General features: G+C 39.8%; 1 protein-coding gene across 6 annotated transcripts; it reads right to left on the bottom strand.

The window, feature by feature from the left end:
* Window positions 1-7,557: 7,557 nt before the first annotated feature.
* On the bottom strand, window positions 7,558-216,694 carry NCOA1 (nuclear receptor coactivator 1). Of its 6 annotated transcripts, none has more exons than XM_028514418.2 (23): window positions 215,818-215,951; window positions 166,849-166,982; window positions 103,521-103,675; window positions 92,997-93,102; window positions 84,359-84,525; window positions 81,973-82,070; window positions 70,442-70,619; window positions 68,346-68,525; window positions 66,934-67,029; window positions 65,190-65,330; window positions 57,653-57,800; window positions 55,031-56,351; window positions 52,125-52,305; window positions 42,815-42,932; window positions 41,188-41,356; window positions 39,831-40,145; window positions 31,491-31,592; window positions 29,141-29,543; window positions 23,495-23,666; window positions 18,622-18,805; window positions 14,300-14,389; window positions 10,034-10,090; window positions 8,277-9,948 (listed from the first exon to the last, which is right to left on the bottom strand). In XM_028514418.2, the coding sequence occupies exons 4-22, from the start codon at window positions 93,083-93,085 to the stop codon at window positions 10,046-10,048; spliced, it is 4,197 nt and encodes a 1,398-aa protein (XP_028370219.1). In that variant the 5' UTR covers window positions 93,086-93,102; window positions 103,521-103,675; window positions 166,849-166,982; window positions 215,818-215,951; the 3' UTR covers window positions 8,277-9,948; window positions 10,034-10,045. The 6 variants fall into 6 exon arrangements, with proteins under 6 accessions (XP_028370217.1, XP_028370219.1, XP_035883617.1 ...); XM_036027726.1 differs by lacking the exon at window positions 215,818-215,951 and adding an exon at window positions 216,339-216,694 and having other exon boundaries at window positions 9,861-9,945; XM_028514416.2 differs by lacking the exon at window positions 10,034-10,090 and having other exon boundaries at window positions 7,558-9,948; window positions 215,818-215,915.
* Window positions 216,695-248,575: the final 31,881 nt, after the last annotated feature.

Here is a 248,575-nt window from a genome sequence, read left to right as displayed (position 1 = left end):
CGCCCCGTGTTAGGCTCTCTCGTTGCTCATCTGAGTGCCCCCCTGGTCCGCTCACCTCCAACGTGTCCTGGGTGCAGCCCCACAGACGTTCTGCTGTGGGTTCACGCAGGGGCACTGAGCACCTCGTTCGGTACAGGCTCCAGCTTGCCCGTGGACTGAAATCAGAGCTCCTCAGCTTAACCTTCAGGCCCTCCCCATTTATTTTCCTGCCTGCATTTTCAGACAAATACTCTGTTCCCGTCTCCAAACTTGTGTTTCAACAAAGACCCCGGTTGCAGCCCTCTAGTCTCGGGTCTGGGAGCTGAATGTCCGTACCCTTCCCCCGCCCCCCACCCCGCCTCTGGACTGTACTTAAACTATTTCTGGCTGGAGCGCTATACCTTCACAAGTCTTACCAGCCAACATGATCATTACCTTCTCTGAACATCTGTAACACTGGAACATTTAAAATGTTTCTGTAAACATTTAGAGACAGCGACTGAAATCACCTGGATATCTGTGAAGCAAAGTTTGTCGAGGGCAATTTGTTCAACAGATATGTTGCATGTCTACTGTGGCAGGCTATTCCAGGGGCTGAGGATATAAAGATGAAAGTTTTTACTCTCAGGAAGCTACGAATCTTGTGAGAAGACAAAAATAACAGAATGTACGTGGGAATAATGAGTTTACCTTCCTCCCCACGTCCCCTAGCTACCCAGACTACTGCCATACTACATACGGCGATTTTCCTTTATAAGGGAGGGTCACGTGAAATTAGGAGAGTGGATAGGGAGAATTAACAGTGCTGAGGGCAGAACCAGCCCCACCCCTGCCCCCCGCAGGAAGACAAGTGAACAGTTTCAAGGAGGGGAGAGCGATCACGTGCAGCATAGAATTTCAGTAAGAAAGAACTGAAAACGTTCAGCAATTGGAACGCATTGGTTAACTTGGTGCAAGCAGCTTAAACAGCACGTGAGGGTGGGCATGAGGTTGGAGGCTATTGAGACAGTACCGGGAAGAGAGGTACGAGGTGGGGACTCTTCTTTCAAGCTTGAGTGGGAGGAGCAGATAAGGATTGAGTGGGGGCTGGAAAGGTGGATGCTGAGTCCCACAGAGGGAAGCTTCTTAGATATTTGAGCAGGTTGATGGGTGAGAAGAAGGGTAAGAAGAGATTGAAGGTAGTAAATAGAATAACTGATGAAAGAAGTCTGGAAAAATGTGGGAAGAGGTGGGATTGTGGGCATAGGGAAGGACTGGTCTTGAATAGAGAAAAAGAGAGAAACCTTCCTTTTGGAGACTGGAGGAAAGGAAGCAGAGGAAGGTATGGGTATCTCTAAGTGTATGAATTCAAGGAGGAAGAAAGTGGAAGTTGATACATCTGTTGACCTAATTCTCTTCTATGCGGTAGGAAGCATATAGCCTTCTGTAACACTGAACAAACATTGCTCACTGTATTACATAGTCCAGCAGTTAAGGGTTCAGACTAGTTGGTGTCAAATGGCCCGAGTCCAAATACTGGCTCTCATACATTCAAGCTGCGTGGACTTGGCGGGGCACCCAGCTTCCCTGAGCTGCAGAACCTTCATCTGTGAAACAGGGACTTACAGGGGCGCTAGGTGGGCCGAATGTGTTATTGGTACAAGTCCCTTAGGACAGTGCCTGGGCAGCTGGTGCTAGAACCTCAGCATAAAAATATATTTTAAGATACAGCCCTCAAAGAGCTGCCTTCAAAGAGCTTTTGGCCAAGTTAGCCAGTCACCTGATTCATCTTCTGCTAACGAGTGATACCACCCAAGAATCCGCAAGCACTCCTGCTATTCCCATTCGAGACAATTAGGAATGTGTTTCTAAATGACGCTGCATCTTAAAATAATTTTTTTTAAAAATTCTGAATTCTGCAGTGAGACATAATGATAACACGAGAGAGAGAGGGAGAAAGAGAGGGAGATGTAAGTCTACACAACTGGGAGTGAACTGCTCAGGCAAATCCCTGAGGTGGAGATCTGAGCACACAACCTAAAATGGGGAAAGGAGAGGCCCTCATCCTGACCCAGTGTGAGAGCAGGACAGTAGCTCTGAAGTTGCAGATTTTCCTGTTAGTGTCAGCTAAGACCATTATCATTTGAAGTGTACCAGTGGTTGTCAAAGTGTGGTCCCTCTCAAACAGCGTCACTTGGGCACTTGTTAGAAATACAGTCCACATTCTCCACTGAATCGAGTACTGGTACTGTCTAGAAGCAGCCTGGGCCCGGGAGGCAGCCAACCTAAAAGGTGAACAATGAGTGTGTGTGATTTAGAGTCAACACATTCTAATAGTGTATAATGTGCTTACAGAAGGGAGTCAGGATGGAGAGCAAGAATCTGGCACCAACTACACACACTACCTCTGGCGTTGCACACCAAGTTAACAACAACAAAAAGATGTATTCTTCAACAGAGCAAAAACTGTGCTGCAAGCCCCAGAAGAGATGATAAATCCTTCACAAGGATCTACTATGCTTTATAAGTTTGTTATATGTACAAATGTTTATAAATAACAAAGTGTGTTCAGACGTGTGGGTCAAGCCTGACAATTTTATGTTGCAGGCAGTCACGTCTCAAGTTTAAATTCAGAAAGCCTCTGACTTGCCCAAGATCAAAGGCAGTGGCAGGACCAGGATTGAAAACCAAGTTTTCTTGTCCATCCAGTTTCCTCTTAACCTCTCACAGGGGGTCACCTACTTGCTTCCAGGTATCTCAATACTAGAGGGCTGTTGTCAAAGCACTGGGAAGCTGTCTTGCATTTTATATTCGTTAATTGACATTCTGGATTATAAATCATCCTCCTGTGACTGTGAGTTGTATGACTCAATACCCTAGGGCCCAATTATCACTGGATGAGCTGACAAAATTGAGTTTCTGAACTTGCAAAGCTGAGAACCAGTGTCAAGGTCATTGTTTCTCATGGGGCTGACAGAATGCAGAGGGCTCCCCTCGAGGTGCTTGTTAAGAGCACGTTCAACATACATCTTCCCCACAGGTTCTGAGATGCCATCCTTGGGGTATGTTCTGCGCTTCCTGGTTGAGGATCCTGGCAACAGCGAACCACTGTTAGTGATGGGAAGGTGTTAGTGTGGAAAAGTGGCCGAGAGCCACTGCCCTTGGCTACCATTACCTCAAAGTTTTAGCTGTCCTCCAAGGTCAAGTTTGGCACAGAGGAGGGAACTAATCTAAGTACGGGGACAAGTAAAGACTTCTTTGAAAGGGCATCTACATGAAGTCTGAAAGGCGAGCCAGAAGACACAAGGAGCATTCCAGGCTAAGGAATGAAAATGAATATGGATGTGGAAGTGAGAACATAAATAATAAGTTGAAAAATTAAGACCATTTGTTTAGAGAGTATGGAAGGTTATGGTACTTAAAAGGTAGAGTGATTTCAGATCAACTATAGGCAAGAAGCAGTCACTAATAGATTCTGGAGGCTGTGTTTAGAAAGATTTCTTTGATGACTGTGAAAGTTTGAATGTAAGAGGCATGAAGGTGGCTATTGAATCATCCAAAAAGATAATTAAGTCCTGAATTTGGTCTGTGACTAATAGGGTTAGAAAGGAAAAGGTAGCTATGAGATGCTACAAAGGATAACTCTTTGCAGTTTGGTGAGATGAGTGGGAGGGGGCTGTTGAAAATGACCTTGAACAGAATGATGATGTAATTCATTCAGATAAAGGACACAGGAACTCATTTGTGGGGAAGTTAGTTATTTGCTTCAGGACTTAAATTTGAGGTGCTGGGGAGTGGGGACCCATCTATGTGGTGATTTTCACATTTGAAATTCAAGACCGGATTTTAAGAGAGATCTTGGCTACCAGAGTGGACTGAAGATGCACATAAATGTAAGTGGTACTGAGTTCAAGGGAAAAGAAGAAAGAAAGAGTATAGGGATTCTTTTCAGAATCATGACCCTCACATAAATTTAAAACGGGGAAAAAATCAGTACTTCAACAAATCCAAAGTTAGTGTCCAGTTTACTTTCCAAATGGAAACCCTGCCAAACTTCTAAGGAAGTTTGAGTTCTAGAGAACAATTTTTAACTCATCAATTTTCAACTGAGTTAAAAAGGGGCCCTGGCTGGTGTAGCTCAGAGGATTGAATATGGGCCTGCAAACCAAAGGGTCATGGGTTTGATTCCCAGTCAGGGCACAGGCTTGGGTTGCAGCCCAGGTCCCCAGTTGGAGCACAAGACGCAACCACACATGGATGTTTCTCTCTCTCTTTCTCCTTCTCTTCCCCTCTCTCTAAAAATAAATAAAATCTTTCCTTTAAAAAATGGTCTCCTGGTGCTTTTATCTGTAGCAGTTGCATTGTGCAGGGGAAACAACGGCAGGTTTCATCCCAAGGCCCAAGGACTGACTCTGCGCTGCAGCACTGCCCGGCCACCTGGCCCAAAATCTGAGCTTCAGCTTCACCATCTGTAAAACAAGGCTGTGACCTACTCTAATTGCTTCACAGGATTTTGAAGATCAAATGACATATTGCATGTGAAAGTGCTGTACAAACTAAGAGGTTATTAGCACAAGAATATTAGCCTAGCATATTGCCTGGCAGCGTAGAAAGAAAAGTATCCTTAACTGATGGAGAGGCTCCACTAATTAGAAAGGAGGCAGCTTCAGCCAAGCATCTGTACTTCCCACGCTGCCCGTCACAGTGTGCACACCGCAGCCGCTCATCAAAAAGATGGAATAAACACCAAAACCTTGGCCCAAGCTTTTGTATTATTCTGTACCTTAGGGCCTCTGGGCATCAGAGTGGGAGGAACACCTAATGGAATATTCCTTTTTAGCATTTTTTTCCCAAGCCCGTGTCTCAGGTTTGCTACAGATACCTGTGGGCGTTGCATGGTTCTGTTCATTGCACAAACTACCAAAGTTCTGAGAGAAGCACAAGTGATTAGACCAGAGCCCAAATCCAGGGAGAAAAATTCTGTCTGGAATCAAGAGCCAGAGAAAAGTGAATGCTTTTATAATCTCATCCAAGAAACCAAATTTCCTGCCTTACAAAAAGGATCCCGTGGGTCATTTTACACCTGCCCAAGGAACCCGCATTTCCCAACGTTCTTTTAAGCCAAGGGATGACGGTGCAGCTTCATGGTCTCCCCTTTTAGTTTCCTGTTTAGATAGGAAGGGGCAGAACGCCTCTCCCAAAATCATAGCGGGACACCTTGCCGACTTTATGCCTAAACTCACCTCCGTTCAGGCCTCCAATGCGCAGGCTCTGCCTGCCTGCAGAGAAGGGGCCAGGTCCTCTCTTCCTCCGTCCTCGAATTCTCGTTCCTCTTTGCAGAGCCCGTTTTTAAAGTTATTTCATATGAGAAAATTGCCTAGGGTCACACAGTGAGATTAACGTCTGCAGACTCCAAATTAGTCCTACATCATCATAGTCCAGGATAATGAATTCGGAACTGGGAATTAGGAGGCTCGGTTTCAAGTCCCAATCCACTGATTGAAAGTGTTTGTGTCATAAGCTTTTAATTTTTCTTTTTACAAGAACTTGCTCCAAGGACTGCAGGGGATTACATGAGATAATGTACCTGAAAGCACCTTACAAATTGTTACAGTACTAATTGACTTCTTCTGACCATTTTTAATATTGTCATCAACAACAATAGCCTGTGTAAAATATGTACAGGGCTGCACTTCTGGCTGGGTGGAGCTCGTCACGGAAGAGACCTCAGCTAGTGGCTGGCGCCACTCCCAAGTGAGGATCCCAAAGCCTAGTTCATGTTCCTGCTGGGGCCCAAGGCTGATGTGAATTACTTTCCAGTCTACCAGCTAATATAATTCTGATAAAATGTTTACAAGAACCTAAGAACATTGCTTAACAATGTAAAAAACCAGCTCTCTGGGGCTCCTTCCTGTCTCCTGGCCTTTGCACGTGCTGTTCCTCTGACTGCTCTTCACTGGCTACTCCCTCATCACCCTGCAAACCTCATTTCAAGTGCCATTTCGTCCTCTAGGAAACCCTCCTTGATGCCGTAGACATGGTCTCACGAAGCAACTTCTAACTCCCCTTTATACCACTAAACCCAATTCTGATTGTAACTATGTAAGTCCCTCCATGTGAGTATCAGCTCTGGGAGGGAGGGGTCCCTGTCTGTCCGGATCCTTCCATATCCCTCCTACCTTGGATAAAAACAATTAAATGTATTAAATGAGTGAATGAGGCCAGAGTTTTGCATTTCTTTAATCTTGTTAAGAGCTCTTGTGCAATAAAAATAAAGAGTATAAAGAACACTATCCCTGACCAGTGTGGCTCAGTTGGTTGGGCATCGTCCTGCAAAGTAAAAGGTCACCACTGGTTCAATTCCCAGTGAGGGAACTTGCCTGGGTTGTGGGTTTGGTCTCTGGTTGGAGCACATATGAGAGGCAACCAATTGATATATCTCTTTTGCACTGATATTTCTCTCCCTCTCTTTTGCACCCCCTTCCCCTCTCTCTAAAAAATAAATGAATAAAAAAAAAAAACTAAGTTAGCACTGGCAGACAAGGTTCTTGATGAAGGAATGCTGCCTTTGGCAGTTTTCTCCAGTCGAAAGAATTACTGCACTTAATTCACCCATCAAGATCCTTTCCAGAGATGCAGGAGTGGTCAAGGCCCGAGCTTGCTCTGGATTACTCCCTCTGTTCCAGTGGAGCTGCTCTTCTGGGGAGGTCAGTTCACCGGCAAGGAAATCTGCACAACCTCCTGTGCAAGCAGACAGCCGTCCTTTTTTTTCTTTGTCAGGACCCAGAAGGTGGTTTCTAAGTGCGAAACCTATCTTAAACAAGACCATAAAGAAGATGAAATTTCCCTATATCAGCCTCACTTTTCCTCAATTGTTTCTATTTGTTTTTCTAATGGCCTTCCCACAACTACTTGGGGACAAATTTAAATCAATGGTTAGGTTCATCTAGGAGAAGTATCGTTTTTACCTTATCCCAACTTTGGGAGAAAAAGGTTTTGCTGCCCATAAACACGACTTGTCAACAGCTATCAAATCTGTGTGTATGTGTGTGTAGGAATGTATGTGGGATATACACCCTTCCCTGTCTTCTACTAAGTATCATACTTACCCTCGCCTTACCCAGGCCCTGCTCAGCCAAGCATTAGTGGATGTAAACTACCTTAAAAACACACAAATAAGAAACAGGGCCCAATGTGAAATGCATGGTCAGACTGAAGGAGCCTCCTCAAGTCAGACTCAACATCTGCATAATAATAAACATTAGTATATAAAAGCCAATCACTGTGAGAGACAGGGCATCTCGTGACCCTGAGGTGCTGCCTGGCTCGGATCTCCCGGGCAACCAACAGCCAGATCAGGCTGTGTAATCTTCAGACAAATGGTCCAGGTCAGGGTTTCCTCGAGGCCCACTAGCACGACCTCACTTCCACCCTCTCGAATTTCACTGGGCTGGTTCACGTTAGGGTGACTTGGAGGGTCTTTAGCCTCAGAGAGCATTTCTTTTATTACCCTTTAATTACCTGTTAGTCATTGTGGGCTTTGGCAATTTCTGCAGGATGTAGGTTTCATTTCTTCCCTGTAAATGAAAAGGCAACCCATGAGGTTGTTAAACAAATTCTATTCAGTAGCTGGAAAAGTGCGTTTCCTGTGGAATGACAGGAATTACATAGAAGCAAGCAATTTTATTTTCCTCAAATGTAGCAATAATTTTAATCTGTACATACATAAAACAAACAGTGCAATTATAAAACCTTGAAGGTGACATGCATACTTTAAGGTGCAGTTGGGATGGGGGAGGATGTTAGCATCTCCAATTCTCCTTACCACTTTTTTTTCTAGGTCCTTACGCAAAAGCACTGAGTCAGGAAACTTCATCTGGAATGCTGAAGTTAAAGGTGAACTTCCTGAAGTCTGCACGTCTAACTGTCACAAACAGAACAGGAATGACATCCTAGAGCAGTTTGGTAGGGATTAGAGTAATATGGCTGGGCTTTCAAGCTGGGAATGAATGAAATCAGGGATGCATTTTCTGAAAAACTAAAAGAGTTAATGTTTGTAACTGAGTGTCCTATTTCTCTTTCATAGTTGCTACCCATGTGAGCCCTTCCACCAATCTCTGATTCGGTATGCTTTCTGAATAGATGCGGTTCGGTGGAGTTGTCTGGAACTAGGGGTGGTGAGATGCAGAAAGGAGGACCTGGGAAAATGGCTTCTTCCTTGATGTCTGAGTCCAAGCTCCTCTCCCACCGGTAGTTCTTATGGCCTTTTCTCTGCCAGGGAAGCAGAGGTAGCTGGTGCGCAACGTCAGGTGTCGGCGTCGTTCACAGGCCCAGGAGTGCAGGCAGAGGCGGGCGGCGGGGTCTGCCTTTGCTTCTTCCACACTCCCTTTCTCGAGCTTTCCTGGCCTTGCAGCAGAACTTCCAGAACTAGAAAGTCAGTTCACTGGGTCCTTGACTCGGGCCAGGAGGAGACAAGACGTGGCAGAGTGACAAGACACAAAGGGAAAATATGGTACCAATTAGCCTCACAGCAGGATAAATTTATACTTGCACTGATGAAAATTCGAATTCCCCAAGTCAATCTAGAAAAAAGTAAGAAGGTTTTCTTTGAGCACTGGTATTTCTCTGTAGAAGTAGCCTGTGTACGTCTGGGGAGAGCGGCTCGCACCGCTCTCAAATGAGATGGCCCCGGGGACGCCCCGGGGCAGGGCGCTCTGGCCCATCTGGACAGCTCTTTCTGGCCGCTGGCATGTCCGTGTGAACCCAAAGGAAATCCGTACATGGTGTCACAGTTATTAAAATAACGCAATGTTACTAGCCGAATGTAACTGCAATTCAATCAATGTTATATTTCACACACAAGTATAGAAAAATCAAGAGTATAATAATAAAGCCATAAAATTAAACAGACGGAAATAAATTTCTACAAGAAATCAAATATATTTACAATGAGATTTAAAGGGAAAAATAAGCTACTTGGATCATAAATTTAATTTTATTTTAAATAACTTTAGCTACCTCAGCTGTTAATACAATAAAAGCAGAAAGAACAGGCTGCTTTTTGTTTTCCAGATTTAATCAGAAAATTGTATCTACAACAATTGACAGAACTCGCTTCTTGTCCTTCACCCATCTCATCAAAAATTATTGCATTTTCCCCAAACCGTATTTTTTGGATTCCTCTGTGAATGCACTCATTTCATTCTCATTCCTGGAGGCATCTTGGTTTAAATCCATCTTTTAAAAAAGGAGAAGGGGTAGATATGTGGAGGCAAAATATTCTCTTGAAGCCAACAGAGACAGAGTTGCTAGGAGAAGCTGATTGTACGCAGGAGCTGCCCGGGTCAGGAAGGGCTGTGGATTCGGAGACACGTGGCGGCCCTCGGTGGCCTGGCGCCGGCACAGTGCCTGGGCCTCCTTCCTAGGCAGGGGCAGGGGCAGGGTCGGAATGGAGCCAGCGGAGGCGGGACTTTGCCTTCCCCTTGGAGCTTGTCGTTTTGGTTCTCCTCCGAAGGCCTTCATCCAGATAAGAAGCCAATGACTGATTACAAAAATAAGAATAATTAAATTTGGCTCAAGAAATAGATTGTCCAACTGTTCTGCCTTGTTATTTTTCAATAGCCAAGGCCTCACAAAGAAACAAAACATCTCTCAATCCCAACAAAAGTGAACTCCTCTTTTTTTTTTTTTTTTTGCTCCAAATGCTACGACCTGAAGAATGGCTGCAGATTGAGATATCAAAAATCTCAGAAAAATATATAATATATTTGTATATCTCTGCATGTCTATTATTTAAATTTCACATTCCGTTAAAAGTGGTTATTCAGTCAGTAGCTGCTGAAGGAGGCTCTTCTGCTGGGCCTGGGGGGTCTGTGGTCCTGCTGTGGGCTTTTGAGTTCCCAGTGGACCAGGCTGGTTCAGGTAAGGGTCCCCGCCTACCAGATTCACTGTACACTGGACGTCAGCAAACACCTGAACCTGTTGCACCTGCTGGAACACAAACGAAAGATGTGTTTAGACGGCAGGATCTGCCCCCCCGGCTTATGAGTGGGTACTACTTGAAGTGGAAACTCACTAGAGCATTCCTCTAGTCTGTAGTCACCACAGAGAAGAACTCTTCTGTCTTCTTGTCCTACAAAAAGAAAATTGCTGCACTCATTTTGCTCAGGGTTCTGGAAAGTTCACACTTTAAAAATAAAATAAAAATCGGACTGGTCAAGCCTCCTACGGGGTTGCCATCAATACTGAAAGTGAGCATTGTCGCTAATATTGCCAAGATTGGGAAAAGCCCAGTTTAGGAGTCTGGGTATCCAGTGGTGGGTTTAAAAAAAAAACAAAGCACACATGTTATTTGGAAAACTGGCTTCAAAGCATTCTATAGATGACTTTAATAGGATAGAAAATACGACGTTAGAACATTAAGGGCTTTAACCAAGCATTAGCAAAATAAAACCACCACAACTCAGTAACAGGACATCAGCATTACTAAAGTTAATGTCCAGAAGGTTTAAGTAGTATCTAAGTGTACTATTGCATAGCTTCTTTATATATCACCTTTAGGATCACAGCAAACCATTAGCAGAACAATTTTATATTTAACTTTTTTTTTCCTGATAGACAATCCATTTCAACACCGGAGCTCAAAAGAACAGCAAACTACTAGCTGTGAACAGTGTGAATTTTCCCTTTAACTAATTTCAGTAATAATACCATTCCTTTAAAAAGGTCTACAGTTGCGTAGTTCTAGCATTTTCTACTGGGAAAACACAACCAGAAGTTAGTCTTTACCAATGGGTCTTATTAAAAAGCTATCTGTGGAACTGATGCAGGCCACTGCCACACTTGTGAGTGTTCCAGGCCAAGGATGGAGGCGCCTCCTCAGTCACCTAGGTACATCTACCTAAGGGTCTCAAGTTTGGGGCGCACTGAGCCTGTGTTCAATAGGTTGCTGGGGGATTTCAGATCAGTGATGCAGCTTTTGGCCATTCTTCACTAATTCTCTCCAACTACACTCAGCTTTTCTGAAAACAATTCTTTTATCCTAATTGAATAAAAGTTGTTCTCCATCAACCTTCACTGGTCAAATGTCAAATGTCCTGATGACCCAACTGCATGCCTAGCCCCTGGTCCTCTCGATCCAGCGACACCTCCAGCCCACTCCCTCTCAGCTAGAGCAGACAGCCCTGAGCTTGTTCACTGCCTGATGAATCAAATCTCTACTCAGATTAGCGTCGTGTCCCTCCTCAGCCTCCCTCTCTTCACCCTCCTCTTTCCCCAGTTTCCAATTTTCCTTCTTGCCTCCATATGCTCCCACTTGTCGTTTTCTTTGGGGCTCTTCCTTGTGCACCTAATACATACCAGCTCAGTGTCTTCCTCGACCTTCATTCTCTGAGCTCCTCGCTCCTACTTTCCCTTCGAGAGCTCCCGCTGGCCCTCCTCTCTCCGAGCCCCGCACAACCTCTCCGGGCCTCCTCTTCTCTAGTCTGTGTTTCGTTCCCAGTTCCCGTTCGTTCCTTTGTCTCACTGCCGCCTCCTCGTCCCAGCGCTCCAAACACAGCCCCCCCCCCCCCCAGAACTCCTCTCCTTGTTCTTCTCCTGACCAGTACGTCTGTCTCTACTCCTCTCTGTAACTCGGTCCCCAACGTCCGTTTGACAGAAACGCCCACGCTGAGGCGGAGAGAGATGTCATGATGGGTTACAACAGAAGGAAGATTCTGCCACTGAAATGTACAATAACCACAAACTACAGCTCTTCTAGGCACTGGTTTTTAAAAACAATTAACATAAAACTTCATGTTTATCTATTTCAACATATGACATACTGGGGCAGAGCAAAAGATTCTTCTGTCCCCAAACACTTAAAAATGCTCTAGATAAAGGCATGAAAAAACAAACTACAGAGAAAAGTCTGCTTCTGTAAAAAATAACACTTTATTGAAAAATAGTCTGTATTGAAATTTTAAAAAATGTAAAAGATTAAACCCAGCTTTAAACAGTACACATTTCAGCCACTTTGAACTTCAAAAACTAGGCCCCTAAAAACCAGGCCCCTCAGACCAGGCCTCAGAGGGCTTCTAGGACAGCCGCACACTCACAGGCGGGCCGAGCAAGGTGCAAAAGCACCTTCCGGTCTGCCAGGTGAGAAGGGTGGTGTGAGAGCCGAGTCCCAGCCTCTTAAGATTTTCCAGCATGGTTTTTACTTCCAGTCAAATACTGCCTCAGGCTCAGGAAATTCATTGGTTGTTTTGTTTTCGCTAACTTGTTGAGTTGCCCAGTATATCTATCTGTAGGTGTGAGACTTTAAAAAAAACTTCTAGTGCCCTGGCTGGTGTGGCTCAGTGGGCTGAGCGCTGGCCTGCGAACCAGAATGTTGCCGGTCTGAGTCCCGGTCAGAGTACATGCCGGGGTTGCGGGTCGGGTCTCTGGTTGGGGGGCGTGCGGGAGGCAGCTGATCCATGGATTGATGCATCTCTCCCATATCAATGTTTCTCTCCCTGTCTTTCTCCCTCCCCTGCTCTCTAAAAAATAAATTTTATTTATTTTTTTAAAGACTTTATTTATTTATTTTTTTTTAGAGAGGGAGGGGAAGGGAAAGAGAAAGAGAGGGAGAGGGAGAGAAACATCAGTGTGTGGTTGCCTCTCACATGCCCCCTACTGGGGATCTGACCTGCAATCCAGGCATGTGCCCTAGACTGGGAATTGAACCGGTGACTCTTTGGTTCACAGGCCTGTGCTTAACACACAGAGTTAAGCCAGCCAGGGCTAAATAAAAATCTTTAAAAAACAAAAAACCTTCTAGTGAATGGAGACTTCCTCTTCCCCATCACAAAATCCCCCCTCTTCAGCCCTGCAGGCCTCAGGTCCTGTCCCTTCCTGCACACACTAGGGACACAGCCCCCTGACCCACCTCCCTCCCCCAGAGCTGGCTGCCCAGTGCTCCTCCTTTCCCCTCCTCCCGCTCAAGACCCAATCTGGCGCTCTGATCGTTGTTCGCTTTCAGGGGTGCAGCTTCATCTGAGGGACTGCATCTGAATCCCTACATATAGCATTCAAGCCCCCTGGAAGTTTATCCCAATCCACTTTATCAATTTTAATTCCTATGAATTCTTATCACAAACCCTTTCTTTACTTTTCTTCGGTGAACCTGGTTTCCCAGGACTATGCTAAGCAATTACTGTTTCCCTTTCTCTGTGCCCTCTACTTCCAATCCTTAGACTTTCGAGTTCACCCCCACCCCAGCCTCTGACAACCAACCAGAATACCTTTCTCCCTCACTTGGCCTTGCTCACTACCCCACAAGACCCAGATCAGTCCCATCTCCTGTGTAAATGCTCTTCTAACCATCTCAGTGATGTCTTCTTCTTAACACATATGGCTCCTTTCACTTGTAACAGAAACTTGAGTTTGCCTGTTTGATTAAGTGACAATTTATGCGCATAAGTCTGTGTGTTCCATCCCTCACAGGCCCTGAGTGGGACAGCAGACGGAGCAGGGACTCCGGCGTTAGAAAGACCTGGGTTTGGACCTCAGCTCTGCCGCTCACTCGCTCTGTGCATTGTGCATGTAGTTAACCGCCCCCCGCCGCCCCCCGCCCTGTTCTGTTTCTTTCGTCTGTGAAGGAAAGGGATCCTGCCTCCTGCACAGAGTCATCGCAAGGCTTGCATGAGATAAAGCGCAGTCCCTAGCACAGTGCCTGGCAAGTCTTACATGCATTTCGCACCCTAACTCCTTTTCCTCACTTCTTCACACAGTTCACCTAAAGGGCAAACATGTATCCTGTTCCTCTGTATCACCACCTTAGCATAATGCTGGTATTTAAAAATTTTTTTAAAGTATTTATTAAGAGACTAAAGAATACACCAAAGTTACTGAAGTGAATTAAAACCTCCGACATTTCTAAATTTAGGTTAATATAAGGAAGTAGCCACCCGTGCTTCTGATACTATTTTAACACAAACTTCTAAAAGGAGGCAGAGTACATAGCAGACATTTATTTGAATTTACCAAGATCTTCCAAGTGTTGTGGTTACACATGAATTTGAGCACTATGTTTATTTACGAAATAATTAGTGGCCACATTAAATGAAACCTTCTGAAACCTTATCTCATTTAACCCTCTCAACAATCCTATAAGCAGGCATTTCGTTAGTTCTGGCGGTTACCACACGGCAGCCCAGCAAAGCGCCCTGACACGCCGAGACGACACAGCCACGGAGGGGAGGGCCAGGACTCACACCCGGTCTGACGCGCAAGGCCAGGCTCTTAGCCACGAGGCTGCACAAAGCATCCTGCGTCTCCAGAGTGCACCTGACAGCTCTGGGCTTAGAACCTTCTTACTGACCTGGGTTCCATCTGCTTCTGTTTTGAGAAGGTCAGTAGATGAAAGCTGGTTGCAGTAGAGGCCTGTGTGTCTCAGTGCTGAATCGTTTATCTATTAAAGATAAGCACAAGACCAAATTACAAGCTAGTTGTTTGACTTTAAGAGCTAATTCTTCCATGAAAAACGACCTCACTGACAGAAAAGTAACAGAAGGACAACAGAAATAAAAGGTTAACAACTGACTACGTTGTTACACGTCAGGACAGCGGTTCCCTTTGTAGGAGTCTGAGAACTTCTGGGCGCTGGTGATGCCGATGTGGCGGGTGGCAACAAAGGTGTGTTCGGCTTGTAACAATGTATCTGGTAGCATACTTCTGTATATTCTTATATATGATACTCCAGTAACAAGTTAGTTCACACACACAAAAGTTAATTAACAAAAGGCTTGCACTTCCAGTCAAGATTCAGTAACAGGGATCCGATTTATCCTCTGCTTGAATCAACTAAAAATTGGACAAAACATATGAAATGAAGGCACTCAAGACACCGGACAAAGGCAATAAATGAAAGTTATCTTTAGGCGTTGGGAAAGAATTGAGGCGAGTGCTGTGACCACACCAGCCTGCTGCCTGGAGGGAACCTCCAGGTTGTAGCGTGGGGACCGGGAACCCAGGCGGAGCCTGGCAGGCGTCCTCGGCTGAGAAGATGCAGCTGGAAGCCTGAGATGGCCAAGGCGGCTGGAATTCCCAGGGCGGGGAAGAGCCCTACACAGACGGGAAGTGCCAAAGATCTGCAGATCCTCGTGAGTCCACAGCTTGGTGCGGATCAGATAAGGGATGTCGGGAGCTACCCAAAGCAGAGAAGAAGTTCACTTGAAAAGACTGACATGCAATAATTCTCAAAGATCACACAAAGCTGGGAATAGGTCTTGATCCCACCAGCCAGAGTGGAAAAAAGCATCATAATCCATGCAGTATGAAGTAGCACACCAGAAAGGTTCTGCCTGTGTAGTAGGGTGCACTTGGCCCTATAATACATGCTGCTCTGTTCCCGCTGAAGAAAAAAGCAAGACCTGAAAGGACTGAATTATTTTCAAATCACTTAACCACTCCCCCAAACAAAGCTCAAGAATATTTATAGGAATATCAACAAGGTGAAACTCATATGTCTAGCATCCAATAAAACATATGAGGCATGCAAAGTAGCAGAAAAATACGGCGCATAATGAAAAGTCAACCAATTGAAACCAATCCCAAAAAGACGCAGATGAGGGAACTGACAGGTAAGGATATTAAGGCAGTTGTTATAACAACCACATTCCACATGCTCGAGAAGAGAGAGGAAAGACTGAACGTGTTAAGAGATATGGGAGACATAAGAAAGGTCCAAACTGAGCTTCTAGAGGTGAAAATAGCAACATCTGAGATGAAAAATACACTGGGTAAAATGAAAAAATCAGACATTGCAAAAGAAAAGGTCAATGTGCCTGACTATCCGAAATGAGACACAGTGGGGGAAAAGGCGGACCTCACACCATCCCCACCCCCAGGCCCAGGCGACTGGTGAGCTGTGGGACCACCGCAGGGGGCCCATGACACCTGCAGCTGGAGTCTCCGAAGGAGGGGCGGGGGTGGCGACAAGACAAATATTTGAAGAAATACTGACTGACGTCTTTCCGAATTTGATGAAAATTACACATCCATAAATCAAGAAGCTCACTGAAGTCCAACCAAGCACAAAAACCATGAATAAAATCACATTAAAGCATATCATAATCAAATTGCTTAAAACCAGTGGTAAAGTCAATAACCTTAAAAGCAGCCAGGGAGGGGAAAAAATCCATCACGTACAGAGGGACAAAGACTAAACGACAGCAGATGTCACGTCGTAGATGCTGTAGTATTTAAAGTACGTTACAGTACTAAGAGCTAAAACTGCCAACCTGGAATTCAGAGAGGACTTTCAAAGATGGAGGTGAAACAAAAAACTTTTCCATACATACAGGAGCCGAGAGAATCCGTCGCCTGCGGGCCTAAACCGTAAGAACTGCCAGAGAACGGCTCAGGCATATGGAAGACGACACCAGAGGGAAATGTGGATCCACACAAAGGAATAAGGACACTGGAACTGACTACATGGTAAAAACAAAAGCCTTCTTATTAAATTTCTAGAAAATATAATTGACTGTTTAAAGTAAAAAGCAGTAACAATTATTTTGTCGGATATGTAGACATACTACTGTATTTTGCCATGTGTAATGCACCCATGTATAATGTGCACCCACGGTTTTTGTGCTCATCATACATGAAATTATACCCATGGCATGCAATTATCACACCCGTGTATAACACACGTCCTTTTTTTCCCCTAAAAAATCTGAGCAAAAAAGTGCACGTTATACATGGCAAAACGCGGTATGTACAGTGACAACAGACAGGAGGGAGGTGAACTGTGGTGAAATTTTTATATTACACATGAGGTGATACAGTATCACTTGAAAGCAGATGATGATAAGGTAAAGATGTACACTATAAACTCTAAAGCAACAATAAAATTAAAAGACATTTATATATGTTTTAAACACATATATGTTTATAATTATAACTATAAACTATTTCTTGTTATAACTATAAACATATATGTGTGTATATATACACATATATGTATGTATATATATAGCCAACAAAGGAGATAAAATGAATTTAAATATTCAGTTAAACAAAAAAAGGCAAGAAATGAGACAAAAAGAAAAAAAGACATTCATGTCCAACCACATCAATAATCACATTAAATGTAAATGGGCTAACCACTTGACTGAAAAGGCAGAGAATATCAAATTGAATAAAAAAGCAAGACCCACTATATAAGAAATACAGTTTAAATGTAATATTCTTTAACCTCATTACATTTTTATTACTTTGTTTTAATCTACTGTTTATGTACTATAGAGAGTACATAATTTAATCTACTGTTTATGTACTGTAGAGAGTACATAATTCTAATAACTGAATAAGATCGCCCTTGCTGGTGTGGCTCAGTGGATTTAGTTCGCTGGCCTGCGAACTAAAGGGTCACAGGCTCAATACCCAGTCAGGGCACATTCTGGGTTTCAGGCCAGGTCCCGGGTAGGGGTGTGCGAGAGGTAACCACACGTTGATGTTTGTCTCCCTTTCTTTCTTCCTCCCTTCCCCTCTCTCTAAAAATAAATAAATAAAATCTCTTAAAATAGTAATAATTGAATAAGCTCAAGACAATAAGGACAAGAAACAATCCAATCTGCTTCTTTCATTTTGCTGTAAGATGTGGATCGCTAAGTTGTTGGTTTTTTCCCTGCTAACCTCCTTAGGCTTACTATATGATACCTGGGGAGTAGGGATTTAAAAAAACAGTAGTATCAGAGAGAACTTCTATGGAAAAGGTAACCATATTCACATGTTTTCAGACTTGTAAATTAGGGCTTCGTGGCCAGAGCCTAGTCACCACAGTCTACTGTGTGGTTGCTGATAGTGATAATGAACTACAAGGAATTACCCCAATGATCTTCTTAAATACCACTTTGAATTTAGTTGTTCTCTCTTTAAAAATCTTCAGGAAGCTCCAGGATAAACTCTAAACATTTAGATGGGCTTTAGCACCCCTAAAAAGCTTACCACATCAATTCTGCTCTAAATATAGAATAAATATCCCTTTACCATTCACTAGGCTTTTCAACTTCTATCCCTGCCTGGATCACGCTGTGATGACTAGCCTTAAATACTCCTTCCATTCTATTTCCTTAGGCACATTTTCCCTGAAGCCTTTCCTAACTGGGATGTTTCCTTCCCACCCTCAGTAGTTAAGAGTATGTACCCCTTACCTGGCATAATCTGCGTGGTCCATGGGGGTCCGTCTCTTACACAGCTATTCTGTCCTGTTAGCCACAGATTCTCTGTTTACACTGTGTGTCCCTAGCTTGTCAACATTATCTCCTATGGAGCTATCTTCATACTAGCAAGTACTAAATAAATGTCAATTGAAAGGGAGAAATGAAAAAAATGTGTTCAGAATATAAAGGAGTAAGTTCCAAGCCCATGTGGTATATGTATCATTTTATAATAAATCTAAAACACTAACATTTCACGAGACTAAAATCTTATATGGTCTGTCAAAATTTCCACCTTATATCTTACAGGATAGTAGTTATCAAAAGATAGTGGGAAAGAATAGAGTAGTGTGGCTATTTGTGATGAGTAACTGTGAACATGCCTGGCTTTCCTTAGAAGAAGAACTCACGGTGTGGTATGGTGGGGTGTGTGTGTGTGTGCGTGTGCATGTGTAGCGAGTGTGTCAGCTGTGCCACTTACCTGCTCAGGGCACACAGTGTTCATTCCCGGCATCTGCAAAGAGCTCATCTGCATCTGGCCCATCATCGGGTTCATGTTCTGAACGCCGGTGTTCCCGCCGGCCATGGACACGGTGATGCTCATGTTGTTGTAGACTCCCGGCTGTGCGGGCGCGGGCTGGCTCTGGACCGCTTGGCCGAACACACTGTTAACTCAAAAACAGTCCCGATTACATCCACCCATCATGAGCGTGGGGATAATGTGACTGGACTCCGTTTCTTAATTACTAGACAGAATTCCAAAGACAGCCTTTCACATCCTTAAGTTACACATAGGCTTTATCATATTACAATATATAAGGATTAAGTATAATTCAGATGCATTTTGAACTCTGCCCCAGGGATTTAATAAAAAAAATAGCTCATTTTAAGTTACAATTATCTGGCCTAGTATCAGAGTTGATAACCTCCAATTATCGAAATAATTAAGAAAGGAAATTTTCCATATAAGTAAATCTTCTAGATAACTGAAATTTACCCATTTAACCATCAAAATGGTTTTAGGATTTCAAATGTTAAATCAGTTTCTATTAGTACGTAGAAGAGTATGGGACAAACTCCAAGTAACTACAACTTGCAACTTCTCATATGATGACAAAATTCTACATGATGCAAATATACACATCTGAAGGAGAATGTATGAATTGTGTCTTTTGTAAGTTGTATAAAACCACCAAATGTTTTATGATTATCTACCAGTTGTTAAACAATAAGCTGCTGGGAAAATGCTACCTGTTTTAATGTTAACTTTGGAGAATTAAAAAAATTATTTACTCTGTCAATGACTTATCTATTCCTTGCTAGCTCTTGGGAAGTAAACAGGATGTACTGACATTTACAACTTCCGGCAGATGAAGGTAATCATACTGACACCAACAGGCTGAGAAACAGCCCCTTCACCATGTCTGAAGGCAAGTAGCAAATTTCCCCCCAAGTAATTATAAAACACAAATGCTCCCAAGAAAATGATATGCCCAGGAAATAAATGGTCAATAATGCATCTGTGAACCACTAATATCTGCACAGCGTGTACGTTTGAGAGGCAGTGTCCCCACAACTAAAGGAGAGAGAGAAACCTATTAGTCTAACTGCCCACTGTCTAATGAGAACATTTCTGCTGTAGACAATGCTCATTTGTCAATGGATACACAAATCACCGCTGTGGAGCCTCAGGGCTTATGTAAGTTAATGCATGCAGAAGCTTCAAGGACTGCAATGACGTCATACTGAGGGGGAAAAGCTCGGGATTTAATTTCTTGTCAAATTTACATTTGGGACTATATATTAAGTTCTTTCAAACTGCTCTCGCCAATAGCTCCATTTTAGCTTCTTCCCTCACGGGGGGAAGACCAACCCCTTCTGGGGCCTCAGTTCCAGGTCCTGGGTGGACTGTGGGGCTCGCTGGCAACTCAGGCCCAGTGCGGGAAAGACCCTGCCCTCTGCTTTTCTGGTCGACCTCCTGGCAGTTACCACAGTATTCGGCAGCCCCTAAATCCTGGGGGGAAGAGGGAAAAATTAAGACTTTGGCCCAAAGTGGGTTCCACAAATAACACAGGCACTGACAAGCAGGGAGGAGAGTTCCTGGTCAAGTAAGTCTGAGAAGCAAAGGGTTAAACCACCGGCCTTCTTAGCCTTTCAAATGCTAATGAGCACGAGGGCTCTCCCTCCCGACTAGGGTTACACAGAAACACTGCGCAGTTCCGGGACATTCAGATTTGGTTTAACCCTTTATTTCTCTAGTCACCGGAGAGACAACGAAAAAGAATCGTATTATACTATCTCGGAACACCTCGTCCTACTTGGAGGTCCTCTGTCCTTTACTCCTCTTCCCTCTACTCATGTCCCCAGCCAGGCTCTGGGTAACCTGACAGCAGGGGCTGTTTCTCCCTGTTCCTGCGGACACCTGGCCCTGCGCCACAGGGACGGTGCGTGGTCACAAAATATGTGCCGCCTGCGCTGAGCAGTAAGCTTCTACACATGAACCACATAGGCGAGTGTGAAAGTTTGGAAAGTTGGTGACAATTATTTTCTATCTCAAATGACTTGAGAAAGTCAAAGTCCACAGAAACTGCTAAAGTACAACAAGTGAAGTCCACATTGAATCTGAATCCAAGAAGTGACTTAGGTAGGAACAGGAAATCTCTGCTCTCATCTGTCCAAGAGACGCGTGTTAAGCGCTTACCTTTTCTAAAGGACGGACACACGGAAGTAAACAAAAACAAAGTCCTTGCTCTTACGAAGCCTGTATTTTAGTCGGAGGGACGGGCCATAAATAAACAGACTAACACACAATCTGTCATGTGTTGAGCGCTGGAGAAGAGAAGGAAGGAGCCCGGGGTAGGAAGTGGTGGTGTTTTAGCAATGATGGTCAGGGAAGTTTACTATGGTGACATTCAATATCTGTGTTTAACAAGGTGACATTTAAGCAGAGACTTGAAGTGTGAGAGAGCAAACCATGTGGCTACTGACAGAAGAACGTTCCAGCAGAGGGATTTAAAAATGCAAAGGTCCTGAGTTTGCAATGTACTTGGCACGCCTGAGGAACAGAAGAATAAACAGAAGCCAGGGTGGCAGGCTGAGTGATGAGAATAGCAGATGAGGTCAGAGAAGTGTCCAGGAGCAAGATTAAGTGGGGCTTTATGGGCCCCATGGTGTAGGCTGGGCAAGCAGGAGGGCGCTGAGGAAAGGCTGGCGTGCTGTCTGTGGCTGCAGCAACGGTGGCTGCAGGGAGACCGAAGGCTACTGCCGTGGTCGGGGAAACAGACGAGGGTGAAGTGCACCTAAGTGTGCCTGTGGGACAGGTGACGGGTGAGAGCTGCTGAGAAGCTGACACGATTGGCTGATGGGATATGCTTGAAGCAGGAATGTAAGAAAAGGTGGAAAGGTGCTCTTCTGAATACCTGGAAAAACAGTCACTCACTAAAATGGGGAAAAGTAGAAGAGGAGCTGGCTTGAGGGAGAAAGTCACCTCAGTTTTCATCATGTTGTTTGAGATGCCCACGAGGCTTCTACGCGGAGACGCTGACTGCGCAGGCAGCTGTAGTGCAGCATGGCGTCCGGGGGGGAGTCCGCGCTGGAGACCTGTGTCTGGGAGTCACGGCACCGAGACGGCATGTGTGGCCGTCAGACTGGACGGGGTAATGAAGCAGGTAGACAGGGGAAGAGCACCCAGTAGGAGCTCTGAGGCCCTCAAAAGGAGGTCAGGGAGAGGAGGAGACTGAAAGAAGAGGGGAGTCACCTTTCTCAAGAGAGAAAGTTACTCCAGAAACCAAACGAAGAGTGTCAAGAAAGCATAAATGCTCAAATATGTCAAGTGCTACCGATGATCATTGCACTTGGCATTGTAGAAGATTGATGACCTTGACAAGAATACTTCTGGTGGAGTGGTAGGAATGAAAAGTCGGATGGGTTCAACAAGGAATGGGAGGAAATGAAGTAACAGAGCATATAGCCTTTTAACAAATTTGACTGTCAAGGAGAACACACTTGTCAGCATGATGATTATTATTTTTTTTAATCCTTGCTCGAGGATATGTTTACTGATTTGAGAGAGAGGGGGTTGGATGGCGGGGGAAGGGGGGAGGGGGAGAGAGAGTGCGCACGCGGAAGCACACATGAGCGTCCCAACTGAGGACTGAACCCGCAACCCAGGTATATGCCTTGACCGGGAACTGAACCCATGACATTTTGGTGTACAGGAACGCTCCAACCCACTGAGCCACCCAGACAGGGCATGCCTATGTTTTCTTTCAAGCCACACTTACAGCCTCAGTGTAGACATGGGGCAAGAGTTGAGTTGGGTCTCACTGGGAGCACTCTGCTGGGCACCAGTGCGGAAGAGGGAGAGCTGAGCAGGGAGCAGGAGTGCCTGTGAGGGGCTAACTGCGAGGACCGACCGCCTAGTCCAAAGCGGTGTTAGGAAGCTGGAGTCAGAACACATTAGGAGGCTGACATTCTTCTTGCGGGTTGTACAGACAGCTCCACTTCCACCTCATTTACACAGTCCCCATGGAGAGTTACACAGTTTTTTTACACACAGTCCTCACTGAGAGCTACAGAGTTCCCCAGCAAGATTTCCTCCCTCACCTTTCAGTGAACTTTAAGAGAATATGGTCTTGAGTTTTCAACTTTAACTGCCTTACTTATTATGTTGTCAGCTCAAATGGCTTCCCTGTCATTAGAACCAAGATGCAACCAAATTAAAACCCTTAAAAAACCCAAATGATGTGTGAAAAGTTCAGGAGCCAGGATTTGGGAGGGAAGTGACTTTAGTGAGATAATTCTGAGCAAAGTGGGCAAGATGAGGCCACTGCAAATCTAGATTCAAAACGCTGGGTGAGGCAGAAGGACCCAAGAAGCCTCGAAACCTTTGTTGTTACCACGGAATCTTCAAACAATACTGAGAAGAGTAAAGCCTGCCTGAATTCAGCCCTATTAAATTCTAACATATTGCCATTCTTGCTTTAGATTTTTGAGATATTTATGTGTTTCAATAAAAAACTTTTTTAAGTACCCGTGTTTACACCTGCCCCGGGCATTCTGTTCCTCATGGGCACTGACCGTATTCCTTAGGTGCGCTGGGGATGATGGTATGAAAAGGTCAGGGGCCACTAGACCACTTTTCTCTACTGTAAACATGCAAATTTGCCTTAAAAACCATTTAAAGGACTTAAAAAGCATTATCTTTCTTTGTTGATAATTTAATAATATAAAATTCAGTTTCTTGAATTGGCAAATCGCAGCAGCCAATAATCTCCTATTTAGATTGTGAAGAAATGGTTGTTCTTATGTGCTGCAGTGCATCGGGGATGCTTGGACATAAAAACGCCCCTTACTTGTTTCCCATTGCTCCTTGCTGCCAGGCCTTCATGTCTGGTGACTGGTACCCAGAAGCAGGCGGAGTTTGCTGGAGCAGAGAGCTCTGAGGAGGCGGGATCGGCATCGGCACCATGGAGCTCCCAGGGCTCAGAGATGGAGCAAAGCTGGCCTCACCTTGGGGAACCATTCCTGTAAATTAACACAATTTACGTGAATATGCTATAAATTTATTTAGCCACAAGGATCTTTAGAAATGTTCCTAATCAACGGGGTAGAGAAAACATTTCTGTCCCTTAAAAATAAGGCAGGAAATTTCAGTATAAACAGACAGATAAACATATAAAATAAATTTGGAAGAATGTTTTCTATTCTAAAGATACTGATTTGCACACCAGGATTACATATGAACTTTTTCTGTTCTATTTTGGCTTGCATGAATTTTTAAGTGTAAAAAATATATAACTTGTATAATAGATAACTTGTATAATAAAGGTAAGTTGAAAAAGGAGAGATAAGAACAACCCGCGTGTGAAATGAAAAATGAGAGTGTTGCTCGCCACTCCTCATCACTCGTCTTTGTGGGTTCTTCTTCCTCCCTCACTTGTTTTCTTCATTGAGATATAATCTACACAGCATGAAACCCACCCACTGAACTGCACAATTGAACGTTTTCGAACAAATTTATTGAGTTGTGCACCCATCACCGTCATCCAGTTCATACATTTTCATCATGCCCCCGTTTGCGGTGCCTGTTGGTAGCCAGCCCCACTTCCACCTCTAGCCCATGGCAGCCACTGCTCTGCTTTCCATCTCTACAATTCCGCCCTTTTTTGGAAACGTAATACATGTAATCGTATGAGGTGTTTTGTGTCTGGCTTCTTTAACTTAGCTTACTATTTATTTTAGGTTCCACCATTCTGTAGCAGTTCTCAGTTTATTCCTTTTTACTCAGGACAGGTACTGATTAAACTACTGAAAACCAATTGATCAGTCCTGGCCGGGTAGCTCAGTTGGTTAGAGTGTCATCCCGATACGCCAAGGTTGTGGGCTCCATCTCTGGTCAGGGCACACACGAGAAGCAAGCAATGAATGCATAAATCAGCAGAACAACAAATCGATGCTTCTCTCCGTCTGTCTCTCTTCCTTCTCTTCTCTTTCAAATCAATAAATAAATATAAGAAAATCGGTTGACCATGAAAGCCAATCACTCTGTCGCAGGGATCTGCATGTCTGTACCTGTCCCAGCGCCACATTGTCTCGATTGCTACGACTTTATGGAGATTTCTGAAACTGGTAGTCATCCAACAACATACTTTGTTCTTCCTTCTCAAAACTGTCCTGGATTTCCATGTAAATATTAGGAGAAGCTTGTCAATTTCTCCAAAAAACGTGTTTTTTTAATAGGGGCTGCATTGAATTATAAGATCAATTTGAAGTGAATTACCATCTTTTCAATCTTGTTTTTCTAATTTTTGGTGCTGTTACTTTAAGTTCACTAATTTTTCTTTTCTAATGTCTAATCTGCTTCTTATCCCCTCCAGGATATATTTCATTGTTGTATTCATCTGAGAGGGTGATTTTTGGATTTTTAAAATACCTTTCATACCTTTACTTAACACATTCAAGCTGTCCTGTAACTTCCTGAACATAAAGAATAAATGTAAAATGTATAACTGTCTTGACATCCCTGTTACTAATTCTATCATCACCTGTGTAATTTCTGGGTTGGTTTGATGGATTGATTTTTCTTCACATTATTGGTTGTATCTTCCTGCTTCTTTGCTAGCCTGGTAATTTCAAAAATGACTCCAAACATCGTGAATTTTACCTTGTTAGGTACTCAATTTAAAAAATCCTTTAAGATATTTTTGACATTTGTCGGGGTCATGGTTAGGTTACATGAAAAGGGTTTAATTCTTTTGGATGTTTCTCCTAAAGAGACAAGAGCAGACAGAGTTCAGTCCTGTTTATTAATGAGGCAAAACCCTTCTGAGTCTTCTGCTTGACACCCCGTGAATTACGAGTTTTCTATTCTGGTTGGCGGGAAGAGGAGTTGGCTCTGTGTGAACTTTAAAAACTGTTGCCTCTAATCTTTTCAGACGGTTTTTTCCTCAGCCTTGGCTTGCATGTCTACACACACACACACACACACACACACACACCAACACTCAGCTGAAGCCCTAAGTGGGGTCCTCTGCAGATCCCCGCAGTTCCCTCTCTGCGGGGTTCTCTCCTCCCTGGTACTGTGCCCAGATCCACTGCTCAACGCAGGGAAACTGCTTCTTCCCCTCCCTGCGCAGTCTGGACAGTTTCGAGGACTGTACTTGGGTTAGCGTAGTACTTTGATAATCTGTTTGCTTCAGATAGAATAAATCTGGTCCCTGTTACTCCATCTTCGCCAAAAGTCCAAGTCTATAACAATTTTAAAACGTAAAAATGGATTTCTTTTTATGTTTTCTGTTATGTTAGCACTTTGTATTCTTTTTCTCCTGACAAATACACTTCAGAGTTAAACACTTTGAGGTAGAGAAAGTTGCACAGGGGCAGAAAAAAAAGAGTATCATAATTCAATTACCTGTAATTTAGTATGATTCCTTCAAACCTTCCTCTATAAAGTCTTCGATAATCGTGTTGCTTCTTTCCCTTATTATTACATCATGCATATTTCTATGTCCTTAATATCTGTTTATAAATGTAATTGACTATACCCATATAATATTCCATATTCTGTCATTGTTAATACAGTGACGTTTCTCTTTTTTTGTTTGGTTAATCTGGTCAGAGATATAGCTAATTTATTCACTTGTTTTTTTATAGGCTATAATTTTAAATTTTCTGTGAAAGTTGAGAGAGCCATAGACTTTATAAAGCTTTTTATCTTTTACTCAATGTTTAACTACCTTTTTGCATAAAGATTATATAAACAAAGCTATGTATTTTTTTTCTTGCTGCCTCCTCCATATGTAGTTTAATGTCTGGCAAATAATTTTAACTTAGAATAGAGAAAAAAGTTTTCTATTTATGACTCTAAAGGGTGGATTTTTCTCCATCATGTTAACCATCTTGATATACACTGATTGTTTTTGCATTAATTCTAATTTTAAATTTCAACTATTTTGGCTGTGATCCTTAAAAAACACTTGTGTCTTCCTCACACTGGCAACATCAAATGATTGCCTCTCACACGCCCCTACTGGGTACCTGGTCTGCAACCCAGGCAGGTGCCCCAACCAGGAATGGAGCCGGTGACCCTTCCGTTCATAGGCTGACACTCTATCCACCAAGCCACACCAGTCAAGGCCCCTTATTTTTTTAAAGCAGTTTATAGAGGAACTTAAAGTTCTGCCATTTCATTTCAGTCTGCAACTGGAGGGAACTACTACTGTCTCCCCTGTACCCAGCTTCTGGGTTTTGTTTGGAGTGTGACTGCTGGATTTTTAAAAAGATTTTATTTATTTATTTTCAGAGAGAGCAGGAGGGAGGGAGAAAGAGAGGGAGAGGAACATCAATGTGTGGTTGCCTCTTGCATGTCCCTCACCAGGGACCTGGACCTCAACCCTGGCATGTGCCCTGACTGGGAATCGAACAAGCGTGACCCTTTGGTTCACAGGCTGGCACTCAATCCACTGAGCCACACCAGCCAGGGCTGACTGCTGGCTTTATCAAAGAAAAATTCTTATTTTGTGAAAAGTATTTTTTGTCAATCAAAGGCTGGGCTGGAAGAAAAGTCTGGGTACCAGATCAAGCATCTGTGGTGGATGGCCACACATCCGGTTCCACTGCCTGGTGAGGGTGGAAGGCCCACCCACTCACTGCTTCAATTACTGTGTTCTGTATATTGACCTGTGAGGGGCCAAGGGCTAGACCCACAACCCTGGGAGACATCTTGTCACCTTCCTCAGAACTGGGACTTTGAAGCTCTGCCTTTCCACCAGGTGGCTTTGTCAAGGAACCGAAGCTCGATAGAAAGTTTTTCTTTCTTAAGTTTCCAGAGAAGAGGTGTCAAAGAGCATGACTGAAAATTGACAGAAGCACTATTTTTATAAGAGAAAAAAATCCTCGGGGAATTCATTAATGTTTGGCTTACTTATAGTTAGTCCCCCCACCCACCCGTGAATGAGATCAATCTTTTGATTTAAAGCTCTGCAATCAATATCATGAAAGCTGAGGCTCTATTTGCTGTTTTGGCTAGGTTGCGGTTTTAGAACAGGAATGGGTAAATAAATAATTACAGAAGACTCTAATGTTGGAGGAAGTACTCCTGCAAGCTAGAATAAAGTGAAAAAGCTGCGTCAAATTCTTTGCATATAGAAATCATAAGAAATAAAACTTTTGACGGCCACTCCTGTTCAATCTTCTAATGAAAATATGGATTTATAATCCTTTTGTTGCCCACACGGATAGTGTCAGAGATAAAAACCAGCCAAGGATGACTTCATTGCCTTGAGGACAGAGGAACTGAAGTGGCATAGTTTTGATTAAAACGTCTTACAGAATTCTGCTGCTCTTTGATACTAGACACTTAATTGAACAGTCAAAGGATTTTAGCACTTGTTGCGATAAGAATGAAAAGTCTAAATTAATTGGGCTGTCAAAGTTGATAAGCATATTGCCATGTCAAACATCTCTGTATAACTGCACCATTTTATTCAAGTCAAACAGCAGCCTTCTCGTTGACATTCGTATTTAAAGCAGCCTTCAAATTTACTTTTTAATTCACTTATAAAATCAAGGAATTTATTTCAGTTTTTTTTTTTAGGAATTTGCCATTAATTTTGCATCAAAATTTGATTAAACGTGGTGGATTAATTAAATGTGCTTTATTGCCCCTACCAGAATCTCAAAAGTGAAAGAAGTCAAAAAGGTATCACCTAGGACAAAGAGAATGGAGGAGAGACAGTGTACATGAGAGATTAAAAAGAAAAAACCTTTCGGAAGCCAGAGAGTTGCCTAATATTGCAGGAATAGCTTACAACCTAAGCAGCTAAGAGTGGTGACACTAATGAGAAGTTTGAGATATTTTGTGATGGTTGATTATCCTTATATAAACTATCAGAATTTCCAAAATAATAAAAAACTGTATTCAAATTTTGAGTTAATGCACTCAAGCCCACTGTCTGGAGTAATCTTTCATTAGATTCTCATAGGGATCCACGAGAGAAAAAAAAATAAGAGAATATGCTTTGCAGATGGGTCCATATAGATCCTCTAATCTAGTGCCCTGGCCGGGTAGCTTGGCTGGTTGGAACATTGTTTTGAATACCAAAAGGCTGTAGGTTCAATTCCCAGTCAGGGCACATACCTACATGGCAGGTGTGATCCCCGGTCAGGGTGTGTACAGGGGGACAACCAGTCAATGTTTCTCTCTTACATTGATGTTTCTCTCTCTCTCCACCTGCCTCTCTTCGTAAGAATCATTAAACATAGCCTTGGGTGAGAACTAAAACAACAATAATCTTAGCTATCAAAGAGGGATAGAAGCCTCAGACCATTCTGGCATTTAGTGGTGAGAGGTGAGTCTGGAGGCTGGTCCTCCTGACTCCCTCGTGAGCGCCCTTCTTCCTTAGCACCCGCTTTACCGGCACCGAACTGAAATGCATGTGAAGAGAGCGAGCGAGCTGCGTGCAGTACTTATAAAAGCCACAGTGCTGTCGCCCTCGTACCTGATCCTGGATACTGGAAGACATTCTGCTGCATCTGAGGACTGATTCCAGTGCCAAACTGTCCTCCCAGGTTCCCTGCCATGCCTCTGTTCACCATGTTGTTACGGTTGGCCAAGGTCGCCTCGGGGTTTGCTGCCAGCTGGGAAAACGGGCTAGTAGAAGCGGGCGGGGTTCCTGGATTTGTACCATAGTTTGGTGGGTAGGGGAACTGCTGCGGAGCACCCTGAGGAAGACGGGGGTTCCCCATTTGAACTGGCAGTCCAGACGAGGGAGGGAGGTTGTTCCCGAAGCTTTGCTGCCTCATGAGCATGGCTCTTTGCTGCTGTATGAGCTGCCTCTGTCGGTGCTGTTGGCTGTACAACTCCCGCTGGCGCTGTGCCAACATTTGGGCATTCAGGGGTGGCTGTGAAGGAGGAAAAAATCCCTCAGTTATTGATATTATTATGTTCTCTACCTGTCTTGGAAAGCTTACAGAATAAGGTCTACTAGCTTGGGGCAACAAAATACGTAGCAATTATCAGTGTACAAAGGAAAATAAAACTGAAAAGGAACAAAACCTCTTAAGTAATAATTGCAGGAGAGAAAATGAATTAAGTACATTTTATAGATTAAAGGTAGTTAAGAATGGTAAAACAATATTTATGGCCATTGAAGTGGGTTAAAGGCAAATTCTCAAAAAGTCACACAGAACCTGAGAAACGTCAAAGAAACTATACATGATTAGTAGTATTATAACACAGGTCATAAAAATCTATTAAAAGAAACATGAAAACCATAAAGAAGAGGAAGAAAATGTGCTTGACGATGTCTATCTCATCTGATGTTAGGTTGTTAGGAGGCTTTTTTCTTTTCCATGTCCAAAAAACTTATCGTTTCCCCCTTTTCCCACTGAAATCATTTATTCCACTTTATTTAAATGAACAAAATGTGATTATAGGTGATTTTAATGTTCTTCCTATATATTTTTCAGTATTTTCCAAATTATCTATAATGAACATGTATTATCTTTATATTAGAAAAACCTACAAATACCATTAAAAAGGGAAAATCAGAAATTCAAGATCCAATGACAAATAAATTATCACTTAAAAAGAAAATGATTAATTAGAAATAAAATAACAAACAAAAGTAAATGGAACCGGCTATTTTATATCATTGTTGCAGTCCAAGACTACTCTAGACATTAAGAGTTTTAATAGCTATAATACTACGAATAAAGAAAGAGTTTTAATAGCTATAATACTATGAATAAAGAAAGAGTTTTAATAGCTATGATACTATGAATAAAGAAAGAAGTGGCCGAGTTAGGGTGAAATCACTTTTTGGTTCACTTTGGAAAGCAGTCTGGCATGTCAATGAAGACGTCCTCAGAAAAACATCAATTCACACTGAGGACCTCATTAAAGCATATGGCTCCATTAAAATTAAACTTGCCAATTAGATATTGTCCAATCTAGAAGAAACTGTGACATATGCCTTTCTGATAGAAATCATCTTTATCTGAATTCCAAAGTAGGGTCTTTGGTTCCCTGTAATCTCATTACCCTTGCGCGAGCTAACCGCTGAGATCTGTAAGACACGGAAACCCAAATCTGGAGCCATGAAGACACCAGCATCTGCTGTCCACCAGCCATTTCTGTCAATATTTATCCTTCTGGTTTAGTGTTGGCTTTCTGTATCTACCCCAAATCCATTTAGGCCCATTTCATGGAGAAAAGAAGACTTTTGTTTGAATACTGTTTAAAACCCTTCACCTACCACCATAAGAAAGTGGTTGAACGAAAAATACTAAACTATGTGGAAGTTGGCAGTTAGGTGGGGAGTGATGACTAGGTAACACTTAGCAGGCTACCAGTTCTGTTTATCTTTAAAGTTCCAGTGGCTCTAGGTCCATGTACAGGATTGTTCAAATACATAAAAAATAGAAAATGCTGATGCTCAGACTGGGCTGAGAACACGAGATAGTTAAGATAACTCAGCAATGTGACAGGGTTTGGATCAGGTTTCGGTCAAGTTTCAGGTACCTTTCACACAGCCTCATATCTTAGGATTCTCATTACCGGCACTATTTAGCACAGCAGTAAGAGCTTTCTACTTAGTCAGCGGGTATCTAATAGCAGTGACAACAATGACAATAAAACAAAACAAAACAGAGAACCCTCGGCTTTTGAGCAAGCACCAGTAAGGGATAGCACAAGTTCATTATAAATTCATTCTGGGAGAGAGCTACACTTACAAACATCATTACAATATCAGCTCACCGACCATTTCAAAGATGCTCAAGCCAACGCTTTAGGAAACATGGTGTGGGTGGGCAAAGTATTCACAATGTCTGGTTTTCTCACATTACCTGAGGTGTCATTTGCTGCTGCATGCCTGACCTCATATTGATGCCCACAGGCGCATTTGCTGCAAACTGGTTCAAGATAGCTTGTCGATTTTGGTGTATCAACTAGAGAACAGTGGAAAAAATGAGATCATATTTCTATATAAAAACAGCACAACGCTTAAAATTAAGACAAATATTTTATTGACTAACCAGTTTTAGTATTGCGCATTTAGTAAGATTATTCCCCATGACTATTTGCCACAAGACTGGTAGATCCTCACATTTATCAAATATTTCCTGCCTACACCCAATATGGCAGAGCATTTAAAAGTATAGTACACACACACACACATACAAACATGTGTATATTGTACTTTTAAATGTTCTGCCACTAAAACAGTCACACACACATATAAATGTATCATACTTTGAAAACATATGTTAACACCTAGTTATTTCAGATAGAGGCAATAATGGAGAGAAAAGAAACAGTTCTAGGTCATAAAGCTATGGTTAGTAAAAAAGTACGTATACAATTGCGTGCATTCTACAAAGGTCTGGAAGATAAATGGAAAAGCTGAGTTACTTCTCCCTTGGAGGGTGCCTGTCTAATGGGTATAGATTTGGGGAAAATCCAACATGATTTCATTAGCTGGAGAAAATTATGTAAGAAACAAATGGTCTGAGAAAATGGACTATTTATTTAACTGGAAGAAGTAATTACTTTAGACTAGCAGTTCCCCAATTGGTATTCTAAAAGAACATTGTTCTGCAGGATATTAATAGATGTGCCGGGAAAACAGCATGCTGTGCTGTGTTGAGTACTGGAAATGATGGGTTACACAAGGTGAAACAGATTTCTTTGCTGCAGTAATTCCATGAGCCTTTAATTGGCCAAGGCACATTGTGGATCTCCAAGAAGGGGACCTACTATGCAACCTATTTATCACAAACCTTTCTCTTCCTGATATACAGCCACTGACAATGTCCCCTACTTTGGAAGATGCTGTCTATATCGGGCGTAGGGTCCAGGTCACAGACATAACTTATTAGGTAACAAGACAAGCATCCTTGGAGTTACATCTTACCACAAACTTATCTATAGCTTAAAGCATTTCTTGCTCAATAATTTGATATGAACAAACTCTCTAGAGAGATGTTGCAATAGCAATACTATTTTGTGTTTATATGGTACTTCATAACTTATACAATATATTGACATAAAATATTAATATCAGTGTTTTTAACATACCTTACATTTTAATAACTTTTATACATTTTAATATACTATATGCAAACTAGAAAGCTCATGAAAGTTTTACAAGGTAGTCAAAGAGCTATGAACAGTGATTAAATCTCTCATTTCTACATAGCTCAATTCCTTTTAAAAATTTTATTTATTTAATCTTAGAGAGAGGGGAAGAGAGGGAGAAAGACAGGCTGAGAAACATCGATGTGAGGGGGAAACACCGGTTAGCTGCCTGTCCTATGCACAGGACCGGACCGAACCTGCCACCCAGGTGTGCGCCCTGAGTGGGAACTGGGCTGGAGGAATGCCGCCCAGCCAGCTGAACCACACTGGTCAGGGCAGATAGCTCAGTTCTTAATTCTGGTTTCGTCCATTTTCTGACTCCCCAAAAACAAACTGATGGGCGGGTTCTCAACAAAATTTAAATGTTAAAATTACAACCGTCAAGCATTGTGGAATAGGATAAAACATTTGGAACCACTTCAAAAATAAAGATAACAAGATCATGGTTTTAAAAGTCAAAGAAAGGGTCTCTTAAATATCAAAATCTATATACTTTTTAAGCTCAACAGATTACGAGTATAAATTTAAATAAACCATTAATCTTACAAAGATTTATCCAAGAACTCAGTGTGTGTAAGATAGTATGTAAAGTCTGAAGGTGGCAAGGGTGAGCAATCTCCATCCTCTGGGAACTCGCTGCTGAGCGGCGGGGCTCAGACGTCCCTGTCCCTGTCCCTGTGCGTGGACCGGACCGGTGACTAGCCTAGGGCACAAAGGCGGGACCAAGAGTGTGAGTGAGCGCAACGGGACCTTGAAATGTTAGCTTCGGGCAGAAACAACAGCAGGTGTATGTAGGGAAGAAGATAAGGCAATGCGGACGGGTGAAAACACTAGAACGCTCCACGATGCAAAGAAGTGAAGCTGTCGGGGTAGTGGGAGCCGGGCTTCCAGACTTCCTGCTTCATGTACCCTCTCAGTGGCGAGACGGGGTGAGAATGGAATGGGTGGGGACGGAGGAAAGATTCTTGAGAAGTAGTAAAAAAATTTTTTTAATTACAAAATAGGCTGTTTTTAGAAGTAGAAGGAATTATTATAAATAGCAATGTACAAACACTTTCTGTTAGAGAAAAATCGGTTTCCTTCTGCCCACAAAGGAACACTCTTGTCCACGCTCCCTCCCCTTTACCACCTGTGTGTGCGACTGTCTCACTGGGACCGGCTGCCTCTCCCTGGTCACTACACTGCTACCCATTTTCACAAGCAGGTCAAGGTCTACTTCTTCCAAGGGAGTTTCCCCCAAAGGACCATCATATCCTTTATCTCTCTGGAAAGTTTAACTTTTGGGGCTTGGGGTGTGGAGGAAGCTGGTGGTCCTTAGAGCTGGGGACACACATTCAAGGGCTGCAAAGAGCAGGTGGAAGGCTTGCTGTATCGCAAAAGGGAATGCGGGGGCCCTGGCCAGCGCGGCTCAACTGGCTGGAGTGCTGTCTGAACACTGAAAGGTGGCAGGTTCAATTCCTGGTCAGGGTACGTGCCTAGGTTGTGGGTTCGGACCCTGGCTGGGGCGCATGCAAGAGGCAACTGATTGATGTTTCTTCCCCCCTCTCCCTTCCCCTCTATCTTCTCTGGTGAGGATTTAAAAAAAAGAAAAAGGAAACACGGGGCTCTGTCCAGTGAAAACACACAAACCGGCCTGTGCACATAGGCACACACGGACCTTCACCTGTGCGCACACACACACAGCTCAGGCAAGCTGTCGTTTTGTCTGTCTGGACAGATCTTTTCAATGCCATAGCAGCACATCTTTCTACAACAAACCTAAACCATGACTATCTGGCCTGGTTCTCAACCAGGGCGAGTCTGCCCCACAAGGGACATCCAGCAGTACCTAAAGGCATTTCTGGTTGCCACCACCTGGGGAGGGGTGCCCACCAGCATCCGGTGGGTAGAGGCCAGGGCTGCTGCTGAACACCCTTCACTGTGTGAGAGGACCCTCCCCCTGCCACTAAGGAGAATCGCCCGGCCCCAAAATATCAATACTGCGGAGGGTGAGAACCCTGATCCAGCCACTGCGTAAATTCTTGGAAGTCAGAGCCCCCTTTTTTTTTTTTTAAATAAGTTTTATTTGAGCCAGACTGATGAGGTATGCTCGGGAGCAATATCTCAAATGCTCCCCAAAGAGCTGCTTCTTGCTTACTCTCTTATCAGGTGGTTTTTATTGCCAGAAACCCAGCGTTAACTCTGCTTCTCTGCAGTGTCTGCTCTGCGACCTCACTGCTGTCTTCTGGGCCTTCTACTCTCTGTAACATAGAAAAGTCTATCGACAGCGGTCCTTACCCCGGACCCATACCTCTCTCGGGCACCCTAACAAACGACACGTCTGGACTTGTCTAAGTGTGCCGTATTTTTTATCTGTCTAGACTGTCACTCCCTCCTCACATTATTCTTTTCTTGATAGTATGCCGACCATGTCCCTTGCCGGAGAAGAAGAAAATAAAACTGGAATAGAATAACTGCATCTTCTGTCAGCCAGCGTTACCTATTTTCTATGAGCAGCAGACCTCCCCATTTTTGCTGTTGCCCTTTTTCAAAATAGAAGTTTACAAGTTCTTCTAGGTATTACAGATATACTTCTTGAATCTTTGCTTATTTGGGATGTAGGCACACACTACCCCTATAGGCTTTAACCTTGTTTTTGTTCTTAATCACCAGCTCCTTTTGTTTTTGCTGTCAAGCCTCAGCCAATGCATCTATGCTATTTTTCTATGGTGCTCTTCCTCCTCCTGTTCACCAGCTGGAAATTATTCATGACTGTATATTCAAATTTAAAATATTAGAATCTTTTTACTCCTTGTATACTATACTCCAGTAAATGAGATATACTTGAGGTCAAGAAATCACGTGTTTTTAAACTGATCTTGAGATCCACTAAAGAGAAACCAGTTATGATGTAAACCTGAGTGTGTCCCTTTCTTTCTCATCTCAGATCAGCGGGTACTGTGCTCGCTTCCTGACCACTGGAAGCTTACATCGCTGGTGGGTGGCAAGAGGGAAGAAGAAGAGAAGGATATGACCGACAAGTAAACATGACACCAATCAAGTGAGGTAAGTGTATTAAAAACACCATGTTATAAATCTGATACATTCGAGATGCTGATCTTTTGTCTCTTACATGGGGTTGCAAATATCTTCCCTGAATAACTTCCCTGAGTCTGTAACCTGTCCTTTAACCTTGTTTATGGTGTCTGTTTATTCACAACTTCCAAATTTTAATGCAAACATCAACCTTTTCCTTTATGTCCTTTTTATAATGGGCCATGGAGATTGTCTCATATCCCCACATCTATACTTTATTTTTGTCTATGGCATGAGATAAAGATCTAATTTAATTTTCCCTCTGGGACAGCCAAATGTGCCAGCACGGATTTCACAGGCCACCCCTTCCCCACGGATTGCCACCTGTCCCTTGTGAAGTGTCTGTATGCGTCTGGGTGTGCCTCCGGGCTCCCCACCGTATTCCAGTTGGCAGAACTGCTCATCCCTATGCCGGTCCCACACTGTTTTAACTTCTTAATGCGTGGTTTTAAATCTCGGTATCTGATAGGGAAAGTTCCTCCTCATTCTCCTTTAAGGTTGTCTTCATGCTTCTAGAAGAAGTTTAGCATCTATTTGCCAAATTCCATGTTGAGATTTTGATTGGGATTCCACTGAATTTATAGATTAACTTCAGAATGACTGCTCTCCTTACAATAGCCTTTTAGTTAACAGATATCTTTAACTTGGATCTTCTTTTTTGACTTTTTATTTTGATTCACTTTGTATTTTGTGATATATTTTGAAATTACATTATTTTTCTAATTGGTTGTTGCTATCAAAAAGGATTGTCATTAATTTTTATTTGTTGTTCTTTTACCTAGAAACCTTGTTGAACTACTCCATTCGTTCTAAGTTCCCTCCAGATTCTCTTGGATTTTCTTGGATGCAAGCAGTTATATTATTTGTTTCTGATCATTTTGTTTCTTATGTTTGCTTTCCACATTTCAGAGAGCTTAGTACCACGATGGTATTCTCTTTCTTTTGTGCACGGACATGAACTTGTCATTTAGTGAGACTTAAGGCAGAACAAAGGGCGGGTGTTCCACTTCACCAGTTCGATCTCAGCTGTGAATTTACCTGTATAACTTCACGTAATTTCTTTAAACTTTAATTTCTTGATTTAATCAGGTATTATTGCCAGCACACAGCCATTTACTCTCCTCTTCTTCCTTGACATCAGAATGGGATTTTATTCAGCTAATTGTCCCAAATCACATGTCTCAAGGGTTCTCTATGAGTGCTCTTCGTCAATCCTTGTCAGCAGCTGGCTAAGGGTGTACCTGGGACTCAATTCTGGCTAGCCAGACATGCAAAGTGCTTTTTTGTTTTTATCTTTTTTTGGCGGGGGGGGGATGGCGTGGTAGGGGAGAGGAAAAGGAGGGACAAGAGCCTTCTGAAAAAGTTTCATTTTAACAGGAGATGCAGCCCTGGCTGGTGTGGCTCAGTGGATTGAGCACCAGCCTGCGAACCAAAGGGTCACGGGTTAGATTCCCAGTCAGGGCACGTGCCTGGGTTGCGGCCAGACCCCAGTGCGGGGTGCACGAGAGGGAACCACACACTGATGTTTCTCTTCCCCTCTTTCTCCCTTCCTTCCCCTTTCTCTAAAATAAATACATAAATAAAATCTTTAAAAAGAAAAGAATTTGTAAAACGAGATGCATGGGAAAGAGTCTTGCTCTTCCCTGACAGATGGTTTTGTTTGCGTGTGACGTTTGTAGCCACGGCTGCCATTTTCCCAGTTGCCAAGGATGACAGGATAAGAAGACAGAACGAATCTGGGTCCTCGATAACATCCTTGGGTCTCTGAAGTAACCATACCTGTACCTGTCTCTATTTTGCATCACCTCAATTTTTGAGTCAGAATATTTTTGGGGTGTTACTACTTTGAGCCGATCTTCCTTCCTTTTTCCCTACTGCTGAAAGCATCTTAACTGAGACAGGGAGATAAGCCTTGGCCGGACCTCCCCGGCACTCGGTAGACTCTGCAGCGCCAGGGCCACTGTGGACTGAATGCCCCACTGCCGAACAGAAGGGCCTGTGGTCCTGAACCCACGGAACAGGTCTGAGTAATGCGGCTTGTTGGGCAGCGGAGTCACGGTCTCACCGGGCAGTGTAAGTTGGTTTTGTGTGCCGACCTATCTGGGGGCTAAAATGCAGTGTGCCCCAAGCCTGGGATTTCTCCAGCTTCATGGATATTTCCCTCTGGTGGGCTCCCAGGACCTCCAAACTTTGGACATGCTTCCAAAACATTTAAAGGAAGCAATGCGAAGTCACGTTCGCCTACTTGCGTCCTTATTTCATGCACATTCTTTGCAAGGCTGCTCTGCTTATCAGCTGCTTTAGGAGCAAATCAAAGTAAAAGCAATTTTTTTTTTCTGAACTAAGTATGAATTATCGTTTCATCTATTCACAAACCTGACCTAGATTACTGAGCTGGCCTTGCTCACCAAGCCTTTAATTTTAGACAGTATTTACTGAACTCCACCTTGTAAATGGGGGGAATCAGCATACCTACACTTCCCTCTCCTTTTCCGGTTTAGCACTTAATCACTCACTGCTGGCACTGTTACTAACTTCTCAGGTATTTATGTCTTAAATACCCCAAGTTGACTGTAAGTTCTGAAAGCTGCCTGTATCTTCTTTTCTTTGTCTTCCTCACCATACTTAACATAGACCCTTTAAATATGTTTTATGAAAAATTAGAGGGGAACTATTAAGCATTTCCTATTCTTACGTTCTCTATCTTATGACGAATGACAAGTATAACAAGAAGTAGTTTATCTTTAACTTCTCAGAACACACTACTGTTCCCTCTCCTTGTTTCTCTTTTCTTCCTTCGCTTCCCTGAACTCCTCTCTGAGTCCTTTACGTCACCTTCAGCACTAAAAAAGTTCTTTCTTTGTTATTCCACCACTAAAACTTTTTTCCTACCTCATCTCTCCCTTTTTTTTCTCCTTTTTATCACCTTTTTAAGTCAAATGGAAGTATATTACATTTAATTATATTTATTGAATATGATCTTATAGTAATAGCTAGTATTTATGAAGTATTACTACATGTCAGGTACTGTGTGAGAGCTTTACATGCATTATCTCACTTAATCCACACGACCACCTAGAGGTAAAGAAATTAATTATTAGACTCTTTATAAATGAGAAACTGGAAGCTTTAAAGGGTAAACAATTTGATTGTCAAGCCACTTAAGGTTAACACTATGATTTGAAACTACAGCTTACTCCTACCACCATTATATCACACAGCCTTTCTAATTTATCTCCTTTTCCTTCCTTCCTGAATTAGTAAGCCTCCAGGAAATTTCTTTACTTAAAAAAAACCCCTGAAGCAATATATACATGTGATTTTAAAAAATACAGAAAGATTAACAAGAAACAAAAGTCCACAGCCCTGGCCCCACTTCTCAGAGGCGATACTTGAACCATTTCCTTTCTTTGGCTCCTGATAATTATCTCTGTATTTGCTGCTTGCACAGCCTTCAATGTTTACACCACTATAGCTACTCATTACCTGTCACGAGAGAGACTTAACTCACACATAGCACCCAACACCCCCACGCTATCCTGGTCTCCACTCTCCTAATATAAAGACATCACGGGGCTTCAGTCGCTCCAACTTCAAATAACATCGATAAACTTCACTTTCTGTTTCAGCAATCACGAACAGGATCTTTTTGACACTCTGTAAATTAAACTATGTTTCCCTTTACTGATTTAATAATTGTACAATGCTAACACTAGATTTTTTTAATCTCAAAAACAAGACTAAATTGCTTTTGAATGTAGGTTTTGAGTCCTTTGTTACCAGCCAGCAGTCTAACTGAATGAGTTTGTCCCCTTCTCTTATCCTAGCAGACTAGTCTGTTTAGTCAGTGTTTTGAGGCTTTCATAAAGGTCCTGGGAGTAGACTTGATGTCCTTATTGTAGCAATTGGGCTGTCTCATTACAAAGGCAGGACACACCTTCACAATGTATCACCTGCTAAACAGGAGTGCTCACCTGCTGTTGCCCCTGTAATCGTTGTTGAAGTTGCAGTCGAAGTTGGTTGGGTGCAGCTGGAGGTCTGTTTAGCGTCTGCCTGGGCTGCATGCCCATACCCGGTGAGAAAGCACCTCGGGGAGGCGTTACTTGAACAGGCATAGTCCCCAGTGAAGGTTTTTGCCTGACCATGCCCTGGAAAGGGCTGGTGAGACTGGCAGTGGGCGAAGGAGAAGAGTAAGGCTGGGGGTAAAGGTTGGGCCTTTCCTCCATCATCAAAGGTGGTGTTGCTTGTGGCGGTGGGAATCGCTCTGACAATACGTCCAGTCCGCCTCCCTGTGGGAGAAGAAGCCAGAGCATTTTACAAATACATTTCTGCCAGTAAATGACACGCCCTCTATGGAACTGTGCATTTGAGAGCATCTCCAGAAAGGTTCATCATAATATATTCATGAATTCATGAAGCACTCCAGATGTTTACTACTTAAAGCAATCACCTCTGAAAGTGACTTCTGAAGTGGAGTAATAGATTAACTGAGGTATTTAAAAATCTCAGTAATGAAAACACAGTTAAAATAAAGGCCTTAAATCAATGAAATGAAGCAAAAAGGTTTAAAAAGAACCTCATTACAAAGCCTAAGAATCAACAAACTTTATATTTACTAGGTTGCCACAGAAGCAGACTACTAAAGGACGGATCAGTCAGGAATTTTTCTATTTCAAATACAGAATTCATGTTTTCATCTTACTAGAAAAAAATTCATTGGTCACCTAACAGAACGCTATAGCGTTACAGCTTTCACACTCTTTCACGATTACTCATTGTAAGAAATGTAGCTTACATGGTGACCTATCGTGTGCAGGGGTGTGTGTGTGTGAGTACGCAAAAGGAGAGTTTCATGAAACATAACTCCCCCATTTCATGGGCTATGCATTCTGATAGTTTGTAGTTTACACTATTCAACTCCATTAAAAAATGCTGGTCCTGATGTACTAAATTGATTTATAACCCCACAGTCTGAAAAATACTAGCTTGAAAGTTTAAATATGGTTAATATAGGTTGAACATTATCATGAATAAAGGATATATTAAATACTAAAATCAGAAGTGATGACATAAATCTGGATTCTATTCTAAGGGGGCCTTCTAAGATTCTATTCCAGAGCGAAAGGCTAAGGCTTTCTAAGACTCTCTAATGACAACTATTTTTGGTTAAAAATCCCATTATTAACTCTTATATATTTTGTTAACTTCCACAAGGGTAAATTATACAACAACTAAAACACAATGAGAGCAATATTGGAAAATATTGCTTAAAAATCACTTTATAGCTTCCCAGGGGTGAATCACTTAAACAAGGCCAACTTTAAGAAATACCTGAACAAGTTTGTCAATTCCCAGGGCTCTGTCTAACTCAGCCAACTCGGTTTCATCTTTGCCACTGAGGAAGGATACCAGCTGTTCAAGAAGAGCTTTTTCATCGTTTCTTCCTTCCACTGTGGTTGGTGGGCAGAGCAGTTCATCTAACTGTGAGCTAATACACTGGCTGCAGAGGTAAAAGATAAAGTTTAAATAAAGCTGCAGAGCAAGTAACTATTCAATTTTATGAGACTGACACGCTAGCTACTGAGCTACAAGGCACCTAATTATTCAATTCTAAAGAATGCAAATAGATACATTATACAGATAAGTGCAAATCTAGTTTTAGAAAATTTTCTGATACATTTAATGTGCAGAAATTTATGAACATATTTTCCATTATTTTGTCAATCACTGAACTTTGCCTCCATAGTCTTCATGTTAGCTTACAGAAATAGCCTAAAAATTAGCTAAACATGTGTAGTTAAGAAAGGGAAAAGAATTTTTAACAAAAGTAGAAAATAAAAATCAATCAAAACCTCAGAAAAAAATCATTTGGCTTGTATTAAAATTTATTCTACTTATTCTATGGATGATACTAATTACTGATAACTGAACTACAGTGAAAATAGTATACATTAAATTACCTAACTTTTGAAAATAAAACCATATTAATAACATGACATGATTACCATTTACAAAAAAACTCAGACTAGAAAAATGAAACATGCTTAGTGTTAAGGAATAAAACAAGTTGTTGATTCCACATAGGAAATATGTGATCTCATCCAAACCAATCTCAAATGATGCATAAAACTTAGAAATGCATAGAAAATAATAGTGATATCATACAAGTATAAGTATTCTTTGGGGAAGGTAAATGGGAACACACTTCATGTATTCACAGGTAATGCTTTAAACCATACTCAATACTATCTAACAACCTTTGGGTTGCTATGTATGACATGTACTCTATGTTTTAGAAATTAGGTTCTAATCAAGATGGGACACTCAGTAGATAAAGTACCTTCCTTCCTTATACCCTCTTGCTCCAAACAAAGAGAAAAGTTGGATAAAATGATTACCTAACTAAGAGCTCAAGAGCAACATAGTTGTACCAAGGCCAGTTCATTCACAGGTCCCAGAAACTTTATGATAATCAACAAGGTAAAGTAAGAGATGAAAAATAAACTAACAGTGGCATACTGCATCAATATCTGGGTAATTACAAATGCACACTAGTCTTACAGTCATGCAGTAAGTAATTCTAACTGCATCCTTCCCCATCCCTTTTTTTCATTATCATTCACCTCTTTTTTTTTTAAGATTTATTTATTTTTTTTTTAGAGAGAGCAAGGGAGAGAGAAAGAGGGAGAGAAACATCAATGTGTGGTTACCTCTCACACGCCCCACAGTGGGGACCTGGGCCACAACCCAGGTGTGTGCCCTGACTGGGAATCGAACCTGCGCCCCTTGGCTTTGCAGGCCAGCACTCAACCACTGTGGCACACCAGCCAGGACTCATTCACTTCTGTTAACATCTTACAAAATACCAATGTAGACTGGAATACAGTTTGGGAAAAACAGTTCTTTGTTGTAGAGTGTGGTATCCGATACTTTGTAAAATACAAAACGTATTACTCACTCTTCGGGTTTATTCTGATTCACAGCTGTCACTGTGTTATTCACCCATGGAATCGGATCGCCTGTTCCTGGTTGTCCAAACTGGTTATCGATTGCTTCCAATTCCAGCTCAGGTAATCCTGATTAGAGAAGCAAAGGTGAGAAGTCAGTGTCACAAAGGAAGATAAAATGGCAGTATATAGTAGAGTGAGATTTCAATTATAAAATATTAACTTAATGATACAAAGGTCATTTATTCAGGAACTTAAACTACCTAGAATGTGGCCACATAGTAACAGATAAATGACAAAGTGAGAAAAGGTCTGTGAATCAAAGAAAATCTAATGTTAAAAATTTGCACATATTTGAAAATATTTGCACATATCTGTGCACATATTTGCACATAAGTTGAAGTTACCATCGAAGAATCACTCTGGACTTTGTCTGAAAATTTTTAAAGATAATTATAACAATTTTGGGTAACCGATTTTTCAGTCTACAGCACATTAGAATATGCTATAAGTAGGGGCAGTATTACCATCATGGTATGAGAGCTGTAAGCAAAAGACAAAATATAATGTATAAAAGGCAGGAACAGACACTAAAGGGCAAAACAGTCTAGGGCCATTTAGTACATGGACAAAACTCTATGGTTGTCAATCTGAAAATATAACAGAATTGTAACAGTATAATACTTGATGCTTATAATGACAAGTAAAAAAAGTTGAATTATGTTTTGTAATGGAAGAAAACAGCATATGCATTTTAGAAAGATTTGTGTGGGAATTTTTTTTAAAGCTTTGATTATTTCTGTACCACTTATACTAGAAAAAAACTGTAAATAACTCAAATTCTAGAAATTTAGGGACTGATAATAAATTATGGTATATATATTTACAATGTGCTGTTAAATGAAAAGAAAAAAGCATAATCCAAGACATTATGTTCAGAATAAATCTATTTTTATTAATGATGTTATATATTAACAGACAAAAATTCTGGTAGATTATATATCCTTGGTAGATTTTTTAAAAAAATCAATTAAGGCATGCTTGACATTTTTGTCAAAAGATTTTATTTAGCCCTGGCTGGTGTGGCTCAGCAGATTGAGTGCCGGCCTGCGAACCAAAGGGTTGCCGGTTCGATTCCCAGTTGGGGCACATGCCTGGGTCCCTGGCGGGTGCGGCGCACAACAGCCAACCCTCTCTTCCCCACTCTCTGAAAATAAATAAATAAGGGAAGGAGGGAGAAAGTGAGGGAGAGAAACCTCGATGGGTTGCTTCTCATACCCGCAACCCAGGCACAAGCCCTGACCAGGAATTGAACCCATGACCTTTCAGTTTGCATGTCAGTGCTCAATCCACTGAGCCACTCTGGCCAGAGGTCTGTCCTTGGTAGGTTTTAGGTAGCGAGATTAAAGATTACTTTTATTTTCTTAAGGTTTCTAATGATTGCTTATAATTTCTAAAATGAACATATTAATTAGTCGTTGTTATGGGCCGAACTGTATTCCCCCCCAATTTGGATGCTGAAATCCTCACCCCAGTACCGGAAAGTAAGACTGTATTTAGAGATGATGAAGGTAAAGCAGGGTCATTAGGGTGGGCTCCATGACTGGTGTTCTTACAAGAGGAGGAGGTTAGGGCACAGACAACACAGACTGAGGGATGGCCATGAGGGACCAGCAAAAAGGCAACCACCTGCAGGCCAGTGAGAGAGTCCTCAGAGAAAACCAAACCTGCCAACACCCTGACTTTGGACTTCTAGCCTCCTGTAATGTGGGGAAGTGAATTTCTGTTGTTTATGTTACCCGGTCTGCGGTGTTTTGTTATGGCATCCTGAGAAGACTAACACAATTTTTTAAATCAAAGTATAGTTGGCACACAATGTTATATTAGTGTCAAGTGTACAACATTAGTGATTTGACATTTGTATACCTTTCAATGTATTCACCATGATAAGTCTAGTAACCATCTATCACTATACAAAGTTGTTACAATTAAAAAAAAAAACAACTGAAAATGGAGCCCTGGCTGGTGTGGCTCAGTGGACTGAACACTGGTCTATGAACCAAAGGGTCAGTGGTTCGATTCCCAGTCGGAGCACGTGCCTGGGTTGTGGGCCAGGCCTTCAGTGGGGGGCATGCAGGTGGCAGCCACACATTGATGTTTCCCTCCCTCTCTTTCTCCTTCCCTTCCCCTCTCTCTAAAAATGGATAAATCTTTAAAAAAATAAATAAAAATAAAAATAAAAAACTGAAAATGGAATCTTAAGAGGTAACATAATAGGAAGAATTCCTCATTCTAATGAATGGAGGATAAGTAGATATTAGGATGCCTGAAAAAATGTACTTAATGCTGGATATTGATAATTTATAATTACACAAAACATATTAGATTCACTTTTATGTAAAACATACTTGATATTTAGTATGAATGAAATGTAGGAGTTCACATAAGCACATGCGCTTTTTTGTTTTAACTGTTGTTCAGGTACAGTTTTCTGTCTTTTACTCCCATGCCTGCCCACCCCCCTACACATGCACTTCTAAGTGCAAATAATTATAGTGTTCAATTAAACCTGTTTTCTCTATCATAATGAATGAGAGAGAACTTGATTTCTGTAGGATTCTGAAAAATGAAGCAGACAAAAACAAAGAATAATAAATGGTGATGAGAAAGTAATCACTTGACTTCTGTCATTATTTAAGTCAGGAAGTTGGCCAGGATTAACCAAGGCCGTCCCTACTGCCGTGCTCTGCACACTAATTCCTCATTCCTAGGTTCCCTTTAGGAAATCTAATCCAGACAAAAATTAATAATATTTAAGAGTCAAAGAGAATTTACATGGCTGTCTACCATCAATGCTGAGTATTACGAGATAATTTACTTGGCTCAATAAGAGTACAAAATATCTCATTTTACCAGTCTTGATGGGGAAAATGTTAAAACTATAAGTTGGGTTAAAAATTTTCACAAGAAAGTAAGATTCATGTGCTAAGTTTGGTGAGTGTGGGGGGGGGGATCCAAACAAATTAAACTTTGATTCAATTAAAAGTTTTATTTGCACAGGCTGTATGCTAAAAAGAAGTTGGCTTTTATTCTAAAAGTCACTTCAGCCTCTTAGGACTTCCTTTAGAGATGGACTTCAATAAAAAATTCGAGGATTTGCTGGAATGTTTTAAGAAATAATGCAAGCTATTTCCCTTTGCCCAGGGAATAAACCTACTATTTTTGGTCATGTTTGTGTTCCCATCGCAAACATGAGTAAGTATGTATCCATGCAACACAAAGCAGGCATGGTAATTAATTTTTTTATGACCCAGGATGAACATTCGTAGAGAGGAGAGTCGAGAGCGGAGGGTGGGCTTCTCGGCTGCTGAGGGTTGGGAAGAGGGCTGAGGTTCTCTTCAAACTTCCAACTCTTCCCTCAGAAAATACAGCTGCCTTAAGCAGAGATGGAATGAGGCCTTTCGACTTTTTGAATTTAAGAATATTCATCTTAAGCCAAGATAAGGTTATTCAGGTGAAAACTAGAGCTGAAGCAGGAAAGGATTTTCCAACACACTGCTTACTCCTTTCCTTCCCTTCTCTTTCTCCACTAAACTACTTCCTTGAGCTCACTCTTCTTTCATTTATATTGTATTCTTTCCATTACCATTTATCCCCCTTACACCTTCTTCCACCTGCCCACACCCCCCTCACCGGGCAATAATCACCCTTCTTTTTTAAAAGCAGCACTTGAAATCCGTGCATGCACTAGTCCTTTTCTCGGAGGGAGGCGGCTGAAGTGGGGGTAGAAAACAAACCCTTAGGTTGTCCTGATAAAGCTATGAATGTGTTATTATCATCTTTGTAAAAGGATCAGCATATTTTCTCCACTTAGAATCTGATGAAAAGGAAACCTTTGTGTCTCCATTAGCTACACTAAACCCAGCAAAAAAGAAACAACTTATATTATTAAACAAATTTCTTCATACAAAGAAAGTATAGGCTAACCATGGGAGTGGCTTATGCACAGTTTACCCCTCCAACAGTTAACTCAGTATCTAGTGATTCTGATGTTCAGTTACTTTTCTTCAGCTGTTGGTAAGGAGGTTAATGGTTCAGTTCTGTTACATTTGGCAGGAACTATGCACAGCAGTTGGGTGTTTTATTTTTTTTAAATACAAAGGACTAATTGCATTATGGTATAAAAAAACTCCTATAAATCAATGAGATAAAAACCAAATAACCCAATAGATAAATCATCAAAGAATATGAACAGACTGCATAAAATCATTGACAAGTGATAAACTTAATTCACAAGAAAAATGGATTAAAACTCATTGAAATATTAAAAAAAATAAAACCATCAGATTGGCAAAGATGAGAAAGTGCATAATTCAACATATTGGCAAAGACTTATGGAAAGAGGAACATTATCAGTTAGAGGGCAAGCTGGTTCAATATCTAGGAAGGGCCATTTGGCAAAATCTGTCCACCCTTTAACCCAGCAATTCTATTCAGAACTTATATTTCAGGTATGTGTGGTAAATTATCTCTACATAAGATTATTCATTACAGCTTTGTAATAGCAAAAGATGCCAATAGGCACAACATACTAAATACAACCTCAAAAGCAGGGACATTAAAATGGATTTCTTAATTACTGAAAACATTTTATGTAAAACATTATTTTTGGAGTTATGAATATGTTTAACGTATGTATTACAAATTAACAATATTTTTAAAATAACCACTTGAGAATGTGTATGTTCATAGAACATAAAAACAACCACTTCAGGGAGTCATTCACTTACTCCAGTTACCTTGTCAATGTTCGAATGTTTTTGGAATCCTTCCAGAACTGTCTTAAACAGATTATGAGTTCTTCAAAAAATACACCTCCTTGTAGTTACATCTAATCTTGTATTTGATTTTTTTTTAAGTATTACTCTTTTTGGATGAACAAATTTGGCTGCAAATAACTTCAGACAGTACCAAGTCAACTCCACCCTTGAAGGACAGGGGTTTAAAGAGAGTCAAATGGACATAAGCAGAGACTTTGACCAAAAAGGCACGTTGTGCATATTTTGATCAACAATACCTTCCTAAGTGGCCTACACTGAAAAAGCAATAGGCATCTGGAGGTACTCTTGCAGTAAATTTCTAACAAGTATGTTAAACCACTTGGTCTCTCTGCATCAGCGTGTGTGTGTGCATATAAACAGCGAGTTTGAAAACCAGGCAGATTAAGATTTAAATCCTGAATCTGCATACAGTAAATGGGTAACTTGGGGCATATTTTTGTCTCGTGTGTGTGTGTACATGTGCATGTTTCCTTTTCATTCTGTGGACCTTAGTTTTCTCATATGTAAATGGACCTAGGAAAATTTTATGGTTCGATTTGGCAGATTTATCACCTATATTTTATTCTCCCTCCAGAAATATCACTGAAATAACAAAAGAAGCAAAACTGGAGAAATAAGTCTACAGCTGAAAAGAAAGGCAAAAGGAGTACCATGGCAGCCAGCTAGAGCCAGGAAGAACTGCTAAAGGATAAAACAGATGGAAACAAACTGATGGTGAAACTTCAACTAACCGAGTAAACGTGCAACAGGACGAAAAGATTTTCCAAACAGGCGAGCTTCCCAGAAGAACACCAGCACAACTGCAAGCTCAGTGGTCATTGGAGGGGGTCAAGGACCAGGCCGCAGGCGATTGCTGGCAGAATTAAAGGATGACCGAGCAGCTGCCACCAGGGCCCTGCTCTGAGTGCAGCTGACGCTGGCATCCGCCCACAGGATTAAAGCAGTGAGGACAGGACTCAGAGGAATCTCCCAAAGTGGGTGCCCGGGCTACCACGGGGGATTTCCCCGTCACCAACTCCCACTCCCTCACAACGTTTTTGAAGCACGGCTCCTCCAGATAAAATCAGGACCTACATTCACCACCAGGGCAAAAGGGCTTCCCACTTCAGCTACAGAAACACTTAATCACCTATGTTTTCCATTCTGGGGCTTCTTCAGCATACAGCTGACTCTTGAATGATACAAGGATTAGGGCACCAGTCCTCCCCTCTGCATCTCTCATCCTCTCCCGCAGACACCTCAGTGTCTTCCCCTCCAGGCTCCTGGCCTTCAAGGGAAGGGCCCTTGGTTTAACACTTCAGCCCAAGGTTGAGCAGATTCTGGCCTAGTTACAGACTTCATACGTGGAGCTGTATTTAGGGTCGGAAATCTCAAGAAAGAAAGAAGAGCTATCTGCCTCAAGACAGACCATGAAGGAAAAACATTCCACTTTCACACACTCCTGTAGAGCTAGAAGATGCTTTCTATTTTAATTTAATTTGTATTAAATTAACACAAATGTAATTTTAAAAGTCAAAACCAAAAGGTTCACTATGAATAAGAGCAGTTTCCTCTCTCACCCCTTCTGATCCTTAGCTTACTTTCAACAGAGGCAATCATTCCCAATTTGTACAGCTTTTTTTTCTTTTTGGCATTTGCCTATTTACTTCTAAATATGCATATGCTACTTCTTCCTATCCTGATTTTAGATTACTGACTTCCCATCATGATAGATGAAGTTTTAGATCTCCCACACCTACCTCTCACTACCTCCTGTGTCCCCAATTCCCTAACAGAGATCACAGCATTTTATAAAATTAAAAGTTAATATTTAGATTCTTATGACTATGCAAATATTACTGCTAAGTCACATGTGCACTACACCCAGACGAGATCGGGCGCTTTCAGGGTGGTATGGCCGTGGACAGATGTGCACTATATTCAAAACTCCTTATTTTTACTGTGCTTTCTTTTTTCTGCAGTTAGCAATTGTCTTATTTTTTTTCACTTGGTGCTTTTCTAGAGGAATTTTTCAGATGCTTCAGCGTTTTTGACATAAACCTATCAATCAGTAATATTTTCTATAAACTCAAAGAGAGCAATTCCATTTCTTCCCTGGAGGCCTCCTTTCCAAAGGATGCAGGTGCCGGTTCCCGTTTGCACTGGTTGCTCCCCAGTCCTGCTGATCAGCTCCCCGTTCCTGGACTTCCTTGCAGGCTCTGTTACCCCTGGACCTTGTACCTTTCTGTTTCTCGTTTTTTTTTTCCTGTTTGCTGAGGTACATCCTCTAGGACCTTCACCAGAAAAGGTGAATATACTGTGCCAATATTTGAGCTCTTTTATATTTGAAAATGTCTTTATTTTACCTTTATAACTGGAAATTTGAATGCCTAGTTATAGGTTAGAAATCATTCTAATATCAGATTTATATCTAAAGTAAGTTTCATTCATGTATAATTTACATACAGTAATATACACCCATGTAAATTGTACAGTTCAGTAAATTCTGACAAAGGTTTAAACCCATAACTTTCTACCTCAATCAAGAAAAGAGTATTTCTTCCCTGGCAGGTGTGATCACTTGGTTGGAGCATTGCTCTGCACACCAAAAGGTTACAGGTTTGATTCCTGGTCAGGGCATGTCTAGGTTTCAGGTTCAATCCCTGATCAGGGGATTGGCAACTGGTTGATGTCTCTCTCTCTCTCTCTCTCCCTCCCCCCCCCCCACACCCTTCCTCTCTTTTTAAAATCAAACATATCGTTGGGTGAAAATTTTTTAAAAATCAATAATAATAATAATAATAATAATAAAAGAAAAAAACACAATATTTCTATCACCTCTAAAGGTTCCCTCAAGCTCCTTGGTTGTTAGTCTTCCCTGCCTTGCCTTACCACTGGCAAACAATGATCTTGTTCAGGTACTTTTTTTCCACTCAGCGTGTTTTTAAGAATTCAAGCCACGTATCTATAGTTCCTTTCTTTTCATTGCTGAGCAGTATTTCCTTTCATGAATACACCACTCCCTTGTTGATGGACATTTAGATTGTTTCCAGTTCAGGGCTATCATGGACGAAGCTGTTATAAACATCTGTGGTCAAGTCTTTTGACAGGCAGAGGCTCTCAAGTATATGGTGACAGAAGACATGACTTCGGGTGCTGAGCGCACAATGCAGTCTACAGATGATGCATCACACAATTACACACTTGGGACATATAATCTTATTAACCACTGTCACCCCAATACATTTAATTAAAAAAGAAAATAAATGAAAAAAAAAGTTGGATTGTTAGATCACACAGTCAAGTATGTTCAACTTCACAAGAGAACCTGGAGACTCAGTTTCAACTAGAAGTTGCTTTCAGAGTCATCTCATCTAATACCATGTTGCGGATGAAGAGAAGAAAACTTCACCTGCTAACAGAGAGATGACCAGGGACCGCACTGTTAACAAAGTGGAGAATGTGAGACTCGAGCCTCAGCTCCTGCTCTCACCCACTGTTCTGGTCAGTTAAAAACTGCTTCCAGAAATGTCAGAGGCCACTCAAGATTCAGCTTTCCAGCTGCCTGGAAACCTTGGTAAACTCTCAGGCATTGTGTCATGACAGCTAAGAGCTGCAGTAAGACAGAAATAAACGAGTCCCACATCTGAGCCCATGAGAAGAGGGACAACACTTAGGTAGGAACCCTGACAAATCTTAAAAATGAGCTGGTTAGTTTCTATTAGTTTCAAGGTTACAGAATGGAATTATCACCACTGTTTTTTTTTTAAACTTCAAAGTGATAGGTGAAAAAAATATGACAGTCCTATATAAGCTTCATGAATGTTAAGTATTATACCATCCAAGTGTCAGGAGAACTCGCATGGCCAGAGCAGGGGCAAAGGGCTTCAACATGGCTGTCTCCTAAATGGTGCTCCATGGAAAACTCATTCTGTGGGGTACCATGTATTACGTGGAAAACGGAATTCCGTAATCAAGAAAGTTTGGTAGATGCTAAGTGAAAGAAATTAAACTGGTTTCTTTAACACAGTACTTCTTAAAACCTTTAACGTGCATGGTGGAACTGCACTGTGGAACTTTAAAGAATACTGTCTGAGCCATGCAGCATTCGCCCAGTGTATTTTAGCACAAACCCCTTTTTTGTGCAACTCTTAGGACTAATGTTCAAGACACTTTGGGGAACACAATCTGACTGAATTATTGCAATTCTGAAAGTCATGCTATGGAACGTCTTGGTTAAGAACATAAAGGTGCTCTCCTGAACATCAACTGCTCACTGTAACATGAATCACAAAAAGGCAGAGGTTGTAGTATAACTTAAAATACACAAGTTGAGTGAAGTTCCTACGTCTAAATGTAACTGTACGTTACTTACAGTGGCATTAACGAACAGATATTTCACTCTCAACAAACACAGGTCTGCGCAATAATGGTGAGAGACAGAGCACTAATCATCGTTATCATCAAACACTGCAAACGAGATTCTGTCCCCGACACGTACTGTTCAGCCTGGAGGTGGGTCTGGCAGTGGCGGGCTGCAGTGAAGCTGGCAGGACCTCTGATTTGATGGCCGCGCTGGCGACCGCGCCGTCCATCCTCTCTGTCTCACATAAGCCCGGCAGCTGGGCTGCCTTCTCCAGCGTGGGCAGTAACTGATCAAACTGGTCAAGGTCAGCTGTAAACTAAGAGTGGAAACCAAAGTTAGAGGATGCGTACTCTACACTCACCAGAAACAATGTAGAAAATAGCTGCTCCTTTAAACTCTATGAATTAAACGTGACTATGAAAGAATGAAGAAAAATTAATTAGGAAGATTAAGGCCTCATTGAAATTACATGACCTAACTATTCCACTGGGAAAAATTTGGATGCTTGGGATATTAACGTACTGCAGGGTAGGAGACAATGTGCACATAGCTTTGACTTGGTTTGTCTCAGTACAGAACCAGGCCCCGGACAGGCCTGGACCGGAGGGCAGTGTCACGGGTACTGTGTTACCACGACAGTATCAAAGGCCACTTTTCTCCGTTACGTTTTTTCACAATTTTGTGAAATGACTTACTTTATGATGGAATAAAAAATAAATTTACATTAATATAACTTCTTTATCATGTAAAAGTTTGGGAAATGACAGATAGGGGTCCCTACATCTCTCCGGGGTTATGAATAGAAGAAAACTGGCCTTTATTTCACTGTATTATTCTCCTGTGATTATTTTGAGATAATTCATCAACATAAAATGACTACCTGTTTGTATTTTGTTATTTAAACTAAAATTTATAGTTATATATTGTATAAATAGGGCTCTATGTGTGTGTTTTTGAAATGTCTGGCTTCTTTGACTTAAAACTACATTTCTGACATCTTGTCGCGTGTGGCAGCAGCTCACTTGTTGTCATTCTGAATCGAATCCCCCATACGAACACGTCACAGCACATTTATCCACCTGTGGTGATGGATCTGGGGGTGTTTCCGGTTTGGAGCTAAGACAAATAAAGCTACTGTGAACATTTTCGAACGTGTCTTTTGTTACACATGTACAAAAGTACTAACCATAGAGTAAAAAAATGACAGATGGGACTACGTTAAAATGAAGCACTTCACTTCATCAGGAAGCACCGATAAGGGGAAGAAAAAGCATGCCATGGCGCAGAGATCACGTCTGAAAACATAAAGCCAATAAAGTACTCATCTGTAGTACACAGAGAACTCTTAAAAGTCACGTATTGGGAAAATGAGCAAGACATCTGAATAGGCAATTCACACACACAAAAAAAGAAAAAGAAATCCAAATGACTTATAAACATTTATGAGGGAAATGCAAATTAAAACGATGAGATACCACTACACAGACCCAGAATGGCTCAAATTTAAAAGACTGACAAGACCAAATATTAGTAAGAACGTGGGCCAACTACAGGGAATTCTCACGCACTAGGAAAACTGGCATTGTCTACTAATGAGGAACATACATATATCTGAAGATCCCGCAAGTCTGCTCCCAGGTGTGAACTCCGCAAAAATGCATGAACATGTACACCAAAACAGATGTACCAGGACTGTACACAATGGCATTACTGCACAAAGCTGTCAACTCTTCAGGTTAATTTTATAGAGTGAGAGTTTTAATACAGTCATTATCAAAAGCTGTTTTTTCAGCTTAAAACATGATATTAGCTTAGCTGTACTAAGAAAAATGAGAGACAGCTTTATCCTCAAAGAGCACACGATACACAACCAAAATAGTGTTATTCCAAGTAGTACAAAGACAATCCCGAGCACTCGGCAGCGTGGAGGAAGGAACCATCTAACTAGGCTACTGGGGAAGGTTTTACACAGGTGATGCCTGGGATTGGCTGTGAAGATGAATTCAGCAGACATAGAAAGGAGAGCAAGGCAGAAGATGCTTAGAAGAGACATGGCTTATCCCAGGAATGGCAGGGACCTCCATGGGCCTAGAGTACAGTACGCCTGAGGGAAGAGAGAGATTCTTGTAAGATGAGGGCAGAAAATAAAGCTGGTTCAAGAAAAGGACCTATGCATACTAATTTTGCATTGGGTTTCACAATGGAGAGTCCTATTGATAAACTGCTTTGTCAACATATTTTTAGCTATTTTATGGATGTCTATATTCTGTCTAAATAATCTGTAAGCTCCTAAAGAAAAGAGACTGTATTTTCTGTTTTTCTTAAATTCCTTCAGAGTCCACAGCAACTGTTCAATAGACAAAGCTGCCTGTTAATTTTTATACCAGCCTATGCATAGAGGTTGTTAATCCATAACAATTTATGCAAAGATTTACTTACATTTACTTCTGTGTCAGGGCATGTTACATGCCCTACTACCCAGAATTCTCAAGTATTATTCTGACGGGGGTTGAGTATGATTAGAATCAATGAAAAGAAAACCAGCCTTAGAAAATGTTTCAAAAGAAATGAAATAGCAAAGCAAGACAGTCTAGGCAGCCTCGTCCACCTTCTCACTCTTCTCTCCCAAGTCATTTACATCGCAGACTCTCAGACTTAGCCACACACCACAGTTCTCTGGGGAACTCCTCTAAAATATAGATTTCTGGGTTCTATTCTCAGACAATTGGATTCAATAGATAGGACTGGGAGGAGGGAGCAGGAAAGGTATTTTTTAAAGTCTCCAAAGATGTGAACTCTGATTTTAGAGAAAGAAATATCTATTTTCTTAGAAAGATGTATTAATATTGTGGTCCTCCAAAGTTCCAAAGAGAATAGGGTGTCTGAGGGCACCCTATGACTTTTCAATAATCGATAGTAACTGTTTAACATATACCCAATGGGTAGGGCAAAATACATCCAAACCTGGTCTACAGTTGGAGTGAAATAAATGAAAGCCAGAAATAACCAGCAGTGCTACCCCATGACGTGAGGCCGCTCACCTGGTTCTGGGACTCCAGTTTGATTTCCTCAGGGGCAGGTTTGGTCATCGGGGTCGGGTTTGTGTTACAAGGCTCCATCTGCTCTTTCTTTTCCACTTTGACCTTTACGTCATCCAGGCTCAGGTTTGGAGTTGATCTTAAATCTTTCTCATCTTTATCTAAAAGGTAGCGTAGGAGCTGATGGTCTTTTGATTCTTTTTTCTTCGAAGCCTCCATTTCTAGTTTTATGCTGGAGTTCCCTTGCACCTGTCCAGTCACTGACACAGGAGCAGACGTACTGTCCTTTTTATCGGGCTCCACAGACAAGGTGGTGAGATCCGAGGGGCTGCCCTCCTGCAGGAGCCGGTGCAGAATTTTGTGCCGTTCTGTCAGGGAGCTATGGGAGGAAGGGCAGGAGCCGCCCGAAGAGTTCGCAGAGGCAGAGCTGGAAGTGCCACTGCAAGACAGTACCTCTTTGCAGCTTGTGTCTATGTCAGCATGCCGCAACTGCTGCTCCGCCGTTGTCGTCAAAAGCTGCACTAGTTTGTGACTCGTTTGAGAGTATTTGTTTTCTCCGTCCGACAGTCTGTCATTGCTGTGCAGAAGCCCAGAATCCAGAGGTTTGCCATCATTAGAGCTGTTGTCGGGCTGGATCATTTCATTCAAAATGGATGCAATCTCTTTGTTATCTTTGGACTCGGCTTTTGCTGGCTGTATATTTAATCTGCTAGGTGAATTCTGTGAGCTTATCTGTCTGAGGACTGGAGAATTGGCAGAGAAGCCAACGGAGTTAGTGGGTCCTTCATTCATACTCGGTAAGGGTGTTACTGGGATATTTGAGTAAGATCGGTTACTATTATTACAGGCGGTACTTGTCATGCCGACAGGGGAACTTAATGTTGGAATATTAGGAGGAAATGAATTGCTTGGCATCCTGGGCCTTGTTGCCAATCCAGAACTGACTTGTCTCCTTGGAGACATGAACTGCGCCAGGGACACCCCTGTACCTTCCATAGGAGAATTATTGAGGTTTAAAGAGGGATTAGTGCTCTGGGAACTGGCCTGTCCCTGGTTTAAGGCAACACTGGCTACAATCTGATTTCCAGGGGAGCACCCAAAACTCCCCTGGCTGTTGCTAGAATTACTATGACTGCTGCCATGAAGGTCTGAGCTCTGCTGGCGGTTTACTCTGGTGGGTACCATGTTGCTATTGGACGGCGGCAACGTGGATGAACGGGCCACGCCATGAGCTGGAGAGATACTAGGATTGACGGAGGGGTTTACTCGGGGAATTGACATTCCAGAATTAGTGTCATCTTGAGGAGAAAGACCACTGTGTTCCCTAGGGGAGAAAAGACATTATTATTCAAATATCTTCAGTGGTTTCCATTACAATATTTTTATGATGCATATTATAAAACAAGCCCATTCCCTTCATTAGTATTTCAAGCTATCAAGGGCTTCTGTATCACTTTAAGAAAAAACAGTGCGCTGTTGCTATTACTGTGAAATATCAGCACCACTTAATAGGAAGCAGTGCCCTGGTCCTGTAAATTTGATGATGGTTTCTGTTATAGGGGAAAGAAATCTTTCTTGGCCTTAGAAAAAAATCTAACACATGTACTTTTAAACTTTCCAAAATTTAATACAGATAATTCACATTACGATAGTACTTTTGATTTGAAAGAGAAACTTCCCACATCTCTGTTTACAAAGCATTTATTCAAGACTCCCTTATTACTGCTTTTAAGCACTTCAACTCGAGAGGAAGACCGGGTAAGAAAAACCCCGTGTCACTGACGGGGAAATTAAAAAGGGTGGCACGCAGACACAGCAGATGTTTTGAAAGAGAAATCACAATGTGAAAAAAAGAACTGTGCTAATTCCATTCACAAGCATAAATTAAACTAAAATTAGAAAAAAGCAGAATGCTGAATTCAGATTTTCATCAAGTTCTTTACTCGAATCTGTAATTATGACAGCAGATCTGTGACTGGTGTTACCATGTCCCAATAAGCAAATGTATCAGGTGAGGAAAAGATGAAGTGAGGGGAAATGCCTTTGTTTTTGTTTAGTGCTAAATTTTAAAGAGTTGTAAATGTAGGGCTTTGAATAATTCATAGGATAAAAGAATGGTTCCGTGAATTTACCATATATGCCAGTGTAAAACATATTTAGAGAGAAGAACAAATTAGGGGCAATGACATTCAAAAATCTCAAGTTGACAGTTTAATGACTTGTAGTTTGAGAGAATGTCAACCTGCACTCAGGAGCCACAGAAGCTTGCCCTAATGAAAAGAAAACATTTAAAAATAACGACATTAACAAACTCTCAAATCTTACATAAGGCCATAGGTTCACACATGGAAAGCTGGAAGTTTTTACCCACTTTTTTGATTTCACCCCTAAAACACACATCTTTAGCCATGCCTTCCCTGTCTCCCTTTTTGAACATCAAAGCTTTTGTTCGGCTACAAAACTACAAAACCCAACATGGATATATGGAGTATATATACTCATTACACTAGCTTCATGTCTAATTTAGATTTTCTGTTTTCTAGCGGTCAAGAATATAAAAATGTTCTCTAAGAAGAGATATGTAAGCTGACTTATTGCATAGGAAGCTCTCCAAGTAAGTAGTACCTGTCGATGATATGAATTCCCATGATGAAAGGCTGCATGTCTGGACTCTGAGGGTAGCAAAGTTTACACTTGGTGTGGGCGCTAAGCATTGTCCCATCATTCAATATGAATCTATAGGATGGGCTGGAGGCAGTGCCACGAGTCATCACTGTTTCAAACAAAAGAGAAACCTAGTTACAATTCTGACACTTGTACTTTGGGCAAAGGAGAGTTACCAGCCTCACTTCTACCTAGAACCTCATTTTAAATGTGCCCTTCCAACAGCTGCCTGCTCAAACTCAGCGAATGGTTCAGACAAAGCAGGTATCTCAGGGAAAAATGGTTCTGGTTGAAATATACCACCTGATGCCAACTTTTAATTCACTCCTACTTGAATGGGTACCTCCTCACATAAGTTATGATTATGAAGAAACCCCAAACCAGAAAATAATCAATCTTAATCTTCCCCTACAATGGGACAGCTCTTCAAATTTATTTCGTCCAATAAAAATACGAGGAAATAACCTTCTCCCCTCACATTTTCAGTATTATGTCCAACAAGGTTTTTTTCCCTTTTGCTGGCTGAATTTGAAATAACTGCTTTACTGAGATATAATTCATATACCATCAAATTCACTAAGATTTGATTCATTTACAGAATACCTTAATTAAAAGTCAAATTTAATTTTTCACTCAGGAGTGTGAATCACTAGGTCCTGTCTGACCAATTATTATACTCATATATGTATTATTTTTAATGTTTGGCTTTAGTTTAGTAATACGCAAATTGAGATAAAGCCAGTGATTACTAATATGAGGAACAAAAACTGGGTTACAGCAGTCGACTGACAATCGAAACAGCACATTTCACTTCTGCCCGAAAGCTTTATCGACAGCAGACGAAATTCTAACCATACTGGTACGTGTTTACTAAATATTTAAAGACTATAGCAAACTACTAAGTAAGAAAATATTAATATTTTAGTAATATAATAGAACTCTATTTTAAGAAAGATAACAGGTAGATTCAGCTATAGCAAACCAAGCTTAAAAATCATATCCACTGAAATACAAGCACTACTACCCAAATGAATATTATAATTTAGCCTGATAAATGTTACTCCTATTTTTCAAAGATACTTCAGAAAGGGCATCAATTACATTTCAATGACACGTGAGAAAGACTTAAAATGACCAACTACTAAATAACTTTTGAAGCTACATATCACTTTAAGTAAACAGAAGACATGCTCTATTTCACCGTCTTGGGTATACCACACATGTAAACTGAAGAGGGTGTAACCTGTTATAAATCTGTACCACACATAAATCTGCCTAAATACTAAAACCAGGGTATAAATTTAATAAAAATGGTTATGATTTATGTCAACCAACTGAATTCCTTACCCATCTTACAATTTCAGCCAAATCACTGGCACATTTACCAAATGTAACAAAGAAATTTAGTTTCTAATGAAATAATAGATGATGAAAAAGAGTCTTTAATGGAAACTAATAATTTTTGTGTAAGGGCGTAAGTAAACGTTTACAATATCAAAACCCTAAGAAAAAAATCAACAATTCCTGATTAGTATCTTTTTAGAAAATATAATTCTAATAAAAAATGGCACTTTAAGATAAATTATTAACTTGGAATAAGATAAAGCTACAGATATATAAAGGGTCGGATGAGACACAATACATTTCACGTGACAGTGTTTTGCTTATGATGCTGTTTTGCCTGTCTCCTCATCATTGCTCACTGCTCTTTAGGGTCTGCTCGTTTTGCTGGAAAACCCTCCACTGGCTCCTCACCACTGCCCAACATGGTGGCCATCAGTCACAGGTGGCTATTTAAATTTAAGATTAAATAAAATTTAAAATGTAGTTCTTCCACAGTTACACTAGTCACATTTTAAGCACTTCCGTGTCTAGTGGCCACCACATTGAAGAGCACAGCTCTGTACCATCTGACTTTGGCTTGCATTTCCAATCTTATTTCTCACTGTTTTCTAAACATGTCTTCTATAGCTCTTTCTAGGAGGTGGGTAACTTTTTACACACTTATTTTTCTTTTTCATCTAGAATAAACACAAGGACAAGTACCGTGCCGCATTCCTGTTTTCCACCCTCCACTGACTCTTAAATAATGAAGCTTTGCATACAAAATCATACAGTAAGTACTTGTGATTGATCCCCAACTTAAATCTCCTCTACATAGATTAATGTTGACTTTCGATCAACTTCCATTAACTTTTCCCTAAAGGGCAGATTTTAACTCTTAGCTGTGTCATTAAATGCTTATATCTCAATTTACATGTTTGCTATTGCAGGAATCTAGACTTACTTTTGTAATAGACACTAATGGAGACAAATTTCCTAATTTATTGATAAGCCCTATAAATTGAGGAAGAACTAGAAACCCAAGCTAACATGGGAACATTAAGATACTTAATGGATTACAGGAACATCAATAATCCTTTGGCAATTATGCTGCCTTAACTTGTAGGACCATATCTAAGCTAGTTCTCCAAAATTGGAGAACCCGTATTAATACAAGGAAATGATTACATTTTAAGGTTTGAAGTTAGATTATTATTTTGGATGATAATGTGTGGAAAAAGACTTAGCAAATCATAATTCACACAGCCACACTTTGAAATAAAAAATGCCAATATTAAATGCATTAAAACTTTCATTAGAACCTGATTAACACGATCCAGTTAACTAAAAATTCTTCCAGGACCCGATCGTCCCCAACGGAGAGGTCAGCAGAGAGGCGGTGTGGGCCCACGGAAAGCGTCAGGGCCTGAGAATCAGATTTGGAGCTAGACTTTGTCCTTTTCAAGTTTAGGGCTTAATAATGCACATTAACCTTTGCCCATCATCACTAAAATGAAGCAAATAGTGCTGTGAGATAATATCTAGCACGGAGCCTAGAATAGAACATAACAGACACCGAGGGAGTGCTTCCTGCGTAAACGCCGAAGAAAACACACGACGAAGAGGCAGGCTCCACAGCACATGTGTGCTGAGCCACACGCACTTTCAGCTGGCCCCCAGAAACCACGTACACTGAGAGCTCCAACCTGATAAAACAATCGCTAAGGTTTTGAATTAAGCTATGAGGAAGGAAGCCACAATTCTTTACAGAGCTGGTTGGATAAACATTTGCTCTGCAAACCAAATTTTCCCACAAGTGGGTTTCGAGGTTTAGGCCTGGACAAAACTACATGGAACCCCATTTTGATCACAGGTCCTGCCCTTGTTTTCTGATCTAGTTTTGGCAGGCAAATAGCTAGGATTTTGATCCCTGACTCCTGTGTCCATTTCTAAAAATCTTAGAACACTTAATGGGGAGGGATGTTATTAATGTGGTATTACTGACAGCCTGGAAACTCTTCAAAGAACCTTTAAAATGGCAACTGTTTTTGTTGCGTCTCCTGCCGCACCTCCCCCCACCAACCCCCCCCAGATAGGCCTCAACAGAGTTACGAAGCAAAGGGAACGGTTTTCTCCGGTCATAGCAGCTGGAGAACTAGAGCTACTTGGGGTTTCGACTCCACCCAATCTGGGGCTGAGTTAACCTCAACAACCGTGCCAACTAAGTGAGCAGGTTAAAACTGTGTGGCAGGGTACTGCAGGTCAGTGCTGGGAGCCATCACTTTTTCTTTTTGGTATTTTCCTAGATATATGCAGAAAGAGTGCCATTTAAAAACCTGTTATTAAAATAAAGGAAAAGAATTACTCCTGGATGGTGTAAGATTTTTAATCATCACTGAGTATACTGTATTCCGTATATCATAATTTCTAAAAAAGAGAAATAAACTTATGTTTTAAAGTATTTTAAACAAAGTTTGACATAAAAAAGATTTTAAGTTAAGACAGTTTTTTGGACCATGGTATTAACCACATTACACAAGTCTCAAAGAACATTCTGGTTAATCATTTATATGGCCATTTATGTTTTATAGCAATGCTTCTGAACTTCTTGATACTATAAACTGCTTCCAATTGTCCTGTGATATTTTTAGTGAAACTAATTTTATTTTGTTCTTATAATGTTAATGGAGAAATAAACAAGAATAAAGTCCTTTGTAATCCCATCACTCAGAGATAAGCACTGTTAACATTTTGTGAACCTTCTAGAGTAGGATAAATAGATAAACAAGAGTGAACTCGTACTATATGGATACACTGTGCTCTCTTATCCTATTTTTCAATGTAACAATGGATCACAGACTCATTCAAAGACAAATGATCCATCACATCATTGATAACAGGTACACAGAACTTCCGTGCAACTTCTCCAGGCCATCTAGCCCAGCATTTTCCGTGACTGCTACTCTCCGTAAGTGCTGACAGATGTGCTACAGAAAGAAGTATTCTGCGGAAATGTAAGTCTGGGTAACAAACTCAACAAGTCCCTTTTATTGTATAAGTTCCCAGAAATTTAAATGCCTTAAGTACGTCTTACAGATCCTCAAAAGTGGGAGAATAAAACATTTCCCAAACTTGATTCAGCAGGAAATATCACTTCTAGTTTTAGCCATTAATATCTTAGGGGCCCTGGTTTATATTTTCCAAACTTCCCTGCATGAAAACATCTTAGACTATAGACTCTGATTCAGCAGTGTGGGTGGAGCCCAGAAATCCAGTTTAACAACTACCCCAGATGAACTTTGCGACCCATTTAACCTAGACCTTTCTTTAAAGGGATGGTGCTGAACCGACCAGAACCCTGGAACCTTTCCAAATTGTATACGCTTCCTGAAACTTTTCCTAGTTTAAAAGGTTCCTTAAGTGCTCCGGTTACTCATCTCCCCCCAGTCTCGGTGGAGAACCGTTGCTATAATACAGCTCAAGCTGAATGCTCCCTCATATGCTTTGGCTGAAATGCATTTTCAAATTTGTTTCTGGAAAATAAAATGTAAAAAGCAGTCCATGAGTTCTTCTGTCAAAAGCAGCTGAAAAACTAAGTAAAACCCAACTTAAATTTTTAATGCACATTAGGATTTTATACCAGCCACTGCCTTCCAAGAGTAAATTATTGGGCAGGAAAAAAGAAGACAGATGGAGATACAAATTTCTCCTGCCTAAATATTAATCACTGTAGAGTTTTGCAAACTTTTAAGCTTTTAAAAAGTCTGATATAAAATCAAGGATACAGTGACATAGTTTCACTCTTTTCACACTGTGCCTAAGTGAAGAGGCGGCAAAGAAGCTGCAAATGCCAATTTACACCTCTCTCTGTTCTTGACAGTACCAGGGTTCTCAAACCTGAGGGATAGGCACATCTCATTTATTGGGCTTCACTTTACAGCGCTTCCCAGGAGCTGTGTTGTTTACAAACTGAAGGCAGGACCCTCCATCAACAAAAGGATTATGACTTGTTTTATTCTGATACCCTCTTGATAATGTGGTGGTCTGGATCGAACCTGTAGCATACCCGAGCTGTGCCTGTACTTAACCATCACCTTTGGAGCTCGTTAAGATATCTGGTCCCTCACCTGAGATTTTAATTCACCAAGTCATTCCCATGTAAGGATGATTCCCATGTAAGTGTTTTGTGGACCACATTTTTCTTACCAGACTGGATACTGCTAAATATAAAATGTCAGAAAAAGATGTGTTTAAGCCATGTTTGGTTAAGTTGTCCAGAATCTCCAAAACACTAGAATCGGAATCGTGTGAGCTCCGGACAACTTAATTCTGAGAAAAATACAAATTATTTCTACTGAGGAATTTTTTTTTTCTAAAAAAGAAGGTGGGGGGAATAAAGGACATTAAGAAATGACTGATGGGGAAGAGATGTTGAATTATACTTACATTTCTTTACATTTTACTCTAAATTATTTCACTTCATATGTTAATGATAGATTAGTTACTTCTTACACTTTAATCAATTTATTTTATAGAGAACTCTAATAGTTTAGAAACACATACTTTAAACTGTGGTTCTCTCACAGCTCTGGGGAGCCTAATCATTTGGACAATGAGACGGTACTCTAGACCTGCTTTGCCTTGGTGGAGATGTATATAAATTAGGAGCAAATAAAATTAAAAGTCTTTTAAGTGAAGTCTTAGAAGGCCCAACTTACAAAGTTACGGCAACGATCAGAGAGCATCATATACTTCAGCACTTTAGATAGTGAGTGGAGACAGTGCCTGGAATCTCAGATCTGTGCAGAAGTCAAGTGCCACTCTTGGTAGAGGGAGTCACAAAGTTTGCAACCAGGGGATGGCATTAGTTGCTTATTGTAATGGTTTCCATGTCTGACAGCACTTTAGTATTCCCTGGGAAATTTTTTAAGATACAGATTCTTGGTCCTATTCATTTCAATATTATCTTTGGGGGTACTATCCGTAGTAGGCCCAGTGGAGGACCGTTGGTCTGTAGGAAGTGTCTCAGCAGTGACCAGACTAGAGAGAGGCATATAGATGGCTTCCAGGTGGGGGTGGGGTAGGGGGCACAAGCTGTTTCCTCCCTATCATTAGGAAGCAGCTGCCCCAAAATGTAACGAATGGAAAATCATCTGTAAACTTAGGAAACCTAATATTATGGGAAAATGTTAAAATTAAAAAGGCTGATGGAATAATGACAATTATCTTAAAATTGTTTTTTAGGAATAGCTATGCAAAGAGTCTCTTTCCAAAGAAACTATGTACTTAGAGATTAGAAAATAAATCACATTGCAAAAGGACTATTAGACTATCATAACTACATGGCAATATTTAAAAAGTGCATTAAAGTCCCTTATCTCTGAATCTCTATGAACTTCCTGGACTTAATTCTAAGGTAGTTTTCCCTGTCTTCCTTATAACACTGTTGTGTTGATAAAGGGCAGGGAATATATTTGTTTTATACTCCAACAGACTTACTACGATGTAGCACCTATTCAATTATTAATTGTTATTTCACATGACATACTTTTAATTTGAAACTTCACCCTGAGTCAGGGGATGCAAGTACAACAAGAGTCATGAAGTAAACATTCATAATATAGATCTACGGATTATCTAAAAGTCCTCTGACATGCCTGGTCTATTGGGAATGATCTTCCAAAGCCAGCCAAAAATATCATTTCCTCTCTGAAACCATCCCTGATTCTTCAAGTCAGAATTAACTTTTTCCTTCTTTTGCCCACACCTCTACTATACCCCATGTCACACAGATCTTTAAAACTGCCATATAATCTCCTAATATAGTTTGAGCTCCTTGAGGCCAAAAGCCTGCTTTTTGGTCACGGAGGTGTCCCTGGCACCTTACACAGAGTTCTCTGCAGGTGAGGAAGTGGATACATGTCTGCTGAATGAATGAGTACATGAATGAATGAGCGACCACCACGTGACACCCTGTTCTTTACAATGTGCATCCCAAAACTCAGGATCCACTCATGAATTACTTTGCTTACCCATTTCTTCCTTTCCTAAAACTGATTATTATTGAAAAACTATAATTTGGAGAAAATGCTTATCAAGCCACAAGTTCCATATAAATTATTCAATATTAATAAAGAACAAAATTAATGAAAGTAATTGAGAGAGAAAACTGTACCTTCTTGAAATAGTTGTCTGGCATAAGATGGCTCTCTGCCCTGAGGTTGGAAAAAAGCATAAATGCATTTTCTCACTAAATCTTCCCAGCCAGTTCTGCCAGCAGCTCTCAGGGAACTCGTATCAATAGAGATGATTTTACCTATACAAAAAATGAAATTTTACATTTTGATATAAATCTTTTGATATAAATCATCCATATTTCAAAACTAACAAATGCATCTCAGATATATTCCGCCTCCAAATGCAGAATGGAAAAAAGCATTAGAAAGCGCTATTCATTTTTTGTTGCCGGTGGTAACAAAGTGTGTCCACGGCACGATAATAAGAAGTTGTTTGGACGTGGAGTGTGTATGCACCAGTATGTCACACCCTAAAATCCCGTTCCTCTCCAGTGCTAGAGTCCCACCATGGAGACCTGAAAATGCTGAACTGTCGCTGGTCAAACTCCCGGGACTCGCTCTCTGTGCCCTCCTCTCTGTGTATGTACGAGAGAGTGAGTCACTCTTCGGGGAAGGAGAGACAAAGATGAATACATCATTTTGGTAATTTATCCCCTCCTACTCTTTAGTAGGAGCAGCTGGGAGCTTACCTTTAAAAACATAATAATAAAGCATACAACACAGCAATATTAGATTTCTGGGACTAAAAAATTAGTAAATATTGTAACAGGATCTAATAAACAATGGTAGAGATGAAAAAGTACATTAAAACTAAACATTCACCAAGAACAAAATTCAGTAGAAATTATGTCTCTACATTCAAATTAGAGGGGTGAGTGATACATACATAACCCTGATGTAAAAAGTATAAAAACCTGATGTGTTAGAGTGAAGATTAAATACTATATGAAAACATTTTACAAATTATAAAGAACAATAAAAATTTGTTTTTGCAGAAAATGAGATGCGAAGCAGGCCTGCAAAAGGAAGCCTGACCTGCAGGCACTCGCACCTCTGCCCACTCTGTGGCTCTAGCGCCTCTCTCTCAGTGCCCCTGCCCCACCCCCCTCGCTGTCTCCCCAGGGCTTCTGCGGCCCTGACTCCTCAATCAGCAGCACGCACTCCGCTGCGGCCCCTCCTCAGTGCCCCCTCCCAACGGTCATAATGGGCACCACCTCATCCTTCAGAAAGGCTTGGGGTTCAATATCAGCTCCTAAGACGGGTCTTCATTAACCAGCTAATTTAAAACTAAGTCTTCCCTATTAGTTTACCTTACTATTTCACACTTTTTCCATCATAAAGCATACCATGATTTGTAATTACCTCATTGCGTTTTGCTCAATCATGTACACCCTGAGCAATCACACACAATGACAAGGATTTCTAGGCATTCAAAAGCTATGTGCTGAATAAATTTAAAGAATAAGAAAAAAAATAGCCAGATACATTTAAGCATAATATTAAAACTACCATAATTGTATCCATTTATTAATATATTTAAAGCTACATTGCCAAATTTCTTTAAAAACTGTATTCCAATATTATGAAAAATAATTTATAATCGAAACAAATATAGGTATGTGGATAGCTATAAAATAATGTTCTCTCCAGCCCTGCTCATGAAAATGATATCTAAAATGCACAATATCAAAACCACCATTTAAAAGGTTTTCTGTATAAGACTAGTGAACAGAAGCCGAAGAGCTGAGGACAGAAGGACAAAAAACTGTGGATGTAATGAGTTTTAAAAGCATAGCCACATCATCAATACTGATGGAACATTCTGAGCTTTGCAGTTGGTACCTGTAGTATCTTGCTTGGTCATAAAGGATTCTACACCCGTAATAGCTGGAGGCCGAGGTAACCGCCGTGCAATACAAATCAGACAGGACTGGAAGTCTGCCCAACACAAGAAAGGGAGATTGAAGGAAAGCAGGCAGAAAATGGTTCACATCTATTGCTTGACATTATTGGTTTTTACAGAAATAATACATGTTACAGGAGCTTACACGATGTTGGAGTCACTCCGATCTAACAGTACAATGCTAGAAATAAAACTGCTGGCAACCAGAAACAGGTAGCTCTAGGAAGAGATCTGGTTAGCATAAATTTCCCTTCCCGTTGCATGTTCTTACATAAACTGGAGGAGACTGCATCTCATGTGCTTGGATGATAACAACTTGAAGAAGTAGTTTTGGCTAGATTTAAGCAACACAGTGAATTTTTAAATGCAGTTTTATAATCAATTCCCTATACTCAACCATACTTAATGACTACAAAGATTATTCTTATACCCACTGGGCAGGTAATAACTATCATATGAGAAAAAACAACATTTAACTCCCTCTGAAGAAGCATAATTTGCCCTTGACAGAGGATTTTATGTTGTATTCAACAGCATCTATAATCTTTACAAAGTTCCAGTTCCAAATGTTTTTGAATGTGCTACACACAATATCCCACAGCTAGGTAAGAACTTTGAGAGCAGAAAGCCCTGCATGTGCATTTTGTGAAAAGGCCACAGTAGGTCGCGGCACTCATTCCCTGGTGAGACCAGCCACATACATGGTCTCTCTCTCTCTCTCTCGTTTTTCTTTTTTTTTTTTTTTTTTGCATCTGACTGACTCCTCGTCTCCCACCTTCCCTGGCCCTTACTCCAGTTTCCAGTTTCCAATCTGTGATGTTAACTTAGCTCAGTGTAAGTTCACATGGAAACCTCATCCACAGTCACATATTTAACTAATGCCATGTTGATACCATGTTCATATTAGAGCTTCAGCTGTGTTTTCATCTGCTCTTAAGTTTCCTCCTTATAAATTAGCCTCAAAAAATGCTAACTCTATTCTCCAATGTTCCCTACACTCTAAACTTGAAACTTTAAAAAAACCCAGAGCTGTTCAACAGCCTGCTGTACCTGGTACATGTCCAACTGGCAGCGGCTAGTGACACCTCTTATTTCTAGGCAGCAAGTTGGTTTGAATTTGACATTTTAGTGCGAATGCCAGCTTAAAATTGAGAATTTGGGTGCATTTTAAAGGGGTGACTCTAGATGTTAGCAATTTTTTCTTAAGCATCAAGAAATACATAAGTCATTATAATCCATACAGTAACCAAAAATGCTATCTGAAGAAGCAGTTTTTATAATCAATTACCTCCCTATTCCTGAAAGCCATGGAAAAAGCAATCAAAAACCTTAAGATCACCCTTTATTTTACCTTCTCCATCCTCTTGAATTGATTTTGGCTGTGACACAGTGAAACACTGCATTACTTCATACCGCTGGCAAGCTTCTTGGTTCTCGGAGCCTGGCTCGTCTGGAGGGTGAATTAGCATCCTGCAGTTGAAGGTATGGCTATTTCGTCGTGTTGCCTCTTGAGGCCAAGGAACTCCATTCACTGTGGGAGAAAAATTGGTTATGTGACTGTGAATAAAGTGGAAAACACACACTCTGAAGATATAAGACACGCCTTTGGCCATATGCTTAGATATTCGGATCAAAAGACACACAGAACTCTTCAGGTCTAACACTATCATCCTGAGGCAACAGTGCACTTACCTTCCTTAGCAAATGTAAATGTCTCCCAACTTGTAAATTATAAAGTGTCTAACAGACTGAGTAGGATTTCCCCCTCAAAGATAAGGCCTTACAAGTACTTTAATTAGTTAACAGTCTTTATAAAACAGTTAAAGACAAAAATTAAAAATTAATAGCTTACTAGCTCTTTTACTCAGAATTTTATAGCAGTTAATTAATAAGCTTTTCCGTTTATTTCCAGTTATGCTCTGGTAATAAAAAATGGTTGAAAACCGCAGGTCCATTGTGAGGCAGGAGCTTTAATGTGGCAGGCATGGCCGACAAAGGACGGGCTTGTGTGCACGTGCACCTTTTTGGGGAGAGGATTCACAGTTCCCCAAAAGAGTCTGGGATTCCAAACATACTCAGGGCTGACAGAGACCGGTCTTAGTTCCCTACAGCCATTTCCCGCCCGTCGTTTGCACACTGGAGCACGGTGTGTCATCAGTAAGTCATCACGTGAAAACGACCACTGAAACAGAAGTGTCACCTGATTCGGCACAAAACTGAGTTTTAGAATTACAGAAGAGATGTCTGTGCGTTTCAGAAAAGAATCTCTGCTTGGCAGGTCACCATTTCCCAGTTCCAGGGAATGCTGTACTCAAATCGTGGCGGCAGTCAAAGGGTTTTTAAGGCTGTTCTCTTGCCATCCCAACAGTTTCTCACCTGACAGTCTCCACTGACTTTCCTTCCCTTTCATGGTCTTCTCACTCTAACTGTCAGGGGAAGTCATGCAAGTAACCCTACTCTGGAGTAAGGGGTCTCTGGTCTGCTATAAGCTAGTTGTGAGGTTTGGGTTAATTACTTAATCTTTGCCTCATCTTTAAAATAAAGAAATCCACTATATTATTTCTAAATTCATTTACACTCTAAAATTCTATAACAAGACACGTAAGACCCCTTGATGGTTCAAATGTCAACTAAGTGATTTTAACAGAAACCATTATTTCATGCCCCTAGTTACTATAAACACATACTGCTCATTTCAAAGAAGAAATAAGGCTCCTACTTCATTAAATAAATAATGTAGAAAATAAGGAGCTATGGCTAACATTTTATTTGCAGGTGTGGGTTCGTCATATAAAGTTTCTAGCCAAGGTCCTTCTCCCGCTGGTGGAGCACGCATTGGCTACAAAGTAGGCGCATGGCCTAGTGAGCGGAGCGGAGAGGCTGGAAACCCGCCCCCGCCCACCCTCTAAGGCCGGCTCCTCTGTCAGTAAACCGCCTGTGCGGCCACGCCTGGAACTCCTGGGAGAAGCCACTTACACCCAAAAACGTTAACTTCAGTGAGTACATGACACGACAGTGTATCTCTCTCTGCCTCCCTCCCTGCCCTACTTTCTTTTCTTCTTCCCTTTCACCTCCCTTCTCTCTCTTTGAGAAGGGTGGCTGAAAGGATATGCATTCCTCTCTCTCGTGGACATAATAAAATATGGAAAACAAAGGAAATTTCACGCAGAAGCGTCTTATGGCAAGACAACTAACTGCTCTGCCGCCCGCTGTCACTTGACTGTGGCGTTGTCTCGGGGCAGAGGACAAAGGGAATGCTCTCTATCGGCTATTTGATGACATTCCCTCCTTGTACTCCATCTCAGGCTAAAACTACATTTTAGAATATTTCAATATATTATAATGTACATCAGAACAATACAATGTATTATAAATGTAATAATAAAAATTATGTAAGCAGAAGCTACAGAAAGTTCATATTCTTTTAAAAACCACATTTCTTTGTACCTAGTGATTTGGGTAGCAGATTCTTCACAAACTCCGCATGGTCCCCCACATGCAGTATGCTGTAGACACTGGTGTTCATTAATTCCTCTTGATTGTAGCCCAGGTAGCTGGTCACGTTCTCAGACACAAATACAATTCTCCCTTCGCAGTTCACAACAAAGAAAAATCCATCCAAAGCCTGCAACACCAAAGTAAATAAATAAATAAACATGTACATTTCTGTACTGAAAAAGAGATCAGAAATATATGTGAAGTTAGAAAAAGGGAGGGGGGCTGAAGAGAAGATTTTATATTGTATGCTCTCTTTCAACCGGACGAGATTTTTAAACAGACTGTACACTAGTGCTCCAAGTAGGCATGATGACTATGTCAACCTTCTGCTCTGGAGAGAAATCTTATGGTACCAGATATAAAGTGACTGGCCCATGCATTCAGTCACAAACATCTCTAAACTGTAGGTTAAGACCTGCTTTCTGCCCTCAAGGAACTTGTGGTAGAGTGGGAGAGAGACATAAACGTAACAAAATACCTGTGGCAAATGCAGCATCGGAGACATACGGACTATTCTATGAGCACAAAGAAGGATACCTAATTTGGGGTGAGGGGGCAAAGAAAGGCTCCTTACAGACCCCTACCTTAGGTATAAAAAGGAACAGTCGAGGAGGGGAAGAGGAAGACAAAAGAACATTCTAGGCAGAGGAGAGAGCGTGGCAGTGGTTGGGCCTCCTGTGCAGAGACAGAGCCCGGGGTCTCCAAAAGGAGATGTGTGTGCCCCGAGGGGAGCAGAAAGTCCGTGGGGCGCTGGGAAAAGAACCTTCGTTTATATTGCAATCCAAAATATAAGGAATAAATGAAGCTCAATAAACATAACGACACCCTGGTACACCATTCGGTCCTGACAGTCACATACCACATACCACGGAATCTCAAAAGAAGATGCAGAATACAGAGGTGGACGGAGGCACCTTACTTATTTACAATCTGTCCATTCACTGCACTATACTGTGCCTTGCTTACTATAGAACGTGTATGAGCAATAAAAACGACACCTTTAAAAAGCAGAATATTTATGGATCTTTATAATAAGAGAAAAACTCTTTGTATCATATAGGGGGTTTGTTGTTATCTGTGGCAAAATACTTAAAGGAGCAGTCTAACAATGTCAGTGGGCTACTCATTTTTCTTTTTAAAAGAGGCAAGTGTCCCAATCTGCCGACCTTTCCTATGACGACAAGTGGTGATGATAATATGCTACCTAACAGATATTTTCCAAATGATAACACACTTACTTTTGTCCCTTCAGGGTAAAGATGAAAATTTAACAATGTACAAGAAGTAAACTGCCTTTTAAAAAGACATTTACGCTTATAGAGACAGCATGTAAAAATAGATGTTTTGAAATACTACCATAGTTATGATTTTGTTGCTGGAAATGATGCAAATCACTTGTAAAAATTATCTTCCCCGTTTAAAACAACATTTAGAAACAGAACTTTTTATCTGCTTAAAAATCTTCTAATCAGAGTTTGAGTGGGCTTTAAACCCATTTTTTAATGTGAAAATTCAACATCTTTTGATTAGTTTGAGATCAAGGGAGATGAAATTTCAATAAAAACCTCTGCATAATCGGGGGACAGGATTTTTAAATGAGTAATGTGACTTAGTAAGGTCATCCAATGACATATTTTTTTCATTTCCAACTATCTCATTTTTGTTAGGTGTCCTTTTTAACTAAGATGATTATTTAAACAAAATATTAAAATAAACTAAACTTAGAACTACATCTTCAAACTAATACATTCACAAATATTCAACCACGATTTTAAAAAATAACAAGGTATAACCAACCACACTGCTCTTATTAAAGTATTGCTAATATTGTCTTTAATAAGAACAAAAAATAAATAAAACTATTTTTATTCTACCTGACTATTGTGGCTATGTCTTACTTAGTTCATAAAAGGAAAGAGGGATTCCCACAACCTCAACACTAGATAAATCCTTTGTTAAACTATTTTTAAAGCACATTCGCTATAAATTTCAAAGCAGGTGATACATACATTTATTTGCCTTGCAGTTTATGTGAAAATAGGGATAACTGACATACAACTGTATCAATGAAAAAAATAGATCTAAAAGTGCTTTAAGATGTTCTTAGCTATTAATTGAATCAGTGTAAATACAACTCAATTTTTATTTTTAGTCTCTCAAAAGAGTTTAATGAAGAACAGCTCGAGTGTAACAAAGTCTCATATACTTCAGAGCAAGGAACAGGATTGACACCGGAAGAGAGGCAAGTAAAACTGGGCTGTTTCACTGTGAACCACTTCCAAGCACTGCACCACTACCTGCTTCTCCAGCATCACCTTCTCCTCTTTTTAAACCTAGTTTTCAGGGCGTCCTTCTTGCTCCTCACTCTCTGCTCCCTGGAGACCCTCTGTACCCTCAAACCCACACAGCCAGTCTCTCCCTTGTTTCCTTCACTTCCCACGTGTGTCTCCGGAGGTCTCTGGAAGTGACCCATTGCCTGCAGAGGGGTGAGGAGAGGCTCAGACCCACTCCTGGAATCAACTCTCCCCAGTTCGAAGACTGCCTGTAGTGGGCTTAGGGCTGGTGTGAGGAACCCCAGCACCAACAAGGCCCAGGGATTCGCCTGGCCTACCCGGTGCAGTTATTTTTCAGACATTTATGAAATACAAAGAACTTTACATTCCTCCTTCATCGCAGGCCTGGAGTCCCGGCAGCTTCCTGTTCCCAAAGACTTACTGGGGCACCTCCAAGGTCTGCTCCCATTGACTGCAACCCACCTCGCTGCCAGGCTAGGAAGTTATTCTAGTAACTGGCCTCTGGAATGTGCAGCTGGTCAGCCTTACGGGGAGCACAGAACTTTCCCCAGGTCTCTGCTTGGCCTCGCTTCCATGAACTTGTCATTTCCTCCGTGAGGTATGGGGCATCGTATTTCTTTTGAGCTTCCCCAGAAAAGGCTGGCTTGGAAACAGGCCGACACAGGTTCCTCCATGGTCAAAGAATTGTCCTGACCCTATTCTGAGATGCAGACAGGCTGTCTTTTGCTGAAAATGCCCACTTTGTTTTAATTATAAATAAAATACATACTTGTAAACAATTTTTAAATATGTAAATGAAGTAGATAGTAGAAGACCTGCCAAAATCCCACCCCCAAGAGATTGGTAGCATTTCAGGGAATATTCTTTGAAAGTACTTCTATGAATATACAAACCTCCAGCTGCTAAAATTATGACTGATTAATATAACCTGCTAATGCCTGTTCTTATTCTACGAGTTTCCCTCATACGTTGTACCTGCACCAACTTGCAAGCATCTCCCAGGAAGCAACCCTCCCGAGTCTCTAAGTCCTGACAGCTGGCCTGACACGCAGCTGCACAATGGGGAGGACGGCACGCGCCTGCCCGTCAGTACCACAGAATGGCCCCAGAGGCTCTGCTCCCCAGCCAGAACTCTGCCCTTCGAGGGGGACTGCTTTGGGCCTCGGAGCAGGGTTCCCATGGGCCAACACTTCCCAAAGGGCCCTGGCTTTCCATGCCTATAGAAGCTTCTCTGACCATCACCTCGGTGTCAGTTACTAGACAGAGTTCTGAGAATAAAACATGTCATTCTCAATAATTTTTTTAGTCTCTGAAAGGGAGAAGACGAGTACACATAGTTATAATACAGTGCAATAGAGAAATTCATCAAGGTTGAACACTGGAGTGGGGGTCCCAAACCGCCCCATCCCCCCACCCCCGCCCTGGGCAGACTGGCACTGGTTGTGGCCTGTTAGGACTGCTAGGAGCTGGGCCGCACAGCAGGAGGTGAGCAGAGCTCCCCCACCTCGTCCCCTCCGCTACGTCCATAATTGTCTTGGGCAAAACCAGTCCCTGGTGACAAAGAGGTTGGGGACCACTGCACTAGAGCCAAGTATCCAGAATGGGTGAAGGGAAGCTCTCATTGGTGGTATTTCCTGGGAGGGGCCACACCAAACCTGAGCCAAAGCTTGGAGGACACAGAGCAGCAACTCAGGCGAATGACAGGTGAAAGGACGTTCAAAACAGAGGAAACAGTTCGGAGGTTAAAAGAAAGAAAGCAGTTTGTACATACTTGTAATATTTCTGTTACATTTAACAGTTAGACTTTTTTTTTTTCCAAAAAAGCTTTAAGGAAAAGCAAAAGAAAAAATATGGAATTTATCCTAAAGGCAATGGGAATTACCTTGAAGGCACTGTTTTTTGTTTTTAAAGATTTTATTTATTTTATTTTTAGAGAGGGAAGGGGGGGAGAGAGAGAGAGAGAGAGAGAAACATCAATGTGTGGTTGCTGGGGGTTATGGCCTGCAACCCAGGAATGTACCCCGGCTGGGAATCGAACCTGGGACACTTTGGTTCCCAGCCCACGCCCAATCCACTGAGCTATGCCAGCCAGGGCTTGTTTTTTGTTTTTTTAAGATTTTATTTATTTATTTTTAGAGGGAAAATGAGGGAGAAAAATATCAATGTGTCATTGCCTCTCATGCACCCCCTTCTGGGGACCTGGCCCGCAACCCAGGCACGCGCCGACTGGGAATCGAACCAGTGACCCTTTGGTTTGCAGGCTGGCACTTAGTCCACTAAGCCACACTAGTCAGGGCTTAAAGGCACTGTTTTTAAGCAGGAGAGTAACACATCTACTTTTACAAAGATCTTTCTGGCAGTGGGTATGGTGTGGAGACTGGAAGTAAGGAAACTTGTGATGCTATTGTGATCCCCCAGTTCCGATGAAAGCCTGAATTAAGGCAATGGTGGTGGAAGCGATAGACAAGAATTTGACAGACGTAGAACAAAGAGCACTTGGTCACTTACAGCACCTGTGGGAACAAGCATTTGGGGTAATTCTTCATTAATGACTTTAGGGTTGTGGTAGATAAGTGCCTTTCCTGAGGAAGGAAATTTGGGGTGGGGGAGGGAGGACTAGTCTTTTAATTTTTGACTTTTTTTTTAAACAGAAGGTAATGGGGAGGATTATATTAGAAATGTTGTATTTGGGAGACTTTTGGCCAAAATGGAGGTGTAGGTAGATAACACATTGCCCCTTTCATAACCAAAGAAGGACAACAACAAATTTAAAAGCAAAAACCAACCAGAAGTGCCAGAAAATCAAACTGTATGGAGTCTGACAACCAAGAAGTTAAAGAAGAAACATTCATTCAGACCAGAGGGGCGGAGATGGGCAGCGGACTGGAGTGGACATGCAGCAAGGTGGGGGCTGGAGGACCTGGGGGGTGAGGCAGTGGCTGGCTAAGCAGGTGGTCCCACATCTGCATGTGGATAAACCGGGAAGAACAAATGGGGAATGAGATGGACCATAAAACTCAGGGTTCCAGTGTGAGAAAATAAAGCTCCAAAACCTCTGGCTGTAAAAATCTGTGGGGGTTGCTGTGGTAGGAGAAACTCCCAGCCGCACAGGAGATTCCATTGGAGAGACCCACAGGGTCCTAGAATGTACACAAACCCACCCACCATGGAATCAGCACCAGGGAATCATGGCCCAATTTGCTTGTGGCCAGCAGAGGAAGTGACTGAAAGCGAGCCAAGAGCCAAGCAAGCATCATTGTTCCCTCTTGGACTCCTCCCCCACATACAGTGTCACAACACAGCCACATGGGTTGCCTCATCCTGGAGACAAGGGGCTCCACCCCTTACATTGAAATAGGCCTACTGAGACAAAGAAATAGGGCCCAAATGAAAGAAAAGATCAAAGCTCAAGAAGAAAATACAACTAAGTGATGAAGAGATAACCAACCTATCAGATGCATAGTTCAAAACACGAGTAATCAGGATGTTCCCAGAATTGGTTGAATATGGTCACAAATTAGATGAAAAAAATGAAGGCTATGCTAAATGAAATAAGGAAAATGTACAGGGAATTAACAGTGACAGGAAGGAAATCGGGACTCAAGTCAATGATTTGGAGCAGAAGGAAGAAATAAACATTCAACCAGAACAGAATGAAGAAAGAAGAATTCAAAAAAAAAGGGGAGAGGCTTAGGACCCTCCAGTATAACTTTAAACATTCCAATATCCAAATCATAGGGGTGCCAGAAGGAGAAGAGGAAGAGCAAGAAAGAGAAAACTTATTTGAAAACATAATGAAGGAGAAATTCCCCAGTCTGGAAAAGTAGACTTCCAGGAAGTCCAGGAAGCTCAGAGAGTCCCAAAGAAGTTGGACCAAGGAAGCATACACCAAAGTACATCATAATTACATTACCCAAGATTAAAAAATAAGGAGAGAATCTTAAAAGCAGCAAGAAAAAAAGAGAGAGTTATCTACAAAGGAGTTCCCATAAGACTGTCAGCTGATTTCTCAAAAGAAACCTTGCAAGCAAGAAAGGGCTGGAAATAAGGATTCCAAGTCATGAAAGGCAAGGACTTACATCCAAGATGACTCTATCCAGCAAAGTTATCATTTAGAATCTGAGGGCAGATAAAGTGCTTCCCAGGTAAGGTCAAGTTAAAGGAGTTCAACATCACCAAGCCCTTATTATATGAAATGTTAAAGGGGCTTATCTAAGAAAAAGAAGATCAAAAATATGAACAACAAAATGAAAACAAACTCACAACTATCAACAACCAAACCTAAAAAAACAAAACAAACTAAGCAAACAACTAGAACAGGAACAGGATCACAGAAATGGAGATCACACGGAGGGTTATCAATGGGGAGGGGGAGGAGAGAGGAATAGAGGGGAAAAGGTACAGAGACTAATAAGCATGAATGATAGGTACAAAATAGACATGAGGAGGTTAAGAACAGTACGGGAAATGGAGAAGCCAAAGAACTTATATGTATAACCCACGGACATGAACTAAGGTAGAGGAATGCTGGTGGGAGGTGGGGTGCAGGGAGGAGGGGAATAAAGGGGGAAAATGGGACAAGTGTAATAGCATAATGAATAAAATATACTTAAAAGAAATGTATTTGAAATGACTGAGGACATTCAGATGAAGATGTTCGAAGGCAGCAGGATATAAAGAGAAGGAAGCTCTGAAGAGAGATCGCTGCGATTTAAAGGTACATGCAGTAAGTACCATGTGGTGTTTTGTTTGTTTGTTTTTAACTACCACCATCCTCTCCCCTTCCACAGAATATCCGATTTCCTTTTGGGAGTTACTCCTTCCCTATTAAATACAATCTCATGGGGTTATTAATTAGGCCATTGGGAGACTTTCTCCTTAACTGTGAACCTTGAAGTGAATTACAGAAAGACTGCATGGCCGGTCAATTCATCCTGGCAGAAGAGTACTGCCCAAATGGGTGCTTCTAAGAGACCAATAGCATAGTTTCTGCTTTCTAACCTCCTTGAGACACTTTGTTTTCATCCCATTTCCACGTATGGTTCTGTGATATCCAAATGGCATCCCAATAGATTCAAAATTATTTACTTTAATCAGAATTGGTGTCTGTTGCTTGAAATCCAGAGAATCCTAATTAATACTTTATACACACACATACCTATGCATACATGATATGGTCATAGGCAGATGTGTAGATAAAACTGCTCAGGCAATGTGCACAGATTTAAAACATAAAAAACCCCAAAAAGAACAGTCAAGGCCAGAACCCTGGAGGATGCCGACGTGAGGGGAAGGTAAAGACAGACATGTGAGAAAGAGAAGAGAGGTGACAGTTCTATCAAAGACGCCATGGGAAGAGTTTAAGGAATCGGGAGCGGGGGTCAGCAGTGTCAGAGCTACACAGCCAGGCAGGGAACAGTACAAAGTGAGGGAAGGAGGCTGGATACACATGACAAAAATGGACTTTTTCTCGGGGAGCAGTGGAAATAAGCACTACAGCCAGATAATGCAGAGCTCCCTCTGACGAGGAGGAAACAAGATTTAGAAGCAAAGACCAGTGGAAAATGAAAAGCTTAAAAAAATGCCTGTACTGGTGAGTCCTTACCATGGACCAAGTAACAAATATTTGTTGAATAATAAATTCTAATATCACTGTTTCTTTAAATGTGGGGAAATTACCTCCAATGCCTCCACTCTTAACTCATGCTACCTCTATTTCATGTCTTAAAAAGATGGGAGAAGACAAGGTGGTGAGGATCTCTCACACTGTGGGGGACATTTGGTCATGTTTTAGACGTGCAGAGCTCCTTTCCGAGCAAGCCCCTCTAGATCAATACTGTAAAACGGAACTTTCTGCAGCGCTGGAAATGCTCTGTATCTGCATTGTCCAACACAGTTGCCACTCGCCACATGTAGATACTGAACACTTAATGTGGCTGGTGAGAGTGAAGCATTGAATTTTTCATGTTATTTAACCTGAATAGCCACATGCGGCTAATGCCTATCTCACCGAACAGTGCAGCACCGGCCTGCAGCCTGGATGATCCAGGGGACAATCTCATGGCAGCTTCTCTCCCACCTCTTCTCAGCTGCCCTAGATTAGACTCTATAAAGTATAAGGCAAGATGGGGTTGTAGGATACAGAAGAGGGATACAAAAGGCTGCCTATGAAGGCAACCTTTTTAAAAAGTTGAATTTATTGGGGTGACACTGGTTCGCAAAACCATAAAGGACTCAAGTGTACAACTCAATGAAACAGTCGATTTGTACACTGCATCGCGTGCTCACTGCCCAACAAAGTCTCCTTCCGTCCCCACTCCCCCCGCTCCTTTGCCCACCTCCCCCTAGTCTCACCCCCTTTCCCTCTGGCTGCCACCACACTGTTGTCTGTGTCTACGGCTTACGCACATGTTTTCTGGCTAACCCAGTCACCTTACTTCACCCAGCTCTGCCCCTCTGACAGCTGTCAGTCTATTCCACGTGTCCAAGCCTCTGTTTCTACTTGGTTAGTTAGTTATTTTAACTTTGAAGTCAGTAAAAGTTACTAATTCTAAAGTCTCTGTTTCATGTATCTATAGCTCATAAATAAAAAATGTTATTTGCTCCTTGGATTCAGGAATCTACATTTCGCCCTGGCTGGTGTGGCTCAGTGGATTGAGTGTGGGCTGGGAACCAAAGCATTGCAGGTTCAATTCCCAGTTGGGGCACATGCCTGGGTTGCAGGCCACGGCCCCCAGCAACCACATATTTGTGTTTCTCTCTCTCCTTCTCCCTCCCTTCCCTCTCTAAAAATGAATAAATAAAAATCTTTTTTTAAAAAAAGAACCTACATTTCTATTCTGAGTCTTTGAAGTTTCTAATTTGATGTATTTTTCCACATGTGAAAATCCTTGCCCAGTGACGTTTCATCCACGCATGATGTTGTGTTCTAGTTTTCCTTTGATTCATAGTGGTTTTCAGGGTAATAGTTTCATCAACTAAAAGGAATAATTCTAACTTTGTTTTCTTATAGTTTTGAGTGGATGTTTTGCTGTCATTTCTGTTCATTTTAAAGTGTTAATGGACTTTTCTCATGCAGCAATAACAAACATTTACATAAATTAAAGCAGCAGGTACCAGTATGCTCTGTCTTTGCTTGTGCTATGTGCAGTTTGTGGACAATCTATTTGCTCTCCTTGTTGATTTCTGTGGTTTCTGAAAAACGTGTAGAACTAGAATTGAAATGATTACCATTTTCCTACAGGAACTCCAGAAACCTCTAGGCCCTCTACACCTTATATTTATTCATGATCTCAAATAACATTTTATGCAGAAAATAAATTTAATAAATATTTAATGAATTGAAAGGAGATAAAATGTTCTGAGGCCAGTTTTAAACTCAGCACACTAAGAAGGCAAGCAGAACTCCCGCGGAAACACAGGAGGGTATGAAAGACTAGTGTACTAACGCCCTTCAGAGCAACAGAGACGAGCAGTTACCACTAGCACAGATCGGGTCTCCAGGAAAGTCTCACGTGCAACCAAACGGTGGGATGGTGACAGGGGACAAGCAGGGGGAAAGGAGGGGGTTAGAAGTGGGAAATGAGCCAAAAGCACTTTTCTTAACTTATTTTCCTCTAACAGCTTATATGAAAATTTTTCAAAATACAGCAAAATTGAAAGAATTTTGTAGTGAACATCTATCTATCCACTACTCTGACTGTACCATTAACATTTTGACTACACTCGTCACAACTCTGTTTCCAAATGCAGCCATATGCATGCAATCACTTTAATGGCTCGAGAAAAGAACATAGTAAGAAATCACAGTCCCTCACATGTAGCAGCTTCCCCCTCTCCCAGTTATTTGTGTACTCACACACTGGCTCAGAGAGAAGTTCTGATCCAGTTTCAACAGCCGCTGTCTTTTATGTGTTACAATTCTAAAAAATATACGCCTAATAAAAATCGTTAAAACCAATAGTCTAAAGTAACAAAGCACTTGTATAATGTCGGGGGGGGGCGCATAAAGAATCAGATTTTGAGGGAGAAGGTGCTCACAGGAGGCCACATGCACATTGAGCAGCCTGTTAAGGGGACAGAAACGGAGCACGGGCAGAGGGCAGAGCAAGAACTGCACATCCGACTGTCATCTCTGCAGAGGTGACAGGTGAAGCAAGGACACTACACGGGGTTTCTGGGACCAGAAAAGCAAGAACTGAATTTTGAGAATGTTCTCATATCAGCAGTGTTGGCAGGAGGAATTAAGGTTAAAACAAAGACACAGAAATAGTTAGGGTAATAGGAAATAGTATATAAAGAAGTTAGGAAATGAAGAAACCTATACAAGTTTGTTAGAAAGACTTCACCAGAAAGAAAGGCCTTGAGGTAGGAAAGAAAAATCTATTTTATATCTGTAGCTTATCTATACATCTACTTTATATATAAAATAGAAATACATGTATATGAACACATATATGTATATAGTGAGCATATATAATAAAATCAGGCCTAGAGAAAGAAGAGCATATACTGTGGGGAATGCGTGTGTACACACACACACGTTTTTAAACATTCATGTATGAGACCAGACATTTCAGGAGATCGTCCTGCTTGGAAACAAATCATCTGTGTGGCGAACAGAGGGAGTGAAACTTGAATAGAAAAGGCAGGGTGAAAATCACATAGCAATTAAAGTAATTCCCATTTAAAAGTTCTCTAAAAAGTTTGATAGCAGGTTGGCAAAATAGTACATTCTCTCACGTTTCCATAAAAAATCAAGAAATTTTTAGTCAGAAAGCTTCTCCAGAAACACCTCCTGTCGTAAGTGAGGCATCCCTTATTCGAAGAGGAAGCTCTACAGTGACACGCAGACCGCACCAGGCAGCTAAACAACGGTTTGCGTTTCCCTGGTCCCGACCACCGCAAAGACACACGGCCAAGCCGTACAGCAGGCTTCAGCTCTCCCTCGGACTATGTAGAAATGCCCTCATGAAAGTCTCTCATGATCATCACTCACATTGAATCCTGAAATAGTAACAACTGTCCACATAGTTTCCAGAATAAAAAGTGTTAAAGTTCTTTAAAACTTTACTTTGTTTTATAACTTACTAGCTGGATATAAGACACAAAAGAAAAAAAAAAAAACCCAAGTGGCCGGAACGAAGACTCCGGTGCCTCTCTGTGCGCGCCAACGGGGACAGTTACCTCCAGAAGCAGCGGCCCCAGGGACTCCTTCTCTATCACACCTTGACTGCTCGACGAGATGTCTGACTTCTGCACTTCGTCGTCGGTCGCCGGTTTCTCTGTAACCAAGAACCAAAGGTCACATCTCCAGCAGGGGCTCGTTCCCATAAAGGCAAGTTTGAGAAGAAGTAAACTCACCTAATTTCAGATTCAAGCAACATGTATTTATTGTCAAGGGAATTTTACATTTAGCTTTAATTATACTTATTGCACAGAAGATAAAATTGAGGGTCACGAACGTTAAGCAATGTGCCCCATATGTAATGTAAATAAGCAATGGCAGTAGGAGGGTTTGAATTCTGGCCTCCCAAGTCCCGTGTTCCAATAGTGAGAAAAATGATACAACTATGTAGCCTTTTTAAAGTCTACAACAAAAATTTATAAGAAATGGATACATTGTAGAAGAATAGTTATTTGTCGTTTTTCTTTTTTTCTTTTATGATTCAATCAGTTGCTGCTAAAGAGAAAGTGAAGACAGGATTTTTCATTCTGTGAGCCTTCGTGAACAGCTAACCTTTCACATTCCTGTCATGAGGATTGGGTTGGTAAAACTGTAACCATTAAAGTGATTTGAAATTCTTTTGTGTGATGATGTTGAAACATCCATCCATCATCTTCAGGCAGCATCATTCTTCAATAAAAGTTTCTAATCTGTCAGATGAGTTAGTTCATCGAAAACCAAATACGGTATTTTAAGTATAGAGATTCATTTTTTTTACTTTTAAAAAATGAAATATTTTAAATATTCCAAAAATTCAGAAAATGACATGGAACCACCATCCAGTTTTCACAGACATCACTGTTCTTTGCTTCAGGTCTTTGCTCTTTAAATGAACACGATGCTGCAGAAAGAGTGAAAGCCCCGCCGCCCCCCTCCTCTGTGCTCTGTCAGAAGTAGCCAGTAGTCTGAGATCATGACCATCTCTGAGCATGTTTTTATACTTAAACTACATAGATACGATTGTCTTGTGGGTGTAAAGTAGTCTCTTGTTGCGGTTTTGATTTGCTTTTCTCCGATGGCCAGTGATGTTGAGCCTGCTTTTCATGTTATTATTGGTCGTCTGTATGTCTTTTTGGAACGATGTATTTGTCCACTTTTAATTGGGTTATTTATATGTTGTTTTCAATGTTTCATTTTACAGCATCTTGTTCTGGTTTCATGGATGAAATATCTCCCTTTTGTCTCAAAGGGGCTGTTTAGCTGCTTTTCGTTTTCTTCTGCTCCCTGTGTCATCTCTGCTTCCTCAGAGTCACCTTTTTTTTTCTGTCTGCTTGCTTTAATTTGTTCCCTTTTATATTCCCGGCATTCCTCAAATACTTGGACTTTTATGCACATTAAAGAGTGGGGAGCTAAAGTGCTAACCAGCAGCCGTGTGAAGAGCGGGGGCAAGGTGAGGAGCTGATTTTTCATGGGGGGTAGACCCCAACCGTCAGAGTTCATGTGTCTGTCCCTCTGGAGCGCTCCGTTTCCCCAAACACACCCTCCCGCCTTGGACTGAGGGACAACGGCCGGGCTGTCAGGGTTTGGAGAGTGACCAGGCAGGGAAGGGGCTGCACGCCTCTCTCTGGCTCTCCCTGCCGCCGGCTCACACCAGCAGTTTCTCCCATCTGTTAAATGGACTGGCGCTAACTAGTCATTTTCCAGCTTCTAAAATCTGAAAATTATATCACTTTAATCATTTTATGCATTTGTTTATATTCTTTTCACACTGCTTCTATTAATCTGAAGTTCTTTCGGGTCTAGTCCTTCTGTTTGTTATTCGCACTCTCACCAGGTATCATTTCCTCAAACGTTGCATAAATTTTTAGCACGTGATCACCCTCAGAGGCACTTTCCTTGGGGAATCCCGTGGGGCCAGGTGCGGGAGCGCTTCTCCGAAGTGCTTTGCTTCTGCTCTGGTGGGCAGCCCAGAGGTTGTGTGGTGTGGGGGTCCCCAGTATGTGGATATGGATGGTATAAGTACAGATCATAAAAACACATCAGCGTTTTCCCAGAGGCCAGAGACAAGCTTACTATTCAGACCAAAGGACTTTCCAACCATGAAACTGCTCTTTCAACATCACGGCAGCGCCGCAGGCCTGACCCCACAGCCTGTGCTTCCTGGCGCTGCGCCCTAGGACCCTGGGTCCCAAGCCTCCCAAGGCAACCAGTTTTCCAGGTACCTTAGTAAGCTGCTTTCTTATAACAAGAAAGCTCTCAGATTTACTTTCTAAAATACAGAGCATCTAAACAAAAACGTTTATTTAATAACATTATGATGTTCAATGTAATTTCTTAATAAAAAAATAAAATCACCCACTGTCAGTGTCTTTAATGACAGAGCACTGAGCCACGGCTTCCCCTTACCTTGTTCCATTCTCTTCATTAGCTGTATCTGATCCACCGTCTTCTTCAAAATCTTGCATTTGTCTGGTTTTACGCTCAGGCTGTCAATGTCACTGATGTTTGCAGACAACAACTCAGCCAGCTCTTCCAAGTACTTGTTTTCTTGTTCCCTGCGCCTCTTTTCAGTGCTGTTTCACAAAGAAAATGCAAGTCAGTGTACACTTCCACCACTACTTTCCTTCTCCGACCACGTGTTTCATGTTTACACGTTTAGAGAGATCCCTGTTTTTATCCAAGATATAGAGCCCGACTTAGAACATTTAAATTCGCATGTGAAACACGGAAACGACAACACACCGAGGCGCAGAAAACGGCTGCGGCTGAAACACACGAGACGATGACTGCCTCATGGACGTGTCTCCTCGGGGGTGAACGTACGCCGGCTACTGTAACCACCAATGGGTACGGATATCAAAAGAAAGCCAACGGTACGCATGCGATGTGCATTTGGAATTATTTTACCTTCTACATAAGAACTCCCTGAAATAGGAAATCTGAATTTTCAAATAGCTTTGTTATAAGTTAAGCGGGGTAGACTATACTACAGTTCAAATAAGTTATAATTAGAAATCTGATAAACTCTTGAGTCTTATAATGAACAGACTACAGTTGGTCTTCACCAAAAAGAAAAAAGGACCCATCCAAAAAGTAAAATAAAAAGAGTAATAAATCAATAATTAGAAACCAAAGTATAGAGAACAATGTCATTAGCATACAACTTTGTTTGAAAAAATACAAAATATCATCTATTTATAAGTTCTCATAAATATAATAAAATCAAATTCTACTTTAAAACAAAATAATGAGAACAAAGGATAACAGTGTAAATAGCCAGCACTTTACGCTCTCTCTAATGTATTGAATGAATACTGTTTCATTTTTGTTTTCCTAGTCTTTGCCCCTGGCTTACTTAGCCAAGTCATCAGGCAACTTACTTTATGTAAGACATACAAAGACAGTGAAGTATTACTTTGAAATGAAATTTTCTATGATCAAATTAACATAATAAGAAAGACTGGTTGGCTACAAGGAACTATTTTTAAGCATCAGTCAAAATCATTTGTCTGCATTTAAAAATGGTAGAAAAAAGAGGTAAAAAGAGGGAAAATCAGTTGCTAAGAAGCTCATAACTGGCAATAATTAAAACACCATTTACTTTTCTTAATTAAAAAAAGACTACAAAAGTTGACAGCATTTACATAACGACAGTAAGCTGAAAAGAACCAAGTCAAATAATCAAACGTATTTACCTACATGAAACAAAATACTACTAAATGGTACATATCTCAAAACAAAACCAAATTTTAAAACTGTAACAATAACACATTGTCTTTATCTTTTTTATCTTACATTATTAAGGAATTAGTCCCATTTAACTTAGTAAAACTCTTACAACTTTCACAGCTAATACATGTAGCAAGATTTGACAAATTTGACACCAAGGCACTGAAAATTAGGCATGAAGAAAACGAGTAACATATATTTTGATATGCACAGGCTTTAGAGAACTCCAGCTGTGCGACCTGATAATGTTTTGGAGAACATTTGCTTTTTATGGTAGAGAAACTAATTGATACTAGACTTATTTAGTATATTCAGCCTATTCTCCGATGTGTTTAAATCTATGCGCCTAAACTTCAACATAAGTAAATTGGATTCTCTTGGGGGGGCCCCAGTCTGTTTTTGACTTTAACTCTCGTGTAAAGCTGAAGTGCTCAACACCACCGTAGAGTGAAAGAAAAAGAAAATTGACAGAATGGGCAGAATAGGCAGACAGAGAGGAGACAGAGGAAGCAAGAGGCTAAAAGTAATGAAATGGTGAAGTATCTACAAAATGACTTAAAAATGAGACTAGGAAAATCACCATGAAATGAAGTAACAAATAAGCAAGGACAGAAAATGAGAATAGATATATTGAAATAAAGTCGGAACTGAAGAAAGGGTGGAGATGACAAAACAATTCCACCCTAGTGGAAAAGAAGGCCCTCGTGAGTCCTCGGGCCCACCCACGCCTCTCCTCTCACTAACCCACTGTGTTTCCACTGGTGCCGCGCACATGCTAGTGAGTGCTGCTAAGAGTTAACGTCTCGTGTGTGTTTTTCTTCATCCACCAGTTTTTTCAACAAAGGCTCCCATGCTTACTATGTGCCAGATAACTACGTACTATAACATGCCCTGGGGATCCAGGAGTAAGGTAGACCTAGCCTCCTATTAGTTGGAAAACAGAAAAGGAAATGGGCCATTGTCACACTATGGTGACAAGATAGTAACAGCAGAGAAAGGCACCGAGATGGCTTCTAGACCTAGAAATGAGATGTCTAAACCTAGGGGTAGGGAGAGGTTGGTCTCCTGAAAGAAAAAAAACCCAGCTCTTTCAAAGGTATAAAGTGAGAGTGAAAATACCAAGTTAAAGAACCTACAAGTAGTTTAATATGGCTGAACTCCAAATACAAGAAACAAGAAGGGCAAGAGGTCCTGGCCAGCTCAGGACGGCTCTTTTATACCATGATAAAGAGCCAGATATAGGACTTAAAGGTCCAAGTTCAAACTTTCTCTGTCATTTACTAGCTATATAACCCTGGACAAGACACTTAACAACTTCTCTAAATTTCAGTTTCCTTATTTGTAAAACAGGGATAATGACATGAATTACCTCCTAGGGTTTTGTGAGGATTAAGAAGATTATACATATAAATGAAGTGTGTGTGTGTGTGTGTGTATAAATAAAATGCTTGGTAGAGTTCCTGGCATACACTATAGCTCAGTCAATATTATCTATTAGCATCACTTTATGATTATTTATTTATTTTCAGGGCAAGGGGGAGCCCAGAAGAGTTTAAGAATGAGTGGCATGGCCAGATTGGTAAACTTCTTGAAGACAGAAAACATGTCTCACACTTCACTTACATCCGTATAATACCGAGCACATGGTGCTGGATGAAAAGTAGGCATTTTTAATAAGCACTGTTGAGTTGAATTGGAAATGTTAAACAAGCATAAGGCACAGCTACACACCATTTTAGGATTAGCATTTTAATTCTCATTCTCCGGGAACAGTTCAGGAATGGAGAAGACAGCAAACAATTACTGAGAAACCCTCCTGTCCAGGGCTACTGTACACAGGCCTGACAATGCCCTGAGGTTTACCATATGCTCTTTATGAGTAATGAGCTCACAGTCTGTTTAGGGAGAGAGAATAAAAAAACCCCCACAAACCACCGCTTCAAGGTGTTTCAGGCACAAACTTACCCAATTTCAAAATCTCAAATTTTTAGTTGACCATATCAAAAATATCACTTTTTAAAAACTGAAGCACATACTTATAAACCTGAAAAAAGCTAGTGTTTTCAAATATTTTGAAAGCAGACATGCAATGATATCTGTAGACATTTAAGAAGAGAAAAAGTATATAAAATTTGATATCCGTGATGCAATTATAAACACAAAAATCAAAGAGGATCTACTCTTTCTTATTAAAACCAATAAGAAAGTTTAAAACAACAGCTGGATGGGAGAGCAATGCTCCCAAATCATTAGCGCTCCTATACATCAGTAACTGCCACTTGGAAAATGCAATAGACTAAATCCCTAAAAGCAGTAAAAGCTCTGTGGTACCCTGGACTACAGCTAACTAAAGATGGGCTAGACATTCATGGGGAAAATTATACACCATTACTGAAGAACAGTGAAGATCTGAGTAAATGAAAAGCCTTTATATTATTCATGAATAAGAATACGCTATAATCTAGAGTCTAGAAAGTACAAATGTCAATTACCCTTAACTTCATCCATAAAAGTAAATGACATTCTAATCCAAAATCCTGGCAGGATTTTTTAGGGGCAACTTGGACAGGGAAAACAGTCCTGAAAACTATCAAGAGTGACTTGGTGCTCCACATGCAGGCGGCGGTCTTCAGACAGTTCAGAAGCAGACCCCTGTCTCTGCAGGAGCCTGGTCTGCAACAAAGGCAACGGCACAAAAAGCAAGGAAAGCGGGGTCACAACCACTAATGTTCTTATGGGAAAGGAAATAAAATGAGGTGCCTGCATTATATCACGCACAAAAATAAATTCCAGATTAATCCAAACTCTAAATGTGTGTTAGAAGAAAACACACAAATATACATTTAAGGTCTAAGCACATGACACGTTTCTTAAACAAGACACCAAAAAGCTTGACATGCGAAAATCGAAGGTTCTAAGGCAACAGACATCACAGAATTAAGCAGACTGAGAGAAGTTATTTTCATCAAATATAAGCAAAAAACAGAACTAGAAAATAAAAAATAGCTCTTACAAATAAAAAGAAAAAGGACAAAGAACCAAGAAGGAATATGGGCAAAAGACACCACCAGGAAATTCACAGAAGAGGAAAACATAATGAGCAATAAAAATAAAAATTACAATCAACTTATCTAATCATCAGGAAATGTATTTAAAATTATAACCCATGTCATCAGACTAGCAAAAAACTCAAGCGAGGAGAGAACAGTGTAGGTAAGGATGTGAGAAAAAAGGAACTCACAATGTTGGCACTTGAAGAACATGTGGTAATTAATTACTTCAGTTAATTACAGGTCCTAAAGAAACTCTTACGTATAAGACACGACATGTGTATGAGGATGTTCGTGGCAATGTTGGCTGTAAAAGCAAAAGTTTGCAACAAAAAGGTTGTTTATCGATAGAAAATGTCTATCCATAAGGATATGTATTTTTCAAATGTGGTACATTTGTATAATACAATATTAATAAAAAGGTAATTAAATGAGGGACTTCTGGCCAAGATAGAGGCATAGGTAGACACACTGTGACTCCTCAGGCACAACCAAAAGAAGGACAACAAATTTAAAAAACAAAAAACAACCAGACCTGACAGAAAATTGAATTGCATGGAAGTCCAACAACCAAGGAGTTAAAGAAGAAACATCCAGACCGGCAGGAGGGGCAGACATGGGCAGCCGGGCGAACAGGACTCATGGTATGGTGGTGGCTGGAGGACCAGGGCGGGCAGGCTGGCGGCTGGCAGACCCAGTGAGGTGGGGGGTGCAGACTGGGTGGTTCCACATTAGCGCGCAGATAAACCGGGAGAAACTAATGGGGAGCGAGACAGACAGCACAACCCAGGGTCCCAGCGAGGGGAAATAAAGTCAAAATCTCTGACTGAAAACACTCATGGGGGTTGAGACAACAGTGGGAGAAACTCCAAGCCTCACAGGAGGCTTTGTTGGAGAGACCCACAGGGTCCTAGAACGTACATAAGCCCACCACCCAGGCATCAACACCAGAAGGGCCCGGTTTGATTGGGGGTAGTGGGGGAAAGGACTGAAAACTGGAAGAGAGCTGAGCAAGTGGCACTGTTCCCTCTCAGACCCCTCCCCCACATACAGTGTCACAACATAGCCACGAGGGTTGCCCCGTCCCAGAGAACACCTAAGGCTCTGCCCCTTATACATAACAGGTGTGCCCAGACAAGAAAAAAAAATGGCTCAAATGAAAGAACAGATCAAAGCCCAAGAAAAAAATACAACTAAGTGATGAAGAGATAGACAGCCTATCAGATGCATAGTTCAAAACACAGGTAATCGGGATGTTCACAGAACTGGTTGACTATGGTCACAAATTAGATGAAAAAATGAAGGTTATGCAAAGTGAAATAAGGAAAATGTAAGGGAATTAACAGTGACAGGAAGGAAATCGGGACTCAAATCCATGGTGTGAACTAGAAGGAAGAAAGAAACATCCAACCAGAAAAGAAAGACGAAACAAGAATTCAAAAAAATGAGGAGAGGCTTAGGAACCTCCAGGACAACTTTAAATGTTCCAACATCCGAATCATAGGGGTACTAGAAGGAAAAGAGGAAGAGCAAGAAACTGAAAACTTATTTGAACAAATAATGAAGGAGAACTTCCCCAATCTGGCAAAGGAAATAGACTTCCAGGAAGCTCGGAGAGTTCCAAAGAAGTTGGACCCAAGGAGAAACACACCAAGGCACATCATAATTACATTAGCCAATATTAAAGATAAGGAGAGAATCTTAAAAGCAACAACAGAAAAGGAGACAGTTACCTACAAAGGAGTGCCCATAAGACTGTCAGCTGATTTCTCAAAAGAAACCTTGCAGGCAAGAAGGGGCTAGAAAGAAGTTTTCAAAGTCATGAAAGGCAAGGACCTACATCCAAGATGACTCTATCCAGCAAAGCTATCATTTAGAATCTGAGGGCAGATAAAGTGCTTCTCAGATAAGGTCAAGTTAAAGGAGTTCATCACCAAGTCCTTATTATATGAAATGTTAAAGGGACTTGCCTGGGAAAAAGAAGATCAAAACTGTGAACAGTAAAATGATAACAAACTCATAACTATCAACAACTGAACCTAACAAAAAACAATAAACTAAGCAAACAACTAGAACAGGAACAGAATCACAAAAATGGAGATCACATGGAGGATTATCTGCAGGGGAGTAGGAAGGGAGGAGGGGGGAAAAGGCACAGAGAATAAGTAGCATAAATGGTAGGTAGAAGATAGACAGGGAGAGTTTAGAATAGTATGGGAAATGCAGAAGCCAAAGTTATATGTATAACCCATGAACATGAACTAAAGGGGCGGAATGTGGGTGGGAGGGGGTGTGCAGGGCAGAGAGGAATGAAAAGGTAATAGGACTAAATAAATCTATGTACATTTACATTTCAAGATCCATGCTGAGAAAACTATATTGCAGAAAAATATATATACAGTGTTATACAGTATGTAAATTTAATAAATGTTCAATATTTTCACAGATAATTATATATACATAATTATTAAAAACAGATTGGAGGAATTAACTGTAGATCAATTTAGTCATTAATAGCTTTATTACTTTTACTTAAATAAGACTATGCAAATATGATCAAACATTAACAAAATGCTAACAATAGCAAAATATTATCACTCCTATGTGGTGGGTATATACAGTTTCCTGGTCTCTATCCTTCTATAAATTTTTAAAACATCCTCCCCCAAAAAATTAAATGTAAAAGACATTAATTGTATTTATTTATTCTTAAGCTTTCCTTTTTTAAAAGATTTTTCTTTCTTTCTTTTTTAAAAATATCTTTATTTATTTATTTTTAGAGAGGAAAGGGAGGGAGAAAGAGAGATAGAGAGAAACATCAGTGTGCAGTTGCTGGGGGTCATGGCCTGCAACCCAGGCATGTACCCTGACTGGGAATTGAACCTTGGACACTTTGGTTCGCAGCCCGAGCTCAACCCACTGAGCTATGCCAGCCAGGGCTTAAGTTTTCCTTTAAGAAGGACTGACTTTGAATACAGACGCAGATAAAAACACTAACTTTCATTCCCCAAATCTGGACTGCACATGGACACCCACATTCCTCCTAGCGTCTGGACACTCACCTAACACTGTGAGCACTCAGGCTGCCATCCTCTCTGACAGTTTGGACTTAAGGGAAACGGTCACTCTTCCCTCCGCAGCCCGGAGCCCTGGCACTCTCCTGTTAACACCGCTTTCTCTTCCCCCGTGAGAAACAAACATGTAGTCCAGTGACATGGGTCTTCTGCTGCTTTATTGTCTAGATCAGTGATTGTCACCTGGGGCCATATTGCTCTCTCCGACCCCAGGGGACATTCAACAAGGTTTGGAGATGTTTTTGGCAATCACAACTGACAGGACACTTTGGTTATCATAACTGATATAAATATGCTACTGACATTCCGTGGAAGCCATGGATTCTGATGAACACTCTACACATACAAACTACACCCCACAGCAAAGACCTGACTGACCGTGTAAAACAGTGTGCAGGTTAAGAAACCTTCCTTTAGACCCCAGAAGATAAACAGAATAAAATCCCCACTCTTCTCTCAGGGGACAAGCTTACTCTTTTGATCTGATTAAGGTTCCTTCTCTATCTGGCATTTGTTAGGGTCTCCTTAGCAATAATTCTCTTTTAGCCAATTTAAGGCGATCATATTCCTTAAAACATACAAACATTTAATTCTACATCCTTTAAAATCTTGATGTATTTCTTAGTTCCACTAACACCACAATGCTCTAAGACAGCAGTCAAAGATGTAAAATGGATTTACTTGCTAATGACAAATATTGACTGTGTCCTTACCATATACAAGCCACACACTGTGTCAGGAACTAGGGATAAAGTGGTGAGCAAGTACAGACAAGGTCCTCACCAAACGGCAGCTCGCTTTACAGTGGAGAAGCCAGGGGTTCATGAAACAATCACACAAACTAGTAAAAGCTGAAATTATGGATCAGAGCTATTAAAATGCGTGTGGGGCAGATACATGAACGGTAGGTGTTTGACATGACAGTTTTGGAAAAGAAGGTTCCCTTCAAGGAAGTGACGACTAAGGGGCATCCGCAGAAGGTCTCCGTGGGGACCGCAGGGAATCTAGGGGAGCGGGCTGCACTGAGAGAGCAGCGCTGCCAGGGAGCTGGGGAAGCGAGAGAGCACGGTGAGTGTGCAGGACTCGAAGGCAGCCAGTAAACTGGGAGCAGAAGAAACAAAAGCTCTGAAGTGGCAACGAAAATGATAAAGCAGCTCTGCCAGGAACAGACTAAGAAAAGCGTGTTCCTACCTCGATGCCAGTGTGTCACATGGCGATCCTTTTCTCTTATGTGAGTCTGGGTTCGCAGGGTCAGATGAACTGTCCCCAAGGCCACTCATGTTGAAAAACTTCACACCTAAAAAGAAATGACGACAATAAGAAATCTATCCTAATGAACTTGAAAACCATAGGGGAGGACGAAGCTCCCTTATGTTAGAAAACACTAAACATTGTAATCTCTCAGCAACCAGGTCACTACAGCCAACAGGTGTCTCCGTCTACATAAAAGCACAGGAGCATCAGCTATTTAGTGTTTCTACACTTTCTTTTCTGTCTCTGTAAAATAAAATGAACAATTCTTTGTGAAATCATACAGATCAATCGGGGTGAAAATATTGTTAGGATAATAAAAGAGATACTGAGATTTTTCCCCATGCTTTCGTATGTAAATGTAATAACTAAATGTGTAAGTGGGAGTTAGAGAAATTATTTTTTATATTTATTTATTTTAGACTCCACTTGAAAAAGGATTTAAAACAACTTTTACTCATAAGGTTTGAGATTTTATATTGACAGAAATATAAATAATACATATATGATCAAAATTAAAGCAATGAACTAGATTTGGTACTTACCAACGTGGAATTCTAAACTAACCTTGTGTTTACATAGTTAGGCGACGAAGATCAAATGTTTAGTTATGTTAAGATCTTGGTAGAGATGCCAGAGGACACAAAGCCATTTCTCCTAGTCTGCCAGCCAGATCTCTTTCTCACATGCGGTGCTGGTCAGTGACTGCATTTAGAGACCCATACCCCCATCCGTCCCTATCAACTGTTATTCTCTGTGGACTCTCCAGTGAAACCCTACCCCAGAATCCTCTCCCCAGTCTTGTATTCATTACTACTTCTTGGATTTTATTAATGCCAAACAACATTTTATCCATTCTCTTTCACTCCATCTATCCTTGTGAAAGAAGAGAAAACTCTTGTTAAATGGGAAAAAAACCCTGAACTTCTCCTTAGATTCTAAACTTATTAAACAACTACAGCACTGCAAGTTGAAAGCTATACATACAAAGTTTATTATAAAGAATTCTGAGATCCGTAAGAATCTCTCGCATGGCTTTAATAAGTATGTCTGAGTAAATCCTTTTGCTCTAGTGCTAAAACTGGCCCAAACAGACAAGTTGTGGGTAAGCCAGGACTTAAACAGTGCCTTCCTGCCCTCCAAGCCCGTGCTGTCCAGTAGGGAGGTCCAGTAGCTTCCTCTGCAGGGAAGTGACATTTGAGCACAAATGGCTTTGCTGCAGTTTATAGGATAGATCAGAAGGATGAGCAACTGGGATTGAGAAACAAGATGAGAGGTTCTCTGTTAACCTAGAATGAGGTATTTGGTTCCACACTAGAGCCCTAACAGGACGTGAGACTGAAGGAGGGGGCAATCAGGGATCTCCCGTTAAGGAAGAACTGACAGGACATGGATACCAATCAGAAACCAGGAGTACAAGATTAAAAACAACAACAACAAAAAAAAACCCCTACATGATTGTAACCCTATGAGTTGGAAATTTTCCTGAACTGCACTTCTAATATGGAGACATCAGAAATGTGCCTTTTTGGTTGCAAACACCAAGATCTGTCCATTTTTGTTTTCTACATATTTCTAAATCCATCCCTTCCTCATTCTCCTCTCACTGTCTCTCGCTATACCACTAACACAGCCTCCCAGAGGGTCTCCCCGAGCCACCAGCATAGGCCATCAGAAATGAAGTCTGATCATGTCTCTCTCTTGCTTAAAACCCTTCACTAAATCCTCTCTGGCCACAGGACAACGTTCAACTTCCTTAACACAATATACAAAGTTTACATCAGCTCCTACCTATTGTGGTGTCTGTTACAGATTTTGGTGAGTGAGTCACTAAACACCCATCCAATCAAGTGTTTATATATGTTATAAACATAAAGAAACATATAAACTATATATTATAGGTATGCCATATATAAAAAGATTATATTATATACTATATATGCCTATATACACACATATAGATTATACATATTATTTTTAGTTTCAACCCAAAGGAAAGACTTTAAAAACAAAATCCTTGGCAATACCTCATGTTCCCAGTAAAGGTAAAAATTAGTCAGAAAACTTAAAATTTGTCTCCATGTAGGTAGCTCAATTTAGCAACAAATATTTATTGAGCTCTTACTACATGCCAGTCTCTATTCTAGGTACTAGGGACACAGGTGTGAATCAAGTTTATAAAAATCACTGTCCTCACAGAGCTACATTCTAGTGTGAGGGAGAGAGAAAATAAATAAAATAAAGAGTATATTAGAAAGTGATGGGTGCTATGGAGAAAAAAAAGGCAACAAGAGAGGCTCAGGGGTACGAAAGGGGAGGGGCAGCAATTTCAAGTAGGCAGCTCCGGAAAGGCCTCACTGGCAAGGTGCGATGTGAGCAGACTTGAAGGAGGTGAGGAGGAGGCAATGACTTCTGCAGGCAGAGGGTTCCTGGCAGCGGGGACACAGCCACAGGGCCTCAGGCGGGAGCATGACTATGCTTCTCGAGAACGTGAAAAGGACCAGTGTGGCTGGAACAGGGGAGCGAAGGAGTAGGAGATGAGATCCGAGAGATAATGACAGGCTACACCATGCAGGCCTTGAAAACCACGTTAAGGGCTGTAGCTTTACTCTGAGTGAATTAGGCAATCTTTGGAGGGCTAAGAACAGAGGAATGACAAGATCTGATTTTCATTCTAAGATTTCCTCTATGAAGGATAAATACAATCTTTCTTATCTCAGTAATTTGGTATCTAAGTTTCCAACTGTTACATGGGTATTTCCATTTGGCTATCCCACTGTAAGCTCAAATTTCAACATGTATAAATACATGATGGACTTTTAAGTTCCAGATTTCTAGTAACGATAAATAAATGAGATGAGCTGCATTATGGATTAATGTCATCATTTTAAAAAACCTGTTAAATCTCCTGTCAAGGGAGGGAGGAAAATCCTGTATTAGAAAACAATGACAATTTAAGGTGGACAACCTCAATGCAAAGGCAAATATACCTGACTTGACAACAGCCACCGCCACAAAAAAGATGTTGAAAGACCCAACATGGTTTTTTAGCATCCATTCTGACACCTAAATACTAAACAATAATCAGCTAAGTAATATATCACTGTAATTAATAAGACTGCTACTTCTTTTCTAAATATATTTTACTGATTATGCTATTACAGTTGTCCCATTTTCCCCCCTTTATCCTTCTCCATCCAGTACCCCTACTCCCTCCAGCACTGCCCCCCCACTGCTACTTAGTTCATGTCTATGGGTTGTGCACACAAGTTCTTTGGCCTCTCCATTTCCTATGCTATTCTTAGCTTCCCCCTGTCTACTTTGTACCTACCAATTATACTTCTTAATTCCTGTACCTTTTCCCCCATTCTCTCCCCTTCCCCTTCCCCACTGATAACACTCCATGAGATCTCCATTTCTCTGATTGTGTTCCTGTTCTAGCTGTTTGCTTAGTTTGTTTTTGTTTTTGTTTTTTTTAGGTTTGTTTACAGTTGTGAGTTTGTTGTCACTTTATTGTTCATAGTTTTGATCTTCTTTTTCTTAGATGAAGTCCCTATAATATTTCATACCATAAGGGCTTGGTGATGATGAACTCCTTTAACTTGACCTTATCTGGGAAGCACTTTATCTGCCCTTCCATTCTAAATGATAGCTTTGCTGCATAAAGTAATCTTGGATGTAGGTCCTTGCTTTTCATCACTTTGAATACTTCTTTCCATCTCCTTCTTGGCTGTAAGGTTTCTTTTGATAAATCAGCTAATAGTCTAGACTGCTACTTTCTTTTTTGATTAAGAGCCATAAAAATATAAATGAGGTTAACCAAATATCACAATGCAAAGAAGGCATGTAATTTTGTTTTCACACACACAAAAAATGTAAATATCTTAAAATTTATTAAGACAAAAATGAAATTATGTAATAAATTTATAACAAAAAAGCATCAATCCTAAACTTTTCAACAAAAGTAGAAATAAAAGAGAGAAGAAATTGATAAATAGGAAAGAAAACGAAACATAAGACTTCAGAGTTTGCTAAAACCCAAAATAAGAGATAGCTGACTCCTGCTTCACTCCCAGGAGACACTTCTTGTTTCCTTAGCTGTCTGTCTTCTCCATCTCCAAAGACACCAGGTTATACCCGCCTGGAATTCTATTGGCTCTCAAAATACTTCTAGGCATGTATTTCTTAATCAAGTGTGATATAATTTGTATATAAATCATAATTTGCTTGTTTCTCTTCTCTTCTAGATTGTGAACTCAAAGCCAGTTACCAGATCTTTTGACTGTGTATCCCATTGCTAACATTATGCCTAAAAGATATAGAAGCAAAGTGGTTAAATTATGTCACTAATACATTTAAAATTTTTAAAGGGTATTTGAGATTTTTTTAATGGTTAAATCTTTTTCTATGATTGAGAAGTTGAACTTTCTTGAAATTTGTTCTCCTGTTTTCAATGGGGAAAAAACACAAAAACAAAAAACTGACATTACTGGTCTAGAAATGAGAGAACATCTCTACTAACTTTGAAAAGGTAAAGGTCTACTATTTTGGAGAAACCACCTACAATATTTGATAGCACTGCAGAGACACAAAGACATGTTACAGGTATACAACTGTAAATATAAACAATACAATCTCACAAACTCTAATTTCAAGCAACAAATAAATCTGGATTTAAAATGAGATTCCCCATACTAAGATCCCCTCAGACTACTGGCTGGATATTGACATCTGCTAAATTTATCTGAGATTCTGAGACTGCGGAGACATCAGACAACAATTCGAGAGTGGCCAAACCAGCTGGCCTACCAAAATAAGAGCCAGTAGTAAGACGCTAAGGTGAGAGTCACCAACAATTTGCTGATGATTCTGGTATGAACTGCTTTCTGTTTACAAAACAATAAACAGATAGTGGAATGCAAAACCTCTCATGAGTGAAAACTATTACAGTTGTTCTTTTTGTGCAGTGGCTTTACATTTCGCAGTATGAGTACTTAAATAAGGTTCATTAAGAAATGCTGGTTTAAGGAAACCAATTTGCATATCACCTTTTAAAAAGGGATAAGGTTTCTAAGTAAAAGTACCCTGTTTATTTAAAAGGACTTGCTAAATTATACCCAAACAATCTCATGCAATCTCTAGAGAGCAGCTTTAGGAACTAGAAACCACATCTATCTCTGTTCAAATGGACCAGACTGAACCAAAGAGGTGGGGCTGAAGAAATAGGTCAGTGCTTTGTATTTCAGTTGAGTTACACATTTCTACATCAGAAATTTGTTACTCATCTCCCAGATGTAGCTGAAAACAGCATAATTTTAAAAATAGATAACAGTTAACAAATAACTGTAATAATATACTTTAAAATGCTCAGCAGGCAATTAGCACAGAGAAGCACAAACGCGAGGGACAGTCTGCGAGCGACTGAGGAGTGTCTCACAGGAGGAATGACGAGGAGCTCCCGCACTGGGTATCGGCGGCGACAGAGATGTGTCCCCAGGGCCCGGCGGTGCAGTGGATAACACCCGACTGCAGACCAGAAACGTTTCTCAAGCTGGAGTCTTTCAACCTGTGGTTCTCTGAAAGAAGTTTTCAATTTTGTCTTTTCATCCCAATGGCAATTCAAAGAAACCCTTCTGGTGTGTTGAGAAAAAAATGGGGACTTCAGGATTTTTATTGCCCTTTTTGTGGCTAAATTTTCATTGTTTGGATATACCACATTTTGCTCATCCACTGATGGTCATTTAAGTTTTTCCATTTGGGGACTATTTATCAATAATGTTGCTGTGAACATTTACATGTAAATTTTTCTGTGAACATGTTTTCAGTTCTCTTAAGTATATACCTAGGGGTGGAACTACTAGGTCATACTATAACTCTCCTGAACTTTTTGAGGAACTGTCAAACTGTCTTCCATGGTGGCTGTACCATCTCATGCTTACCAGCAATGTACAAGCATCCCAATCCCTCCACATCCTCACCAAAAATTGCTATTTTCTGTATTGCGATTTTATTTTCATTATAGCTAACCTAGTAGAAGTGAAATGGTATCCTCACACATCCCTAATCACTGATGACATTGGCCATTTGTGTATCTTCTTCGGAGAAATGTCTATTCAGGTTCTTTGCCAATTTTTTTCACTTGGTTTACTAGTCTTTTTATTGTGGAGTCTTAGAAGTACCTTATGTTTGGGTACTAGACCCCTATTAGATACACGACTTGAAATGTTTACTCCCATCCTGTAGGTTACCGTTTTATTTTCTGTGTAGCCCCTTTCGATAAATGAGAGCTTTAAACTTTGAACTCCAGCTGGTCTGTTTCCAGCTGTTCCTCTGTGGTTTAGTCAGTACCACGTCTGGGCTTCCGTAAGGACAATTTCTACCGGTTGCTGCTTTGCCATGTTTTTGGTTTCTTCAAAAGCCTCCTAATTTTTTTGTTAAAAAAAATCAGATATTTTCAAGCTAATGGCTGAGTAAGGATGTCCGTAAACATCTGGAAACAGAAATCCTCTCTGAATCCATAAAGCAAGGGACCAAAATTCAGATGGTAGGCACGCCTAGCTTCTGCCCCCATAAGTGTCCGCCAGTATCTTAACCATTATGGTCAGATATAGAAAGCAAAGGCAAAGAAATGGACTTAAGTAATGAATTCTTAAAAATGATTCTTAAAAAAATTTTTTTAAAAATTCTATTTATTTCATCAATTCTATAAAATATCAAGTTTTTCTTAAAGTGTTTTCTTTAAAAGAAAATCTTGTGCAAAGTCTTGTAAATTTATTCAGCTAACAAAGACATTACAAAGGATTGGGTAATGATTTCTAAAAGTATGTAATGTTTAAAACAATTTACTTAATATATTTATGTTTACTACTAAAAGCTTATTCTACAGATTAAGAGATAATGCTTTCTTTCTATGTATTTACTTTTTCTAAATGGAAAAATTGTAACAGTTTATTTTTTGTTTTTTTAATTAGCAAATATATAGAAAGAAGAGGAAAATCAAATTAGTTTTTTCAACTTAATATTTTAAAGTCCTCATATTAACTTTATTTAAAATATAACTTTTTAAAGATAAAAAATAAACATATACATTTGCCTTGCTAAAATACCCCTGTAGGTATTAATTTGTTACTGTGAAAATATAGAATATGAAATAACATTTGTGTAGCTATCTTATTAAAAGAATTTGGCAAAAATACCTTCAACATTTCCTTGAAAATCTATAAAACTCATTAAATGATTCCAGTTATCTTGAAATGACATTGGTTTATTTATAAATACATTGTACAAGTCTCCCCAAAATCAGTTCTACATTGTTCTAATTTGTGAAATAGATGTTGGGATTTCTTTAAAAAAATTAAAACCAGTCTTCCTGACTACAGCTGTCTTTATGTAAACAATAAAATGAATGTTTGATATTTACTTGTACATACATAGAACACAGTTTAGCAAAAGGGTAACAACCTTAAAAAAAAGAAAATGATGACTATAGAGACAAAATCAAGTGATAAAAATTTCAATGTCTCTTTCCACCAACTCTGCCCTCTTTCACAGATTCAGATACTAATGAGCAGAAAAACAGCTAGAAGCTGGTGAGAATAAAAATCAGCATGTGACCCAGATAATCCACAGATGATTATCCAAAACCAAATAATCACATTCATTACATAAAATTAGTCCAATATCTAAAATAACTAAGCCCCTGATCAGAAGTTGTTCAATTTCTCTAAAATATTTCAGAAACTCATTTCAGAATACAGTATGGTTAAATATACACATACAAACCTATAAAGAAAATAAGTATACTGAAAAAAATTTTTAATCCTAACCTGAGGATATGTTTACTGATTTGAGAGAGGGAGGAAGGGGGGGGGGGGGGAGGGAGGGAGGGAAGGAGGGAGAGAGAGAGAGAGGGGGAGAGAGAAAGGGAGAGGGAGAGAGATAAATGTGAGAGAGAAGCATCAGTTGCCTCCCGTAAGTGCCCCTGACCAGGGATCTAACCCACAACGTTTGGGTATACAAAAGATACTCCCACCAACTGAGTGACCCAGCCAGGGCAGTATACTGAAATTTGATCTTCATGTTATAAGGTAGCAAAAGTACCAAAGTAATAGAGCTGCCTGGGTCAAAATAATTTGCAAAAATAATGCAATTATATTTTGAGGGCACTAGAAAATTATCAAGTCAGGTAAACCTTCAGTTAATTTCAGGGTCATTCCCTCCAACCGAAGAGGAAAGGGCATGAATAAAATTAAAATACAAATCTACATGGTATAATCTTCATTGCCCAAATTTATAGGAAGAATATGCATTTTTAAAAGCCCAGCTTGAAACTTAAGTCATATTGCTTGATTTGAATATATCTGTCAAAAGTATTACTGTTACCTATTAAAAAATGAAAAAGAAGTCTCCAAGCATTTCAGGTGAATATCTGGTTAAACAGCATCAATATCTGCTCAATGATCATATGAATGTAACTGGCTGTAGCTCTTCCAGAGCAATGTGCCCTGTATGTGCCTCAGCTTCCTATCTCTGAAATGGGTTATAATGCTACCTACCTCATATTTCATGTGTAGACGAATTAGTAAGGTTTACTCGTGGCCTTACATTTTCTGTGAAACTTTTTATTATTTTGTTCCTCTCAAATTCTTTGCTACTACTGACTTGATACTGCAGAAGTGGGAGCAGGCAAGACAGGCATTTTGTATATATTTTTTCTTACACTTTTTAAATTATTGTTCAAGTACAGTTGTCTCCACTCCCCCCCCCCACCACTCCCCACTTTTTGTGTATTCTAAGTGGTTTTCACAAAAGGTTAGAGAAATGCTATGCTAGGTGATCATTGCTGAGGTACCTTATTCTGAAATTTTATAAATCTTAGACTTTGGTTTAATTTATAAGCAATGTTTTCACACTTATTATTCTGTTGAAAACACTGGAAAGTGAAATTTGAGTTTTACATGTTTAGAGATAGTCTTTAAAAGAAGCAACCAAGGAATGCATAAATAAGTGGAACAGCAAATCAGTATTTTTCTCTCTCTCCCCCTCTCTCACCCCCATCCCTGTTGCCTTCCTCTCTCTCAAATCAATTTAAAAAATTGATTAAAAATAAAAATTAAAATCCTAGGTGGTATTTACAAGGTTCTCAAACACATGAACAGAGAGAACCTTTTCAATTCTTGGTCCAAACATCACACAGAAATGAATGAAACTGATCCTGTTTCTGATCCTGACTTATCTTCTATGTCATAATATAAAATGAACTATTCCTGTAAGATGTGAATCACCTTAAAGTGTAAATGTGCTATTCCTTCAAAATCAAAAGTTCTGCCTTTACAAACCTTAATTTTTGTCCAAAAATATATAAATCTTAGATTCTAAAATGATATGTAAACTTACACACAGAAAATTTCTTTCAATAACATCAACTCATCTCTAGGAATCTACCTTCTGGAATTTTGAGTTCCTACTATTTTAACAAATTTTCTCCTAAAAATCTTTATAGTCTGTTCTCCAGGTGAGGCTCTCAGCAACAAGTCCACAAATCTCCAAAGTCCCATATCATAGCCTCTTCAGAAAGGAAAACACATGGAAACAGACAGGCTCGAGATGACTTGCCGCTGTACAAACTGACCTGTCTTTGTACTCTGCCCAAGTGTCATGGAAGGCAAGGATGAGCTGATAAACCATTCCAGGTTAAAGGAATCAAAGAGATTTGACAATGATGCAGTGTGTGATTCTAGATCAGACAACTGATAAAATTTTAATACGGACTGGATGTATATTTGATATAATAAAAAAATCTTAAAGTTTTCTGAATGTGGTTATTATACTGTGTTTAAGTAGGAGATACATAATGACTATTTAGGAGTGAAAGATCATAAATGTCTACAACTACTCAGACGATTCTTCATCATTAACACCATAATGGTTGCAGAAGAACAGAAGGAGTAATAAATACATAGAGAGAGAAAGCAAAGGTAACAGAATGCTTACAATTGGTGAGACTGGGCGATAGGCATACAGGTGTTGTTCAGTCTACCAATCTTGCACTTGCTTGGCAGTTTAAAACTGTTTTTAATAAATGTTAAGGGGATATTAAAAAGGTAAAAATTTTCACTGTGATAGGAAGAAAGTAAGACTTTCTCAGAGTCACTCACTGAACAATGAGTTAAAGAATAAAACACCTAAGCCAGAGTTCGATCACTAGATCATTCCATTTTTCCTCCCTTTCTCTTTCATAAAGTCAAGGTACTAACATCCCCTTACTGAAGCCTATGTTAATTTCAGTGTGCTTTAAAGCAGTTTATAAAGTATAATCCAAAACTTTTGGAACGTTTTCAATTAGAAATGTCAGCACGTGTTTGCAGCGTCTCAGATCACAGTCAGAGTCAACAGGCAGTCGTTTTCCCTCCACACCTCTGCAGAGACGCAGCTCTTTAAAACCAGAGCCGCAGCCAGCCGTACCTGGGAGACTGCCTTGTTCATAATGTGTCCTCGAAACAGACAGGGTCGGTCAGTGCTCCGGAGGGCCGCTTCCAGGGGGGTGGGGCACGGATGCTCTCCAGAGTTGGCTTCAGGCTCTTCACTCCCACCTCATTTAAGGGCAGTTCTGCAAACAGCTAAAACAAAGAAAAGAAAAAAAAAAGCAGAAGGGAGATTAGACTGTCATTTTACTGTCTTATTAATGATAAAGGTCAGGATGCTATGTAAAGAAAATACAACTTTTAAGGCCAAATGGAAAAATATTTCCAAAGACAATGGATAAAAATCTGGTTTTACAGCTAAAGTCCTTTTTGGTCATTAAATACACACTCCTATTTAAGACTTCTACTTATGTAGTACCTAATTACATTCTGCCCTTAACCTTCTACAAGACCCATTTATATGTCTTTTAAAGATACATTTTTTTCTGGCTATATTTATATGTTTATCCTTCTTTCTACTTATAAATACTGATTTTTTGTATTTTCAGTTTGCATTTATTTCCTTGATTTCTGTAATACTTCTCGCTATGTATTAAAGTTACTACACATCACTTCAAAATTTTTACTGAAAAACTTTGTAAACATTCCATATTCCTAATATTTAAAAATTCAATTCATTGAGCTCTGGCTCCAGGAATGATGGACTAGCTTGTATTGAAATAACTTGCCCAGAAATAACAATTAACTCTGGACAAAACAGGAAAGAAAAACTGTTTGAAGACATCGACAAGTGACCAATGACAGGCAGAAATGTAGGGGATTGGGTCACTGAAAGAAAGGAACCAAACTGGATGAGATCTACCTTGCAAGACTTCTCCTTAAGAGAACTCTTCCCAGTACACCCCTTAGGGAGCAGTAAAGACCTAAAGGAGAAGACCACAGCCCCACTGGTTTGAGGCATTGGAGAATGCAGTTTTCAGAGTTGAAAGAAACCCAGAGAACAGGAGGGGGATATCGTGGTAGGAAGGATGGTAGGAAGGGTGGTATGGTTATGGGGGGAAATGCAGAAACCAGACACAGGGGGCACACAGAACCAAAGACGCCAGGAAGAGCGAAAGGAGTGGGGGGGAGGGCAAAGAGGAGTGCTGGTCTGATATTCATTATTATGACGCCAGTAAGCCTATTAAAATGTATCTCTTGAGTAATCATTATGCAATTATTTATGCTACTCAGAGTTTACTATTAAAAGTCTTTCCTCACCACCTCTCCTCTAGGATTCCAAAGCAGGAGATCCAACATGAATGATCTGGTCTGGTCTGATATGATACAAACTCCTCATGGATCCCCATAACTACTGGGCATGCCTGGACATTTCCCATTAATAGTTCCAATCTTTCCCTCACGGGTAAGGCCCTTCTGTCTTCATTAGCTGCTTCCAACGCTGGATTCTGGCACAAGAGCTGGCTACTGCAGCACCTCTATTCCTTTAATTTAATTTATTAAATTATTCCATTTAACTTACTAAATTCAATCTCATTTAAGAATCAGATAAGGAAGCAAGATGATAGAAGAGTACCTATAATGCAGTTAACATGGAGTAAAAAGGAAATCTATAAAACATTCTTCCTTTGTTATTTTGAAGTTAGGCAGACACACAGAGCCAGAACTTAAATGTATATTGAGAAATGGAAAAAATAAATATCTATGGATCTACCACCCAGAATTAATAATAGTAAGCATTTCTGACATATTAATTTTCTTTTTTAAGCATTACCAATAAGTCAAAGGCCCCCATACTCACAGAGCCCACTCTGTTCATTCCCCTCCCTTTAATGGAAATAACTATCATCGTAAATTTAATACACATTCTTCTGGTCAATTTTTAATATCATATATATAGAGATAGATAGATAGATATCAAACAAAATATACCAATGTTCTTATGTTTAAAACTATACACGTTGAAACTGCACATTACACATAGCCTACATCTGCTGGTTTCATGCACTGTGTTTTGGAGTTCTGTCCTTGCTGAAGTGTGAGAGCATGTGTAAGTGTGAGTGTGTGTGGTTGCTGTTGTTCGTATGTACATGTAAATATACCACATCTTAACCACTCTTGTATTTAAGTTGTCTGTAAATTTTCATTATTACAAATAATGACTTAATCAGTGTTCTTATTCCTAATCAGGCTTCTTGTTCCTATTTTCATATGCACAAGTGCAAGAAGTACGAACAGTAATATGCAGAAGTGGAATTTCTGAGCTGTAGTATTTGCATACTTCCATTTGTGTAACTGCCGCCGACATGATTGTTCCACACTGCCACTAGCAGTGTGTGAGAGAACCATTTTCTCCGTATTCTTTCCAATACTCGGTATCGTCAGACATTTTTTTAACCAGACTAATGAATGGCAATGGGATCTCATTTCAATATGCATTCCCCTGAGTATCATGGAGACTGACCTGTTAGTCGGCTGAGACTGGACATCAGCGTGAGGAGCCTGGCCCCCACTGTCTACCACCTGTTTACTCATGTGCTCAACACCCACACACGTACAAAGCAGTTTCAGAGCTGTTAACCTGAACCCCCATAGGAAACAATCTACCAAGTAAAATACAGGTGCTTTTTAAAAAATTTTATTTACTTATTTTTATTTTAAATCCTCATCCAAGGACATGTTTATTGGCTTGACAGGGGGTAGGGGAGAAACACTGACATGAGGGAGAAACATCCATCAGTTGCCTCCTGTGCATGCCCCAACCAGGGATCAAACCTGCAACCTCGGAGCCCTACAACCTTTGGTGTATGGGATGATGCTCCAACCAACTGAGCTACCTGACCAGGGCGAGTACAGGTATTTATGTACAGTTCCTTTGTCTTTAGATTTTTCTTCTCAGGGTGGTCAGGTTCTTCATAAAATATTCTTCCAGTTTCCTGCATGGAGGATAGAGGCTTCAGTTTGGGAAGCCCAAAATGGAGAACACGGCAAGGGCATTCAAAATCCAAGGCTCATATAGTCGCCTTCCACCTTCAGTGTGCCTGGTGTCCGTTAGCCCAGAGGCCTTCTGTTTTACATGTGAGACTTCGAGTCTCACATTCCAGTAACACAGGGGTAAAGAGCAAAGGAGACTCGGGTGTCTGTTTCTTCAGTAGCTTTTAAACGATCTTCCTCACGTTAGTCCCTGGCCCCTCTTTCCCTCCGCTTCCACAGTCGTGCAGTACCACCAGTGTCGGAGCCCTTGAATCTTCAAGGGTTGCACGAGTACAAATCCAACTGGTCCTGCTCTTTCTCCACTTAAAACCTGGCAGTGTTACACTATTCTAGTTGTTTTCCAGCCTCAAAAATTTTGTCTTATTTTCTCCCACATCTCTGGATTTGTTATTTAAAAAAGAAAAACAAAGGAAACAAAAGCCCAACTCTTGTTAACTTTATTTTTGTTGTTGTTTAACTAAACGGAGGTTTGGGAAGAGAACAACATTAAATGCATGCTCAATTTGCCGCCTTTACCTGGAATCAAACACTCTATTGTTATTTGTAATATTTTATTTCCTTTTAATTTTCATATCATTTTTTAATCTTTTAAAAGTTTTGCTTCATGCATGTTAACACTTTGTCTTTTTGAGAATTTTAAATCCACCATCTTGACATTCTCAAGAACCAATTATTAATTAAAATTACTCAATAACAAAGAATTACATGACAGAGAGAATTAATAATAGGCAGCAAAGGCCAATACAACAGTCAAAAAATAAAAGTTTAGAAAAAGAATCAACTGTAGACAAGGGAATGCCTCTCCATACACATGAGCTGGGACCACGGATTTTGACTTTGGGAAAGCAGGGGAAAAAATCCATCTTGTGTCAGCAACTGTCATCTCTGAGATGAGTGTCCAAAAGAACCTGTGGTCTAACGTTCCCTGTAAGAAGTGAAAGACACTCTCAAACCTCTAAGGCCAGTAGATTCTCTCACCCCTGTACTTTAACTATGAAGGTGATGAAAGTAACTTTGTTACTAATAACACTTAAAGTTACTATGTTTATACATTAGTTGCTTTAATAAAATTAGTACAGACACAAAGTTACCCTACTATAGTGTGACATTAAGTTACTATGTCTTAACATATCTTCTTTATGATATACTTTTTGAAGAGGAGAGAAAGGGACAATGTTAGTGAAAATTCCCAGTGTGCTAGGACTTATAGCTTAAGTTAGCTAGGCTGCCATCCAGTAGTGGGTCATTGTTATAAATAAAACATTAATATTAGTGATAATTATAAATTATTTTGGCTAAGATTTCACAGTTAACTTATGTTCTTATTAATTCTGCCCTAAATAAAATTTAAGAAAAAAGAAGGCATCTTAAAAATTGTGTGAAAAAAGCTTGGCTGGTATGGCTCAGTGGTTTAAGTGCCAGCCTGCAAACTAAGGAGTCTCCTGTTCGATTCCCAGTCAGGGCACATGCCTGGGTTGAGGGCCAGGTCCCCAGGAGGGGGTGTGCAATAGGCAACCACACAAAGATGTTTCTCTCCCTCTTTCTTCTTCCCTTCCCCTCTCTCTAGAGATGGATAAATAAAATCTTTAAAAAAACACGTATGGAAAAAAATAAGTATTTTTCTTGGGACAGACCACAAGATTTCCATGAGAGAACAAAGAAAGAATGATGTTACCAGCTCTGCAATTAGTGCAAGCTCTTAAATCGCAAAAAAATGATTTAAATAAAATTTGAAATCAAGCCATCCAATATTAACATTAAAAATTTAAAAATACATATAAATTTTATTTATTTGAATTCTTCATAGTGTGTAGTTGCTTTTTCTTAATAATAGTTTGTGAAGAGAAGGCCTAGAAAAAATTAAGACTTTAAAAATAAAATTGTTTAGTGTTTTCATAAAATGGCAATACTTATTTTCTTTGTTAATCTTTAATTTTTAGAAGGCTGATTTCACTGTGCTTATGATTATGAACTGCTTTTATGAAAACTCTGCACTCTCTCTGCAGCAAAAAAAATTTACACAAAGTTTTGGGTGTCTTAAAATAGATGGGCAAGTTCATGGATATTGTTAGAGACAAAATTCTATCATGTTGGAAAAATAGGAAAACTGTTGCTCCATGCTAAAAGCAAGAACTGCAAGGGGACTCTAGCTGGGAAATAAATTTTGGTAAATAGCAAGAACTGTACCAGTGGACCAACACTAAAGAGAACCACAAACCCAAAGAAATGTTTCGTGCACATGTGCAACAAGGGATGAAAAAAAAAATGTTTGTGCTAGCAATGTTAATAAGAGCAAAATATGGGAACAAGCCAAATGCCCATCAATGACAGAATGAATGAGTAAACTCTACTACATTGACACAATAAAGCTTCACACCAGTGAAGCAGGTTAATTGAGCTTTAGCCATCTACATCTGCCCTTAGGCAACAACATTCCCTTTTTACAACTGGTATGGTAGAGGATCATGATTAAAAGTATGGATTCTGGCCCTGGCTGGCATAGCTCAGTGGATTGAGCGCGGGCTGCGAACCAAAGTGTCGCAGGTTTGATTTCCAGTCAGGGCACATGCCTGGGTTGCAGGCCACAGCCCCCAGCAACTTCACATTGATATTTCTCTCTCTCTCTATTTCTCCCTCCCTTCCCTCTCTAAAAATAAATAATTAAATAAACATATTTAAAAGTATGGATTCTGGAGCCCAACTTCGCCATTACTAATTTTCTGATCACCTCTCCATGCCTTGGTTTCCTCATCTACAAAAGGCAGGATAATACTTGTACCTACTAAAGAGTTGTTAGGAGAGTGAACATTTAATATTTTAAAGTTATTTAAAACAGTGTGCCTGGCACACAGTAACTACTGTAAAGCGTTTGATTAATCGACAGGCCACAGCCACCTAGTTTAATCTCTCTTCTACTGGTCAGCCACCTTCCTACTAGATGATGGCAGCTGCCATGTTTTCCTTTAGCTTTTGCCAGACTTGGGTACCATGCACTTCTTCAATCATTAATTTCAGTAATATATATACTGAGGAAGTTTTATATACCTTCATATGGCTTTTTGGGTTTTAAGATTTTTTATTTATTATTTTTAGAGCAAGGGGAAGAGAGGGAGAAAGAGAAGAAGAGAAACATCGATTTGACAGGAAAACATCCACTGGCTGCCTCTCGTATGTGCCCTTACCGGGGACTGCACTCGCAACCCAGGCATGTGCCCTGACAGGGAACAGAGCCGTCTACCCTTCCTTCCCTCTGAGGGATGCTGCCCAACCAACTGAGCCTCACTGGTCAGGGCATATGGCTTTTGTTTTTAATGTATTTCCTGCCTTTAAGAGGGCACTGATGCTTAAGTGCTAAGTTTTAAAGATAAAATAAAATTTTAAAAAGTACAGTAAGAAGTCAATCCAGAGTACCTGGTTGTATCAATTTCCATTTCTTGCCTCTTTTGGAAATAGGCAGATTATAACCTTGAAACCAAAATTGTGTTTAACTGCCTACATTTCAACTACTAAACCTAAAATATTAATGACTATACCCATTATTACATTTAAAGTAATAAGCACACTACTACTAATCCTGGATACAGTATAAACACATCTATTTTGGAGACAAATTATTCTAAAAAAAAAATTGCCCCTACTACTTTTACACTCTAGTCTAAGCTCCACACACCAGCAAGCACCTGCCTTTTGAAATCTTTTCCACTTCACACCCTATTCAATCACCAAGCCCCACCTAGTCTATTTTAAAAATAACCAATCCACATTATAAAAATGCAATAGCCTAATCCTGCTTATACCCTTCCACATAGTTTTATCTCACTTATAGCGACATCCAAAACCCGCAGTATAGCCACTCTCCCCACAGGATACTATCCTTTCCTCGGTTCCTCCCTATTCCCTAGTCTTTCCCCTCCCCACCCATTACAGTACACTCTCTGCTGTGAATAATCCCTCCCGTCTTCTGCATCTGCCCAACTCCTACTGATTGTTCAAGCTTCAGCTAAAACTCTACTTCTCTTACCCCAGTAATATAAGTCAACCTCCCATTAAACTTCCATAGCACTTTCTTTTTATTCATAGGCATTTTCTGCAATTTTTTATTTACATATTTGTTTGTGTGATTGTGTGTTTATTACTTATCTTCCTCACTAGACTGTACGCTCCCAGGTGAATGTTTCTTAACTGGAACAGAGTAGGTACACAACATTTTAATAGTTTAATATGTGGAACTAATGAACCTGTTCTAAGTCAACAATAAAATGCAGTTAAAAGCTCAATGAGGATGAGGACCATTAAACTGGTCAAAGAACATGGCGAATCTTCCTGAACAAATCCAAGAGCAGTATCAACAGCACGAGGGACACACTAGATTACTATGTAAGGAATTAGGCATGGGTTTGGAGGGGAGAACACAGGGAGGGGAGGACGCTGAAAGGCATCAAGTGCTCGTCTCCACTAACTGGGGAAAACCCTTTTCTGTGGCATCGTCCTGCCATATAATTTAGCCCTCTGTTTTTGCCACAAGGCAAAAGAAGAGAACACCAGGGTGCTGGGGAGAGTCCACATTCAAACTTAAAAATGAAACGTAACACCTAAACTACAAGTATTTAATTCTTTCCTAAAGAGCAACTCTACTAAATAAGGAAGGCAGCTGTTGAGGACTATCAACGCTAAGCTGCACTAGATCTCCAAAGCACTATGAGAGGATACTCAGACAGAACTTTAATTCCCAATGCAGGGTTTTATATGTGTTCAAAGATGGCATTTTCTTAAGGCCTAAAACAAAGTAAAGGTTGGATCCCTTCAGGTAAGTTAAAACTGGCATAGACTCTATCAGACGAGTGTTTGCATTACACATCACACATTTTTCTATGTGTAGGCTCTACGCCACACACTGTCACCTGACAAAAACCTTCTTACCTCTTTGGGTAGAAAAAATAGATACTAAAGTTAACTGATAAAACTAGTTGTGCCTAGATATCTCGTTTTCTTGATATTTCTAAATTGCATATTATCTTTTAAAATAGAGAAGTGACCAGCCTATGTGCTTAGAGATTTTAATAAGTAATCCCATTTTTTGGAATCGAAGTCATAATCCTGTGGTTATATTTAACTGTCACTTTCCACAGAGTGACACTGGGAACACGGGATGCAGGCGGTTGTCTAACAGAACACCGTGTGCAGCAGGCCAGGGAGGGGGGTCAGGCCCGCTGCAAACTTGGAGGGTACTGATGATCTTGAAAAGCTGAACAAGATGCCAGTTTAATACCCATGGAAGAGAAAGAATGAACAGTTTAATGAATGGCATGCAAGAATTGCAAAAATAGCTGAGTAACACGGTTGCTGTAAGAACCAAGAGAGCTGGGGAAATGGTTGTATGGTTGCTAGTGATAGTGTACTTAGCAGTGACTTTGAGTGATAATGGTGAGCATTTTTAATTTGGGTGTTGCCTGGATATACAAATATAGACATCATATAGGTAATAATGAAAGCTCAAGATTAGTAAAAGAAGAGGTTCTTTCTGCTGAGTTTTCATTACACAATACCACAAAATCATTCATCTCTAGAGTAAATAGGGAATTAAGTTTTTATTACACATGGTCTCACATATAAACTCTCCCTAATCACACAATCAAAAGTAGCACCCCTAGTAACTTTCTACCTCACATTATCCAGTTCTACTTAGTGATCTTTTCTCCCTACGTGAGTGTGAGTGCCAAAGACCAGGAACTTCATCTCGCGTTCACTGCGCTCCCTGAGCACCTGGTGCGGTGTTTACCACTTACTGAGCTCTTAAATATCTGAGGATTGAATGACTCTGCTTGTTACAAAAATAAATGATGTGGACTGGATGAAAAGAATAAAAAGAAAATGTCTGATCACTTGGTTCTAAAATACCTCACTAATGTTTATTACCTATTTTTAAAGTTATAAGAATAGGCCTCTGGTTATCATCACGGCTCATACAGGATCCACCACTTACTTCTGTAGGGCCCATAAGCTAAGAATGGTTTTTACATTTTAAAGCGGTTGAAAAAAATAAAAAGAAGAAGAAGATTTCATGCCACAGGAATTCTATATGAAATGAAGTTCACTGTTCATAAATAAAACTTTGGAATACCGTCATGCTCTTTGTTTATCATCCACAGCTGCTTCTGCACCGCGGCCCAGCCGAGTTTGCCAGCCGCGCTCTCCACATACTCCCCCTCCCTCTCCCTCCCTCCCTGGGAGTCCCTGCGCGCATCCACCCCAAGGTCAGCTCAAAATCCCCTTATGAGGAATATTGCTCTTACTCCTTTGAAAAATACTCTGTACAAAATCCTCTATATTGTTTTGTAAAGTACTCAGTGCATATATTGGCTTCCTCATTTAGCAGCAGTTGGTACCTACTATCCATCAACAACACTCCCAGTAGGTGGGCCCGGGCTGAGGAAACTGCCCTGCTCCTTTCCTCTGAAGTGAGGACCAAAGGGGCAGGAGTAGGAGAGGGGCATGGATCAATTGGGAAATGGGTATGCATACATTTGTAACTTTTATTTTTTTAATAAGGAGAAACAGACATTTATTTTCTTAAAGGTATATTTCTCTGATTATAAAAAAACACTTACTTTATGAACCAAGAGTAGGATATGAAAATGTACTTAGTAACAATTTTTCCTAAAATTAATAACACATTATGGCTCCTCCTTGCCCCTTCAGGGATCCAACCTTTTGGCATCTCTGGGCCACACTGGAAGAAGAGTTGCCTTGGGCCACACATGAAATAGACTGCCACACATAATCACAAAAATATCTCATAATGTTTTAAGTAAATTTATGATTTTGTGTTGGGCCGCACTCATAGCTATCTATCATGGGTCACATGCGGCCCGCGGGCTGCGGGTTGGACATCTCTGTGAATCAACAGTTCTCAATTTTTTCTTTGGTTTAAGGATCCTTTTACACTTTTAAAAATCACTGAGGACTCCACAGAGGTTTACTTTATATAAGTTAATATCTATTGTATTATAAATTAAAACTGAAAAAATTTAGAATATTTAATAGCCCTTTTAATAACCCATTTTTTCCTTTACCACAAATAGGTAACACTGAAGGCAATAAACTTAACAGCTGGGCACGACCACCTTGATTTGATAAGTCACTGGCTTTCCTTTCATTACTTTCTCACCCTCAGTATCTAATCTTTGGTTTTCAAATGAGAGCAGCTGGATGGTCAGTAAAGGGTATATGAAACTATGAGTAGATGAATGAAAAGTCGTCACTATTACTATTGGCAAAATTTTCAAGTATATGTCCCACTGATTTGGAATCTAAGGTCATACTAGTTTGTGGAAAATGTCAAACAACCTTCAATGGTTTGTAAAATTATGTTCTTTCAGGCTCATGTAAGTTTTTTCAAGAAGGTTAATCATGTAATTTTAAGTCTAAAACAAACCTGAGTGAATACTTTCCAAGAATAAATTAAGAACTACAATCATAAAAAATTACTGCGTAAGATGTAATTATCTTCTCTTAATGAAGCTTAAATTAAAGCAATTCAAAAATTTACCAGAGGAAAAGAATCTAAAAGGTCCTGTTAATTGTTGACCACAGTAGAAGAGATGTTTCAAAAAACCAAAACCTACATATTTGTTTAAACTCCTCTCATTTTAATCTAACAAAAGCAATGATGGTAACATAACTAGTAACATCAAATTCATAATCATAATTGAAAAGACAGTACAAAATGTCTCCTCCTTTCTATTTAACCATCTGGAACATGCTGCAAACTCCCTGAAAGCATGAAAAATCTGCAAGTATAATTACACTCTGGGACTATTAGCATGACATGCTTCAATAAATACTCCTAATAGGATCGGCTGATATAATAATTGGCACTAAAACCAATGGATTTTCATTATTTGGTTACTTGTCCTAACTGGATAAATACTCAAGAAAACCAAAAAACTGTCCCTTGGATAGAAAGGAACAAGGGCAGAGTGTGACAGGTTGCAGAGGTAGAACAGAAGCGGCAAGCGAAGAGCAAACATTTGCAAATGCCCGAATTCAATTCATCTTTTTCCTCTCTTGCTTTCTCCCTTTCTTCCTCCCTTCTCCCACTCCCAACCCCCAAATTTGGCATAACTATCTGTATTTTTGTCAAAAGTGACTTTTTAGGGTTAGGAGAAAATGTTATATTACATCTTGAGCTGGCTAAATTACAGTTGGCTGAAGGTCTTCAGATCAAATCTTAATAAGAAAAACAGTAAAAAATTATTCCTGATGGTTTGGGGGAACTGAACATTTAGCTACTTAATTCAAAAGGCTAAGCAAGGGAAGGACCCAGCCAGCTAAGGTCTTTAGGAAGATAACTCTGGCAGCTGAGCATTGGAGGCAAGAGAGTTGCTGTGATAGTCTAATTCCACCACAGTGAGCAGCTGGGGTTTTGCAGTAACAGTTGGGGTGAATGAGACACCGGTACAAATCAGTAATAAGTGGGGGTAAAAACAAGAGGCCAAATTGTCTGTGTGTCACATTTATTGTACAAGTCTAGAAATGGCAGGTAAACAAAAACCACCCATAACTATCCCATCTAGAATCAATTAATGCAAAGATTTCTATATATATTCTTCTACAAATAAAGGTACATATATAGTTTTGTTTTAACAATTATAGTATCATAGTATGCATATTGTTTAAGAGCATCTTTTTTACTAAATTTATATATATTTCTCATGTTATTAAACATTCTTCTGCATAGTTTGCATTGTCTGTAAAATATTTGTGTGTGTACATGGTGTGTCACAGTTTTTAAGCAAGGCAACAGTGCAGGATTTTAGATTGGTTCTGATTTTTTGCTGTTAAAAACAATGCTACGATGAGGCATCTTTCTTGCTGAAACTTTGATTACATTCAGGATTATGTTCTCTGAATAAACTCCTACAAAAGACCACATTTCCTGGCATGGGAGACAGGATGGACATTAATGCCATTTAGCCGAGACTGAGTTTACAGGAGATAACAGATGTCCGAGGGAGAGGCTAATGAATTCAGTTATGTGCTTATGTACACATTAATTACAAATATGACATCCAAGCAGATAAACCCTTCTGACTGCCGAAGAAGTGGGACATAAAGGTTTTTGGAATCCTTGGTAGTAGAGTGGATTAGATGACAAGCGAAAAGTGAGAAGAGAATAAATTACTACAAAAACAATCCAACATTTAAGGGAGAGGCCTATTAAAGCTGGAAGATCAAGCAAAAGAGAGAGAGGAAGAGAGAGATAAAATGAGTGAAGGTAAGAGGAGAAAATCAGCAAAAGTTGAGAGTAGAATATCATAATGTCCACTTTTGAGATTTATTTTTGAACCTGCCTGAACAACCACAATCCCTTTAACAACAAAACAAACTCTTAGAAAAGTGCCCAAAGGCAGTCCAGAGTCCCTGTAAAGGAAACCCCGATGAAGCACAAATAGTTCCCCACAAAGACACCAGGAATACAGCACGTCCCAACACACCACAATCCTGAGTCCACATGCTTTTGTGCTCCATGCACCTACCACTCTCCCCCAGCTTCATGCTATAAAGATCAAAACAACAAAGAATTCTGCATAAGTTTGTGGGGTAGCATTATATTTTGGGGGGAGTGCAGGGGGTTGCCTAAAACTAGTTTTCTCCCTTCAAGGTTTTGGCTAGTCCTAGTATGCTAAGATTTATTATCACCATAGACATGTTCACAATTTCAATCCTATTTTACAAACTTTCTTAAGTATCTTTTCCAGAAATTTTACAAACTTGATTTCATTTTTCCCCTATTCTTTCTACCCTCTGCTTATCCCTGAGGGATGAATAGTAGAGCAAATCATTGTCATATTCATAACTAGCCATGAAAATCAATGTCCCACAGAGCAATGTCAATGAATTTTAGAAATTTACAAGTAGATCTTAAGTCATATACAAATATACCATTTTTAATAAAGTTCAAAAATAATCAATAAACTATATTATTTAAGTCCAGATATATATGCAGTAAAAACTTACTTTTAATAAGTTTTTATTTAATAACTCACAAATTCAGTATAGTGTTTACACTTGGGGAGAAACAGAAAGAGTTGCAAATGGCTTACACAGGGCATTTCCATTGTATTGGTAATATTTCACTTCTAAGGTTGGGTAAATATAATACTGCTTAACATACTAAACAATATTTTTAAGTGTACTTTTTATTTTTTTAAGATTTAATTTATTTATTTTTAGAGAGAAGGGAAGGGAGACAGAAAGAGAGGGAGAGAAACATCAATGTGTGGTTACCTCTCACATGGCCCCTACTGGGGACCTGGCCTGCAACCCAACCCACTGAGCCAAACAAGCCAGGGCTTATATTAAAATTTACTTTTTAGTGAAGAACAATAAATTTTTAATAAATGGATTAAGAAGATTACAGCATAGTGTTTTATGGCGAATAACTCAAATATCTGAAAATACTCTATTTTCTTATTTATTAAGTAAAATATATTGTGTTGATCACCTAGAGAACTATTAGTCAAGAAACTACTAGTTATTACATAAATGTAGAAAGGAATTTAGAGTTTATTTAAAACCTTTATTGGGCACTGGCTGGCGTAGCTCAGTGGATTGAGCACGGGCTGTGACTAAAGCATCGCAGGTTCGATTCCCAGTCAGGGCACATGCCTGGGTTGCGGGCCAGGTCCCCAGTGGGGGCCATGTGAGAGGCAACCACATTTTGATTCTCTTCCTCCCTCCCTTCCCCTCTCCAAAAATAAATAAATAAAATCTTTAAAAAAAAAGAAAATGCTTAAAAAACACAAACCTTTATTAGTTAACCATTCAGTAAATTATAATTAATATACTGACAGCTACATTGAAGTCTCAGTGATCTTCTTGAATTTTAATTAGAGTGGGTATTTTTTGCAACTACATATGTAGTAACAAGGAATAATTAAGGGGGAAAGACATAATGCTTCTTATCATGATTAAGCACATGCAAAAGAAGGAACACTTGTATTGTGATCTCTTGGGTAAAGGTGGAATTAGGAGGATTTGTTTTCCAAAGAGGGATCTCCAGAGGAATCCCAATTAATAAAACTATCAGGGAAAGAAGTGGGATTAAGATGTTTGGGAGTTATTAAATCCTTTTCTCCCAGCATTGTTAAAAATGTAGTTTCCTTGATCATTATAAACTTTTTTTTTAACTGAAGCTACACAATTGTGGGATGTTTTCCATATAAATTGCATGAGTATTTTAAACATTCCATTCTCTATTAACTTTGTAAGCAACAAAACTTAACAATACCAAATATTATTTTTGTATTGTAAGATGATAACATGTACTCCCCTGGCTGGCATGGCTTAGTGGATTGAGTGCTGGCCTGTAAACCAGAAAGGTTTCCAGGTTCGATTCCCAGTCAGGGCAAATGCCTGGGAATCAGGCCAGGCACGCTACTGGGGGCATGCGAGAGACGATCGATTGATGTTATCTCTAACACATCGATGTTTCTCTCCCTCTCTCTCTCCCTCCCTTCCCCTCTCTCTAAAAATAAATAAATAAATTTTTAAAAAAAGATGATAACATGTACTGAAACCTTGAACACAAGACTACTTGGGAAGGAAATCAGTTTGACTTGATGAAAACTGAGGTTCAGAATATAAATGCAATTTTCTTTCATTGATTCCAGTTCTATGCATATCATACCCTACTGCTATAACTGCAATCCAAAAAAGAGATTTACCATGGGGAGCAGTAACAGTAAGAGGCACCGCAGTTTCAAGAACACAGATAAGAATGGGGCTTGAGAAGCAAGGCACTGGAAGAAATACTAGCACTGAAAGAAGCAAGAGGAGGTAGGCTAAAGCACAATGACAACAGTAGAAATATGTGGCTCTGGACCAAGGAACATCCCAATTACTGTCATGTTAGGGCCCTGGGCAAAACAAAGTCACGAAAAGAAAGGCATACACAGTGTACTGACAAGATCAAGTGCATCAAATGGGAAACAGATCATCTCAGTGCTACCCTCAATAAATGCCCAATGCTTTCACGGGTTTTTAAGACTGAAAGGCTGAAGAAGACACTGGGGAGTGAGAGAAGAAAGGTAAATTATATAACTAACTGAAGCTACAGTTTCAGGTCACCAGGGCTCCAATTTAAATCGCAGGGCCAAGGCTGAGGCATATAAAATGATTAATCATACATAACAAGCAGGTAAAAAGGGCTGTGTATAAGGTATAAAATAATTCAAATCAACAAAAATTTATTTATTTGTTTGTTTATTTTAGCAAAGTTTTCTGTTAAAACAGTATATGTTAGCAATAGCTAAACCTACAACTTGTGGGGCTTTCCACTTGCCCCACCCACTCCACTTTGTGAAACGTTTCAAGCCCATCTACACGAGTTGAAATCTGACACCCTCCATAAATCCTTCCCAGGAAATAGCCGTAAATACACCCTGTTCTGAACCTCTACAGTTTTCACTGTCTTTGTCACAGCAGATTCCAACTACACATTTGATGATTTACCAGAAATTTGATATGTCTGGTATCTTCAAGTACTAATTTTGCACTATGATAAAGTTGGTAATAAAAGTATGCTGGTTACAACAAGCAGAATAAAATTCCTTAATAAGAAGGCACTATATTTTATGCCTCAAAGTGGACTGTTAGAATACTAGAATACAGTGCTATAATAGGTTTTACCCTATGGAATATCTATGGAGTCATATGAATGCACCATTCATCATATTCTGCCTGCCCACCTTCTGTATTTCCACCTAACTGTCAAAAATTACCACCATTTCTTACAGTATCAAATTGCCAACTTAGGCAAAAATCTCCTCTCTTTTAGTATATCCTCTCTCCTACTTCTAACATTAAATCACAAAGTTCCGTCAACTCTCTCAACAAACTCTAAGACATTTGAACTCTCTTTCTGTTAATAAATCTTGTCCAGGTTCTTATCTCCTCTGCTTGGGCTGAGAAGACACTCGAGTCCAGTATACATGCAGAACAAGAGCTTTCCGAAATGGTTTTATTTAACCACTTGCCTCCCAATTAACTCTCAGGTTTTTTTTTAATTGCCAAGCTAAGCAAATACAGGACGTGTACTCGAGGCCCTCCCTCAGCTTCCCCTGCCTCTCCCTGCCCGCCCTCCCACTGGCCCTGGTGCTCTGCTCTGCTGGCCAGAGTGCCCCCAACTCCCCATGGAGGCACAGCATGCGCACTTTCTTCAAAGTTCGGACAAAACCCGTGTTCTTTAAGACTATGTTCCTAAGTTCTCCCCATTCTGGTCACTATTCCCAGAAAATTTCCTGACTTATATGTAATGTAATACTTGTTCATATGCTTTACTTTTTTTCCCCATGCTACACTTATAAATTAGATTCTAATTATATGAATTCATTCCTGATCACAGCCATGCATGTTGTTTTATTTTAACTTGTTAGTATTCATTATACTAATTGAATTTTTTCATAGATGATTCATTTAATAAAAATGTTGAGGAATCCTTTTTGGTACCTGTGATGGTGAATTTTATTGTCACTTTGGCTAAGCCACAGTACTCAGATACATGGTCAAACACCAGTTCAGATTTTGCTGTGAAGGTATTTTTCAGATGAAATTATCATTTAAGTCAGTAGACTGTGAGTAAAGCAGATTATCCTCCATAATGGTAGTGGGCCTTTTCTCTCTAAGAGAAAAAAGACTGAGGACCCTGACTTTGGATTTGAGCTGCAACACCAACTCTTCCGAGTCTCCAGCCTGCTGACCTGCTCTGCAGGTCTCAGACTTGCCAGACCCCACAACTGCGTGAGCAAGTTCTTTAAAACACTCAATCTTTTTCTGAAGATTATATATATATATATATATATATATATCCTATTGGTTCTGTTTCTCTGGAAAACCCTGAATAATACAGTACCTTAGAGTTTAAAGTTTTGTTTGGTAACTATAGGGGACCCAAAGATGAGTCTCCTATTGTCCCTCAATCAATTCATTCATTAAAATATATATATATATATATATATATATATATATATATATATATATAAGTGTCTGCTGTGTGCTCTATTTTGAAGATTCAAAGTTGAGCTAGATCCCTGTCCTGAAAAACCTGGGAATGGGGGAGGTTTAGCTGAATAAAGAACCAGTTAAAACAATGTGATAAATTCCGTAAGCTCAGGACACCATGCATGGGATCACAGGAAAAGACACATAACTGAGGTTCCGCCTCAATGGACTCACACTGCCTATAACTAAAATATTGTTTATCACATGTTCACCCTTGGAAACCAACCGCATACCTTAAACATATGTAAATAAAGTAGAAAACATTTTACAAGCATAGAATGTAAAAACAGCCCTGACCAGGGTGGCTCAGTTAGTTGAGTGTCATTCCACAAAGTATAGGGTCGCTGGTTCAACTCCGTGTCAGGGCACAAGTCTGGGTTGTGGGCCCAGTCCCAGTAGGGGTGTGTCCGAGAAGCAACCGATTGATGTTTCTTTCACACAATTGATGTTTCTCTCCCTCTTTTTCCTTCCCTTCCACTCTCTCTAAAAATAAATAAATATTTTTATAATTATTTTTAAAAAGAATGTAAAAACATTCATTTTAAAATGAATGTTAATATTCCTTTGGAGTGATTTCTTCATATAAGCCAAACTGGTGAAGGAATCTTAAGATAGGAATGTTGAAGAACCATATTCCAGCTTGAAAAACCAAACTGATTAACTGAGATTAGAAAGATGCACACAAAATTTCATAATTCATAAATTTCAAGTATACCATCTGAAGATGAATATTGACAAATGGAATTAGTCTTTAGTTCTTTGAAATTTAATAGCACATTAAGTCATAAAATCCTTATTTTGAAGGTACCCTAAGTATATAAAAATCTGATTAAAATTTAAGTTGAGTATATTTTCAATTAATTTGCTATAGCTTTCATATTTGCAACTCTGTTATTTTATATTACCAAGTAATATAAAAATTCAGTATCTATGCTCATGATGTAAAATATAATCACTAAATTTAAACATTAAAGAAATCATTAAGAATAATAAGTTAAGTCTCAATCTGATAGTAAACAATGATAAATAAAACAAAAATCTTTTTTGTTTTGGCCCTGTATTTAAATTAGGAAATTTCCTTAATTCCCAGAAGTCTGAAAATTGATAATATTTCATAACTCTGTCTGGCCAATGTTCTAAGGTTTATTATGCAAAATTGCTGTCGGTATTACTCTTGACATTTTATTCTTTTGGTTAGTGATTAGAAAGAAAAACATTTTCCAACATTAATTAAACTGCTAATATTATTAAATGAACAATCTAATAATTTTCCACAAGCATTCTCTATTATTTAGTAAAACCTAGGTCCACACAGTATTTGTTAAGTGAATGAAATGTCACAGGCCTGCGAGCCCTATATCTGAAGTCTCATGACCTTGCTCCTAAATTCTACTTCAGCATGGACACATCAAAGGCATCATTTTTTCTTGAAGACTGAGAGGTGTTTTCCTTTTGTATTAAACAGGCTTCCGCACATACTCCCTCTAAGAAACCACATAACTGGCATCACATCACATAATTACTAACACTTCATGAAATAATTGGAACAAGTTATTAGAGACCTCTGTTGTGCCTACAAAAGTTTTGTATTCAAATACAAATACCTCGCCGCCAAACTGAAAGCTCAATAACCTCTGTGCAGAGGCTGGAAGGCTAAAAAGGCCCTAGGAAATCAATCAGGATACCATAGGGACCCCACTGAGTCCTCTGCTAATTTAACAAAAATCGAACTATGATATCCTTGGGTAAGTCACTTAACTTCTAGGAGAGCTCCATTTCCTCACTTGTAAAAAGTGGAGGTTGGTCACTCCTAGATTCTATGATTTAGTGATTACAGAAAGCAAAGCAAATTTACCTTCCTTTGGAAGGTACAATGTGTCAGAGGCCCTATGAAAACGGCTTTTAACCTTGCTTGGGTGAATGACAACCTTGAGACTCCAATATAAGCTACAGACACTTCATCTCAAACGAATTTCCACATGGACAAAACTTTCTACATAATATCAGGAGAGTTTAATAACTTTCTGAAGGGCCCATGGAACTCATGTTAGAAACTTCTGTTCTGTAACTGTAAATATACCTCAATAAATTGGAAACGTTATTAAGTTTTAAAATAAACTAGTACTTTGTACCCAAATCTTTTGATTTTTTTAACAAATTAAATTTATTTTAAATTTCAAACAATAGTAAATAGAAATAAATTATTTTTATGACTATCAAAGAGAAACATGGTTACCAGAATTAACTATTCTGGTAAGTCAGCTTCCAGATAAATGATACTCAGTTATGGTTATATGTCAATTTCAATTCTGATGAACCAACTGTAATAAAAATATTTATTTAGAATTCCAAATTTAAATAACGTGATCCATTTCATTCCCTTCATATGGACAATCAGTCTCGAAGTAGGCCTTCAATAAAAATATGAAACTAAATATGACATGCTGGATTACTAAATATGGCTTACATTTCTGAAAGATTAAATAGCAAACATGTATTTTATAAGTTAAGCACAGTCTCATCACATCCTAATTTAAAATTAAGATTAGTTAAATCTGTTGAGCTATAACATGCATTTGATTATTATTTACATTACTAAGAAAAAACTTTAAATATAGGCAAAAATACTGGTATTAAGGTTCTATAAATCATCTTCAGAATAAGATCGTATGTATAATTTCCAGTGTAGATCTTTTGTGCAAGCTTCTCTTAGGATTTCTCTTGTCTAAAATGAGTCCCCAGGGAACCAGCAAGAAGAAATTCTAAGATTATATTCTGATGCAATAGTGGGAGAGGTCTCTCTAATATTAAATTTAATAAAATTAATGACTCTGGCCCAATTGTGATGGCCATATATATATTCCTATCATGAATATTAAAGCAAAATGGCAATAATTTCTGGTGAATTTCTTTTGTCTTTTTATTTAAACAACATCTAATTTTCTTAAGGAAGTTTTGTTATTAAGTTATGAAATCATAAATTAAGCCTTTTTATTATAAATTACAAATTACAGTTTATTCAGTTCACAAAAGACAGACATTTAAAGACTTCTATATAACCTACTATAGCAATGTGGACTCTGGATTCTTCAGTGTTCCCCTTACACATTACTTAAGGACTATGAATACACTATCATGTTTACTTGAATAACTACACATTTACCAGGAAATAAAGCCAAGTATCTGGGTCTTAGTCTACAGCTATCCTTACAAGCCTAATTCATCTTCTAGATTCTTACTTCTGTCCATCATAGGATGGTGCACTTACTGAAAACGGCAAAGATACCAGTAGCTGAGTTAAATTGAAATCTAGATTTAATGCTTCTCTTCAGCTGCTTCTTTAACTTTCTAAGAAGTCCAACTTAGAGCTAAAGGTACACAACTGGGCGAAGGCTTACAGGGTAGACCTCAGATGTGAATGCCTCTGTGCATGACAGCAGGACATTAGACAAAACAAAAAACAGGATTTTACCCCCAGGATTTGCCACTAACCTACCTGCCTTTGTAACATCAGGCATATGACAACTTCTTAGGGACTCAGTTTTTACCATCTGTAAATACAGAGGTTGGGGCTCGCTTCCAATCAACATGCTTATGTAAGTCTACAGTTCTGTGAGTATATGAATGAGTAACAGGGTTGGAGCAAGTCCATGTGAGAGTATGGCCACAAGTATGTATGTAGAAATAGAAAATGGCAAAGAAACATGCAAAAAAAATACTATGTTTACATCTGAAGTCTCCTTTCACAGTTTAGGTTTGGAATTAAGATTTAAAAGGGCTCAGTAAGCCCAGTACTTTCACCCAAATTCCCAGCACCCTCCTTTCATGCTGCCACTTTTCTAATGTCCACGAGGACTGTAACCTAAGGGCACGCTTGCTTCCCTCCCAACATAACCATTCTGCTCTCTGGTCTAAGATGACCTGATCTGGTCCATTGAGTTTCCCTGCTGGGAAACTGTTCTGTAAAGATCCAGACAGTCATTACGTTTTTTACGCTATCTGGTTTCTGCAACAACTAGTCGACTCGGACTTCTGAGTATAAAAGAAGCCATAGACTATACATAAACTAATGAGCATGATAACCACATTCTAAGAAAACTTTATTGACAAAAAAAATAGGCTGCAGGCAAGTCTAGATCACACCAAGAAACAAGATGGTCTAAACCACCCATAAGGTAAGGTGGCAGAGTTTTAGAGTAGGAAATCCTTACAAAGAAAACAATCATAAGTCATTTTCAATTTCTCAAAATCACTTCAGTATAAGAGAGAGCATGATATAATACAAAGTACCAATGCAGGTATTCAAAATATACTAGATGTTTAATAAATATAGATTTCCTCTTCCATTTCAACAGTGGCATCTATTAAGACAGGATTGACCTCCAAGCCTTACTTCTAGAGATCACTTATTCTGGCCCTCGGACAGGAGCAGGCCCTTGTTTCTTCTTGACCCTGGCAAATAGGCTCCTGGTAGCACTATGTCAAGGCTTTAGTCCTCCTGCATTCCTTTTCCCCACTAATCCAAAGCTGCAACTTCACAGCCTTACCCATCTGCGCCTCAAATGTCAGTATTACTACCACTCAGTATGGGCCCAGGGAAGCTGGTAAGGAAACAGGGAAGAGAAAGGAGAGGGTAGAGGGTAGGTTCAGATGGAGGACAGTTGAGTGGTAGCATTATCTCCCTGTTCCTGACTAAAAAAGAGCTAGGTGCTAACTTACTGTTAATTTAAATGAAAATGTTGTCTATGCCAGTGAGAACAAAGAACACTTCACTTTATGCAAAGTGCTCCCTAATGAAAGAACTCAATTCTAACAGGAGAAAAAGAAAAACAGAAAGAAAGAAAGAAAAACCACAGTAAGCTTTACTCTTATGCTTTTATCTAGATCACTCTGCCTCCAGCTGTGAAACTGACTGATGTTTTTAAAGCTCCAAGGAGCCTTTACTAGTAACCATGGTTACTGCTTCAAAACAGTACAAAAAAAGTAGGAGGAGAAAGCAATTTGAGGAGAAAAACAGTTTTTTTTTTATTTTCATCAAATGAAGCTATAATAACGAGAGGCTGGGCAAGGACCTCGCGATTATTGCTTCTCTCCAGAGACACTGGGGTGCTTGATCTCCAGCCGCACAGGTCTAGTACCTCAATGGATCATTTTACCTTATCCAGAAGTGATCCCCAAAATCAAATTTAGTAACTTACAATGAACAATATATTTACAAACGCAACTAATATTCTTGCCAGGAAGTCAGTGAATTTACTTTCCAGCAGAGCATCTTACTTGGAAAAAAAACAAAATTAAGAGCACAAGGTTGTTCAGAAGTATATGAATCCAAGCCTAAGACGGTACCTATGGTTTTAAAATAAAGCTACCTAAGTAATTCGTCTCAACCTTTGTTAGTCAAAGAAAGATTTTCATCAAATGTTCCTCTTTTCCAATCTCTTAGCAGCATTCTCAGTATCAAATAATAAATCATATACGGTGCCTATCATGTTTCAGGCACTGTATGAGATGCTGAGTATTTCACAATAAAGAAAACAGACAAAACTCAGCCTTTATAAACCTTACAATCTATGGAGATGAGAGACACTAAATATACCATTGCAACTGTGTTAATGTGCCATGAAGGAAAAGCGTGAAAAGTATATACTACCGGGATATCAAGAAAAGCTTCTTGATACAAAAAGGGACCTAGTACTGACAGCTATTGATGCTGGGTAATAAATACTCCCTACTTTGGTATATGTTTAGAAATTGTCAAAATAAAAGTTACAATGAAAAAATAAAGAGATATGAAAGATAAGTGGGTGTTAAACAGGCAAAGGCTGCCAGGGAAGAGTGTTCTGTAGGCCAAAGGAAAAGGAGACACATTGATCCAGAGAATCTGGGAGCTTAATCTCTGGGGCACCCTTCAGAGATTAAAGACCCGGCAAAAACTAAAGATCTTTCACATCCACAAGCTACATGAAAAATATTCTGAATAGTAATTATGAAAGCTACCTGTATTGAACCCTCACTATGTGCTTTGTCTCACATATGTCTTAGAACAATCTATAAGAAAGGTACAATCATCCCGAGGCTGCAGAGGGGAAAACTGATGCATAGACCAGGTAACTTGCCTATATCTATCTGTCTGATTCCAGAACCTGTACTTTTTCTTAACCACAATCATATACCCTGCTACCACAGGCCCAAAAGCCACTATTAATAATTAAGTTTTACTCAAGAGTTCTAAAGTTTTATTTCATTGCTACAATGAACTGACTCTGTGCTTAAATCAACTCATTTCACCTCTTGGTCATTTCACAAAATGGAACAGGGATGAGAGTAAGGTCTTCCTAGCTTTTAAACTTTATGCTTTAATAATTACATTACTATTTTTCCCATACCAGAAGCTATACCTATCACATTTTACAGATCATAAAGTATAATCAGACTATCTAAATTTGAACAATTCATTAATTAATCATTCTACAAATAATCACTGGTCACCTTTGTGCTAGGTACTCCTCTAGGTATTAGAAATGCAGTGGTAGGCAAAATAGGTAGAACCTCCTGCCTTCACAGCACTTAAAATTTAGTGGGAAGAGGTAGACAGTAAATGAAACAAATAAGTAAACAATATATTGTATTAGAATACAGTAAGTACTATGGAGAAAAATAAACCAGGGAAGGAGTACAGGAATTGCTGATTTCCCCGTGCCGTCACCATGAGCAGGAATTTGTTCAGCACTAAGGCAAATAAAGACAAGCAATCCCTGAGTACCTGCCCTGGAGCGGATCACACTCCAGTAAACACAGATATGAGGAATTCTAGAGAAGACGAGTGAACAAAGTACTATGGGAACGCACAGGAAAGAGCTACAAGGCAGAAGGAACTGAGTTGCAAGCTGCATTTCACTCTCTTAAACACACAAATCAAAAAGAAAAAGATTCATATAAAAAGAATATGAGACCTAAATTTTAAAGCCACATTTCAAACTTTTACAAAACCTTATTGATAAATATTTAAAGAAAATACAAAAAAAGAGACACGGACTATTTTCTTGTTTTGGAAAACTATCATCAAGATACAAACTGATTCCAAAATTATAGGCTTAATACAAAGCAAATAAAAACTATGTTTTACAAACATAATGATAAAAATCTATACTACGATTCAAAGGGTAAATGTGCAAGAAAAACCAAGGAGATTTTTAAAAAGAAGAGGAATGAGGTTATATATACCCTAATGATTATGAAAACACTTATTAATATGCGTTTTTCCAGTTGCATTTCCTTCTACTGACTTCCTTACTATTGTATAAGTAGCATCCATTTTCTTGGAAAAGTTTAGGAATGAAAAGAGAAAGAAATATTAATTTTTTATTCACCTACTAGAAATATTAAGATTCACCTTTTTAATTAAAGAAAAGATTTTGCAGTAAGATAAAATTCTTAAAACTCTGGTTTTCTTAATAAACAAGGAATTTTTTCCAGTGCTAATATTTTCTGATAGGCCTGAAAGACTCAGATTACAGTGTCTTCCACATTATAGAGCAGGTACCCCTTCTGCTCATGACAGCTAGAATATAAAGTCTGCAATCTAGGATAGGAGGATTAAACCTAGAAAAAGTATGAATTAAAGTCTCAAATTCCTGGCTCTGGCTAAAGGATAGTGGGATACAGAAGTGAGACAGGAGAAGGAAGTGATCAGACTGGCACTCCCACTATTGTAACCAGGTAGAGGCTGCGGAAGGAAAGAAACGTTTGATGGGGTGAGGAAATCTGGGAGTTGGAATGGTTTCTGTTCTTCCTGTTGAGACTGTGCAATAGCCACACCCTCCTAACCGCCCCCATCCCCAGACACACACCAACCTCTTGCCTCCGCTCATACCCTTGCAAAAGCTGGAGATAACCACATCGAAAATGCACAGAAGCACAATCAGTGTGAGAAAAGGTGTGAGATTGGCTCTGGAGACTCCCATTCTCCTAACTGCCATAGAAGGCACTGGGAAAATCCTGTGTGGTCCAAAGTAGTGCAAGAAAGGTCATTTAAGATGCTGGATTTTGAATCTGCCAGAAGAGGCCACCGTGATAGGGCAAAGTAACTCGACAGTAAAGGCCTGGAAAAGAGACTACCTGGCTAGGGGGTGAATGGAAAACCCTATGCAGACCTCAGGTAATCTGTGACACCTTGGAAGATGGCCAACACATCCTGGGAACCAACAGAACAGATCTCAAGTAACATCAGTTAAACTTTAGCTGCTGATATCTGAAGAACACCCAAGGACAGTTCTGGTGGCACTGTAGTAGTCACAAATCCAAAAAGTAGCCTGACCAGTGACTTTAAGGAAGAGATCAGGGAGGGGTAAGAGAACATAGCACATGGACTGTGGGTCCTGGTATCCTTCCACCACTACAAGGTCACACAAGCCACATACATTCAACCCATAAGCCTGGATTACACTGTGTAAAGGTATGAGAAGAAATGATACCAAAAGATGAATACCCAATCAGACAGTAAAATATCGAAAGAGATACATTTACATTACTGAATAAGACTTAGCTTACCAGATTGGAGTAAGATTGGTACTCTTCTTCCAGTCGCCCAGTGACCAGGGTTCATCAAAAGGAAGAGATGAGTTATAAAAAAATAAAGATGATTTGAACAACTGAATGAGCATGAGTAAACTATAATCCTGCTACATTTTCCATGATGTTTATTTTATATGACCATTCAAAAGAAATACTTCTTGGTACATTATAAACCAGTATCACTTTGAAAGTAACAATTGGACTTCCAGTTCAAGATGGCTGACTGAGCCCATTCATCTTCCTTTTCTCCTTTTTTTAAATAGATTTTATATTTATTTATTTATTTTTAGAGAGAGGGGAAAGGAGGAAGAGAGGGAGAGAAGCATCAGTGTGTGAGAGAAACACTGATTGGTTGCCTCTCTCACACCCCCAACCGGGGATCTGTTCTGCAACCCAGGCATGTGCCCTGACTAGGAAACAAACCAGCAACCTTTTGGTCCACAGGCCGGTGCTCAATCCACTGAGCCACACCAACCAGGGCTACCTGTCCTCCTTCTTAAACATCTCACATTACGTGGGCCTGGGAACATAGATAGCCCACAGAATAACTGAAAAACCACCAAAGACAACTAATGCAACTCTTATAGAAATAGTAAATGCCAGCCACAGCAGATAAATTCCTTCCCTCAGTAGAAACTGAGGGGAGGGATGGGTCCCAGCTTATCAGCCTTGTCTTTGCACGAGCACAATAAAGAGAAAAGGGACTCTATCTCCTATTCACCGCAGGAAGTCAGAAGCCAACTGCACAGCCCTGTGGTTAGGATAAATTCAGTGAGGAAGACAATACTTTGTAAAGAATATTGATTTTCTTCACAGATTTTCACTAAGATGGTACAAGCATCCAAATATCTAAAGTGTTTATGTGCCCCATCTCAGATTTACTGAATCAGATTTTTGTGAAGTCAAAAATCTGTATTTAAACTGGGTCCCCAAGGGATTTTATATATATTCAAGTTGGATAACCAATGATTTAGACCTTTATTTGAAAATACTATTAAAAATAACAGCCAAGAATCACCAGCTCGTTAAAAATTAAGAGGCACTGAAGTGAAAAAGCAGGGGCACAATAACCCAAAGATAAGAGAGTAAGGCAACAAAAATAAAATGTTCTCAACTTTAATTGGTATCATGTCAATGAAACAAGAAAAATCTGTTTGGCCTTGGCTGGTGTGGCTCCATGGATTGAGCACCAGCCTGTAGACCAAAAGGTCGCCAGTTCAATTCCCAATCAGAGCACATACCTGAGTTGTGGGCCAAGTCCCCAGTTGGGGGGCTGTGAGAGGCAACAATAGATATATCTCTCACATGTCATGTTTCTCTTCCTCTCTTTCTCCCTCCTTTCCCCTCTCTCTAAAAATTAATAAAGAAAGAAAAAATCTGTTTGTAAAATACAGTAATCAAAAAACAAAGAACTTTTAGAAAATGAAAACAAAAAGCTTTTCAAAATGAAACAATTTGACTTTCAGTGAAGGCCAAGGTGTAGTAAGCCCACACTACAATCCATCTTTCCCAATGACTACAACAAAATCCCTGGAGAGAACACTAAAAGTATCTACCTGAGGACTCCAAACAGTAAACAATGGCAGGCTCATCCGGGAGGGAAATCAAAACTTAAAGAACAACCAACATGGCAGTGAGTTTACTCTTTCCTGACCCAGGGGTGGGCAGAATCCCAGAAATAGGCAGCAGACACACACAGCAGAAAACAAAACAAAACAGGAGAAACCCTCTGTTTTCTAGCTGGAGTAAAAGGAGCACCTGTGAGTAGGAAAGTGTATGTGTTGAGGGGGTGGGAAGGGAAGTTCCCAGATCTTCTCTTCTCTTCTCTTCTCTTCTCTTCTCTTCTCTTCTCTTCTCTTCTCTTCTCTTCTCTTCTCTTCTCTTCTCTTCTCTCTCTCCCCCTCCCTCCCTCCCTTCCTCCCTCCCCCCTTTCTTCTTTTCTTTTTTATTGCTGACACTACCCTGTAGCCAGTCCAAGTCACAGAGCTGTATTACTGAGGCAGGGCACTAAAAAGCTTAAGAGAAAACCTGTCCCTCTCCCTAGGAAGCCAGGGTTGTATGAAGAATACATATTTCTCTATGTACTTCTCTCTTTTTCCCCACTTCTGCTTCAACCCAGGAGGGCCCTGAAGCAGTGTCATTGTGCAACAGTGGGGGATTCAGCTCACTAAGACTCTGAAATAAACCTCAGGTTTCTAGTGAGAAGGCCAGGGAGAGACTCCTGGGAGCCAGAGAGTAAAAGGCCAGTCCCAAGAGTACAGAGATTGAGAAAATCTCCTGATTCCACTCAGGTGGCAACATAAATCTGAAAAGGATTTTGAAAAATGTCTCAAGAAGCAATTACACACATGCTTAACCCAAACAAATAAAAAATACAATCTTGGCAAAGAAGGAAAAGCATAAAGAACCGAATGGAAATTTCAATACTGAAAAATACAGCGAACTGAAATAGAAGACAATGGATGAGTGCAACAGTAGAATGGACAGAGGGAAGAATCGCTGAACCAGAAGACAGAACAACAGAAATTACCCAGTCTGAACAACAGAGAGAAAATTCTGAAAACAAATGAACAGTTTTAGGGAACTGTGGGACTATAACAAAAGATTTATCTTCCATGTTATCAGAGCCCCCAAAAGAGAAAAGAAAGATGGCAGGGCTGAAAAAATACTCTAAGAAATAAAAGCTGATAACTTCTTAACTTTGACACATAAACTTACAGATTTAAGAGACAAAGTGAATCCTAAACAAGAAAAACCCAAAGCAATCCACACCAACACACATCATAAATTCCTTAAAACTAAAGACAAAGGAAATGCGATGAAAACAGCTAGAGAGACATGATGATTTACCTATAGGAAAAAAGCAATTAAAATGACAGATTTCTCAACTGAAACGAAGGAGCAATGAAGGAAGTAGAATATTGTTCACAGAAGTCCACACCTGATCATTTCTGTTTTCATCTGTTGTTCTCTTGTTCATGACTCTTGGCATGCCTGGAATTTGGGGAAATGAATGCCAGATACTGTGTAAAAAAAATTGTAAAGGCTGTGAATGACATCTTTATCAACAGAAGGTTTTCATAATTTCTGGTTGGCGATGGGAGTTAATCTAATCAGAGATTAAGTTAATTTGAAGGCAGTTTTCAATCTCATTAAGAGCTGGTCTGCCTCTCCGGTTCACCTTTATTGCTAGTGTACCGTTATACAGAGATTGCAATCGAAAGCACAGAATGTTTACCATGGCTCCTCTATCTCTCTAGCACCATGAGACTGCGGAAAATTCTGTTGAGCTCCTCAGCCTCTTAGCAAACACTTTTTGCTCAACTTTTCTGCCTATTGGCTTGTATTACTTACTAACTTGCAACAACTTCTAGTGGAAACATGCTCCAGGCTTTTAGGCTCACTTCTCTATGCTTACATTCTCTTCAGGATCTTGCTAACTCAAGCTTCAGATGCCTTGGTGACAGTAAACTCCAACAGTATCTCCACCCTTGCAAGGCTGACAAAAGCTCCCCTCAGTTTGTCTGTTTCTTAGCAACCACTACATCTTCAACTTTCCGGCCTCTTGTAAATAATGAAATCTCCCTTAGAGATCATTTATGTGCTCTGTCCCATTGATAAAATTCAAAATCCAAAAACAAAATCTCTGAGCAAGTTAGGAACAACAAAAAAAGAACTTTTCTACTTTTTAAAAACCTCTAAGAAACCAATTATAAACATTATACTTTAAAATATTAGATGTTAAGAACAAAACAATAACAAGCGAAATCTCATTTATTATCAATACTGTACTCAAAAGCTTGGCTAATGCAATAAATCAATAAAAAGCAAACTTTTTTCCTGAAAAGGAAAAAACTCCTCAAAACTTGTTATTTGCATATAATATGAATGCCCATCCTTATAAAGCTCAAAAAGTGGGTGAAGCACTATTAGAACTCACTTGAGTGCTCAGTACAATGTCAAGAAATAAAAGATGTTTCCCTATCCTAGGCAATAACAACAAATATAATAAATAGGTAAATTATCAAGTCTGCTAGCAGATGATAAATGCTATGAAAATGTAAAATAAAATAAAGTAGGGGAATGAGAATTAGAAGTGGGGAGTGAGAATTAGAAGTGGGGAGACAATTTTTTAAAAATCAGAATCACTCCATCTCAGAAGAAATAAAAATAAAAATCACCTAGGAATAAAAAACTTTGTGAAATATAGTTAAGGTCTTCAAGTAGAAAACTAAGTTTCCAAAAGAACAAAGCTTTTAAGTATGACTAGAAAAACAGTCAATATGCATAATAAGAATATTAATTCTCCCCAAATTAATACATAAATCCAAATATTCATACATGCCTCTTACAAAGTAAATTAGAAACACAGAGAAAAGACATTATTAATATATGAATATACATATAAATAAAAAAGACCAGTATGAAAAATAGCAAAGCAGGGTTATTCTACCAGATATCAAAAACTACTTTAACAATACAGTAATTGGAAGTTGGTAGTCACAGCATGTGAGTACAAAATGTATCAGTGGGCCAGAATAAAAATTAGTACACACAAATGTGACACTACCAGGATAGGCTTATTCAATACATGGTGCCAGGACAACTGGCAAACAACTGAATAAAATTAAATGAGCAAAAGTTAAAAGAAATTTTTTAAAGTCAGAGGGATAAAAGACCTAAAAGTGAAAATTAAGTCTCAAGACAAACAAGTGTGAGGAGGGCTGACATGGGGAGTTGCTTCCTAATGGGTAAAAAGTTTAGCAGGATGAAACGGTTCTGAAGATCAGCTGCACACCAAAGTAAATACACTTACCAGTACTGAACGGCGTGCTTAAAAATGGTTACGACTGCAAACTTTATATTTATATTATATTTTTTACAAAAAACAAGAATTTTAAATGAATATTTTTATGTCTCTATACTTAGAAATGATTAAGATGGCAAATTTTACATTACGTATTTTTTACAAAAAAAACACAAACTTTTTAAGTGAATACTTTTATGCCTCTGGCCAAAGAAATGTTTCTTTAAAAACAACTCAAAAGTACACATAATTCATTTAAAACTTATAATATGACAACTTTTGGGGCATACAATTTCTTTTTAAATTTTATTTTAATAGTTGTTCAAGTACAGTTTTCTGTCCTTTACTCCCATCCCAGCCCACTACAATTTCTATATAACAAAGGCCAATGTAATCAAATGGAAGACTGGCAATGACCTTAGAGAAAATATCTGGCATCATAAAACAGTAATCAAAATATCTAAAGACATAAAAATCAAAGAGAAATATGTTCAACATTCAACAGGAAAAGAGGCAAAGCATACTGTAAACTAGCAATTCCCATTAGAGCAGCAATTTTCAACAAGTGTGCTGCAAGAATTTTTAAAACATACAATACCTAGCCCTGGCTGGTGTAGCTCAGTGGATTGAGCTCGGGCTGTGAACCAAAGTGTCACAGGTTCGATTCCCAGTCAGGGTACATGCCTGGGTTGCAGGCCATGGCCCCCAGCAACCACACACTGATGTTTCTCTCTCTCTCTATCTCCCTCCCTTCCCTCTCTAAAAATAAATAAATAAAATCTTAAAAAAAAACATGCAATACCTGACTATTTAGTCAGGGGCATGGACCTCTTTCCCTTTAAATTGTCAGAAAAATAACAACAGCCATCAAAATTACATCTATTATTTTTTGCCAGATTGGCAAAAAATATTTTTTTGGTGTGCTACAGAATTTTAGCAATTAGTTTATGTATGCCATGAGATGAAAAAAGGTTGAAAACTGCTGCATTAGAGAAAAAAACAAATGATCCTAAAAAATAAAAATAGAAAAAATAAGCAACCTTACTAGTAATTAGGGAAATAAGTATTAATGACATTTTCCTCTAGTCAATTCAAACATTTTTGAAAGTTTGATGATAACAGTTCATAAGTGTGTGGGGGGATACTCTCAAATACCGACGACAAAGGTATAGACTGAAACAACAGTTCTGGAAGATAATCCGGCGGTATATTCCAAGTTAAAAATGCATGTATCGTCACCGAGTGTCTCCTTACAGAAGACGACAACACTTTCTATAAAATAATCTTGACAAAAAGAAATCAAAACCTGACCTCATCAAGCTTTCACATCCAACTAAAAATCTATAGGGAATACAGAGAACACAAAAACAAGTAAAACAATGCCAAGGGATGCAATAAGCAAGAGCCAGATTTTTCCACAGAAAAATCTTCATGACGCACAAGCCAGTCTCTTCCATCAATATCCTTGTAAGAATTTAAAACACAGAGAAAAATGGAGACGTAGGGGTGGAGGGAATGCTCGGGGAGGGCAAAAAGAAAGAGGGAAGGAGGGAAAGAGAGAGGTAGAAATAAAGAAAAATGGATGAAAAGAGACACTTTAAAAAACAAGTCATACCAGTTAATCACATTGTGAACCTTATTTGATCCTAATTCAAATAATATTGCAAAAACATGGAACAAAATGCTTGACTTTAAAACAATTTAAAATGTGATCACTCACTGAATGCTCAGTTATATTCAAGAATTACTGTTAATTTTGCAGGCGATAATGGTATTTAAGTTTTTTGGAAAAAAGGAGAACCTATCTTTTCTGGAAACATGAAATATTTACAGATCAAATGACATGAAATCTAGATTTGTTCAAAATGAGAGGGGAGAAAGTGGATGAGGGCATAGATGAAACAGGATCAGTCATGGACTGGTAACTGCTGAAGGTGTACAGGAACTCATTATTCTGTCTACTTTGACATGCATTTGAAATTTTCTAGAATAAAACATTTAAAAAATGCATATGCTGTATGACTCGGCAATTCCACCTCTATTTGCTTAAAGGAACTCTCATGCAAGTGTATGAGGAAGCATACTCCTATCTTAATTGTTTGTGGTTTTAAAAAATTATAAATGGCCTACAGTAAAAACCTTGAGTGTCCCAATAAAACTATGGTATGGTCATAGTACAAAACGCAATGCAGAAACTGAAAAACAACAAAGCACAGATCACATGTTGTAGAATGAAAAAAATCATATTGTCAATCTTTATAAATATACCATTTATAAAAATAACCCACACAATTCTATATATTTCCTGTAAGTATGAGTGTATATATGTAGATGTGTCCATATAAATCAGTGCATATGTGTGTATAAATGTATGTACACACCATAAATAAAAATGGATTGAAAATATCTGAAAGATAGACACCAAATGTTTACCTAGGGTTACCTATGGAGAAAATAGAAAAGAACCAGGACTACGGGAATCCTCAAGATGGACTTCAGATTTATCTATCTGGTTAGTATTTCAAAAAGGAGAATTACTCCTGTAGGTAAAATTTATTTTTAAAAAACAACATTAATTCACACATTTTGCTGTCTCTATGCAAATTAAAAAATCTTTGTTGACTTTTGTAGAGAAAAAGAGCCAAGAAATATTGCCTAGAAAATTAACTGTACAACATGCCCTACTCTATATTAAATCTCAAGAACTCATAGACAAGAATGCAATCAATCTGGAAAACATATTGGGTTTAACCACATGAAATTGCTAATATTATACCATTTTTGCCTTCAAAAGTATAGTAATTTCATGAAGTTTTGTTGGTATAGGTAGCTAGACATTAATAGGAGAGGAGGGAGCAAAACTGGCTAATCTTAATTAGGTCGGAAGGTAGAGCTTCACATACTCCTGGAGATAGCCACAATGCCTGGCCAAGGGAATTAACACGCTCCACCACCCCACCCCCACCCATAGGAAGGAGGGACTATAAGGGGAAGGAATAAACAATAAAGGGGAACTCCTCTGGTAAGCGCATGCCAAGTCAAGCCAAGATGGCACAGGGAGGTCCTTCTGCTGAGGTGGGTGTGGTAGGAGCCAAGATGGTGATGGTAAAGGGGAGGTATCTAATCTGGGGAAAAGACCCAATTGGTTAGGGGAAGGGCCCAGCACAAGCCCCAGATGAGCCACCAGACTAGGGTTAGAGCGCTGTCCCAATACGCTAAAGTTGTAGGTTTGACATCCGATGGTCAGGACACATACAAGAATCAACCGATGAATATAAGTGGAACAATAAATTGATGTTTCTCTCTCTAAAATCAATAAATAAAAAGTTTTCAAAATGTCACAAGTATAGAAACAGAGCACTGCTCATAATTATTTTTATCACCACAGTGATCCTAATGCCAAAACACAGACTTCAGGGATTGGGATTTACCAAAAATTTGTGGGAAAGTTGCCAAGAAATGACTTATTTTCTCTTCTTCCTTTTATTGCTCCAGTCTATATCCTCCACCAATTCATTCTCCACGCTGAAGATTAAGAATATTTTTTAAAGTATCTCTTTTTAAAGGAACTGATCAGGTTCTTCGCCTCCTTCAAGTCCATTAAGTCCTACGAGGACCAAAGGATGTGGCGCGTCTTCTCCGGCTGTACCTTGCACGATTTTTGCCATTGTTCTCTGTGTTCCTGTTGTGCGGTCGTTCTGACTTGAGCTACACTTTCCAAAAATTTACAGTTTGTAAACTGTCAGAGAATAGAACGGACATTTTTTGTGCATACAGTTCTCTGAGTTTTAACCCACATATAGTCGTGTAACTACCATCCCAAGCTGAATACGAACTGTTCCAGCCTCCTCCCCTCCAAAACTTCCTAGTTATATCCTCCCACCCCACCCAACCCCTCACTGTTATCATCAGAATAGCTTTGTCTTTTTGTCATATATTAAAATGTCATATAAATGGAACCATATAGTATGTAATCTTTTGAGACGGGCTTTTTTTGTCCAGCACAATGCCTCCGAGAGTTACCCACATTGTTACATGTATCAATTTGTTTTTTTTTTTAATTGCTGAGTAGCAATCCACTACCACAAGGGTGTACCACAGTTTTTTTAATCTATTCATCCATCAGAAAAACACTCAGGTTGTTTCCTGTTTGAGGTGAATACAGCTGCCATAAACACTTGTGTATAGGTTTTTGTGTGAAATTAAGTTTTACCTTCTATGGTTTCTTAATTCTGAAATATATACCATGGTTTTGTAAGATATTAACATTACAGGAAACTGAGGCATATGGGCACCAGTATTATATTTGCCATTTTTCTGTAAATCTAAATTTATTCCAAAATATATCTTTTAAAAGAAATATATATGCCATTTTTGTTGTCCCCAGAAATGAGTGGGAGCTCCAGTTTTTCTGCATCCTTGCCAGCACCTGGTGTTCTCAATGTTTCTTATTTAATCATTTTCATAGGTATATAGTGGATCTTAGCATGGTTTTAATTTGCATTTCCCCAATGACTAATGATTTTCAGCATCTTTTCTTTTTCTAAATTCTATTTAATTGATTATGCTATTACAGTTGTCCCAATTTTTCCCCCTTTGCCTCCCTCCATCCAGTACCTGCCACATCGGTCCATGGGTTATGCGTGTAAGTTCTTTGGCTACTCCATTTCCTATACTGTAGATTACATACTCATGGCTATTCTGTAACTACTTACTCATAGTTCTTAATCCCCTCACCCTTCTACCCATTCCCCCATACCATCAAAACGCTCCCTGTATCCACGATTCTGTTTCTGTCCTTCTTGTTTGCTTACTTTGTTTTTTAGATTCAGTTGTTGGTAGTTATATATTTATTGCCATTTTATTGTTCATAGTTTTGATCTTCTTTTATTAAATAAGTCCCTTTAACATTTCATATAATAATGGTTGAGTGGTGATGAACTCCTTCAGTTTTTTCTTGTCTGGGAAACTCTTTATCTGCCCTTCCATTCTTAATGATAGCTTTGCTGGGTAGAGCAATCTTGGGTGTAGGTCCCTGCTTTTCATGACTCTGTATGTTTCTTGCCAATCCCTTCTAGCCTGAAGAGTTTCTTTTCAGAAATCAGCTGACAGCTTTATGGGAACTCCCTGGTAGGTAACTTACTTCTTTTCTCTTGCTGCTTTTAAGATTCCATACCTTTAGCCTTTAGCATTTTAATTATGATGGGTCTTGGAGTGGGCCTCTTTGCATCCATCTTGTGTGGGACTCTCTGTTCTTCCTGGACTTGCATGTCTTTCTTGGACCAAATTAGGGAAGTTTCATTATTTTTTTCAAATAGATTTCCAATTTCTTGCTCTTTCTCTTCTCCTTCTGGCACCTCTATGACGCAAATGTTGGAATGCCTAAAGTTGTCCCAGAGAAGCTGCTTACACTATCCTCATTTTGTGGCAGTTCTTTTTTCTTCCTCTTGTTCTGATTGGCTGATTTTCTCTTCTTTATGCTCCAAATCATTGCTTTGATTCTCGGCTTCATCCACTCTACTGTTGTTTCTCTGCAATTGTTCATTTCAATTAGTGTATCCTTCCTTTCTGACTGGATCTTTTTTATGCTGTTGATGTCCTCACTAAGTTGCTTGAGCTTCCTTATAACTAGTGGTTTGAACTCCACATCTGACAGATTGCTTGTCTCCATTTTGCTTAGTTCTCTTTCCGGAGTTTTGATCTGTTCTTTCATTTGGGCCATATTCTTTGTCTCCTCATTTTGGCAGCCTCCCTGTGTTTGTTTCTATGTATTAGGTGCTGCTATGACTCTGTCATGATAGCATGACCTAATGTAGTAGGTGTCCTGTAGAGTCCAGGGGAGGGCACAGCCTCCCCTATCACCCAAGCTTGGTACTTGAGGTGCACCCTTTGTGTGGTCTGAGCATACCCTCCTCTTGTAGTTGAGCCTTGGTTGCTGTTGGCAGATCAATGGGGAGAACTTACCCAGGCCATTCAGCTGCAAGGATGGCTGTGATGACTGACCAGCAAACTCTGCCCTCCATGGAGGATCAGCTAGCAGGGGCAGGGTGGTGGTGCTCCGATGTGGTCCGTAGCTGTCCACTGGGTACGCAGGCCCTGGGATTTCCCAGGTAGTGTGGGCCAAGGTCAGCCCCCACCTGTGTTTTGCCCCGGGGTCACCCTGCCTGAGTTATAAAGCAATCTGAGATGGCTGCTACTTGTGTTGGGCTTAGAGATTCCCAGGTGAAGCCAAGCTGTGAATTTAGGGTAGTGCTGGGCCTGGGGCCACTTAGCAAGAGGTATGGGGTCTGGGGGCTCACTGAAACTAGCTGTTGCTATTTTTAAAGGATTTAAGAAGTTGTGAAGCATGAGCCAAGACCAGCCATTCATATGGAAAAGCTAATGTTAACAGCTGTAAGTTGGGAGGGATGAAGCCTCAGGGGACCTCCAGGGTGAGGCAAACAGTGTTACCCAGGTTGTCGAAGTCTCAGATATCCCACCAGCCTGTTGGCTCTGTGATTCTATGGGAGGGAGGGTTCAGAAAAGGGACAATGGCTTCTGCTTGACTTTCTGTCTGGGAGAAAGCTGTCCCCCAGCTCCTGCCTTGATGCCAGACACTTCAATCTCTCCCTGTGTGCTACTGGTGCCTTTCAAGCTGCTACCCCAGTGCTGGAGCTCAGAGGGAGTGAGTCTGAGTAGGTCTGTGTGTGGATTCAAGAGGAACTGCTTGGGACTCCAGAAGTTTCTTCTACCTACTCAATCCCCACTGGTTTCTTCAGCCAGAAATTGTGAGGAGTTATCTTCCTGGCACTCCCCGGACTGGGGGCCTGGTGTGGGGCTGGTACTCCTCACTCCTGAGATATCCCTCCCAAATTGTCATCCACCACACATGGATGTGGGACCAGCCTATTCCATGTCTCTGCCCCTCCTACCAGTCTGGATGGATGTGGTTTCTCTAATTCCATAGTTGTCAGACTTCCATTCAGCTCTACTTCTGATGGGTCTGAGTGATGGTTGTTCTACACTTTAGTTGTAATTCTGATGTGGTTGTGCAAGGAGGTGAGTTGTGCTTACCTATTCTGTCATCTTGACCAGAAATAATCTTGAGCATCTTTTCATGTGTTCATTTATCAATGTTATACCCTCTTTAATGGAATGTCTGCAAGTTTTTGCCCATTTTTAAATTATATGTTTCCTTACTGTTGAGTTTTGATAGTTTTTTATATATTCTTGATATAAATCTTTATTGGATATGTGATATAAAAATATTTAATCTTGGTCTATAGCTTGTATTTTTATTCTCTTAACTGTGTCATCAAGTAAAAGCTTTTAATTTTTATGACATATAATTTACCAATTTTTTTCTTTAATAAATCATACCTTTGGTGTCTTGTGTGAAAACTCTTTGCCTAGCCTCAATTCACAAAGATGTTTCCTTATGCCTTCTTCAAAAGCATTTTACATTTAGATCTACTGTGCACTTGTCGTTAAGTGTTATATATAGTATAAAGTATAAATCAAGGTTTATTATTTTGCATTTGAATGTAAAGCCAACACCATTTACTAGTCTTTCTCTCCTGCACTGCTTTTGCACCTTTGCCAAAAATCAATTGGCCATACTTGTATGGGTGCTAGTTTTGGACTGTCCACTCTGCTCCAATGATCTATGTGTGTACTGTTTTTCAGTACACCATCTTTATTTCCATACTGACATTCTTCAGTAGCTTCGATACGCTATATGCTCCTTCTTTACTTCAGAAACTTTAGATGTGCTGTTCTATCTGCCTGTATATTCTTCCTCGCTCACCTTTCAGATTTCAACTTAAATGTCACTTTCTTAGAAAACACTTTCCACAGTGGAAGTCAAAGAAATTTCATGAGAAAAGGAAAAAAAAAATCAAGATACAGTAATTCAATAGGGCTTCCAATTACCAACCCAGGAGGAGTCCGGGACTACAGGAAACATTAAGAAGCTATTAGGATTTCCTGGGGTTTGTAACACCATTGTTTTTTTCTGTCATGATCACTACCCCTTCTCTACCTCTTCCTGCTTCTACCTTCCCCTAATGCTTGGGTGTAAAACCCTAAAAGCAAGAAGGGAAAGTACTTGTCATCCTGGGGGCAAGTAAGGGGGAGCTGCCACCAATACATCATTCCCCCTCTGCCCTGGATAGGTGTTACAGACAGACAGATTCTCTAAGGAACAGAAGAAAGTGGATGAATTTCCTAGGGCCTAGAGCAAGAAGGAAACTTATCTAGGTTTAACATGAAAATAGTCCATACCCAACAAAAACTAAGGCCGTATTGAGGAACAGGGCTGATCTTTGTATTAAGTAATCACAATTTAGAGAACTAGTTGGGGGTGGAGAGGAGTTAAGACTTCTTTTAAAGGTCTCTTCCCTTAAAATGCTATGTAGTTGACAACAAAGATTTCAAAATACTATAAACATGAAAAAGAAAAGCAAAGTTAATTCATTTCCTGAGGATTTGTTATATGCCAGGAACTGGGTTGGATACTTTACATATGTGTTCTCATGTAGTCTTTATAAAACATCTGTGAAGTAGGTATTATTTCTACTTTGTAGAGGAAGAAATTGAGCTTATACAGCTTGACTGGTTCTGTTTCCTTTTTATTCTTATTCTTTTGATTTGTTTTAATAATTATTATAATTATGAAAAAATTAAACAATACATGGAAAATCTCAACTTCAACAGACAGTCAACAGACACCAGTACTGACATAACAAAGATGTCTCAATTATCTATCAATGACTTTACAGCAGGTATCAGTAAAATGATCCAATACGTAATTACAAACACTATGGAAACAGACAGAGAAACTGAAAGTCTCAGCAAAGAAATTAAAGATATAAAGAAGAACCAAGTAGAAGTTTTAGAACTGAAAAATAGCCAAAATCGAACTCACTGGATGAACTGGATATTAAAATGTCAGTATCAGAAGAAAGAATCAGTGAACTTAAAGAGGGATCAATAGAAATTATCCGGTCTGAAAAACAGAAAGATAATAGTGAAAAAAACACATGGAACCTCAGGGGCATGACGAATAGTTGCATAAGATCTCATAATCAGCATCTCATCAAAGCCCCAGAAAGAGAGGAGAAAGCGTGGGCAAACTAACTAACAAATTCAGGAAGCTGAGCAAACTGCAAACAGGTCAAACCAGAGAAATCCAAATGTAGGCATATTATCACAAAAGTTTCTGAAACTAAACACGCAGAAAGAAATCTTGCAAGTGCATTACCTATACAGGAACATGAGTTAGAATGACAGTGCATTTCTCTTCAGAAACTATGGAGGCCAGATGATTCTTTTATATTAAGAAAAAGATTATTGAGAGCCAAATACTGTGTGTGCTTTTTAACTCACATTTTAATTTTTGATTGTATTTATTAAATCTCAGCCACAAAAAGTGAGAAAAGTGTACTCCAATCTCCCATATCTCAATTTATTTCATTTTGTCCAAGTTTCCAACATTTACATTCTATATTATAATCTAGTATACATAATTATGTAATATATATTACAATCTATACTTATGAGCATAAGTATAATCATATAATCAATTGTATATGTATGAGCATATATGCAGTTCCAAAAGGTATTCAGTCTCAGTTCTAATCTTGAGTTCAGTGTTTTTCAGATTTGAAGAATGCAATCAATGAGCTGGAATTATGGCCAGCTCCTCATTTGGGCTTTATTCTGTTTGACCCTCCCATATCTAAAATGACAATTTTTCCCTACCAAAAATGGCTGTCTGTCCAACTACTATGTTTTACTTTTATCATAACAATTACCTGGAATTAATTACTGTGTCCCTCTGTATAATCTGTCTCCTTTCTCCACTAAAATGTAACTTCTACAAAAGCATGGATTTTTATTCTGCTCATTGCTATGATTCATATGCTTAGTCTTGTGTTGGATATTTAATTTGAAAATCTCTCGCTTAAGAACTCAGTATTTTAAATCTAGGTATGAATTTGGAAGTAGTGTGATTTCACAGCCAATTTTAAAATCAACATTATTGAGATAAAATTTATACACAATAAAACGTACCCAAGTTAAATATACAACAGAGTTTTTACAATGAAAATACCTCTGTAACCACCACCACCACAATTAAGATACAGACCATTTCCATTGTCCCAAAATGTTTCTTAACTCTTTGCCGTTCAGACAGTATTTAGTATTTCAAGGTATCCTAATTTTCTGAGAAATGAATTCTGTGAGAAATGATTTGAGATATGAGTTTTTTTTCTCTCCCCACCAATTAAAAAATCATGTTTATCTATGTTTAATGAGAAGAAAGAAAGAAAGCCCTCAGACATCTCCTCATGCTGCACATCCTACCCCTAAGGACACCCCTCTGCCCCCCTTCCCAGGAGGTGTGGGTCTCTTCACCACTCAAGTCTCACTTATGCCACCTTCTCTGCAAAGCTCTAATGCTTCCTCTCTTCCTGCCCCTTTCTCAAACTAATCTATTTGTTTCCTTATCTCAATATTTGTTACACCATTTATAAACAACTGTTAGCCCACTAAGGAAAGGAACATGTCTTATGCATATGTTACAAATGCAGCCTCTGGCACACAGAGTAAATAGTATATTCTCAAAAACTAGATCTTAAGATTCAGGTAAAATATTACCTACTTGGCAAAGCCCTTTCCAACTCAACCTGAAAATATAAAATAATTTAGTTAGGCTCTTGGGTATATTCTTCTAATCCACTACTAAAACAATTAAATTGAACTGTCATGTCAATTCAATTAAAAATTCATCATTTTGTCATCTCAGGCTTGTATTTAAAATTTTAATTCTAAATGTTAAACATTAAATGCTCCAAAATACTGGTCAATGTCATAAAATGTCTGCTATTTCTTTTAAAAGAATCTATACATGTTTACCTAGAGATAATTTAATTTATGATACTTCTCCATTTTATAAACAATGCAGAATTAGTTTTACACAACTACTGGCGACAAATTGTGTTTTTTTAACTTCTTAGTTTATTCCAAATAAATTTCACAACCCTAATTCACCACAATGGTCTGTTTCATAAATGTCAACTTTCACTGCCCAAGAGCCACTAACATGTTAAATGCTAGGTGAAAACAAACAAAAAAACTTTTTTTCCATAAAAAGAGCCCTAGAGAGAAAACTAGGCTGTTGGTTCATAATTTTTAATGGTATGGATCCCTCTAGAAGATCATAATTTTTAAAAGATATTCTAGCAATATTTTGACAGAATTAGAGCTTACATAGTTGTATTCTGTCTTGAATGAAGATTTCCAAAACAAACATGAAGCTGAAAGAGTTACTTATCTGTGTTCCAGTTTGACCCTAAACATTTTTGGGAATGACTTTAAACACAAAATTTCAGTAAAATTTTTCCTGTGTTATAGTTTTCTTTTGGGGATATTTTCTCAATTTTATTTATTTATTTGTTTGTTTGTTTTTTATTGTTGTTCAAGTTCAGTTTTCTGCCTCCCCCACCCCAGCCCTCCCCACCTCCCTCCCCTTAGCTTTGTTTACTAGTCTAACAGCACAGTCCTTTCACATAACCGGTTTAACTCTTAAAATATAGTATTAGCGCAAAAGAACACAGTGTCAGATTCCTATCCCTAGTTCAAGATGAAAAACAAAATAGCTTTATAATTACTATAATTGGACTTCTCACATGAAGTTCCATTCTAGTATTTCCAATATAGTTTAAACTGATATCCCTGCCTGAAGCTGTCCTGTATACCAAGGCCAAATAACTCAATATCAAATTCTATAGAAAACCATTAATGACTTCCCATACTAAAGAATAAAGTCCGACCTTATCAGCTTGATATGCAAGTCAACTCAGGACACTGTCTTTACCTATGCCTCAGCCCCTACCTAATCCTCCAGTCAGTTCCCACAGCCAGGCCTTCCCACATACCGCCCCTGTTCCTAGAACGTCTTTCCCAACTCCTGGATCCCAAGAGAACCCGAATCCTACTGAATTTCAAATGCTAGTTCAAATTTGTCCAGAAAACTCTTCATCAACCAACTTGTTCCACAACTCCCTTACCCACTGAGGTACTTAAGAACAGGTTCTGCATGTGTATATTTCAATTTAAGTTAACATTCCATTGACTTGTTCATTTCAATAATATTTATAACACCCACTATAGGCCAAGCTATCTTAGGCAGTGATACTACAGCAGAGAACAAAAAAAGACACCATCCCTGTGGTCACAGTGCTTTTATGTTACGAATATGAAATATTTGGGTATTCATTTATCATAAAACATCAAACTCCCAATTGTTGGCCAATTAGGTTGTCTTTACTTTTTACTATTGTAGGTAATATTATTGTGAACACTGCTCTAACACAGCTTTTTTTGTTCTTTGCATTATTTCCTTTGGGTTAATTCCTAACAGTAGGATTATGAAATCAATGGCCATAAATGTTTATGGCTTTTAATTTATGTACTACCATACTACCTTCCAAATGAGCTGCACCAATGCCAAAAGCAATGCTTAAGTACCTGATTCCCTATAGACTATTTTATTACAATAAGTATGAAAAGGTGATTCACTACTATTTTAATTACCCAGAAAATTTAACTCATTTTTGACATTTGTTTATCCTATATCCCCTTATGACCTAATGGGCATGACTTTATCAATGTACTTACTGGAACCTGCTGTAAATATTTTTAAAACATTCATGGTAATTTTAGATAGTATTTAAAGTCATATTTGTTAATGTTTTCCATTTTACAATTTTTCTTTTTAATTTTGTGTTGGTTTTCTTTATATAGATGTGTTTAATTTTTTATAGTCAATTTTTTAGTTTACTTACTTTAGATGACTAGTTTTTTCAGAGTTTCACTAGTTTTTTAATTTTGAAAAGTTAACCATACATCTGTATACAGACAAGTTCAACACTAATTTTAATAACTGCTCTTTGGTCATCCCAAAGCTTATTAAATAATTCTAGCACTTAACAAACTTTGTGCTTGCTTGTTATATGTTAAATTCCTAAGCCATATTGTCTCAATTCTAAAGATAATCATCTTTCTTAAAATAACATTTTTAGGTTTCTGAAACTAAAAGTATCAGAATTAATATCCAAAAAACCACCAGTAGCCAAGCCAAAGAGTAAGTTGTGATGCATGTTACTGCTTGCCCATGTTTAAACCTGTAAGAAATACCTTCCCACAGAAGGTATCAGTTTATCTAATTATGACCACAGCGGAGTTAAGTTCATAGTCAAACTCACTTGCAGATTAATTTTAAATAAAACTGCAAAGCCTGACTATTGCTTGAAAATGTTTTCAGAAAGACTGAACTGTGATAAAGCCCTGAAGTAAAAAGATATTGTAATGCTGAACAATGATTGAAATAAAAAAAAAAAAAAGATATTGTAATGCAAAAGTTGCCTGTTACAAGATAAGGGAAATTCAAGGCAGTAGGAAATGCCCAACCCTCAAAATGTATCATAGAATTTTCAGAGCTGGAAGACACTGGTGTGACCAATTACTATTGTACAAAATATAGTCACCCATGTGCTGGGTAGCAATCTGTCAAAAGTTTCCAGCTGACTCAAAAAGAAAGTTATTTAACACATAGCTTGTCTACAGAAAAACTGAAAATATGAGTTTAGCCAAAAAAGAAAGGCACATTAAATTTCAAACATTTCCCATATGACTCAAAACTATACCAACATCATAATGTATAAAGAGACCAAAAACCTAAGCACAGGTGAGAAAAATCAGCATGTCAGAATGTGAAAAAGGACTGGACTCAATCTTACATTATGATTCCAAAGAAGATGAATAGTATAGAAAGTAAATGGGTAAATTATTGCTTCTGTCAGTTAATTTCTAAGGATTTTAAAAATAAATGTAATGTTTCTTTCTTCTTGAAAATATGTTAACAATATATATCACAATTAATTGTCTTAGAGTTGAGAAACTGTACTGCATGCATGTATGTGTGGATATACTTGCCTACATCTATTCAATTATTTGTTCACTCCTCCCTTTCTGAGTGCAGGAAAGCAAGAGCAGAGAAGCGGGAACAGAACTAAAGACATAATGCATAAAGATCAAACTCTTCCAAGGTCCTAAAGGTCACTGTGATACAGAAAAATACACGGTGACTAAAGTAAGTACAGCCCAGGTGAAAAATAAACAGTCAGATAACTAACTAGCAAACAACATAACCCCAAAACCTGGTAAAATTAAAGGTAATAGCAAACAAGAAATAGCTGAGGAAAATAAATAAAAACAGGTGTTAATTCGGTTAAAAGAAAGAATATTAAGAAGTTATTAAAACTCTGTGGTATCTGACAGAGGTTCAGAACACAGTAATCCGTGACCACCCGCCCACACTGCGATGAGTCCCAGGGGGCAGAAGTGAGGAGGGATGCACCCGGCAAAACTACCTGTTTATCATCATCAAAGGACTTTGACCACAGGCAAGTAGAGACTCCTCTGCCTCAATTACAACGTGTGAAGAAGCACAGGGAACAAGCAAACTGGTTTCTTGGCCTCTTTTACTTATGCGCACATCTTAACCCACGGAAAAGATAATCAAGTATTCAGTATTTCCACAAAGAGCCATGATAAAGTAATAGGGATCCAATTAATCCTCCCTGCTTATACAATGAGAAAACTGGATAAAATAAATAAAGTTTTCAGATACTGGACAACAGTCAAAGCAGGAGATCCCTGAGAAAAGGGGAAAAATGCGGTGAGGCTGACAACTGCCCACATCACACCCTGGAAGGAGTTTCCAGTACGCAGTGTAAACGGGGAGGACTTAGCAGAGTCTGGCATCTCAGAGAACTGAGCAAACAGACTCACGTTCAGGGAGCCCAGCAGACCAGAGTCTGTAGAAAAGCAAACCAGGAAGAGGGAGCTGCATATGAGAGGGCTCTGGAGCTCTACAGAGCTGTTCCCTCCAGCCACTGGCAAGTACTGACCTGTCATGTGCTGAGATGAAACTACCGAGGCTGGGGAAAGGACCACGGAAAAACGAACAGGCCCAAGGAGTCCTGGAACTCAAAGGAGGTTAGGAGTACTTTGTATTCCTGTCAAGTAGACTGAACATCCAGTAACATATGAGACATTAAATAAACTCCTCAAAAGGCTTCCATTCTAAATCAGCTCTAGGAAAAAAGGCTGCACTGGACCAACCCTAATAAAGATTCCTCAAAACAAAGCAAGTCTAAAAAAACATCAAAGTGATTTCAAAAATTTTAATGGCATGCCACAACTTGAACCAACATGATTTAAAGATACACAACAAAATCCAGCACCCCCAAAAATAAAATTCACAATGTCTGACACCCAATGAAAATTTACTATGCAAATATATTAAAAAGAAAATACCAGTATAACCTATCACCAGAAGAATAACAAATCAATAGAAATAGATGCAAAACTGACAGACACACAGAACATGGCAGACAAAGATGTTAATAACTCCTATAAATATATTCAATATGCTCAAGAAAGTAGAAAAGGACATGGACATGTTGAGGTGTGAAGTGTAAGATTTCTGTAAGGCCCAAAAGGAATTTCTAGAAATGAAAAATACATGTCTAATGAAAAATACACTGAGTGGGATTAACAGCAAGTTGAATAATTAATATGAAAACATAGCAACAGAAAATACCAAAATGAAGCAGAAAAGTATAAAAAAAGAATAAAAAATACACACAAAAATAGATAACAGCAATGATTTGCAGTAATACATCAAGCAATCTAATATACATATAACTGGGTCCAAAAACTAGAAGAAAGTGATAGAAAAAATTATTTGGAGGAAAAAGGGGCATATTTTTTTCAAACCATAACTCACAGATCCAAGAGGCTCAACAAAATCCAAGAAGAATAAACAAAGAAAACCACATCTACAAATATAAATATCATAATCAACTTGTTGAAAATTAGAGATTAAAAAATGTTAAAAGCTATCAGAGTTGGGAAAAGACCCATAATGTACAGAAAAACAGACTTCTCATCATAAACTATGTTAATAAGAGGTCAGTGGAGGAGGTTGATGGAGTCTTAGATGTGGCAGCAGTCTGCCAGCTCTGTGCAGGGAGGGCCTAGAAAAGGGACAACGGCTTCTGCTCACCTTGATGCCAGACACCTCGGCCTTCCCCTGCACGCCACTGGTGCCCCTCAAGCTGCCACCCCATTGCCAGAGCCAGAGGGAGCTTGAGTAGTTTCTAGGTGGTGCTGATTCTGCTGGTTTCTGCACATCACTTTAAAACCACAGGCCGACTTCCGGCCAAGATGGGGGCATAGGGAGACACACTGTGCCTCCTCATACAACCAAAAGAAGAACAAAAACCAATTTAAAAACAAAAAACAACTGGAACGGACAGAAAATCCAACTGTATGGAAGTCCGACAACCAAGGAGTTAACATTCATCCAGAAGGGTAGGAGGGGCAGAGACAGGCACGTGGATGGAAGGGGCTCGTGGCAAGGCAGTGGCTTGCAGACTGGGTGGTTCCACATTCACATGCAGATAAACTGGGAGGAAAAACTGGAGAGCAAGACAGACCGCACAACCCAGCGTCCCAGTACCAGGAAAAAAAGCCTCAAAGCCTCTGACTGAAAACACCTGTGGGGGTTGAGGCAGCAGCAGGAGAAACTCCCGGCCTCACAGGAGAGTTCACTGGAGAAACCCACAGGGCCCTAGAATGTACACAAACCCACCCACCCGGGAATCAGGACCAGAAGGGCCCACTTTGCTTGTGGGTGGCAGGGGAAGTGACTGAAAACCAGCAGACAGCCAAGCAAGCAGTACTGTTCCCTCCTGAACCCCTCTCCCACCCCCACATACAGTATCACAATGCAGCCCCGTGGGTTGCCCTGCCCTGGTGAACACCTAAGGCTCCACCCCTTATTACATAACAGGCATGCTGAGACAAAAAATATGGACCAAATGAAAGAACAGATCAAAGCTCCAGAAAAAATACAACTAAGCAGTGAAGACATAGCTAACCTATCAGGTGCACAGTTTAAAACACAGGTAATCAGGATGCTCACAGAACTGGTTGAATATGGTCACAAATTAGAGGAAAAAATGAAGGCTATGCTAAATGAAATAAAGGAAAATGTACAGGGAATTAACAGTGATGGGAAGGAAATTGGGACTAAAATCAATGGTTCGCAGCAGAAGGAAGACATAAAACAGTCAACCAGAACAGAATGAAGAAAGAAGAATTTAAAAAAAAAAACGAGGAGAGGCTTAGGAACCTCCAGGACATCTTTAAACATTCCAGCATCCGAATCATAGGGGTGCCAGAAGGAGAAAAGGAAGAGCAAGAAATGGAAAATTTACTTGAAAACATAATAAAAGAGAACTTCCCCAATCTGGCAAAGGAAATAGACTTCTAGGAAGTCCAGAGAGCTCAGAGAGTCCCAAAGAAGTTGGACTCAAGGGGGAACACACTAAGGCACATACTTAAATTAGCTAAGACTAAAGATAAGAAGAGAATCTTAAAAGCAGCAAGAGAAAAGGAGACAGTTACCTACAGAGGAGTGCCCATAAGACTGTCAGCTGATTTTTCAAATGAAATTTTGCAGGCAAGAAGGGGCTGGAAAGAAGTATTCCAAGTCATGAAAGGCAAGGGTCTATACTCAAGATTGCTCTATCCAGCAAAGCTATCATTTGGAATGGAAGGGCAGTAAAGTACTCCCAGATAAGGTCAAGTTAAAGGAGTTCAACATCACCAAACCCTTATTACATAAAATGTTAAAGGGACTCACCTAAGAAAAAGAAGAGGAACAAAACCACAGAAAAAGAGATCACATGGAGGGTTATCAGTGGGGAATTGAGAGCAGGAGAGAGGGGGAAAAGATACAGAGAATAAGTAGCACAAATGGTAGGCAGAAAACAGACGGGGAGGTTAAGAATAGTATAGGAAATGTAGTATTCCTATACTATAAGAATAGTATTGGAAATATAAGAACTTATATGTAAGACCCATGGACATGAACTAAAGGGGGGGAATGCTGGTGGGAGGGGGTGTGCAGGGTGGAGGGGAATAAGGGGGGGAATGGGACAACTGTAATAGCATAACCAATAAAATATATTTAAAAAAAGAGAGAAAAGTCAATGGAGTTACATTTTTAAGTACTAGCAGGAAAAAACTGTCAACCCAAACTTCTATATCCACTTAAAATATATTTCAAGATAAACATGGAAATGTTTTTAGACAAAGGCGGACAAAAATCCATTACAAGAAGACATGCGTTTAAAGAAATAGTCTTTAGGCGTAAGAAAAATATCAGATCGAAATTTCGAGCTGTACAAAGGCATGAAGAGCAGCAGTAACAGTAAATATGTGAACAGACAGAAAAGATATCTGTGTCTAAGTCTTTAATTTCTGGGCTATGTTTTCCTCAACTGTCTTCATTTCAAGAAAAATCCAATGTGCTTACAATAGAAATTAAACAAGTAACCCCCCCAAAGGAATCTTACTTTTATGAAATAACCATTGTTAAGACATTTATACTGATTTGCTAACTTTAACAGGGCCTTCTTCCATCTTTTTACAATCTCTGGAACACCTTCTCACCAAGGAACCCCATGTTCCCTGAAAGCTGGAAGAAACTCACAAACGAAATGACCTGGCCCCAGAACTAATTTGTGGAGAAAACTCCTTGAACTTGCTTCCACAGTTTTTGGTTTACCCAGATTTCCTTCTTCTAAAAGTAGTATGGGTGTTTCACAATTCATTACAGAGAGATTTCCAATACTGGCTTAGAGTTAAAGAGACTTTCTCACAACTTTTTTAAAAATCTGTTTTTATATCTCCTTCATCCTTTCTTACTTTGGTTTTCTCTCTTTTCCTTGATAAGATCAGTCAGAGATCTGTTTACCTTATTTGTTTCTTAACCATAAGAAATAGCTGTTAAATTTTTTCAATTTCACAGTTTCTCTTCTTCGATTCATTTGTTTCTGCTTTTTTCTTATTTATATCCTTCCTTTCTCCTGGGCATTTATTTTGTTAGTTTTATTTGATTGTTTATTTTACTAAATTCTGAACTTAAGTACATTTCTTTTTTTAATCAGCTGACTTCTGACTACAGTATTAGTCTCAGACTGAGTCTCATTTCAGTTTTCTAAATAATCAGCTATTATATATTTGATCTCCTGTTTGACTCATTAATTAAAAAGGTTTTTCTGCTTAACTTTACATATCACAGTTTCTATAGCATCCAAGTATATCTTGGAAAGTACAGTAGTCCCCCCTTATCCACTGGTGATACGTTCTAGGACCCCCAGCAGATGCCTGAACAGTTATCTCACTTATGCCAAGCCCTACAAAGCATAACTGAGACATATAGCAGGTTCAGTTCCAGAGCGCTGCAAGAGAGCAAATACGGCAACAAAGCAAGTCATATGAATTTTTTGGCTTCCCAGTGCATATAAAAGTTATGTGTACACTATAATGTAGTCTATTAAGTGGACAATAGCATTAGGTCTAAAACTAATACCCATTCTTAATTTTAAAAACTTTATTGCTAAAAAACACTACTCATTATCTGGGCCTTTAAGGAATTAAAATCTTTTTGCTGGTGAAGGGTCTTGCCTCGATGTTGACGGTTGCTGACTGCTCAGAATGGGATTTACTAAAGGCTGGGGTGCCTGTGGCCATATCTTAAAACAAAACAACAATGAAAGCTGCTGCATCCATTGTTTCTTCCTTTCATGAGTGATTTCTCTGTAACATGCGGTGCTGTTTGACAGCATTTTACCCACAGCAGAGCTTCTTTCAAAACTGGAGTCAGTCTTGTCAAAACCTGATGCTGCTTTATCAACTAAGTTTAGGTCATAATCTAAGTGTTTTGTTATCATTTGTTTCAATAATCTTCACTCCACCAGGAGTAGATTCCAATTCAAGAAACCACCTTCTTTGCCCATCCTTTGCCCATCTTTGCCCAAGAAGCAACTCCTTATCTGATAAAATCTGTACCATGAGATGGCAGCAGTTCAGTTAAGTCTTCAGGCCACACTTCTAGTTCTCTTGCACTTTCCACTGCACCTGCAGTTACTTCCTGCAGTGAAGTTTGAACCCCTCAAAAGTCATCCCTGAGGGCTGGAGTCAACTTCTTCCAAACTCCTGTCAGTGTTGATGTTCTGACCTCTTCCTATGAATCACAAATGTTCCTCATGGCATCTAGAATGGTGAATCCGCCCTGGCTAGTGTGGCTCAGTGGACTGAGCACCAGCCTGTGAACCAAGGGTTGCCGGTTTGATTCTCAGTCATAGCACATGCCTGGGTTGCAGGCCAGATCAAGTCTCCAGTAGGGGGCATGAGAGAGGCAACCACACGCTGATGTTTTTCTCCCTTTCTTTCTCCCTCCCTTTCTCTCTGTCTAAAATAAGTAAATAAAACCTTTAAAAAAATAGAATGGTGATTCCTTTTCTGAAAGTTTTCAAGTTATTTTGATCAGCTCCATCACAGGAATCACCATCTACGGCAGATACTGCCTTATCAAATATATTTCTTAAATAATAAGACTTGAAAGTAAAAAGTATGCCTTGATCCACAGGCTGCAAAATGGATGTACTAGCAAGCATGAAAACAATATTAATGTTGTCGTATGCCTCCATATGTAGGGCTCTTGGGTGGCCAGGTACATTTTCAGTGAGCAGTAATATTTTGAGGGAAATCTTTTTTTTTTCTGAGCAATAGGTCTAAACAATGGATTTAAAATATCCAATGAACCAGGTTGTAAACAGAGGCAGTGTCATACAGGCTCTGTCGTTCCATTTATATAGAACACAAGCAGAGTAGATTTAGTGTAATTCTTAAGGGCCCTAGGATTTTCAGGATGGAAAATGAGCACTGGCTCCAACTTAAAGCCACTAGCTGCGTAAGCCCCTAACAAGAGAGTCAGCCTGTCCTTTGAAGCTTTGATACTAGGCATTGATGTCTCTAGCTATGAAAGTTCTAGATGGCAACTTCTTCCAACATAAAGTTATTTAGTCTATATTTAAAAATCTGGCCCTGGCTCTTGTAGCTCAGTGGATTGAGTGTGCGCCTGCAAACCCAAAGGTCTCCGGTTCAATCCCAGTCTAGGGCGCATGCCTGGGTTGCAGGCTAGGTCCCCCAGTAGGGGGTGCATGAGAGGTGAGGCAACCACACATTGATATTTCTTCCTCTCTCTTCCTTCCCCTCTCTAGAAATAAAAAAATAAAATCTTTTTTTTTAAAAAAGCTGTTGTTCAGTGTAGCTAGATCTTCCGCATAACTCGCTGCGACACCCACATCAGCACTGCTGCTTCCCCTCGCCCTCTCATATTCTGGGGACTGCTTCTCTCCTTACACCTCACGAGCAAGCCTCTGCTAGCTTCAAGCATTTCGTCTGCAGCGTCCTCACTTCTCTCAGTCTTCACAGAATTGCTCTGTATTAGGCTTTGATTTAAGGGAATGTTGTGGTTGGTATAATCTTCTATCCAGGCCACTAAAACTTTCTCCATATCAGCAATAAGGCTGTTTTGCTTTCTTATCATTCATGTGTTCACAGAGTAGTGCTTTCGATTTCTTTCAATAACCTCTCCTTTGTGTTTACAACGTGGCCAACTTTTTCCCTAACTCAGCTTTTGACATGCTTTCCTCACCGTGCACAATCATTTCTAGCTTCTGACTTAAAGTGAGAGATACGTGACTCTTCTTTTCACTTGAACACTTAGAGGCCACTGCAGGGTTATTAAGAGGCCCGATTTCAATGTTTTTCTGTCTCAGGGAATAGGGAGGCTGCAGGGGAGGAAGAGAGGCAAGGAAATGACTGGCTGTGGAGCAGTCAGAACACAAACATTTACCTGTTTGCTGTCTAATATGGGTGTGGTTCACAGTGCCCCAAACAATCATAGTGGTAATATCAAAGATCGCTGATCACAGATCACTATAACAAATGTAATAATAATGAAAAAGTTTGAAATATTGTGAAAATGACCAGTATACAGCACAAAGACACAAAGTGAACAAATGCTGTTAGAAAATGCCACTGATGGACTTGCTTGATACACGGTTGCCACAAACCTTCAATATGTAAAAAAAAAAAAAAAGCCCCAAAACTCCCAAAACCCCCCTGCAATATCCATGAAGCATAATAAAATAAAATATGCCTCTATATAATGTTTTTTCCTATATGTACATCTCTTTGATAAAGTTTAATTTATAAATTAGGCACAGTAAGAGATTAACAACAATAACCAATAACAAAATAGAACAATTAACATGATATGCTATAATAAAAGTTATGTGAATGTAGTCTCTCTCTCTCAAAAATCTTACTGTATAATACTCACCCTCATCCTTGTGATGATGTGAGATGATACAATGCCTCTGTGATCGCATGAAGTGAGGCAGACATGCTGGACAAAGGGATGATTCGCGTCCCAGGTGGGACAAAACAGGACAGTGAGAGTTCATCTCCCTACTCAGAAAAGGACACAATTTGAAACTTAAGAACTGTTTATGTCTGGAATCTTCCATTTAATATTTCTGGAACAGACTTGACCAAAGTAACTGAAACCACAGAAAGCCAAACTGTGGATAAGAGGGGACTAGTGTATTTCATCTTTCAACTCAAAGCTTTCACGATAAAATACAAGGGTGAGCCTCTGTCATACATGTGCATTTCATTTTTGAAAAATATCTTTTATCTCTTACCAATAAACTAGAGTCTGTAAAAACAAACCCTTTCTTTAACACAAATAATTGGTTATTCAATTTCAATAGCTATGCCACTCAATAATTATAACTGTCATTTGGGAAATGAATAAACTCTTGGGCTTCTACAATTTTCATTTTCCAACTAGTTTACTATCATTTTCAAACATGCTGTTAAAGATACGTCTTTTAAAAAGCTGCTTCAGTTCAGTGCTATACAAATAACAGGTGAGTCTGGGTTGGAGGGAGAGACTGGTGAAGTGCAGACAAATAGCAGAACTTCTGACTAGCTGCACCAGACCTTCAGCTGGCCGCCTCCCACAACCTTCTGGAAAGCGAGGTCTGTAATTGTAACCCATCTCTTCCTCTTGAGGGTGAAACCAAAAATTTTCCTTCTTATTAGGGCCTGTGTGCCTCCTTTCATGAAGCTTAGCTAACTGACTATACGTCACAATGTACTTTGTAGCTGGTCAAAGAGAAAGAAAAAAACCCCACAGAGCTGGGACAAGTCACATTTTCCCTAATTTGTTCCCACCCCACCTCTTAATAGGCAAGTATTGTTTTGGCAACCAACTCCATCAATAATCTTTCTCAAACTCAGAGACTACTATAAAAAAAAGTTCCTTACAGAGATTACTCATTAAACCACCATAAGACATTATCAACAGATTTTCCTACCTGACCCAGGCCTAGGACTTAAACTAACTAAGCCATATTTGTCCCTCCCCATTTTAAAAATTAATTGTAAAAAAGAACAATTAAAAAAAAAACTATGAAACAGGTATCTCTTAAACCAAGAGACATACTTACTAGATACATAGTATGTGCTAAACAGTGTACTACATGCCTTGCCTAATTTTAGTTCATGTAACCTATGTACATGGTGGGAAGTAATTATATAACAGGTGTGGGGGTTGGGGAAAGGAAGGAGTAATTTTATCTAAAATAAGACAGGAGTAATTTTATCTAAGAGTCATAAAGAAATTCAGCAAATAGGACCAATAAAATCAACAAGTAATTCACAGTAAAGTGAGCCCTGAATAGGCTGCTTGCAGATCAGAAGATACATACAATTTTTAAAAAAACACTAGAAGCTGTTACAATGCACGTTATTCTTTTGTTTCTGGCTGCACGCTAAGTTAATTCTCAGTTTCTTAATGAGTTCCTTGTATTTGTAAAAGAGCAAACTCAAACACATTCTGGATTACCTAAGTATTAAGACAACTTGCAAAATCAAAATTACAAATAAAAACTGGTATTTGGAAGTTTAACTTCCAGCCAGTACATTAAGAAAAGCAGAAGAAATAAAAGTTGGAAGGATTAAAGTGGAAGGACTAAAAATAAGGTTTTAAGGAAGATTCAAACCCTAGAGAACACAGACTCTAGGGCTAGAAGACCTGAACTCAAATCCTAGGTCTACCACGCACCAGCTCCGTAACCTTGGGCATGTGTCTCTGGAGCTCTCTAGAGGATCTAATGGGTTAATATGTGCACATGCTTAGATTAGAGCTTTGTGAATAGGAAGCACTATATAGTAAATCTGTCCTCTGTAGGCAATATGTCTTTCTATACACAGAACCCAATAGACTCAAGAAATTATTAGAACCAACTCAGTAGGTTGCTAAATAAATATAATTCAATTGTACTCTTACAAGTCAACAAAGAGAAAATGTAAATTTCTGGACCTCTGTCTTATGGAAACTTGCAAAACAGCTTAGAGAATGGTAACAAGAATTACAGCACCACCTCACCCCCAACACCACAAGTGCCTAACTTAAACAATTATCAACTCATGGTCAGTCTTGTTTCGTCCCCACCCACTGCCTTCCCTCTACTCTATATAAAACCATGAAGCAGGTCCCAGACATACCCTTGCAGCCATCAGCACTTCAATATGTATCTCTAAAAGATGTCTTTTTAAATTAACTACATACTGCCATTACACCTAAAAATTAACAGTAATCTCTTAACATCAAATATCTAGTCAGTGTTCAAATTTCCCTAGTTATTTCATAAATATTGATTTATTAAAATCTAGACCCAAGTAATGTCCAAACATTGCTATTAATCTCAAATTTCTTCCTTCACATCTTCCTTTTTGTTACCTTCCATTTATTTGTTGACAAAAATGAGCTGTGTTGTGTGTCCTAAGGACTTCCCCAAACCTAGGTCTTGCTGACTCCATCCCCCATGATATCAGTACATTTGTTTCCCTGCCTTCTATGTTTCCTGTAAATGGGTAGAAGAGCTAGAAGTTTGATCTGATTCAGGTTCAAGTTCAATTTTTGTTAAGAATGCTTCGTAAGTAGTGCTATAAATTTTCTTTTTTTTCTTTTAAAGATTTTATCCATTTATTTTTAGACAGAGGGGAAGGGTGGGAGAAAAAGGGAGAGAAACATCAATATGTGGTTGCCTCTCATGTGCCCCCTACTGGGGACCTGGCCCACAACCCAGGCATGTGCCCTGGACTGGGAATCAAACCAGTGACCCTTTAGTTCACAGGCAGACCCTCAATCCACTGAGACACACCAGCTAGGGTGAATTTTCATTAAGGGAAATCTAATGCCTGGTTGTCTTTCTGTGTTGTTAGCAACCGCTGATGATCTTTGTTTAGGTCCAGGAATTCATTACAAAACAGTGATGTTCAATTTATCACTCCTTTTTCATTTGTCTACTAGAATACTCCTGAGAAAAAGAAACTTCCTCTCCTCAACTATTTGGTTACCTTCAAGTATAGCTGGTTCCTTAGCAATACTCCAAAGAAAACGAATGAGTATTTTTTTCAGAATGAACTCACAGACTTAAACATACATGATGTGATGGATTGCATTGTATTTATACTTGCTGATACTCATCTCTGGCCAGCCAGAGTCCATTCAATTAAGCACCTTAGTTGTTTTGTCATGCCCTATTAGTGTTTGATAACTTCCTTGCAAGATGTTCAAAGTCCCAGAGATAGAATAAACTGTAGCCATAAGTCATTTTTCCTACCTTCTAGTTTCTTTCTTAATTCTTTACTTCCACTAAATTAAAAATTCCTGATTCTTAATTATACCTTAGCTGTGTTCTCCATTCTGGATTTTATAATTAAACATGCACCCAGATATTACAGCAATATTTCTCACTGAAGTCTATGTTCAGCATTTCACTGACTGCCCCCAGAAAAAATATCTCACTCAAAACTCAATGTTAAATGCTGCAACTTGAGAGAGTGGATCAAAAAGATTCCTAATCTATTCTCTGCTGGCATTTGAGCTATGGAAAGTATGTCCTCGTGTTCTCTTTCAAGATTGGATATGCATTTTAAACACGTACAATAAAAACTCACTGTTCTTTGATAAATCAATAAAGTCATCAAGGGTGAGGAAATAATCAAACTATTAGAGACTTTATTTTGTGCCATAATTGAGGCTTTTTATAAAATTCTCAGGCCTCATCCTTAACATTAAAACTCATGATACCGTGAATATGAATTTATAAATTCTGCCTATTTGAAATACTAAATGTATTTGCTAAGTTAAACCCCCTCAAATCAGAGAAATGGCATTACCAATAATAAATAAATATTCGTTTTACTAAGAAACTAATTAATGAACACATCAAGCCCTGTCACCCTACGCAGGCAGCACACGTGCCTGTGGCGGGACTCTATACGTGGTGACTACTTCTTCACAATATTCTGAAAAAGAAAACCCCAGCTTTAGTGGCCAAAAATTGCTTACTTCCACAATTTTTACTATTTTCTTCAATGTCAGACCACAATTAGAAATTACATTACTGAATGCCAGTTCTTCTCCCTAATAAAAAAGGGATATGAATTGATATCCTGGTGCAATTTCTTTTACAAAAAACAAGTGCACCTTTCCTGCAGCTAAAGCAGCTAAGCTTTGATCAGACAAACCAATGCAACTTTTCCAGGCAAAAGTGGCTTGAAAAACCCGAGCAACAGCACAAACAAAGCAATGACAAAACACTCTCCCGAGGCAGCATGTCCCTGTCAGTGTAACAGTAGCACAGCAGTACGAAGTGCTGGTGTGTCCTCTGCACATCAGAGCTTTCGTCCGACTGAAAGACAAAAACTCTGCTAGCATGCACACATGACAGTAATTGCTTTTCCAGATGGTAAACCTTTGATAAGGGATTTTTGCCAAAAGCTCATTTTACTTTCTCTCCAAGCATAATATTTGTCATTAACTTTGAAACTGGTTTTACAAGCTTCTGAGTGGTGGTGTGAGTTGACCTGTTTTTTGCTACGAGAAGAAAAACTGTGACTAATACTTCAGTAGTGTGGTCTTCTCTGTCTTCAGCAACATTCTTTAATGTCATGCTGAAAAGCATTATTTTCTATAATTTTATGTCCTCATTTCATTTTTCATCACAAATCTAAAAGGCAATTATTATAGAAAAGGAAACTAAGAAAAACAAAGGGGGATTCAAAAAACTCTGAATTTATTTATTAAAAATTGTATATTTATTCTTACATGTTCGAACTTCAGTCACCCTCCAAGTACTCTCCATCTGATGCAATACACCTAATCAAGACATTTTTCCCACTGCTCAAAACAGTTTTTTGAACTAGTGGACTTTGATGCCTTTTAGTGTTTCTTCTGTTTTTTGTTTCACCTCTTCCACATTCACAAAATGTTTCCCTTTGAGGACTTTTTCATTGGGGAAACAAACAAAGGGGGACATGGGTGTCATGCTGTTTTTGGTCAAAATCTGAAGACTCAGCATGGTGTGGGCAGATGCACTCATAAATCACGCATCATAAAAATGGGCAAATGTGATGAAAAAAGTCTTCAAAAAAATTCACTTAAGTGGAGCACAGCCTCTCACAACAACACCTGCTGGTACACCAACACACATGAGTTCCTAGAACACTCACCTAGTGGGGGAAGACTGTATTACAAGGGGCCCACCTTCCAGAAGGTATTTCCAGGGGATTTTTTGGGTGGGGGGACCCCATGTACTAACTCAATTCCCAAGGGTACCATAAAAGTAGAAGAACCAAAACTTATGCTCTTTCCATCATACCAGACAGACAACTATAGCAAGGGAATATACCTATTTCCTTTTTATACCTTGTTGAAATTTGTTTTCAAATGTCTTCTTGAGCCTGAATAAAATATTTCTAAAAGGTACCACTTTAACTAAACGTAAACTGTATTCTAAGATGTAACCTTACAAATGTTTTTAGGCCTTAAGTTGTATACTGATGTTTTGTTTTAACCTTCCTTCCATCACCACAAAAAAAATCTCACAATCTCAAAATCTAAAGATATCTCAAAAAATTACAAGCAAATATTTTCAAAATGTATTACATAAAATTCCTGAGCATGAGTTTATGAAATTTTCACTTTTCTTCATTTTCAAAAGGAAAAATGCAAATATTAAGAGGAATATCACAGAGGTAACTTCCGGCCAAGGTGGAGGTGGAAGTAGATATACTTCGTCTGCTCATACAACCAAGAGTAGGACAACAACAAATTTAAAAACAAAAATAACCAGAACTGCCAGAAAATTAAACTGTATAGCAGCCCGACAACCAAGGACTTAAGAAAAATTCACGCAGACTGGTGGAAGGAGTGGAGATGGGCAGCTGGAGTGGAGAGGACTTGAGGCGAAGCAGTGGATGGAAGACCTGGCGGACCTACATGTGCCTGTAGACAAACTGTGAGGAACAACTGGGGAGCGAGACGGATGGCACAACCCAGGGTTCCAGTGTGGGAAAATAAAGCCTCAAAACCTCTGACTGTAAAAACCTACGGTGGTTGTGGCTGTAGGAGAAACTCCCAGCCTCACAGGAGAGTTCACTGGAGAAACCCACAGGGTCCTAGAACATACACAAACCCACCCACCCAGGAATCAGCATCAGAGGGACCCAATTTGCTTGTGGGTAGTGGGAAGTGACTGAAAACTGGCAGAGTGCTGGGCAAGCACCATTGTTTCCTCTTGAACCCCTTCCCCACATATAGCACCATAATGAAGCCCCATGGGTTGCCCTGCCCTGGTGAACGCCTAAGGCTCCACCCCTTATTATGTAACAGGCATGCTGAGACAAAAAAATATGGACCAAATCAAAGAACAGATCAAAGCTCCAGAAAAAATACAACTAAGCGGTGAAGACACAGCCAACCTAACAGGTGCACAGTTCAAAACACGGGTAATCAGGATGCTCACAGAACTGGTTGCGTATGGTTGCAAAATAGAGAAAAAAGTGAAGACTATGCAAAATGAAATAAAGGAAAATGTACAGGGAATTAACAGTGACAGGAAGGAAATTGGGACTCAAACCAATGATTTGGACCAGAAGGAAGAAATAAACAGTCAACCAGAACAGAATGAAGAAACAAGAATTCAAGAAAAAAAAATGAGGAGAGGCTTCGGAACCTCCAGGACATCTTTAAACATTCCAACATCCAAATCATAGGGGTGCCAGAAGGAGAAGAGAAAGAGCAAGGAATGGAAAACTTACTTGAAAAATTAATGAAGGAATACTTCCCCAATCTGGCAAAGGAAATAGACTTCCAGGAAACCCAGGAAGCTCAGAGAGTCCCAGAGAAGTTGGACCAAGGAAGCATACACCAAGGGACATCATAATTACACTAGCCAAGATTAAAAATAAGGAGAAAATCTTAAAAGCAGCAAGAGAAAAGGAGAAAGTTACCTACAGAGCAGTGCCCACAAGACTGTCAGCTGATTTCTCAAATGAAACTTTGCAGGCAAGGAGGGGCTGGAAAGAAGTATTCCAAGTCATGAAAGGCAAGGATCTACATTCAAGATTGCTCTATCCAGCAAAGCTATCATTTGGAATGGGAAGGCAGTAAAGTACTCCCAGATACGGTCAAGTTAAAGGAGTTCAACATCACCAAACCCTTATTACATAAAATGTTAAAGGGACTTACCTAAGAAAAAGAAGATAGAAAATATGAACAGTAAAATGACAACAAAATCACAACTATCAACAACTGAATCTAAAACAAAAACAGAATCACAGAAATGGAGATCACATGGAGGGTATCAGCGGGCAGAGGGAAGGGGAGAATGGGGAAGAGGTACCGGGATTAAGAAGCATAAATGGTAGGTACATAATAGACAAGGGTAAGAATAGTATGGGAAATGGAGAAGCCAAAGAACTTATATATATGACCCATGGACATGAACTAATGTACAGAATGCTAGTGAGAGTGGGTACAGAGGGAAAAAAAGGGAGAAAAAAATAGGACAACTATAATAGCATAATCAATAAAATATATTTTTAAAAAATAGGGATGTCACTCTGTGAAAACATGCAGATAAGGAGGGAGATAGAAGAAATTGATGAATTCGAAATCCAAAATTAAAGATTTAAGTACCCTAATTTGGCTATGTGGCAGTTTTACAAATAGAATCATAAACCAATTAGCAAATTCAACTGATCAGAACTTGGTTCTCCCTAATCTTAATTTTTTTTATATCTGAATATAAAATTTAACTATATTACTTAGAAAGGGATTCTAAATTATGATTTGATGTGCTCATTTTCTGATTGTTTTTAAATGGTTTTCAGATGAGTGTATTTAACCGTCCTAGCCCCAGAGTAAACATTTTGAATGAAAGATATGTTCAGCTTCATTCGTAATAAGTTATAGAATAATTTATATTTTCCCACATTCTTTGCAAAGCTTAGACATCCTACTAATGATGTTAAATAAAAGTAAGAAGGAAAGATATTTTTTTAAATTAAAGAAAATGGTTCTGGTAAGACAAATTATGAAAGTAAGAAGCACATTATTCTGATAATAAGACAAATTATATATTTAATCTTTACCATTTGATTCAAAATGACACCAAGAAATTTTAGAAAAGTACACATACATATACTAGCTGTCAAGGAAGTTTTAAAACTTCTCATCAAAGCAAACTAACTCTTTTCATTTGCTATTTGATTCGAGGTAACCTTTCTTTGACAAAAATTACTCAATTACATCATTCCCTTCTAGAAGGTAATCTTTTTTTTAAGTGAAGCAGTCTTCTAATTTTTTAATATCATATTTTTATTATTTTATAACTTACCACTTTATATATCCTTCTTCCAAAACAGAACAAAATGAAATTAATAATCCCAGTAATAAGTGATACATTTTTCTCATATTTGCATCTTCTCTATATTCAAGCAAGATTAATTTATAAACCTCTATAAAGTACACAGAGAACCAACCAACTTGGACCTATCCCCTAAAATAACTATCTTTCCATACTTTCCACATATTTGGAAAGATACAATTTTTTAAAATTTGTTTTTTACATGAACACCTAACTGTACTCTATTTGCATGTATTTATATGTATTTTACATAAATATATATTTATATGTATTTTATGTGATATGTGTTTATATGTATTTTAGAAAAATTGGAAGTACTGTGTTTGTTTTCCACTAATATGATGCTTTCTTTGATTGTTTTCAATTGTCTTAGGTAGTCTTTAGAGTGGGGATCCACCCCATAATTTAAAAGTGTCACTTGTTTCTTTAATTATATATCTCACTTTTCTGGTCCAACTGAAACTAATCCATCAAGTCCTAAAGCAGGGAGTTCAACCCTTTGGCAACTCTGGGCCACACTGAAAGAAGAAGAGTTGTCTTGGGCCACACATTAACTACATTGTGACACACAATCACAAAAGCATCTCATAATGTTCTAAGTAAATTTATGGTTTTGTGTTGGGCTGCATGCGGCCCGCAGGCCACAGGTTGGACACCCCAGTAAGGTCCTACAGGCGCAGCCTATGCGGAGTAAAAGTGTGGCACTGTTTGGTGAACACTGTTAAGAGAACCCTTAAAATAAGTTTAGGAGACTAGGAGAGAAAGGTTTCCAAATCAAACTCAAGGACAGTCATGAGGATCTCTTGTATCATGTGAGCAAGCTCTGTTAGCGTGCCCAATTCAGTTGCTCACCTCAGAGGGTCATGACATAAGTAAAATAATTATTAAATTGGCATTTATTTATTTTAGTTCTTCTAACATAGTTTATTGGATCTTAATCTGCACTCAGTAACGAGGTTGGTCCAGAAAGTACCAAGCCATGTAATATGAAAAAGAGCCATTAATTGAAGAAGATACAAGAAAGATTATACATAGAACAGTGACGCCTCAGTCCCCTTCAAAGTACAGTATTTTTAGGACTATAAGATGCACTGGACCATAAGATGTGCCTAGGTTTCAGAAGAGGAAAATGTGAAAAAAAAATTTGAAGCAAAAAATGTGGTAAAATATCTAATAACATAGGCCACTGTCCCCCTAACCCCACAATAGCAAGCCAGGTAATCTACATTTGGACTATAAGACATACCTCCCTTTTCCTCCCAAATTGGGGGGGGGGAGTGTGTCTTATAGTTCAAAAAATACGGTAAGTACCTTGGGACCTCACACAGTTCTCCCAACTGCAGCACGATATTCCTTCTACTCTGGTAGCAGAAGCCATGGAACAAATTTTGCCACAACAGGTTTTATGCCAACATCCTGTGTCAAAATCTCAGACACAGTAGTTTTGGGAATCCCCAGATCAGCTTCTAGTTCTCGCACTGTCAGTCACCGATCTTTGTTGATTGCAGCCTGTATACTCAGGTGTTCTGCTTGTTGCAGACCTTCTAGAACATAGATCACTTTCAACAGATTCTCAACCATCTTCGAAGCATTTGTGCCACACTTTCTATTTGTGCTGCACTCTTTGCATTGTCCCCAAAAGCCTTCAGAATCATCCAGATAGTTTCCGCAGAGGAATAATGTTCAAGCTTAACACAAAATTTGATTCAGATTCATTGTTCTACTCGCTCAGTTATTTTGAATGTTGACAGAGACACAGTACACACATCACTCAGCAGTGTCTACCACCCCCACTGACCAGTACAGTGACATGCTCATTGTTCACGCATGTGCACTCCAGTCCATTCTGCTTGGCTGCCAGGTTACGTTCGATGGCACGTAAACTGTTCTCATTATATAAGTGATGGCTGGACTTTTTCCAGACAGACCTCGTATACCTTAATTTCTTATAATGGACACACTTTCTTAATTAAGATTACCTCCTTTTAAAATCTGGGTCTTTTCTCAGTTTGGGGTGGGAAGTGTGCCAGGGGAGGGGATGAACTCTTCTCCAAAAGCTAACCATTCTGACATGAAAATTTAAACTTATGAAATCTATATGTAGAAACCAACGTTATAAAATGACTACCAAGGAATTAAATCAAAAATAAATGTGCCTTGAATACCTTAGAAAGTAGAAACTCTAAATGTCGATGTCTTCATTTGGAAGCAAAAATTTCTACTGCATGATCTTGCCTGATGGTCCTTGATTTTATCATCAGAGTTGGTTCCAGTTACATTTCCACTAGTATGGATAGATCTAAAGTAGGAGAAAGACAACATAGTTAGTCTACTGAAAACACTACATATTTTAGATAGTGTGATACATCATTGTTTCCCTGTAAGCAAAGGTTCTCATGCAGATGATTTAGTTGTTAAAGAAATGCCAATTCCCATTCTTGTCCCTACTACACATTATAAAATTGAAATTAGAGAGTAAAGGTGAAAAAAAGAAAGAGGAAGAAACTTGATTTAAGAGGTAATCAGTTTCCAGCTTTAAAAAGACCAGATCCCCAAAGGAGGTACGCAGCAAGTTGGTATTTGCTTTGCACTGGTATTCCCAGGAGACGAGGGGCTAGTAACTATTAGCTCACTTCTCAGAGTCCCGGAAGTCCCCACAGGAGCAGTAGCCTCAGTGCTCCATTTCAGGTAAAATGGAACGGTAGGAGGAAACAGGATTTCCAGCAGAAGATAACCTCTATGATAAAGAAGCACCCAATATGGTGGCTACTATTCTTTCCTGGGTCAGTGGCAGTGGGACAAGACAAATTGGATTTTACCAAACTAGTGGCAGTGCTGTATCTTCCCACCCTACCTCAAAGCTAACTGCAAACAGTGGGAACTTTGCAGACATAAGAGAATTCTTAAGAAATGTGAGCCCTACCTGCTTTCACTATTCAAAGCTCAATTGCTTTTGGCTTTACCACCCAGGGTCACTATTATTCCCTTTAGATCACAAAGACACAGTGGATCAGGCTACAGAAACAATCAATGTACCAATGATACAATTGGTACATTGTATCACTCTGCCAACCAGCAATCTTGCTAGTTAATTCTATCCATGGCTCTCACCCTTGTCACCTTTGGCCTTTATTCAAAACACAAACCACTCGGGCCAACTACTCTCTTTCTCTCCTATTTTCATGTCCATGTGCTCTATGCTTTTTCAGCCACTCATGTGTTCCCCCACCACGGCCCTTCTTCCAGCCTTTTCTCCAGGAACCCCTGGAAACCCCTTTTACACAGCAAAACAAATCACCTCTACATCCTCAATCATGTAACTGAACACTCCTTTCAACCACTGGGCTAAATCCAGTTCTTGAAAAGAACTTTCTAGAGTGAAAGCTAAGGCAGTAGATCGACCTCCCCCACAATGCCATTTCCAGACCCCGACTCACAACAACCCCATTCCTTCCCTCAGACTCACGCCCAACACTTCACTTACTCTCATCCCTCCAGCTGCTATGTTATCGCTGGTCTCAAAATCTTGGTTGTCAGCCAAGCTATCAGTCTACCTATAGCATGTTCCTCTCATTCTCCCATTTCACCACCTTCATATTCCTAATCCTGGGTCAAGGCAATCACCTGCTAGAGAAAAAGTGACCCATAACCATGTGGACTGATCCTACTACAATATTATGGTCTTCAAATCCAGGTAGACCCTGAAGGCTATCCAGTACCCTTTTACAGTTGTTAATCTGGTCTTTCTCCCATAACTGACACTGTCTTTGTTTCCAAATTTTTGCCACTCTCACTCTTCCAGACCTGTGGGAATGAGATGGGAGAGTGGTCTCTTCATGTTTTCCTTAACCATTTGTGTAGGTTGCTTATATGTGAAGATACTACTTTTTTCACTGATTTTTAACATTTTCTCAGTCTATCACTGGCTTTTAAGAGAGAAGTTTTTATTTTTAGATGGTCAGATTTGTCCATCATTACCTTTTTCATTTCCTTTATTATGTCTCTGCTTAGAAATTTCTCCCCTTCCAGGATAGCAGATAGTCCCATTTTCACATTTCCGTGGACTATTTGAATATTTCATTCCAAATGGTGTAGGAATCAGATCTGAATCTAATAAATTGTATTCCAAATAGCTCACCAGTTTTCCTAACAACATTATGTAATTCTCACTGCCACTTGGTTTATAAAGTTTATTCTTATGAATATCATCTGTTTGTCAACAATGAAGTTGATTTCTGGGCTATAATCTGTTTAAGTAATATAATTATTGTTTCTTTATATGTTTTAATTTGTGATAAGAATATTCTTGGTATTCTTATCTCCTTATTCATCCTAAGAATAGTTAGACACATTTCATCAGTTTCCAAGGACAGACACAGTGACTTACAAATCAGAAACAGCTGCCCGGCCCTCTCTGAGTATGTATTTCTGTCAGAGCGGCTGCCTGCACACCACGCCCCTTGCTGCTCTGACAGATCGCCCACATTGCCCTTTGGGCCTAGAACTAAACCTTTCTAATCATACTAAAGAGCTGCCCTTTTTATATGTTTACTCATCTGGTGGCAGATTCATAAAACCTTGTTCTTTTCAATTTTCTATGCTCTTCATTTGTAAAATATAATTTACATAAAATAAAGGTATTACACCAACAATTCTTATTTCATACACCAACATTTTTTTAAATTTACTGATTTGAGAGAGAGAGACAAAGAGAGAGAAACACTGATTTATTGTTCCACCTATTTATGCATTCATTAGTTGATTCTCATGTGAGCCCTGACCAAGACTGAACCCACAACCTTAACATATTGGGACAATGCTCTAACCAACTGAGTTAACGGGCAAGGGCTTTAAGCCAACATTTTTAATCAGTTCTGAAATATTTTTCAGATCCTTTTGTTATCTTTTAAGATCCACATAGTTATGCATGTTAATTTTTGTACTACATACCAAATTCACACGAATCAAAAAATCAAAATGTACAAAGATTTCTATAACCAGCAAAAATAATTTTTCAAAAATAAAGGTAGATTTTTTTTTTACAAAACCTGAGAGACTATACTGCCTTCAGACATCAGAAATTTTAAAAAGCTCTTTAGACAGGAATAAAAATTATTTGAATCTACAAAAAAGAAATGAAAAGCATTAGAAACAGAAAGAAACTATAAAAGATTATTTTCCCTTAATTTTTAGTCACTATAAAAGGTTACAGACCAACTAAAGTAAAAATAATAATGTCCTGTGGGGTTAATAACATATAGAGAAGTAAAGTTTATGACAACATAGTATAAAATGGAAGCTGGAAGATGAAAGTATGCTGTAATGAGATTACTACATGACACATGAAGCAAAGTCTGAAAACAGTTTTGGGTGTTACAACTGGGGGTGGTCGCTACTGTCACGTAGTAGATAGAGGCCAGGAATGCTGCTTAAAATCCTGCAACGCACACAGGCTATTGCCTCCAACCCAACGACAAAGAATTATCCAACCAAAGATACCAACGATGCCAAGTTTGAGAAACCACGATCCAGGGCAACCACTCAGGGGTGTGTGTGTGTGTGTGTGTGTGTGTACACACATATGGATAAAATAAGCCAAGAGTGACAGATAAAATGGAATTATGAAAATGATTTTTTCAATTAAAGGTAGAAAAAAAGGAAAAGTAAACAAAAAAGATTCAAAATAGTTAACAACTAGCAAAACAGAAGATTTAAAACCAAACTAAATAATGATTATATTCAGTTACCCAACCATCCAATTAAAAGGTAGAGGTTATCAGATAGCAACTGAAACAATAAGAACCATCTATACACTATCCACAAGGCACTTTGAATACAAAAATATAGAAAGGTTTAAATTAAATTGATGGAGAGGAAAAAAAAGATAGCATGGCTATATTAACATCCAATAAAGCAGACCTCAGAACAAGAAATATTACCAGTGACAAAGAGGGTTACCATATAACAATAAAGGATAAATTCACCAAGAAGACACAGTAACCCTAAATATGTCCCACCTAACAATACAGCTTCAAAATAAATGGAAAAAAAACTAATAAAATTGTAAGGAAAATAGACAAATCCACAAATGTAGTTGCTAATACAAATACTCCTGTTATTAATCAACAGCACAAGAACACAGCAAAAGACTTAAAAGCACTATCAACTCCCTTGACTTAATTGGACATGCACAGAACATTTCATACAATGACAGCAGAGTATACATTCTTTTCAAGGGCACATGGGAATTCACCAAGAAAGACCATATTCTGGGCCATAAGACAAACCTCAAGATATTTAAGAGAATTAAAATCAAACAATTGTTTTCTTCGACCAGAACAGAAATAAATTAGAATCAGTACCTGAGGGAAGGGACTAGGGGACTGGGTGAAAAAGGGAAAGGGATTAAACAAACAAACAAACAAACCTCATAGACAACAGTATGGTGATGACCAGAGGGAAAGGGGTGGAGAGAGGTATTGTAGAAGAGAGTAAAAGGGGGAATAAATGGTGAACACACAATACAATATACAGATGAGGTATTATAGAATTATAAAAAAAGAATCAGGGGCACGTGGAACTGGGAGGGAGGTGGGGAGTGCTGGGTGGGTGGCCTGGGATGGGAGTAAAAGATAGAAAATTGTACTTGAACAAGAATTAAAATAAAATTTAGAAAGAAAGAGAGAAAGAAAGAAAGAAAGAAAGACTTACCAAAAGTAAGAAATTAAATGGCTAAGATCAAAAACTATAAGAAATTAAAAATGCACTGTTGGTGGGAATGCAGACTGGTGTAGCCACTGTGGAAAACAGAATGGAATTTTCTCAGAAAACTAAAAATAGAACTGCCTTTTGACCCAGCAATTCCGCTCCTGGGATTATACTCTAAGAACCCTGAAACACCAATTCAAAAGAACCTATGCACCCCAATGTTCACAGCAGCATAACTTACAATAGCCAAGTGCTGGGAAGCAACCTAAGTGCCCATCGGTACATGAATGGATCAAAAAACTATGGTACATTTACACGGTGGAATACTACACAGCAGAAAAAAAGAAGGAGCTCCTACCCTTTGCGACAGCATGGATGAACTGAAGAGCATTACGCTAAGTGAAATAAGCCAAGCGGTGAAAAACAAATATTATATGATCTCACCTGTAAGTGGAACCTAATCAATGAAACAAACAAACAAATAAAATACGACCAGAGATATTGAAATAAAGAACAAACTGACAGTAACCAGAGGGGAAGAGGGAGAAGGATAGTGGGAGAAAATAGGGGAAGGTCCATCAAGGAACATGTATGAAGGACACATGGACAAAGCCAAAGGGGGTAGGTTTAAGGGTGGGAGGCAGGGATGGGTGGGGTGAAAATGGAGACAACTGTATTTGAACAACAATAAAAAAAAGAAATTGAAAAATATTTTTAATAGAATGAAAAGTAAAACAATACATATCAAAATCTGTGGGCTACCACTAAAGCAGTTCTTATAACTTATAGTATTAAATGCTTACTGTAGAAAACAAGAAAAGTCTTGAATTAATAATCTAAGGAAGTAGAAAAAGAGCAAATTAAACCCAAAGCAATCAGAAGGAAGAAATAAAACTGAGAATGAAAAACAGAGAAAAATCTATTAAACCAAAGTCTAGTTCTTTGAAAAGTTCAATAAGATTAAATAAACTCCACCCTGGCTGGCATAGCTCAGTGGATTGAGCGCAGGCTGCAAATCAGTGTCGCAGGTTCGATTCCCAGTCAGGGCACATGCCTGGGTTGCAGGCCATGGCCCCCAGCAACCGCACATCGGTGTTTCTCTCTCTCTCTCTCTCTCTTTCTCCTTCCCTTCTCTCTCTAAAAATAAATAAATAAAATCTTTTTAAAAAAGTGTCTCAAGTACATCTACCAATTCTCAGATTGATTCAACTATTCATTAGATATTTAAAAAAAAAAAGAAAAAAAAAGATTAAATAAACTCCAGCCAGAGTGATCAAAAAGAAAAGACAGAAGCTACAAATAAATGGGGAAGAGGACATCACTGGAAACCTAATAGGTATTAAATGGGTAATAACATAATATTACAAAAAACTCTATGGCAATAAATTCTACAACTTCGATAAAATGTACCAATTCCTTGAAAGTTTGATATCAAACTACCAAGTCCCCTAAAGAAATTAGATAATAAGGATAGTGCTTGATATAGTAAGAAAATTTTATAATAGTAATTTAAAATAGCTTCCTTAGTAAATTCTACCAAGCACCTACAGAAGAATTCACACGAATATCACATAAACTCTTCCAGAAATAAATGAGGAAAAAACACTTCCCAATTCATTTTCTGATTATAGCATTTATTTGAATATAAAAATAAGAACCCACAAAAAACTTTTAAGAAAAATAAACCATAGACTAGTATCTTTTCATGAATGTAGACATAAAATATCTTAACCAAATATAGGAAAAATGAATCCAACAATACTTTTAAAAAGGAATAGATATCATGACCAAATAATATTTATCCCAGGAATGCCACATTAGTTCAATATGAAAAAAAATCCATCAATATAATTCACAGTATCCACAGACGAAAGCATACATGATCACCTTAATAGAAGCAAAATTTTAAAAATTAGGAAAAAACAGCAATTCCTGATTTAAAATCTCAGAATATCAGGAACAGAAGGGAACATCCTCAGTGTAGCACATGAATCTACAAGAAATCTATAGCTAATGTCATACATAACCATGAAAGACTAAATGCTTTCCCTCTAAGACTGGGAACAGGGCAAGAACATCTGTTCTCACAACTCCTGTTCAACACTGTACTGTATGGCCAGTATAATAATGCAAGAGAAAGAAAGAAAAGCCTAGAGATGAAAAAAAAATTCTTTCAAAAGTGACAGGATTGTCTATACAAAACACCCTGAAGAATCTACAACTAAAATTAGTAAGTGAGCTTAGCATATTGCAGGACACACGGTCAACATACAAGATATAACTGTATTTCTACATGGTAAAAACATAAAAAACAGGAGCAATGTATTAGCCATCGAAAAAGACATTCCTAAGCTAAATATAACAAAATAAATGGAAGATCTGTATGCTCAAAAATACAAAACACGACCCTGGCCAGTGTGGTTCTGTTGGTTGGAGCATCATCCCACAAACCGAAAGGTTTGACTCCCAGTCAGGGCACACGCCTACACCGAGGATTCAGTCCCTAGTGGGGGCACGTACAAGAGGCAACCATCGATGTTTCTCTCTCACATCGCTGTTTCTCTCTCTCTCTCCTTCCCTTCCTATCTCTCTAAAATTAATAAGCATGTCCTCAGGTGAGGATTACAAAAATAAAATACAAACACCAAGTGAGAAATCAAAGGTCTCAATAAATGGAGATACACTATTTTAAAAGATCAATCAATATTGTTAAGATATCAATTCTTCCCAAATTAATTTATAGATTTAACATAAATCTTAATTAAAATCCCACAAGGCTTTTCATAAAAACTGACAAACTAATTCTAAAATTCATATGTAGATACACAGAAAGTATAATAGAATACTCAAAACAATGTGGAAAGAACAAAGTTGAAAAATTTATACTACCAGGTCTCAAGGCTTTCTATAAAGCTATGGAATCAAGACATCGTAATTCTGGCATAATGATAAGCATACAAATCAATGGAATAGAAGATACTGTCCAAAAATAGAGCTACATACTTATGGTCAACTGATTTTCAACAACAGTACCAGGGTAAGTCAAGGGAAACAAACTGTGTCTGTTACAACTGGTTCTGGAAAAACTGACAATCCATATGGGAAAGAAAAGAAAGAAAGAGGGAAGGAAAGAAGGGAGGGAGGGAGGGAGGAACCTCAATGTACATGTCCTATCTTATCCAAAAATTAACAGACCTAAATATTTAAAATTCAAATTTTCTGAAGGAAAACAAAAGAGAAAACCTGGAGAACCCTAGGTTAACTTAGGGGTTGGCAAACTTTTTTTTGCAAAGAGTGAGACTGTTAAATATTTTAGGCTTTGTGGGGAATACAATCTTGTTGCAAATATGCAATTCTGTCATTATAGCATAAAAGCAGCCATTGACAATAAGTAAACAATAGGGCATGACCATATTCCAATAAAACTTTATTTATAAAAACAGGTGGTGGGCTGAATTGGCCAAAGTCTGCTAATCCCTGAGTTGGGCAAAGAGTTTCAGATGTGACACCAAAAGTGCCAACTAAAAAAAGAAAAATAAATTGGTATTTTACACTGGAAATTTAAACTTCTGCTCTTGATAAGGTGGTGTTATGGAAATGTAAAGAAAAGCCACAGACTTGAATAAAACACTTGCAAAACAAGTATCTAACAAAGAACTTGTTTCTGGCACATAAAGAACACTTTAACACAAGAATAAGAGAACACGCAATCCAATAAAAATAACATGCAAACTATCTGGACAAGGTGAAAATGAAAACTCCTATCAAGGAGCCTGGCTATATGGTACAATACATGCATTTAATCTTTTCTTCAGGCTCCCTAAAGCCAGACAATTCCCTGTGAACAGAGATTCTGATGCTCTGCCTTACACAAGAAGGTAACGAACAAATAAAACTATCAGGGCATATTTTTAAAGTTAACTTTTATAGTAGTTAATACATGCACCTGGAACCAAACTAAACTGTACAAAAGAGTTACAGTGAATAGAAATTCTCTGCAATAGCCCAGCTTCCTTCCTTCATTTACTGTGTGTTTATACTTTTCCTACATATATAAAAGCATTTCCATATATTTTTAAAAGAAAGTGGTAGGGGGGGAGGGTTGGGTGGGTGGGCTGGAATGGGAGTAGGGGGGAGAAAACTGTACTTGAACAATGATTAAAATAAAATAAAAAATCAAAAAAAAAAAGTGGTAGGATACTGTTTCTCATCATGATTTTTTTTTCATGTTCCTTACAGCTTACTTCATGTCATTCTGTATGAAAATCCCTCATGCTTTCTTTTAACAATTCCATAACTTTATATTTATGAATACATTGTAATTTAACCAGTCTCTCATTAACGGACTCTTACACGTTGTTTCCAATATTCCGCCATCACTGACAATGCTGTAAAGCGTGTGCGTGCACTCATGAGGTGGAACGCTGAGTCAAGGAGCACCTGGAGTTTAAATTATGATAGCCTGTGCTGGGCTGTGCTCCACAGAGTTTGTAAGAGCAAATAAAATATAAATAAATAGGATATGTATCAGTAAACCACCCAAATCAGGGAAACTAAACTAAAGCAGCAAATTATCATAAGACAGCTCCAAAAACTAAGCAAAAATGTTTTAGAAGATCACCAGCTGTAAGTAATCCAAGATGCTTCTTAATCTAAGATAAATTTATAGTTAAGTGACAGTAAGAAGAGTGGGAGTTAGTTTAGCCCCATTATTCCAAATTTTATCCATTAAATTAAGGTAATTTATTTAATAGGTGTAACCTGCCTCATTTCTAAAAGGACCTGAATTGGTTGCAAGTTACAATATAAGGCAAAGGCCCTAGTAGGGTAGCTCAGTTGGTTCGAGTGTCATCCTGATACACCAGGGCTGCACATTTGATCTCCAAGGGCACGTACAAGAATCAACCAATGAATGTGTAAGTGAGTGGAACAACAAATCAGTGTTTCTCTCTCTCCCTTCCCCCCTCCCTCTCAAATCAGTAAGTAGGTAAATAAATAAATAAAAACAAGGTAAAGAAGATTCATCAAAATAAAACCATACATATAAAATTTAAAAATACGTACTGTGGTAGTTGGTACAGCCACACACTACTCTCAAAGGTGGCTACCATCAATTCCTTCCTGCTCTGTGTGCACATGTCACTCCATCCATCAAGGCTTACCTCCCAGCTCCCTGAATCTTTGCTGGCCTTGTGACTTGCCTTGACCAACAGGATGTGATGAGAGTGATATTTTGGAACCGCAGAGACCAGGAGGACTAGCAGTTTCCCCTTTCTCCCTATTGGACTCCAGAAGTCATGGAACGAATTCGACTACTCTGAAACTACCCTGCTGCGGAGACACCATACGGAGGCATGCCAACAGGCCAGATATGCGAGTGAAGCCTTCTAAGACCGTCCTGTTCAACCCCGCCCAGTTTCCAATAGGGTGAGTGATCCCAGCTAGCACTACACGGAGCAAAAGAATCCCCAGCCAAGCCCTGCCCAAATTTCTGACCCACAGAACTGTATAAAAATAATAATTCAGCCATGGCTAGTGTGGCTCAGTTTGTTGGAGTGCTGTCCCTTAACCAAAGAGCTGCAGGTTCAATTCCAGTCAGGGCACATGCCTAGGTGGAGGGTTAGATCCCTGGACTGGGGGCGTACAGGAGGCAACCAATCAGTGCTTCTCTCTTGCATAGATGTTTCTCTCTCTACCTTCCTCTCTCTCTAAAAGTAATTAAAAAATGTCCTCAGGTGAAAAATAATAACAATAATAATGATGATAATAAATCAATGTGGTTTTAAGGCACTAAGTTTTGGGGTGATTGTTAAATGACAATAGGCACCTGAAACAGACAATATCAAGTTCATGATATCAACATATTATAAACACTGAGCACCAAATTTGAGTCTATTTTCAGGGTTAAAAGTTTTCATTTTTTGAAGAAGCAAATGTAATTTTTTATCTGAACTGTATGTACTTATACAAAGAACAATGAACCTACTGGACTATCATTTCAAATATAACTTTAGAAAATACACACCATTCAAATGGTGTCCCTTACAGACAGATTCCATACAGACAGACAGCATGTCGTTAAGTCAGAACTCAGTACAGGCGTTCTCATGTCAGGGAGACTGAGATGACGTCATCTTGAGACTTTTGTTCTCTGAGACGTAATACAAGAAACCACATGAATGCATAGTTAAGGTATTCATTAAACTATCTTCTCATATCTGATATTTTAAGTGAGCTTTTGATAGTCACTAAATAGCTGTCAGTTTGTGATTAAATCTTCTAATAACACACAGATTTAATACTCTATAAGGTTTGTTAAAGATGGAGTCATATATATTAATAGCCCCCAAATCTACCTTTTTCCTAGAACTGCTTCTACTGAGATCACCAAGGTTCTTCGGTGTTATATCCCATGAAAATAACTTTGTCCTTGACTTATTTAATCTTAAACAGCATCTACACAAACAACCATTCCCCTTTAGTCACTAAGTGCAGCCCACAGTCAAGGACTCGAGAGTTAAACTCCACCTCCTTGAAGGAGGAAGTGTCTGAACAAATTACTTGGAATTCTTCTGTACAAGATAAATGAAGTAGGGACACCTATTTATTCAGTCATTGAATCAGTATGGACTTAGGGATATTTACTTCATACTTTGGGTTATAAGCCAATACTCTATTAGTTATTATTGCTCAGATTTTTCCAGCTTTGGTCATTGGGTGCTCTTTCAGGCTGGCTCCTTTATCTTTTTGCCCAGCCCCTATCCTTTTGGATTTTGAGCATTTTGTTACTTTCTGGCACTACAAAATGGTCCCAGTTCATGTGCATCTTCCCTGGCCCAGTCCTAGAATCAGACATTTTTCCAAGGAGCTTTAGTACTTTTTGTTGAAGATGGTATTAGAAACCAGAATTTGGGTGCTTGGGCGTCTTCAGTGCTACAGAGGTATCATTATTTCTAGGCCCTATCAGTAGACAGAGCTAGAAAATATACGTCTGTATACTAAGCCATAGATACATACTTTACCTACAATGTGTCCGTATCTGTATCTACTTGTATATTAAGCTACATACAAGTTCATACTGATGTCTCTAACTTTAAGCCAGTATTACATGGTTTGATCTAGCCCTTCCCTTGCCCATGGTTATCTGTAAGCTCCCTCTCCAAAAGGGAGAAACCTGGATCCCACCATTCACTAACCATCTACCTCTTTGTTTAATACCAGTACATATGCACAAGTGTTTCAGAATTGTTAGTTCACACTCTCCTAAATTTTTGTCTTACGTTTTTTAGTCATTTCTTCTGAAAGTCTTTTAGGACAATCCTCATTTTATATGTATGTGCTCCTAATATCTCTCACCAAAATCATCTCTGCTCTTTCCACACGTTCTACCTGGGTGATCTTTCCTATCCTTGACTTTAATTACCTTCCAATGCTGATACTTTCAAATCAGTATCTCCAGCCCAGATCTCTCTCCTAAACTCCAAACCCATTTATCTATCTACTGGGTCTCGACTTAGCTGTCCCATAGGCACCTCCAGTTGAACCCCTCATCCCTCCTTAATCTTCTCTTCCAGGGTTCCTTTCCTGAATGGCATCATCATCCATCTACTAGGATCAGGTCTGTCCTCTTCCCTATCTATCCCCCTAATATCTAACTACCAAAGCCTAGATCTTTCTCAAATCCACCTACTTTTCTCCATCCTGTGATGCTACTATACCCAGCCCCACATCACCTCTGACCTAAAAATATTCCTTGTTACAACAAACATAAAAATAAGAGAACTGTCTAGTTGATCACACTCCCTTCAATTTTACTCGCTCTAATTCGGTATTCTCCACACTGTAGCGTGAGTGATCTTCCTAAAAAACCAACCAGATCGTATCGCCTTTTCATCACTGAAATCCTTTTACAGCTCCCTGTTCCTCACAGGATAAGGTCCAGTGCCTTGATATTGTTTTCAAGGTTCTACGTGATACCGTCCCTAGTTACCTCTCCAGTGTCATTGGTTCCTTTCTCTCACTTTGTATTCCCTGCAATCAACTAATCTGAAATCTTCTCAATTTCTCTCTCCTGACGTCTTGTCTCAACTCAGCCGTTCCCTCTTCAGAAAACTGTCTCTGCTTCTTTCTCCCCCAAATCTGGGTTAAGTGTTTCTACTCTATGTTCACATTTCACCATCTAGTCTATCTTCATCTGTCACACTGCATTGTAACCACCTGGTTATTTTTTAGATCAGTTGCTAGACTATAAGCTCCATTAGGGCAAAAAATCACATTACCTTTTTTTTTTTAACTGCATCCTCAGGGCCCAGCTCTCGCTTAGTACGTAGTAGAAATGCAATAAATGCTTAAAATAAATACTTTTGAGTTTCTATTGTTCTTATTTCTGTGACTTAGATTTAATGACTATTTTATAGATAAAATGAAATATCTTTTGTAAATACAAGTTTAATATTAATTTCTTAAAACTCACCTTTAAGTGAAAACTAATCAACAAAACAAGCAAGCAAGCAAAATATAGCCAGAGACATTGAAATAAGAACAATGTGACGGTCACCAGAGGGGAGGTGGGAGGGGAGAATGGGGGGGAAGGGGGAAAGGGTTTTCAGGAACAACCATAAAGGACACATGGACGACACCAAGGGTTTCGGTGGGTGGAATCAGGGGAGGGAGGTGGGGTGGCTGGGCTAGAGAGGGGTAAATGCAGACAACTGTACCTGAACAATAATAAAATAATTTTTAGAATAATACATTTTTTAAAAAAGGAAAAAAAGAAAAGAAAAATCATAATGGACTTTTTGGCCAACTCAATATAAAACTTTTTGTTAAAAAGCAAAACAAAACAAAAAAACAAGTATACTAATTATATAATTCTGCGGAGCATTTCCTTGTACACTTTTTCCAGAAAAAGTACAAAGCTAGCATACTTTCTGAAACCACGTCTATCTGGAAATCTCTCTTCTGCTTCCCATGTAAATGGCAGTGTGCTAAGGCATTAAACTCTGAGGTCCCTCACACCACTGTGCACAGTGCAGTAGTCACTAGGTCTGAACAGGAAGGAACCAGTGCTATTTGGTGAAGTTCTCACTAGTCCTCAGTACAATAAAAAAGGTGATAGCCTTGTTCAACCTAAAACAAAAATTACTCATTTGTCTGTGTTTCACATTTTATATCTTTACTTAGCCAAAAAAAGTTTGGTAATTTATGTTAACTACTCAAATTTTCCACCAGCATTTTACTGGTTCATAAATCCAAAGGTCTAAAATTCTCTAATCTAGCATTTTTCGTTAAATAAAAGAACAGATTCCAACCTGATTATCTTTCCTTTGAAAATCATTTGCTTTTCCTCTCTGAATACTCATAAAATTTCCTCTCATTCTTAAACATAAGAAATATAAGTAGTATAACTACTCATCTTGTTTGTTATTTGGTGAGTTTTATTAAAAGAAGTACAAGCCTCCAGTTTAGCAACATTTTCAATACTTTCTTGAGTATTCATTGATTACTTACACATCATCTCTGTTCTTTCTTTCTAAAACACCTAATTTATGTATACTTGATCTCTTGGGTCTATCTACTGTGTCTGATTATTTTTTTTGTCATAATCTCCAACTGTATTCATAATTCTGAAACATCATTTGAACTAGTCTTCTAATTTATTAATATGATTTTCTGGAGTATCCAATCTACTTTCACTGTTATTTTATATTTTCAGTGGATTGAGTGCCAGCCTGCAAACCAAGGGGTCACTAGTTCAATTCCTGGTTGGGGCACATGCCTGGCCTGAAGGCCAGGTCCATGGTCGGGGGTATGTGAGAGGCAGCCAATCTATGTGTCTCTCACACATAGGTGTTTCTCCCCCTCTTTCCCTCCCTTCCCGTCTCTCTAAAAAATAAATAAAATTTTAAAAAAGAATTTATTATATTTTCATTCAATATTAATGATTTTGTTTTCCAAAAACGTTTTCTTGTTCTCAAAATCTTAAATCTCACCAAGTCTAAGAATCTGAATTTTTACATCTGATGCAGTGTCATAACTATTTGGAAGAGAGCCATCTGCTATGAAAATTCAAATTACTGCTTTTGCACTGCTGAATCTTATTGTCTACAATTTTTCTGTTTGCTCATACCTATAAGAAGGATGGCCATATTCTTCCAGAAACAGAGAAAGCCTCTCTCAAAAATTATTTAGATCAGTGTTAAAAATGTTTCAGAAAATCTCTTCTTTGTGTCAACTTCGGAAACCACAAAGCAGGGCTACGACCCCCTTTCTGCCTGCTGAGGCTAGCCTCAGGAACAGCCCTAGCCCAGGCAGCGCACTGGCCCTCTGTGGCAGTTAGGATTAGGTTCAGCTGCCCATGAACAAATACGGGCAGTTTATAGAAAAGAGAGGTTTATTCTTCCCTCACTTAAGAGGCCTGGAGGTAGGTTGGTCCGGACAGATTGGCAGCTCTACAGTCACCAAGGACCCCTACTGGTTCTGCCTTTTCACTCTGCCAATCTTACCCCATGGCATTTCTGCTCAGTCGTCTGATGGTCAACAGATAATCGCTGAAACTCCAGAAATCGCATGTATGTGCAAGGCGGAAGAGAGGGGGAAGGAAGAAGAGTTGCTTGTGAGGCTTCCCAGATGAGTCAATCTCTTTGAAGAGCTTTCCTAGAAGCCCTACCTAAAGACTTCTGTAAACAGGTGCTGAGAAATGTGTTGTTCAGCTGGGTTATAGACGTGCCCCATTATAGAAGAAAAGGGAGAGCAGACACTGGGTTAGCACCCAGCACTCAAACGCACCATTTTTCTCCCTCTCCTGAACGAGTTTCTATTTGCCAATGACCCTCTTAATTATATGATATTCAGAATCAAAGTCAAATAGCAAATAACACATATATTTTCACCTGGGTAGAATAATTCATTCTTCCTATAATCTGAACATAAGACTTCAATTAATGCATTTTAAGGTTGCCCAAATTTGCCCAGAAGTCATATCAAACTTCTAATGATCTAAAATGCACACTTTTTTTTTTTTTTTTGCTAGAACTATTCCAAAACAGGATTTCCCCATCCCACATTTGTACAATTTGTTTTCAAAGACTCTTAATTCAGCAACTTTATTGTGACATTGTGGTCAAGTTAGAAACACAAAAAAGACCCTGAAAGACTTGTGGTATCAGGTAGCTAAGGAGAAGAACATACAGCCCTGGCTAGTGTGGCTCAGTGGATTGAGTGCCGGCCTGAGAAGCAAGGGGCCACTGGCTGGATTCCCAGTCAGGGCACATGCCTGGGTTGTGGGCCAGCAGAGGGCACGTGACAGGCAACCATACATTGATGTCTCTCTCCCTCTCTCTCCCCCTCTCTTTCTCCCTCCCTTCCCATCTGTAAAAGTAAATTAATAAAATCTTTTCTTTTTTTTAATACTTCCTTCACTTTATTTTATTTATTTTTCCAATAAATAAAATCTTTTTTAAAAAAGAATCTAGTACTTTTATTGAGGTGGGGGTAAGGGTTGTTGGGTTTTGGTTTTTTTATTTTAAAATCTGGTCAGGGCCCCCATCCTCTGTAAACCCTTATCTGACTAGAGGATAAAGACTCACTTCCTCCTTGTGCCATCACATTGTCATGTCACATCACTTTTGTATTATGCTGTATTCAGTGTTTCTCTTCCCCCACTAGGCTGTGATCTCCATGAGGACAGCGTCTATGTCTTCTTGATATTTCTTTTCCCCAAACCTCAAAAAACCTAAAATCTTATACATGTCAAATAAATGTGCATGGATGAATAAATGAACAAAAACAAAACTGGAGGAAATAGGAATGACAGTTTCATGATGATATGAACTGGTCTTGAAAAGTCATTTAACTTTTCCTCGAAGAAAAAGAAAGGGAAACAGTATACACAGACATTTAGAGGGACTGAGGAAGGTATAATAATTATGTGATCATTTCAAATCAAAAAAAGATTTTAAGAGAGTATCATATCCAAGCCCTCGTGTTTTTTAAGCACTTTATTATTTTTTATTAAATTTATTGGGGTGACATTGGTTAATAAAATTAAATAGGTTCCAGGTGTACGATTCTAAAGTACATCATCTGTATATTGCATTGTGCGTTCACCACCCCAAGTCAAGTCTCCATCCATCACGATGTATCCAAGTCCTCATGTTTGTAGATTAAAGAATTATATCCCAGAAAGATAAGGGGTCACTTCAAACTCAGAAATTTTAAGAGAACATGGACTAGAATCCAAGTCTTCTAATTCCTATTACAAAGTTCATTCAACTTGACTGAATCTCCTAAAACTGTTCACATCAGGTGAGGTTTTGATAAGGGTACTACCATCTTAACAGCTCAATACTGCTTGAGAGCGAAAGTTCTCCCAACAGGCACTATTACCTAAACTTTAGTCTATCAACATTCGGCTAGGGTTAGAATAAGACTTCTCTTGGAGGCAGCTACTAGTGCTCAAACTAGGGAATAAAAGGTGAAAAGCATTCATTAGGGCCATGGATTTGATTTTAATAGGCAACCAAATAACACACACGGATACAAGAGATACAAGACTTGCTCTTTTTGTGGATATACTCTGCAATTTCATCAGACACCCTGTAATCAAATAAACAAAAAGCCATCTCTTAACATTGAAAACAAGGTAAATTTCCCAAACCTGCATATTTGTGGGCTTTCGGGGAAGGGAAAGGGGTTCTTGTCAGTTTGTTTGTCTGTTGTTTGTTTGTCGGTCGGTAAAAGCCTTATTTTCCTTCTCCCATCCTAGAAACACAAAGTTAGCGAAGACAGTGTTCAACTGAGCAGTCCATCATGGCCACGCTATGTAATCTGGCACTGTAACACTCAAAACACTGCAAGATTAATTTTTTTTTATTATAAGGCTTTGGCACTGCTGAGATGAGGCTATCAAGAAATTTGATACAGTCCTGGCCGGTTGGCTCCCTTGGCTGGTGCAGAGTCCCATTCGCCCGCCCAAAGGTTGCAGGTGGGGGAGCGAGCGTACAGGAGCAACGATCACGTTTCTCTCTCACATTGATGTCTCTCTCTCTTCCTTTGCCTCCCTTCCTCTCTCTCTAAATTCAGTAAAAACATATTCTCAGCTGAGGATTTAAAATTTTTTTTGTTTGATAGATTAAAAAATCCCGGCCCTGGCTGGCGTAGCTCAGTGGATTGAGCGTGGGCTACGAACCAAAGTGTCGCAGGTTTGATTCCCAGCCAGAGTACATGCTTGGGTTGCGGGTTGCAGGCCATAACCCCCAGCAACCACACATTGTTGCTCTCTCTGTCTCTCTCTCTGTCTCTCTCTCTGTCTGTCTCTCTCTCTCTGTGTCTCCCTCCCTTCCCTCTCTAAAAGTGAGTAAATAAAAAATCTTTAAAAAAAATCCCAAGACTTTGGTTACATAGCAATCAATCAACCCCTTTTAAAAGATATCCTCTATTGAAAATATTCATAAATATACTTTCTTTTTCTTATTTTCCACCTCGAGTTGTATCTCAGTCCTTCCTTTCCCTACCAGCACTGAAGAGATTTGCAAGGTCCTATACATCCAAGTCTAAATGCACGTGAACTCTGGGCTTGACCATTTTAAAGGAGAACTGAACAAAGTAAAAGAAAATGCAAACTAACTTAGCTTGAGACAGAGTGACTGGAATGCATATTATTATATTTAATTTGCATATAGATGATAAAGTAGTGGTAGGTAGCTATGTGAAAACAAAAGCCAGATTAAGAACAAATAGATCTCAGGAGGAGAAAAGAATGGTACACCTGAGACAAAATGGACAAAAGCCAAAAATCTGAAACATACACCCAAGGCCATGTTATTGCAAAAGTAAAACGTAAGAAACAGGTTTTTCTGCTCACCAGATGTGTCTGTATGTCCCAAAATAAATACCCCTGATTAGCTGGAACTTCCATAGTGTAAGTCACAATACAGATTCATTCACTAAAATGTCACAACATAAATAGCATTAAAACAATGATCCTTTTCCAGCTCTTAATCATAAATAAATTGGTCATTTTTGTTTAAATTAAAACTGAATTGAATATCTTTTGTTCAACACTTCTTCAGTTTTCTGCTGCCTGTTAAAAGACTTACAAATGTGGTGTTAGAAAAATAGTTATTGTTAATTCTATAACTAGAAATCTTTGGTTGCAACTCTAATGTACTTTGCAATCTTTAAAGAGAAATTACTCAATAAAATGTTATTTCTAAGTAGGAGAAAATTTCTGAGATCACTATGGGTCACATTGTAAACTAAACAATCTTGGAAATTTAAAAGTAGTTTTGAAAAGTCTGCAGTATGCTAAAACTGAATGTGTATATTTTACCACTAGCTATAAATATCCAAGAATTTAAGTTATATCATTATGCTAAATATGGTTCATTTTTTTCATAAATTTAGCAAGCATTAGCTTTCACTGAATAACCATCAAAAGTCAGGTTAGTAAATTAGAAAAATAAATACTACAAAGAATATATTACATATTTGACACTGATCTCTCAAGCATTCTTGCAGAAGAAAAAAAATGGTAGAAAGTTAAGCAGTTAAAGGCTCTGCCAGGCAGAGAAGAAACTGCGCAGGAAGTGCTGATCAGCCAACCGCTCAGGATTCGCCAATGAACAGGACTGTGGCAGCCTACCTCAGTGCTCAGCCTCAGGGTGACCTTTAAATATTTTTCTCAATGACTTGTTCCAGTAACTCAAAAACTTGTTCATCATCTCTGTTGATAACATAAAGCTGATAATGCAATAGATGAAAGTTAAAAATGGTAAATGATGTAAAGCAGGGATGTCAAACTCATTAGCACTGGGGGCCACATCAGCCTCGTGGTTGCCTTCAAAGGGCCGAATGTAATTTCAACTCCTTAACAGTTAAGGAGTACTTACATTTATACAGTCCTAAAATTATTTGACACAGTAAAGGTAGAACACTGGGTTAAAAATAAACTAGATAAATTAAGGATGATAAATACATGAGTGTTGGCTGTATAAAATTCTTTACTGGTTACATATTTTTGATATACTCTTTTGTATCTTTAAATGTTTATATAAAACATTTTTTAAAAATTAAGAGTAAGTAAAAGACTAGAATAAAATCTATTAAATAAATAAAGTTATAAATGGGAAAACCTAAATTTTTTGGCCCTAAATCCCATGACTCAATTTGCTACATTCTTATTCTTTTTTTTGTCACTTTTTTATTTTATCCTTACCTAAGGATACGTTTATTGATTTTTTTTTTTAGAGAGAGAGAGAGGGAAGAAGGGAGGGAGGGAAGGAGACAGAGAAAGAGAGACAGAAACATTGAAATGAGAAACATCAATCAGTTGCCTCAGTACGTGATCCAGGGATTGACCCCGCAACCTAGGTTAGGTATGTACCCTGACACCCTTTGGTGTACAGGAGGATACTCCAACCAAGTGAGACACCCAGCCAGGGCTCTCCTCTACTCTTGGGTTAAAATGAAGACAGGAAGGCCTGGCTTAATAGCCAATTACAAAAATAAACATAAATAGGCAAATAAATAAATCTACCTATAGGCTTACATGACCAAAGTAGTTAACGGGGACAAAATGTAAGATACGGCATTTTAAAAAAGAAAAAAATACTAACTGAAAAGTTCGACTACCTTAGCCACACTAATAAAATAGACCTATTCTAATCTGAGCTGACCAGAATCACATTTAAAACATTACATGAGCCCTGGTGAGGGTGCAGATGGGAGGCAGCCAATTGATGTTTCTCTCTATATATCTTTTTAAAAAATTACCATGGTAAAAAACTACCATTTTTTAAAAAACAATACCATGCTTTAAAGGATTTAGAGTAAGAGGACATCTAGAAGGATTTCAGAGAGTCTAAATGCAATGGTACACAAGAAACAGGCGGGCTATGGAAAGTTGCCTGGAAAAGAGAAGCATGTGAGGAGACAGAACAGCTACCATCAGAGACATCACACCAGTCATCAATTACTTGAACCCTTGATGTATCAAAATGGGCAGAGATGTGTGTTCCATACAACTTCAGAGAATAGAACTAGGGTCAGTAAGTAGACCTCAGATCACTATTACTCAAGACAACCCAGCAGAAGAGACAGAGACTAAAAAACTGAAGGTCCCTTGCGAATCTCAGATTCTGTTCCCCTGGCCCTTATCCTTAATATGAGGTCTTTGTTCTCTAGAACAAATTGTATCCTTAATTTTAATTGTATGTTAGTTAATATTTTATATGCATACTCCCATAGAAAGAATGTCAAAAATTATGGTCCAACTGGCAGGCTAGTCCACAAAAGCTTATTTTACGAAGCTGTGCTACATTAATTATAGTGGAGTCACATTTTGCTTGATTTTATCTTTCTCAAATTCAATCCCATCTTCACCCCCATACCTGTCTCCCAAGTATGGAAAATGAGACTACCTCAGAATCAATCTGAGTTCTGAGCAAGTGAGCAGGAGGTCATCAGAACAAGGTAGACTTAAAAGAAAAAGTCCTTTTTCCCGTAAGTCACTTCCTAAAGTGCACTCCTAGTAATTTTTAATAAAGCAATCTGCCTTTTATACATTTCACCTTTTTGCACAGAATTGCCCGTGCCCCTCTCCCTAAGTTCGGGACCCCCGAACTCCCGCACACCCTAGTCTCCTACTGCAGCCCTACCACCCTGACTATCCCAATTCACCTTAATACTCCGACCTCCAAAATATACATCCTTCTAATCACAACTGCAGGGGCAGAGAAAATCTGACCAGAACAATCTATAAAAGTGATTATAAAGTCTTCATCTAACCAGAGATGGAGACAACTCCATCTAAAATGCAGTTGTCTATCCAAATTAATGCTTAATACAATTTCATGCAAGATAAGAAAGTAAAATTTTAAAAATCACCAGAGTGGGTGAAGATATTTTTGTGTAAAGTCCATTATTAGTATTCTCTGAAATTAGCTCCCATGAGTGAATTCTGTCTCATAACTTTCCTCTTTCCTCTATCTGAGCCTTCAAATTCTGTATAAGCCTATAGTTTCTAAAAATTGTATCCCTGATTTATGGGGGTAAGTACAGGGGAGGGAGCTTATGACAATAAGTAGGACTGGGAAAAATGACTTCCAATCATGTATTTGTATACAATTAAATCGTAACTGGAGGAAAACTTTGAAGAAATAAGTGAATATTAATAAGCAGGAAGTTAGGAACATTGTAACATTAATAAAATAAGGTTGTATACATTTCTCAGTCTTACATAATACCTGCTCTCTCATTAGAACCCATCAAGACTTCCGGTCAAGTTCATGATATAAATAAATATGGCTCACCTTCTCATATAACCACATCAAAATTACAACTAAAATACAGGACAACCATCACTCAGAACCGTCAGAAATAGAGTTGAATGGGAGTCCAACAACTATTAAATTAAAGAAACCATATCTATCCAGACTGGTAGGAGGGGCAGAGAGACAGAACGGGCTGGTCCCACAGCCACATGTGGTCAATAAAAAAATTCCAGACAGAGTCCTGGCTGGTGTGGCTCAGTGGGTTGTGGAAGAAAATTCTGGAGTCCCAAGCAGCTATTCTTAAAGAATGCAAACATGGACGTGCTCAGACTCACTCCTTCTGAGCTCTAGCACCAGGCAGCAGCTTAAAAAGCACCAGTAGCATACAGGGAGAAACTGAAGTGTCTGGTATCAAGGCCAGAGCTGTAGGACAGATGTCTTACAGACAGAAAAGGGAGCAAAGACCAATGTCCCTTTTCTAAACCCTCCCTGCCACAGAGCCACAGAGCCAGGCTGGTGATGTATCTGAGACTCTATCACCTGGCTAACACTGTTTGCTCCAACCTAGAGATCCCCAGAGACTCAGCCCCACCCAACTTACAGGCCCACCCAAGCTGCTTTTCAATATGAATGGCTGGTCTTGGTCCATGCTTTACAACCTCCTAAATCCTCTCAAACAAGCAATAGCCAGCCTCAGTGAGTCCCCAGCCCCCACACCTGTTGCTAAGTGGCCCCCGGAGAGGCAACAGCAGCAAGTAGCCTAGATTCACAGCTTGCCTTCACCTGGGAATCTCCAAGCCCAACACAAGTAGCAGGCATCTCAGATTGCTTTATAGCTCAGGCAGGGTGACCCCGGGGCAAAACACAGGTGGGGGCTGACCTTGGCCCACACCACCTGGGAAACCCCAGGGCCTGCACCCAGTGGGCAGCTATGGACCACATCAGAGCACCACCACCCTGCCCCTGCTAGCTGATCCTCCATGAAGAGCAGAGTTTGCTGGTCAGTCATTGCAGCCATCCTTGCAACTGAATGACCTGGGTAAATTCTCCCCATTGATCTCCCAACAGCAACCAAGACTCAACTACAAGAGGAGGGTGTGCTCAGCCCACACAAAGGGTGCACCTCAAGTACCAAGCCTGGGTGATAGGGGAGGCTGTGCCCTCCCCTGGACCCTACAGGACACCTACTACATTAGGTCATGCTACCAAGACACGGAGTCATAGCAACTCTCCCTAATACATAGAAACAAACACAGGCAGGCTGCCAAAATGAGACAAAGAAACATGACCCAAATGAATGAACAGATCAAAACTCCAGAAAAAGAGCTAAATGAAATGGAGATAAGCAATCTCTCAGATACAGAATTCAAAACACTGGTTATAAGGATGCTCAAGGAACTTAGTGAAGACCTCAACAGCATAAAAAGATCCAGTCAGAAACGAAGGACTCACTGATTGAAATAAAAAACAATTTACAGGGAAACAACAGTAGAGTGGATGAAGCTGAGAATCAAAGCAATGATTTGGAGAATAAAGAAGAAAAAAAACAACCAATCAGAACAAGAAGAAGAAAAAAGAATCCAAAAAAATGAGGATAGTATAAGCAGCCTGTGGGACAACTTCAACAGGTCCAACATTCGCTTCATAGGGGTGCCAGAAGGAGAAGAGAAAGAGCAAGAAATTGGAAATCTATTTGAAAAAATAATGAAAGAAAATATCCCTAATTTGGTGAAGGAAATAGACATGCAAGTCCAGGAACCACAGAGTCCTAAACAAGATGGATGGAAAGAGGCCCACTCCAAGATACATCATAATTAAAATACCAAAGATTAAAGATAAAGAATCTTAAAAGCAGCAGGAGAAAAGTAAGTTACCTACAAGGGAGTTCTAATAAGACTGTCAGCTGATTTCTCTAAAGAAACTTTGCAGGCTAGAAGGAATTAGCAAGAAATATTTCAAAGGCATGAAAAGCAGAGACCTACACCTAACATTGCGCTACCCAGCAAAACTATCATTTAGAATTAAAGGGCAAATAAAGAGCTTCCCAGACAAGAAAAAACTAAAGGAGTTCATCATCACCAAACCATTACTATATGAAATGTTAAAGGGACTTATTTTAAAAAAGATGATCAAAACTATGAACAATAAAATGGTGAAAAATTCAAATTTATTAACAATTGAATCTAAAAAACAAACTAGGCAAACAAGAACAGAGACAAAATCATGGATATGGAGAGCATTTTGATAGCTGCCAGATGGGAGGGAGGTGTGGGGGAATGGGTAGAAAGATGAGGGGATTAAGAAGTACAAACAGGAAGTTACAGAACAGCCAGGGGGATGTAAGGTACAGCATAGGAAACGGAGTAGCCAAAGAACCTATGCATGACCCACGGACATGATCAAAGGTGTGGGGATTGCCTGAGGGAGTGGGGGGTGCTGGGTGGATGGGAGGCAAAGGGGAAAAAATCAGGACAACTGTAATAGCCAAATCAATAAAATAAAATTTAAAAAAAGACCCATCAAATATCAACAAATGTGGTAGAAAAACAAAAATAATCTATTTAACAGCTTTAAAAGTAGATGATAAACTACATCGGAAACTGATACAAAATAATGTTGAATGTAAACTGTAATTGAAAAATAAAATTTAAAAACAATGATAAGTAATAATAAATGTAATACTAATAAAAATAAATGATGATTTAAAAAACAAAAAGCTGGTCAGGCGCAATAAAGATGATTGGAACAAGGATGTTGAGGAGAAGATGGAAGGGCAGTTGATGAAAATGTTTTTGAAATGAATGGATAACACAAATGCAAATGATCATGAATTGACCATACATATAACTGAAAGTAAAATATATTACTCTGAATTAACTCATGCAAAATGTGAAGAGCAGTGCTTGGTATATAAGCACTCAAAAAAGTGTTCACTTCTACAACTATTGCTTTGTAACACCCACTTTTTGTAATTTAAAGAAATTCCAAATACTCAATCCTACCCCCTCCTAAGAATGTAACACATATGTTAAGATAAATACAATCTAAATGTATTACCTCTTTCAGATTTCTTTAAAAGCAAGACTTGTCCTCCAGTTACAATGATGCGTTAGTCTATAAATTACTAGAGAACATTATTATATTATTATTCATTAAAGTTTTACTTCACCATTTTTATCCTTTACAATCACAGCCTTCTTCCAATCTGTTTTAATATCTGGCCAAAACCATCCCTCAACATACATCTTGATGACTGCATCTTCTTCATCAGGTGCCCTTCCTCCTCCCATTTCTACACCCCCCCCCCATCAGGATGCAACTTCAAACTCCCAGAGTTGGGCACCACACCTGGTATGCTCTCTCTGCACCTTCCAAATGCCTCCACTATGTGCCCGTATCAAATACCATGATAATAACTGTTGATCTACCTACTGCCACTATAGTCTGAGAGTTCCCTGAGGACAAGGTGCATATTTTCTTCATCTTTAGGAGGCTGTCACACAAAGTCCGATACTAAATGCTTCTAAATATTTGCTGAATGAATAACTCTATCCTTCAGAAATAAACTACATGGCAAAAAATAATTTAAATATAGCACAACCAGATGAATTAGTATACAGTGATTGAATCATCACTATAAAAACAAAGTCATCATGAAAACTCAATAATGAATGTTCAAGGAGCTGTGTATCTGCTGTGATAAAGAGCAAGAGATTTGGAGCCAGTCCCAGCTTTCCTTCATTCATTCAACAAATAATAATGAGGCTACTTTAAGCTAGGTACTATTCTATTCTGTCCTCATGGAATTTACATTTCAGTGTGGAAAGCTAAACAATAAACAATAAAATAAGGAAAGTGTACAGTAAGTTAGAAGGTGATATGTACTCAGGGAGGAAAAGCAGGAGGGAAGGGGACTTGAAGTAAAGGGGAAGAGAAGGGAAAACTTGTGACACTTTTAAACAGGATGATATAAGTAGACCCCCTTTACTCAAGATGAGGTTCAAGCAGAGTTGCAGGAGTTGAGAGAGATATCCAAGAAACTGCCAGAATATTTTCCAAGGCGGCTACAACATTTTACATTCCCCTCAGCAGTGTGTGAAGCTTCTGATTTCTTCACATTCTTGTCAACACTTGTTATCTGACTTTTTTATTCTAGCCAACCCAGAGAGTATGAAGTGTTAAAGTTTTATATTTGGTTCTAAAATTTGGAGTTAATTTTTTAATGTCATACAAAGCATGGCTCAAAGTCCAGTATTTTGCATGTGGAAATCCAACTGTTTCAGTCTCATTTGTTGAAAATGGTACCTTTGTTAAAAATCAATTTAATGTAAGTGTACAGATCTATTCCTGGACTCTCACAGATAGTATAAAAAATACAAACTCAAACAAGAGTCTAAGTAACAAAATTGTGTACATAGGAAGTTTAAGCCAATAGGAATAAGGGGGCCTGTATCTCTACTAATATAAATATTACTAACATTTCAAAGCGTGGCCATTATTTGGTTTAGTTGACAGCTTAATAAACATTTTGCCTTTGTGCCCCCTCAATTAAATAAAGGAAAAACCCATTCATACTCATAAAGAGAAAAATGTATTTCACAGACCCAGGTCCACTTGGCCTTTATAAGATGCACAGCAAGGCTCAGTCTGTTCACCACCAAGCAGCAGCACACAGGAGGTCATGAACAACTCACAGAGTGATGGTGGTACCAGCTGGCTGAGCTAATACAGCTATTCCTCAGTGACAGAACTAAGAAGAATAATTTCTTACTTGAAGGAGATTCACTGAGAGTTTTGTTTGTTGTTTGTTTTTAACTCCTCATCCAATGAATTAAAGTATAATTACTAGCTGGGGGGAAAATCACCCCAAAAATTCTGAATAAATTATAAATCCACACTATAACTTTCAGAAGTCCACCAAAATATTAATAGCTTTTGCCTAGGGACAAGACTAGATATGATTAATTACTTGCTTATTTAACTTGCTCTGTGCTTTTTTTCTTCCACTTTTAAATATTTTTCTCTTATTTTCCACAATATTCTATTTTCCTTTCATAACAGAGGGGAACAAAAACAAGCAGGCAAGAAATCAAGATAGTCTTCCTCCTGGTAATATAAAATGAATCACCTTTAACCTCTCAAAAGACCAAAGGAAAAATAAATTTAACAAAGGGTGCCAAAATAAATGACCCCAAAATAAGTTATTCCTAAATGCACCTTAAATAATTTAGAAACTTCACAGGAAACATGTTTTTAATAATAAATCTTTTTACTAAAAAAGAAGTTCTTTCCCAAAGCTAAACTAGATTTGACAGCCATAACTCACTCTGATGCCTCAAATTTGAGTAAGGGTCAAGACACGATGGGTTCCCTTCTGGCTCACACACTTGCCTCTTAATCCAATGAACGGGTACAGTCTCTGTCTCTAAACTGGGAATAGTTAATATCCCGGTAAGTTCTGCAGATCACCTGACATTCATTATACTACACTTAACAGTGTTTGCATTTTTACTAAATGACCATAGGTGTTTTTCAATGTCAAAATCTAAGCCATAACAAATTAAATTTTCCATTTATGTTTATATTTTATTATCCAGTATACTATACTAATGTTATTAATGTATTAAATAATCCATTTTAAGTCATTATTGCCAGAGACTAGAATCTTGCTTATTTTACTTGCTCCACATGGAGTTCAATCAAATAAAATACAGGTAATGAAGACTATTACCAATGCTTATGTGACTTGACTATGTTACTGCTAAGAAATTAGAATTTGCTATTTTTCAACAAAACTGGTCAAATGAGGTATGGGTGCCTTTATACCAGAGTAAGCTGGTCACAGATCCTGAGCCACACAGTTCCAGGAGCCTGTTCCTGGTAGCACATATAAATGCTCCCTTACACAAGCCAAGTGCTTCCAGAGCTGGCCAGAGAAACGGCTGGGCCTAACACTGGCTCACCATCTAGAACCAGCCATCTCTGAGAGAGGCCAGGAAAAAGCTGAAAGCCCTTCTGTCACAGATGCCGAGGGCTCTACTCTGATAAGAGGTTGGACTATATATGATCAAAAACCTCCCTCCTAATTCTCATATTTTATGATAAGTGCAAAGGTTAATATGACTTTGGTAAAGAAATTCCATTTAAGACCAACAAAATATTCATTAGCCAGGAGTCAGAGGTGAAACTAATGAAGTGGCAGAAAATCATATATTGATTAACATATTAAATGAGGTAAACCTGAAAAGCTTGCTGATGTGTATATTTAGAAGATAATGAGCTATTCCTACTGCAAAAAGAATGAGGTACTATCTCATACCATACAGAAAAATTAACTCAAAATAGATTAAAAAAAACAAATGTAAGTGATAAAATGTATCATAGACAAGAAACATAGGCATTAATTTTCATGACCTTGGGTTGGGCAAGGAATTCTTAGCTATAACACCAAAACACAAAAAAGGAAAAAAAAGTAGAAAATTAGACTTCATCAAGATTTAAAACTTCTGTGACTAAAAGGACACACAATTGTGCATCAAGAAAGTAAAAATACGATCCACATGATGGGGGAATATATTTGCAAGTCACATATCTGATGTGGGACTTATATCAAGAACTCTCACAATTTAATAATAAAAAGACAACCAAACTTTAAAACAGGCAAACAATTTGAGAAGACATTTCTCTAAGAAAGATATGCAAATGACCGATAAGCATATAAAAAGATGATCAACATGTTAGTCATGAGGGAAATGAAAATCAAAATTACAATGAGATGCTATTTCACACTTACTAGGATAGATAAAATCAAAAAGTCATATAAAAACAAGTATTTGCAAGCATATGGAGAGCTCAGAAAGTTCATACACTGCTGGAGGAATGTAAAATGGTGCAGCCACTTTGGAAAACTTTGTAGTTCAACAAAATCAGAGTTATCATATGACCCAGCAATTCCCATCCTAGGTATAAAAGAGAGGAAAACATATGTCCATGAAAAAATTTGTACATGAAAGTTGACAGCAGCATTATTATTTTTTAAAATATTTTATTTGTGTATTTTCAGAGAGAAGGGAAGGGAGGGAGAAAGAGAAAGAAAGAAACATGATATAGGAAGAGAAACATCGATAGGTTGCCCAGGGCATGTGCCCTAAATGGGAATCAAGCGGCAAGCTTTTGGTTCATAGGCGGGCACTCAATCCACTGAGCCATACCAACCAGGGCAGCAAGATTATTTTTTTTAATGTTTCATTGTTTACACCATTACAGTTGTCCCATTTTTTCCCCCTTTGCCTACCTCTGCCCAGTGCACCTCCCACTTTCATAGTCAATTTCCAAACCAGTGTCCACGTCCATGGGTCCTTCATGCATATTCTTTGACTAATCCCTTCATCTTCTTTCAATCAGTCCCCACCCCCCATTCCTCTTACATCTGTCATTCTATTCAATGATTTCACGCCTCTGGTTCTATTTTGCTCTTTATTTTTGTTTATTAGATTCCTCTTATAAGTGAGATCATATGATATTTGCCTTCTACTGACTGACTTATTTCACTTAGCATAACAATTTCCAGTTCCACCCATGTTGTCACAAAAGGCAGGAATTCCTCCACTGTGTAACTGTACCACACTTTTTTTATCCACTCATTTACTGATGGACACTTAGACTGTTTTCAAGTCTTGGCTATTGTAAATAGTGCTACTATGAACATAGATGTGCATAAATTCTTTTAAATTGGTGTTTCAGGATTCTTAGGGTACATTCCCAGCAGTGGAATTGGGTCAAAAGGCTGTTCCATTTTTTATTTTTTGTGGAAACTCCATACTGTTTTCCACAGTGGCTGCACCCGTTTGCATGCCCACCAATAGTGCACTAGAGTTTCTTTTTCTCCACATCCTTGCCAGCTCTTGTTGATAGTTGGTTTGTTAATGACGGCCACTCTGACAGGTGTGAGATAATATCTCATTGTGGTTTTAATTTGCATCTCTGATGGCTACTGATGTTGAACATCTTTTCATCTGTCTATGGCCACCTGTATGTCCTCTTTGGAGAAGTGTCTGTTCAGGTCCTTTGCCCATTTTTTAATTGGATTGTCTTCCTGGTGTTGAGTCATATGAGTTCTTTACACATTTCAGAGATGAAACCCTTGTTTGATGTATTGTTGGCAAATATGTTCATGATAGCCAGAAAGTGGAAATAACCCAATTATTTGTCTATCAACAGTTGAACAAATAAACGAAATGTGGTATATCCATACAACAAAATATTATTCAGCCATATAAAGGAATGACATACTGACACATGATACAATATGAATGAACCTTGAAAACACTGCAAAGTGAAAGAAGCCAGACACAAAAGGTCACATATTGCATGATTCTAAGGGATTTCTTTTTGGGGTAATGAAATTTGGGGTCTGGTATTATTGATTATAGTTGTATAATTTAGTGAATATACTAAAAGTCACTGAATTGTATACTTTAAATGGGTGACTTTATGGTATGTTAATTATAGCTCAATAAACATAATAATGAATAAAAATAAATGGGAAATATTTCTGGGGAATATCACAATGAAACCTAGATATGTCCCATGGGAAATATAACAATATCAATCACAGTAATGGAATTATAAGAAGCACCAAGAAAATGTGGCCAGGTCAAGCCCTGGGGCTTTCTGATAAACACATTACCAAGGTTTAGCAAAAACAATGCACATGGCCCTAAACTCTGCATGTCGGTGCTAGGTAGCCATCAGTCCTCCGTCACACACCCTCGGTCACTGAGCTGGAAACAGTCACAGATCTCTTCTCAACACAGCTCTCCGTGTGCTCACTACCCAGTATCGTAACAAACTACTGAAGGTTACCCCTAAAGGCACTAACTTCACACCCATTTCTTTCAGAATGTTACACATACAAATATTAGTGGTCAGCACTTGAATGGTTTTATTAATTATAAAATATTTCAGATATACAAAAAAGGCATTGAAATAACTTTAACATATATAACAATACCCACTATCCAACTAAAGAAATATAACATTACAAAGTCAGTTAACACTCCCCCTACATTTAATGTTTATCCTGTCAGAGAAAGGACTGTGCCCACACTCTTGCCCTCTCGCAAACAGCTCTCCTGTGCCTACAGGCATGGCCTATGAAGTAAAACTAAGACATCACTGTTCACCCAGAGACTCTTAAGCGACCACTGACGTGACATTTACTACAGAAAAATTTCTGTCATTGTCAGTTTTAACAAGAGAAGGAAACTCTCCCACATGTCAACAGCAACAGTGACGGAAACAGAAGTCAGAAAGTGACCAGAGGGTTCTTTCCATCCAAACTTTTCACTATCACTCAGCCAAAGGCCAAAAGTCCTCTACTATCCACCTTTCTTTGTGTTTTGTCAAACCAACGCACTTCTCATTTTAAGATCTGTAATATTTTTCAAGTCAATTTCACAATTTCTCATTTACCCTACAAGATGGATAAGGCAGCTAGCTGCATTTATACTCCTTTTCACAGGCAGGGCAGACAAAAGGATTAAGAGCACAAGATTGGAATCAAGCAAGGCTTGAATCCCTGCTTCACTACTTTGCAGCCAAGTGAACTGCAAAATAAAGATGCCTGGGTTTACAGGGTAGTTATGAGGATTAGGTTACACGACGTATATAAAGCACTTAGCACAGAGTCTGGTGTAAAATAAGCACTAAATGAATGGTACCTGCTGCTACTGTTGTTGCTGTTAATTATGTAAGTAAGATCAGAGAGCCCCTAAACAAGGGGGCCAAGGCTGAAACCTAGGTCTTCTCTGATTCCATACAACACAGCTTCATTCTCAAATGATCACCAGGAGTCCCATGTGTGCAGAGTAGATGCTACCACTTCCAGGTAGTGCTTCCCCTTTCTGAACTAGACACCTCAGGATTTTAAGAATCAAAAGCCAACAGCATTGTCACAATGGAATTCTATGCAGCAGAAAGAAAGAAGGAGCTCCTACCCTTTGCAACAGCTTGGATGGAGCTGGGAAGCATTATGCTAAGCGAAATAAGCCAGGCAGTGAAAGACAAATACCATATGATCTCACCTTTAACAGGAACCTAAACAACAAAACAAACAAACAAGCAAAATACAGCCAAAGACACTGAAATAGAGAACAGGCTGACAGTGACCAGAGGGGAGAGAGGGGGAACTTCAGGGGAGAATGGGAAGGGTTTACAGGAACAAATACAAAGGACACAGGAACAAAAACTAGGGGGAGGGGGTGGAAATGGGAGGGAGGTGGGGAGGAATGGGTGGGTGGGCTGGGACGGGAGTAAAGGACAGAAACCTGTACTTGAACAACTATTAAAATAAAATTTTTTAAAAAGCCAATAGCAATGCCAACAGCTGCTAACATCACAAAAAGACAAGACATTATATATGTCTCATAATACCATCTATAGTCACATTGTATCCCCCACCTCTGCCAAGCTAAACTTTAATCAAGCTTCTATATCAAACTTCCAATGTACGGGGTATACAGAGGGTAGAGAGAAACATGTTATACTAAACCAAAATTCAGACTGTAAGAAATTCTACAGGGCAAACCAGGTTATTCAACAGATTCACTTACAAGGGGTGAAAAAATAGAAAGAAGGAATGTACAAATTTTAAAAAGACTTAAAAGACATTTCAATCAATCTTGATGTCAAAAAACAATTTTTTTAATTCCCTGCCCTCCCAAAAAAGGCAACAGCATAAGCCCCAGTACATCTGCTCAGCAGAGAAAGCATGCTAATGAATAACCGGAGTATTCGGGGATATTTCAGCCTTTGGGGCATTTCCTTTTCCCTTGAAAATCAGTAAGTTAGCATCCTGATTTTTACAAGACAGGCGGAAACAACACATAAAGCGTTTACTCTGCCTATGCTACACCTATGACAAAAGTCTTATTTGAAGAATAACTTTTAAAACTAAGGGTTTACAGGTTCTTAAAATGACACCCCCTAAAAAAAATCTACAAGATGACTGAAGCAAAGGTCAAGGGAAAAAACGGAGCAAAAAGTCAAGAAGGAGCACTTTTGTGATTAAAGCTTAAGAGAAAACCCACACCATGGACAGGATTAGCTGTCAATAGTAACCTTCCCAGAAGTAACCCCTCCTATGATGAGAACTGAAGTATCTTAATGAAAATTATAGCACCTCCCTGTCATCACAAAGCAGCCAATAATTTAAGGTAAATTAAATGAAAATTAATCTGAATTTCAACATGGACACATGCTGTCATGAAGATTACTTTTTATTTCCATATTATTCCAAAAATGATTTGAGACAGCTCACAGAGTACATTAGAATTAAAAACAAACAAGTAACAAGGCTGGGGCAAAGAAAAAAATAAAGGAAGAAAATAAGATGAAGTCAGAGGTAAATTCACACAAACTGGATGCCACAAGATCCTACACAGTTGTAAGAGAAGACAACACATTCCCCTCTGAGCTCCTTTAGCTCCCTTGCAAAGAGAGAAATACCACAGGTTACAAGAATCATGATGACCATGTAATACAGATGAACCAGCTGGTCAAAGGAAACATAGCTTTTCCTGGTACCCAGACCTGGAGAAAAAAAATTACTACATGGCTTCTAATAATGATGATGACAAAAACATAAGTAGCTTGAATTGTACACTTAAAAATGATTAAGATGGTAAATTTTATGTGTATCTTGTACGGTTTTTAAAAATGGCGAGGGCGGGGTGACAATGGCAGCTCATTTTCATTACAGTTGTCCTGGGCCAAGCATGGTCTAAGCATTCTCTAAGTTTAAATTCACCAAATTCTGCCCTGGCTAGTGTAGCTCAGTGGATTGAGCACGGTCTACAAACCACAGGGGCCGCCAGTTCAATTCCCAGTCAGGGCACATGCCTGGGTTGGGGGCAGGTCCCCAGTATGACGCGTGTGAGAAGCAACCACACACTGATATTTCTCTCCCTCTCTTCCTCCTTCTCTTTCCCTCTCTCTAAAAATGAATAAATAAAATCATGTTTAACAATTCACAAAATTCTCCCAAGAACCTCAAAGTACAATTATCATCCCCATTGTATAAATGAGAAAACTGAGGCACCAAGAGGTTCATAACATATGACTAGAAAGGAACAGAGCCAGGATTCAAGCCCAGGAAGTTTGGCTCCAGAGCCCATGCTCCTAACCATTACATAACCCTTCATCCATAACGGTGTCTCCCTTAGGCAAAACCATCTGCCTTCAGCTAAAAGTATATTTGTCCATGAACTATTAGCTTATTTTTTGTTCAATCTGAGTCTTGCAAATCAGCTGCTAATAGCAATAGTTACGACAGCATCAGCAGGACACTGAGATAAAGGAGATTATATGCTCATAAGAATTCTACAATAAGAGGAGTACTAAATTTTATAAAGCTGTTTGTTTTAATGTCCCTCAATAAAGGCTGATTGCATTACACCAAATAACAATTCTGTAAAAGTAATTCTAGCCCAGTCTAAAACAATGCAATCAATATACATAGCTCTCTGGTATTCTGGCTTGATCCAAGTAAAAACCCTGATTGTTTCTAGAACAATGTATTAGATATGTTTGTTTAAGCAATTCTCAAAAAGTATTACTTCTGATTACTACATTTTTTAATAAAAATTGAGCAGCAAAGTGAATACGCACTTGCTAGAATGAAGCTATTCTATTTTGACAATGACAGACAGACTATATACTTTCACAGTCAATCAAGTGCAGAATGAGGTTAATATCCTCTTATGAAAATTAAGGAACTTTACTGCTAACAATGTCTAAGTATGCACCAATTCACCTCTCCATAGAAGTGAGCCAAGGAAGTTATAGAGCCAAAATTTTCCTCTGAAAGAGGTTCTGATTCTCTACCAATGAACAAACTTCCAATTGAATTCCAAAGTTCTATGCCATTCAGTATAGTTACAATGATTTTGACCTAGAAAATTCTCAACACATATAGATTGCGTTCAATCCCAACATTTATCTCAGCCACAAAACTACCTCAATTAAGCGTGCACAGCACATTCAATTGAGGCATTACCTGAGTTAACTAAATGAATTGGGCAGCTATATAAAGTTCTTATATATAAACCAAATACCGCAACGTCCAGAGATAGCTGATACATTGGATTGGCCAAAAAGTTCACTTAGCTTTTTCCCTTTGATGGCCTTAGTAGTGCTTAGTTATCTTTAACTTCATTCAAAACACTTTTGTTACACTGCAATGTGACAGCTGTCATATCAGTGTACGCTTAAACTAATTTTACCAAAACTGGTGAATTTTTGTGCAGCCATTTTAATATCAAAGATGGAAGATGATATGCAACATTTCTGGCATATTATTACTTCAAGAAAAGTAAAAACACAACTGAAATGCAAAAAAAAAAAAAGACTGGTGAAGTGTATGGCAAAGGTGCTATGACTGAGTGAATGTGTCAAAAGTGGTTTGCAAAGTTTCTTGGTACTATAGACATTTTGGCCAAATGATTCTTTGCTGTGGGGCTGTCTTGTGCATTGGAAGATGTTTAGCAGCACCCCTGGCCTCTACCCACTAGAAACCAATAGTGGGAGATAGCTGACATACTCAAAATACCCAAGTCAATAAAGTTATTGGTGAAAATGAAAAATGTGCCTTTTATTTTATGAAAAAAAGTAATGGACTTTTTGGCCAATCCAATATGTATATGAGTGTGTACACACACACAGTGTGAGTCTTCAGTTTGGAGTAGTAAGTATCTCCTTTCTGTCTGAAGTAACAGGCAGCAGGGTCAGCTAACTACCAAGGCCATTCCTAGTTAGTGTCAACACAACCACATCATAATACAACTACATCATGTAAATATAACTACTTCACATGGCTAGGAAGCAATAAAAAAAGGCAAGCGCCACACAAGGAAAGCCAAAGAATATGGATAACAAAGCCTTAAGGTGAAGAATCCAATGTACAATAAACACCTGACAAGATGATCAACTTTATCGATAGTCAGGGAACTGCAAACTACAACAAATGAATGGGCCTATCCTTCATCCAACATCGACTTTTCTATCTCAGGGAAGAGATCGGAACCTGCTTTTGGTCATAAGGCCCTCCTGTAGCAATGGCGGTGACCAAAGGAAGGGGGACTTATGACAGACCAAGCCTAGGTCACATGCCCATGCCCTGGCCAAGGGGAAGGATGATGTGACCTGGAATGGGGAAGGGGATACGAGACAGCCTACGTTAACAGCTACCATACAATTAACTACAGACTTTCGCCTTTCAACTCTACGTATGTACTTCCATTTATTTGAATTTGTTATTAGAGTACAGCCATGTATAATATACATGGTTTACTTTTTTATTTCAAAAGGAGAAATTTGTTGGAATGTAGTCAGAAAGAAAGCCTAAGTGTCTAAAAAGTTCACAGTTGATGACTTCAAGAATAAAACTAAGGGAAAATGCGCCTGTGTATAAATATGTGTAAGCATCTAGGCTTCCCAGTCCCGCACACTTGGCCAATATTTTAAACACCACCCAAAAGTTCTTATCAAACCCAACATTAAAAGACAAAGGAAAAATGGAGAAAAACAGATGTTATTTATCAGTATGTTGATGAGAAGGAGAAAATGACCTCCAGGGACCTAAGAAGAAATCTTCAGACAGCAACAGGTCTCCAATAGCATCTGAAAGCCCTTTATATCCTGGCTGACTTTTCTCACCTCATAGTCTTACCAGCCAAACAGTATATGTATAGCTCAGTTTCCTTGAAGCCAATCATTCTCTACCTGTTTTGAATCTTTTCTCTAAAGATGGTAGCAAAACCATCTAAACTAAAACAATGTAAATACCTACCCCTAAAGACATTCGTAAAATTTCTCCTTTAATTGTTCCAAATACTACCATTGAGCACTACAAGTTCTTTTCACAAACAAATTTGGTTATAAAATTCCCACTTAGCCCCCTCTGGTGTGGCTCTGTGGATTGAGCACTGGTCTGCGAACTGAAAGGGCGCTGGTTGGATTGCCGGTCAGGGCACACACCTAGGTTGTGGGCCAGGTCCCCTGCTGGGGCAGTGTGAGAGACAATCAATCTCTCACACAATGATGCTTCACTCCTTCTGTCTCACTCCCGTCCCCTCTAAAAATAAATAAATAAAATCTTTTTTTAAAAATCCCATTTAGACTGGCACACAAAAACAATTCCTCTTTATTTCAGTGATTCCAGGCAGGGCCTACTGATTCTGATAGTCATCTCTCTAAAGAAAGCAACTGTGCTTTGGTGAGGCAAAGGCAATTACTGCTCACCAAATTTTCATGTTCTTGCCAGCATTTCCTAGCCCCTTAAGCAGTGTCCTGTTACTACTTTTGGTTATGAGAGGAAGTGATATGGGTCACTGCAGGGCCAAAGGCACAGTAACCAAGGAGGCCCTGTTTACAGACAGCGCACCAATGTACTTCATTATTTTAACTATAGAACCCTTTTTTCAAGTTCCATGGATCTATGCTATAAGTATCACTCCAAATCCTACAAATCGAATTCGAATTCCACTTCCTCCAGGACACCTACCCGGAGCATGCTAGGCTCCAAGGCATGATCAGCACACACTTATGAATGTGTACTGTGAGTAAAGCACTATGAAAGCACTGTGGTATTGGCACATACCTAGCATAATAAACGGCCTCTACCTTTTATAATTTACTATGTGGTTGATGGGAAAGGGCACATGATAAATAAATTTCAAGTGAGTACTAAAAATAAAAAATGCTACAGGAATTTCCACATGTCTTGTTAGCAACTAACTACACTAGTTAGTTATATATGCCCATATGACATATTTTACATTTTTTAAATTCATGTATGATTTAAAGCAAATGAGACTTCCTATAGGGATTATAATCTCTTTAAAAGGCAGAAGCCCTAAGATATAATAACTTCATGGTATCCCATATTACCATTCAAACACAAATATTCAATAAAAATTTATTCTATTGAGAAGAATGCATTGAAAAATTAAAACAGAAATGTAGTAATCTTCAAGACATTAGGCAGTTATGTCTCCAGCATAGCTAAGGAGAGAGAGGAAGGAACACACGCTTTTCTGTTATCCGTGGCAGGTGGAGCTCTACTGGGGAACAGTGAGTCATCAGGCTCCCCTAGACCTGGGCAGCCAACTCCTTACGTTGTAGGACTACGTGCTCTCTGAGCAACATCGTGCTCTCTGAGCAATATCTGACTTTCGATTCAATTGCTCAAACACCCTGAAGTGGGTAAAGAAAATCCCTAGATATTCTGTATGAGTATTTTAGGCACACACACACAAAAAATGGTCTATTTCTCTAAATTAATAATTAGCATTGTGATTTAATCAATATGACTTGCCAATATTTTAATTCTACATGTGTAAGACATTGCAAAGGACAAAACAAAAACATGATCTCCTTTTGCCATTCTTATACCCTAATTTGGGAAACAGACACATGAAAACAAAAAATTCCACACATTGCAAGGCAGTATAAAGTGTCAAATGAATAATAAGGAAAATAAAAATTAAAAGAGTTCACAGAAGGAAGAGATTACTTTCAAATGTTATAGTCTGAACACATAAAAAGCCAGGTGGAATCTGAGCTGAGCTTTAAAGGGCAGGCAGAATTTTAGGAGGTAAGGCTAGGATAAGGGAGAGCACTCCAGGGAAAGGAGTATACAAAGAAGTGGAAACCGAGAAGCCCGAGGAATGTTTAAGGGATAGTAAACTGACAATTTTATTTTGAACAGCTCACTGGGGAAGACTAGAGGGAGATGAGATGAGAAAGCAGGTCGGTGCTAGACGCTGGAAAGCTTTAAATGCCAGGCTTTTATCCTGGCATTTTATCTTGGAGCAATTTTATCTTGACAGTAATGGAGAGTCACTGAAGATTTTTATGCAAAGTTAACACAATGAAAATAAAAATTACAATGATCATCACAAAATGAAATTTAGGACGGACTTAAAAAGGAACTCACTGAGGCCAATGAGACCACTCTGGTTTATTATCCAATAAGTAGGCCTACATTAGGGCAATGACATTGAGGAATTATAAAAAAAAAAAAAAAAAAAAAAAAGGAATAAATCTAAGGAGCTAGGAGAACTTTTTTGAAAAGTGTTTTCGCGTTTGTCAAATCAGACTCTAAGGATCTAGAAAGCTGAGATTCAGATGCTTGAAAGAAGTGAAAAGCACAGCAACTGTGAATTCCAGCCTTCCCAGTAGGTCTCTTGACTTGATACTGGGCTCTTGTACGCATTCCCATCTCCATACTCGCAAAAGGTCCACTCTCTTTTACTAGGGTTTGGGGGAACAGAAGTGGGGAGTGATATATAAAGCAGCCAAGTGATAATGTCCAGGTAGTTACGCAGCAAATAGAGCTCAAACATCTGTAAAGGCCAAAGGCACTGCAATCACATCTATTACAAAATGGAAAAACAGACTGCGAATCCAGTCATGCTGCAGGCTTGAGTAATGACATCAGATATATCCATTAAACTTGGCAAGAGGGTAAGGCTGGATGAATGGAGTTATTGAGGTCCCAGTCCTTCACAACAGAGTTTCTTAACCTTTAGGGAGGTCATGGACCCTTTTGGGAATTTGGTAAAAGCCATAGACTCTCTCCTCAGGGAAATGCATAGACTCACAAAATTTTACATACAATTTCAGAGTGTTCACAGACTCCCTAAAGCCTAAATAGAGGCTTTTAGTCCATGAACTCCAAGGGTCCTTACTCAAGAACCTGTGATATAAAAATTATAGCTAATTTTATCATATACCTCAAAGTCTAAAAGATTTTTAAATAGGAAGCCATATATATTAATTAATAATTTATATGCATACATGGCACACCAGACCAATAAATTATGTACCTTGTAAAGCATACACAAAAATAAAAATTTTAAATAACATTGTAATAAAGTAAATAATTATTAAACATTTATTTTACTTACTGATAACACAGATTTGTGCTCTTCCTAATAAATATTATGAAATTATACCGCTACTTTTGGTAAGAGTAGTGTGATTGAACAGGGTTTGTTATTTCTTAGTTTTTCCATCACATTTTGTAATACAGCAACTTGAAAGTTAAGTTCTAAATTCAGTTCATTTTTATAACAAGTAACTATTTAATTTTAATGGGTATCATAGCCAAAAAACAGACTTCACACAGATGAGAAAAACTAAAGGGAAGAATTGCATCATTTGCTGCACTGAATAAAATATGATACTCAGGTTTTGATCCTACTCACCATTTATGCAAAGATTTTTTTCTAAAATTCAACTAGTGCCTTTCCAAATTTCCTGATGACTATCAGTTGTTCTTACTAACTAATTAGATGGTATTAGCTCTTTATATTTTCAGCCAATGGACCTAAAACCACTAAAATTCTTTCTTTACAAGGTTTTTATACAGGTTAGAAAGTGTTGTTGCCAAGTTCAAATATAAATATATATATATATATATATATATATATTCTTAAAATGACCACACATCATTTTCAGCAGTTAAATACAATGATAATGGATGTAGTTCTAAATACCCATTTTCAATAACCTCTTCCATAATATTGAATTTTATTTTGTTTTTGAAATTTACTTTTTGAGTCATTGTTAAAAGCTTACCATCATCCCAAAGAGACATATTAAGTGTATTTATTTTTCAAACATATCTGCTAGGTAGCACACGACCCACAGCCACTTGTCACAGAAAATGTCAGCAAATTTGGAACATTTGGATTTTTGTGAAAGAAAAATTAGTTAAGTCACCTTAAAGTGGACAATTCTCAATCCCTCTGCCTCAAAAAGACCAGTTAACTTCCGTAAAATATTACACAAAAGATCTGTATGGTGACTTCCTAATGCAATACAAACTATGTTAAGAGTCTGTTATTTAAAATAATAGCCCTGGCTGGTATGGCTCAGTGGATTGGGAGCCAGCCTGCCAATCAAAGGGTCATTGTTTGATTCCCAGTAGGGGGCGCGCTAGAGGCAACCGCTCTAGAAAGGCTAGAGATGTTTCTCTCCCTCTGTTTCTCCCTCCCTTCCTCTCTGCCTAAAAATAAATAAATAAAATCTTTAAAGAGCAAATAAATGTTAAAATGTTACTTATAAAAAATAATAAATACAAAAATCCAATTACCTATGTTCCTATAAACTGTAAAACATCACAACAGACTGACTGAAAGTAAAGAAACTTCCTAACAGACCTCAAATTCCCCAGATCATTTTATGTAAACCCTACTTTAGAGACCACCACTCTAAATGTGCCAGGGCTCCCCAGGGTCAAAGCTCTCTATCTATCACTGCCTTCCAACTAATTTCCCTTGCATGCTATCGCAATTTACAGGAGTTATCTTTAAAGGTGCTCTAGTTATACTGTATCCTTCTCTGAATGACTACCAGTTTGGCAAAAGACACAACTGCAGCACCTTCCATGACAGCAATTGTCTTCAACACCGTTCCCTCAGTGTAATGCTGGCTGGTGATTCAGTCAAATAACAGAGCTAGAACAAGGTCAAAGACTTCTCATGACATATCCTACCTTAAATCCTTTTGTAATGTGGCAAGGCATAAATAAATCAGTAAAATAAATCATGAACTATACTGACAGCCAGGGGCTTTCATCTTGCATGACCAATCTCGCTTATACAGTGAAATATATTTATACAAGGACACAACATTTTTTACACTTAAAAAAACAAGTCTACCGTATCCTCTTAAGAATGCCAAATGATAATACATCATTTAAAAAAAAAACAGCTCTGGTGGGGTAGCTCAGTTGGTTGGAATGTCATCCTGATACACCAAGGTTGTGGGTTCGATTCCCAGTCAGGGCACATGAAGGAATCAACCAATGTATGCATGAATGGGTGGAACAACAAATCTCAATCTCTGTTTCTCAAAATCAATAACTAAAATATTCTTTAAAAAATAGATACTGCCAGCAAAAAAGATTTTGTACTAACCTCTATTTTTTAAAAAAGTCTATTCTCAAATATGCAAAAAATGAATTAATAAGTTTCCAGTGTGATAAATCTTACATATGGAATCATTTTAAAAACTATGAAAACATAAAATTGGGGGTATAAAAACAGTCTAAAAAGAGCCACATAAATTTGGAAAACTGACATTTCTCATTTTCTGATCTGCACACTGCACTGTGCCCTGCCACCTCCCTCCATGACAGACCTTCAATGTCTGCCTACTGCACCTAGACCGCCTGGGTCCCTCCCCTCCCCCACTTCAGCAGGTACCACACTCCTCCTTCCATCTTTGTTGTTATTCAATCTTCCTGAACAGACTGCCCTCCTCGCCCTCATTCGTATAGAAATCATCCCCTGCCTTCAATGTTCCTGTCCACCGGCAGGCCCTCCACAAAATCTGCCCTGATCTCTCTCAAAGAAAAATAATTACTTCTTTTCCTGAATCCTGTGTTAGGTCATAATCCCCTTAAGAACATGATCTACGTCTTATCATTTAACTTCCGTATCTTTTAACAACACAGCACCTTGAACAAAGTAAGTACTCATATAACTATGTCTTGAATGAATGATTGAGTGACTACTTAGAAATTCGATTACAGACTTCCTATAGCATCTGGAGTGGAGAGGGCAGTATGAAAGACTTTGCAGAACAAATAACCCTTCCCTTGTTTCCTCCAAACTCACCAAAGTCAAGTCAATATTACACTTACAGGTGCCTTCAAAAAGCAAGGATCAAAAAGCAAGGACGTTTCATCCTTCAACTATTTGGTCAAATATGGTGTGTTATCTTTATACACACACACACATACACACACACACACGCTCACAATAGAATAGCTTCTGTTAATCAAATCTATGCTGGATAATAAAAGCCTGTAAATATTTTAACCATACAGGCAAACCAAAAGTGTAAGATGTAATATATTAAAGCTATCAGAATAAGATCAACCATTCAAAGTACAAGTAGAAACACAGAATGACCAAGCAAGTTATTCCAAGTGGGGGGAAAAAAAACCCTAAGCTTTAGCTATTTACTAACAAAACTTGAGAGGCAGTATTTTATTGCTAAGAATCTAAAACCAACCCTTCAAAGATAAGCTTACGTAGACAGAAGCACCAAAGAATCAACATTACTAAAGTACAAAAGTGAGATAAGAAACTGCACAAAAATCTTAAAGTGACACTCTCATCAAGTAACTGGTATATATGGTGCCTGGGTCGTCAGAAAGCCACGAGACCGCAGGGCATCTGCACATCTACGGTACAGAGAGTCCCGAAAGGAAAAACGCTACAACGTGGCCGAGTGTAGCCAACATGGTGGGAGAGAAGCCAATTTAAAGGTATGCTTGTGATTTCAGGTGAGAAGACCTGGCCTCGAATGTCATCCCACAAACTGCGCACTCGTACACAGTCACTTAACCTCCCCGAGCCTGTTTCCTTGTTTATGGAATGCATGTACAGAGCAAGCACAGAACCTGAGTGCAGTGTGTCTCCGAGACGGCACTAATGAGTACTTGCTGACTCTGAATGAGGGCCATACAAGAAAAGCAGACATTTCTCTCCAGGTGCTTTTGTAGTTTTTGAGAGAGCAGTTATAATTAATTCCTTATTACAATATTGGACAGTCAGTTTTTGGCGAAAAAGTAAAAATACTCCTTTCCTCCTAGCTTATATATTACTCAAAAAGCTTACTAGAATTCTTAAAATTTAAAATCTCTTTGCAATACCTTTCAAATATAAGAAGTAACTCTTGTAAGGAAGCCTGGAAGCCAAATACCTGGGTTCTTGCCCAAGTAATGCCACTGCATGTGTGACCCATGGAAATTACCATACATGCCTGGCTTCTGTTTTCTGGTCACCTACAATATCAAGGTCGTCCTAAATGACCATTGCAGCCCCCTTACTCTAAATGTTGTGGTTCCTACCATCTTAAGAATGCCTTAATCTAATTAATAAAAGCAACGTGACACACACTAAAAAGAGAATCACATTTAAAAAAAGAAGAAAAATATAGAGACTAAACTGAGTAATTAATGCTAAGGAGGTGACAAAAATCAAAGTTTCTAGAGAACATACCAGCTTTGACTCTGTTTTTGAAGGTCAAGAGATAAAGGAAAAGGAAATACAATTTAAATAAAGAAAATGAAACATGCAAAATCGAAGAATTAGGTTATCTATGGGTGATTATAATCGTCACCACTTGCACAGCACCTTACAGTTCACAAAGCATTTCTGCCTATGCAACCTGCAGCAAACTTTTGGAATAAGGAACAATAACAGTTTAAATGATTTACATTTAATAAATTTGTCCACAGAGTCTCCACTAAAAACAGTAACATCAAAAGACATTTTAGAAAGGAATTTTTTTCAGCATTTATAGGTAGGATGAATTAGAGGCAAATTAATGCAGGCAAACAGCTACAAACCAACAAATTATAGACTTTTAGCACAAGAAGAAATGTAAAATCAGGCTAACATGCTCATTTAATGATAAACTCAGGCTACAGAGTTGATGTTACATTCATTACTGCATGTGCAAAATGACATGAGGACCAGATTATAGAACCAGAAAACCCAAGAAACTGCAAATGAAAGAACCAGAGGATTTGGTGATGGGTTTAGGTTGTGGAAATGTAAGAAAGCATTATTAAAGTCTTACTATGTATCAATCATTATGCTAGACACATCTTATTATTTAATGTAAGTTAAAGATCACCACAATATGGGTGAGGGTCAGTACACTATTCCAAGTTTAAGCACAAAAGCCTGAGGTTTATTATGGTTAAATAACTAGCCCAAGGTTATATCCACTCAGCATCTGGAAGATTAGTGCACTATCCCCTGTCTAAAGTCAAACCTCCATTTCTAAAACAAGCTTAAAAATTGCTTCAAAACTACTAGTGAGGAGAGCAAAAATGAAGTGTCACTCTGGAAGCACTGAATAATCCAGTGTTTTTAAAATTCTGGTCCTGTTAATAGGTGCATTTCACCTCTGTGCTTGCACCTATGGTTAGCAATACAGTCGGTCCCCAATGGTCAGGTTAAAGATTTCTTAATAAAGCCCAACCTCCCCACCCTCTACAATGAAATAAATCCATAGAGAGTGATTAGATAAAAGTATTAACAGTACCTCTAGCCCTGGCCAGGTGGCTCAGTTGGTTGGAGTATCGTCCCATGCACCAAAAAGGGTTGTGAGTTTTATACCGTCAGGGCACATACCTAGGCTGCAAGTTCAATCCCTGGTTGGGCACATATGGGAGGCAACCAATCAATGTTTCTTCCTCTTTCCCTTGCTCTCTCTCCCTCTCTCCCTCTCTTAAAATCAATAAGCATATCCTCAGGTGAGGATTTTAAAAAGGTTTTAATTTAAAAAATAGTATATCTAAGAATGAGGGTCATTAGGCTGATTAATTTCAAGTGTCCACAACTCCTTGATCGTCTACAGCTTCTGTTTTGGCATACATAAGCTATTTATCTTTGAAACAGAAAACTACACTAAGCTTTTCTAAAAGCCTGTCACTTCAAGAAGCCTCAAAAATACTGTATTGCAGATGGGGGTACGGGGGAGGAAGCTTGGATACAACAGCCCACTCTACTTGTACTTCTAGAATTGGACTTAGATGTTGGTGTCAGTGTTTTGTAATAATTTCTTTTATTTAATCATGTATCCATCCAGCAGAAATAAGAAGTAACCATTCTATACTCTACATTAATCAAATACTGTACACTCACGAAACAATGTCCAGAAGCAACCAAGAATGGTACCCAGTTGCCACTAAAGGCTTTTATGACCCCTTATGATGAGAGAAAGGCACCAAGTCTAACTAAAATATAAAGAAGAGAAAAGGGAAGGCTTGAAATGACTAGATCTCATCTCCAATGGTAAGAAAAAAGGTCAGAAACCACGAGGACCATCTTCAGTGACCGAAGGGCTAAGCTACTGGTTAACCTGGAGGAGAAGTAATAAAGAAGTCCCTCCCTATAGTCTACCAGGGGTGTCAAACCTGCGGCCCAGGATGGCTATAAATGGGGCCCAACACAAAATCGTTAATTTACTTAAAACCTTTTATTTTGCTCATCAGTTTTTATCAGTGTTTGTATACTCAGTGTGTGGCCCAAGACAACTCTCCTTCCAAGTGTGGCCCAGAGACGCCAAAGGCGGGACACCCCTGTTAGTCTTTCCAAATAAGGAGGAAAGCTGTACAGGTGGGGAGAAACGTATATAGCTCTGCAGACCAGACCAGACTGGAGAAGGGGCTGTGTCGTTCAACTCCGGACACACGTGTACCTCACCCAATCCGACACTCCCCGCGGTGCCTGGTACTTCCAGGGAATGTAAAGGGGAGTCCACCACGTGTTTGGACTTCTGCCGTGAGAGCACTGGCTGACCCTCTGAGAACTCCCGATGATCATATGTAGACAGCAAAAATCACTGCCGAGACAATGCTGAGCATCCTGAGGATCCCCCACACCCCGTGACTTCGGGGATTCTACTCGGGTGTGCACTTTTACTCACTTCCCGTTCTTGCCCTAAAACGAAGGCTATGGTAGGCCATACAGCTTAAAGCCAACCCACCCCAGAAGATATGCTGTATATTCAAACAATGTGGTGCCCTTGGAAAATGAGGCAAAAAAGACAAACTAAAGTAAGGAACAAAGGTAATATCTCTTTAGCGAAGGTATGTAAAATGGATGACAACAGAGAAGGGAGGGCTAAAATATTCTTTAAAAATCAATTACAAATCATATTCTGATATATAACATAATAAAGATTTTCAAAGAATGCCCAGCCCTGACCGGTGTGGCTCAGTTGATTGGGTGTCATCCCCCAAAGCAACCCCAAGGGTTGCTGGTTGGATTCCAGGACAGGACACGTGCCTGGCTTGCAGGTTTGATCCCCAGTCAGGGCATGTGCAAGAGGCAACCAAGTGACCCACGTTTCTCACATGGATGTTTCTCTCTCTCTCTCTCTCTCCCGCCCTTCCTCTCTAAAAATAAATAAATGAAATGTTAAAAAAAAAAAAGACTGTCCTATATCCTCCCTCTCTCCCCCACTCCACCTTTCAGCACCTCTACACCACCCTCATCACTTACTCAATCTTTAGCCCTGGTGAAGACCAGTCACTGGATTAACAGGATTAAGAGTACACACAGAGAACATTCCATCCTGGGAACATCTTTAAATTATTTAGGCTTGTTTACCACCCTCCCTATAGAGGAAAAGCATGAAATTTTGACATTGCTTTCACAAGATACACCAGTCAGCACCATAGCAACCCAATCATCTGCCCACCAAAAGATTAACACATACACAGAAAACAGGAAATTCAACAAAATTTAAAGTTTGACCCTAGATTCCCTTAACAGTTAAATGTCTTAAGTAGTAGCAGTATCTTTATGTCACACCCACTTCATGCTACCCTTGCAGCTTCCTGGTGTAAGCAAAGTCTTAGGATTATACAAACTGCTGCTTCTCTTTCCAGCCCAGATTTCTAGAAATGAAACCCTGGAATTGAGGGAGAAAGAAAAACAAATGTTGGCAGAAAGAGGGAGGAAAATGCATTGTCTATATAATCCCAGTTTAAGTGGAACAATCACCATTAGTTCCATCAGGCACTTTTTTTCAATAAAACCATTTACCCAAAAATGCAGATCTAAAATACGCCCTTGGCTTAAAGCACACAAAAAGTAATTTATTAGATACGATCCTACAGATTTTCTCAGAGAGAAATGAGGAAGAGAGTAACTATATACTATGCAAAATTCAAATTTTGCACCTTAAAAATCAGACTTCATTGTGAGTTACATAAATGTAATAAAATAGCAATGCAAACTGTCTGTAAAAATCAAACCAACCACCTGTTCTCATTAGCAGCACCCCTGCATTTTCTCTCCAAATGATATATCCCCCATTCAGGCCCCCCTTTCGATCCACTGTTCCCAAAGCATAAAGTCTAAACAAGAAATGGAAGGAAAACAATTTCAGAGACTAGTTCATAAAACCAAATTAGACCCTTCCACAAAGTACAGGGGATAAAATAGATACACTTCCAATTGTATTTCGTTTATAACAAACAGTTCAAGGAAGCACATTTATTAAGCTGAATCACACCCCACTGCTACCTTTAACCCAAAACTATTCCTAGTTGAGGAGCCAAAAGACCCAAGCAAATACTTTCTTTTCACATTATACTCAACATGAAGAAATCTGACCCTCTTCCTACTACATCACAGTTTCTGTGAAATAAGCTGAGAGGCCCCTTTGGCCAACTTTTTTTTTTTTTTTTTTTTTTTTTTGGAGATTAACCTCCAACCAATTCCAGAAGAGGAGACAACACCTCAAACAAATTTAACCCTTGAAGTCCGTTCTTACAACAGTCCAGTATAATCGAGGCTTCCCCCAGCACTGTTTTACACAGACACTTGATGTCTTAATCGCCGAGGTGTAAGCCTCAGCGCTGACAAATCATCGCCACAGAGATTACTCTGGGCATCTACAAAGGGTGCTGGGGCTGCAATTCACTCAAGAACCCTTCGTTCACCATTATCATACGCGACTTTAAAAAAACTCACTGTCTTAAAAGAAAAAAAATGTCACCTCCACAAGGACACCTGCCTCTTCAAGGCCTGTACAATAAAGGAGAGCCAAGCATGAAAGGCTCAAAAATCCTCCTGCTTAAAGTTTTCCTCCCCGCGAAACTCTGCAGCCACAGCACTGTGGACATCCTTGTCACACACACAGGCTTTATTGTCAAGCCCTCCGTCTCCCTCTAAGATCGTCAGCCCAGACAGCGTCTAGCCCACGGGAATGACTGCTTTAAAATAAATAAATAAATAAATGAAAACAAGGGGGGAGAACCCCGTAGTTGGGTAGTAAGGACTAGGGACCCTGGTGTCCGGTTTCTCCATTTCTCTTCCAACAGTTCTGTCGCTGACCATTAACTATCGCACCTCCCAATCGTCCAATCAACACGTTTGCTCCCCTTTCCTAAGTCCTTTCAGCAGAATCCTGGGAAGGGGACCAAACCCTAGCCCTAACAGGAAAATCTCACTTATCCATCCCATTTCTGCTCCCGAAATTCCTCCTCGGGGGAATGAAAAAGCCCCTGAGCCAGGGTAAGATAGAAGCGCCGTCGAAGGCTGCGCTTACAGAAAGGATCCCCGTGGTCATCCCCATTTCGCAGTCCGGGCAAGCGAGACTCGGAGAGGTTAGCCCGCCGGCCAAGGTCACCGCGCTCGCCGGGGCCGAGGGGCGCCCGCGCCGACTTCCGGCTCCCCCTCTCGGCGGCGGGGAGCGCCGGCGGGCTCGGGGCGCCGCTCCCCACGCCCGGCCGGCTGCCGCGAGCCTCGCGCGCCCTCCGCGGATGCTCGCCCTGTCCGCGCTAACTAGGGCAACTGGGAAAGGGGACAGAGAACTCGCTGCTGCAGCAATTTCCCTCCGCGGGCGCAGCCCCCAGCTGGTGCCCGTGACAGCTGCGACCTCCGCCCCCTCCAGCCGCGCGAGGCCGAGGGAGAACTCGGGGAAAGTGGGAGGGGGGGCGGAACGGAGAGAAAGGAGAGAGGGGGGTGGAGGGGCGCCAGCTGCTCCCCGCCCCCTAGGGCCTCGGCGGCCGCGCGGCTCTTGACAGCTGCACCCACCGGGAGGCTAGGCGCCCGCCGCCCGCCACTCACCTGCCCTCGCTGCTTCTGGGCCGCGCAGACGGGCGCCGCGCTCGCCCGCGACCGTGGCGGCAGCGCCGCGGCCTCCGCCGCTCCACGGGCCGGGAGCCCGCCGCCGCGGCTCTCTGGCCCCCTCCTCCGGAGCAGGGGTCCCCCCGCAGGGGGATGCAGAACGACCAGGCACAGGCTCCGCTCGAGGGAGCAGCGGGGATCAGAGCGGCCGAGGCGCTCGAGGCCGCGGTCCAGCCGTCGGAGGGGAGGGCTGAGCTAATCGCGTCAGACTCCTGCTCGCCTGGTCTGAAGAACAGGCATTTCAGCCGCTCTCCGCGGCCGCCATGTTCTCCTCCTCCGCCGCCGCCGCCGCCGCCGCCGCCACCGCCCCCCGCTCGCGGCCCCGCCCCCCCGCGCCCCGCCCCGCCCCGCCCCGCCCCGCCCGCTCCTCGCCGCCCGCCCCGCCCCTCCCGCCGCTCCCCCCGCCCCTGCCTCTCTCCGCCGGGTCGGGCCCCGGCGACCCGGTGCCCGCAAGCTCCGACGGCGCGCGTGGGTCGGCGCGCTCCCAACTGGCCGGGCGACAGGGCGAGGAGTCGCCCCGCGCCCTCTGCCGGCCGCAGGCCCCAGAGGGCTGCCGCGCTGCCGCCCCCGCCCGCGTCCTAACGAAGTGTGGGAAAGGAGGCCCGCGCTGCTGCCCTCCCCTCGGGGCGTTCCTTCCACTGCTGCCGGGAAGCGGCCTGGAACCCGGGGGTGCGTTCGGCTAGGCCGCCGGGCCTGCAGCCTCTCCCGGCTCTTATCTTTCCGAGAAGGTTGCGGAGCTGCCCGAGGCCGGGGAGGAGGCGGTCCTGGGCCCGGCCCTCCACTCGCTTGTTGCAGTACTTTGAGCAGAGACACGTCCCGCGGGCCTCGTTTTTTATTCTGGAAAATTGGGAGGTGGTTGTCTAGATGATTTCAGAGGCTGTTAGACAAGGGGAAGGAAAGCTCATCTGCCCCCTTCGTTTTACAGATGAAAAGACCCCGACCGACACGTCTAGCTCCGCAATTCTGTGAATTGCCCTAAATGTCTAACATTGACAGAGTTTACCCTTCAGCGGGGTCCACACCTTTCTTCTCTTCTACCCGGTTCTTTTTTTTTTTTTTTTTAATTCTGCAATTGGAAGTGCTACTTCCAAAAGTTGAGTGTGCCTTGTCACCACAGGACTCAAACAGCTGCTGAACAGGCTTTCTGAGCCACGATGGCTTTCTCTGGAAAGCATCCCCCGTTCCAAAGGCTTGTCCTGAGGGTGACTGAGTCACTACTGGCCGCGCGGCGCTTCGTGAAGCGGATAGCTGTCCCTTCCCGCACCCTCAGCCCCAGTCGGCCGCCGTCCCCTACCTCGGTCCTGTCCTGTGGCTGCGGTCGCCCAAGCTTTTCCGCTGTTTTCTCTTGCGGCGTTTCCTACCCTAAAGCAACCTCCGTTAAATTCTAAACCCTTCTTCAGTCCACCTTCTAACTGAAACCTGACACTCTCTTGCAGACAGACACCAACCTCCCTGACCCCTCGGTGAGGCAGTGGGCAAGTCCTCCCCGAGGCAGGAGTTCCACCTGCCACCCTTGGCGGCCATACCCGGATCAGCGTCCTCTTTCCGCCCTTCGCATTGAACAACCTTCAGCCCACTCCCCACCTTCATTCGTTTATGCGGTCATTCTGGTCAAAAACTTGTTACTGGGACCCTAGGTGCATTTCATTAGTGCTGGCCCTCACCTGGTTTAGCAAGACCTCTAGCCAGCCACCTGCGGAGTCCCCATCCCCAGTAGGAGCCGGTTCAGTCCCCTTCTGTATGTAGCACCTGCCTCCCACTCTAGTCCGACCCAGGCTGTGGGAAAGCGCCTGCAAGTGCGCCAGCCACTCGCCTAGGTATTGCTGACTGCCCTCCCCCGCCCCCGCCCCACCCCGGGGCTACAAACTAGTGAATGCAGATTGCCAAATCTCTCGTGCACACTTCAGTCCTCCCATCGTGTTGGTCTTTCTGCAGCGCTTGCTACTAACTCCTCCTTCCTGACACTCTCCTGTCTTCTCCATCACTCTCCTTCCTCTACCTGTTTACTGACCTGACCTTTGCTGGCACTTTCCTTCGCTTCTGCTTTTTTACAAAGTCATAAAATGTTGGAGTCCTCAAGGTTTTATTTTTTCCCCTCCTTCCCTCTCACTTAGATTGCTTTAGTTTGTTTCCAGGCTTCACTTTTTAATAATATCTGTGTCTCCTTCCAGCAATCCCCTCTCCCTCGCCAACACTCGCACAGCTCCGGGCCAATTAACTTGAAAACATCCTTAGGACATACAGTGCTGAGATTTTGTTGAATGATGAATGAAATTTACGGTATTACTTATATTGCCAGAACCATCCCTAGATGCTAAAGAAAGAACTCCTTTTCCAGGGTGAGGCTCCTTCTTAAGTGAAAATCTTAAGTAAAACCCTCAAGTAAAACCCTCTGACTTTTTCTTCTTTTTCTACAAATCGTAATCACTTGCCAAAAAATTACTAACCCCCTCTTCTTCTTTGTGTGTGTGTTAAAATACACGTAACATAGTATTTAGCAGCTTAGCCATTCTAAGTGTCCGGTTCAGTGGTATTAAATGCATTCTCGTTGTTGTGCAGCTGTCGCTGTCATCCATCTTCGTAACTCTTTTCATCTGGAAAAACTGAAACTCTAAAACAATGACTCCCTGCTCTCTTGTTCCCCCAGCCTCCGGCAAGCCCCATTCTACTTTCTGCCTGTGGTTTTAACTAACGTAAGTGGAACCATATAGTACTTGTGTTTTTGTGGCTTATTTCACTGAGCATAATGTCCTTGCCACACACTGACTGCGTATCTGCACATGTAAACACAGTAAGGTATCCAGTTTTACATGATAGAATCACACTATAAGTGCTCATTGATAACCTGGGGTTTTTTTACTGTACAATATATCTTCATTAAAATGGCTGAATACTCTTACATTGTGTAGCTCTTTAATCATTTAATTAACCAATCCCTTACTGGAAAATGTTTACATTGTTTCTGTTTTTTTGTGTGTGTGTTTATTTTTGTGAAAAAAAATTCTGTAATTCTAAAGCATGCCTCTGTGCACAGTTTGAAAAATATTTTCTTGCATTAAATTCCTAAAAGATTCATTGCTGTCTCAATGGGTATATGCTTTTTTATTTCCCTACATATTTGCCAAACTGACTTCCAGAAATATTGTTCCAGTCTATGGTCCTACCTGTAAGGCATTAGCCTGCCACCTCCTCAGAAAATGAAGTGGGTCAGTTTTCCTTTGAAGAGTCTTTAATATCTACATTTGCTTGAAGTATAAACATTAAGAAAATTAGGTTTAGAGTTAGGCAGACCTGGGTTTGGAATGGCTCTGCCACTTACTAGCTGTGTGCCTTTGAACCAACCACTTGAAACATTTCCAAGCCTCTGTGTCCTCATCGGTAAATAGGATGCTAGCAAAGGATTGTTGCAAATATCGAATGAACAAATGTATGCAAAGCACTTAGTATAGTGTTTGCCCATTAGCTCAAACCAAGAAGGTAACAATCTGCCCAGCCATTTATCAGGCTGGAAGAATAGGCACAGATAAAGCCAGCTGCACAATTAACAGGATGCAGTGTCCCCTAAGGACATACTGCAGCTGTAAAGTGTCATAATAGCTTTCTTCTCTGAGTGACTACTCCTTTCCTACTCACTGAGAAACTTTGTTCTCTACAATCACAGATACCAGAAACTGGTGGGTATAATTATGTCGGTAAGAAGGTCAAGTAGCTAGTTAGTTGCTTCCTACACAGGCCATTTTTGCAGGGATGAGTCTGGGAGGGGGCTTTCAAGGACCGCATTTCAGAGATTTCAAGGCACTTGCTTACCTGCTATTTGCTGTTAGCCTGGAAAAGAAGAAGAATCCTCGGCTGATCAAGTAGAGGTAACACACAGAGCAGTAAAATCACTTAGCTACCCAGAGAAGTATGGGTGGAAGCAGGATAGCAAGTGGTTAAGAAGTGAGTGGACAGTGGGAGGTCAAGGCTAGCTTGCTTGAGAAGTCTGTTGATGGGGAGAGAAGATGATAATCAAGGACTGAAATGAAGACAAGAAGACTACCACTTCAGTTGAAGGGAGACATGAGCATGGTGGTGGGCAGAGGGTAAGATCATTTATTAGAAAAGACTGAAGTTGTAAAAAAAGGAAAATAATGAACCAAGCAAGGTTTAGAGGGCATGGACAGGGATGAGATTAAAGCCAGAGTGGGAACATGATTCACTCACTGGCTTATTCTGCCCTTACATACTTATTTGTCTCAAACTCCACCAGGACAAGGACCAAGTCAGGATTTGCTCACTGTTGTGGCCAGTACCTGGCACATAGTAGGAACTCTATAATATTTGTTAGAGGAATGAATGAATGAATGGGAACTTGCCAAGCTGCACTTTTGTGCTCAGTAGCAACAGCTTAGGTCCAAATTAAAGGAGAAAAAAAGGAGGCAAGGAGGAGGTTGAAACACAACATAGATGCCTGCTTTGGCCTCTTTGGCCAGTGTACGGGATGACGTCCAGGAAACCAAGACAAATTGTCGGTAGTCACTGCCATACAGAGAAACTGACAGTTGTGGTGACTTCAGTGCCGATGTTAATTGGAACTGTACACTACAGTGTCAGGGTAGGTATTTATCATCCTGATTTCTGAATGCCAAGTGAAATTTATCATATAAATCTTATATGAGGATACTGAATAGCAAAGTAGCTCTTGCCCTTGACAGAAATTTAACCAAAAATGATAGATAGATTATGCATAGGCAAAGGGATGATATACAAAATATTTAACAGGTGGTATGACACAGAAGCCAACAGACCAGCTCCTAAGCCACCCGTGTGGCCACACCTCTGTATGCTGACTATTGGGACAGCTCGGAGGCCAACAGCACTAAGTTTTGAGAAGGCCATGTTGCCTGGTGGAACAGAGAGTATGCAAAGCACTGTTGCATGCTTTCAGAGCCTGCGAATTCTTAGCCTCATGCTTCTCCACCCAGTAGAGCAGAAGTTTATTCACAGTTCGCTCAACTTTGTCCTCCAGACTTCAGCAAGTCCTGAACCCTGCCACTTGCTGCAATCTCTCTGTCCCTCCACTCTTCTAACTCCAGAGCCAGCCGCACCTGTAGGAGGACTGCCCTTACCTACGCGGCGTGCCTATTAACTCCCCTGGCCTATAATTATCCCCAATATCTGCCACCCACCCTCGTCATGCACCTAACAGACCAGATTCTTGACAAGATTTAATCACGGAAGAGACGCAAAGAAAATTTTATGGCATGAAGGGCCAATGGTAGCAAACCAAGCTTGAAGAAGTAACAGACTGAGTGTAATACTAAGAGGTACAATTACAATCCCCTGAATTTTCTTGTAGGTCATGTAGGCGCCCACCTCTAATCTTGAAAGACAGACAACCAAATACAGAAACGATAGAATTCTGTCACTGCCTAAGGAAATAAGGACGTACCTGTGTCTTACACTGTGTTTTGCAATAGAAAACCAGAGGAAGCATATCTGATGGAATGCCTCAAGAAAATGCAGGAATGTGTTAGCCAACAACCCATAAGCAATTGCCACAACTGTTCAGCCTCCTGTGGAAGGTGAACTGACTGCACAGGATTGTAATTAGCCAATCATTCAACAGGGATACGAGCTGAATTGCACCTCTCCCCCAGAATCTTGTGTTGAAATCCTAACCCCCAGGACCTCAGAATGTGACTGTATTTGGAGAACGGACCTTTAAAGAGATGATTGTTAAAATGAGTCTGTAAGGGCAGGCCCTAATCCAATCTGACTATCCGAGAGGAAATTTGACCACACACAAAGACACCAGGTGAAGGGATTAAGAAACACAAATTGGCAGTTATAAAAATACTCATGGGGATGTAAACTACATCATAGGGAATATCATCAATAATACTGTAATAACTAGGCGTGGTATCAGAAGGGTATGGAATTATCAGGGTGAGCACTTCGTAAGGTATACATAAATGTCTAATCGCTACGTTGTACACCTAAAACCAGTACAATATTGTATGTCACCTGTAATATAACAAATTAAAAAAAAAGAAAAGAGACGCCAGGGATGCCCCCACTCACAGAGAAGAAACCCTGTGAGGACAGTGAGAAGGTGGCCATCTGCAAGCCAAGGACAGAGGCCCCATAAAAATACCAAACCTGCTGATATCATGCTCTTGGACTTCCAGGCTCCAGAACTGTGAGAAAATACATTCCTGTTGTTTAAACTAAAGGTCCCCAACCCCTCCCGCCACAGATCGGTATAGGTCCGAGGCCTGTTAGGAACTGGGCCACACAGCAGGATGTGAGCGCCAGACAAGCAAGCAGCAAGCGAAGCTTCATCTGTATTTACAGCCGCTCCCCATGCTGGCAGTACTGCCTGAGCTCTGCCTCCTGTCGGATCAGCAGCAGCATTAGATTCTATAGGATCTTGAACTCTACTGTGAACCGTGCGTGCAAGGTACCTAGGCTGTGGCTCCTTATGAGCATCTAATGCCTGATGATCTGAGGTGGAGCTGAGATGGAGCTCAGGCGGTGATGCTAGGGCTGGGGAGCGACTGCAGATACAGATTTGCGTTAGCAGGGAGGGTTGACTGCACAGAGACCATCATAAATCAATTGCTTGCAGACTCATATCAAAACCATATCAGCAAGTGGCCAGTGACAATTAAGCTGCATCTGGTGGCAGGCTTTAAGTCAGAATCTGACACTTATTTTAGTCCATGCAGGGCCCACCCATTATCTTATTTACCACTTCCATCTCTGCCTCTTTCCTGCCCTGTGCACTTGTCCCAGGCACAGTTTGGTAAGCCCACATGCTAACTCTAGCATGTGGTGAGTTGTATAATTAGTTCATTATATATTGTAATGTAATAACAATAGAAATGAAGTGCACGATAAATGTAATATGCACGAATCATCCCCAAACCATCCCTGGCCACCCCCTGGTCTGTGGAAAAATCGTCTTCCACAAAACCAGTCCCTGGTGCCAAAAAGGTTGGGGAACCGCTGGTTTAAGCCACCTGGTCTGTGTATGTTGTTCTGGCAGTTTGAGCGGATGAATACAAAGAGGTTCTTATTGCAGGCCTGAGACACAAGGGTTCCAGCGACAGTCTCCTCAACTGGGCTGCAATTATTTGAAGGCAGGACCAAAGTCATATTTCTTTGTATTCCCCAAATACCCAGGAAAGTTCCCTCCACAAAGCAGGATCTCAGCCCCAAATTTTTAACTGATAGTGTGTAAAAAAGTCAAACACACAGTCACTATCTTCAGGATGCTTGAAAACTGGTATTAGAGATAAGACAGGTCTGGCAAAGGAATTAGCAAAGCAGGAGGACACGTGGGGGGAGGAGGGAGAAGGAGGAGGACTCAGGGATCGGGCAGGGGCATTTTCAGAGTTCTCTCTGGCTCAGATTCAGACAGGAAGGGCAGAAGCAGTGGGATTCCGGGGAGAGAGAACAATGGAGGCAAAAGCAGAGAGTTGGAAACGCTTCTTTTCCTATAACGAGAGAGAAAATAATTAATCCAGCTGGAGTGGCATATCCTGCAAAGAAAAAGAAACTCCACTGCACTTTAGAGAGTCTTGGATGCCAGCCGTAGACTGTAGGGCTTGATCCTTGTCCTAACTCCTTCCTGGAACTAGGAGACCTCGACTAAGATTCCCTCCTGGTGGTGGGAGTTGAAACGGGGTGGGCAGGGAGGAAAGATTGGCATGTGGAATTGCAAAGTGGGTGGAGGAGGAAGGTCAAGAGAAAGCAAATGGGGGCATGACCAGGATCAAGATAAGTGAATGAGAGAGGCAGAACTGCTTATGAGGCAGCCAGGCAACCCTAGAGGTGCTGAGGCAGAGCGGTACCCAGAGCCACTCCCTGAGACCCCAGAACAAAGCGTTAGAGCATTATGAAAGCCCTGTCTGGGGATGGGGAGGGTGACATGAAGAGATGGCGGCACTCTGGACATGTAGATGGTGAGGGATTCCTGAAGGGTGCCGACCAGGGACAACACAATGGGATTTTAGTGAAATCAATTAAGTGCGCTATACAACTGGAGTTTAAGGAGAGCACATCAAGACATGGTTAGAAGGTTTTGAAAATCATTTGAAAACATCCAGTTTCATTTTTCTTCGCTCCCCACAGTGCCTAACAGTCAGGCTGTTAGTAAATAAATGTTAAATGAATGTCTTCTGCAAAATGATTGCTTTTATCTTTAGACTAAGAATACTTTCTGGAAAAAAGTAGTCACTTAATGTCATGATTTGTATATCAAATTCCTGCAAATTTGGGCAGTGTTAATTCTATGTGGCACAGTAATTCCTGGAAGAGCTAATAGAACAGAGTTTCTAAACCTTGTAAGTTGAGGGTCTGATGCTGTATCAGTTCTCTAGTTGAAAACTCTGGAAATAGAGTCTGGCTACCTGGGCAAAAATTAATTGCTTGGAAGGATACCGGGCAGGTCAAAGAATAAAAGGATCTCTTGTATCATCTGTCTCGGGAACCAAAGCAGCTCCAGGAACCTTGGAAGAAGGAACACAGGAGCTGACTTCCGTGGCACTGCTTTCAGATCAGATAGCTTCACCACCTTCTGTGCCCGTATGTCTCAGCTCAAAGTTCAGTTCCTGGGACAGAAAGCGTTATTGGCCAAGCCAAGAGCAAACATCAAACTCCATGTTGGGGGTAGATGGCACAGCGTCATCACTGACAAACAAACTCCATCAAAGCCACGTACTGGACGGTACTGGGCAGGAGCAGCCCACGCCGAAGGAATTCTAGGAGGCAAAAAATAACTGATGCCCCATGCCGGGTATTTCTACTTCCATATTCCACCCTCGAAATTGTGTGGGCGGGCGATCAGACAAGATGCTGCTTATCTGCCCTTCTACCCCCGGGAAGTCCACACATCATAATTAGTTTTTGTCATTCCAGAGCCCCAATCCTACAGATAATGATGAACTCATGGACCACGGAGCTTATCTATACAGAAGAATCTCATTTCCTAGAATTTTCAATATTTTTCCCATATATCTTCATGATCTGGTAGATTAAAATGTTTTCACTGCAGTATAACATACATATAAAAAGTGCACAGATCTTAAGGGCTCAGCTTAAAGAATGTCACAAAAGGAACAAAAGTGTCACCAGAACCCAGACTGTGAAATAGAATATAACCAGCACCCCAAAAGGTCTCCCTCAAGCCGTCCTCCTCCCCACAAAGGTAACCACTAAACTAACTTCTTCCAGGGAACTGTTCAAAAACCTTGGACAGAAAAAGTGTAGTAGTTGGAAAATATAGTGGTAGGTTCATAGAAAACCGAAACAATTTAAAACAAAAAATACGGCATTTATGGACTCTACAGGAAAATTGTACTTGAAGCAAAACATAATCATGGTATATAATTTGGTTCAACTATAAGGATTATAGTTACACAATTGTCACAATATAATCACTGACTACTGATTTACCCCAAAATTATAACTTTTGAGGCCTCTGAGGAGCCCAGTAAGTAGCGATCACCTTCCCACCCTGAGTTCTGAATGAACTGAGAAGTCAAAGAAAAGAGTGGCGGAGAGAAGGCGAGAAGGCGCCTTTATCATAACTGGTAGAGGTCAAGTTGAAGGTGTAGCATGAAGTTTGTTTTGCAAAGTGGGGTGGATGATGCCGAACCAGACTCGGGGAGAGCCAGCCCCTCAGGGGCAGGGCCAGGCCAAGGCAGGCTTCCCCGCGTGAGGCCCTGGTGCTGCCCCTTCAGCCAGCCGGCGCTCCTCCCAGCCAGCAGGTGCCTGCCTTCCCGATCACACCACTAGCTTTGCGAGGCTGCCTCTAGAACGTAGTAAAGAGAAAACCATTCCAGGCGGCATTCATGTAGGAGTACGTTTTGATTAGATGGAGCTCGTGCTGTAAAAAATAAACTCCTAAATGCGAATGTCTCAAGCACAACAGAAATTGATTTCTTGTTCATGTAACAGGCCAGATCATATGTTCCTCATCAGCGGAGGCAGCTTTGACATTTTCCACACATGGCTTCCAAGGTTACACTAGTCATCTCAGCAGAGACAAGCATGCGCGGGAGGTTTTTATGGGCTCCGGCCTGGAAGGGTCCCTCATCACAGGGAATGTGAGTGGAATGTGAGGGTCACTTCCACTCACAGTCAGTGGCCAGCAACTTGACCGCAAAGGAAGCTGGGAAATGCAGCCTAGCTACGAGGGCAGAAAGAAGAGGAGAGTGCGTTTTGGTGAACAGCCACCCCCTCTGCCATTGGGTGTGTGTTTCAATTAGGCAGAACCTTATCTGTTTCCCATCACCTCCTGCACCTGATACACAGTAGAGACTCAATAAATGCTTGTTGAATAATAATATAGTGGAAATAGCATGGGTTTCAAAATCAAAAACCTAAATTCTAATTCAGGCTGTCACTTTCTAACTATATTAATTCAGACAAGTTACTTAAATTTCCCAAGCCTCAGTTTCTCATTCATATAACGGAGATGAAAACATGTCTGTGATCTGCTTCCCAGGCTATGCCAGCCAGGCGTGGGAGTGGACAGTGACGATGACTATGTCAACGAAAATAGCGTTTGTGAAACAGGCCTCTTTGGTTTCCTCCCAAACAGCTCTGAGAGGACGGAAGGGGGGCCGTAACGTGGAGCCAGTGGTTGTCTCATATGGATTCTTTTATTTTTAAATATCTTTACCTGAGCAACATTTTTAAAGATTTCATTTATTTATTTTTAGAGAGGGAAGGGAGGGAGAAAGAGAGAGAGAGAGAAACATCAATGTACGGTTGCTGGGGGTCATGGCCTACAACCCAGGCATGTACCCTGACTGGGAATCTAACCTGCGACACTTTGGTTCGCAGCCCGCGCTCAATCCACTGAGCTACGCCAGCCAGGGCTCTCATATGGATTCTTAAAGAACGACAGTCATCCAAGCAGCCACAAAACCTGCCATGTCTCTGTTTTCTGTCTGTGGCACGCTGGGGTGAATCTGCTGCCCAGGGGTCAAGGCCTGGGCTGAGCCTGCAGGTGCTGGATGCCTCCATGCTCCCGCGGTCCCTCCAGAGTGCTGCGCTGCTCTCTGTGAGCTGCCCATGGCAAGGCTCATACTGTTGGTTTCCACCCTCCTGTTCATTCTCACTAGGACTAGAGTAGGACTCCCTAGAGCAGAGTCAGCAGATACCATTAGCGACAGGAAGCTAACACTACTCATGACAGCCCTTCTACTTGCATTCAAATTTGCTCTGCTCTCCTTGGAATGAGGCATTTTTCAGGGCTTCCTTGATTCTTCAAGCAAATAGGTCCCTTCCTACCAGGCTTCTGGATATTCCTAGACCTGTCAGAACTCTGAATCCAGGTTGGGAGGCCAAACTGGGACTTCCCCACCCCACCTCATCCCTGCTCCCCTCTTTATCTTCTTTACAGGGCTGGTGTTAGCATTCAGTGAGCTGAGGTAGATAAAATACCAGACTTGGTGGTGGCATCAGGAAGGCACACAATAGGTGTTGGTTCCTTTCATGTTCCTTGGGAGACCTCTGGCATCACTGAAACGGGTAGACCCATCATCTACTTCCTGAAGCGGGCCCCCAGCTACGTGCACCCTTAAACCTTGGGGCAGATGGCTCAAGTGCTGCCTTCCTTCGGTATCTAGGGCAAGATCGGCAAGTTCACGGTTAATAAGCAGTTTTGGATGTTGGGCCCGGGGAGCTTGAATTTTCAAAAATAGAAAATAGGAAGCTGATGTAGCCACAAGGGAGTGATATCATGAGAGCAGCATATTTACACATATGATTTTTCCAATTATCCACAGATATTTACTATTCAAATGGAGTGTAGGAGTTCCTAATGGCGGTGTTATTATCCTAACAGCTGCAGTATATGAGACCCTCATTTCAGCCCTAATAGGAAGCTGGAATTAGACCTCAAAATGCACATGAAAAGAGGGAAGAAAAGATGCAAAATGAACATGACGTGCCAGCAAATGTCTTCTGGATGAATTAGCCCAGAAGGCGCATGGAAAGCAGGGGCCCTTGCAGTGACTCAGGAGTGGCCAGGTAAGGAATGACCAGCTGAGAAATGACCAGGGGGAAGATGTTTAACTGCTTTGACTGTGCAAGTGGGAGACACCCAGAGGAAAAATGAGGAGAACTTTGAGATGAGTTAGATACGGACACGATGGCAACCGTGAGGTTATGAGTGAGAGGGGGCTGAGCGGAAAGCAGAGAACTGAGAGTCGGAAGACCTGTTTCTGCCACTGTGAACAGGTCACTTAGCCCCACTTGGGCTCAGTCTCCTCCTTTGCAAAGTGCCTCTGTCAACCTGATCGCACTTTTGTGAGGCCCAAATACGATGATTGGCAAGCACGTGCTCCCCAAGCTCCCACGTTCTGGACAAGAGGAGGCAGGACCTTTCACCACCACCATCCTCATCCTTGTCAGCAGGAAAGTTGGAAAGGGACACAGTTTGAGGGAGAATGCAATAAACGGCATTTCAAATATGCTGAAATGCTGGCATGATGTCCAGATGGCGAGAGCAGATAACAGCCAATGCGGGGGAACGAGTTAGGGAGTTAATGAGTCAAGGCCATTACATACAACGAGAAGACGTTTCTACGAGGAGTCAAGTCTAGTGTATTGATACAATTCTGGAGTGCAGACTCCACCGGAGCACGGAGGTTTGTGATCACTCGCACACTACGGAAGCACACCCAGGACACCGGGGATCAACATCCTACTGTGTGTGTGCTCCGTGGGAGCCTGGGTGCGGCTGCTGCCCGGCTCCGGACCCTCGAGTGGAGGCACGCCCACCCATGTGAGGAACACAGAAGATAGCAACAGTAAATAAGATTCACATGAGAAAAAAAAAACACAATGGTGTAAGAGGAAGCAGAAAAGAAAGGAAGAAAGAATAAAGTGGGAAAGGAAAAAGAGATGCTGAGTAAAGGATATTCACCCACTGGGGATAATGACAAATAAAATAGTGGAAAAAATGATTGTACATGCCTAAGAATATAAATCGATGAACTAGACTGATTATCATGTAAAATACATTATACTATATGTGCAAAAAAAAAGAGAAAACTTGCTGTTTGAAGGGATCCTGTGATGTAACTCAGAGCTCTCTTCCTCAAGCAAAGGTTCACTCCCATTTCGTAAGTGGTGGGTGAAGTGGTTACCTGCACAATCTATTGCTTGTCATCCACTAGGACTCTTTAGATCAAAGCGAGGATATACGTTGGACCTTCAACTAGAGATGAGCCGTTTCATACCCTCTCTCCCACGTGCATGCATCGTCTTGAATAAGTCCCCTGGAGGTGCCACACTACGTTTCCTTCCAAGAATAACCATGCAGTGACTGACCGAAGCAGTGGGCCCCACACTGGGCCATCCTCACTGGCATGGTCTAGGACAAAAAGGTGAGTTAGGCAAGCCAGTTCCTCTCCCAGCTTTTGGACCAAGAAACACAGCAGTGGTGGCTGAAACTGAAAAGATGCCAAATTGTCAACCCAAGTGGAAGAGGCAAGAAACAATGAGAAAGCAGAGGAAGCTGTCAGTAGACAGAGGGAAATTGATATGCAGAGAGAAGCGGAGAAGCCACAAGCCAAAAAGATGTAGCTCATGCAAGGAAGACAGCCCTCCCATTTCAATTTGAGTGTGTGCACATTCTTAACATAATGTACATTTTCCCAGAGATAATAGCTGATAATAGCTTCCACTTACTAAATGGTACGTACTAGGCTCTGGGTCCTGTGTTACCTGCCTTACTTCTTTCCATTCTCCCCGCCTCTCTGTGAGAGAGGCAATCCAACCACTTCTAAAAGCTGAAAGAGGCAGAAACTCGGTCAAGGTCATAAGCCACTAGGGAGTGACAAAGTATGGACTCCAAAGTCTAGGCTCTTAACACTATATCGTGCCCCACTCCATCCCCATTCTCATCCTGCCCCTGGTGATCGGAACAGACAGGCTGAGCAGTTGTCCCCGTTCAGAGGCCATGCGATAGTCTTCTTGTCCTCCCATCAGTTTGAAATGTCAAAATGAATCTTACTGATTTACACCAGGAAAAATCACATTATCAGGTTATTCGAGAAACTCTGCTGGAACGATTGTTTGATGGACAAGGTAAGTGATCTACCTGCTTTGTGCACCTGCCTTCCGGGGAAAGAAAGGATGGAAGGAATACTGGAGCTGTGGGATCAGAAAATGGGAGAAAAGACTAGAAAGTCACTCTTAGAAAAGGGTTAACTTAAAAAAAAAGTAGATTAAGAAGAAGGTCAGCTGGAGAGATCAGCTGCAGATGTTGATGGGGGTGTGGAAGCGGGGGGGTCAGGAGAGCATCGCTGCTCGGGATTTCAGCAGGCTGAGAGGAATGTGACCCATCCTGTATAAGAGCAAGAAGCCTCAAGTCTGCTGGGAAAATGCCACTTTGTTTCCTCCTGATCCAGGTGAGCTAAGACCTGGGCGTGCACTTAGAATGCAGGGGGGAAAAGTCACCTGATAGAACTAAAAATCGCAAGATAAAGTTACCTAAGGGATTAATCAATTTTGCATGTGTTAATAATCAGTTTTTTTAATCAAGCTCTTAATAGGCTGTTAGATAAGTTTAAACAATGAAACCATGTACCTGCAATTTGCCAACCTCACACAGCAGGTAACCTAGGATTTCCACACTCTGTAGCAAACTGGTTTTGCACTCTCACTGCTTGTCTGTGTCAGTGGGGATCAAAGAAAATAATGTAACAGGGACCCTGCCGAGGAGAAAAGAGAAAGAAGTCTGCAATCCCCAGCACTTGGTCAACTACTTTAAAAATGCTTCTTTTTTTGATAAACTTAAAAACCTTACCTCCTTCCAAGATTCTGACACTATGGCCTGCTTTTCAATCAGTGGATCATGAAATCAGCTTTGTCGGTCATGACTAGCGTCTAAAAAAGAAAATGCACTGTTCAAAACATGTTTTCTTTCGATTATGCACACATACACACCTGTGTACTGAATTAAGACCTGATATATATTTCTCACTTTGTTGTGGTTCCACACAAAAGAAATTAGCAAACACTGCCCTCTTTCTGGCCTCTCTATTGAGTTTATTTTCTTTACTTGTCCATCTTGACTTCCTGTGGTTTGCATAACGAAAACCAAAAGACCTTTTATTTATTTTTAAATATACAAGTATATTTTAATACTAAATATGTTTGTTTTCCAAACAAGCCCCTCCCCTTACCCTGGAGACCCCCATATTGCCCCCGGGGTAGAGGGTGCCCTGGATGAGCACGGCTGGATGAAAGCTAGTTTCTTAGGGCACTATGGGAGTCTAGTCTCTGGAGCAGTAGTAGCAGCAGCAATCCCCAGCAAGGAAAGCGTTCATACCTTCTGTCTGTTGTGTTTGCTGAGTTTATTTTGTCACACGGTTTCTGGAAAGGACGGAGAGGTAGGTCAGTGGGCTGCTACAAGTCATAAATTGACATTTAGGGTCACTGAGTCCTCAGGCTGATGAAAGTTAAAAGCTTTCATCCTCCATCTGCCTCTATTCTAGAAATGTTAATATTTTAGCCAGGGTGATCCTTAAAATATTAAATAGCTGGTCAGCATGACTACTACACAATCCAAACGAATGTTGACCGTAAACATCGAATAGGTGTATTCGACCTGAAGGTCACCCTGCACTTTAGCAATGGAGAAAACATATGAATAAATACCTGGCCTTCCTTCAAACATTTCTGAATTGTAAGAAGACACCTCAGAGCAAGGGCTGGAATTGGTCAATGTCAAAAGATAACAACAAGGTTTTAATTATTTTTTGTAAATTGAAGAATAATCAGATATCACCTGAGAGAGAGCAATACACAGGATTGAAATGATGAAAGGTTTTCAAGAAAACAAGGACATCTGGAAAACAAGGAGGCAAAGTAGGTTTAAAAGAAAAAAAACAAGCAGAGAAGTCCATAAGGGAGGGGTAGAAGAGAAAAGCAAGAAGAACACTCAGAAGATCCAGGATAATGGAATGAAGATTGTATCTCACTTGACTACAAAAGAAAAGGGAGTAAGAAGATTACCTCCACGATGCCTTTAATGGAAAGAATACCTTTTAAAGGGCAGAGATGGGGTATCGCCTGAGCTTTCTTCCTGTTCAAGCAACTATCTAGGGGCCTGTACTACCTTTGGGGAGCTGGGATCCCAGGACAGGCATAGAGACGAGGCAAGACTGGCCCACGGGCTAGCACTGCCTGACCAAGGGAAGACAAGGTCCTGGGCGGGGCTGCAAGTCTGCCAAACACGGGGTCCCACCGCAGTGCCTGCCGGGCTGCACGGTCTGCGCCAAGAGGCAGGAAGAACCGGGGACTGAGGTCTCAGGACGAGGCGGGCAGTTTAGAAGGATAGGTGGGCGGCAGAACCTGGGGGTTTCCCAGGGCCCTGGGAAATTTTTGTGGGGTGGTTTAGGGTGCTGAGCTGGTTTTACTTAAATCTAATAGAGTCAAGCTCTTAACTTCAGTGAGAAATAATAGCCACAACAACAAAAATAACAGTAACTACTCTTTATACTCTTATGGATCTTGTTTTGAATCTTGGTTCCACCACTTGCTGGTGACAGGATGGGTGTCATTTGACAAGTATCTTAACCTCGCCACTTAAGTTTTGTCTTCTTTTAACATGCAGATAATAACACTTGGACACTCTCTGCCCAGAGGACTGACTACCTCTGTTTCCCGTGGCATTAAATGTGTACATGAGGACACCTCCCGGACTCACTCCTCCAGCCCCAAACCTCTCCTCTGACTTTCAGAGCCCCACATCCGGAGTCAAATAAAACTTAACAAAGGCAAAATGAAACGCTTTAGATTCTCCTTTTCAGGGTCAAGAACCCTAGTGCTCATCTGAAACTCTTCACCTCCATAAGTGGCACCATCACTTAGCTAATTCCTTCATTCCTCCTTCTGCCTCAGTCTTAACATCCAATCCAGCGACTCCTAGAATCAAATCCACAATCCTTTCAAAGGCCACCACCCATCTCCTTAAGCCCTTCTACCCAATTTTTAATGTGAATCTGGCCAAAATCACAGTGAGATACGACCTCACACCTGGCAGAATGGCTATCCTCAAAAAGTCAACCAATAACAAATGTCAGCGAGGATGCAGAGAAAAAAGAACCATTGGTGGGATTATAAATTGGTGCAACCACTATGGGTCACAGTATAGAGATTCCTCAAAAATTTTTTAAAAAGTAGAGCTGCCATACGACCCAGCTATTCTGGCTTCTTGGTATTTAGCTGAAGAGCACAAAAACACTAATTTGAAAGGATATGTGCACTCCTATGGCCACTGCAGCATTCTCTACAGTCCCAAGATGTGGAAGCAACATATCAATAGGCGAGTGGTTAAAAACAATGTGAAACACCCACGCGCGCGCACACACACACACACACACACAGTGGAATATTACTCAACAACAACAAAAAAGAAATTTTGCCATTGGCAACAACATGAATGAACCTAGAGGGTATTATGATAAGTGAAATAAGTCAGAGAGAGAAAGGCAAATACTGTATGATTTCACTTATATGTGAAATCTAAAAATAATAATAAAATAAGTGAATAAACAAAATGTAAATGGACCTATAGATAGAGAACAAGCTGATGGTTGCCACAGGGAAGAGGGATGGAGGTATGGGTGAAAGATTTTTTAAAAACCTGACATGGCCATGAAAACGCACGAACCTCCTGGAGGCCCCGTGTCTCCTGAGTCCGCCCCGACCCTTTCCCTGTCTCTGCTCCCAGCTCCTGCTCTTCACTGCTGCCTCTGTAGGTTTCCGGAGCCCTGTTCAGCTACGGTCTCCCCGGTTCTCTCTAGCCCTCCTGGCTTTTATACCCTGTTTGGGAACTGTTCTCTGGCTCCACCTGAGCCCTCTTCCTGAGAAAAGTTTCTTTTCTTTTCCCAGCAGCCCCACACCCAAAGACCTTGGGTAAGAAACACTTCCAAATTCCCATAAGCCTCAGCAAAATGCAGGTGTGCAGAGAACTGCGTCAAGTGGATCAGAGCAAGTGAGCAGAGAAAGCAAAGAACTTTGGGAGAGTATGTGTTAGAAACATCCAACCCAAAATGTATAGCTTTTTATGGGAAAATACTTCCCCTTTTGAACTGTGGCACGTTGGAAAGATCCAAGATCAGCCTGAGAATAAGGAGCCGGGACACTCCTGGGCTGGGCTTCTGGTGGTCCCTCCCTGGCCCAGACAAGGCAGCTGCCTGGCCGCCCTCGCTTCCCTTCCTGCCCACAGCAACACCACGGCCTGCAGTCAGACAGTTGGGTTATCAGCCAGCGGTGCACGCCCGTGAAGTAGGGCCGTCCGTGAAGGGCAGAATGATAAAGGCTTCTAGAGCAATGCCGTGGCCCTGAGCAACCTAGTGTGTGGTTTGTATCGCCACCTCAGAAATATCCAGGAAGCTGGGAAGTGCCTTATGTGGAAAGGACAAAGAAGGACTAGGAACGCACGCCCCCCAGCTAGGACAGGTGAAGAGTAATGAAACTGTCCTTCCCTCCATGAAGAAGGCGCAAGAGACAACTTCGAGAAGCAGGCTTTCATGGAGGACAACGGCTGGAACCCCGTTTTAAAGCCAGCCTCCAGGTAGAAGTCCTTGCAGGCCTGCCCTTCTCCCACCAGGGATGACCGACCTTCGGGTGTCTCGGGGACACACTGGAAGAAGAGCTGTCTTGGGGCACCCCTTATACACGTTGAGACAGGTCATCACACACACAAAAATCTCATGTTTTCAGTAAATTTACGATTTTGTGTTGGGCCGCATTCACAGCCATCCTGGGCTGCATGTGGCCCACAGGCCACAGGCAGGGCGCCCCTGGGAGGAGAGCCAGACCCTGTCTGTTTTACTAGTTTTAGTTTCTCCACCAACTAGCCCCGAGGCCTGCACGCAGTAGATACTCATTAAATGCATGTTGTATAAGCATAACCATTTCGAGCTCCCCAAGGCCCTAACTTCTCCCTGCCTTTTGCATTTTAAAATGTTTTTAAAATAACTATTTAATCCTTTGCACATACACACAGGTGGTTCACTCAAAATAACCCGGGTAGCCTGGCAAGACAGAGGTCTCCAACAATGAGCACAGAATATCGGGAAACATGCATAAATTGGGACAACTGTAACAACAGAATCAATAAAATATCATTAAAAAGAAGCAAATGTGTGTAGTGCTGAACATTCTTCAGATTCACTTGCCATTCCATGCCCCTGCCTGTAAAGAAAGAACGTAGGACTTTTTTCCTGCTGTACATACAGAAGAAACAGGCCGGGAGCAGATGAATGACTTCCCGGGTCCTCTCAGTTATAGAGCGGCTGTGCCAGAACGCTTTCGGAGTTTTGGACAATGCCCGAGCTAACCTGAGTTCAGACGAGGGCTCTGCCACTGAGAAATGACCTGGGTGATATCTGCAATCTCCGCAGGCCTCGTCTTCCTCCGTAACAGGGAATATCACCTGCCTTAACTGGATTATTCAATGCAAAGACTGAATGAAAATAGGTCATTAAAATAGGGTGAGAGAGGAGACGGTGTACAAGTCAGATGCACAGAAATAAGAGTTGCCTTCCACCCCCCAGAGTGGAAACAGTGCACAGTTTTGTGAAGATACTCAAACTTTCTGATGGTTATTTCTTTCTTTAATTTTCGTCTGAAAATAAAGATCACACGCATAATAAATCAGCATAGTAACTTCATTGAAAGGCATCTCGACAGTGTTAATTCCTGCGCCTGACACACATTTTCGGATGCACACACGCACGCACACACATCTCTCCATGCTCATTAGCCAGCTTGAACCCGCAACCCGCAGAAAGGCAGCGCGCGGGCGCCCAGGAAGCAGGGGTGAAGAAGCTCCCACTTCAGATGGTTTCTGAGATAATTTTCCCCTTCCCTCAGGCTGAGAGATTCTGCCATCTGTTTTGATTAAACCTTTCAAAATTCAACTTGTGTTTTTCCTTCCATTCCTTTGAAATCTCCTTTAATTCAACAGTCTTTAGGCTTTCTTCTTTCCCTTAACCACCATCTGGTGCTTCTATTAAAAAAAGAAAGAAAGAAAGAAAAGAAAACACATACAACAAACACTTTGAGTTCCTTGGAAGAAAGGTATAATGATGAGGATAATTTATTCCCATAGTGAGGCCCATTACGATTTCCATGGCAACAGACTGTGATGTTCTGAACATGGGACTTTGTGATCATCACAAGAACAGGATGGCAAAAGGCCCTGTTCAGGCTCTTTGTCCTTATGGATTCTTTGGGTAGTCACCCTTGGTGGCTCCCAACTGTTTACGGAATTAAGTCCAAAGGCCTTAGCATGGCATTCAAGGCCTCCTCGGCCCGGTCTAATCATTTCGGGCTCATTGTCTACCAATCTCAGGGCACCTGGTACTCTGGCCACTCTCTGTGGCTCGCTGTGTCCTGGGCACATTACATTCTTTCACACGTCCAGCCAAGCCTTTGTCTCTGTTATTCCTTCTCCTTTCAATGTCTCCTTCCACTTCCCTTTTTCCTTTATTACTTTTTTAACCTAACAAACCCTTCTTATTCTAAAGGTTTAACTCAAATGTCACCTTGTAGACGGACTCTTCCATGGCTCACCTAAGCCACAAACGTACCTCTCTTTTCTATGCTCCTGCATTGTGCTCTAACAGGTAGAGTAACACCTAACTTTTCTAAGAATCATAGTTGTGTTTATAGCTCCTTTATCTGAATTTGGTGTATTTGCTGGTGGGATCCGTGCCTGTTTTATTTTTGTAGCCCACCCAAATTATTTCACAAGATTTCTCAGAACATTCCTAAGGGGTAGGTGGGGGGGCCTTTTGTTCCCGTTTTGCTACAAAGGCACCAGGTTTTAGAAAGCGTAAGTGGCTCTGACAGGTGGCGAAGTGGCAGAGCCAGAACGCCATTGGTAGATTGGAAAGACTGCAGACTTTTGGGTCAGGCGTATTTGGGCTTGGCTTCACTTTCCCTTCCTCCATAAGCTCCCATGTCTTCTCCTGCAAAACGAAGATTCAAGGAAAGCAGGATGTAAAGGTGTTTGGTACATCACTGATCTTCAAGTCACGTTGATTTTCTTCTTTCCCCTTCAAAGGCCACTTTCTAGTAGCAGCTAGAAGCAATATAAAAATTGGTTTTCCATTTTCGTTTCCTAAATTTTTATATGGTGCTGAAATTCAGATGAACTAGGAAATGAATATTTCCTTCAGCACATTCCAGGAGAAAATCTTTGCTTTAATTCCCTTATCTGTAATCTGCTTTAATAAGAGAAGCTACGTAACAGACGCGTAAAAATTAAACGAAGCCATGTACGGACACATGAAGCTCCTAACACAGCGTTTGGCATGTAGTAAGTACTCAGGATGTTTGCAATTATGTTATTATTAGTATCTCACCATCTCTATCATTATCATTATTATCATCACTTTTTTTGCATGACAAAACAAAAGGCCCTGTGAGAATTACAAACAGTGGAAAGATTGTATCATGCCTCTATCTTCATGCTTGTCTTACCAAGTCCTGCCTTCTCACTGGGGTCATCTGTGCAGTCACTTCCTGCTCGAAGATCGTAGGTTCTAGATAGGGCTCCTGTGCCTTATCTATAATTCTCTCTGTTGGGTGGACCTCAACCAAAACCTTGCAGAGGAGAAGCCTGCAGTCAAGTCTGGTCAAAAAAATGCTGAGTGACAACCCTCCAAAACGAGCGCTAACACTGAAATCAGACTCAGAAGCCTCTGACTTGCTCATCAGTGCGGTGTGAATTTTCAACCGTGGCAGGTTGCCACCCGTGGCAGAGCGATTCTCGTGGAGGGTGTGCATGCCGGTAGACTGTTAGAGCTTTGTGATGCTTTAGATACTCAAACTTGTAGCTTTTCCACATAATCCTCACTCATAGGACATAGACGATCCCCAGATTAGGAGTTAGACGGCTCCTGATCTCGGGGGAATGTGGGAGGGCTTAAAGAAATTGTGTTCTGGAAAACACGTCCTGTCCTCCCAGTACCAAGCACAGCCCTGCCTGGGCGATTTGGTGGTAATGTCAGAAATGTGCTCAGCAAGTATTTTTGTCGAGTGCCTCCTGCATTTTAGGCCCAGCATTGAGCTAAGCAATCTGTGACATCCTGTTCAGCACCCACCACCAAATCAACCACCTGATGAGGAAGGACATTACCACCTTCAGATAAGAGAAGTATAGCTCAGAGTGTTTACGTGACTTGGCCCAATATCACACCCACACGTGACAGAGGAAGGATTAAATGTAAACCCAAGTCTCTGAGACCCAGAGCTCATACGCTTTCCCTGATGCGTCTCCCTAGCTCCCGGGACCACTTGCAGGTTTCGCTGCTAGCCATCACACCCACGGAGCAGGTGTCGGTCGTGCCCCTTTCTTGCTGTCCATCATGCTAGCGTTAGGATTACGTTAACTCTGCTAGCTCTCTCTCTCTGGTCATCGCTTAGAGTATAACTTCTGGGAGGTGCCTTCCTAGGAATGGGCAAGGCCCGCAACACTCAGGGTGCAAAGGGTCAAAGGGAGGAGATTTGTGGTGTGTCCTGTGATACCTTTCCTTTCAGAACACCCCCTTTTTTTCTTTGCTACAGCTGGGGTAGGGTGGGGAGCATTGATTCTGACTCACCACACACTTCGGGAGCCTTTGACTCAGCTCAGCTCTGCTGTTCTTCCAACTCTGCTCGGAGCACTGTGGGTGCCCTGCCCCAGCTGCCCAGGAGCGGCCGGACCCGTTCTGATGTGTTTGGTTCAGCCCTAAATGACACCAAGTTCATTAGTAAATTAGACACACACACAAGTATCAAAAACTCCCCAGCAACCAACGGGGCTTAGGCAAGTTTTAGACTGTGTTGAAGCCAAGATTAATGTGCAATGCCATTAGAATTAATTAACTGCTTTGCATTCAAGCATATAGCTTACATTCACGTTGGTAGCGTTGTTGACAGTTGAAAGTTTACTTTGAAGTCGAAAAACTTACAGAAGCTACCTATAAGTATGAAGTGTGAGTAGGTGAAAGTTAACCATGATTTTTTTAAAAAAGTTAATTGTAAATTAAGAGGAAAGATATTTCTTTATTCATTATTTTTTATAGCGCTATAATAAAATATCCTTCTGGACTTTGGGCATTTGTAAGAGATCCCATTTATCAGAAGAAAAGAAACAAACTTTAATTTAACTGTTTAGGAATTAAATTAAAATTTGGCTGCTCCTGTGTCATAAATGACAGGTGTCTCTTCAAGCCCATGGAGGGCCCCCAGCTCATTTCACTGCTCCCATTGCTATTTTACTCACTGAGCAGTAATTCCATATGAGAAAGAATTTTGCGTTTGGCAGAATGTTGGCATTGCTGTACCCTTTCTTTCCCTGAGCCTGTTCTGGTTCGCTCTCCAGCAGAGCTTTCCCCTGCTTATCTATTGTCCAAGGTGCTTTGTCCCACCCTCTGAGAGCTTTGCCTACTCTAACTGTAAAACTTCAGCTCCCAACAGTGGTGGTTGTAACATTAGCATCAAAAACGGTCTCATCCTGCAGCGAGGATCCTCTATAACAGCAATAAACAACATCCTTCTGGGGGAAGTTGGCTCTTCCTCCACTTTTGAAAACAGATGTTTGTGTGTTTTGATAAACTCCCCCCCAATCCAGAATGTCTTCCCACGTGACCTGACACCAAGCTTCTTGTTTGCTCTCCAACACCTTCTAGATTAGTTACCGTACCTCTGAAATGCTTATTGGCAAAGATATGGTTATAGGCTGGTGCTAGGATTTCTGATACCTCCCTTGGTTACATTTTAAAAATGCTCCCTAGTCATCTGTGTTCTGCAAGAGATGAAACTCAGCCATGGTTATACTGAAACTTTATAATATCCTCCCTGGAGAGCGCCCCACGGCTCAGCCTCCTGGGGCCCTGGCCATGGAGATCTTCCCAGCACTGCGCTGGCCCTCAGCACTTTTGTTTCAGATGTATATTTGGAACCAGGGAGTTGGGTAGGACAAAGGATGTTTTAAAGATTTAAAGGGAAAAGAAGCCGCCCACGTTGAATTCACTCCCGTGCTGAAGCTAGTGCAGCCCCTGCCTCCAACACCGCGTGTGTTCTGGCTTTGAGCAGGATTGTTCTCCCAGCTCTGCTCGGCAATGTAAAGCCCCATTGCCCACTGCAAGTCTTAATGAAAAGCAGCTCATAAGCAAGTTACGTAACCTAATTGTAATCCAGGGATCAGCGTGGTTACATTATTTGAAGACGTAGCATCCATTTTCCATGACCTGATTTTGAAAAGAAACCCAGGGAAGAAAAAAAAAAAATACCCAGTTCAGCACTTGGCTCCCTGTGCTCATTCTAATGAGAACGCTTGTAAATAATTCAAAAACAATGACTTTTGAGAACATTAAACTCGACTTAGCTCAGGGTTCTATCTCAGAGCAGTTTCAGCTGCTTAAAGCAAATTATAAATGATCCTGAAATATGGAGCTGATTTTTGCAGACAATTTAGTCATTTAGTAAGTTTAATTTCCTCATCAATTCAACATATGTGGACCACTGGCTAGAGGCAAGAGGCTGGGGGATGCTGAGATGCCTGAGCCCTGCTCTCAGGAAGCTTCAGATCTGGTCAGAATGAATCATAATGATCATCGTCGGTTCATTAACGGAAACAAATGTAGCACAGTAATGTAAGGTGCAGGGAAAACAGGGTTGGTGGTGGCTGGGGTGTTTACAGTAACTATACTATCTTTGCAACTTTTCTCTAAATCTAAAACTATTCTAAAATTAAAAGTTTATTTTTAAAAACCTGGATGGGGAAACAGTTGGACTCACAAACAGAAACACATCTATCCTTGTTGCCTCGTTTACAGAAATAAAACCAGGCCTGCGTAATAGGCAGCTTCACAAGGGGTGTGGCTGTTTCATGAACTTCCAAAGCACAAAACCTGATTACTCATCATCCTGATTCATGTTAGTGTGTCATGAATCAAAGACTATGATTGGTTCTTTGGTCCTTACGTAAACTTCATTTAGTTGACTTATACTGTGTGTACTATAATAATATAATAAACCACTCTTACCCCAAGAGCTGAAGTCCTTCCGTGACTTACATTCAGTTATGTGCTCCTTACCTATCCCATCCAGCAACCTTCCCCTCTGTAACAACCCCGTCCTAAGTCTTGCTTTTATCATACCCTTGTTTTCCTTTACATTTCATTACACACATATATAGGCTTAATAATATGCTAGTTTTTTATCCTTACCTGAGATATGCTTATTAATGTTAGAGAGAGGAGGGAGGGACAGAAATATCAATGCCAGAGAGATCAATTGTTTGCCTCTCACACGCGCCTCAACCAGGGACCAAACCTGCAACCTAGGTGTGCGCACTGACTGGGAATCAAACCTGCAACCTTTTGGTTTATAGGACAAAGCTCCAACCAGCTGAGCCACACTGGCCAGGCCAACTTGCTAGTTTTATTTGTCTCTTAATTTATCATGTTATATGTAATCTTCTGGGACTTGTTCTTATGGAGCAATATTATGTTCCTAAGATTTATCAGTGATGATGTGGTTAGAGTTCCTTCACTTGCACTGTTGTAGAATATTCGGCAGCAGGAACATACCACCATTTGTTTAACCATTTTCACCAGTGGTTCCTAATTTTTTCCTATTACAAAGGGATTCTTCCATAAACACTGACATGTGTGTCCTGGTGCACATATGCTCATATTTCCACTAAACCAGAGCTTTACGAGATTGCACGATACTAACACTGAGGCAGAATCAAAGCTTTATAGTTCACCTACGGAAATTACATTATGTGTGTCCAGCAAAGAGCATATAACTTCTTTACCTCGGAGGCAAAGACAGATATGGATTATACACTAATTCCGTGTCAGTTAGGATTTGATTTGGCTGGACCACAAACTCCAAGTTAGCAGTGGATTAAATCCACGTGTCGCTGTCATGTAAAACACCCGGAGACCAGGCGCCTCCGCACTGGTATGGCAAGGCCCACAAAGTCCTCATGGATTCAGGCTTCTCCCAGCTTTCCAGTTCACTGTCCCTACAGGGTCCGAAAAGGTTGCTCAACTTGTAGCCATTATACATATTTGCTGCTTAGTCGGTTAGCAGGAGAAAGGAAGGAGCGTGCGTGTCTCCCATTCAAGCGTCCTTTCATCAAGTTGCACGTGACCTTTCTAATTATATCCCATCAACCAGAAGGTTGGAAAATCCAGTCTTTCTTCTGGGCATGCCTGTAGTCAGCTAAAACTTAAGGTTCTGTTGCTGAAGAAGAATGGGAATTAGAATTCTGAAGACACTTAGACTGTGAGAGAATTGTCACAGGTAGCTAAAGTGAGAGCAGGAAGGAACCTGGCCCAACAAAGGTTCATGCTGGAGAAAAACTAAATAAAGAAAAACTAAATACTCTTATATCACCACCCAGTGATTGCCGCTGTTAGCTTTCTGAGATATGTTTTTTCAGGCTTTTTCACATATATACACAACCACATATGTATCTCTAATATATCCATAACTATACCTATGTTTATATAAATATATTCACATACTATTTTTAAAGGGACTATTTAAATTATTGCAGTAAGGCAAAAAGAGAAAGATGGCTAGGTTGTTTTCCCCTTTTAACAATGAACTCCATGGGAAATGTAACATTGGAGTAACTAGGAAAAAGAGGAGAATGTGCTCTGTAATTGAGTTTTCATAGTTCTGAATTGTTAACTGCAAATTATGCATGATTTTCAGTAGATTAAAATTCTTATGTAGAATGTTTTGTCTCTGACAACATGGAGTATTAAGCTAGTGTGGACCAATCCTCACTTCAAATATATTAAAATGTTAGATAAAATGTACAAAAACTTAATTTCATAGTCAAAATCAAAAGAAAGAAAAAAAAGAAAGGGAAGCCACAGATGTCAAGAAGAAAAATGAATTCAAAATCAGAGCAGCAAACTCCAGTTATCCTATAGTAACCTAAAAAACGTGGGGTACCAGACCTGGATAGAAGGGCTTAGGGCTGGAGGCTGATGACTGAACATTTATACAGGGAAGAAAATACGTGATTCTCGACTTCAGAAAGTCAGGGAGTTGGAACAAGGACTTTGCCAAGATGGGCAAACCCATGACAAGGGAACTAAAAAAAAAAAAAACAAAAACAGTGGCCCACAGAAGCTGCAAAGAAGCTCTGTACCATATACTAGAGAGATTAAATCTCCCATGAAGGAATAAAACCTGAAAATGTAGAATCCATATTTTTAGTGCCTACCGTACAGAAGTCCTCAAACTGGTCTGGGACTCATAAAATTCCTCAAACCCTGGCAAAAGAAAACATACAACATCAAAGTGTAGTGACTCCCACAGTTCAAGGCACTAAGATGGAAAAAAAGAGAACATCCTATATCCCTCCCCAAATGAGCTCATAATACACAGAAGAGATGAAGAAATGAACCAGCCTAAGGGAGAGCTCATAGACATAACAATGGGAATAGTTTGTGTACTAAGATCTAGATATAACAGCAACTCAGAAAGAGAACGCTAACTAAAATTAAAAAGTTGACCCAAAAACATGATTCTTAAAATAAAAAATTGATAAATTGGACCTCATCAAAATGTAAAACTTCTGCTCTGCAAATAGGCCCTATGAAGACAATGAAAAAATCAGCTACAGGCTGGGAGAAAATATTTGCAAACCACATATCCAAAAATGAAACTCTGTCTAGAATATATAAGAACTCTCAAAACCAAACAATTAAAGGATTCAACTAGAAAACGGGCCAAAGATATGAAGAGGCATTTCAACAAGGAAGATATACAGATGACAAGCCTGTGATAAGACGATAAACACCATTAGCCACTAGGACAATGCAAAGCAGAACAATGAGACATTGCTACATTCTCATCAGAATGTTGTTGAGGATATGAAGAAAGGGCATCACTCACACAATGCCAGGAATATGAAATGATATAATCACTCTGGAATAAAGTTTGGTTATTTCTTTCTAAACTAAACATGCAATTACTTGCGACCCAGTAATTTAACTCTTGGGCATTTATTCCAGAGAACTGAAAACTTAAAGTTCACACTAACCTGGACATGAAAATTCTGAAGTTTTATTCATATTAGCCCAAACTGGATATAACCCACATGTTCTTTAACTGGTGAATGGTTAAACTACCGTGGTATGTTCATACCATAGAATATTACTGAGCACTAAGAAGGAGCAAACTATTAATGCAATATTAAGTGACATACAATTTGGATGGACCTCAAGGGAATTATGCTGAGTGGAACGAGCCAATGTCAAAGGTTACATTCTGTTTGATTCCATTTATATACCCTTCCTGAAACAGCCAAATTACAGAAATAGAGAAAAGATTTGCGGTTTGTGGGGGGTTAAGAACAGGGCAGGGAGAAAAAGGGAAGAGGGTGTGACCCTAAAGAATAGCGTGAGCTTTGCACTAATGGAACAGTTCTGTATCTTCCTTGTGGTAGTGGTTACACAAAGCCAGGCGTGTGATAAGATAACACGAAACTGCACACTTGCTTATAAAGCAGATGAGCTCTGAATTAAACAAGGGATTAAAGATATACAGAAGGGAAAGAAGCCATGATGATGAAAGCCTAATCAGGTTTCTCAGAGAAAGTAATGTGGCTAGCAATGAAATATTGTCACTGAAATGAAAAGCTTAAAAGGCAAGTTAAACAGTGTATTAGACACAACCGAACAGAGAATTCGCTGCCCGGGAAACAGAGTCGAGTCAATTGCACAGAATGCAGTAGAGAGGGAGCAAAGAGATGGAGAATGCATGGGAGGAGTTAAGAGAGAGAGGACACGACAGGAAGATACTGCACACTTCCAATCGGAGTTCCTGAAGCGGGGAACGGTGGGGCCGGGGATAATGTTCAGAGATAATAGATCAAAATCTTCCGTGTTTAAGGAAAGGTGGAAGTCCTCCCATAGAGGGACCAGGCAGAAAACCATCCACTCACAGACAACTGATGGTAAAACGCCAGAAAGGAAGTCTCAAAAGCAGCCAGAGGGAAAGGATGTATTACCACAAAAATAAAATAAATTAAATTAAATTAAAACTATTAGACCGACAGCATATTTCTTATTCATCATAATAGGGCCTTGAAGACTGGGTTAATGCCCTCAAAGAGCTAAGAGAAAATACCTAGTTCACTTAAAATTATACACGTAACTAAAGTAGTTTTTTAAATAGCATTAAAATGAAGTCATTTTCAGACAAACAGAAAGGAAGTTTATTGCTCTCAGGCTATCGCTGGAAGATCTGTGACAGTTATTTCTTCCTGGGGCATCAGCAGAAAGAAACTGAAATAAAAATGAAGAAAGGAGATGTGGGGGAGGAGAGAGAGAGTTGAGAGATAATTTGGTAAACATATAGCTTAAATCTACGTGAATATTAACTGTAAAAACAGCATTAATAATATTGAAGATTAATTGGGGGATAGAAACAAATATTAAATAAAATTCCCGCCAAGAATAACATGTCAAAAGGGGGGTGGTAACCAAATTTAAAGAATCTAAGTTCTCTGTGTTATTTGGGAAGAGGATGGAATTCTTGGATAACTTGGTAAACATTTTAAAGGCAACTGTCCATGTTAAATATTAATAATAACCAAAAGCTTCTAACAGCAAAGATATGTAATTTATGACTTCCAAACCGACAGTGAAAAAGAGAACTTTAAAAACTCAAGACAATAGATGACAGGAAAAGGGAAACAAAGAAAGAGCAAGATAAAAAGTGTAAACTAATTTGTTACAATTAATACCAAATGTATCAGTGATTAAAATAAAAGAAAAAGAATAATACCTCTCCATGAAAACTCAGCAATTCTCAGACTGGATTTTAAAAACAATGAAGTCCTGCCATACGCTGATGAAACCAATGAAAAAAATACCAGAAAAATACACATTTTCTTCAAAGCAGGTACACCACCATTTTATCATATAGAGCAAATGTTAAAACAAAAAGTATTATTAGTGAAAAAGAGCATCATTACTTAATAGTAAAAGGGATAATTCTCTATTTTGTTCAAGGCTGTGTTTTCACTGTCCAAAAAATTTCTGGCATATAGAAGGTGCTCAGTATATGAATGGTTGAATTAATTAAGTCCTGAGGGAAATACAGACCTAACAGTATAGACTTAAAATACAAAGAAAACAGAAATTGACAACATTTAAAGGAAAAAATTGACCAATCAATAATAATACCAGTAGATTTTAACATTTCTCACACTGGAAATAATAAGATCAAACAAAGTTAGTTAAAGATACAGATGATTTGTATGACTGACTTAATAAATTTGATCTAATGGAAAAATAGAGGACCCTATACCCAACAATTATAAAATACATAATTTTTCAATATTATTTATAAAATTATATGGAAAACATATACTAATGTGAACTATGTACTAGACCATAAAGGAAGTCTTAAATACAGAAGAATTTATATAGAGAGCATGTTTTCTGAGCACAATGTGATAAGGTTAAAAATAAAAAATACTTTTTAAGATTTGGAAATTTTAAAACACACTTTTATCAATTTAGTCTTCAAGGAAGAAATAATTATGAATATGAAATACATAGAAAATAAATGGCAATGAAAACATTGCATATCAAACTCAGTACAAATAGCACAAAGGAAAAGTTATTGCATGTACATTTTAAAAAGAAAAATAAATCTACTGAATTAAGTTTCTAAATGTTAGAAAAAAAACCGATAATACAATAGTTAGAAAGTAACTATAATACAATAAAAAATTCCTTGACAAAATTAATGCCAATAAATTTGAAAACAAACATGACATGTATTTTTAAGATAAATTATTTATCTTAAAATATTACTAAACCTATCATCATTAAAGAAATTGAAGAGTTAAATCTACCATAAAGAAAACATAAGGTTTATATTATTTTATGGGAGAGTTCATTTCCAGAAAATAAACTCAAAAATAGAAAGTAAGGAAGTTAGGCTAGGAGGTTAGTCTATCCTTCGTACCAAAACCAGAAGATGCCTACACAAGAAAGGAAAATGTAAGTCAACCTCCGTTGTGAACATAAATGTAGAAAATCCTAGACAAAATAACAGCAATCCAAATCCAGGGATGTAGTTCTCTAAAAAACTGTGACCAGTTGGGTTTATCACCTAAACACAATGATGAATTCCCATAAGAAAAATCGATTATCTCATTTCAATACATTAATAAATCAAAGGAGGAAAACCACACAATCATCTCAGAGGATATAGGAAGAGCATTCAATAAAATTCAATATCCACTTAGGATTTTTTAAAAAACCACAAAACTCTCAGCTAACTAGAAATAGAAGGAGACTTCCAAATCTGAAAAGGAGTATTTACCAAAAACCTACAGCATACATTCCAGTCCGTAGTGAAGAAACGTTAGAAGCATTTCTCCATTTGGAGGAAAAGACAAGGATAACCATCATCGCCACTTCTATTCACATTGCCCTGGAGGTCCTGGGCAACGAACAAACATAATGCATAAGAATGAGAGTCAAAGCCATGAGACCAGATCGTGCAGAAACAAAACTACCACAGCGTATGAATCCTAGTTGTTTCGAATTCTCAGTGTGGTCATTCCGACACCTCTGCCACCTCTGAGTCTGGTCCTGATGCTGGCTCTGTCTCTTCAGATTGTGTTTCTCTGTCTTTTAGTGTGCCTTGCATTGTTTTGTGGTTGTTGTTAAAAGCCAGACGCAATACATGGGTAACTGGGGTAAACAGGCCTCTAGTGTCCAGTTTTATACATTGTATCTGGTCGGGGGTCATGCTGCATTTACTGTTTGTAACAGCTGGGGACGTCGGGGGCTAAATTTCCCTCTGGTGTCCTTATTTCTGTCTGCACTGACGTCTTGAGGCTTCTCTGGAGACTTCTTCTTAAATAACCTCTGAGACACACAGCTCTTTCGGCTGTATTCCCGTTATGATACAGAGGCCTTTTGGATGTGGGTCAAGGGGGAAGGGGAAAGGATTTTTTGTACAAAAATACTTGAATAAGTATAATAGCCAACTTTTAGTAAGCCCAGGCCACTGGGCTGTAACCTTCACAAGTGCTCCTCAGTTTTGTTTTTGTTTTGTTGTTGTTGTTGTTGTTGCATTTTGTTTTTCTGCCTTGGGTGAGACAGGAA

Source organism: Phyllostomus discolor, chromosome 6, assembly GCF_004126475.2.
Source record: "Phyllostomus discolor isolate MPI-MPIP mPhyDis1 chromosome 6, mPhyDis1.pri.v3, whole genome shotgun sequence".
In the NCBI taxonomy this organism is placed as follows: Eukaryota; Metazoa; Chordata; class Mammalia; order Chiroptera; family Phyllostomidae; genus Phyllostomus; species Phyllostomus discolor.
The sequence above is the reverse complement of the archived record's forward strand: the minus strand, read 5'-3'. Positions and strand labels throughout refer to the sequence as shown.

Excerpts from the sequence above, each read along its gene's own strand:
- NCOA1 (XM_036027724.1), bottom strand. The coding sequence starts at position 93,085 with ATGAGTGGCCTTGGGGACAGTTCATCTGACCCTGCGAACCCAGACTCA. Across the intron at positions 52,306-55,030 it reads AACTGGAGTCCCAGAACCAG|TTTACAGCTGACCTTGACCA; the intron begins GTGAGCGGCCTC and ends TTCCACTCTTAG. Across the intron at positions 14,390-18,621 it reads ACACTGTGTGCCCTGAGCAG|ATAAACGATTCAGCACTGAG; the intron begins GTAAGTGGCACA and ends TATCTTTAATAG.